The 280,534-nt window shown below is 39.9% G+C and overlaps 6 protein-coding genes, 2 long non-coding RNA genes and 1 pseudogene across 20 annotated transcripts; 5 read left to right on the plus strand and 4 right to left on the minus strand.

Annotated features, from left to right (window-relative positions):
• The first annotated feature begins 288 nt into the window (after positions 1 to 288).
• LOC110982280 (uncharacterized) lies at positions 289 to 9,084 on the plus strand. The gene is made up of 3 exons (XR_002598544.2): positions 289 to 794; positions 4,933 to 5,008; positions 6,463 to 9,084. It is a non-coding gene; the product is annotated as an uncharacterized LOC110982280 (long non-coding RNA).
• Positions 9,085 to 10,341: 1,257 nt separating this feature from the next.
• On the plus strand, positions 10,342 to 20,083 carry LOC110982309 (N-acetylglucosamine transporter UNC93A-like; annotated as a pseudogene). The gene is made up of 4 exons (XR_015426420.1): positions 10,342 to 10,431; positions 11,336 to 12,130; positions 13,601 to 13,877; positions 16,305 to 20,083. The product of XR_015426420.1 is annotated as an N-acetylglucosamine transporter UNC93A-like (transcript).
• A 1,045-nt stretch (positions 20,084 to 21,128) lies between these two features.
• LOC110982289 (PHD finger protein 12-like) lies at positions 21,129 to 47,224 on the plus strand. 2 transcript variants are annotated; one of them, XM_022240602.2, is made up of 13 exons: positions 21,129 to 21,624; positions 21,858 to 22,036; positions 24,682 to 24,754; positions 29,349 to 29,599; positions 32,251 to 32,642; positions 34,216 to 34,327; positions 34,916 to 35,048; positions 35,844 to 36,149; positions 36,483 to 37,383; positions 37,749 to 37,828; positions 41,615 to 41,819; positions 42,316 to 42,398; positions 42,731 to 47,224. In XM_022240602.2, the coding sequence occupies exons 1-13, from the start codon at positions 21,577 to 21,579 to the stop codon at positions 43,214 to 43,216; spliced, it is 3,249 nt and encodes a 1,082-aa protein (XP_022096294.2). In that variant the 5' UTR covers positions 21,129 to 21,576; the 3' UTR covers positions 43,217 to 47,224. The 2 variants fall into 2 exon arrangements, with proteins under 2 accessions (XP_022096294.2, XP_022096295.2); XM_022240603.2 differs by having other exon boundaries at positions 21,130 to 21,624; positions 41,618 to 41,819.
• Positions 47,225 to 48,321: 1,097 nt separating this feature from the next.
• LOC110982306 (protein phosphatase 1 regulatory subunit 35-like) lies at positions 48,322 to 60,346 on the plus strand. 2 transcript variants are annotated; one of them, XM_022240637.2, is made up of 4 exons: positions 48,322 to 48,448; positions 55,878 to 56,261; positions 57,935 to 58,044; positions 59,002 to 60,346. In XM_022240637.2, exons 2-4 carry the CDS (start codon positions 55,964 to 55,966, stop codon positions 59,173 to 59,175), a joined length of 582 nt encoding a protein of 193 aa, XP_022096329.1. In that variant the 5' UTR covers positions 48,322 to 48,448; positions 55,878 to 55,963; the 3' UTR covers positions 59,176 to 60,346. The 2 variants fall into 2 exon arrangements, with proteins under 2 accessions (XP_022096329.1, XP_086997499.1); XM_087141373.1 differs by lacking the exon at positions 48,322 to 48,448 and adding an exon at positions 53,499 to 54,102.
• Positions 60,347 to 69,774: 9,428 nt separating this feature from the next.
• LOC110982305 (microfibril-associated glycoprotein 4-like) lies at positions 69,775 to 73,230 on the plus strand. Its single transcript, XM_022240635.2, has one exon. The coding sequence runs from the start codon at positions 70,340 to 70,342 to the stop codon at positions 71,363 to 71,365; it is 1,026 nt and encodes a 341-aa protein (XP_022096327.2). The 5' UTR covers positions 69,775 to 70,339; the 3' UTR covers positions 71,366 to 73,230.
• Positions 73,231 to 84,003: 10,773 nt separating this feature from the next.
• Positions 84,004 to 125,356, minus strand: LOC110982284 (uncharacterized). Of its 10 annotated transcripts, none has more exons than XR_002598549.2 (15): positions 124,925 to 125,354; positions 119,623 to 119,773; positions 117,486 to 117,509; positions 115,443 to 115,615; positions 112,423 to 112,530; positions 111,482 to 111,575; positions 100,958 to 101,007; positions 100,389 to 100,556; positions 98,850 to 98,965; positions 97,932 to 98,010; positions 97,138 to 97,233; positions 95,383 to 95,625; positions 94,522 to 94,607; positions 90,332 to 90,424; positions 84,004 to 86,193 (listed from the first exon to the last, which is right to left on the minus strand). XR_002598549.2 is itself a non-coding variant. In XM_022240598.2 (15 exons), the coding sequence occupies exons 1-14, from the start codon at positions 125,069 to 125,071 to the stop codon at positions 89,519 to 89,521; spliced, it is 1,566 nt and encodes a 521-aa protein (XP_022096290.1). In that variant the 5' UTR covers positions 125,072 to 125,354; the 3' UTR covers positions 84,004 to 86,193; positions 89,517 to 89,518. The 10 variants fall into 10 exon arrangements, 6 of the variants coding, with proteins under 6 accessions (XP_022096290.1, XP_022096288.1, XP_086997091.1 ...); XR_002598547.2 differs by lacking the exon at positions 90,332 to 90,424 and adding an exon at positions 88,763 to 88,908 and having other exon boundaries at positions 124,925 to 125,352; XM_022240598.2 differs by lacking the exon at positions 90,332 to 90,424 and adding an exon at positions 89,517 to 89,549.
• A 544-nt stretch (positions 125,357 to 125,900) lies between these two features.
• Positions 125,901 to 221,844, minus strand: LOC110982287 (stalled ribosome sensor GCN1-like). Its single transcript, XM_087140672.1, has 48 exons — positions 221,625 to 221,844; positions 205,924 to 206,119; positions 202,399 to 202,507; positions 200,220 to 200,318; positions 199,324 to 199,527; positions 195,905 to 196,013; positions 193,082 to 193,156; positions 192,504 to 192,632; positions 191,772 to 191,924; positions 190,679 to 190,852; positions 187,450 to 187,602; positions 186,463 to 186,555; positions 185,876 to 185,951; positions 182,180 to 182,339; positions 175,282 to 175,474; positions 171,565 to 171,692; positions 170,270 to 170,448; positions 169,319 to 169,412; positions 168,664 to 168,786; positions 166,677 to 166,875; positions 165,754 to 166,130; positions 160,650 to 160,874; positions 160,265 to 160,392; positions 158,921 to 159,110; positions 158,200 to 158,436; positions 156,939 to 157,133; positions 153,059 to 153,305; positions 149,872 to 149,993; positions 149,544 to 149,658; positions 149,270 to 149,449; positions 147,875 to 148,095; positions 146,792 to 146,999; positions 144,113 to 144,309; positions 143,358 to 143,615; positions 142,628 to 142,843; positions 141,817 to 141,981; positions 141,433 to 141,547; positions 138,925 to 139,064; positions 134,870 to 135,013; positions 134,349 to 134,618; positions 133,690 to 134,034; positions 133,146 to 133,342; positions 131,776 to 131,890; positions 130,947 to 131,043; positions 130,202 to 130,350; positions 129,429 to 129,533; positions 128,325 to 128,543; positions 125,901 to 127,575 (listed from the first exon to the last, which is right to left on the minus strand). Exons 1-48 carry the CDS (start codon positions 221,758 to 221,760, stop codon positions 127,453 to 127,455), a joined length of 8,082 nt encoding a protein of 2,693 aa, XP_086996798.1. The 5' UTR covers positions 221,761 to 221,844; the 3' UTR covers positions 125,901 to 127,452.
• Positions 217,768 to 221,612, minus strand: LOC147797989 (uncharacterized). The gene is made up of 2 exons (XR_015426298.1): positions 219,485 to 221,612; positions 217,768 to 218,559 (listed from the first exon to the last, which is right to left on the minus strand). It is a non-coding gene; the product is annotated as an uncharacterized LOC147797989 (long non-coding RNA).
• Positions 221,845 to 251,117: 29,273 nt separating the features above from the next.
• On the minus strand, positions 251,118 to 268,903 carry LOC110989624 (aromatic-L-amino-acid decarboxylase-like). Its single transcript, XM_022254144.2, has 13 exons — positions 268,773 to 268,903; positions 267,005 to 267,197; positions 265,918 to 266,159; positions 264,357 to 264,470; positions 263,695 to 263,817; positions 259,181 to 259,315; positions 258,213 to 258,356; positions 256,900 to 256,966; positions 256,481 to 256,575; positions 254,762 to 254,920; positions 254,198 to 254,296; positions 253,454 to 253,555; positions 251,118 to 253,018 (listed from the first exon to the last, which is right to left on the minus strand). The coding sequence occupies exons 3-13, from the start codon at positions 266,119 to 266,121 to the stop codon at positions 252,800 to 252,802; spliced, it is 1,461 nt and encodes a 486-aa protein (XP_022109836.1). The 5' UTR covers positions 266,122 to 266,159; positions 267,005 to 267,197; positions 268,773 to 268,903; the 3' UTR covers positions 251,118 to 252,799.
• Between the last annotated feature and the right edge of the window lie 11,631 nt (positions 268,904 to 280,534).

The raw sequence follows: 280,534 nt of genomic DNA on the forward strand, positions 1-280,534 counted from the left end.
AAAACCCAAAACTGCAAAATTACAAACATTTTAGCAGACTCTCTTTAAAACACATAATCCAAGGACGAAGAGAGTAACCCTACAATTACAAAATCCTTAAGTTTATGTGATAATTCTATGTATTGCACCATATGAACAAGAAAAGCAAGATTTCACAGAGTTCTAGTCGCCTGTGTTGTGCAGTGCAGCGTAAAAACGTTTTCATAAAGGATTAACTTGCTCACATTGTGGAGGAAGGAATTAACACATGGAGGAATTCCGCCATGCACACATCGTGGAGGAAGGAACCCATGGAGGAATTCCTCCATGCTCACATTTAGTCCTCTTCTTGTGACCTGTACCCATTATCAGTGCACAACAAACTGACCATAAACGCTTTCATACACATTTGGTCGATACTTCATTAATGATCATTTTTAAATCTGTAAATATAGAATGTTCGGATTAAATTCGGTATCCAAAATGTCTGTTCATCATCTTGGAATCACTGGGTAGGTGAAAAATCTAGGACTTTCATAAAGATTTTATGCATCTGACTAAATGAACCCGCATAAAGAAATATACAAAGTTGTCTGGGTCCTATCCACCTTTTTATACACACGTTCATACATGTACATGTATGTACTGCCCATGCTGCGCACATGCACGAATCAGCTTATTGCCTCGCGCGTCCAGTCTTGCCGTCATCATAACACGTCGCTGTCACATCACAGACATGACAGATGATCCGTGTTGCTTCACTACAAGCCATCAAGAAGCAGCCGGCCTTCGAAAAGCAAAATGCAAATTCTTTGGTAAGCTGTGTACAGAAAAATAAGAACAACTTTGTGCGGCACCTTCGGAGCAAAATCCTTCAAAATCAGTACAGTAGGCGTAGGCTTAGTAATAGTAGTAGTAGTACTACTGCTAGTAGTAGCTAGTAGTCTAGACCTAGTACCTAGGGCACTGGTACTGGTCAACTTACCTGTAGCATGACATGCATATGATGACTAGGTCCGTAATCAACTCGTTCCGAGTCATCTCGGAAACATTGTGCACATTTTCTGTATTTTCCTAAAATAGCCAATAACCAGGCCTTTATGACCAAACTGACAGAAACAGAGTAGGCCTAAACTACATGTATAACCGACGAAGTCGTGTCCAACATGTCTAAGTTAAACATACATGTAATCAAATTTTTCCAAAGGGACCAGGGACTCGAACCGATTTGGTTATGGACTGAGTTGACCGTAAACCTAAGGACATAGACCTGTTAACGTACGTGGCTTTTCACAGTCATGGCTATGCTCCTGATTCATTTCAAATGTTTTCCAAGTACATGTAGGCATCTCCTGCAAGAGAGTGTCTGTTTGAGTCCCGGATTGGCAGATATCCTATGCAACTAAAAATTCTTGGATATAGTTACGTGTACTTATGTAAGTACTGATCCTGCTCGTCAAATTTCAGGCTGAAACAGAAACTTCTGAATGTATCATTCGCGTGGCATAGGCCTAGTGGTGTATACCATGTAGGCCTACCATGTTGTTCTGTTACCAAATGACCTTGATGTCCTTCAATTCAAACAAAATCTTTGGTGTGTCCGGGATTTGGGCCCAGGAGGGCAATATTGGGCCCAGGAGGGCAATATTGGGAACTCAGACTCAGCACGGACTCAACAATATGGGCTCGGACTTGAGCAAGAATCGGACTTGGCTCAGACTCGGACTTTGAAGCCTTGTGGATGTTACGCCCCAACTACAGCATCAGTCCCAACTAAGTTTAATTCTGTAAATGCTGCGTACAAAACTGCAGAATTGCACTTTTCTCCATCATCATGTCCATGTATCATGTCCATGTATTATGTACATGTATATGATGCAGGTTATGCAGTTATTTTTTGGCAGGATATTTCTCTCTCAGGTCAGGTTTTGTAACCTGATATGCTAGCCAATATTTTCCAAAGGACTTTTCCAAGTTAAATGAAAAATTATCAAACTTACATTCTAAAACTTTTGTATTGATATGTTAGGGCCTAATTTTCCTATCCAAGGGTTCCGGATGGGTGCCATCACGGGTCAACTTTCATACTCTGTTATCGTTGATAATCTTACAATTTAGAGTACATGGTTTTCCCGATTCCATTATGGCATTGCAAGGTACACTGCTGTGTAATCAAGCCTGCCCGAAGTAATTTTTTCCTTCTTTATTTTCTCAGTCAGATCATGACTTCCTCCATGGTCATATCACATTTTTACTTTCTGTAGGCCTAGGCCTACATGTTTTTGTTTGCCCTTTTGGTAGATCCAAACCAGAGAGATCCAGTTGTTGTAGGTAGGTCTTGTTCCTATTTCCGTGCACCAGACTGGTGCAAGGAAGTAGACAAATACCTGTCTATAGCAACTGCCTTCAGTCAAATTGTAGCCAACTACATGTAGTAACATCATTGAGAAGCACAGAGTTTGCGCTGCAAATGACAAATTGTTTGAAAAGTAGAGTAAGCTTATTGTTCTTCATCTACATGTAGTCAGCGTACTCTGTCCTGTGTGTATTCTTGGACCCTTGCTTTTCCTAATGTAGGCCCCCTACCTTAACGATATTTCAAGGTCGTCAGACATTCTCTTATTTATACTTTTTGCCAGTGACTCTGGCTTGTTTTACAGTCAAAACGACGTTGACATTTTAATCAGTACTGTGAATCAGGAGCTTACATGTATGTCTGGTTATAACTGGATTAAATTGATCAGGCTGTCACTGAACATCAATAAAACTAATTGTATGCTATTTAGTAATGTTCATTTAACAGCTTATATTGATTCTGAGAAAGTAGTGAAACCAACTTAACTAAATTTCTAGGTTTATGCATCGATAATAAACTGTCCTGGAAGTCCTATTGATTCCTTATGTGATATAGTGGCTAAAAATATTGGTATGATAAATAGGCTTAACACTTTTTATAATCCCCTCACCCGAACAAATCTCTCTCTTAAAACGGTTAAATATCAGGGCCCAAAGCTATGGAATTCCTTCAATTCATCCCTTCATAGCTCAAACAGCACCAATATTTTCAAAACCAATTAAAAAGACGTCCTTATCGCTGTATATCAAATACCTTAGCTTCACCTATGTTTCCAATAATGTCTCCTTATTACATGTATCTCCTATGTTTCATAGCTACCAGAGTTGTCACATTTTATTCCACTTCCATTCCAGTCCTCAGTCATAAATCCATTGATCTTTATTTTCCATATGCATTGTAACTTTAGTGGCCTTGAAATCTAATTTTGATATCCTTTTCATCCTTCGCTGCTGGTTTCTGTGCTTGTCCTTAGTTAAGTGTTCTTTTTTGTTTTATTATCAGTAAAATCACTTTGTTTTGTATATTACAAGGGGTCCCAAACTTTTCAAGCTTCGCTTCCTATTAGGTCCTTCCACTTTCTGCAGTCACCATTATTTATTATGTATAGTTGGGACAAAAAGTTTACATTCACCTGGTAGAACAAAAACAGTTTTTCTCAAATTTCACAACTTTACACATTTCTACCAACTTTTTTTTCATGAGGACAGACAAGATTGGTCTCTACTTAATGTACATGGTGTATGCATCAAATAACACCCAGAGACATATGTATAATTCATATTCATGTTTTTGAACGGCAATAAGGGGCTAAATGTAAATTTTCACAATGTGTTTTTCAGAATTATTAATATTTTGAACCATAATACCTGTAAATGTCTCTGAGTGTTTTCAATAAACCTTTTCGACCTTCGCAATGCATTATGGGTGTGGATGACAAACAAGCAATGCATTTTATGCACAACCCTATGGGGGAAGTGAACCAGTCAAAAATCAAGTTACAGTTTTCTACTAAATATTCTTATGTATCTGTTCATCAACTCACAGAGTATACAAGAAAAATTTTCAAATACATTTTCAAATATTTGTAAGAACAAATCAACCTTAATTGCCTTTTTTAAGGGTACCAATCCCTCTACAGGCTGAAAATGAACGTGACTGGTCAAAGCAAGATGAATGAGCTGCAAGTCATAATTTTGATTGGACAATACTAGAACATTAATATTCACGAATAAGTCAAAGCACGATCCGTGACAAAATGTGGTGTTGTAGGAAGGAATTCTCCTTCTCTGCCAAGCTTTAAACTCCAAAGTTTGTGAATATCTTCGTCCCAAATCAATAATGCAACACTTTGTCAGAAAGGGATGGCTTGAATGGGAGAATGAAATAAAATGGAAACAGATTAACATTTTGCAGGTACACTTCTCCCATAGGGTTGTGCATAAAATGCATTGCGTGTGTGTCATCCAAACCCACAATGCATTGCGAACGTCGAAAAGGTTTATTGAAGTGTGCGCTATGAACTTAAAGTTGAGACACAATTTGTCTGACCTCATAAATAAGAAGTTAGTAATAAAGAAGAATAATAGATCTATTTGAAATAGAGAAATATTGACAAAAACTTTTTTTTTCAAAGTGTAGGTAAACTTTCTGCCCTGACTGTGCCTGTATATGAACTAGTTCTTCTGAAGTGGAAATAATAGGTGGAAAGGCTTGCGGTAGCACCATGCGAAGGAATATACCTGTTATGAGTATGTGAGATGGACTGAGCATGCAGTCCAAAATGTTGAGTATACTCTCAGTCCAAAATGTTGAGTATACTCCCAGTTCTTTTCAGAACCACACATACTCATAACAGATATATTCCTTCGCATGTTGCTACTGCAAACCTTTCCTCCTATTGCTGTCTTTCACCATGAATAGCCTGAAATTCCAAGTGGAAATAGATTAAAATATAAGCATTGAAGACACTTCATGATTGTGTTGTACTGTTATTCACTTCTTTTCACACACCTTCTCACTACTACCGTACTATATGCTGACGAAGCAAGTTGATCATGTTTAGATATTCATACACATATTCTGGATTGCTTCTACAGAAAAAGAAAGGATGGACATGAAATGCCTCCAGACCATTGAACCCCATAACTCCAATGACATATGAAGGTTTGCATGGTGGGTATATTCATGATGGGTATATGCATGGTACAGTACATGTAAGTGGTTTGTGGTGACACCATGTACAGGTATACATGTAGCGTGAAAGATTGATCTCTTCATTTGAAGCAAGATATGGGACGGAGAGAACCTCCCCGCTTTTGTGTTGGTCATTGTTTGATCAGAATCTCAGGGATTCTTTAAAGACTTCTAGGGGGGATGTGTCAGGTAACAATAGTCTAAAGTGTGTATAGGGATTGGACAGGTAAGGGGGTACCCCTCCGTCCCTTATCTTGCCTGGTATAGATCTCTTTGTGAGAATGTGTGGTGCCAAAAGGAGCCAGTTTACTCAATGTTTCAGACATGTTTTTTGCCTTACGGGTCTCCTATACCAATGGCACCACTTCCGACACTGTTACACCTCAGTGAACATCTATCAGTCTGCCACTCCACCACACCCCAGTGTGCATGTAGCTTGGCTTCAGTTTTTATGGATCAACAAACACCAGTTGGAATCCAGCAGTCTCCTGGCAACGGATAGAGCACACTGTCTGAAACATTGAATAAACCGGCTCCTTTTGGAGCCTCACATACTCACAAAAGAGATTGACCTTTCAGGTAACCAATTGTTGTGTAGTTAATTTACCCCTGGTGGGGTCTGTTACCCTCCATTGTATTTGCTCTTTGGTCTTTCCTGTGCCACACCCTTTTGTTCCCATGGCTTTTCAAACTGTTCCCATTATTGCCCCACCCCTTTATTCAGCCATCAGCTTTCTGTTTCGACCCTCCCTTTCGTCCTCTCCTCAATTCATCCGTACTGGATGATTCAAACCAAAGGTTTTCAATTCATGCACAAAATAAACAGCGGTAAAGTTCAATCACATTGATAATTCACAATTTCAATTTTAAAAGGGTAACAGAAATAGAAAACATTTAGTTCATGTGAAGTATTTTAAAATAACACTAAGTACGTAACCATGTCAAAAACATCTTAAATTTAATGTTCACCGCATTAATTGTGACCCCAAAATGAATAAAAAGATCCTGCATTTCTCCGCCCAGGCCGAATCTGTGTGGAATGAAATAGTGATCACATGGAGGACTATGGGTGAAGTAAATGATATTTTTTGAAGCACATACCATACTTGCTTTTCTGGACTTTTGATCCAATTCTGAACAAAGCAAGTGGTTGCGCAAGCCAAGTTTTAAGCGATTTAGGAAAATAGCTCCTGGTCACTCAGGCATGAAAATCTGTTCATGATCATAAGTTTAATGACAGCATGATACTCTAATCAACCCATGTAGGAGAAGAGATTTTCAAAAAATGTTTACATTTTTATTTTGCAGTTAATTTTCTGACTATACTCTTTGATACACCCTGTAGATGCTCTGTAGTGTGATCTTAGAAATTCCTGGCTACTTTAGCCAGCTTTTTAAACAAATGCTTTAGCAAGCTATACATTTTCTTTTAGGTTTTGGAAAAAAGTGGGGGGTAACAATTGATATAGGAACCCCCAACTTGGACAAGTGGAAGGGACATGGCCCCCCGTCCCCACCGATTGACGCCCATATTAGGACATACTGGTATATTGTACGCGTATGTGCAAGTTCACGTTCCACTGCTACAAAACCTGTACTGTTTGTACTTACATATCTCCAAATTTCAAATTAATGTCTTTGGATGATTGCTCAGATATGTACATGCACATGTATTGTATGTACATGCATACATATACATTAGGTTTGTAGGACTATTTCAGGCAAAAATACAGATATTCAGACAAACATATATAATATAGACAAAAACAATAATTTGTTGCGTATTTTATTAAAAAATTGGGGTGGGTAGGCAAACGTAGCCAAAATTATTTTAATAAGAATGTCTTATAAGCTGTTCAATTTTTATTCTTAGAAATGGTCATTTTAGGCAGACCCTCATCGTAGTTAGGGGGCTTTAGGGCAGTCTGTTTGGAATATATCAAATATTTGAATATTCAGTCATCAACCAAATATTCAGAGTGCTTTTTACCAGTTTGAGTATTCATAAAGAATAAAGAATGTTCAATTTTGAAAACTATTTGCCACTCTGATTTCTTGGTACATGTATATAGTGGCAAGATACAAGTGCAATTGGGACCTCCATGTGCCCTGTGCTTTTATAGGAGAGGTATTTTAATATGCAGCCGTTTGAATTAACCCACACCTGGCCTACTACCCACGCATAAAAAAGTAACTTCTATACCAAATTTGCTTGTAACCTTTAAAAAGAATATCATTTTCCTTGACTACATGTACATGTATACTGCACTATCAGATGCTTTATCTTGTCAATGGCAATTTTTTCCATTCATTATCATTTCATTATTCCCATCCTTATGGTTAGTTTATAAACTGAAGCCCTTGATCCACAAATTTTGAATATTCACATACACAGTCAAACACAGTTCCAAATGTTCATTACCAAATTATTCAAAAATGAAAAGCCCCAAGGGCCTCTCTATTTTTCTTTTTTTTAAATGCATATGGGATCGATACACTCTACCTATGAGGAAATAGTGTTCAAACAACAGTGGCCCATTTCATCAAGAAATTAAAAAACTTAAAATTTTCATTCCTTTTGTAAAGGGAGCTCTCTTAAGCTTTGTTGACATGTAAATCTGAAAATATGTCTATGCATCTTGTAAATACATGTAATACAGTATTGTTAGAGTTTAGCATAAACATATTTCATGATGGACACATTTTGTTAGCTTATGTAGGTGTTGTGGTTTCCTCAGCAATCTCAGAACTTCAGGTTTTTTTGAGAACTTTGTTGCCATATGTATATTTGAACTAGGCATACTTTTCCATGTGTTTTGTACCTGTGTACATTTAGACGCTAATTCTGAAGTCACATGTCTTGCTTTGATTAGTTTATACTTATTTTTTAAATCACTTCAAAAAATCACAAATCATTTGAAAATTCATGCTTAAGAAACCTTAAAATTCCGTTTGGTATTTGAAAGAAAGGAATGGCTGAATTCAATATACTGATGCCTTTAAAACATTTCCACACAACCAGCATTGGGTCATTTTGTGTAAAATGTTACACTTACTTGACATTTATATGTACATGTGTACCTGATGTACACCACTGTCCCATTTTGTATGACAGCATGTAGGCCCATGTACATGCATGTATGGAATTCAGTAGCCATTCTGTTTACATGCATTTAGATAAAACAGTATTGCCAAATACACCGGTATCATAGAAGGCAGTATAGAGGGATCCCAATACGACGCTTTTAGCGTCAATCTGCGCATTTCCGCATTTGAAAACGAGGCTGTATCTGTCAGTTTCAATTCTTAATACGATCAGATGATTGAAAGTAAGGAGTCAAGACACAACATACATAAAGGTATGTTAAATTCAGACTTTTCAGGCTGCAAATTTTTGTGGAAGAGTCGTTCAGGATGACTTGACACGTAAATGAAAAAATCCAAAGAAAAAATAACGACAATTTACCGCAAACTAACGTACCTGCGATGGTCGTGTATCTTATGCAGTGGACGTGGTTAAAACTGAAGTTATGTCACACTTACGAACAGGATACTCCATGTACTGTGTCGACTCCGCGGGCGCGCACAATGAAGTTCAACACAGAGAGCCTCGACTTCGATGCGGATATGTGCAGATGGTGCTTATGTGAAATCCCTCTATTGCCAAATGTCATGAAAATTGGAACACTAAAGATGTGTACATTGCATAAGACATGTCATGTGCTAGAAAGTACAGTGTACAAGAGTTTGATCCCAATTGATGAAGCAAAGACACTGATTTTTTGCATAAACAGTTTATTCATACCAAGAGTTTGTGTATTTCAGCCTACAGGTACATGTAACTGGACTTAGCAAACTTGTGTGTTTGATTAGAAATAAACAGTTCAACATATGATAAACTTAATTTTAGCAGTCAGCAACTGAGGTCTTTTAATCACCACAGGTAAATTGTGTATTTTCTCAAGTATCTGAGCCTATTATACATGTAGTGTGGACTCAATATGCTTCCAGGCTCTTACAAGTTGTTGTAATAAAGAGACGAAGGACTAGCGTTAGAGTGACCTTTGTTGCTTCTTTTATCTCTGAACTCATGAAATAATACAGTATGTGGCAGTATTCAACAACTGTGTTGGTTAACCTGTAAATAAACAATGAGAAATGTGCACTCATTAATACAATGCACAAGTGAAGTAAGAGTTTCAAGCTGTCGATTATAAACCACCTCAGGATCTGCACTTATCCGTGTCACTTCACCAGGAAATGTAAGTTGAGACAAAGCTTAAAAAAATGTAACAAAAATACATGTGTAAGCAAAAATACAAGTATCAGTTATCAGCCACTTCTAAGTATTAAATCTATAAATTTAAACCAAAGAAAGAGGCATGAGGCCTGATAAAAAAGGACTCGACTAGAGAGAGTAAACATTAACTGCGATTCTCAAAACTAGGAAAAACTATATCTTCCAGTCTAAAAATGGTGCGCAACCGCCAAAGCACAATTTTCAGGGGAACGCCTGCAAAGAGACTACACTAAGGCAAATCACCCACCAAAATATCACGCTGCCGCAGATCGCGAGCATGTGCTGCCTACATGGTCTGTCTCAACTTAATCCTCCGTGCCAAACTAAACAAAAATAGTTCCTGCAAGGAACCAACTACATGTAACCATTATCACTCTCCCATATGGGATGATAACAAACTGCATGAATCTACAACTTCTAATCAAAGGCCAGTAACATAGAAAACCCAAGATAGTGTGTACAAACACTGGCGAAGCTCAACGTAAAAGGGCAGAAAGAAGTCACGAACCCCCCCCCTAAGGCCATCATAACAAATACCTAAGGGCAAGGAATAATAAAGGGGTGAAATAACATACCTTCTGACACTGGTTGTAACATGTAAGAGAAATAAACGGTTCTGGAAGTCACAAAGAGCGACACATTACGAGACGAAACTCGGTAGCAAACTGCTGTGAAAAATGTGAACTAGAAACTCGTGTATGGAGCTAGTCTCCAATCAAGCTGCAAGGGGCTAATAAGAAGTGTCGGACATTTAAGTCATGACATGTAGCTTGTTTTGCTTATGAGTATCTAAATCTGAGCTCTTAATTTTTCCTTTGAAAGTGGTATTTCCATCAATTTTGTGTTGATTGCATGATCTCTGGTGTCATCATTCCTGGATAACATTCAACACAATAAGGGTAGATTTTAAAGCCTCCCAATTGTCACAGATAAGTAATATGCCAAGGATTTTTGGAGGACTGCTTTGACAAATATTCAGCATCTGCACAAGCAATTCGAATTGAGGAAAGCAATGGATAAGCCTTGCCCACTGCTTGTGTTGCATTTGCTGTCTAAGCCTACATTTTCCTCGGTCACGTTGCTGTTGCTGAACCACTACCAGGTTTGGGACCACACCCCTGCAACACACGGGTTTTGTGCCGTCATCCTCATTTTATTGACAAAAAAATTACAGTTACTAATAGTAACTATATTACTATTACTATTATAGGAATCAAATCTCACTTTCACAATAAGAATCCAATATCTGTTTTGCACTTTTTCTGGGACACATTAAAAATTGTAGACATGGCAAAGAGGCATTCATGTAGGTTGCCGTCTTTCTAATTCTATCCTCCCTGCTTTTTTCTAGAAGTTTCACATGTGCACACACCAGCTAAGAGTAAGATTTTTGGTTTTGCATCTTAATGTCCAGTAAGGTGTATTAGCTGTACATCCTCAAAACTCCTCATTTCAATGCATTGTGGGCAAAACAAAGCCAGCTTACATGTATCATCATGCATGCCTGTTGTGCCATTCTCCCTGTTACATCATCAGACCAACACAAACACAAAATTTGACCATGTTTCCAAAATCGGCCCAGTTGGTTGTGGAAAGAAAATGCCTCATTTCTCTTGTGCTGATTTTTGGCCAATAAATTCATTATACATTGGTTTTGGGGTGTCCAATCTGTTTCCAAAACCTCAGATGTCGATATGTTTGGAGCCTTTTTGGTTCCTCTTGAAGACAGTACACTGCAGTGTACAGTGCACTGTACATGGTGGTGATGGTTTGCTGATGTACTTGTGTAAATGCACAGGCATTTTCTGTTGCTTTACTGCGCCTTCATGTATGTGTATGCAGGTATGTATGTTTTCATATACACACATGTATTGTATATAGTTGTGGCTTTAACGTTTTGCTTTTCTTTAATTTGTGCAGATTGTTTTGCTTTTCTCTTACAACTATGGCTTGTACACATGAGACGGATCAGAGTGAGCCACCGGTCTTTGCCATAAGTGACCTAGCTGACCTCAAGTAATTCTGGGAGTCAGAGTGTGGATCAACTCCTTCACATTCCAGCTACTGCCAGCAATCACAAGAAGAATCTGATTGTTCTCAGCCTGGCCTTCCTGTTCAACTTCACCGCTTACAGCGCGCTGCAGAATCTGCAGAGTAGCCTGCATGCAACAGCCGGGGTAGCCTCCCTGGCGGTCATCTATGGTGGGATCATCATCTCCAGTCTCTTTGCACCTGCCCTCATCCGAGCCATCGGCACAAAATGGGCCATCGCAGTGTGCATCTTCTGTTATACCCTCTTTACCATCGCCAATTACTACCCGAGAGAGTACACTCTGATCCCAGCTGGCCTGATACTAGGACTGGCTGGTGCACCGCTGTGGATATCTCAAGGAACCTATCTCACAACCACAGCCACAAGCTACGCTGACATTAAGAACAAAGTTCCAGAGAATGTCATCAATCAGTTTAATGGCATCTTTTTCTTCTTTTTCCAAGGGAGCCAAATCACTGGTAATCTTGTTGCTTCATTGGTCCTCTACCCAAGTAGCAATATGAGTACCTTCAATAATGTCAGTCTGTGTGGGAAACACTCCTGTGGATTTAGCAATGAGTCAGATGATGAATACAATGGTTCAACACATTGCACATGGAACTATTGTAACTCTGATATCGGTGTACCTGGCCTGTGGGCTCTTAAGCTGTCTCCGTGTTGGCCTGTTTCTCAGCAAGCTACATGCTGCCAATGCTGGCATCATCCAGAGTCTTCGGAGCAATCGTTTGTCTTTGGTGATTTTACCAAAGTAAATACATGTATATCAGTAGTAGTCTAATGCATTTGCACCACAATAGACTCCTATGTGCCCTCTGAAACTTGAGGTGCATGTGCATGTGGCCAAATCAGGACACCCTATTGGTGGAAGAGACATGTACGTGTGTAACAGGTACTGTAAGTACCACCTACTTGTATGCGCAAGCAGGGTGCTACTGCAGTAATTCTTGTCACTTGATCATTCTTTGTGATCATACAGTACTTATGCATGGGCATCTTGAACAATTACATGTAATCCTGGCTAAAGATGACATTTGGCCAACCATTTAAACAGGGTGGCTGTGAATTACCCATGGAGATTGTGAACATGGTGCAACAAGTAAAAATTGGCCATGTTCTCTATGTATGCTTTTTTGAACCTTATTGTGTATGGGGTATCTGCTCATTGGGACATTATTTATTTGTGAACTTTTTGTTTGGCAGCCAGAGATGAAATGACTGAAAGAGTAGTGATTTTATTGGCAAAAGAATGAATAGAGAACTTAAGCGTGACATCACTGTGAACCAGAAAGTGCAGTGCAAACCAATGGAATACGCGCGCTGAAGTGTGATGTCATTGTGAACCAGAAAGTGCAGTGAAAACCAATGGAATACGCGCGCTGAAGTGTGATGTCATTGTGAACCAGAAAGTGCAGTGAAAACCAATGGAATACGCGCGCTGAAGTGTGATGTCATTGTGAACCAGAAAGTGCAGTGAAAACCAATGGAATACGCGCGCTGAAGTGTGATGTCATTGTGAACCAGAAAGTGCAGTGGAAACCAATGGAGTACGCGCGCTGAAGTGTGATGTCATTGTGAACCAGAAAGTGCAGTGCAAACCAATCGAGTACGCGTGCTGAAGTGTGACGTCACTGTGAACCAGAAAGTGCAGTGGAAACCAATGGAGTACGCGCGCTGAAGTGTGATGTCATTGTGAACCAGAAAGTGCAGTGCAAACCAATGGAATACGCGCGCTGAAGTGTGATGTCATTGTGAACCAGAAAGTGCAGTGCAAACCAATGGAATACGAGCGCCGAAGTGTGATGTCATTGTGAACCAGAAAGTGCAGTGCAAACCAATGGAATACGCGCGCTGAAGTGTGATGTCATTGTGAACCAGAAAGTGCAGTGCAAACCAATGGAATACGCGCGCTGAAGTGTGACGTCATTGTGAACCAGAAAGTGCAGTGCAAACCAATGGAATACGCGCGCTGAAGTGTGATGTCACTGTGAACCAGAAAGTGCAGTGCAAACCAATGGAGTATGCGCTCGTGTTGGTTCATGCGCTGGTTCTCGAACTTATGCCTTTTAAACACTAATTGTGCGTGTGACGTATTTACACAGTACTCTATACCACAAGAATGTAAGACCCTATAGTCTGCTTTAATGACTGAAATAGGTTAAAGGTTATTTATGAACAACATCTACATTGCACTAATAGGATATTTCGTATTTGTTCCTAGGCTTTCATCACTTGCACCAATGGCATTCACTATGTTGGATTTGTCATGATGGTCTTTGGTATCAGTGATGCCATCTGTTCTTTCCTCCTTGGTCGTCTGGAGAAGTACTCCGGTCGTATCACCATCTTCACCGCTGGTGGATTAACCCACATGACCATCATTCTAATGCTGATGTTTGTCTGGACTCCCGAGAGCAACGGACCTCAGTTGTGGGATCGGTTTGTCCTTGCAGCATTTTGGGGATTTGGTGATGCTGTATGGCAGACACAGATATCATGTAAGTATCTGGAGTAAAGATGCACTCAGGGGATGCACAAATTTCATGTGTATCACCAAATGAAAAAAAAAAAATTTTTTTTCTTCTTTTACAACAGTCTGATCCACTTTGGTTGAGAAGTTGCAACAACCAAGTTTATGACATTTATATTGACTTCAGAAGTATGGATTTAAATAAGTTTTTTTTAACATGTGCACATTTTATTGGGATTTTTGCATGACCCTTACGTATCAAGTACATGTATGTTTGTAATCTTGCTTAAGGGGTTCATCATCATGCATGAAAACCATGTTTGTTTTTGAGAAGGAGCTTAGGACAAGCACATTTCATTTAAAACATTTTGCTTCCTTTAACAAACCCAGAATTATTACCATCTTTTGAAATAAATCCCCTTCAAAAACTAGTGAGTCCAAAAATTCATGTACATGTACCTGCAACTTGTAGTCTGCTTATTCAATTCACATTATGCAACAGAATGAGAGTAGTAAGTCAAGGAACTGTTAACTAGTCCAGGCTATCGAAACACACGGCCAATTCAGTTAAGTACTGTGGCTTGACTGATTGCTTTGTGTTTGTCAACTATGTTCTGATGTTCATTTGAACTATGCACATGATGCAGATTTGAGGCAAAGATCCTGTACATGTGCATGTTGTATTGGAGCAATGAGCAACTCACCAAAGTGAGTAGGAGTATGGCTAATCACTGCCCTTTATTAAATTATATATGAACAGTTAGATGTGTACTTGTATGTACAGTTACCTGTATTTTTTGTACAGCATTTTTGCCACTATTAATGTGATATCAGAATATATGCTACTATATTACCATTCTTAGTTATGAAAAAACACAGTAATGGCAACTGCATTTTTATGACCTTGCAGCAGCCACATTATCTGTTTGTTCGGTGGATATGTTGCCCTTCTAGTTATATTTTAATATGACAAGGAATTAAAGGGAGCCATTTTAAATTCCATGTACATGTACAACATCAAAAATTGGACAGCAGGCGATAAATGGCTAAGCCAAAGGGAACAGCCCCAATCAGTTTTAAATGAGCAAGTTTAAAACAAATTTGTTATTCCAATTATATATTTTTGGTGAAAAACATTTTAGAAAGATTTCATTGGACCTTTTGGCATTGTTTTACTCTCTAAGTTCAGGGCAATTTCTCAAGCTACATTGTTTTGTTTTTGCTTCTTTGCATACATGTATGGGAACAACATCAGATTACGGAGCTCTGGATGTGCCATCCGGCTTGTTGAAACCCTGACATATTTTTTCTCGGAATGATTACATCATACAGGCAAGATGTTGATATCCTGAGAAAATTTATCATGGAATGTTTATAAAACATCACAATATCTCACTGCTTGTTGCAAGTGGTGAAGTAGATATAACACTTGCTGGATGTCTTTGGATGATGACACCTTGAGATAATGATTATGTCTGGATGTTGTCATCCTTTTTTGGTGATGTCATCATTCTATGTTAACTGTCTCAGGATGTTGTCATCCAACTTTGGTGATGTCATCATTCTATGTTAACTGTCTCAGGATGTTGTCATCCAACTTTGGTGATGTCATCATTCTATGTTAACTGTCTCAGGATGTTGTCATCCAACTTTGGTGATGTCGTCATTCTATGTTAACTGTCTCAGGATGTTGTCATCCAACTTTGGTGACGTCATCATTCTATGTTAACTGTCTCAGGATGTTGTCATCCAACTTTGGTGATGTCATCATTCTATGTTAACTGTCTCAGGATGTTGTCATCCAACTTTGGTGATGTCATCATTCTATGTTAACTGTCTCAGGATGTTGTCATCCAACTTTGGTGATGTCCGACGGTCATCCCATGATTATCCATCTATCATTGAAAGTCTGCATGTTTACAATTCACTTTTACAATGTCAATAAAATTGCCGAATATAAGGTTACCCTTGGAAACACTAAACTAGAACCAGTTCACAGAAAAAAACATGCATTTGTTTGTGCTGTGAACATGAGATACTCCAGTTTATTTTTCTATGTTTTGTACATACTTGTACATACATTTATATATACATGTATATCACCAACTTCAAGAGGATCAATTGAATTTTACGAACAATAATGATGAACCCAGAAGCAGACATTTTCACCATGTTCAGGGGCCATAGCTATCGCTGACTGTTCTAGATTCTTTTTAGCAGTGATTTCTCATTTGAAAAATCCACTACCCACTAAACAGACTTTGGACCAATCAGAGTGCTAAAACTATCTTAAAATTTATGAGTATTATACTTGTATACGTATTTTGCTTGCTGTTAGATATAGGCTAATACATGTATGAACTTCTTTGGTTCCCATTTGTATGTAAGAACAAATTCTTAAAACCTAATATGTTTTCAGTGACCAATTCTTTGTAACACTGTTTTCCCCAAATAGCTATTTTGGGTGTCATCTTCCCCGAGAATCAAGAGCCAGCATTTTCCAACTTCCGTCTCTTCCAAGCTGTGGGTTTCTGTATCTACTTTGGGCTTTCCACTGCTGCCATAATCTGTGTCTCCCACAAGCTTATCACCATTGCAGCTGTTCTTTTCATTGGACTTCTGTTGTATTACACAGTAGAATGGAAGATACGTCAAGCCATATTATACTAGGCAACACCCCTGGCATTAGGATGCACATCACTGCTTTTTGACATTTGGTCATTTTGAGTCCTGGACGTGGTTACATTGGTTAGTTAAGGGTTGAGGGAAATTGAAGCCTAAGGGGTCATGAAATTCCCCGGGAAAATGTAAAGAAGGCCTTTTTTGTGTCATTGGAGCATTGGAAATTGTTACATTAGAGGAGCTCTGTATGTAAACTTCAATAAATAGGTCACCAAATAGGCCATCAATTTGTGTGATCTTGTGACATCCTGTGTACATGTAACCATGACGTAACTCACTGTTGCTGTTTGTGGTTAGGGTTCACAAAATGTTCATGCCACTTTTCCCATGTAAATGCTTTACTGTGGTCTTATTTTTTACCATGAGACAAAATGAGAACAATAATTTGTGTAAAAGCCCCAATATTAATCAGGTAAGGATTTCTCTCCACAAACAGCTTGTTTTAATTTCTTCCCTTGTACTCACTTGTGCAAGTGGAACTAAATTCAGGTTGGCACTTATGTGACATCTCGAGTTTACTCACAGGCCTGGCCCAATTGACAAAGCCCTCATGTATTGAAGATAGTTACTTGAAGTATCCCACAGTTCAATGGGAAAGCATGGTAGCCAAGTCAAATACTGCAAAGGAAAGTTGACTAAGTTGTAATTCAGGATAATAGTTTAATGTAGTTGCAAATCAGTCAAAGTCAACTAAGTTCTGTGAACGACAGGTAAGAAATATATTTGATGTCGGTTACTTTCTGTCACTGAGGTTTTTTGAAAATTTAATTGATGTACCGTAGTACCATTTGACCTTGTCTAGGCACTTTGGTACGTAACTTGAGTTTGTTCATTAAGTATTGCATATTGTGCATGTCCACCTACGACAACACTACAGGTAAGCGTAAGGGAAGTTATTAGCCTATTTGAGGTATTGCGGACACAGTACAAGGGCTCTAATTGGTTTGGGTAAAATCTTTTGTTTTGTCCAAATTTACCGAATACAAATAGTTTCCTGTGTCCGTCAAGCTCCAAAAAGGCTCATTGAACATACTGTTTATGTACAAGTATGACCCAATTGTACTGGTGACAAAGACAGAGAGAATGGGGCAGCAATCAAACACCATTAGGTGCCATGTTCCAGTGTTAGACTTGAAGAATCAGTCAAGGCCGATTCAAGGCTGTCTGTTTTGAGTTAGTTTTCCCCCCAAATTTTATCATGACAAATTAACTACAATGTTCATGTGCTGTGGGCATAGATCATTTATGGGTACAAAAACTTGGTGCCGTACCTTGACTCCCTTATGATGTAATGTGAGCTAAATAGATTTTGTATCCCCAGGGAGCATACTGTACTTAATTTCATACTTTTTGTGTTGTGGGAATTAAGTTACATGTACTCATTGAAAGTGCGCCTTGATTTTCCAAAGGGCCAGCATTAGGCATGCACGTTTGATGGCTGGTCAGCATGGCTGTTTGCATGCAATAACTTCTTGTGTGACACTGTGTATGGGGTGGGCACGGATAATCTTTTTAAATGCCACGTATAGTCAGTAGAAGTGCCATTTTTTAGTGCTTTTCCAGAGAAATTACATATATTATGTGTTCCAGACTTTTTTCTTTCATTTCTTGTTAAGAAATGATGACCTTCACTCACAAATTTATGTGGTTGGATTTTTTGGCAACTGTACAACTACCTGTGAACTTCCCACTGTCTTACTTGATTTTGTTTGGGGATTAATAGCCTGCATTTAAGCCTTACCTTCTTGCATTCTTGTTTTTGTCAGTGAAATTTCTGAAACATTATTTTGCGGGAATTGTATGTATTGAGAACAATTCAAGTTTTCATAGTTTTTTCTTTTGTGATGGTGGGGGACTCCTTACTCTTACCCTATCGAAAGAATTGGAATAATTGAGTTTTGCAACACTTGTCAAACGAGATGTAATATCCCCAGATTTATTACACTGAAAGTAACTAATCAATGAAATATAGCACTTGGTAGTTTTATTAGACAAAATAAGTAGGGATAATGTTATGTCCATGTCCAACTTTTCTTGTGAATCTGGATGAATCGTGTGCGCCAGCCAACAATGCTAAAAGTGGACCCCCATTATAGAGAAAAATCACTTGTCGTGTACACTGTAGATAGTTATGTTATATGAGTATGATAGCTGGCCTTGGCCTCAGAGATTGTGACCTCTGCCTTAAATGGCAGTGACTTGGTTTTGGCCTTGGAGATCCAGGACTCAAATTCAGCCTCGATCTCAAAGGTGTGTTCCCAACACACAAATATGCTACAGCTATGGAAAGTCATTACTTGTACCTGTCCATACTCCATGCAACATGTTAATGAACATCTGCATGTTTGTGGTGTGTCACTAGTTTTGCCCAGGATCCACTTCAAGTTGTACAAGAGAGGGCTTTGTTTTTAAATGGCAACTATCTCCTTTAGTTGGAACTCAGCACATGCGCGTACAAGCTCCTATGCGTTTGGTGCTGGGCAAGTGTGACCAGTATGTGAATGTACAGTGTTCTCTTGCCCGTGGAAGAGCTTTCCACTAACCTGTCTCTTACTTGCCTGTGAGGGTGCACTTCAGTTCAAGGAGCATAGTAGAAACATGGGATTTCATGTATATACATGCACATGCCAAAGTTGTGTTGACTGAATACTTTTGATGCATTGGAACTTACCCTCGTCAAATTTAAACAGGAATAAAGCATGTTTTTTTCCTATTGCAAACATTTTTTTTAAAACATGTTTTAAATGATTGTATTGGAACCGCTAAAACAGGAATAAAACAGGCTTTAAACAGGCTAAAAATAGTGTGAAAGAAATAAGTTTTAATAAGGTTCCCTTTTTTTGAAACAGGAATAAAACATGTTTTATTTAAAAAACAGTACAGGGACGAAATCAAATTTCCCACAATCCTAAAGGTCACTCAGAGGTTACAGGATGTGTTGTGAAGTCTGGGTAAGGTCAAGCCCCTCAGAAACAGCAATAAGACAGGATGTTTGCCTGAGAAAAATTCTAAGTCCCCAAAACAGTAAGAAAAAGGACATCAGACTTGAGAATTTCTAAGTCCCCCCAAACAGTCAGAAAACAGGGCAGCAGGATTGCAAAATTTGTGCAGAAATTTTGACAAGGGTTACATAGTGCTTGGACATAATATCAACCAATTACCAACAATTGGATTCCTGTCAGAGTTTCTTGTCAGCGTCTTCTTTTGTTCATGCGTGGATTTTTTTACCATATTTGTTTCTCCATCATATATACACTGTGGAATTTTAAACGTAAACTATAATTAAAAATGAACTCTGCATTCAAGCCTAATTTCTCAACACATTTTACTCAGGAAACTAAATTGTCAAAATCTGAGCATACCTAATGTTGTACTTTTTGTAGAAATCTTAGTTTCCTCGGTGCACCCCTTACTTTACATAGATTCAAAAAGTTTGAATATTGTTATTTTGAAGTGCTATAGTCATCATCGTATGTATTTTATTCAGACATTGTAATTATTTTGCTGTCTAGTTGGATTACTGGTAATAAAACAGAGTGGAATCAAGTATAATTCAAGTTTTGTTTTTGCAATTTTCTTTCATATAGATGAATCATTCTAGTCCATAAAACCATAAATTCCAGTGCCACAAACCAAACCATGAATGAAGTATGTTCAATTGAACTAGACACTGGTATATCAAGAATCATTACAGGTCAAAGGTTACATGCAAATCACAATAGTTTACACCATTTGAACTTTTTTAGATTACAGTATTCTAAGTTTCTATGTGCAATATTTGGTCCCCCCTCAATTCAAGTCCTGTGATCATCATGTTGGCTACTTTTTGGGCCACCCATCACAGTCGAACAATTAACTTGACTAATTATTGAGTTACGGATCCTGAATGTAAATTGAAACTCTCTGGTATTATTGCCAAGTTAAGAAAATGACCAAAAATGGGCAGAATCCAAAATTTGGAATTTATGATCAACTCGTCTAGCTTCATCTTTGTCAGTAATCTTGGTTATATCAGAGCAAAAAATTAATATGCCTTTATACAAACAGACATAGTCTAGTCATGGAGTTTCTCCATGGTCTAGTACAGGACTACACTTATATAAAATTTAACAATAAAGACGAGTGCAGTTGGTTACACCAGGATTCCTCTTGTAGTGGTAGAGTTTTTTAAGTAATAAAAAATGAAAATTTTTAATGGTGACCTATTTTCTTTCCCTTGTAAGAACTGAAAGGGAAGATCTTCCATTTTGAATTCGATATGATGACTGGACACGGTATCAAGCACCGGACCTGGTGCAGAAATAGTCCAAGTAACTTGGACCCTACAATCGCCGTTTTTAACATTTGGGCACTGTCGGCGATAACATTTGGACATTGTCGGCTATAGTGCAGAAAGAACTGTAGTGTAGGCCCTAATGGGGTACTAAGGGAACTAGAATCATCAGCTACTTTACAGGAATGAAAGTACCAAGTAAATTTAAAGGACTTTATGGGGGAGTGTTATTTCACAGTATAAAACCGCGAAGAAGCGCGCCACATTTTTACGAGTGTGTGTGCACATTAAGCGCAAAGTTCAAACGATCTCTGCGCACGCGCACAAATGACGCTGGTTGACTTCGGACATCGATATGCGATAAGAGACATGCGCTGCAAGGAGTGATTATTTGCGCCAAGTTACAAGTTGCGCATTGGAAATTTTAATTTGTGATAAATCTTTTGCAGCATGGCTTTCATTAAAAACTTACTCCAGAGGTAGCATTGCCCAAATCTTACTGGTCCGCGAGCTTAAATAAAACTGTGCTTTTCAATCAGGAAAGGAACCACGTTTTAATAATAAGGTTCCGACGACGTGTTGCAGCCGAGGCCGTGTGCATTTTACGTACCCGTACATCGCATGCCATACACAACGCACTGCTTATGTGTACCATATCTGGCTCATGTCGCTCTGGCTAATGTGGGGTTGCCACCGCGGGAAACTCTGCTCTCTAGTCTCTCCTATTCAGAAATGAGATCCACCATGGTTTGATATATTCATTGAGATAACAATGACGACAATTCTCTATGATTTGGACACTTCAGGGGGACTGATGGATGTGAGTACATTTGCTCAATAACTTGCAAATTTTCTTTGTGAGTTCAGGTCATGGAATTGGAAGCGTGCGTCGGCCTAACTGACGTTTGTCAAACAAAATGGCCAACGAGTAACGTCAGTGAGAAGCAAAGAGTTTACACTACAAATGACAAACCCGTTTGTAAGCTATTTAGCATGAATTCTGAGCTGAGCTAAAAACGTAAGGGTGAGTACGATTGTCTGTTCTTCTTCCAGCAAATCCAAGCCCTGGTAGCTCCCCCTGAGAGCGACGAACCACCAAGAAAAACTCGAAGGATAAGGGAGCACCGACGAACAGGTCGCGCTGTAAACCACGACAACTGTGATAGTTGTCGAGAGGGAGGTGATCTCCTTTGCTGCGACCGATGCCCGTCTGCTTTCCACCTTCAGTGCTGGTGAGTTTAACATTTCATTTATTCTTAGTGAACGAGTTTTTCCTCATTTTCAGGGCTTCTTTACAGGGGCTGTCAGGTCCGATAAGTTGAGGCCTTTCTGTAACATTTCTTTGCATAAGATACTATTTGAGGTTTACAAACAAGGAAAATCAAACATGGCTGCCATGCAGCCGCATGCACTATGAGCAGGCACAAAACCTTGCACTGAATGTATGCGGGTGTATGAAACTCATGTAAGCATGGTGGAAGGCCTGGGGGCAGAGTCCACTGCAGTGGATTTGGAAAGGCCATATTGGGTAAAAGAAAAGAGTTTGTAGCTCTGCTAACTGCCCATTATTTTTATTTAGAATATAGGCCTAAATCCTGACTCCGAGAAAGTGAAGCATTGCATTTTTCAACTGGAACCATGAAACAAGCAAAAGTTCAACCATGAAAGGGAAAGAGTTCTGTATACAGAAAACACTTCATGCCCCTGTGCACAAATCCATGAGACTTGTCTGGAAAAAAAAAACGGAAGTGTTTTCTTAGTAAATGCTTTCGAATTTTCTCAGCTAAATTTATCCTTTTACTGCTTTGTTATCACTTGATGGCTGTTAGTATTATAAGGAGAGTTACATGTAGCTGTGCTGAAGATGTCCTTATTGGCAGGCATTAATTCTGAACCCATAGTTACTCTAGCAACGACTTTGTAATTTCTCACTGTTGACAAAACTGAGTTTGATCAATTTCATTTTAAGATGCAAACTTAAAGACAGCATACATACACAAATTAAACTTGAGTTCATATAAATGCAGTACTCCCTCTGGGAATCTCCTGTCTGAAAGTCCTAAATCCTCCCACTGATTCAAGATTATTTGGGTTGATATAGGCTCCTGACAAGATATGTTCCTTTGCAGAATGATGTACCTCCAACAATAATTAACCTATGAATGATAGGCCTCCGTGTAATATCCAGCAGGATGTTTGAAATTCATAAGCCCATGTTGCTGTACTGTAGTTTGTGCTTTGTGATCTCATCTTCATTCAAATACAGGATGAATTTATCATGTTTTATTCCTTCAAGGAAGACCTAGTGCTTTATTTTTGTTGGCTAACTGATGGTTAAGGGTTTACGTGTATGTGATCATCTGTTGTACATAACCCAACAGCACGTGTCAAGCCAGGATAGAATTTATCTGGGCAAATTGGCATTGTAACTGTGCAACTACATGTACATGTAGAGTTGAATTCTCATGCAAGTACGTGTATCACTGCTGAGCTTGTGTTTTAGATCCTGTTGTGTTGTATTTGTAATACACAAATCCCATGAACACCTGAAGTCTTGTGAAAGGTGCCCATGTGGCATTTTCTTATTTGTTTGTGGCATTTAGACTATGCAGTCCATCCTCCAGTTCATACATGTACACGTATGTAATTATTTTGCTTTCTAACAGTAGTGTACCTTAACAACCTCTGGAAGTAGCACAAATTATTAACGTGACTGAATACACAAATTTAGGGGAATTAAAGGACAATAACTCTACCATATCTACATGAGTCACATGATGTTTACACAGAGCAAGTTCATGGTAGGGTAAACAATTTTTCAGATATTGTCAGAAGTGGAAAACAATGCAAAAATTTCTCTCACTTGCTTTAAAACATATTGAGGTAAATCCTGACTTATTGAGTGTACGTATACAAGTACACATACATATATGTATAAACCTTTGCCTCATTTTTCTATTGTCAGTTCAAATGACTGCATCCATGTTAATGTTAGAGTTTGCAGAAAATGTACTCCTTTTTAAATTTCATGGACACCATCATTTGTACTCACTTAGTTGCAAGTAGTGAACATGTACATGTATGTACTTTGCATCACAATAGCTTATGCAAGAGGGTTGTTACTGTGGTATGTTGCATCATGGCTTGCTTGAAAAATACAGGCAGTTTAAGATTTGTCAGGCAAAGATGGTTTAAACTCAACAAGATGCCTCATAAGACACACTTATGCGCAGGAGCTGTTCTTGATAAAGAAAATATCTGTTTTACTGCAGAGTACATTGAACCAATAAGATTGTATCATCACCTACATGTACCTACAACTTATCTGATCAAAAAGATCCAAAAATAAAGTTCAGGGCTTTTGTTCCTACTCTTCATTTGAAGAACTCCTTTAAGAGAGAGGGCACCATATTCATGTGTGTCTTCTGTATTCCAAGTTGGAGAAACAGTCGTTATCATAATTTATACCAAGAGCAGTGCACATTGACCTTGGTGACCTGTGTAGGCTACTTCATCTGCTGCATAATCATGTTCAGTTTCCTTTTTATGTTTGTCGTTCTGACTCTGAGTGACTCGCAGTGTTTGCACATGTACAGCAATGGAATTGTGGCTCAGAGTTCTGAAGGTTGGCCATTCCATCTAATTACTCCTTTTTTTTTCAGACTTCAGAATTTTCTGCAGATGTTTCAAAGTTACAATGTGCAGCATTGTAAAGCATCAAGTACAGGTGCACACTGTGCTGTTGAAGGCAAAGACATGAAGACACTCATTAACTTCAGATCCTGTAGCCCAGGGGGTTTAAGTTTTTTATGTTGTAACACATGGCATTTTGAAACTAATTTGTGATCGATGATCCTGACGTTTGTATTCTTTTCAGCAACCCGCCTCTGAGTGATGATGATCTACCTCCTGGTGAATGGTTGTGTCACAAGTGCACAGTGGCGCCTGAGGTAGGTGTTAGCCCATATGCACAGTCAAGTCAGTACCACACTGGTGGTGTACAGATTGCTGCTTATTGATACTATACCTACATGTTCTAATACAGATACATGTACATGTAGATCAGCTGCATTTGCAAATTAGACGAACTCATAGCTTTGCTTCTTATTCAAGCTGGAACACTTTTTTTAGTATCCAGCAATAATGTAACTCTGAGTACATATGCACATACACAACAGGGTTTTTGCCAAGTTGGATAAATAAGATTTTGATGTGACTAACAAGGGAAAAAAGTTATTGCAGTTACATGTATATTTGTTAGTTCCTACTGGTAGGTTGCTTCCTCTAGTCATTGAAGTACTTTACAAAATATTTAGAATATGGGTCTTCCCAGTTCCTGGTTTACAAGTTACGTGCATCTGATTTATTACACGCATTACAGTTGTTCTAAACTTTGTCAAATCTCAGAAAGCGTATATTGGGTCTTGACAGGTACCTTTTCCCTGTATCGTTCTGGAAAGTGTCATTCATTCACATCTACATACAGGTCATGTGATAATGTTGTAAGAAAAGGTCCACAAAAGGCACAGATTAACTGATTCACTCCTTCAAATGAAATTTATCCAGTTGATTCTACATGTACAAGGATAGAATTTGTGTGGAGTCTCCTGGGCAGTATTGATTGAAACCTTCATGAATCTGTCCACATACAGCACTTTAGAGTAGTCCAAGTGCATCCATTAACCCTTATCCCAGGTTGCCCAAATGTGAAAGTACAAAGAATGTGTAATTGGTCTCCTGCATGGTGGAGGACTTTGGAGCCTGGAAGATTCAGGAATGTTCCTGGCAAGAATACTTAGCTATGGAATCAAAAGTACTGTAAAGCAGAGAATATTTAATGTATTGTGGTGCCTGTGTGTTAATCAGGTCATATCAGTATCTCTGTTGAAAAAAGAAATGACTTGAGACGACTTACATGTATCGCTGGAAAGTTGAAAGCATACATTGGGAAGAGGTGAACTACTTTAAAGGTGATGCTTAATGTTGTAATGTAAGGTGTTAGTTCAGAATGTGTTGAATTTTTGAATGGAGTCTTCTTAATTAGGATTAGGCTGGACCCATGAGGAAACACACACAGGATTTAACCAGACCTACATGTACATGAAATCCTGTCATTTTTTTCTGATTCCTTGCAAAATGTAGCGAAATGCAAAAAAAGCTGAAATGAAAATCCTGCTGGCAACAACATACATTTACAACTAAGGACATTGCTCCATTATTCAGTGTACTGTTCCACTTGTTCTAACCACTTTCATACATACATGTACAGTGTATGTGTTAGTCCAACAGCAAACATCGACTGAGGTTTGTTGCAAATAGCAGCAGCGTGTATGAATTGTCTAGACTGTGTTGTGACCACAACACACATGTACTGTACATGTACACAGAAGAGACCATTCAAGAAGTGCATTGCAAAATTAAAGAACATAAAATTCCTGTATTGCTCATCATTGAGTGCTGTAGACAGCCCTGGAAAATGTAGCTTTTGTTGTCAAATTTCCGATGAGTTCATGAAACTTGCATATACCTGTACATGAGGCCTGTGATCAGACAGCTCGCTGTGAGTCACAAAGCACAAGTACATGCAGTTCCTCGTCATCGTATTACAGTGGAGCATCATGTGGACTGAGCCAGAGGCGGAGTACCGGCAATGATCCCGCCATTCCCTGTACATCATCTGTCTTTGGGTTACCAAGATGAGGTGCTAGTGATGATCTAACACAACTATTCATGTGCACATTAACAATTGAATGATCCAGGGTTCAACATTTGCAGCACTGGATCTTGGAGATTGGGCTGCATTTGGCTCTGTCCTCCATCCGTTTATATTTACCGATACATGTATGTGTCATGTTTCTGTTGGTGAGAGTTTCATTGAATGTTGCCCATAGGCCTGATATGTGGTACATGATGCTCAATGATCAGACAAATTGAGGATTCACTTGTAAACCTTAATTTGTCATCAGGCAATCACCAGGAGTGTTAAGATTCAGTCACAACAAGAGAATATTGTTATGTGTACATGTACATGAACCGTTGGCCAGTCATTACAAAAAATTACAGTACTACATGTATCTTTACAAAACCTTCCTAAGAAAAATGAAAGTATAACTTTGCACGTTCATTCTCTTTAAATGTAAGACTGTACATGCTCATTTACATGTACAGCATTTGGACAAGATACACACGGAAACATAAAGACTTTGCCTCAGTGGTTTGGTTGGCAGCATTTTGTGTCAATAAGTGGTTAGTAAACTGTACAGGAAAATATACAGTGTACAATGTACTTCATCTTGCCTTAGCTGGCTTAATGTAACATGATGTTGTCTAGTTGATATTGCACCCTTGAGTTTAGGACAATTATCATTGCATGATTCATGTACATATGTGTACATGTATACGTATGGACATGTACCTGTAATATGTCTAGTCCATGTACATGTAGGTGTACATGTCTCCTGATCTCTGTGCATATAGTGTGAGTGTATATTGAGAGCATCTCTAAATAACCTTTGTGTACACATCATTTGCACTGCAAATGGAAATGTGTTGGAATAGAAGAGTCTGGATCTGTCTTGTCTTATTGATTCTTTCCATCACTTGAAGGAAAAACTCAATTATTTATTAGCAGGTTGCCTAGCAACATTGAGACTCATGACTGTGGCAGCATTGCAGAAAAGTAGCATTAAACTTGAAGACATTTTGCTTGTGTAAAATAACAGTGCACCACAACAGTTGAAGATATCAATGATGAAATGAGCTCGGGAATTCTGGGATACATTTGCTATCTGAAAGGTGAAATTTGAAGCTTATCGTACTTGCGCATGTACATGTGGGAACATGTACGTGTACATTGTATAGCATGTACTGGTGAGGATTTCTATTCCAAGGAAACTAGTTGGCTGTGATCATGTAATAAGTCATTTGTGCTAATTTTACTGGACCCAACAAGACTTATTTATAGAGTTTTCCAGCAACTGTTTTGTTTTAGACACATCAATGATTGTACTGAAGGAATGTTGACCTCACAGGTTTAGATAATGACAGCTGATCATTTGTACAGTATATAAAGGAACCATGCTGCATACTGATTAATGATTAGCAGGTTGTTGGGAAAATTATAAACTGCTGCTTGGGTTGTGCTGACTACATGTAGCACAGTTAGTTTGAAAATTGTTGAGTACTTTGTCAAATAACTCAGGCAGGATGGAGTTAAGATTTTGGTAACAGGGTGTCCATGTGTCGTTACATTAACCCTAACCCTCCTCAATCCTCCAACAGGTGAAGGATTCAGGAGGGTTAGGGTTAAACACTAAGTGGTACCAGTACATAAATGTACAGATTCTGAGAATCCCAAGTTCTTACATTTTGTGGGTTTTTCTTTTCCCATTCCTTCTATAACAAAATTGTGGTTATAACAAAGTCATTTGTCTGATCCCTTCAATGAGACTTGATTGTATTGTGGGTTTCGGCTTATTCAGTCTTATTTGTACATGTAAGAGGAGCCATTATTCACAAGAAACTGCCATGAAGAGGCCACTTTTCAACTTAATGTCAATATTTCCATACGTGTATGCTGCATTTTTTCATTTGTTCTTTTTAAAATTTGGTAGCCTATACCAAAACACAAATTATATTTGTTACTTTTTCTGTGTGTTATATTAATGAAAGAGCACAAAAATTTCAAAGAATACTCTTTAATATGGGTGGGGACTTTTCTCGGACAAGTTGCTCTGTACAGACCTGATGGTAGTGAATTGTGATTGGTAAATGCATACATGTGCAATAGAAATGTTATCATCATGGAGCTCAAAGGGGATTGAAGTAGCTCAGTTAGAACAGGCTTTACAGATCAGCCCTTCCAAGGTGGGTTTATTATCCATGTATAGTCCTTGCTCCATGTCCTCTATCCTCCATAAATCATGACTCTGCAGGGAATCAGTGGCATATTCACAAGAGGCATCAAACCCCATGTGAATTACCTAAAATGGCCTAGGCTAGGCACTACCTTGCTAAACTTAAAAAGTGTTTCAGACAATTCTCACATAGTTTGGAAGCAATGGGAGGATTGGAGTCAGACCTAAGATCTTTCGTCTGTTAGGCTGTAATGTTTACATGTTAGATTGTTTAAATACAAAACAATTTCTATTCAGTTCAGCTACACATCTTCATTGTTCTTTATATTTGAACAGTGTATTGCCCATGGAATTCATACTCAGTAGTACTTGGCAGAGCCCTAAACCTATCTCATACCATATAAAGTTAATGAAGGATCGTTTTCTATTTATCTCACAGGAGCCAGAGTGTACAAGAAAATGTAGACTCCAGCATTGGCAAATTGTTGATCACGCAAATGTAAAATGTGGTTTTTGACCTTTGATAGCCATGAGATCTGTCTTGAATCTTCTACACTGTAGATAGATAAATTGTTAAAAGAAGATGAAGGGAGAGCTTGCATGTTGAGATTACTGAACACATGGTTCAATGCATTTGAACCAGTAGTTAACAGGGTGGTGTTTCCTTGCATTTTTATGAATATTTTAGCCTCAAGATGATGAAACAAGCTCTGTTACTTCCACAAAGTCAGAGAAGGATAAACAAGCCAAGCTTGCTGTAGGTTCCAGCAAGGTACAACCAGCTCCTGCTGCTCCTGCAGCTGGTACTACCAGTACTGCCAAAGCTCCATCTGTGACCAAGACGGTACCTCAAGCTAACAAGCCTGCCATGAGGCTAAATGATCGCTTGTTGCGAGAGAATAAACCATGCCTCAGACTGGTACAGCTTCAGGCCTACAGGTTAGTGTTAAATAAAAATGACCCATGGTTAGATTCATAATAATAACACAGTTTTTATATAGCACATCACACCAAAGTCTTGATGTGCTTCACAAGAAACAACAATAAAAGCAATTAATGGAATAGGTAAGTTTTAAGGAGTGTTTTAAATTCATTTTCAGTATTGACAGTTCTGATATGGTGTGGGAGTGAGTTCCAAAGCGACAGTGGTCATGATATTAAATTACAGGTACATACATGTACTTATGTGCACAATGGAATTTTTCCCTCTAAATTCTGAATTTGTTGGGGAAACTGATACATAGCCTTCATTTTTCAGTGGATAGGAACCAGTTTCAGCTGGCTGTGCACGTTGAAACATGTCTGTACAGTGATGGAAATAGCTGGGTTCGCATCGCGAAAAGCGATACATTTTGCACAAAAAGCGAGACAAACATGAAACTGATGTGCAATTTTTGCAGATGGACATTTCATGGACAAAATCATGCATGAACAGCCCATACAACCCACCCCCACAGGCCACCGTGCACGCGGCAAGCTCGTGGCACAGATCGGAAACTGGCCCCTGCCCGCGCTGGTGGCTTCACAGCAAAAACGAAATTTTTGACAAAACAAAGTCACCCCCAGTTTCTTGCCCTAGTTCCGTGCAGCACAAGGCCCACGGATTGTGGGGAAATGAGGTTGCTGCAATTTGGTGGGATTATGTAGCACGTGTAGTTCGGTACAGTGCGATACGAGCGCACACATAAACATTCAATACGTGATAAGTGGCACCTTGAACTACGCGTTGGTACATACATCCCAAGTGTGATACCAGCTTCTCATGTACGTAAGCACGTGTTAACTTCTGTCATTTCGTGGTGATCAATGCGCAACAAAAATGCCAAAAGCACAATCCAAATGTACCGTTGAAAAATGGCAGAGAGATATGCTATGGTAGAAACAAAAGAATCAGTCGGAAGACATCGTCCTTTACTGTGAGTCATGTAGCTGGCAAGAGGCCAAAATCAAAGCGGTTTAATTTGTAGTGATGTACATGTATCTCATTTCCCTTTGCTTGTTAAATATTTTACAAATGTGTAAGTCACCTACTGATCTAGGTCAAATGTAGAACATCTCAAGAGCCAAATGGGACCCCCAAAGATCACGAGTAGGGACTTGCAGGCAGCAGGTTTTTGTTTATTTTCCCCTTGATTGGTGTAAAAAGATGTTTCTGTATCCAATTTTGGGCCAGAGCCAGAACCAACAACCCTGCTATACCATACCTGTGTGTTGTTTCATTGTTTAGCCTTGCTGTACACATTAGTAGATATTAAAACTGTACACCATGATATAATGGTACTGAATAAGGCCCGTTTATTTTTTGCTAGTCAATTTCATCATAATGCTAATCAAATGACAATTCAATTATGTTTTCTCATTTCCATCACTGCTGTGATTTCCAAATATTCAGGCACAAAATAAGAGAGATGCATGTTTGTGATGTCATTTGCATGCCTGTTGCCATGGGCATGGTACCCAGTTAGGTTAAACTGGGGCAATTTCAGCTTTTGCAGTTATATTGCAGATGCCCTTGTATCTAAAACTTCACACTAACCATGCTGAAACCAACAAGATTATGCAGGATTTCAATGGTCCCTAGGGGGTTAGGGTTTTGGATTGTGTTTTGCACCTCATAAACATGCAGGTTTTTATTGTGTAATCAGGATTAGTCAAAGTTGACAATTCACAAATGTTTGAAACTGATGTATGCGTCTTGATTTTGTAAAAGAAAAACTTTCAGAGTGATGATTTGCTGGTTGTAGCCCTTGGATACAGTTCACATGCCAGTAAGGGGAGGAAATTATACAGTGTGATTGCATGATTGTGGAGAGCTCTTCAGGAAATGTTATTCACCAGGATAAACTCAATATGTTAGATGCTTTAAGTGCAACACTGCCCTTCTTACGTGAAGATCACTTAACCCTAAAAGAGACGCAGGGGCCCCCTTAACATGTTTTCTGATATCCCTGCAGTGCATTTTTTCAGAAGTTTGGCTTAGAGAGTAACTCTTTGCGGTCATTTTGACTCCTTTTTTGCAAAAATCCATTTACTATTCTCGTGCAGCGAGCATTTTTCCCAGACAGGTCAGCCCAAAATGTATACTTTTTCCACTACGGTGCTCAATGTATGCATACTGGCATGCATGGAGCCATGAACTTCAAAATGACCGTAACAACAAAACCATAAGTCTGATTGAGTTCAAACTTCACATTTGTAATGATAAGGAGTATCGGTATATGCATGCCAAGTTTTTAAAAAAGTGGAACAAGGCATAGTCGATTTCTTGGGAGGGGAGGGGAATCCTCCTGGCTGTGAGATGGGTAAAAATAACCCAGCTCTTTGAGAGTTAAATAAGGAATATTTATGCCATGTACCTCACACTTGGAGACATTTCTTTCTTTCGTGTCTCAGTACTCTGTGCTCAAATTTTGTACATACAGTCAATTGGGCATTGGTGTTGGACTTGAAATGATGAAATTGACAAAATGAGTCCACTCCATCATGTACGCGTAGTGTTATCAGCTCTACACCGATCCCACACTAACCCTCTTTCCCTGTGTTCATATATGCAATAGACCAACCATGTCATGATTGTTGGGTTTGTACAGAGAAGCTCAAAAGGAGGTTCAGCAAGCAAAGGCCCAGTCTGGTAGGCCGACCACCCCAGTGGCAGCACCCATACCTGATGACCCTTCAACAGCTTTGCCTCCAACTACCAGGACGCGCTTGGCTCGCTTGGCAAGCTTAGAAACCAAGCGAGACCTTAGGGTCAACCAGGAGAAGACTGCCCAGGACTTGGGGGACTCTAAGACCAAGCGAGATCTCCGGCTAGTTCTTGACAAAGTGGACAAGAAAGTAGAAGCAGTCCAGGCCCCTGATAGTCCAAAGCATGTGGGTGAGATCAAGGACCCCTTCCAGATGCTGGTCAAGGCAGCTGAAATACAGAACCCTGTGCAGTTTGGATTACCCAGCAGCTATATGACATTTGCTCCATTGCCAGGTCAGTTGATAAAGCCATTGGTTCACTTGCACGCTTTGATTTAGTTTATATTTACGTTAAATGAGGCATTGAACATATGCCGTTATTGGAACATAAGCCGCAGCATGTACGTTGATTGTTGCGCTGAATAATGTCTGTGCGGCTTATACTCCAGGCAGCTTATATGGTAACATTTGAAGAATGAATTCAGACACTAAACGCCATACTGTGCCTCAGTGCAGCTTAGCCCAAGCTGCTGGCAGGCCATGCGTGCAAGATGCAGAGTACTCCGGGGAAAAGGCAGTCATGTTTTCGTTGGGTGCTGTTTACATTTGCTCTACTCGCATGTTGGAAATTAAGGAGATCAGTCCAGAGAGACTGAATAGATTTGTAAAATGTACCGTAAGTACTCTTCAAACCTCACAAATCGTGCGGTGCATCTGTTCGTTTTTGTCTGTTTCATGGTTATGTAATCCATGTTGTTCATTATTTCACTGACCATTTGCAGACTGATAAAAAAGAACAAAAAGCATTACATGGCCCACCCAGCAGGGACATAATCCAGTCCACCAAAACTAGTGAATTTGAGGCCTTCAAAAAGTTTAAATTGATAATAACACTCGTTTGTGTGCTGCTTACACTTAAAAGACTGCATACCTGAAAGTGGCGCAGACCCTAACATTGGGCCTTCAAATTTTTCGCCTCTAATGTTAATGTATTATTGAAGCAATATTTTTCCCAATTTCAAATAAGGTGAAATTTAATCAAATTCCTAATATTTTAATTCATAAATATTGGTTTCATATACCCGCAACAAAGTTCTGATGCAATTTTATTTGGGCCCAATTTTCTGATTTTTTTTTCCAAAGTGCAAAATAAACTCTTAAAATGCACCAGGCCCAAAATATTTTTTTTTACAATTTTTTAGTTGGGTATGTGAGTGGTGGTAATAATCATTTACTAGAATTTCTTCTGAAATGTTGTTGGGATTTTCTGAGATTTCTTCAAGGGTACCAGGTCACTCAGCTCAATTCTTGCCAATTTCCGGACGTATTTGAATTTCAGAGGAAATTCCAGGACACTGAAATTGTTCACAAAGAGTCAAAAGCCTGTGTTATGGATGCAATAGAATCAGTATTTAACCAAGTGGATGTGAAGGTTTTCAACAAAGAGGTTTGGCAGCGCTCTGAAGAAAGTCAAGTTTGCAATGAAGTGTGCCATGTGATTCTCAACGTGTATTAGTGCTTCAGCAGTGTAGCACGTGCGATGACTTACGTGACATTGTCAGGACAGTGTGCAAGTCGTCTCTTATGTAACAAAGTAAAAGCTTGCCCCGAATTCTAATTGTTATGAAATTAAAGAATGCAGTGTGCCAGATTTTATTTAAACTCGCAAAAGGCTTATCACATAACACAAATTAATTTTTTGTTCTATCCAATGGGAATTTGTACCATTTATCTTGCAAGTGCATGCAGTCACTGAATTCAAATCTCCAAATTATCACTCAACTGTTTCGTTTCCATAATTCCAAATTTCTTTCTAGCTCTAAACCTGATGAAACTGTACAAAAAAATACTTCAAAATTCATTTTCAGGGAGCACCAGGAAAAGACGGAAAGAGGAATTGTCCAAGAACTACAAGAAACCACATGAGCTGGACAATGGGCTGGTCCCATTACCAGCTAAAGTTTGCTTTCAGTGCAGCAAGTAAGCTTACCCTAAATCAAATTGGAGACTTGGTCTTCAGGCTTAAGCTACCCAGAATATGTTGTTATAATGTTTGTGTGAGATAGACAACTGCAGTTTCATTATGTGTACCCATCCATTATTGTCCTTGTCACCTTATCAAAATATGTATTTTAAGATTTTTTTGGGAAGGGATTATCCCCTTGCCTGAATGTTGTGAAGTTTGCAGGTATGCCAGCAAATAGCCTTTATATTGGTTGATTGCAGTTGCAAGCTGTTTCTGTGTAAATTCTAGTCAGCAGTTAGTTAAAAAACAACTGTTAATTGCTACACTGTTTCATTTTGTAGTGCATACGTATGTTTTTGTTAAGCAGCTTTCAGTTATGTTGAGTTGATATTGTTTAGCCTTTGGTAATCTGATGCAAAGAATATTGCTCTTTGCAGATGATTTTTTAGTGATCCCTGATTATTTTAGGGGATGCCATTTATCGAAGTACTGGTTGATTATTAGTAACTGTAGAAAACATACACAGCCCCGTTGATGCTATACTTTAACCATCCTTATTAGCCAGCATTTGCTTCAAGTATTTTATGTGTATTTGATGACAGGAGCTGCCGTGTGGGTCCATTGATTCAATGTGACTACTGCCCTCTACTGTTTCACAAAGACTGTGTAGATCCCCCTCTTACTTGCATGCCAACAGGACGATGGATGTGTCCTAACCACCCTGAACACTCATTGGTGAGTACATGTACATGTAGTGATCGAGTCCAGTTGCTCATTGGTCTCACTTGTCACTTCTACTCTTTTACTCAACACTAGTCTGCTCTCTTCATTTGGCATCCTCAATTTAAGCAAAATAGTCCGTTTGTCAGTTCACTCAGTTGACTTGGTGTTTTTAATAAAACTCGTACTCATTTTGCGTGGTGTACTCTGTTGACCTAGGACACAATATTAATTACTCCACAGAGCTTTATGATTACTCAGCCTAGATTCAGTTACTCACTTCCTGCTTGACAGTGAGATTTGCCTGTCTGAAGGTGTACCCTTTTAAGCTGGATAATTTATTGAGGAGTACATCTACACTTGGTTGAAATCCCCCTTGAACAGGAAATTTCTTCAAGTTAGATTTTCACTCTGGAAATGAATAAATGATGAAATTCAAATCTTTGAGCTTGTTATTCACTTCATGTTGAACAGCTACATGTAACTGCTGATATTTGGCACAAAGAATGCAACTACTTTATATTTGGCAGAATGGTCAGTAACTGGATATGCTGCCCACTGTCTGTAAATTGCACAGAATGGATTGATTATACATGTCCCAGACAATCATTTGGCAATTAAGTGGATTTGTACTTACAGAGTGCAACAGGATTCAGAGAGATTGGTCGTAGGAAAGCCCAGATCTTAGAAGGCAGAATGGCCTTACCCCTCACTTTCACCTGGCTGGAAGAAGGTTAAGAAGCACTTCAGGGTTAGAGCATTAATATTCAAAACTTACTTAAATGTCTCTTACACTTGTCTGTCTTTTAGCCTGGGTTCCAAGGTGTTCAGTACACTGAACGTTGCAGAATCTTCAATGAATTCCATGGACGTCTGGACCAACATGCCATCAAGCTACGATTCATGCACAAAGTCCGAAGTACAGGCCCACCCAGAAAGCACAAGGACAAAGTCACTAAGCGACCAGCGTTGGCTGTGCCATCTGCTATTAAGTGTCAGTATGCCCTCCCACCCCCCATGTTGCCCCTCCCTCAGGAGAAGCCACGGTTGGTCTGCATGACGCCAGAGGGCTTTAGATCAAGCAACACTGTCTGTTCACTAGAGGACCAGGAAGAGGTAACCACTGTTTGTCAGTGAATTGTCATTGTACTGATGTAAGAATTCCATGGGTGTACAGCTTCTTCACAACAGCTGCTTAACCTTAACCCCCAAGGGTGTGTGTAAAATCGTATTGAAATTAGAGGATTTTGGGACTGGCAGAGTTAAGCACGACAATCTATATAGCACTAAATTTTTACTTGACAGCAGGTGTTGCCAACCACATGTCCATGTGAGGTGTACTGCTTTTAACAGGTTGCCTGCTGAGTTTTCATTTAGCAAGAAAATTTCCTAAGCAGCATTTTCTGTAGTACTAAACCCCAAATCAAGTCTTCTGTTTCTTTTCGACAGTGGCTGAAGAGTGTCATTGCCCTGCAGACTAGTATAACTAGGCACATGGTGAAAAAGCAACTACCCAAAGATGCCATCAAACAGAAAATAATCACAGCGTCCAAATCCCCATACATCACTACAGCCACCACCTCTAGCAGCTCTACACCAGCACCTCACGGGAAGAGCAGGACACCCAGCCCAGCTAACACCTCTGCTGCCTCTCTGCAAAGTGAGAGAAAGCAAGAGACAGCAGTCCTAGATGATAGCCAAAGTAACACAGAAGCCAAAGTGACCAATGGACCGGTTTCACTTCATAATGGTCCAGTACCCACCAGTAAGACATCAGGAAATAAACCTGAAGGGTCATTTAACACTATCGTTGTGAAAGAAGTTGGGGTGACGAACCATACCATTAAGTCCAAAGCCGGAGAGAACCTACCTCATGGTAACATTGGTCTCAAGGTAGTGACGATAGCCAACAAGAATGATACCATAGTGAACACAGCTAATACAGTGAATGGCTCTGTGGGCAAATCATTAAACTCTGGGAACAAAATTAATGCATCAGTTGTTCACAAACTTGTTGCAACATCAGCAGCTGGTAAAGTGATGGCGACTGGACCGAGCACACCCAGGGCCACTAGTCAACAATCAGTCCACCCAAATACCAAAGCAGAAGGGTCACTGGTCACCAAGACAACCAGTGGGTTGTCTGCCTCCAAGGTTTCCATAGCAACCACCAGTGGCTTGTCACTATCGTCGGCCCAGGCAAAGATTGTGACTGTTTCCAATGGGAGCAGTAAGGGTATGGCAGGCAGCACGAGTACAGCACCCAAGATGACTGCAGCATCTCTGAGCTCGTCGCCTGCTATCATCAATCTCAACAGCACTCTGCAATCCTGTGTTGAGGGGAATGGAGGTAAGTAGATATATGAGCAGTAACCACAAGAGTAACAATTACGGACAACTGTGATGTCGGTATTTAACATTTATTGACTGTTGTGATGTGGAATATTTAACAATTATTGACTGCTGTAATGTCGGGCATCATGTTATCTAGCAATCATGGGTCCTTATGTTCAAAATTACAATGAGTAAAATGAAATTTCCATTAGTTTGGATTCTGAATGGTAACTGATTCTGTTTTTTTTATTTTTGGACAAATATATTTTTCCACAGGTTAAACCATGTCTCCATAAAATCCATGACAATAGTGCTGATAACCTTCCAGGTTTGAGATATTAAAGGAGAAATGACTAATAAGATAATGATTGTCTCTCCTAGATGTAGAGCTTAGTAAGCTAGATGAAAGACTTGTACAGATACTGGCATGGCAGAGGTTACAACAACTTTTACCTCAGAAGGTATGTGATATTTTGAGTGGCTCAGTGGAGGTGGTAATGAACGATACCTTTCTCACAGTAACATCATTGTGACCGATATTCACTTCTTGTCAGTAAATGTATCTTGCATAAATACATGCAGATGGCATTTGCTTCCTGGCCAGACATACACATAGATTTTGTTTTAATGTCATTGTTACAATTCAACAGCTTAATGTTTGTACCTCTTATACACGTCAGTGTATGAAATACTTGGGATCACAGGCCTTGCGCTAACTTTTTTTCCTGGCTAGCCCAGTGGGCTAGTTAAATGGATATTTTACTAGCCCGTTTAGAATTTTACAAGCCTGTATACAGTCGACAACGAATAACACGAGCATGTTTGAGACGAGATCGCGCTTAAGACGAGCATATTTCTTCAGTCCTGTTCAAAATGTACACATTCCTATGAGAGAAAACTTAGTTAATAGGAGCTGTGCTAAGACAAGAACAAGACGAGCATTTTTGCCTAACTGGCAGTGTCAAAAACCATCGTCCATGGCACTTTTAATACAAGTACAACTGAAAAGCGTTTCAGAAGCTTAATCCCAGTAAGTAATTCCTGATGGAGCGCGTCAGTAGTTCTCCAAAAATGCTAATCCGCTCGGCAATTTGCGCTGTGGTTTTGCCAATGATGACTTAGCGACTCTGTTCCTTGTGCCACTAGAGGGGGCTTTATTCTAGACGACAATAGATATTGCAATGTCGCTGCATCAAAGGAGTTTCAAACACAGCGGGTCTGGTCTGAAAGAAGTGTTTTTGTTTGGTTTTTTTTTAGCCGAACATGAACAATTTTATGGGTGAACCTGACTTGAAAATAGATCCCTCCTGCCAATTACAAACCAACAGAAATTCCCCAATTTCAATGCCCTCTTACGCCCGGTCCTTATATGAACTGGTTCTCAAGTTAATTAAACCTTTACTTACGTACAACGTCAGGTACCAGTTTCCAAGGAGTGCTTTCCCTGGCCACGCTATGTGTGCATGGCGCAGGTAGGGCGGCCAGCCAGCCCCTGTTGTGTCAAACAAGTAGACGTATTCGGAATCATTGTTTTATTCATTCGAATCGTATTTATTAATTTGATTGAAAATTTATTAACAAGTTAAAGGCGAATACTAATCCACTGCATATACATGTAGTATGCAGTACATGTACATTGCCGTGTACATGAATGCTTGCTGGTGCATGACACCAGGCTTGCGCTCTATGAATGGGATAAGTGTCAACACGTACAACACGAGGTTTACCATAAGACAAGGTTTTTTGGAGAGTCCCTTTGAGCTTGTATTAAGCATGTTCGACTGTATAAAAAAATGTTAAAAACCCGAAATTTGTTAGCAGCTTACCAATGCAGAATTTGACATTTTGGAAAATAAAAGGCTCATGGTATAAATAATAAAGAGGCATGTATGTTAGTTAGAAGTCACTGGTCACAGAGTTGGGATCAAAATCATCTCTTTCCTCCATCTTTCTTCTCATTTGGGTTGCTTACATTCGGCAAAAATGCTACTTTTTGCTTACTTTCTGATCTCCGCACGTGCACGGTGAACAAGTGAAAACTTTTTCCAATCAGAAGAGGGTGCTGTTTGCATGCAGCTTTGTGTATCAAACGCTTTCTAGCTGTGGTCAGTTAAGGTCAGAAAAATTGATAAGGCCCCCCCAAAAAAATACTTGTGGGTTTAGGTTTCCCGACCGACCCTTAGTTTTTGGCGCGATCCTAGAATTTTTATCGCCAAGTTAGAAAAACAAATTTAAAAACTAAAAAAAAATTTTGAAAATTAATGACGATGCTTTTTCTGTCTTCACAAACACCTTTTCAACAACCCCTTCTCACGTTGAAACGTTTGTTTTTATATGTTTTCCTACTTACATTTGCAGTTTTTGAAAAGAAACTTCTGTCGTTTTCACGAGTTCCACTCATGTTTTGCTGTCGCAGTAGTGAAATTTTGTGCGTAAAGCTCAATGAAAGCAGAGCTGCACTGGTTCCCACCATGCTGCACCCATGCAAAAGAATATGTGATGGAAATGTGCTAACCAGTCTTTACATCCTAGTCGCGAGTGGGTTAAAATTACACCAGTGTCGTACACACATGCAGCCATACAGCTGCAGGTCGAAAAAACATTGATGTTACAAAAAGATTTCTTCAAGTTAATTCACAGAACTTGGTCTCTTGTTTATGTATTTATTTTCTGTGCTCATGAGTTCCTGCCACGGCACGTGGTTTATTGCTCACCCGTCTGGATGCCTGACTAGCATTGTGTGATTTGTCCGTAATTCTTGTGATTTGTTGACTGCAGAAATTTTTACTTATATCAAGACATGTTTTTATCACTGTTTGAGACAATTTTTGAAAGCTTTCATCCCCATTCAGGCTATTACATCAGCACAAAAAATTTACTAAACAAAATTCCGACCTACCAATACTATTTTTGAGAGGCATGTAGTCAGAAGCAAAAGTGGCCTAAACAGTGAACAAGCATAGTGTGCATGTGCGGTATCGCGCCGTACCATGTGCTATGCTATACCAGTACTACAACCCACCAGTCTACTCTGTTCATGGCTTTCAATGTCACTTATCACCCTGTTGCGCGAGCATCATATTTCAAAAACCACAAGTAAAAACACACCCACAATGACTCAGGTTTTGCAATCTTGTATTATCATCACGAAAAACATTATATAATTATAATCTAAGTTTTAACAGGTAGGCTTATTCTGAATTTGTCACTAGCTCAGCGGGCAACCAAGGAACCAAGTTTAGGTAGCCTGGAGCATTTTTCGCTAGAATTTGTGCGCCGGGCTAGTACTATTTCGAGGCCTGGATCAGAGTAATTTCAGGGGACTTCCTGTTGGTATTCTTTTGAGTCAGTCCTAGCATCACCCATTGGCATGTCTGCTTTCTTATTTAGAGCTTTTATTTTTATTTATTTAGAACATTTGTGAGCTTAATATTTGTGAGGGTAAGGATGCCAATGCAGACCTGTTTGCAGTGGAATGCCGCTGTGAGGAACGCGATGTGGTCCACACAAAATGTTCAGTATTGCGATATTCAGTTGCGGATGCACAATCCTGTTCCAAACTGGCACATCTTCAAAACGTGCCTCCACCCACCCCAAAAAATTCAGTGTGAGGATTTTGTTCCAGTACTTAGATGCAAAAAAATTAAATTAGACATAAAAAGTATTGAAATTACCAAATTGAAATTTTGTTAAATGTATGTTCATCTCCTCCCATGCTTCATCTTTTTGGTAGTCCTCACCAGAAATAGATCGTGTAATGAAATCAAGTTTTCCTAGAGTAAAAAAAATTTGTGTGTTACATGTACCATGGTTACACTGGTTCCTGTTGGTGGAATGACACTTTAATGAATGGGCCGTGCTGGGAACCATTCTAATACAGATGCACAGGAGTTGCATACTTGTCGTAAGTCAGAAATGAAATGTCAGGCAAGCAGTTCAGAAAACGATTGAAACTCGCAAGGTATTTATCGAAGATTTGTCCCGGGTTACATGTAAATAAAATATGCTTGCGTTATTTGCATATTTATTTTCTGTTTTGGTGACTTTTGGAGGTTAAATCTCCCAGCTTTGTAGCAATTATTATGCAAATATATCTGTCAGATGGAAACTGAAATTTGTGGGGAATTTTTAGAAATATTTTAATATAGTTTAAATCATAATCTTTTACAGTTGAATGAAAGTTATCTGGATGTTCCAAATTTTATCAGATTTTATTTAATCAACTACACGTATTGCAATATTACCAGCAGCCACCTCCATCAACATCTGCTATCAAGAAGTATTTGGTCCACAGTAGCACTGCTTCAACAAGCACAAACACTGCAGGGCCTACTCCATCTACTGCATCATTCACCCATCAAATCAAAGCCAGAGCATTGTTCTGTCCACTCACGGGTAGGGGACAATCCTCCCCGGTACCCATGTGTTACAGGACACTACATATAGGAACTGGTGAGTACACACTAATGGCTTGTCTTGGGGTTACTGATCTGTTAGCTCTGAGAACATAAAGGATGCGAGTACACATTGTGACACCGAGCAAAATTTGTGGGATTTTTGTTTTTTTATGCACATGCATGATGTACTTAAATACAAAGATCTTGTTAACCCCTTCGCTCCGCGAACAGCGGCGGCTTTGTGTAAGGATTAGTGCATAGCACACATACACTGTATTCATCATGCACCTGTAGTTTCAATGTGGGCCTGCTGCTGGACAGGGCTTTGCATACTGGGCATACTGCAGCCCAGCATTTGCACTCAAAAGAATCCCGCTGTGAGGGGTTAAACACAAAAGTATTTCAAAATCATCTGAATGACTTGTCTGTTATTTACCCTAATTAATAATAGATAGTTTTTGAGCGTGTTTTTCAGTTTTGTTTTATTATTTTCAAATTAATTGCCCCATTTTTGAATTTCATTAACACTGTCTCCTTTTTTTTTCCAACAGGGAGTGATATGGATGTTTGTCTCAGTAATTTTGGCCACTGTAACTACATTTCTCCAAAGCATGCTTGTATATTCTATGATGAGGTTGGTTAAACAGATTTTGATTTCTAGTTCAGCATGTGTTTAGTGTCTTGTTACTTCTTACATTACCGATGTACATTCTACTTTGTTGCTTGTGGCTTGAATCATATCAAATGTAGTGTTTATTTCAAGCTAAATTTCTACCTATCTTGTTAATGTGATGAGGAATGACCACGTTTCTAGATTGTTTGAATTAATAGGTTGCATTTATAGTGGCTCGTTGGTCTGCATGAAGAGCTCTTTGTTGGACTAAAGGTTGTTTCATGTTTGTTGAATTTACTTATGGTAATGCCTACCTCTATTTGAATCCACATTCCTTCATGACTTCCTTTCAGAACACCCGGCACTATGAACTCATTAACTACAGCGAGCATGGGACAACAGCAGACAACGTCTTGTATTCCTGCGATTTCTCCGATAAGACCACCACACCTCCCCCGGCATCCCCCTTTGTCAAGTCAGTGCGGAATCTCATCCGCAGGGGGAAAAGGAAAAGGGAATTGTCAGACAGCAGGACCAAAGAGGAAGAGCCTGAGGACGAGGAGAAGACAAGGGAGGAAGAAGGAGCTGTAATGATGAGTGCTACCAGCAACCACTTCAAGAAGCCTTGTAGCTGTAAGGTCAGCAGCTCCTGTCTGATAGGAGGCAATGGAGCCGGTTGGGAAGGTACTGCTATCCTGCATCACGGCAGCTATGTCAAGATGGGTTGTCTACAGTTTGTCTTTAGTATCACTGATCATGCCATGGTACAGAACCCTCTAGATAAGAAGCCTCTGTTGAATTTCCAAAAAGAGTGTGCATCGTCTAGCTCCACAAGTTGAATCAAGATTATACAGTGTGCAGATTGCCTTAATTTTTTTAAAAGGAAAATAGTATCCAAAGCTTAAATAGCACTGACAGTGTATTAATTGGGTTGATGAATTTACAGAAATGCCAATTTGAACTAATTCTGCCCCCGTATCTTTAGTCTCGAAAATGATATTCAGAGTTTGTTAATAAAGGCATAGCTAGCATTTTTTACAGAGAATCATTTTCTTTCGTTTTGTTTTTTCTTTTTTTGAATGATGTAATTTATCCATGACATTTTGAGCGCCTCTCTTCTTTTGACACTCATTATTTCATTATTTATTGACACAGAAAAATAATTGTTTCTTAATGTTTATTTATGAATAGGCTTTGTCATGAAAAAAATATTTCACCCCTCTCATATTTTCCTTGGTGATTTCAAAATGAGCTTAGGCCACATGAAAATAAGTCCTAGTTTCTCAGAACTTTCGGAAACTTAAGTGATGAGTGCATTTTTTTAAAATTCAAGTTAACCCCATGAAAAATCTTGATACAGCAATGTCCATGAAAGTAAAGACCACTGCTTCATATATCAGTAATTTCCAGTCAGGACTTCAGATGGAGAAACACTTTGCCGTCTACTCCATCCAGGGAATTTTGCGACTGCAATTGATGGCTTTCAGTTTCAGGTCATTTTCTGTTTTGGGCAACATTTGTGCCTATGCTGAATATTGAAAGAAATCAACTCCCCTTCCTCAGGCCCCCAAAAGAAGGAAAATGAATGTGGAACCAGTTCTCAGATGCAGATGCTTGTAACAATTTTTATGGTGCCTTAATTTGATTTGGAAAGTACAACAATAAAATGTATCGATGATTTATCCAAGGGATTAAAACGTCTTGGCCCAGTGACGCATCAGCACTATGATGCATCTTGTGATCTCCTTCACCACCGAGAAGTCATCACTGCTCGATTACTTACTCAAACACATCCTCACGTTTCTTTGCTTTAACATAAAACTGGCTCCAACAAGACATTTCTCACATGACACCAATCCAAAGAGCATTTTATTCACTGCCCCTCTTTCAGGTTGTACAGTACATGGTAGTCAGTAGTGTGTGAGTCCCAATTCATTACAGCACTGTGAAATTGGCCCTAGGACTTTGGAATCATGCGAGCTATGGAATATCAAGGGGACTACACTTCCTTTTCTTGCTATGACAATTATAATCTCTGGATAAACAACATTGAGCAGAGAGTGTCCCTTCAGTGTCTATGGAGCTGTATTATTTAGTAAAAACTGAAGCATCTCAAACATAGTGGCATCAGCTCAAATGGTATACATGTGCCCCAAATTAGGATTCTTCAGTGTTGCTGGGTCACCTTTACCATGCTTTGCATTTTAGCTACTAAGCAGAATATACCACTTAGCAGATTGACAGGCAAAGCAGAAAACAGCTGGGAACCAGTCACAGTCAATATACTTTGCATAGCAGCTTGGTTGGTATTTGTGCTTTTTTTTTCAAAACCAAGCTGTTCCCCACTTACCAGCAAGTTTGTTTTAAGTTCTGAAAGTTGACCCATCTGTTTTATGAGTTCATATATAGTTTACACTCCTTTGTTACTCGATGTTCACTTTAAATATATCGGGAAAAACCTCTGAGCAGTGGTGGATTTATGGTGTTAATAAATATTCAGTTTGCTGAGCATCATAAACTTTGCAAGGCAAGAGCACTCTACTAGCAAGTTATATGTGTGGTATTTATTTGCATTATAGCTGGTCCCCAGATGATTTTTGGTTAACAATTGTTTGGTGATTTACTAAACATGATTTTCTGCCAAAGAGGACCCTGGAGCAGTTGCCTAGGTCCTTGCATTCTTCAGTTACTAATTTGTTCTCTTGGTAAAGTTGACAGCTTTTTAGTTGGAAATGGTCAGCAATTCACTTTCCAGTTTTGTTAATTTGTTTTCTGACCATGTGCAACTTGGTTTGTCACTGTGCTGGCACTCTGGCAGCAGGAGCCACTTTGTGTGATTTTGCCTAGAGTTATGGAAATTGAATTCTGGTAACAGTGAATTTCTTTGTTGTTGAGTTCAAACTCTTTTAACAGGAATTGTTGTTGTTGATTCTGGGGCTTGTCTGTCTCAATCTGTTAAGCCTTGTTCATAAACTTGTACTAACCACAACAAACTGATCAATTAAACTACTTAATTATGATGTGTGTTTTTGCACACATGTATTACCTCATATGGGCATTACACAATTGTGAATATTCTTTGTGAATATCAACATTTTAATGTATGTCCATGTCACATTTTAATATGCATATTTGAGTTTGTTTTCTCTGGGTTTGAGCCCCACTTTAGTGTTACATTGTCATTTCCAGGGCAAACTGAACCTTTGTTTCAAATCACTGTACAGAAATTCTGTAAATATATTTTTAAAAATAACCTTGTGACAAACTATAGTTAACCCTATGGCAGTCACTTGCTTTATGTAGATAAGGGTGTACAGTTTTGTATATATCAAATTATTGTATAGATTGCCTAGCCTGCATGTCATACTTGGAACACTAGACGATTAGACATGCTTGGCTGTTGTGATATTCAATATGTGAAAGCACTTTATGTTGATTTGAAAACTTGAAAACTGCCTGGTTTCAGTGATGCGTTAGCTTGGGCATTTCTTAGATGGATCAAAAGGTGTTAATGAGAGAATGCATGTTACACCTGAATGCAGTGCTCCTGATTGGTTTTTTTTGGGGGGGGCGGCAGTGTGGCTATGTAGAAGTAAATGGTTTGAACTTACTTTTCAAGAAGACAGTCGCCAACAAATCTAACTAAACGGTATTTAGCTGGCCACAAGTAGGCAGTGTCCTCTTTGATGCTTAGAAAGGTTATTGAATTCGTACTAAATTTTAAGTAGGTTGGGTTGTCTAGTGGATGGCATGCACAACATGAAATCACATCATATGCCCCTCGCTGGGTTTGATCCTCAGCTGTTCTCCTTTTTCTTTTCTTCTCAAAAAATTAAGAATTTTCTTCTTTTGTGATTTTTAAATTGACTGCAACATTTAATTACAGGGTAACACATTTTCTTTTTCTGATTCGTGCCCCTGGAGATTGTTGTGGTTTTAAAAAGTCAAACATTGTAAAATGATGTGTTTTCCACCTTGTTAATACAAAGTCACAACCACTATATTGACGCAGAATCAGACTAAGATGTGTCCCAGTAAGTCAAAAAAAAGCAGTTACTGCTCATGTGCTCAGCAAAATATATTTCTGTTAAATTTGCTGGCAATGGTTATGCATCCTTTCCCTTTCAAGAAATAAATCATGATGGTGTGTTTATGCAATTTGTGCGGGAGCATATTTGCCACACATTGCATGACTGACTGTACATGTATTTTCCAGAGAGAAAAATAAATTGTTCGACGAGCTAGAAATGGACAGCCTCATATCCTAAGCCTATGTAACTCTCTGCAAGCTTATATTTGTAATTTGCTTAAGAGGTCGTCAAACATGTTCTTACTACAGGGTAATGCATTATGCTTTTTCACATTCAGAGTAACCTCGTTATTGAAAAATAAGGGTGACTGTGTTTAGGAGCATGATGATCAATACTCAATGTTGTATTTCTTCGGGATTTCCCTGGTTCCCAACATTCACCTATAAATATGGCTCGGAAAAGTTCTGGTTCACTGGTTGACTTGCTGTTGCTTCATTACTGTATTATTCATGTTATTGAGGAGACTGTATTCTTTATTTCATCATGTTGAGTTATGTAACAATTGTGACTCATGATACCCATGTGAACTCTCACCCTCACGCTTACTTGCCCTGCAACCTATGAATGAACACACTGCACCTTTATTTATCAGATGTTTATATTATTAGATTGCATGCTTACAGGACATTAAGTTGTAAAAAGTCAGTGTGAGCAGAAATGCCCAGGCTAATGAATGACCAGAGTGAGAGCTGCTTTATGATTGATGTACAGGGAATCAGTTCAATATTAAATAATACTGTTTGATTGAACACAGAATATGACAGTGTGTGTGTGTGTATCTGTCACATGGTCCAAAGAGAATTTTATAATTTAAACTGAGTCACTGTGCAAGGCAGTGGATATATGTTTGGAAATTCCCTTCTGAAAATGAGTGAAATGTGATGACCATTATCAACAGAGCATGTTAAGTGCTGTTAAGCAATTTAATGCCATTTGCAGTTGATTTTCAATAGTGCTGTGTAAGTGTGGTTCAATTCAGTGGTGTAACTAGGGTTTTACTGAGGGGGGAGGCACCAGCTTTCGGTGGTATGGTTTTTTTTGGGGGGGGGCAAGCTTTTGTTAGCCTTGTTCAATGTCCATTTATCTGTTTTTTAGTGGGGGGAGGCACGTGCCCCTTGGCCCCCCTTGGCCATGCCACTGGTTCAATTGGTGAATGAAAATCTGTTCCCCCCCCCGGCGGAACAAGGAGTTCTGGTGCTGTCTCTAATCATTAATAATGCTATCAAATTTCTAAGATTAGGCGATTGCAACCTTCAGGTTACTCATGATTTCTTTTAACTTTTCATTTCATGTTACCTTTAAAGTTTTTCACTTATGTGGGTGCAGTGTCCCAATTCAAGGAAAATTATCCGCCAAGCGGAGGCGCTTAAAAACTACCCCTACAGATTCTTTCGAGAAGAGGTGTCTGTACGTGTGGGCCAAGAAATTGTGGGATTGTGTAAGTATGGCCCAGGATCATCTCTGCAGATTCAGAGGCACCCTTCTGGGGGCAAAGCAGACAAAACCGTTGTTGAAAATTTGTCAGAAGTGCCTGAGAAAAGTGAGGTATGTCATTTGAAAAATGACTGCTGAGAAGGCTGGGAACATGCACTTTTTGGGGGGTGAGTTTGTTTTTTTTGTGAATAATTAAAAATTCATTGGTTAACTTACTAAAAATTGAGAATCAACTGAAATTTGAAGGACCAAACAACATATTTTTTGTTTGAGAGGCCTCAGGGACTTCAGTTGCCACACTTTGCTGATTTGACACTATTTTTAACGGAGCTTGAATTAGTGCAGTGCACCCATAAAGACGGGGTTTTGTTGATTGTCGACATTTCAGCTTCCTTCGATTTTAACGAAGTCACGTGAGGGCGCTGTTAACAACCACTACCGTGCGGCGCGCGCCGCGGCCGGCCGCAAGCCGCGCGGAAATTTGACGATGACGAAAAAACTCATAGGATGACACGCATGACATGGTGGCAAGTTGATGCACGGCCAGTGAGTTCAAAGTTGGCTATTCGCAAATTGCAATGTATAATATATATAGCGGTCGCTGATTGTAGGTTGGGCTTCTTAATTGTCAGTAACATAAACATTTACTAGCCTATTGGGCTTCACACAAAATGACGACCATCCAGCCTGACGTGCCTGACGCCATATTAGCATAAGGCTCCTAATTGCTGATAGTACTGCAGGAGTGATTTGGCACAGTGTTTGAAAGGCATTATGGGAAGGAAAAAGGAGCAAACATTGCCCCCTTTTCCTTCCCACAATGCTTTTCTACTATTGTGTATAATCTTTCATGTGGTATCAGCAATAAGGCTTATGGATGCTGTGATGACCTCCATCATCCTTTTTCCATAGTCCATAGTCCAATATAGCTCTACAGAGTGGAGCGTTAATACAGTCAATATAATTGACCAATTCCACAAACAGGAAGAGTCCAAGGTCCCTGGTGCCTCGAAAACTTTCATGGAAAGGTTTTCATCCAGCAATATTTGAAACAATTTTGGGCAGTCATTTGAAAGACGAATGCGAGCTTTTTTGGATGGTTGGTGGTTTGCCGGGTTCCGTGAACATTTGCCGGTTCCGCAAACCACGCTATCTGTGTAGTCATAACAATTGGTGTTATTCTTCCAGACAGAAGGACATGCACAACACACACACTGAAAAGATGTTGCAGTCACTTTTCAAGTATCCAAAACATACTGTAAACATTTGAAAATGTACAGAACTTCTATTTTCACGTTTGGATAGGGTAAAGGTGGGGGGTATTCAACCCCATAAGAAAAGCAAGAAATTTGACTGGCTGAGTAGTTTTTGAATGCAGTAGGTCAAATTCTCCTCCAGGTCGAAAATTCCTGCACTTACTCTAGCTGATAATTTCTAATAGCAGAATGGATTTTGGTTTGAAAAAAGTCACCACAACGATCGTTTAAAAGAGCAACAAAAGCAAGATCGGGCAGAATGCATACACGCTGTGGTTGTGAACCACGATCAGCAAAAACGATCGTTGCCAATCTTCTTAATTTACAGCGGTGGTTCTCTGGAAGCAAAATTGTTTTTCTGCAAGATCTTCAAGTAAACTATTTCATAGAAGTATGAATCAAGTCCCCAGCAATTTTGTGTTTCTGAAACTGAAGCCCATTTTTTCTGAATTGCGGAACTGGCACAATTGTGGAACTGGTCAATCAACTGTAGGCCTAGGCCTACATTTTTCAAATTTTGTATTGGATCAATTGACTGAATTCAAAAAAGAGGAGTATACATGTAGGCCTAGGCCTACTAGTATTAGTACTCTACTCAGTAGTGCGATGATTAGGCCTACTGGTACTAACACTCTACTCAGTAGTGCTATGATTAGGCCTACTAGTACTAACACTCTACTCAGTAGTGCTATGATTAGGCCTACTAGTACTAACACTCTACTCAGTAGTGCGATGCTTAGGCCTACTAGTACTAACACTCTACTCAGTAGTGCGATGATTAGGCCTACTAGTACTAACACTCTACTCAGTAGTGCGATGATTAGGCCTACTAGTACTAACACTCTACTCAGTAGTGCTATGATTTAATCCTACTAGTACTAAAACACTACTCAGTAGTGCTATGATGAGGCCTAGGCCTATCCTCAGAATTGTGAGTAGTGAGGTACTCTCCCCATTCCTTACAGTTCCAAACTGTCATTGTTTGAAATTCTGTGGGATTCTGAATGTGCCAGTATATTCTGCCTAAAACTGCACTTCCTCAATTAAATCTTCCCCAAAAAGCAAATTAGCTACATGTGTAATATGCTTTTATTTACATGCACTTGTTTGTTACAAAATTAAACAAATTTGGATTTGAATTAAGAAATTGAAATCAAGTAATTTGATTAAATTCACAGACCATGTCTTAGCTCGGTGAAATGCTGCAGTACAGTACCAACCGGCACATGTACCTGCAGAGAAGATACTTCCTTCAGAGAGAGTTACATGTACATGTACCAAAGATAAATGTGTACCAGGTTTTAAACTGAACCCTGAGTTTTGACAAAACTAGAGTTCACAAGAATTTGTTAACAGGGTACTTACACATGCATCAAGTGACTAATGAGTGAAAAACATGCCAAGAACAACATGTCACACATTTATTTTACATGCTACATGTATGTAGTTCAAAAGGCTGGTATTTTGCCTTGCTCTGTGAGCAAAAAGCAGTCTTGTTTTGTTTGTGATCCAGCTCCACAGAGCAATGACTTAGGCTTGATTAAGGGTATTTAGTGGTTTTAGTTACACTGCATAATGATTTAACATTTTTAACCTCAGTAAAATACATGATGTGTACCTGTATATAAAAAGTAGATGTACATGTACACTGATACTTTACCATGTCAAACTCTGAAGTGCGCTAATCAAATGAATTGAAATTAAATCTTGATTATAAATCCTTCGTATCAAATACACTAATTGAATCTAAAAAGATGATTTAAATCAAAACAAGTGGATTGAATTGAACAAAAAAATCTTGCCAACCCAGATTGTGTGTAACACATGTGCATTCATACTTTGTTAATACTAGTAGGAACTGGAAGACTCAAAGACGGGGGATTTATTGTTTAAAATGTGTAAAACCTGGAAACATTTCCAATCAGCAAAAAAGAATTCAAAATTTGAAACATTTTTGCCTTTTTCCCCCCAAAATTGAATATGTTGATTTAAATCAATGAATTTTAAAAAAAAAGAAATTGATTTAAATTGCCATTTTAATCATTGATATAAATCAGCCAACCCTGCCTACCTCGATATGTTTGGCCTACCCTAACATCCCTGACCATATGGGATGGCAGGGACATCCAGGACTTTTGCAAAATGGTGGGTAGCAACCACCTTGCAATGAAAACAACTGCAACGAGCGCGCACATATGTACTGATCAAAGAAAAGATCGTATAGCTCATTCCTCTGACTGGCCGGTGCGAGTGTTCGTCGCCATGGTTGCAGTTTTATTGTCATGGTGTGGTGGCTGCCCACCATTTTGTGAAAGTCCCGGATGTCCCCATAGTCACCAGGTCCCTTATTTCACCACTTATGCCAATGAAATTTGATTTCTTGTTTGTCGTCGGGGGTTTTTCAAATTAGATGCGTTTTTTTTTTTATTATTCCAGAAAGAGTACCATAGACGGACACCACTTGACACCCTGTGCACAAACCCTATGACACTGGTCTTAAAACGTCCGTTTTCTCAGTAAACGACTTGGTATTTTCCCTTCTAACTTGAACTTTTATGGACATGTTTTTGCTTTCCGATGCCTAATTGGTCACTGTAGGGAATAATTATTGGCGTCTGTTTAGAACTCTTCATATTATTCATTATTTTCTATCATGGAAAAATAGTACCTTTTTCACTCGCTTCAGGAATTTGTGGCTCCGTCACTTGTGATTGTGTGATGGTCATTGCTGTTTGGCCGTTGGATTGCGGCGCATGCTGTTGTTGATTCTGCTGAGGTCGAGTCTTGATGCAAGACTGCGGCCAGACAAGGACGTGCACAGTTCAGACATGGCTTGATTTTTTTGGTACCTGTTTGGGAATGTTTTGACTTTTATTGACTATTGGGTGCCCCGCTAGGCTGACAAGGTGCCCATGGGCATTCTGGCTCCAGATTGTTTGTGTTCTGATGACTGAGAGTGCCGGAACTTAATTTTCTACATTGGGAGTTGGATTTTCCATCAAGTTTCACAATTCTTGCCCCGCATCAAAATATTTCGCAAAAATCACATGCAAGGTGCTGATGAGAAACGATAATTCATTATTTCATTAGGGACCTAGTGACTAAGCAGTCAGGGATGTTATGTCATGCATCATGTAGTAGGAACGTTCCTTGAGGTAACACCATGTGATCAATCTCTTGTGAGCAGGTGTGGTTTCGACGTTTTGAACGGCTTTCTCTGTTCGTCTTCAGGAAAATGCAGGATTCTGGCTGGAGATAGACTGGCCAAGGATTCTGTACAAAGGATTAGTTTGTTGACGCGTGTCGTACTGGATGCAAAGCTTGTGTATTGAGGTGTGAAGTAGTGGATCTTCACTCGGGTGTGTTAGTATGGTGAAAGCTGTCAGAGAGCGAACATGAGACCGGGTGCTGGGGTATAGATGACCCATGGGCAGACTAGGGTGGTGGGGACTGGGAAGGGTTTGGGTATATACGACCCATCGGACTATATGGAAAGTATTGGTGCCAGATGTTGCTTATGGAGAAACTGATGTCTTAAGGTACAATGCTGTGCTTGTAGATTTCGATGGCTTTTGGATTTGGTCAAACCCCCCTGGTTCTTATCAGGACCACACCTGTTCACAAAAGAGATTGATTACACGGTGTCACTGGAAACAACATTCCTATTGCTGTCTTCACCATGCAAACCCTCAAACCTTACTATGCATCATGCATCCGTACCTGGTGTAGGGTTGATATTGTGGTTATCAGGTTTCTCGCTTGAAGTAAACATTTATCGCTGACCTTGAATGAATAATAATATTTATTGTTTAAAGCCTATTATATCTTAAAATAGATATCAACAGGCTGTATGTAAATAAAACACTCAAATACTATGACCTTAAGACTAAAATAAAATTACCTACAAATTATACAGTAAACAGTTAAAATAAGACATCGGACCCGACTTTGAAGAACGACATACCAAGCATGCGGCTGCATTCTGAATGGCTTAGAGGCACTTGATAAGGCATTTGCAAGTTAAATTTGAATAAAATCTGGTACACCGAGTTCTTTAAATTCACATAAACATAACAACTTGAATTCTCCATACTAAAGCCACTGTTGCTATACCTCGTGATTCGGGGCAAGCTTTTGCTTAGTTACATAAGAGACGCCCTGCAGCAATACACTGTTCTCAATGGATAGGAACGGCACAAAGGAACCAGTCCATTCCAGAGATGGTGGTCGCCATGCAAAAGCTTGCCCCGAATCACGGGGTATAGCAACAGTGTCTTTAGTCTGGGGAATTCAAATTGTTATGTTTCTGTGCAATCAGATAACATAGTGTACCAGATTTTATTCAAATTTAATTCACTAGTAGCTTATTGATCAGGTGTATGATAAAAGAGACTGTTACAATAGTCCAATTGAGATGTAATGAAAGCAGTGACTAATCTGTCGGTGCTTGTGCGATCTAAGATTCGTTGAATACGGCCGACACAATGCAGAGCAAATGATGCAGACTTGAGGTAATATGACCAGACAGTGAACAAAGTGAATCAAGATAAAAACCAAGGTTTCTAACTGACGAGTCGGTTGGACTCACAGAGACTTGACCGATGTGAATAGAATCCAGTTTCGAAGGGTTACGGAACTTAGAGTGAATATGCAAAACTTTGGTCTTACATGTACCATCGTTAGAAGTAGACCAATTGGAAGTCATCCAAAAACGAACTTTGTCTGAGCATTATTCGATTAGTGCAGTTTTCAATTCACCAGCTTTACCTGAACAATAAATCTGTGCATCATCAGCATAAACCATAAAATCAACACTGTATTTGCTAAAAATATCCACGAGTGGCATGCAGTAAAGGCTAAATAAACCAAGACCAAGTATACTACCCTGTGGTACTCCATAGTTTAAAACAGATTGTTCTGAAGAAAATGCTCCTAACCAACAAGGTAAGACTCAAACCATCCAAGTACTTGACAAGTAAACCAAATTGTTTGTTTGGGCGTTGCAAGAGAATATATTGATCGATTGTGTCGAACATGGATGATAAGTCCACCATAACTAAGATAACCTCTTGATGATTGTCGAGGGCTACAAAAAAATCTTTACAAACTTTTAAAAAAGCCGTCTTTGTTGAATGGAGCTTGCAATAAGCAGATTAAAATTTATAATACATAGGATTACCCAATAGATATTCATCAATTGGATTAAAAAGGGGAATTGTCCTGACCTTGCTGTTGTTTAACTCTTACTTTTTTTCTGGGTGTAGAAGATTTTGTTTGTGGTTTAATTTTATTTTCTTCTACAATCATGACTGTAGCTTATAAAAACGACAGAAAAATGGAGATTGCTTTCAAAGGAAACAAAATAGCCTCACTTTGTGATAAATATTACAGTTTACTTGTTGACTCCTTTTTTCTAGTCTCCTACTTAATGATGCCCTTCTCCGAGAGAATTACTCAGAGTGGGAATAATTGCACTGTGTCACCTTGCACCGATTAATCTGGCACGGAATAACTTCAAGAATTTTTTACTAAATCCCTAAATACAGGAAAAACTTTTTCATTCATCTTATAGAAATTGGTACAGTATTAGTACAAAAAATCAAAATATGCAGGTATACAAAATTTTATCTCTTGGTGGATCAATTCTTTTATCAATATTTGAAACTGTCCTTAAAAATGTCTGCTGTCTTGGGTCTAATACCCCAACAATTATGGCCATCTCATTAGGCCTGAACTATTTAGTCATACTTAATGCTAGAAATTCTACATATTGTTTAAATATTTCTTGAAGTTGTATTGGAAATGCATAAAATTGGAGACAATAAAGCCGATGTAATTATTCGCTACTAATTGCCCCAAAGGATAAAAGTATGATTGGTACAAGTCTATTATTATAGAGACTAGGGAGGGGCGCTTTACACATGCAAACAGTTTTTCATCACAAAAGTCATTATTTTGACCATGAAAAAATTAGACAATTTCACGGTAAAATGTGTCTTTACACATCTTTGGTGATGGATATCTGTAGGCAGGGCAGCATTACAAATATTTGTTGAAAAGATAGACGTAGGTTTTGACAGATACAGAGGAAAAATTACGCTGTACAAAAAAATTTCATTTTTAAAACATAACGAAAGTTGTAACATTTTTCATTATGTTTCTTATAAAAAATTATCTGGGTGAATATTGCTGATTTAGGGCTTATTGGGAGTGCAAAATTTTCGATGCTATGATTATAGAGTCGCCCCGATAATATAGGAACTGGGTATACATGTAATGTTAGGTTTACATCATGTTCAAAATGTATCGTGGATGGTGGAGTATCCTGAATTCCTACATTGGCCTATATATGTACATCCAACTTTCTGTTGTTGCAAGTGGGACGTATGGAAAGAGTTACATATTTATGTACACGTACTTGACACACTGTGCACAAATACTTGATATTAGACGGGTCTGATAAATTCTAAGTGTTTTATAACCAAGCATGCACAGCAGTTGAGTTGATAGGATGTCTGTATCAGGAGGTTTGGGTTCAAGTCCCACTCAAGTCGTTTGTACAAAAGTTTCCTTGGGCTTTTTGGCAACACCAATTTTTCTTTTACAAGATAAAAGCCAGAATTTGTCATGCATGCAGCTCAGGCAAATGATACCTGAATGAAAAAGTGGTCAAGCCAAGATGAGACAACTGTTTCTGAATAAAAGGTTTCTTTTTCCAGACACGAAGTCATTGATGACGAAATACCAACAGCAGATTGACACTGTGACATTTGCAAGAATCCATTGATATCGGGACCCCAGTGCCATGTCAAAACCAAAGGAACATGTTCCATCCTCACAGCCCATGGATAAACCTAGAAATGTCAAAGGCAAGAATACTGCATCTATGTCAAGGAGATCTGCTGAGGCTAACCCATTGGCACAACCAGTCTATCACTCCACAGTGGCTCTCGGCCATCAACTCAATAACTTCCAAAGGATGGAGTTTGATGCAGAAGGTACAGTGCTTAAGGCACTGGAGGAATCAGAGATGGCTAGGCTCAACTTTGCCGAGAAAGTTGCCGAAGCTGTGAACGTCCCCAAGAAAGAGACTAAATATTCAGGTGGGTTATGCCGTGCCATGTCCATTGACAATGATTTCTGTGTACAAAATGGTTGCCATGGGATAGATTTTTACCACAAAAGAGTAACAGTGGCAAATACCATGCACATATGTAACATGTAACATGCCAATCAGCAGACAGATAGCGTGGATGTGGACCTCTTGTGGGAATTAGTTTAGTGACAAGTCAGTGCTCGCAATACTATGTAGGTTGCGTGCATATTAAACAAAACGAACATGTATGCTCAACTTACATGTACATGTATTTTCATGTGAGTGTTTAAGTTACCCCTTCATATTGGTGCATGGAAGCAATGACGTAAGTGTGTGTCACCAGGGGCATCTGTACATGTGTATTCAGACATTAGTATAATTCCATTCTAATAATTCTGTTTAATTGGTAGAGTGAGGCTTTGGGTAATGGTACTTGGTGGCATTTACAACTTTAAGTATTTCTGGTATTGAAATATCGTAGGCCTGTAGTCTAAACCTGTAGAAGGAAACAATGAGAAGAAGTTACAGTTTTAGAGTTTGAAAGAAAACCACAGAAAAATAGTCTGGGAATCAAACCTGGGCTGCAGAGGTGAAAGGTGAGGAAAATCAGTTAAAGTAATTTCATGGTGTCACTCATGGATTAGCCTCATGCAACTCAGTACTTACTTCATTTGAGAGAGATGTGTGCTGAAATTGTATGGTGCACCGTTCACGATGCGCCCAACTTACCCATTTTCAATGACCAACTTAACTCTTGTTGCTGCGAGCAGCAATCCCATCTTCACAAATTTACTAGGAACCCTTCCACTGAAACAAATCCTGTACCGATGGGTGATCATAACCCACAGCTGTTGTATCACTAAATATTAAATAACTAGGTATTTGCATGTACTGTACATTTACTTTCTTTTTTTGGGGAGGGGGTAATATGCTCTTGACGGGGTATACTTCCACGCTTTGCCTATAATATTTATTCCATTCCATAACTATCTAATGCTTACGGCATCACACGGCAGCACCCAAAACAGCAACAACCCTCCTGCCCTCCTAGATAACACAGACACACACTCATGACACCCACTTTCTACTAAGAAACTCAGACAATCCTAGACAAAATAGTTGGAACACCTTGTGGGAAGCGCGTTGCAAAGATCCCCCTCTCCCCCATTCAATGTTGCGGTCATTTATTGGACCAAGATTCGGCCGAACTTGCCCAATGAGAAAAAACATTGAAGGGGGGCAAGGGGGAGGCATGGTCCAAAAAGATTTGTCCAGGATTGTAGCTCTAGATAACAGATTCGGATGTGACCTTAGTCACACTTCAATGTAACACATACAGTCTACTGATTTTTTGTGTGTTTTGCCCCCCCCCCCAGGTTTTTTTTAATTGTGACATGCTAGTTTAGGGGAACTGAAGCCTTAAATGTCCCATCTTTGTGTTGTTCATTAGAATTAGTGGGATATCAAAGGTTGTAGTTACTTGCCTTTTGATGTGTCCTTAGACAAGTCCCTTGCACCCAACTGGCACTTATACCCACATACATGTAGACTGGGATTAAATTCACTGCAAAAAGATAAATTCTTAGTACTTGCCCAAGAGCAGGCATCTTATTGGCTCTGGAACACCTGGGAATTAATTTTTAATTCAATTTGTCATTCTACTGCCTTTATCTGTTGTAGGCCTGATCAGTGTTGATGTGCCTGTGGAAGCAACCATTGCTCGAGAAGTTGAGGATCGTATGGCTAGACTGAAAACGAGCCACAAACAGGTCTCACACAAACCTTGCAAGGTACGTGTACATGTAAAGCCCATACAGCAGCTTGGAATCTGTTTTTACCAGATGGTGCTGGAGTTTATGATGCGAACCTTATGTTCCAATCTCCGGAGCGTACATGTATATCTCACTAGCTTGGAAATCAATTTTATGGAAAAGACATACTAGTATATCATAGCCAACTTTATTTTCAAATTTCCATATCTGTGTGGTGATTCTCTAATTGTGGTTGAATGGTGTAGTCACATGAGGGTGCTATTCATGTTGTCCATGAATGGCCTGGTTATTCGTGTAGCAATCTTAGTGTTGTGAGCATGTTATGCAGGCGCGAAAGATAGCTCTAGGTTTTACAATGTATTAATTTATAAAATGTTAATGGTTTTGATCTGGGAGCTGTGGGTAAATGCAAATAGCAGATATGTAATATTGTAATAGTCCAGACCACCTACATGTAATAGAGGGATTAAGCTGCGATTGGTTAAGTTTCCTGTGCCCATGGATAGGCATGTTAATTGGTCGTTTGCGCCACAACCTTGGATCTTGTCCAAAATCTTGAACACTGATCAACACAAGTTGATCAGTGTTCAAGACCTGGAATGGTCCTGCAGATCTGCTGAATTGCAGACGGGGAGTCCCTAAGCTAGGGTAGGTTAGCTACATCGATTGGTCTTTTCTTGGGTGGAAAATAGAATTAGCAATCAAATAGGCTCGAGAGTGACATGGGAACCCCAACTTGGCCTCACCGCATCTTTCCTTACCCGTCACCAGGGATTACTGTACATATACACTACATCTGGAATAGAAGCCAGTACTTCCTCTGCATACCGTTTACTTTTTATTGAAAATTTTTATATTTCACCATTAAAATCAGAAGCTTACCAAATGCCGCATTATTGTTACTTTGAAATGAAGCAGATTATTGTGTTGAAAATAGAATATATTTATTCCCTCTCATTTTTGTATCGTTTCTAGGCATCAGAAGTGCCATCTCCCAACATAATGAATGCCTTCCCCCCTGATGGTCTGATTGTGGAAGAACCCATCATGGATGTACCAGCATTGACCTCCCAACAAGTCCAACCAAAACCCTGTTCTCCTGAGGTAGCCTTTGACCTGTACAGGCACATACTGTGTTGGGATTCCTAGGTGGTACCATAGTATGGAATGCCAAATGTACCAAAATATGATGTTACTCTGTGAAAGTAGTTTGATCATGTCCTCAGTCTATTATGTGAAGTTCTCAATCCATTATGTAAAGTTCTCAATCTATTATGTGAAGTTGTCAATCCATTATGTGAAGTTCTCATTCCGTTATGTGAAGTTCTCAATCCATTATGTTAAGTTCTCAATCCATTATGTGAAGTTGTCAATCCATTATGTGAAGTTGTCAATCCATTATGTGAAGTTCTTAATATGTCACATGGGGAGCTATCCCTTTAAATAGCCCGTGTTGAATTATGTGAAGTAGTGTGTCCATTATGTTTTGTCAGCAAATTACGTGGTGTAGTCAAAGCATTATGATACCATTCCACTTGTGGATCTATCCCACATGTATGAGCCGTGGTAGTTTTCTTTGGGTACGACCGAACAGTGGCCATGCAACACACTAGCAGGACGAACTTTAGCGTCACAAAAACTGAACTAATGATAGGATCACTATCAATGAGATCGTATTAAAGGATGATGCAAGATTTGATCATATGGAAAAAGGTACATGTACATACAATCAGAGCTGTGCAGAAGCATGACACGTGTTAGTCATGTACATGTAGGTCATTTATAACAAGGACAATCGTCCAATAAATTATGGTTACAAGGTCATGAAGACTCAGTCAGAATGTAAGCAAGGCAACAGTTTCATAGAACATTGTGTGTAGTTGGGGCAAAGCTGTTCTGGATGAATGTGTATTTGAGCAAAGTTAATGGTACTTGTGTCCTTGAGCAATGTATGTTGCTGCAATTGCTTCTCTCTACCCGGGGCACATGGGTTATAGGGTTAGGCAGAGATGGTTATTGAACAGTATTGCTCGCAGCCTGAGACTACTGAGATGCTCGCCTTGAAGATGTGGATATTTGCCAGGAAGTTGAAAAGCATCCAGTGTACTTCTCTTGCATTAACTTGGGAAGTGCTGACTATATCTGTACCTTGGAGGATAGGATTTGGGTCTAAGAAATTAGCTGCTTTACAGTTGTGGGATGTAGGGATGGGATGATTCAATGAAGTGTCTTGATATGAGATTGCTGCAAGTGCAATGTCTTTTTTCAGATGCCAGTTTATTAGTGATTTGATTGAATAAACTACCGATGAGAAAGAAAATGGACTGCTGTGGAAAACAGAAATCAGATATTGTGAAGAACAAACCTGGTAATGAGAAACTAAATGACAATTGATACCACTCTACTAGCTGAAGATTTCTCAGAACTATAAGTGAAGAATAAACACCTACGTGTACATTTTCACAGATTTATGTAAACAAAATAAAACCAGCACTCCTGTACTGCTAGTGGTCAGCAATATAACTAAACGAAGTTACCAGATTGCCACAACTGAAACTTACATCTGTCTTGATGCAAAGTAGCAAGCATGGGAACTTGAAAATCATTTCTGCAGAGGAAGATTTATGGAGAACAGTGGTTTTACCGTGCTCGTACCAATCTTATTAATTAGTAAACAACTGCTTTTTATAGCAGCCAATTTAGATTTGGTACCCAGTATGCCAGTTATGTGTATATATGTGTATAGGGGATGAAGTTTGTATGCTGTGGAGTGAAAATGCAACAACCGAGTGTGTTTTAAACCAGGCAGGTATTGAACACTAGGTTGCTAACCCAATGTAAAAAGTCAAGCCTGCTGAGCGCATCCATGTTTGTGCACAAACCTATGGAAAACTTCAATTGTTGTACAGCTATTGTGGGGCCATTTGCCTCAGCATCTACCTGTATATTCTAAACCTTGCGTCAACAAAGTGGATACCCAAATCCCTAAACGCACAATTGTGTGTCCTTTTATTCAAGATGGTATGCACAAAGGAAGTTTCCTTGTGAAATGAAGGAACTGCCCTGCAAGACGGCCACCATGCAAAGCCTTTATAGACATGCCGTCACCAGGAAGGATGGGCGGGCTGTGAGAAAGAGACGGACGTTACAACAGGCATGTTTAGACAAGTTTCTTAGGAATGGTGCACAAATATATGGGTTGGTTGTAATGCGATGTTACGATGTCAACTTGAAAGTACTCACTAAATGCAGAAAAATGAAAACCTCACTCTTAAAAAGAGTGAGTCCCTTTTAAAACCACTCTAATTAGTACAAGCACTCTAAAAAGGAGTTCGAAAAAATTTAAACTAAAAAAGAAAAAGAAAGAAACCGAAAAGAGTGAGAGGCACTCAAAGAGAGGAGCGATATGAAGGACTATTCTTCTCCAGGTAGTCCACTTTCGGAGCACCACAAGATTTGTCTGTTAAATCCGAATTTTCTGCTGGCAGAGAATTGAGGGTTTTTAACAGATGTGACAACTTCAAAATCATAAAAGTCTACAGGCCGAAAATTCCTTGCTTTATGCAGAAAATTAGAAAATTGTATTGTCCACTGTTGGACCGTCACATCAATTTTTGCTTGTGGGAATTAGAAGTTTCTACTTTTCTGCTCTTGGAGCAGCAAATTCTACAGTCCAGAAAAATCTACTAACAAAACAAGGAGAAATTTAGGTTGTCCAATTTTGGTGCTTCATACTACCGTGTACCAAAGGACCTGTTGTTTCTGTGAAAAAATCAGTATACAAGATCCTTTTTGAAAGTTTGTTCAAAGTTCATTTTTAATAAGATTTGAAAACAAACTTGATAATACATGTATACCCTTTTTGCAAAAACGAACTTTGAAAATAATTCAAAACGACTTTTTTTTTTTCAAAAATAAAACAATATGTCTCCAACAACAGAACAGTACACATGAACTCTAAAAATATATACAGAAAAACGAACTTGGAAAATTAAAAATTGTTCACTGTTTGAGATGTATACTGGAACTGGTGGGCTTTCCTATTCATGTAATTGTTTGTATGCATGTTATAACTTAGATTCAAGAAATGGCTCCAATAAATACAGTTATATCATTTTTCAAAATTCTATGTGTAGGCCTGTATATTTTGGGAAAACAAAATACATGTATGTACTATGCCAACACCTTTAGTTTAAGTACAAAAATATGTAGAACACTATACAAAGCCATTTTACCCTGTAAAGAGGGTCCTTTTTACCTCACACTTAAAAGAAAACTGTGATGTAAAATTCTAACTGCGTGTAACCATGCCAATGTTTCCTGAACATTTGTAGTAATCCATGACACAAAAAAATTCAGTTATTGTTCTGCTCATTTTGAGTCTCTGTGATGTATAGTTTTGACATTATTGGCCCCACTCAACAGATTTAACACAGCACTACAGCATTCAATAACAAATACATATTGTAATTATCAACACCACATACATATCATCCATTTCTCTTGGCTGTAACATTGATTAACCCCAACATCATCCCCAGTGGTTAGTATGTAGAAAGTATATGACTTACAAATTAGAGCCCCACTTTTCATTGGCCTGACCCCGATACAAGTATCGGCCAGCCACAACTTTACTTGCACCGCTGGATAATGAATATTATTGCATCCCAGACGACGAACGCCAAGATGAACATTTATTGAAATTTATTTAATGCTGTGGCAATAAACTGTCGCTGTTTGAAACGAATAAAGAACGTAGGGCCTACAATTAGGGCTGCGCTCTTTAGATTAAGGCCTGAGTATTATCAGCTCCCGCTAAGGTGAGCATTCAGTTTAAATTATATAATACAGGTACAAATACACGATCACTTATCAACGATTGATAAGGAACTTGATGAAAGCTCGCAGTCGGAAACTGTTTCTATAAAGTTCATTGCCGACCCGTGCAAAAATCCTCACGTTGTGCATTAATGGTATAGTTTCTAAACGGGGCTTAATTTCTCGAGTATTTATTTCATCCTTTCTCACGTAAGGTAAACCTAATTTTGATTAATGTATTCAGCCCCATTTAAGTACGGTTATTAGCAGAAATGATGAGATTGAACAACAATAAGAATGGTATTCCCTGGAAGCAATGATCGGGATTAAAAAAGAAACACCTTTTATAATACATTCCTGGATAGGAGACACATTTGCACTTTACCTCCATGGTATCACTTACGCCATTACGCTAAGCCATTTAGGGGACCGGGAGAGTGGCTTAGCACTTGAACTTGACTTACTCTCCAGTGAAGTACTTCTTTGGTGTCGTCCATGGTGAATAGTTTCTGATCGGTTACAACATCTCTCTATAGGCCTTTTCAATATGCATGTCTTTATAAACTTCTTTAAACTTTATAAACTTATAAATACTTATAAATAAATAAAAACTTATAAATATTCGAGGAAAAACACCATGATTTGATTTGTTGTCCCAGATTTCTATGACAATCTGTTTTCAAGTGCATGGCCCCATTGAGTTTAGAGATCACATAACACCTCGGCCCAGATATCAGACACGATTGTTCACTGTCACGGTTTCACTCCCAAAACATCAATACAGCGGAGTTCCTCAATTATAGATAAACCCTCAATTAATTCGTCACCAACACCACGAAGTAACACAAATCTATAGATGTGTGCGCACTTCAACGCGTATGTTATAGAAATGTGACATTTACGTGCTCCATGATTTGCCGTATTCAGAAATTGACGTTTTCCTTAATTTACATAGTTACAATCGTGTTTTAAGAGCATTTTTTCAGTTTAGTCACCCATTTACGGGTAAATTAAAATCATTTTTTAAATTCAAAGTTTTTTGTATGCTATATTGACAAAACACACATTTGTGCTTCTTCGTGGAAACGAGATTTCTCGATAATGCACGAGTGTACAATATGCGTGCATACACTTGTGTCACTTCGTGAAACCAAAACTGCTCTAAGCACGCTTTTCACGAACTGGCACAAAAGTGAAGATATGTGTCAGTTCGTGGTGTTGGTGACGAATTATTTGCTACAAAGCCACAACATTCACATCGGTATATGTAAACATCTTCATAACAAGTTATTTCATACTAAAAGTAGCTCAATAAATCAATTTAATTGAAAAAACTCAAATATCCACAGCCGTGACAAGGTAACTTTAAAAACGGTTGCAAATGAGGGACGTGACGTAGCCAGGTTTTTCCACAAACGCTCTTTGGTAGCCCTCAGAAACTCGAATTTTTGCGGCGTTTTTTTAATATAGAGGAAACGGTACATTTTCCTTTTCCCTGTCTTTATTGACATTATATAGAAGTAAGCCTCAATTTCGGACTTTCCAACATCGGAAGGTCAGGGCCTTAAGGTGGATTTGAAGACATCATTAGGCTGTCATCTACAAAGTGTGCTCCCCTGCACACTACTCCACAAATTCCTCACTTAAACACGGACCGGCTAGACGTCCTCTGGAACACCGTCGACTTTTACACCTTTTTAATACCACACAACGCTAATGTTGGTAAATGTTAGAAGTATTCAGATGATGTACCAGCTGCAGCTTAAAAGGATTTTTATACACTTAAGCCCTCTGTAAGATCAGTTTTACCTTTCTTGGATATCAAGCTTATTTTCGTCTTTTGATTTGTGTATATGTATTTTTTTCTACTCTTAATTATGTCAATAGAGTAATGTCAGTCAAATTACACTAGTGTGGACTTTAAAAAGGAAAACAAACTATGTTATGTGCATTCCATTTACATTATCTTCAATACATCGTTCCTATCCTTAGAACGCTGAGTCCAGCAGACTTACTCTCACCAAACTCAAGTAGCCTGGGATAACTGAAATATTCCCAAAAGAAGGCATGAGTTGGTGTCTGCTTCCTATTTCTCGAAGGCGCTTTTTACACTTCACTGGGCCACTTCCCACACAAAGTCGGTCTCTTTATTGAGCGTCATCAGTCTGAAAATTGTCCAAATCCAGAGACTGCGTTGTCATCGGAAAGAAATGTTATGTCTTACTTCCTCTTACTTTGTTACCACAAGCGGTCGCGCAGCATCCCGCTAGTTCTTATTATGCAGCGTAGTTTACTTGTATCCAACCGGAGCTAAGTGACCCCCATCGGCGAAAAGAAAGACAGGTTGTTACCAGGGGGTTCTTGCACGTGTTCTTCGTGTACACAAAGACCATACATGCCGGAATAAATTAGTTACGCGTACTCGGCGTGCTCTGCATCAAAAGTATATACTTGCGCGTCCCATGGCGCGCCCATGCGGTCTGAGATCAATTGGTGAGTACCAAAAAGACATTTTCTTTTGTTGCGCTCGGAGCGGATAGTGATCACATTTTGAGCGTTGTTTCATTAGTTATTTCTGAGGTATGCTTTTTTTCAGAAGTGCTGACATATCGGGGAAAACACATCATAGGCACATCATCCATTATAATTGAATGCTTTGAGGACTCCCCGCTGTTAATTCGTTGATGAATCTGCGCATACCTTATGTGGGTATTTAGCTTACCTTTCCTTCTGTTTTGTCCCGAAAACGCGTACGCGCAATCAAACGTGCTTCGACAGAAAGATTAAGCAATCTTCGTTTAATGTCCAAGGATTAAGTCACACCGATGCCCACCTCCAGAGTACACACCAGCCACCATACAGCACCGCCTACAACCCTTTGTCAGAAAGATTACCCCTGATTACTTCCGGACCTCACAAGGTCAACTGTATTTCATCAGGGAATAATAAAACAACCCAATGCTTGTACCGTGATGAAATTATTTCCCATACAATAGGTCATTCTGCGCCACAGTTTTTACCCTAGGGTGATACTCCTATCCCTTACAAAAGGTCAACCTGTGCCATAATTTTTACCGAAACGTCTTCTTTAGGCCTATTCACACATTTCCATTGGTTTTGCAATCCGTCCCTTAGAAAAAGTCAACCTCTACCAGACTTTATGACTTATATGATATTCATTTTCATCCATACAACTGGCTCCATAGCCAACCTGTGCCGTAATTATTCACCGTACACCTCATTTCTATTCATATCATTATGATCACATTATTATTTTTTTAAATATTCATGTGACCTTTTCATATTCTGTAGCAAAGGTCAAAGTATACCAGACAGTCCCCTACCACCACTCAACGGTGCAGACCAATAATTCAAGTGAGATTATTTCTGGCCAGCTCATTAGCATTAAAAGTGCCCCCACAGTATCTTTTGAAAAAGGAGATTGTTTGGGCCCCAAAATGGTGAGATTGTGCAGGTCTTTGCCAGGATGAAGTCCCTGGGTCTTTGAGCTTTCAAAGAGCAGAATGGCTAAAAACTACGGTTGAAAAATGGTCATAAGTGCCCGAAAAGTTGAAAGTTGCCACTTAAAAAAATGGCTGAAATCGGACTTCGGAAAAATCACTTTTTAGGGAGTGATTTGGTTTTGTGGGAATAATTAAAAATGTAATTGGTTAAACCACCAAAAATTGAAAAGAAGTTGAAAGATAAGTGACCAGACAAGAATTTAATTTGGGTTTCAGAAATCTCAGGGATGTTGGCGTGCATGCTATTGGGCCCTGAAGAGTGCTGATTTTACACTGTTTTCAATGGGGCTTGAATTAGTGGACTGTACCCTCAAGTTGCACTCGGAGGACGCAAGTTAGACCACATGATATTCATGTATATGTAGGAAGCAGACGTCAATGACGATGCAATTCTTGTCTCCTAACAAAAGGGGCCTCTTGGGCCTCCTAACAAAGCACTAGTGTAAGCTGTTCCGGGAAAATTATTAAAGATTAAAAAAGTGAAAAATCGAAAACGGTTTTTGTATCCATTTTTCTGATTTATCACTGTGAATTTTGTTGTGTTTTCAATATTCACTGCCACTTTTATTCATCGTTTGTCGACGCTAACTTTTTAAAAACTAACGCAGACGAGAGCGAAGTGTTTTACATAGACTTCCAAACATCCCAACGCAGCCTAAAATTTATATTCAAACCATCGACATCTTAACTTTAAGACGTCTTCCAAATCGAGTACATGTAAAATCTGTCTAATGTAAAAAAAAAACAAAAAAACAAAAAAAACAAAAACAAAATCCAGATGTCGGCCAAACCAGTGGCGTACTTTGGGTTCAGGGGTGGAAATATTTCCGTCCATGAAATAATCGTCATTCTAAACCATTTAAAGTGCTGGGACTTTCAATTTATGAAAGCAGTCGGCGGCTTGCCCCCACCCCACCCCTTCCTTCTCTGGTCAAAGCCAGTGACACCTTCCCACAATGCCATCAAAACTACATCAAGCTGGCAATCAATGCCTAAACAGAGATACTGACAAACTACAAACTCGGCGGGGAATTTGAGAGTCTTAGTAATAAGCTGTTACTAAGTCTTAGCTTTGAAGAATCTAAAGAGATTTATAGACTTGAGAAACGTTTGAAATAGCAACTTAGGGAGTACCTCGAGTAATTCCAGCCCACGACATCGGGAAAATTGGGAATGTCCCAATGTCATGAGCATTACAGCTAGCTAGATACTCAACCTACTTTAAAAAGTTGAAGTTGCCCCCAGAGGATATAAACTAAATTTCAATGTCAACCCGTTTTTTGTACAAAACCACGAACACGTAAGAGTTGTGTAAATAAACTAGTTTGTTCATGCACTTTATTTCAGGAATGTAATTGGTTGATTTGGGTTTTCCTAAATTTGTTATTTATAGGGAGTAATATAATGACGGTTTCTTCTATGAGCGTCCCCAGAAAGCTTAAAGGAACCAGGAAACGGATTTTTCTTAGAATCACTTTTTGTGTATCTGTGTACTCTTCTTCCGTGTATGAAGACTGTTTGATACCTTTTTTGAGTTATCTGAACGGAACGGTGCACTTTTGAAGCATTAAATATTGATCAAGAATTTCTGGGCGAGGGCACTTTTGCTTTGATGTAAATCCAGAAAGATGTGGTTCAGGTTGCATGTTTTCATGTGTAAAATTATGAACCCTAAATTTGCTGAGAACATTTCTGTGAAAAGGATTTTTGCTACTTGCATATTCATGACAGCACATGATGTTCTGCTCATGAATATGCAAGTAGCATTAGCATAAAACAAAAAGCATCAAAATATGGGTTAAATTGCAAAACAAAAATTCATAAATATTCTTGAGCAAATCGGTGCGCGTCATTGGCCGATTCCACCTCACGTCTGGGAAGTAGAAATGATTCGCGACGTCATAGCGGTGAGTATCCGCGTCGCTGCCGTGCGGTCAAAAAATCCCTCTGGAACCATGTCATGGCATGTAATCTTGACGGAACAATTCAGGACTTGTATCCTAATAACTATTACAGAAAAGAACCAAAACGTGTGTCAGCACCAGACTATTCAAGCCTTATTTCTAAGCACATCTGCACTCCACTGTCAGTGTCATTGCATGAAAATTTAGCAGTTGAGAAACAACAATGGCGTCTGTTAGTACAAGTAACGTGAGATTTCTGGTTGGATATTTATAAATTGTAGTAAAACAAATACAGCATGGTTTATTTCGGGAAAATAGTGGGAATTACTAGGCCTACTTTCCCTCAAACCATGCTGTATTTGAATAATACAAGATTTTATTTCAAATAAAATATAAAAACACACTAACACAGTTGCTTTATGGCATTTCAGACTTTGTTCTCGTGTACCAAATTTATACAAATGAAATCTTTTGCCTGTAGTAAAAAGCTGATCAAAGTTCGAATTGTTTTGTACTGAAAATGTTAAGACGAAACGTCAATCGGACCGTCATGCAAATTAGCTAAAACATATGTGTAACTGTGTTTCAAAATCGTACTGAAATTGTGAAAAAGTGGGGGTCACAGTGGTCACATATATTTTTGTTTTCTGCCGATTCTGATACAGAAAATACTGATTTCTTACATCCACTTCCATGTAAACAGTATAACATCCACGTGTAGGTGGGAAAGTTTAAGACGCACAAACAGTGAGCGTCGTTGGCTCTGGAACAGCCACACGTTCTGATTCAGAACAGAATCTGCTTGCCCTGACGAAGATACTCATTACCGAAAGCTCGGCAATATGATAAATTACGAACGCTTTTGTGTCAATTTTCTGATCACGGTGTGCTACGCAGCCTTTCATATTCCTTTGGTCAAGAAGCAAAGTGTCTCTTTCCATACCTACAATACTGTAGGCCAAAATTGTTGGGACACGTGTCAAAAGCCACATCCTCCCCAGGTCCACCACTCCCCCGGTCAATATTGTCATCTTACGCTTGAGCGCAGACTGCACACTGAGAACCGACATCAAAAGGGGTGTACAAGGTAGGGGACCCAACGAGATTCAGCCAGGATTGTAGCTGTGAGGGCGCATTGCTTGACTCCGTGGAAAAGAGGTTGATCCCTGCGCACTGTTGGAAGACACGAGGTTGCGTTGTGAGAAGCACTCAAACGAAGGCGGGGCTTCAAAACTTGAAGTCCAGAGGTCTAGGGCCCTTTTCCAATACTCGCTCCGTCTCAGGTTTCATTCCTAAAACCAATCCCCGATTGTGGACCTGAAGCGTTTAAATTAAATTGGACTACTGTAATTTCTGGCTCTCTTGCATCTTATTTGATGTTTTGTGGCACTATTTAACTAATTACTGCGCCGCAGCTTCAACGTCAGATAGTTAAAAAACAGTTGAAGCCTCAGACGGAGTATTGGAAAACGGCCCAGGTCTTCACTCCATTGGAACATATGCAGCAAGGTATGAGACAGAGAGAACCCCCCTGCTTTGTGTTGGTCATTGTCTCGAAGGAATCTGGGGAATTCCTTTCAGACATCTTGGGGGATGTGTTAAGTAACAATAGTCTGGAATGTGTATAGGGATTGGACATGTGGGGGGGGTACCCCTCGGTCTCATTTCTTGCTGGGTATACATTGGAAATACGTGGAGGCGCGTAGACAGTAGACCTATAGCCGTAGCTCTGGAAGCCCGTTTCGGACACGGCCTTCAAATGTCAGGGTATCGTTAGGTCAGGGAGCCAGACTGCACTCTTTTGACCAATCCCAGTTGTCCACGTCCCACGTGCTATAGACAGAGAACCAATTCTGTCAGATTATCAGGAATGAAACAAGCTCCTGAAGCGGCTAAACGTGAGGAAGCAACATATTTCATCATTGTCGGAGCATGTTTTATCGAAGCTGGACCCTTTCAGTTTAGTGGACGAGTGGTAACGCTGCGAAGGGTTCCTTCCATTGAATTGTACACTTGCACATTTCTTGACATCATCGATCTTTGTCTTTGAACAACACAGGATTTAGAATGGCAAAACAAAAAGGTGGTTTAGCAGTCAATCTCTTTGCTTTGATTGTATTCTTCGGAACATTCACAGAGGCCGTTGGATGTGAAAGTAGGCGTGACTCAGTGCAGAAAATGGTTTTATATACTGCGGAAAATCGAGCCTTGAGAGGGGTTGCATCTACAAAGAAAAAGGTGCAATCTGGCGTCATCTGTGGAAGAGAATGTAACATGGATAAACATTGCAAGTCAATCAACTTCGATGAATCTAATGACCTGTGCGAAATGAGCAATGCAACCAGACAAGAATTAGGAGAAGACTTATCAGTAAAGCCAGGCAGCGTATACTTTGATGCAAACGAGAACACACCTAGCTTCTCCTTGCCTCCTCCTACAAGTTGCACAAAGTGGATGGAGTTGGGCTATGATAACAGCGGCGTGTATGCAATCTACCCAGAAGGACTGAACAGCAATGGCATACAAGTCTACTGTGACATGGAAACTGATGGTGGAGGATGGATCGTGTTTCAGAGGAGACAAGACGGCAGTGTGGACTTTTACCGAAATTCATCTGAGTATAATTCTGGCTTCGGTAATCTGTCTGGAGAGTTCTGGCTTGGTAATGACAATCTGATTAGTTTGACTTCGCATGGGTCGTGGGTGCTACGGGTAGACCTAGAGGACTGGGAAAACAACACAGCTTGGGCAAGGTACGAACATTTTCTTATTCCACCACACTCGGGATCTCGGTTAGAAACGAGGGACTTTAACAGCAGCAGTACTGCTTTTGACGCTCTGACATTTAACAAGTATTGGGCATTTACAACTAAGGATAATGACCATGATTCAGAAACCGACTACAATTGTGCTGTGGTCACAGAGGGAGCGTGGTGGTTCGATGAGTGTGAGTACGTCGATACCGCCAAATTGAACGGCAGATATTACTACGTGCAACCTAGCTCTACGCAGCACGGTATTCGATGGTACGGTTGGCATTATGATGTTTCTCTGAAAGGTTGCAGCATGAAAATACGCCAGCGTAAGTTCTAAGGTCGGTTTATGGCGAGGACGAACAATAGGCTGATGTAAGTGTGTGGTGAAACGTTTGCCTTGACTGTACATAAAAGTGGCTTAATAATTTTGAGACAAGTCAGTACTGACCAGCCTGGCCAGAAGGGGGGCAAATTGCCCTCCCTGGAAATTTTGCCTAATAAATAATGTTGCTCAATCTTATTGTCGAACGGTCCTGTATATTAGCAGTCCTCATGGAAAAGAAAACTCAATCCAAAGATTCTCCAAACTGGAACCTCTGTTACAGGCAGAGGAAGGTTGCGACAAAGGGCAAAATTGGGCACGGACTACAGTTCGATTAGTCTATTTGCGCAAGCGCAATGCAATCACACTCACAAGAATTTTTCCAATATTTTATCCTTTCCCACATTTCGCCGTTTGTGCAACCTTTCCGGCATAACAGTTCAAAATAACATTCAAGTTTGAATGGTCCACCGTTCATTGTGTCATGAAAAGACAGTGATATTTTTGCAGCATTATAAATCTTTCTTTTCGCCATGCGGGCAAAAAAAAATGTTGCACTCAAAGACAAAGTTAATTGACAAAAAAATGTATAAAGATAAGTAAGATTTAAGCTGTCTATTTGACTGTTATGAAAGTTATAACAATCGTCTAAAGTGTATTCAATGGTCTTTCATTATCATGTGAACAAAAACGAAACGTTATGTTGTTTTAATATCATATTGCAGGCCGAACAGTTTGATGCGTTTGAACTCAATTCGTTAATCAATAAAAGGCGTGTACATCATCACTTGATTGCTGTATGAAAAAAAAAGATTTATGAGTGTAGCACCTGGTGTATAATATTTGAATCCTTATGTTAAGCTTAGAGAGCTGATTAAATATCACCAATTTCAAAATTTCAATCGAAAAACTTCATTTTTTACGGGGTTAAAGTAGGCCTACACATTAAGCTTTCAGTTATTAGGAAAAGAATCTTTCCATTAGTTATTATGTAAACCTTCTCAAAATATATAGAAACAGAGGCAGTCATCCCAATGCAAAATGGACAAGTTGATGAGCAGACCACGTATACCTTCTTTTTCTGCAAACACTTAGTACTCTATATGGGGTACATTAGTTTAATGAATCCAACCGTTGTTATTAACGAGTTTTGTGCATCCTCGGAACCTGAACTTAAAGGATCATTTTATACAAATAAAAGTATATATGCAAAAACTAGTAAGAATAACATTTCATAAGGTGAAATATAAAATTAAACATCGATCTGTCACCGAATGAAATCATTCTTCCCACTGCATAGTTGCTTTATATAACGCCTGAATAAATCTTTTGTACACTTTGTGTACAACTTATCGTTTGCTTCAGTTCGATGCAAAATGCGACACGAAATTTTCAATATAGTTCATGCTTAAATGGGCGTTCATGTGTGTCTTACAGTTTGTTGTTTTATAACCTAATAAGTTATTCAGAAGAAGTCATAACTTACGAGTTCAGATATTTCCTCATTTTGACAGAAGACGGAATTTAACGGTGTTTCATGATTATTGATATCACCGAGATTTTGTGATAGCGCAAAGAGCCGCGACTATGTCTTCTGCTTGCGCAGACGCATCTACAACGGCATCTTCGACGGATGTACTCAGTGCCTTCCATTACAATGAATGACACGTGACCAACGACGCACAAATTAACAGATTTATTCAGGTATTATATAATACGCTAAATCGTTTTGCGTTGAAGATCACGATCCTCAACTGAGACACGTCTAAGTAGTATCCCCAGGTTATTCCAGATGTTCACAGCAGCATGGTATTACTATCTTGCACGAAGAATCAATAATCGATATTTCACCTTTAACTGAGTTCTACAATAAAAAAATATGTTCTGATGACCCATGACGTTGAATAAACTGAGTGATAAGAACATATAACAAGTTGCTTGTATTTTTTCGTTAGGGGAGGACGGGTTTTATTCTCAGGGAAGCGTGTGTACAAGTCACGGTCGCATCACCACCAACAAAAATGAACACTCTCGACCAACGCGGCTCTTTTCAACCGATGAGGGGGCGCTTCTGCTCGAGGCGGATACATCCCAGGGAAATTAGGGTGATTGCAATAAAAACCAAATCGCTCGGCATGGCAAACGAAGGGGTGTTTATTTATCTTTTATTTGTAAAAGATGGAACGGGGTGAGGTAAGGCCGGAAATGAATGGAACAAGTATTTTTTTTTATAGTTTCAAGAGCTATTCTTCACTCAAATTTGTTGGCTTAGCTGCATACATTTTCTCATCTCAACACTACTGAAGAAGGCCTATTAAAGGTCAACTTCCGATAAATCTTAGGATATGCATTTCATATATTTCCTTACGCGCCCCTTAATCCAAGGCCTGCGTGTTTGATAAGTTGTAAACTCCCTTTCGTCGATCAAAGTGGAATTGCGTTTTTTAAAATCTTGGCATGTGCATGTACACAATGCAATGCATTACACGCCGAGTTAAGAATTAAGTAACAGACCCAGAAATATTATGTGTTTTCTCAAAATGTAAAACAAAAAAAGCATGCACATATAGGCCTACATCTACACTGATAATAGATGGCATGGTGGCTTTGACGGTAGGTTTCAGAAGAATCCTTATGTTCCATTCTCTCGGACATGGCGGTTTCAGCGATAACAGAAGATCAAAGTGAAGGTTCACCACAAACCCGTTTACATAGGGTAAAATGTTGCATTGGTATAATTAGGAATCATCCAGTGACGTAACTAGGGTTCATTAGGGGGAGGGGGCACGTGGGGCCTTCATTTTCTGTAGGGGGCACTCAGTGGGTGCTGTCACAATTAAAACACTAACCAAGGCGGACTGTCTCCAAATTTTTCTTCTCTAATCGGGGGGGGGGGTTACAGGTGGGGACTTTAGTGTCCCCTCGGTTGCGCCACTGCCGTATTTTGACGTGATAAAAACATTACAGATTTTTTATAACAACGGATAGTGCGCAACATTATTGAGTGCATGGGTATTAGTTTGGTTTTGACATAGTGCGCCTTCAAGAGTTTGCAACGCATTGGCCAACCACAATGCGAGAAATCTGTCGACCCAATTAGTCTGGATACCAGACCTAAGATTCTTGCCACTCTACAAATCAATATACCCAGCAAAAAAAGAAACCGAGGGGTACCCCATCGACATGTCCAATCCCTATACACATTCCAGACTATTGTTACTTAACACATCCCCCCCAAGATGTCTGAAAGGAATTCCCCAGATTCCTGCGAGACAATGACCAACACCGTCTCATACCTTGCTGCATATGCAAATCAAGGGGCTGGTCAACATCGTTCTCATGGGAACGATCCCTTGCTGCGCCATGCTGGTTCCCACCATGCCTTGCGCGATCTAAGCCCTGGTGTTGTATAATTTAAATATCCTACCTCTTTGGGATATTTATTTAGGACTTTAGCGTGTTTACGAGCGACGCAGATTTATGCGTGCGTGTATATTGAACGAGGTTGGTGCGGTATCACCCAATGTCCACGTGACCAAGACCGGAGGAATTCCTCTAGTTTTCCTCTAGTTGCTGAATATAGACGGGAGTCTATATTCGGCATGTTTGCATAGTAGCGTTGATGTTCGGTTATTACCGGTAGGGTAAGTAGGGTAGCTGTTAAACGTAAACTCCCGTGTCCTAATGGCAGCTGTTGATCCTGCAATATTTGACTTTATAACTGAATTCGAAGGTCACCTTGGCCGAAATGCCAGGCGAAAATGCAGCATATAACCTTTTTAAAGACCAATCTAAGCGGGATTTTTAGTGCTCTATAAAAAGACGTGAGTTTTCCCATACGCACGAGATCTGTACGTGGACACAAGTGCCCGCGCACGCGCACAACCGTGCATTACAAACCCACAGATTTCCACAGCTACCTGCAGTACCAATCACAGACGGTGCCTTCAACGCCGTATTTTCAATCCCGCGCGAAACGGCTCTGAAACCCACCGGGGCCAAGCAACGTGATCGCATCCCCATCGTAATCACATACCACCCTCGAAACACCCTGGCACGTTATGTTCTTCTCAAACATTTTCGTACACTCGGAAATGATGTGGCCGCAGATTCCATTTTCACTGAGCCCCCGATTTGCCCGTTCGATTTGCGATCGTTTTGTCGGGGACATGGTTGTACGTTCCCGGTTAGATTCTGTCTCGCTGCCATAAGTAGGCAGCAATTCCCCTTGTCAGCGCCCCAGATGTAACAGCTGCCCTACATAGTTAACAGCCCTTTGGTCGTCGGCCCCCGCGGTAGCTACAGAATACGCGGGGATCACATGCATTGGGTGCGTTCGATTAGTTTACACGTGTAAGTCAAACTTACACGAGAGGATTGTAGGTCAACTCGCCCCCTGGCCGACTCGCCCCTTACCAGCTCGCTCCTTACCAACTCGCCCCCTGACCGATTGACCCAGCCGACTCGCCCCTTACCAACTTGCCCCCCTAGCCAACTCGCCCCCTTACCGACTCGCCCCCTGACCGACTCGCCTCCTGACCGACTCGCCCCCTAAGTTTGCCAAGCACGTATGGCCGGCCCATTCACCATTAAAAAAAATACAATCAGTCAGAGATGGAATCGGTGATTGCTGCCCTTAAAAATAGGTTCTGGAGTTTGCAGCTGGCACTCAAAGTTGAGTTTGTTTAAAGCTTGGTGGATATTCCCTTCGTGTGAAATTGGGGGTAACCATATTTTTTTTTTAATATTGGTAAAACTAATTCAGTATTATCGTGTGTATGGGCCATGGCGCAGCGTTTCCTGTGTATTGTCTATGGGATTTCGTGCGCCACAACACCAACACCCTACCATATTAATTAACTTTGCGAACTATTTCAGATAAAAAAATGGTACATATTAGGCATAATGCCCGGCGACGCAAACCTACGGAAGTGTTAAGGAGACATGATTTATGACAAAGGGTGTAACGGTCGCTACACACTTTCAGGTTCCGATAACTTCACAGGATGCATTTATTAGTTCACAATTAACACTAAATACTGATTTATTCCGCGAGATTACAGTCATCAAGGCCGGGATCACATTGTTGATCGGCCATATTGAATTATATCCCAGCATACACTGTCGGTGTCATGACGTCAGGGAAAAACAGTAATGTCATCTGGTGCCCGTTACTTGTAAACAAATTAAGAGCACTCTCAGAGATATTCAATTCCAAAAAAGGAATAAAAATTACGCAAATAAAAAAAATTAATAATGGGGCGTTAAAAACTGACATTAGTGTACAATGTACCACTATGACTTTATACATCACACAAAAAGCGTATATCCAAGAACCTAAATCAATTTTCGCAGTATATGTGAGGTCCCAGTCCAGTGAATTAGCAAAAGAACACTATAACCAACTAACTGGATATCGGGTCACTTCAGGAAGATACAGTCACATACCCAAATATTAATGGGACGGAGGGTTCGAAGTTGTTGATCCTGAGGGTATGTTGGATGTACAAATAACCTAATCAGACAGTGGACGTAGGAAGCGTTTGAATAGATAAGTGATTAGTGGTGATGTCCAAATATCCATCACCGTCCGTGAGTCGTTCGTGTCGCGTCGTTGGTTAGAACCGTTTTTTTTGTTTCTTTAATACATTGGGCCGGCCATATTTGCTTGATGTTCCGAGGGGGCGAGTCGGCCAGGGGGCGAGTCAGTCAAGGGGCGAGTCGGCCAGGAGGCGAGTTGGTAAGAGGCGAGTCGGTCAGGGGGCGAGTTTACGAGGGGGCGAGTTGGAAACGGGCGAGTCGGTAAGGGGCGAGTCGGTCAGGAGGCGAGTTGACCTGACACCCACGAGAGCGTTCGTTTAGCCATCACGTGATGTTCGTGCCTGCCCTGGTGTCAGCCACCACTATTCCAGCTGGCGAGCGGGTCTCTGGAGGCTGCCCGAGTGTAATGACGTCACGGATAGACTGTTCGCGCATGGATGTACATGATGGAATGAGGCGGGGACTTGACCTTTTTCCCAGAATGCCTTGGAAAACACACTGCAGCGTTCGATAAGCCTCATTTTGAGGCTTCCCTTGAGTGTAACACTGGTGTGTTTAGCGAAGCTAATCGAACGCACCCATTACAAGTAATGTTGTTTATTGCATTACATGCGTTGCTGTTGTAAAACTATACATCGGAGAGACCAAGCGTCGCCTAGGTGACCGCTTCGCAGAACACTTGCGCAGTGTGCGACAACAAACACCTGGTCTCACTGCTGCGCAGCACTTTTGTGCGCCGCCACATACCCTCGGTGACGTAAGCGTCAGCATCCTGCGGAAAGCGTCATCCGATGTACAGCTACAGCGTAAGGAACTGAAGCAGTGCGTCATTTTCGATCCAAGGGGAATGAACGTGGATTTTTTTTACGTTCATTCAGAACTGAATCTGCTTGCCCTGAAGAAGGTACTCAGTTACCGAAAGCTCGGCAATTCATGTTTCAGAGCACTAACTTTATATTGTATTCTTGTCAATATTCTGATCACGGTGCTTTACGCAGCCCTTCCATATATCGCCCTTTCTTAGTATGGCCCCCTTCCATTATCAGTAGTTTACATCGTTAGTGTTCTTGGAGCCAACATGTGCATTTGTAAACACGTACTAACAGCATACACGATTTAATGGATTCTATGAAGAAAAACTGAACAAAGCCAGAAAATTTGAGAGAAAATGATAAAGTCGCACCCCTGTACCTTTTTCAATGGCCCGCTCACACTTCTTGCCGCCAAGGCCATTTATTGCGCTGCTCGCATATTATGAAGATAGAGAGTGGGGCGAGAACTTACATGTATTTGTCAAGGATTAAATGTTAACTTTGCAAACCATAGGGCTTGTAAAGTTAACAATTAATCCCGGAATAAAGATATCCCTATTCCTAGACGTGCCAAGTTAACATTTATTCACGGAATAGATATATCTTTATTCTAATAGAGATATCTCGATTATGTTTCCGCTTTCGGGGTCAGCAGGTCGACGCCCTCGACCACTGGAGTCAGTGGTTGTTTACATTAGGAAAAGTTACACAAATTCCTGGCTCAGTGAAACTTTGTATGTTATGTTACAATGATCTTTCCGTTGACCCAGTGTGCGGGAGCGGAAAAATAATAGATATCTCTGTTAAAACAGGACATATAATAGATATCTCTATATATTAGGAACAGAGGTATCTCTATATACTCGGATTAAATGTTAACTTTGATCGCCATACAAATTGTTAATAAGTCAGCACTCGGCCAGTTTTGTTATACCCAGACAAAACATGACTAAGTCTGGTGACTATCATGTTCTATACTCGCAGTATTTTGTGAGTTTTGCAAGCACAACGTCGTAGTCTGCAGTGGCGTTAACTTTCTGCTGGGAACTGGCAGAGGATGGGGGATTGTTTGGGGACACGCGATGACTTGTCAGGCGGGGGGTGCTGACTCCATATGACACTAGGGATAGATGTTCATACATGTGTACATTTGTGTGCATTACGCTGTCGCAGAACCTCACGTCCAAAGGGTGTGTTTGGCTTTTAAGAAATTGTTTTCTATTTGGGGAACTATTAAATACATTTTGATTTGGGAAGTCTGTAATATTCTTTACAGTCCGCTTTATCGTTTTTCTTATCACGAAATGGTGGGAGATTATTCAATAGTCCATCCCCTGGTCAAATATGGTGGGGAGAATCACTCAGTACCTTATCCCCTGGTGGGGGATGATTCAATGGCCCACCCCATGATCCAAAATGGTGGGGAGGATGATTCAGTAGCGAATCCCCTGGTCCAAAGGTGGGGGAGGATGATTCAATAGCCTATCCCCTGGTCCAGAATGATGTGTGTGTGTGTGTGGGGGGGGGTTCAATAGCCTATCCCTTGGCCAAAATGGTTGGGAGTGCCTATCCACCTGGTCAAAAAGCAGTGTACCGCAATGGCAGTGCATTATGGAATTGAATGACAAACAAGCAGTGCATTTTATGCACAGTCCTGCAGAACGAGGTGTTCTTGTATCATAGATACTCAAAATTAGGCCGTTTTTCACAGTGTTGAATTGAAGATAACCTGTAGACAAAGTTATTTGTAAGGATCTAATTTTAAGGCTTACCAAAATGTGAGGAAGTTCCTTCCATGCACCACTGTCTATCGAGAACCATGATCGTGAGTGTCAATGAGCTAGTACTGGCTAGTACATCATAAGGATTTGAAGGTAACCTATCCCGCATTGATCACGATAATTTATAATTTTGCAGCAGTGGCATGTCCAGGGGAAGTTCCCCGCGAGGCATGCGGCCATTTTTGTAAGGAATTGAGAGCATTAGCACTTTTAAAAAGGGACAGTTGTGTTGTAACAACCCAACCACCCAAGACCGTACCTGGAAACGTAACTGTTCACAGCCAAAAGTGTCCTCAGCTCTTCAAAAATACATGCACGGGCAGTTGTCTTTTAAGATAATCTTTCGGCCTATTATTTTTCCTGGGACATATATTTCTTGTCCATATTATGCACGCATCTGCAACGAGGTGAGTCAACTATGGACAAAGATTGAGATTTTTAAAAACTTTGTTCGTCTAGTTCACTTCCCAAATAGAGTCATGCATACAGAGTATGGCATGTTACTAATTGTCACCCAGTTCCACGATGGCATGGAGATGTCGAAAAGGATCATTCTCGATGCAATGGACCGTTAAAAAACGCTGTTGTTTATATTTACTGTCATAGCAACTGGACATTATGACCATGCACTTACGTGCATGCGTCGTTTGGAACCTTGAGCGCAAATTATAGTGGCTCGAGTCGCCAGTAGAAAATTATACCATTGCTCTCAAAGGGCGTGTCATTACAACCTAGGCCTGCTTCTTGTTCGTTATCATCAATGTTAGAACAAACAGAATAATCCACAAAACGTTTAAAAACCGCACTTTGCTGTGGAAAAACTATATGGCTAATGGACATTACTAAAAAGTGCCTGAAGATTCCTCTTTGATGCTTTTGGCATTAGGCCTGAATGGTTGCGTCTAGCATCACTGTCAACTCGTTTCAAAGAAGAAAATTTAGTTGTTGATATTAACTGTCATAGAAACGGACCAATTTGATCACCAATGAGCATGCGTTTTGAGATTTCAACACAAAATATAGGCTACTGGTGCCAGTCCCTAGCGGGTAATAAGTGCCACTTTACCATCGCTCCCCAAGGGCGTTTGATTATGATCTATATTCTCGGATGGTTGTAACTGTAAAACAAAAGAATCATCCACAAACTTGTTTTTTTTAATTCACTCTGCTGTCAAAATATCGTACAGCTAACAGACGTTACCCCCCCCCCAAAAAAAACAATCAAAGTAAGGGATCTGAGTTAACCTCTTAGGGCTAAATCCTCCACATTTAGTCCTAAACCCTCCGTGATTTTCCCTAAACCCTTGGGAATTACTATGGACGAGGATACTCCGGTTTGTTCCATGGTACTCCTGTATTTTGATCCTGAATGCGCTCTCTTTTGAGGATCCTCCTTCCTGAGCACTGGGTGCGCCTTTTTCAGTTTCGGCAAAATGTATCAAGGATGAACTGAATGACAAATGGCAAGTAAACAATGCCATGGGAGAACAACTATTAGAAATCAAGACAGTCATCATTTTGTTGGCCCACACAATGCGCAGTGGGAAGGGCAAATGCGTTTCACAATTTTTGTTGTGAAAGAAATATATACGTGGGGGGGTCACAACTGCAGACTCGGAAAACACTGTGGGTTGCTAGCTGCCAGCACGATGGTGTATCGATGACGATGGTGAAACCAAGCGATAGCCCCCAAATGGCGAAATTTGACAAAGTTGTCAACGAAATGTGTGTGGAACATCTTCCATTTCGGTGGAAACACTCTGTTGAAGGAACTCTGTTTTCCCCATTCTGTTTGATTGGGAAAGTGTTTGCGAAGGCTGAATAAATTCATCTGCTATGCTAATTGCCCCTCGTTGGCCATCGCAAACGTCTAAGATGCTCAAGTCACTTGTTGATGGACCAGTGCCGAAAAGCAATTTCAACAGACGTTGGGGACATCATCATCTATTCCTGGCGACCAGTGATCCAGAAATAGACTTCTTTCTGTACTCGGAGACATGTTTATAAGTCCCATTTGAGCACCTGTTGGTCTCGATTGTTTAACTGAAAATTACAGCTCAGTGCTGTAGGCTCACAACCGTTGGATGAAAGATTCATAACAGGTATACGTGTATGTAATTAAAGCCGGGCCATCCCCATCTTGTCTTAAAGTACCTCAAAGATTGAGGTCCTGTGGGGGATTTACCCCGAAAAGAATTAACCATGTAGGCCTCACTAGTTGTATTAATTGCTTTATAATTTCGGGACAAAGATGTCAATCGTTATCTTTGCTTGATTAGATCATGTAAATGTCATTACTTAATAAGTGTGACTTTTCTTGTTACACGAGTCTGTACCCATGGAAGAATGCCCTACACACGCCGCGTAATTGGCATAAATGGAATTCCATACAACCAAATAAGTTTGTTATTTTTACGTAACACAAAAAATGTCATGGGCCTCGAGCTAGACCAAGAGAGGGCGCTGTTTTCTTAACAACGGGGACTCCTTGGGTGCACCACTACAAATAAATTCCCATAGACAGCAGTGATAAATCCCCATACTTCACAAATATTTTAAAAGTACTCACAACTCTCACAGGTGTTCAGGCTGCACAGAAAAATGATGTTCCACATGTCCCCTTTCATTCTCCTTTCAATTTCGGGGGGGTTGACAAATGAAATTTTGAGAAATTTTCACCAGAAGCAGACCACCCCTAAAATGAAGAAAATGTCCCTGTCCAGTAAAGTAGCAATTTTGAAATACCTCAAATAGTGCCATTTTCGGACCTGATTGCACCCAAATTGCTCAGAATTGGAAGCCCTGATTCCGACCCAGAGGTTCAGTCTCATATTTAGTCAATTCCCCAGTTCCACGGCTCTCAGGACCCTCTAATATAGAATATTTTGAGGGTATAAAGAGCTCGGCGGACATATTTCTGGCCTAAATACAAGGGTGCACCCCTTTGATACAAATTGCACTTCGCTGATTCGCGAACGACTACAAAAAATGCATTCATCACGACCAACAGAATGAAAACTCATGGATGAGAATCAAACTAGGCCTACATAGAGAGCACCACGTTTGCTCGTGATGGAACGTAGCCTAAAGGCGCCTTTCCAATTCCATATGCACGGGGGAATTGCACGTCAACAATTGCGCCCAGCGTTGCTTCAATATCCGTTGAAATCACTCCTGGGCGATTTTGACGGCCGAACGCAACCCACGCGTGTGTTATTTAATGGTGTCGATTACTGTGTGCCCCTTTTCTATGGTGAAAGTGAAGCCATAGATATTAATTTTGAATGGAAACACAATTTTCTGTACATCAATCAATCATTTTGTGATAGCATAAAGTTTGCAGAACATTATTTGGAATGTTACTAGTTTGACACAGAGCGATCCACAGCTTTGGAATTCTTTGATTGCCTCTTGTCGTTTTTTGTGTCCGTGGTGAAAGTGAGTGTACGTTTTGTGTACTGTAGCCTTTGGTGAAATGCAAGAACGTGTCGCACCTGAAAACGTTCATATGGAAAGGCGCCTTAATGATCCTATTCAGACCATCGACTTCAAATAAATTACAGACGGCCTCCTGGCCAAATACATGTAGACCAACATAATTATACAGAACCTGCCAAATTCGCGGTTAAAACCAGTGGCGCATGCGTACACGTATGTCTTGGGCCCGGGCCGCGTTTTTTTTAATTGGATAACTGTCTGGTGATGCACCATGTACATGTAGGCCCTACTTTGAATTAAAAGCAGACGATTGCATCCAACTCGACACCTGAAAAGAGGCACTGACAAATTAGAAACTTGTCAGAGATTTGGGTGTCATTAACAGTAGCAAAATGGGCTATGAAGAAACTACAGACGCAGACGAGCAGTCCGCTAAGAATTTTAACGTGGGATACTTTAGAAGGTACAGCTGGAGAAAATCTATGAAGCTGTATTTAGGGACATGATGAAAAAATTCTCGAAATCATATCTCGCTACAACTCGTACGTACGTACGAGTTAGCTCAAGGAGAGAATTTTTTTCAACATGTCCGTGATACAGCTTCGTAAAAATCCAACCGCAATCCACATGACATTGGGCAAATGGCCAGGTGTAAGAGCATTGAGACTGGCGTTATGAATTACTTTAAAAGAAAATGAAGTTGCTCCCAGGAGGAAGTTAATCAAATTCCATTTAGGCCTAAAAAAAAATTGTGTACATGTACAAACCATTCGTACGTTGTAATTGTGTATTTTCACGTGCTTTTTTATGACGTCTCCTTTCCTACCTTTTTATTTTTCTATTTTTCCAGAGGGTTGGGGTGCCCCCTTTCCCCGTAATGCCCAGATTTACTGCCCTGGTGTAAATTGAAGGATGGAGACAGGTATGTTAGTTGGAGAGGTTTGCGGTAGCATACAACGATATTTTTTAAGTATGTAAGGTTCTGAAAAGAACTGGAGAATACTGGTATGTTTTTCACTAAAAATGTTATGCCATATAAATGAATAACATCAAAATAAATGAAATGACATTTAACAAAAAGTTATTAAGTTAAGGAGTCCTTTTTAATGTGATCTTTGTGGCTCTTATTTACATAAATTTTAATACCAGATTTTATTTACAAAAAATATTCATGCATACACACTTACACTGGCTTAATGGTATTTAAAAACTTTGTTCTGATGTACAAAATTTATAAAAAAGAACTTATCTTTGACCTGTTGTACAAAGGTGATCACACTTCTGATGTTGTCATGTTCTGAAAACATACTAAACTTATAAAAATTAGCCCTTGATGGAAATTAGCTCTAAAGACATGTAAATATGCTGGAAACGTTTATCCTATGCTGGAAATATGCTGGAAACGTTTATCACATGGAATTGTGATAGTTCCATGTACTTTGTTTTTGCTCAGTGCCATTTCTGATCTTGAAAAAAATGCCATTAATTTCTTATATTCACCTCTGTTATTGGAGACACACAATGCATTGACATCTTTGGCTTTGGAACAGCCATACGTCATGGTTTTATGGTCTGTCAAGGAGCACATCGTCTCTCTCTACTTAGAATACAATGGTGGCATTAAAGCAGTTGTGTTGGTGTCTGGGAGTAGCTATGGTTATGATTTTTGACTTTATATTCACAGCGAAATAAGGCTAAAAAAGACTAATTTCTGTCCTCTCCATGTGTAGAGCTTAACCTGAACAAAGCAATGATGTAACTCTTGAGCTAACATGCCAAATATTAGTGTTGCTGCCTATAACTGGCTTTGAACCCAGACCTTCACTCACAACCATCAAGCTGTTCACTGAATCTAACAATGTCCATTAAACAAAAGAAATGTAATGTCTCCTGGACCAACTGAGTAACTGGAGCAAGACATGACTATATTTTGGGTCTTGTAGGGTTTAGTATAATTTATGTTTAAAGTCACATTTATTGTTAATTGTGAGGCCCTTACATATTTGATACAAATGTGGACACAATTCAAATATGTGGTATTCACAGCAAGTGCACAGGCTGCAAATTTGGAAAAATTGAATGCATTCAATCTTTGTCGCAATTATTTTGTTTGTGGAAAACAGCCTGATTTCACATTTTAAATATGGCAGTCATTTCACAAGCCTGCATGCATCCCTGCCATTAGCTTGCACAAAGATAGCTCAACTCTGAGCACATCATCAAGCCTTACTATACACCTCAACACACACACTCCCAAAGACCTAGCACTGCCAGATGAGAATAACAGACCAACAGTGATAGGGTAACCATCTTAAGTGCCTTCCTCTATATTTACAGATTTCCACTGGGCACTTTCTTCTATACATGCTCATAAATACGTATGGTGGAGTCCAGCCCTTTACCGTCTTTGATAATTGTTTGTATCCAGTCTCATACCAATTACCTGTAAGATTAAAGGCTTTTTTCCAGCACTACAAAGACAAAAAGGACCTCTCACAAAAAAGGAGTAACATCAAAACTCTGAATGTAAAAATTGTTGTATGTCTGCCTTTGATTGCAAAAGTCATATACAGTACTATTAAGCAAGACTCATGTACAAGACATAAGCATTTCAAAACACAGGAAAGTGCAACATGCAAAGAAAACATTCAAACATGAAAATATTATGTTCAATTAAGCATATCTGCAGAACACTTTACATAATACAGGAAAATATTTATGCAAAATTGTGCTCAAGTGAGGAAACTGGAAGCATATGTCTTATGCGAATGGTTCAATTAAGCAACTTGCAGGACAAATAAATACGAACAACTGATGTGTATTTGTCAAATAATAATGCAGACCTTACACTGAAAACTTTGTCAGTCATACTTATAGCACATGGCAACTGAAATAGGGAAATAATTACTGAAAACAAAGCAGACTGCAATACCTGAATGGACTGGCATTACATATTTACAAAATGGTGTTTACAAAGGGGCTAAAAGTGACCAATGAAATTAGAAGCAAAATAGATGCATGGGTGGCCATGAAATCAGCTATCCTTATGCATGTTAGTTAACCCTTTGATATATTAATTTTGAATGGACACACAGTTTTCTGTACATCAATCTGACTAAATTTATTTTGTGATAGCATAAAGTTTGCAGAATATTATTTGGAATGTTACTAGTTTGACACAGAGCGATCCACAGCTTCTTTGAATTCTTTGATTGCCTCTTCTAGTTGGCGTCCCTTCTCCTGTCCTTCCACAGTACCAAATAACAGCTCACTACAAACAGGAGCAACAACATAAACTGCATCAATCTCAGGCCAATCAGCTTGCATCAGACAGACACCACTCTGCCACACACTGCACCATAACTGTCGCCATTTAAGCTGAACTAGTGCAGTAAACTTTTTTTCTACACAACTTGACAAGCTACACACCCCTCAAAGTCTGCCAACAGTCAGTGTGAAATTCATTGACACAAGTGTAGTAACCCAGATGCTCCCACGCCCTTCAAAATGTACCAGGAGCTTTTTAAGATTTAGCCGGATTGAGGACAGTACAGCCAAGTTTACATTACTTTGCAAGAGACTCAATCCCTTAGAATAACTACAATGAACAAGAGAAGAATCCCACAGGGCAGTGGCTTTTGGACCTGCAACTTGAGGTTTGATGTTTATTTCTGCTTGGCTTATATCAATGGACACCATCAAACAAAGTTCATAAATGCCACAAATAAGCAGAGTTGATGTGCTAAAAATCACTTCGGGTTTAAATTTGCTTTCATTGCTGATTATATTGTCCATATTCTTTCCCTTCATAATAAACATTTGTTAATGTGGAATGGAAATTGGAAACTCTACTGTTAGTCCCAATTTGTGAAAATTGGTCTTGGACACTTGAAGAAATTCATCTAAAATTTGCACTTGCAATGATTGAAAATGCCAGATTATTTTACTCATTTTGAACTTGTTTTCTATGCTGTGGAACTGACTATGGCTTGCTAATGGACACCATATTTCCCAGACTTTCTCTCCTTAGACCACAGATTCTCATTATTTGTAATTGTATGAAGTTGTACCTAAAATAGTTTCCTGATCAATAAATTTATAAACCACTCAAAGCTTCTGTGTATGAAAAGACCCAACAGAGGAGCTCATCTGCAAGGGGGAAGTGGTCGTTTGACAACCCTATCCCTCCCCTACATACAGGCCAGCATTAAAAATAAACCTGAACTTCCAATATTGTTTGGAAAAAATTAATAAAGGCAAAGGACAACTTCAAATGGATTCTCTTGGTGACTGAGAGTGAGATGCAAAGGCATACATGTATATTCTTCAAATTTCCAGTTTTAATTAATACATTATTCTTTTTTCAAAATTTCTTCCTGAAATAATCATTTTTGTTTTGCCTCATGGATTTTGTAACACCAAGAGGTAAGACAACATCGACTTTGTCATCTTGCCATAGTGCTAAAATTTACTTTAATCACGCAGTTTGCAAAAGAATTCAAGACAAATTAACAACACGGTGATGTGCACAGTCGCACGATACTGTACATTGTTTGTACTGCCCATGTACTCCTTTGGAGTCAAATGGCAAATTAGAATTCACTGCTTTCAAGCTAGGAAGACAAAAAATTATAGGTATTATTGGTGAATAGCTGTTTTCTACAGTTAGTACATGTATTAGGATAAGTGGTAGATTGTAGCATGTCACCTGACTGGAGCATGGACATGAACTAAATGCTGGTTGGTTTTAGATCAGGACACCTATCGCCACATGTAAGCATTGCAAACTTAGTGCACTAATTATTAAGTTATTAGTTATCAGAGCATGGTGTCGGAGAAAAAGGAGATTGCTTTTTACTGTAACTTTTACTGGGCTAGGTAACTATTCAGAAATATGGCATTATATGAAAATACAGAAGTAGACCACCAAGAAGAAGCTCAAATGACATGTTCATACTAAAACAAACACTTCAAATATTTGTCACTGATGTAAATTAACTGCCCTGACCAAAATGTTACATCAGCTAATTAGTGTCTGATAACACAGTACGTTCCATTCTGATGTTTTGTCAATAGACTGTCCATTTGAATGGTACCAAGCTATTGTATGATAGCAATAGGCTCACATCCTCCTTTCCAATTTTTCTTTTTAAAATCTGGCTTGAAATACTAAGGTATGTTTGATCACAAATTTGAAATTGTTCTTTACAATTGGAGAGTAGACAGGTACCAGTTTATCAAGAAATTTATTTCTTGCTTCCCTTTCATCTCTCAAGTTCCAAAAATGAAGAGCCACCTGACTTTCAATTTCAACTTGGCTGACCAATGGAAAACTCTACACCATTTCAGTCTTAAGATATTTCCAAGCATTGTTAGTAGGAACAGTATGACACACGACAGACTTCATCACAAACAACAGAAGTGGGATTGTTTTGTATGGTTGTGTATTTAAGCCACTTTTCTTTTTTGATCAGTGAAATGATAATTTAAGCCTCTGATTTTACTTACCTGGAAACTTAAGATCTACCCTGCCCCAATAAAAAATGGCAGAATCATGCAAAAGATGACATAAAACAATGCCTCTCTTGAGGTACACAGCATGTGTTCCAGGTAATTTGTGTATTTTGGGCCAGACTATCAAACTTATATAGTGCTAGTTTTTGACAAAATTAGCCACATGTTTATTACATGTACTTTAAATGTATTTACGCATCAAAACCTTTTGCTTTTTGGAATTTGTGATAACTAAAAAAATGACCTTTATTTATTCCAATTGTCTATTTGCTTTGCTTCATAAACCTCAAAAATTATGATGAAATCAAAATTTATAAATTAATTACATCTGTATGAAGCACGTTATCACTGGTGTCCTCATCAGAGTATTTTTTCCACAATACAAAGACTTGGTTACCAGTGACAGGCTGTCTACATTCAAATGTCTGTTTTGCTCATTTTGTTTGGTGATAAGAGGAAGCCATCAATTTTTCTACAGGAAAACAAGAAAGAAGAAACACAAACACAGTCTGGTTAGCTCACAGGGGTTGTGCATCTGTTGATGAAGATATCAGATTGAACTTAACACATACGACCAATGGCATGGCATCTGAATTTTGGACTGATGCCAACATTTTCTGTTCAAGGGAGAATTTCTCTCTCAAAGGAAGTAGCAATACTACAAGACAAGTGGTGAAGCGTGTTGCTTAACTTTTACAAATTGGTTCACTGTGGTTACACTTCAAAATCACTCGAGAGATTTGATGATTTATTTTTCCAATAGATATACTAAAGAACGATCTTTCACCACATGAATAAAAATAGGGATATATTCTTTCCTCTGCCCCCATCAAATCACCTGTATCAAGTCATTGTGACCTATTCTTCAAAAAACTCTATTTCATAATTGAGGCAGTGACCAGACCAGTGAAACCTGTGACTTCACTCATTCAGTTATTTATTATTTTCTATCCAAGTCTAATACCTTCACAACAGTGACAAGGGGGTAGAATACAACACAAACAATAGCATGTTAATAGGTCCATTTTCCCATGGGTTATGATCACTCATTGGAATGCATACAGGCTATACCATACTGACCTTCAAGCCTTGGCAAAACCAAGGTAGAGCTCACTGAAGTACAAGTAGGCATGCAAGTCAAATGTAACACTTGTTAGTGCAATGACTAAAGTTCTCATTGTTGTTCGCATGCAATAACAACAACTTGGTCAGTCAACTGACTTGGAGTTTCCTTGTCATTCAGCCAATGTTTGTTACTTGTGTGTTGTAAACAAAAAGTTGAAAAACTGAACTTCCACATACAAGTTTAATAAGCATAATAAATGCACTGTTTGGTATCAAATGATCATCTTGTCAATTACAGTTGATGAGTACCTCAGAATGTTTACCCGTTCCAGTTGATTGAAAGCCCATCATATGCATGGTTCAAAATACGATATACAATTGCTACGGACTGGTTTGAAACACTTTCTTGCTTTCATATAAACTAATGAACAAAATCGTTGGAAAAAATGTGAATTTGTTATTTCCCCATTTAAACCTGCTCCATCACACATTTATTCCCTTGGTCAAAATCAACATTACATGCTTTCTGCATAAGATCTTGAACTGTCATAGTGAGACAAATAATCCAACTGAAATGCATCACTCCAAGTTTCAACAGTTTGTGTGAAAAAAGTCTCTTTTTCCCAGTATGATTTTCCTCTCTCTGGTCATCTGATCAGTACCTAGACTGTTTGTAAACCAAGTGATGAGGTAATTCTTTTGGAAGTTTATTTCTAGATAATGTTCAGTATTTACTGGCTGATAACATTCGAGTCCAAATCAGTTCTGACAAGTACACTCCCAACCCTGCCAAACTACTGCTGAGGGTCATTAAGCATGCAATCACTCACCTGTCTAGGTCATGGATTAAGGGTCATGGGTGGGTGGGGCAAAGCAAAGGAAGGGGGTGGGATCACCTTGTGCTGAGGCCTAACACCAAATAGCTACAATGAAACATTTAATGCTGCAGTGTTACCATGGTTACATGAATAAAGCATACTGAAACCACAAAATGGAACATTGTCCAAGTCAAAAACATGCACTTCATGACTCGAGGAACAAATGCAAACAAAACATATTGACCAGTAATATGAACATCCTACACATTTGGATGAGCAACATCACTGTTTCAAATAATGCAACTACATGTACATTAAATGTTTGATTATGCAAATGTAATGAAGCAAAACCAAAAAGCAAAACAACAGTCCAAAGCAACAAACATATCATTTCATTTAATGACATCACAGACTTAATATTATTCAACAAATTTCCATTACACTAACAGAATCTGTATTGAGCACTTCATGTGTCAAATTAAGAAGTACAGGCTCTATGCACAAGCATGGGTGAGGCAATGAATCAAAACTGTATGCTGTTGATTCTTGAAATGGTGATAAAAAGGCAGGTGAAGCAGTCTCTGATTTCAAGACTGGTTCCAGATTCCTTCTCTTGAAGATTGAAATAAGTCATGATGGAGGAACCATGCAGTGTAGGTGCCAGCATCTCACATTTGACCTTGTTGCTACAACCCCCCTCCCCACTGTGCAATAAAATCCATGATGAGAGGTACATATATGTATGTGTACCAGTGCAATGACACCATGCATCCAAAAACCACTGTGCACTTAAGCTGATGTCAAATCTGAAATGAAGCTCAACAAGGAGTCATCAATACCCATCTACAGAATTGAAAATGTGCACACTGACAACAAAATGACAACAGATTGTTGTCAACAAAGTTTTCATTGCAAAAGAACAAAAGCAAACTCAGTCACTGCTTAGCAAAGCCAAGACCCCTCCTCCACATACTGAAAACGATCCTAAAATAGACAGTAATGAACTGTTGAAAGTAAAATGATGAAAGACTGAATGATGAAACAAGGGGAAGAAGTGTAAATGATGTAAGAGCCAACTGATTCAAATGACGTAGTCATGTTACCACGGGGGGAAGCACACACTTTCCTGGTTTTCTTTCTTTATGGTATCTATAGAATGATTCATGTTTTTTCTATTCTTATTCACGCTTCAGTTATATTTAGTTGGCATTGGTTCTTTATTCATCCATTTTTTTAATCCTCCTTTTTACTTTTGGTTTTTTAACAAGACTGTAATTGTATTAATGGTAACAATTTGACAGCTGAGTCAAGAGTATTACTTACAGGGTTTGATTTCCTCAAAATATTTGCATGCAAACTGCTATGCAATATTTTGTTTGCATAGCAATTGCCTAATTTCGTGTAGCAGTCTTTTCACAATGTAACTGTATGAAACCACTGAATAGCCATATAAAAGAAAACAAAACAAACAAAGTCCTCAACAATGGTCTTTCAATTCACTTTCAGAGTAAGTCTTGGGCCGGAAAATGTTTAAAGTGGGTAAAGTATATGTAGGTGTGAGGAACCTGAAAATAGGGGCAAAATACCTGGGCACGGGATCTGATTAAAATGGCTGCACATGATCAACATCACAATACCTGATTATCCTGCCAAATTTTTTCATGTGAGTTTCATGTAAATTGCACTGTTGGAAGAATCTGACCTTCATTTTGCTTGCCAAAGTGTGAACACTTGTGTTGGCTTTCTTGTGTGGCTGGCCATGGCTTACTTACCAAAGGATTATGCTGATGTACCCTAATGTGGCACACTCTGATTTTTTGCCTCTAGTGCCTACGTTGCCAGAGCAATATTCTTCCTCGAATTTCATTATAAGTGAAATTGGAAACTCTCAACATTCTGATTCAAGAATCTTGATTTTACAAAAATCCTGACCCGCTACACATTTCCAATGAAATTTTTATTTTGGGCTTGATTTTTTAGTTTTTTCTTAAGTCCAAAATGAACTCTTAAAAATACCTGCAAAATACAAAAATAATTTTCTGATGAACATGTGGTTTGATGAGTGGAGCTAATAATAATTTAGTAGTTTTTATCAACTTCAAAGAATTTCTTTAATGTTTATTCCGGTTTGGGGGCATTTTTTCAAGTGCGCGAAGCTGGCATGGTGGGTTGTCAGGCAACACCCAGCTGAATTCTTGCCCAATTTCCGGACCTGCCATTTTTGGATTTCAGATGAAATTTCACGATGCTGAATGTTCAACAGAATGTATTATGAGGGTTACAGTATAAGTATTTAACAAAATGTAGTTTTTCAACAAGGGATTTGGCAACAAGTCAAGTGAAAGTCGAAGTGCGTAATGTTAGGGGACTCTATTAAAAATGTATGTACAATCTGGTAGTACATCAATCTTCCCTATAACCAAAAGCGTGAGTAACATTAGTCATAAAAGGAAACTTCAATCATTTTTTTATTCCAGCAAGTGTAAGTTGAACTTGTTTTTCATTCTTCCATGACTTAATTTTCCATCTGCACCACTTTCAACTTCCATTTGGCTCTTCAGAAGTTAAACGTTAACGCAATGTCCAACAAAGACATGAAATGATGACCGCATGTTCAGTCATGTACATGTACTGTACAGTACATGCTGTATGCACCATGCCTGGAGCCTAGCCGAAATGCGTGAGCGTTACCGATCCCCCACTTTGGCTATCTCAAGTGAACACGAGTTGTGTGGGAACCAATGAAGTCAACTCATTGCCCGATTGCGGACTCGATTTATGCATGCATATTTCAAGCTCTATGAGTAAATCAAAGTGTTGTTTCAAGCATATTATAGCATCAAGCCATATGCATTTTGTATTGCACAATGTGTGATTTATTTTAGAAAGTGTGCAGCATTTGGTCGATTTTGCTATGCAAAATGTGATACGATATAAGGGAAATTGAACAGAACATGAGGTCTGCTTGACAGAGTTTTTTCCTATGCATTGTACATACATAAATGGTTTCCTAGCTTATCAAAGAGAGTCTGACCGTGGTATGATAAAGAGAAAACAGTTGTAATACAAACCATGCAATATGGGCGTTTGCAAGAGAAGTAGTGCAAAGTAGCAAAATGATGTAAGTAACAATGATAAGTTGGTTCAGGACGAGAAGAGAGGATTAGTTGGGCTGAATGTCAGTGCTATGGTGATGGCAGCTGCCTGAGCCTGCAGGGGACCAGTGCAAAACATGGCTGCCTGCCTTGTACCATGATCATGCACTAAGATAGATCTGTAGATGGAGCTAGATATACAAGAGAGGGACAGTCAAGAGTGTTAACTATGGAGAAGAAAGGAGACAACTAGAAAAAGAACAATAAAAAGATGTAATAAAATAGTCTCATTTTCAGATAAATATACACAAGATTTGTTCATCAACCTTGCCACGTCTTTGTATTTTCATTCAGTTTGTTTCCTGTGTTATTGAATGTCACCCAACCCCCTAAAAGGTTTCTGAATCACTGCAGCTATTTTTGAGTTGCGGGTCACTGAACAAATCTTTCATAGTAGAAATTGACTGCAGCAGCCAGCTTTGTCACCCACAGAATGTTTCCTTATATCTGGATGACAAGCTTGCTGACCTACAGGAGTACAACATCTAAAACCAGATAGTGTTCTTCATGGAAAAACTAATTAGCAATTTCACATCCTTTAATACCCATTTTGTGGAACTAAGGATTTAAAAGGTGAATTGATACACCACTACAGCACTAAGACTACCCAGTGTCATACAGTACACTTGTATGATCCTTGACTTATCCTAATCATTAATTAGGATGTACTTATTGATGGGCAAGGCTTATTCATTTACTTGCATCAGTAAACATCACCTGGTATAACAGCTTCTATCAAGGTGCCTGCTGTAACAATTGAGAATATTAACACGATCTTTGACCTAATTATAAAAATCTAAATGCATTATTGGATGTAAGTTACCCTTTGAGTGCTAGGTGCAAGTGGTACATGAGAAAATATAGTGTGTCCGCATTCAATATGAACAGCAAGGCTTTGCTTGAAGAACACAAACCTAGTACATTTACTATGTGCCATGAGAAAAAGAAATAGAATATTGAAGTACTTGATTGCTGTTACAGCACTTGTAAAGGTTACAGTGGTACATGGTAATATAGAAGTGAATGACATGTAATGTGATGACATACCTGTAGTTAATTTCTCCATCACCATCTTTGTCCAATTCACCAATCATATAAGCTATCTCTTCTTTGGAAAGGTCAATGCCACTCTCCTAACACACATACACACAAAATATAGTCAGCAATCTCAAATTTTTGTTGGAACATTGGTGGCACTGCCATACATTTGTAAAAAGCCACTCTCCACTATATACCATAAGGAACTATGTGTAGTCTATTGTAAATGGAATACCTGAGACAATCTTACCCATTCTACAAAGCCAGTTCATGTAAATGACAAACACACATATAACAACACCATTACGATACACCGGTGGTAGCATAACACAGTTTACTGTTTAAGGTGATTACCTGAATATTTTCATTAGGAGGTACTGTTTTCATTAGAATGCAGTTTGTAACAGAAAGGGTAACTGTTTCTAATCTAAAAATGTTCATATTCAATTTTATTGACTCATATAACTCTTGATGTACCGAACAAAATTCAGAGTAAGCTCATGACAAAACCAGTTGGAGAGACAGGTTGGGAAAGTAGTACCGTCCATGCCTAAGCTCATGACAAAACCAGTTGGAGAGACAGGTTGGGGAAATAGTGCTGTCCATGCCTTCCATTCTATGAGCTCACTCAGACTGACTTTGTCCTATATGCATTTTTTAGTTCCAGCATGATTCTTTGGTATCTCCCAGCAATTTCTTTCTATGAGGTTTTCCTCCCAACTCTAATATTGAACACCACTTTATTGTATTCTGTCCGTAAGTATCTTGAAATTTACAACTGACAATGCCAGGGGCTCTTGTAAGGACCCTGTCTTCATTATCAACAAAAGAATAACTGGGTGGAATAACACCAAGACATCTTCAACTCACCACTAGTCCCTCTTCAAACTCATCATATGTTACACTCATACTTCCATCTTTGTCAAACTTGTTGAAGAAGTCCACCAGGCGTAAGTTGTTCTTCTGAATGTAGCGTTGTAGTTTCAGCATAGGGTTCAGTTTCTGTTTAGGTTTGACAGCTTCTTTCATACCGCCATGATGGATTTTAATGTTGGGACGAGTCTCCTTCAACTGGTTGTACAGATCTTCAAATTCTTTGTTCACTTGAATCCCCTGTCATGTCAAAGCAGACATATGATTTTCTACTTGACATATGAACAACCAACAGATATCATAAACTGTATACTCAGCAGAGATAGGTGAGTATATCAGGATGAGCTACCTCCCACACTCAGTGCAAAACCATCTGATGCATGATTACTAACATAAAGATCTAGTTTATGGAACAAACAGCGAGTACACCCATAGTGGCACCATAGATGTGAGTACACCCATACTGGCACCATAGTTGTGTGTACACCCATACTGGCACCATAGTTGTGAGTACACCTGTACTGGCATCAAAGTTGTGAGTACACCCATACTGGCACCATAGTTGTGAGTACACCTATACTGGCACCAAAGTTGTGAGTACACCCATACTGGCACCATAGTTGTGTGTACACCCATACTGGCACCATAGTTGTGAGTACACCCATACTGGCACCATAGTTGTGTGTACACCTGTACTGGCACCATAGTTGTGAGTACACCCATACTGGCACCATAGTTGTGTGTACACCCATACTGGCACCATATTTGTGAGTACACCTGTACTGGCATCAAAGTTGTGAGTACACCCATACTGGCACCATAGTTGTGAGTACACCTATACTGGCACCAAAGTTGTGAGTACACCCATACTGGCACCATAGTTGTGAGTACACCCACACTGGCACCATAGTTGTGAGTACACCCATACTGGCACCATAGTTGTGTGTACACCTGTACTGGCACCATAGTTGTGAGTACACCCATACTGGCACCATAGTTGTGTGTACACCTGTACTGGCACCATAGTTGTGTGTACACCCATACTGGCAACATAGTTGTGAGTTACACCTGTACTGGCACCATAGTTGTGAATACTAGTTGTGAGATGGTAATTACTTTGTGGACAATTCTTTACAGTGACAAAGTTTTGTCTACAAAACTCAGTCCTTGATTTCCAAACAAAATAACTTGTCTCAAGACAGGACTGGCCAGGGCACCTACGTTTGCATCGTGTCTGGCAAGGACTCCCCAACAAACATTTTTGACTCCAGCGCAAAGTCACTGATAAGAGACAAGTCACATTGGTTGACATCATCCCCTCCCCTGCACTAAAGGAATCTCTATCCTTGTCTCTTGCCCCCTCTTATCAATAGTATTAATATTTGCTTCAAAAATATTATGCAAAGATGCATGCTCAGTTACAGCTGAATTCAAGTCTTAGTTTGTCGGTGTTGTGGTGGTGTGGCGAAATCAAATGGTATTGTTGAGTTTGGGAAAACTATAGTAACTAAACAATGTTACTAATGGAAACATGGTCATTTACTAATTTTTTTCTATTTTTACAGGTATCCGGGTGCTTGATGTGTAACAAAATGGGGTACCTGGTTCTACAGATACCTGTAAATACACAGCCCTAAACCCTGCTTTTAGACATTACTTTTCCTTCATCAGCTTCTCACCCTCATTACATTAGAAAGAGAAAAGCTTTTTGCTTCAGAATAAAGTTAACAAATAAGGACAGTGTGAACTTACTGAAAAGTCCAATTCATCCATGATGGTATTTGTATTATCTTTGACAGCTTTTAAGATGGCGAATGCTCCAGCTGCTTGCATAGGATTCTTCCCAATCTGCAAACCCAAGAATGACACACTGCTAGAGCATCACCTAATAAAGCGGGTACACCTACCACTTTTAAATGTATCACTTGATGTGTGCAATGATTTGAAAAACAGAAGATCTACATATGTAATAATATCCATGTGCACCCTTCACAAGTAATTTTGATTTCTTTTCAGTGACAATGTTTATTTCTGATTGTAGCTGAGTGAATGAAAGCTGAACAATACGTTTCAACATATATGCAGGTTGCCGACAGTAAAAAGGAAAAGGGCCCCTTTGAAATGAAGCTACACAATTGGTGGATGACTGTAGTGTGAATTACCTGTGACTTCTACATCACGCATGAACTCTTGAGGGAGGATTCTGTAGCCGTGAAACTCTTGCAGACTCATTGACAGCTAAGAACTTTACATGTATATCGTATGGGAGCTTGGAGTGTTTCAACAAATTTAGCTCAGGACTGACTGGCTATTTTATGAGTGACAGGCATTTCCAAATGGTTCCAACCTTTTCAGAATACAACCTCACCTTGCTGTGTGTTGAAAGGACCAGTAGAATAGTAACAAGAGAACTTTTGAGAAGGGGGGGGGGTGAAGCACATACTTTAGTAACAATATCAAATTACAGTATAAACACAAGAAAATAAAAAAGTGACCATGAAATTGATTTGATTGCATTTTGAGAGATAAATGAAGGGTTAACTTACTCTCAGAATCTTGAGCGTTTCATTATTGGTCAAACCTTTCCCCAAGAAAACTGCTCCTTCACCAGATATTCTGTTATTCCTGTACAAACCACAAGGCAAATATCTGAAGAGAACTGTGACCCAACTTGGAGCTTTCATGGCGTAATGAACTGCCAAACATCACCGGTACATTCTGACAAATTGGTAGTTGTATGTTAAAGTCCACCCTTACTGAATCAGAGTTACTTTGTAAAACAAACCCTTGCATAACCCACTGGCTTTGTATTCCACTACACATGCTGTTTATATAATGTCATTTTGATCATGGACTAGCTCCTGGACTAGCAGAACCATGGAGGGAGTTGACCTTTCACTTGTTCACAGACACTACTTTTGATATTGTTTGAGATGCCAAAGTTTGCAGAAAATTTACCATTGGTTAGCAACAGCCTCTGCCTCCAAATGGCCCTGTTAAGCGCTGAAAGACGGAGGTAGTTTCTTGCTTCTTATTAGAATTAATGCTGTGCTTTAATAACTGTGTGAGAGCGTTTTACTTGGTGGATAAGTCTTGTGATTTTGAACTGAGGGCCAATCCTACTTTTTCAACTACTAGATGCAAAAGCAATGACTGTGATGTGGTGAGAGGAAGGTAAAAACCTGAATACAAGGTTATGAATTACATACACGTGTACCCAGGATTCACTGATGCATGAGTATGAAGTGCGTTCACACATGTACTAACCAATGATTTCGCCCCCTTTCCAAACTTAGCTATTACGTCATAATACACCAAACTTAACCCCCCAAACGTAATCCTACATCTAGTAACCCAAGTGTGAAAATACTATATTGAATTTATCAGTCTTTTATGAAGTTCAAATTAGATAAAATGCTGAGATACTTCCTACATTTCAATAAGTAGACCATATATTAACTTACGTGATGTCTAATTCTTCCAATGAGCTATTCACTTTGAGTGCTTCACCAAGAGCCTGGGCACCTTCATTGCCAAAGCCATTCCAAGATATATTGATGACCTTCAGTCCAATGTTATTCTGAATAAGACACATACACCACAGGTATTTGTTACTTCAGGTGAAAGTGGATGCACTTCATTGAATAAACTGCCACACTGACAACCTGTAAGAGTGCACATAGATCCTGTAATTACTTCAACAAGATCAGAATGTATGTTTTCAAGGAGTGTTGTGCACACCGCCAGTAGTTGCATAGGCACCTAGACTTTCCAATCACAGGAAATTCCAGCCTAGTGTCATATAGTTTTACCAATTAAGGACAGCATGCAAGGTGTCAAAACTGAGAAGAAGAGATGTCAAGGAGAGATGACGTGTGACGTCATATGAACAAAAAACTGTAACACAATGGCATCCAAAATGCACATTTTGGGTGATTACACCATTTCTTGAAGCTGAAGTGGTACTATACTTTGATGTATTTCAATTTCATGGTCAGCCACGTCTAAGTTGTGTAAGTGTAAGTCAATAATTGGGGTTTAATTTATAAGTCAAAGGAAAATGTGTTAAACAAGTGATGAATGATAGCATAATTTGATCGTCAGGATAAATTAGTGAGTAAAAAAATGGCAAAGTCTATTTTTTATAGCTCTCTCTCTCTCTCTCTCTCTCTCTCTCTCTCTCTCTCTCTCTACAATTTCACTGGTGCCATTTTCTATGTCCACAGTCCAGCTGTTGCGGGTAACAATGGCATAAAACCAGTGATTTTCCCATAACACTACATACATGCCTTGACTCTAGCACAGCAATAGACATGGCTACATGTACATGTGTTTCCTATCAGTGAGTTTTGAATCTGGTACAGAATGTTAAATGATAGATATTTATTCTGCTGCCATACTTATGCTTCACCAATTAAAGACTCAAAGCTTTGTTTATGAAATTGTAGTGTACATTATGGTTGAATGATTAAATTGAGAAAGCCATTTGCTGTGGTAATAATCCATTTTAGTTTGATACATAACAAAATCCCACGGTAACATTTCTGCCGTGAGCCATGTAGGTAGCATTTCCAGGTGGTTGATAGTGCTAAGGCTACACTGGGGTCAATTTCAGCTATGTGTAGGTCCATGAATTTGGTGCACCCTCCTACCCTGTGAAATGTTGAAATGTGCAAGTTGCAATGTACCAGCTTTCAGTGTCCCCTAAAATATGTGTGTTCATTTGGATCAGTTGTGTAAACACTTTCCCCTTATGACTGCAGATCATCTGGATTGTTGGGAAATGCGGTCTTCATCTCTTTATGTTGCTATGGAAACTAAGCTTGACACCATAACCAATATCCCAAACTCCCCCTACTTCACTGGGAACCAAACACAAGGCCAGCAGCTAGATTGGAACTGCCAAGCCCTTGATCAGAAGTCATGTTCAATTTAAACTGTCTCACACACACTAAGCACACAAAACAGCCGTCTTTCAGACACACTCGCTAAGCTCATCCTACCATGATGCCTTTAGCAAGTGCTAGGGCTCCTTTTCTTCGGATGTGGTTCCAGCTCAGATCAAGCTGTCTCATGGTGATATTTTCAGAAATTGCTGGCCCAAGAAGCAGTCCTGCAGCCTCACTGAATTCATTGTGACTCAGATTCACATACTCGAGTTTGCTATTGTTCTGCAATAAAAAACAGACCATCACTGACTTCCATATGTCAATGTGCCGATGAGTAGCTTTTAGTTGTAGAGATCTATTCATTATTGATAATTGATAAGAAAGGCAGACTTGGCACTAATAATCATGTGCTAAAAGAGAATATCTCACGGTAGCCTGGTAAATGACATACATGTATGGCTGAAGTGTAAGGCATAAAAAAAGCAGAAGTTACCAATGCCGCAGTGTAATAACAAAATACTGCATGTGCAGCTTGCTCTTTGGTCCATGTGTGTTCCTTTCTAACTGTAAATACTTTATGAATGACTTGGCAACATGTCCTTTTACATCTGTGTATAAAAACAAAACAAGTTGTCACTTTCTGGACACATATTAATTAATATTTAAAGCAATGTTTAACTCACCAAAATGACTTCAGCAAAATATTCTGCACTTTTGTCTTCAAAGCTGTTTCCTAAAAACAAGCATTATAATACTCATTGAAACAATCCATTTTGTTTTATAATGATATGAAAATAATACCCAAGACCGTTACAACCTTCAATTTATAGGTAATGAGATTCAGACTTCAAGGTGTGACAGAACTAACTGTGAGTCACCGCCTTTTTTGCAATTTGTTCAACATTTGCATTTTAATTATAAGTAGAGTATTCAATGGTGGTGGAATGATTTTCAAAGGGGGAGGGGGACCAGTTAAAAGACCATCATTGCATCAGCCATTAAACTGTGGATTTATCAAGCCCCACCCCATTACAGGACCTGTAAAAAATGGAGGGGGGGGGCATTCTCCTAGTAAAGAAACTCCTCCACCAGTGAGTGTATTGGGTCTTTATTGGACATTTCAGAAGAATTTTATGCATGGAGCATAAGACCAGGTCTCATTTGAATAACAAAAAATTAATCAACATTATGTACAGAATGATCAAACTACTAACATAGGGCGGTTTGTTTACCGATTATTAAACACATTTTTGAAGATTAAACAGCATGCTCTGAAATTCCTAAATGGTGTGAAGATGAATGTGACATTGAGAAGTATACAAAAAATGTGAGGAGAAAGGTGGAATATTATTCAATCGCAACCAACTCCTTGAAAATCCAAGCCCTGGGATCTAGCAAAGCCCTGGGCTCAATCCAAGCCCTGGGCTCTTGCAAAGCCCCGGGCTCAATCCAAGCCCTGGGATCTAGCAAAGCCCTGGGCTCAATCCAAGCCCTGGGCTCAATCCAAGCCCTGAGCTCAATCCAAGTCCTGGGCTCAATCCAAGCCCTGGGCTCTAGCAAAGCTCATGTTTAATAGTTTCTGGGGTAATTTGGCCAAAGATTGAACATGCCTCAAACTGTGGGGATTATTGAACCATAGAGCTACAACCTGATTGAACTGTCCAGATTGTATGAACTTTTGTTCACTGACGATAAGGTCGTAAACAGCATCGAGTTTGTGGCCCTCAATCAGTGCACCATGGTTGTTATGGCAGCGTTTACAACAGCCCATGCCAGATTAAATTATATTCTGTACTTGAAAACTTTCAAGATAGAGTTTTGTATTACAACACTGATAGTGTCATTTATGTGAACAGACCAGGTCTGTATGCACCGCCTACGGGCAACTACCTGGGGGAGTGGACAAATGAAATAAGTCTGATAGATGGAAACTTCATAAAGAGGTTTGTTTTGGGGCATCCCAAAAATTATACATACAAATTGGACACGGGTAAAACATGTAAATTTAGGGGTTTACCCTTAATGTAGGGAAGCATGTTTGAGGGGTCACCATAGTTTACTTGGTACGCTGCCCAGCCCCTTAGAAATGTATAACAAATGCCCAGGAAGAAATTGCAGTGGGCGCGGGAGTGATACACATGAGTTCCTTCTCAGTGTAGGCACCACAGAGTGGGTATCTTGGGGTTAACCTGTCACCATGAAAACTAGCCTTTAACACTGTGATAGCTGATTTGTAGTCTTTTCACCTTCACAATTTATGATTCTGTGTGTGACCCGACATGATGAATTTTGGGGTTATAGCAGAACGCGGAATGAGTGATTTTGGAGTGAAAATTCACAGTCTTGATTGTAAAAGGTTCAAATGAAGCATACACTATTAGGTGCTGTCGAGAAGGGCAAAGTCCACGGTCGCACACCGGCCTGGCATTCAGGGAATTCGGGAATATGGAATTTCATGTAAAGAAAATAAACAATTAACAAGAGATTTGAATTGTAATTAATTGTAATCAAACCTAGATATTTGAACCCCCTAAACTTGACATGTAAATAAAACTCTGTATTTTTGAGACAGTTACATTGGACTCTTTCTGCCAGTTTTCCTTTGCCTCGACATCCTTAAACTAATAATTTAAGCGGACCTCCTTAATAGATGGCCAGTCATTACATTAACTTCAGAAATACCCAAGAAATCGACTTTGATCAGCTGTGCATATTGTCAAAGATGCAAACATACAGGCCATCTTTGTAATTAATCCCTTCCATATTACCAAAGACCCTAAACTAAACAGATAAACACAAAATTGCTGTCCAAAGACTATAAAGCTGTTTATGAGAAAATTAAGAGCTATTTTGGAAGATTTCGACAAGTTGTACGGATAGCAATGAGTATAAAATGTACAATGGGTTTGCACTGCTCACATTTGATAACAAGTCATCATGGCAAACACTCTCATCCTATCTGAAATGTCAAACAGTCATGATTTGAATGATGTGATTGTATTCATTGGATCTGTTGCTATTTTATCCCTTGTTTTGAAATTGAGTTATCCAGTATGTTTAGAACTGAATTGTTTAATCCCATGATTTTGGACATGCATACTTTTGAAGTGTTAAAGAGTAACAGTGTTGTTGTATAAAGTGGTTATAGGAAGGTATTTCCAGTTAGTGACATCATAACATTTAAGGTATAAATACCACCACTTTTGGCACATTGGGTCAGTTCATCGCATGGGTTTAAAATTTCAGTATCCTGCAACTATTTGTGTACAGGGGCCAACAGGCTCTGGTAAGACACAGTTGGCCAGTAAATTGTTAAGACAGTGTCAAGATGTATTTGTGGATGCACTTGAGAGAATTCTGTGGTGTTTTGGTCAGTATCAGCCGGCTTAAGAGGAACTGTGTTGTGATCTTCCCGCTGTTCAGTCTGTAGAGGGGTTGACAGAGGACTGTAGGGATCTCATCATCCTAAAATATAGAAACTTAATCGTCTTGGACGATTTGATAAAACCCCAAAGTGAATGTAGTTTATGAAAGGCTTGCATCACCAAAACGTAAACTGATCAACATCATACAGAACTTATTTCACAAGTCTGAATCATCACTATATTGTAATATTCAAGAACCCAAGAGACCACTCCGAGACAGTTAATCTGGCCAAGCAAATATTTCCCCAAAAAACTAATTCATGGTGGATGCCAATGCACACGTACATGTAACTAGCCAGTCCTAGTCCTATTTGTTATAATATCGATTTGAAACCAAACTATTACGAAGAATACTGACTTAGAACGAACATCTTCCCTGGAGAATCAACTTTGCATAGGTACCTAAATAGACTGATATTTGTCCGATCTTTTATTTGTCATCATGATGCAAAGATTGAAGGACAACGTGCACAAACTGCACATTTTGAGCAAATCATCCAGCAAAAGGAGGAAATACATTCTAAAGCATGCCGACAAAGAACAAGTGACCTGTCTCTATGAATGTGCACTTAACATTTTAAAAGTCCATGTGCCTTTGACATGCACCAGCATCTTTCGTATTACGAGGATCTTTGAACTGTGGCTGACAGTAGGACCTCTTACTCCAAAAGTAAGTGGCCCCTTGTTCAGAAAAGGTGGATTTCCGGGACCCCTTCTGGCCCCTGTGCTGAGCACCCATTGGCAGTCTTGTGTCCACCAAATAATGCACCACACCAAAAAAAAAAAATTAAAAAATCAAGATTAGCTCTCCTACCGACTGGGTAATGCATGGTATACAGAATAGTCTTCTCACATGTAATCCTACGCAGAGCAAGCTGCGGAGTCTGGAGGAAGACATGAAAAATATCTTAACCAAGGCAGATCTTCCCAATGATGAAAAAACTGCTCTCTATCAGCAATCATCACAAAAGTATCTACAGTGCAACCATGCTGGCAAAACTGAACCCATGTCTATGACCATGTCCACAGAATCATCAGGATCCAACGTCGACCAAGCAGTGTTGTAAGATAAGGAAATATTGGCAGAACAACAAAACACTTTGCCTACAACCGGGTCCAATGATTTTACACTACAAATTCTTGACAGTGTGCTCGAACAAAACGACAAAGAGCAAAGCAAAATTGTCACTGGATAATCTTAAAAAGAAATAAATTGGAACAAAATGGGTAACTTGTGTATGATTGAAATCATGTGAAAAGTTCAAACACATTCAATCTTGTAAATGACACTTTGAAAGTAAAAAGGGTTTGTTCCATTTGGATTTCAGTATTTCATGCATGGTTTAGCTAAATCTAATGTACCTGAAAGTATCATAGAAAACAAAGAACAATGTGGTGTCATTAGTAAATACAAGCAGATTGGATTGGTTGAAAAAAAGAAGACTTCCTGAAATTCCAATTCCTGGATCACCTTTTAGAACTCAAAAACAACCCAGAATGATATCCACCCCATAACAAACAAAGAAAAGAATTCAATGGGAAAGTCTGTGAAACTAAATGATGGGTTAGATGCTATATTCCAGATATCAAATATCGTTTCATGTTTAGTAAAATAACACAAGGAATTTGGACCCCACTGACAACTTTGTTTAGGAAAAGAGAATTATGTCAATATAAACAAAAAAGTTTTGTACATAAACTACTTGATTTATTTTGAGCAATAGAGAAGTATGTACATTAAGTGTAAAAATGTATTTAAAAAAATATTATTTTCCTTTGTGTATGTCTTTTTATCAGCATACCATTTTTTTTTCACAATGGATTTTCAACTAAAATAAATCTAAAGTTGCAAAACACAATTTGTTTACATGATTTCACACTTCTTTTCTACTTCAAACTGTAGAGTTAACAGACTGCAAACAAATTTTGCTGTGAATGAATTGAACTGTTTGTTTTAAAAAGGCCAGAAAAATAGTCTGTAAATTTCAGGCGGTTGTCCGTAAGGGTCAAAGAATTCACCTTTTTTATCTTGAGTGAAGTATATCGATACCCAATGGCTTCCTGAAAGATTGTGTCCGTCAGTATTTAAAATAAAGGCAACTAGGGAATTGTTCTACAGGTGGTAATCGATCTGCTGGAAACACTACAGTGTAGCACTGAGTAATGTCGTCTCCTCTGAGTACTTTCAATAATTGTACAGTGATTTTTAGTTGGAATAATCTATTTGAATATTAGAGTTTCTGTCCAGTTCAAGGATGCTTTCAATCTTGCTGAAAACCACAAGAGAGATGGTGGTTGTCAGGGCCTCTGGAAATTTCAATTCCACATGCATACTGTGCTTCACCAGGTTGAAATGAGATCTGCCTTCCAGATCCAGAAACAGATCAAAGGAGGGGGTACCCCGACTTGTAGTCTTCCCTATCAATGATTGCCCGAGTCTTAAAAGAGTGTATTTATACCAAACTACAAAGTTTGATATGACATTAAGCTTCATCTTTTCCAGAAATTTTGGCTGAAGAGGCCTCCGTGGCATCTGTTCATTAGGTTGACTCCGTTCTTGAAAATATATGTCACTATAAACTGGCCCCACTATATCCACTACCCGACTCTCCCTTGTCACCTTGTATTTTTCTTCAACCCTTTGTTGTAATTGTTGCACATGGGTGGATCGGGGGATTCCATTTTTCCCGCGGTATCTTTGTAAAACTGAGGTCAGTTGAGATGTCTTGGCTATGGGTCCATAGGTCAGTAGAGTTTCCAGTAATGCTTGGTACTCGATTTTTTGTCGAGCATAACGTTCACTTCAGAGAGTGAAGCATTGGATGAACAGGAGCAACAGGGACATCCGGATCCAAGTCAGTACCATTCTCATTTACAACCTCAGCCTTTATTAGAGTGTGTGCTAGATCTAGGTAGTTTTTGGTTGAACCAAAATATTGAATTCTATGGAGTCTGCATGGGCCTGCTATGTTTGGCAACGGATGATACTGTACCCATTGTCCTTTTGTGATTGATGTTTGTGTTGTGGGGACATAGAAACGATCCAGTTCAGACTTCGTGCATTTGCACAAGTGCTTACTAATGAATGTCATTATTTGTATTGGGTTGTTAACTATTTGAGTATGTCGGGGTCCTCTTTGCTCGCTTTCTCTGAGCCTTTTCATGCAATACAGCGCCTACATTCCTTTATAAAGGTTTCTTGGGAGGATAAAATTGGCTAGATAGCTGTTGTATAGCCTATGACGTCATTCAAGCTGGTCTGTTGCACTTGATTCTTTGCAACTGTTTTTACTTTGTTTTACTGTTTTTATTTTTTCCACTTAGGGCATCTGCAACAATACCAACTCCTGTTTTCAGGGCCTAGCATAAATGCAAGGCCAAAATTTTTGCACTTTGTTTAATCACCAGTAAAGTAGGTCTAAAAAGTCCACCTAAAATATTTCCAAGTCCATAGCCTTTCTGAAGGGGGCACCTCTAGAATAATTATCCTTACCCCCTGCATGATTTTTGTAATATCTCACATGTCCACCATGACTGCTTAAAACAACAACGGATGGCTTTGCAAAAGTGATGGGTAGTCGTGAGTCTACCGTGTTGGAATACCACCTTTCACCCCTGGCAGTCCATGAATCAATTTGAATGTTCTCAAAGTTTTTCAATTTTACAGACACATGTTGAATATGTGTGCAATGACATCTCCCAGATTTCCAACTTCTGCATGGGAATGATTCTCAATAGTGGCATGCTGACATCCACCACTATCTGATTCTCAATGATGTCGCAGTACATATCAATTTCATAAAATCCTCTATTTACATCCACAGGTAAATGTCCTACTACGTTTTCATTCACCAACTTGTATTTTAAATCTATCATACGATATAGATAATCATCAAAATAGATGAATGGCCCCCTCTCTGAGTTCCATCTCTACTTTGCCTGTATACTCATCCAGGGTAATAATATTAAGTTTAGCTGTATTCGTCAATTCACTGTTGATTGCATATACATTTCATAATCTATAATTTCCTGTACAGATGTGCAGAATCCATGCGACATTCTAGCAGGGGTTTGCTCTTGACTATATTCGCTGAATGTAAATGAAAGTTCTTTTCTGCAATGTTGAACCATGTGACGGAAAAATGAATTTCACTCAGGGCAACCTCCTAGTTACCAGTCAGATTGATTTGTCTCACCAGATGGGTAATGAGACTGGACAACATATTGCTGGTATACAGTGACTTCGAGAAATTACTAGGCAATGTAACATAAACCTGATTTGATGTTGATGCCACGATCACGTCCTTATTACTGAAGATCCATCACCCAACTATTGAATGATGAAGGAATACCTAGCCATTAAAAAAATATTTGGTCTTTCTGTTTTTCCTACGCTTGCGAATAACATTCTTTACCCGATAGAGGTCATCCATTTTGTCAATCTTTTGTAATTCCTCTAAGTAAAACGTACCCTGAATTTCTTCACCTGAACAATCCTTCAATTTGTCCATGGGCCTTCTTTGATGCCTGCTGCATTTTACTACCATAACTATTTCTTCAGACCATATAGGAAGGTACCATTCTGCAAATATTAATCATTGTTTACTAACCCTGACCTGAGTTCAAATCTAGACTATATGAACTGCTTGTGTTATGAATAAAGGTTCTCGTAAACAAAAACATTTTTTTCATTTGCCCTATCCACTCTAACTGGAACTGTGATAAGAATGTTTACAAGCTGTCACCAGTTGCGGTAAGACATCGATGTGTTTTAGAGTATTTTTGTATGTAAAATACTACTACATCCTGGACTTAACGAGTACAGCTAAATCTTAAAACTGAATGCCCTCAGTTTTGAGAAAATCAGGAATTAAACAATTGGTTACCTCAGACCCTTTGTACGTGTGAATCATTATTAGTGGTCTCCTGCCAGACTGGATATTGTTTTCAAAAGCCTCCATTGGTACCTTTCCTGGTTTTTCATTGGAATGACTCAAGCGTATTTAGAAAACACATTGATCCACATCAGTAGATATCTATAGCCAATGTTATACTTTGATAAATAAAAGTCCAATTGATGTACACAATCTGGTGCCATGGCCACTATGCGGCTTGTAGGATACCTCCTTCTCGTAGGCTTGTGCGGCGTGTGCTGTATCTTCTTTCTTTACAGCCTGATGTAATCTTCCAATACTGCTCAAACCACTTGAGCAGTATTCTTGACCTAAATCGTAATACATGGTTTTCAAATAATGTATCCTGTCCAATGTTCGAGCTATGAAATAATTGTTTACCTGACATCTTCTCCTTTAATTTGAACCTTAATGACACACAATATCTTCACAATAACAATCATTCTGATTTATTCCGATTTTTATTCTCTCTATCTCAGTGTTTAACTATTCTACTTTAACAAGCAGGTGTCTCCACACATCAATGAATTTCACAATTGATCAGCAAACACAGTACCATTAACATTATGAAAGTTTTCAAAAGTTTGAAAAATTGGGTTTAATGGAAACAAAAGTGTTCATATTGAGAGCGGTTTCAGTTATAACCAATTTTAAACATGGCATACTTCAAACGTTTTAAAATATTAAAGTTTTAATTCAGATTGAAATACTTCCGTTCCTCCGGAGTTGTGAATTGGTTGAAATGTTTGTTTTTCAAAGCTAATATATTCCACTCCAATGGTACATTAATCCAGAGACTGGTCAGTGATTTTTTGTAATTGCCTGACTAAAATACTTCTCAACTTTTTCTGGCATGTACGATAACAAACATGAATTTTTAGCAAAATCTTTTTCAATCAGCAGACTACATCTGCAACAGTTTTTTCTTCAAAAGTCATCCATTTTCTTAAGAATACATAGAACACAGATGGATTGAATAAGATTAAATGCCAGTTCTTTCTTTGCAGTACCGGAATGAGTGATCAAACAGCCGTCATCATCTTCATTCCTCTAGGAGTTGATCGCCACATCTGAAGGAAGACTGGAACCCCTCCTGGATGTCTTCTTGTCACCAAGATTTATCTTCTTAAGTTCTTCTGCCTGTTGAAAAAAAATAATGAAAGTCTTCAATGAATGACATTTCTGGTGACATTAGCAAACCATCCCATGAAACCAAGTTCTGTGTGCTTACATGTACCTCCAAGTGTCGGATGGCTATAGCTGGCATCAACTCCACCAGCTGTTTCCACTCCTGCACCCTCACATTGATTCCATTCGGACTGCTCCAGAAATCCCTGTCCTTCTGGAAGTACTCAAGGATCTTATGGAGACTTAAACTGTTGAAAGGCTCCACCACAGCGCAATGTGTTCTCGTTAGCTGAAATCTGGTTGACGTGCTGAGTGGCTTCATTTCAGCTGAGATAGGGAGCACTACAGTTTTGTGAACATTTAAGCATATGCTATTCTAAATGTACAGCCCTACTGGAGTCTGCCTTGGCTAACCATTAAGGCTTTACAGGTTTATACACTGGTGGCCTGTACTCTTGAACTTCATGACAGCTCCCAGCAGTGTTATATGAAGGGGAGGATACTTGCATGTAGAAACTCATTTGAGAAGTCATCTTGAGTACAGTTGGTATCCACTGATCCTTGTTTTGTCGGAATGATAAGAATGAGCAATATAGCAAGACGTTCAAACTCGGGGCTTTTTATGGCCATCTACATTTCCTGAATATTCTGTCTAATATAGATATTTAGGTCTTCCTGTATTTTTTTTGCTCTACATCTCTTATACCTATACCCATTACATAAGATGTCTTTTCGATTTATTAATGGCCATGCTTTGTCCTCTGTTTTTGCGTGTACCGTTGTTTTCCAGTGCTTATGGTACTCAAACGCACTATGATTGGACCACTTACATGTAAATAATACGCTTTACTCTGGTTTGACCATTCCAAACGAATGGGACTCTCAAACTTTTTATGACAATCTACACTTCATACATATTCTGTCTAATAATGAATTTGATGTCTACCTTTTATTCTTTCTGTTCTTCATCTCTTCTGCCTACCCATTACATAAGATGTCTTCTCAAACTCTTTACTAGTCATCCTTGGTGCTCTGGATTTTTTAAATCTACCAATGTTTTCTGGTGCTTATGGTAAGCATTGGCCTGTTTCAAATGATGCACTTTACTCTGATAGGACCATTTTCAAACAATACACTCCAATGTTTTTGTTAATCAATCTATCGTTTTGCAACTGTGACCTATTGTTTTTACACTCCATGCATAAAATTCTTTTGAAATGCCTAATAAAGACCTAATACACTACTGTTATATTTGGACATTTTGGCAAATCAAATTTACCTAGGCTGAATGTTTAACCAGACAATTCAAAATAGCCAGAGAAAATTCAAGCAATCCTGTTCTTATGCCTAGCACTGTTATTCAACAATTGGGTGAACTGTCATCAAATTTGTTACATAAATTACTGTTAATACTTTTAATAGGAAAGTATTTCTGAAATGTATCGAGTAAGGTTTAAAAATTCCAAATCCCTTGCAGTGTCCTGGATGGGTACCACTGATCCAAGTTCCCATTGTGACATACACATGGCAAATAACCTGGACCAAGGTGAACCTGAATGTACCACAGGTAAACAGAGGGACCGGTATCTTCATCTTTGATTCAGTACTGTCAAAAATTTACACAAAAGTAATGAATCAATCTATACAACCACCATTTTGTGGTGTTGGTGCTAGTATCACTGTTACATTCATATCTATATTGATACTCACTCATTCACACATTAAGTGTTGTGATTCTTACCTGTTAACGTGAGATGTGTTAATGTACTGTTCTGCAGAAGCATTTCACTCAAGGCTTTCGCTCCTGAGTTACCCAATTTGTTCTCTGAAAGGTCCTATTTGAAATAAAAGGCATAATTTGATTGTTTATTGCAAATAAATGTATTAATATATTAGTCTAAAAACAGGAAACATAAAAATAAGCATTTCATGATAAGCCAGCGCAAAATTTCAACTAATCAAATGTATGCATGCCAACATCTGATTTTTACTACCTGTTAACCATAACACTTATAAAGTGATTGTGAAGCAGAATTCAAACCTACAATTTCTTTGGCAACAGTTTTATACTAAAGAATTGTTATAAGATTAATGTCAACTCTTTGATGTGTGCATGGCCAATAGGATATCCCATCATTTTGGTTCATATCAATTTCTTATATTCTCAGCATTGCTTTGAAGATACCTATCCTCCCCCAACATTGGGTTTATTTAGCTACACGTATAAAGATACTGCTTTTCAGCAAGACCAGTACATTTGTTCACCTGACACAAAGAAATGCACTGACTCTGTCTTGCTGTGCAAATTTCTATGCAACGAAGGACCGAGGCACTTATTTCAACTAAATCTGAGACATATGCAGTGAGGAAAAATTGCAAAGAATCCTAGACACATATGCGAATAATAGCGATTGTTGATGGAAATGATGTGAGATATGACATTTTAAAAACCCCTTGGGAAACTCTTGGTTTGCCCTCAGGTGATACTTAACCATCGGTCAATAATTGTTTGATAATGTCTTTATGTAGTCATGTGACCTTCTGGTTTTGTTTATGTGGGGCTAAGAATGAACACAGCAGAGCATGTTCTACAAGTAGCAACTCCCTTAACCGATAGCAACTTTTCATGTTGTACTATGGCAGATTGAATTTATTTCCATCTATACAAACAAATTCACCTACCAGATCAGTTATGTAGCAGTTTTCTTTGAGCATATCAGCGATGGCAATTCCACCAACAGCATCTAGCCAGTTATCACTCAGGTTCAACTTACAAATTGTAGTGTTAGTCTGCAACAGAAAATGCAACCAGTCAGTCTCACATCTGTCTTAATAATAATACAGATTATCACCAACACAGGCCAACATTAATCCCAACAAAGAATATGCATATGGCCTATGTACTGATATAAAGACAAAACTAAAATAGCATTGTATTTGGCTCTTGAAATGGAAGAGGATCAGCCAATTCTAGTCCCAGTTACATCTCATTTATTATGTAACTGACCTAGAACTTGGCATGAGCTCAGACACATGTACATAAATACATATGTGAAATTTCATTCCAATTAACCGAAGTTGTTAACAATTCATACACAGTATGTGTAAATAATGTACATGTATCACCATATCTAAATTGGTAACCGAACCAAGATGCCAAACAAACAGATTTAGGAAGAGTGCAATCCCCTATTTATCTCGATTAATTAACTCTATGAATTGATCCATGTGATTGTGTCAAATATATGTGTATTTTAAACTATGGTTATATGTATTGTCTCATACAACTTTATATATATATTTCTGTTGATTCAATTCCCATCCCAACCAACACTATATCCCCTATCCCACCCCACCCAATCGCACCCCAACCCTACATGTACTTACCTCGACTCCACCCCCTCCCTGTATTTCTTACACCCCATCCCACACTACCCCAATATCAACCTTTTCAATCCAACCCAGTTTTTAATTCCCTCACGTGTATTATTTCCCTTTTTTTTTACCTTTCTGTGTGTTAAACATACGTAACTGATGATTTATTTTTATCAAATGTGTATTAATCTAACTTAATTATATTTTTGAGTCTAAGTATACATGTAATTTGTATCTTATTTTATAACAGTATTTGTCAAGATGATTTTGTATATCTTTTTTAATTACATGTAATGTACTTTTATTCACTGTCACAGTCTTACACAATTCCGCTTTTGTGGCAAGAAGACTGATATAATAAACCATTTAATAATAATAAAAAAATCCAGAATCAGCAACATTTCCTAAATTCCTGTGTAAGGTCAACAAAAAAAAATAAGATTTTTCCACATCCTTAATTCAAAACAAGGAATTTTGCAAATGTGACATCCAGATTGAGCCAAATTTGTGTTCATGGACAAGACAGCATTTAAAACAAGACAAGACAACATTTAAAAAGGCTTACAATCAAAAGAGAAAAAAAAATGCAAAAATATAAAAGGGGAAAGGAGATTCTCCCGCTTAGGTTAACCCTAACGGTCCCAAATCCTCTGATTTCAATATGATTTTACATACACCCTAGGGGGTTAGGTTAGCTTTGAATACTCTTGCATATGAATGAAACTCACATACAATGTACACTTGAATGTGTACTGGGCTACTATCTTCATCACAGCTACATGTAGATATACATGCATCCATCTTGGCTTCTTCCTCATACTATAAATTGGGTACCAGAATAAGACTACCCACAGAGAACAAAATCTATCGCAAGATTATGGGGTGTTATCTACGTTACATGTACATGGACGTACATGTAATAAGTATTACTGCTGGTGGAGTATCTCGATTAATTGACTTACAGTATCATGATAAGTTCCTTCTACTAGTTGCAGTACTCATGGATTTCATTTATTCCATTGGTCAACAAACTTTAGCCTTACAAGAATAAGCTGTATAGCTGACAGGCCCAAAATGTAGCAAAAGTTGCAAACTGCAGGTATACAGGGCTTTCCAGACCTGCCAACCTCTGGGATAATAAAACTCTATCCTGAAAATCCAAAAGTTGTATTTTTCATTGAAAAATGTGTTAAAAAAAATATTCCTCCTTGATTGGTTTGACCAACTCTGGATTGGGTCAACACTTCTTCATGCATAAAAATAATCACAACAAATCCATTTACAAGGTTCATAGAATGAGTTGGCCCTTTCCCACCTGATTCAACCACATTTTCAAAATTTGAATTCTTTGTTAGAAAGAATGCACATTGCATGTCCGGGTTCGATTTTCTGGCATGGGCACGGATGTGTCCCACTACATGTCAACGATCCATGTCAATTTCCGTGGATTTGTAACATGAAGATTAATCTTGTTAAAGATTGCATGGAGCCTCCTTGGTCAATTCAATTTCTACACTTGTGTTGTACTGACATTTTGCTGAATTTATGTCCAAAAATTGTTTTAAATCTCCACAAAATCTCTACAAAACCATACACATAGAGCATGTAAATACAATATGATTATTTGCCCCGCACTAGTTGTCACGAAGCACTCTGTTGGTGCAAGTGAAAATTTACTAACCTTTATAAGTTGCAAATTTAAGTTGTCAGTCACTACTTCCGCTGACGCAGGAAGGACTGTAAAGGAGTCCCACTGATACATATGAATACTGATATTTCATTGGCAGCCAATCACAACACAATGACCTGGTCATTCCCAGGATGCTGTTAATATATGAAGCTTGCATTTTGAGCTACGCCAAAAAATGCCCAAACAGATTTGTGCAGTGACACTGAAACCTATCCTCATGGCCGCAACGAATACAGCCTACAGTCTCCCAATCTTACAAAGTGTGCCAGATTCCTGCCCATTTTTGCCAATTCCAAGATGACGTGAGTCAGTCACAGCATGCCATTCACTGGCCAGTATCCTTCAGTCAGTTTGTGATGAATTATTCATACTGCCTTACATATACATGGTCAAACAATGAATGATGGCTAAACAAGGTGTGTGAGCTATATCATTGAAAAGTTTAGCCAGGTTATTTACAACTGCCTAATATGAGAAGTTTCCAGACGTGTTAAAAGTAGTAATCAGAAGGTTTTCCACACTTAAAGGTAAGAATTATTAGATTAAAATAGTTACAGAAAGGTGGGCAGTATTTTATACGGATAGAACTTGTAGCAAGTCACGGGGGCAAGAAAGGTAACATCCATAAGTGACTTACCACCAGCGAGATAGCAATAGCCTTGGCTCCAGCAGGCCCTAGACCATGATGCTTCATAGTCAGCTCTGAGTCAGCTATGTGTCTAAGAAAGTATGAGACAGGTATCACGCCATTCAGTCGACAAGCTTCCTTGTAGGTGGATTTACCTGATGCATCATAAGCCTCACGCACATCTAACATAATTAAAAATGGGGCCAAATTAGATACATTTAAAAAACACATCAAATACAAAACATACATTCATTTTTCTTGAGTAAAAGATGTTGATATGCTTTATTAAAACTGGATCTAAAAAAAATAATTTTCATTTAGAAACTCTTTCCCCGTTTCAAATAAACATCACTGTACAAAGCGTATTTACATTCATGCACTCAATGGTGGCAATATTCTTCAAGGACCACTTCCATATGACACACAAGATATACAAATTTGAAAATGGCTGATTTTTTATTTTAAGTACAAATGTTAGAACATTCTAATTTAATCTGTGAAGTAATTTGTTGTTTTACACAATGTCATGCAATCAAAATTAACATAAAGAACCCAGAAAGTACCAGGTTAAGAAACACTACAGGGACTGCATGCTAACAGACAGGAATTTAATTAATCAGATTGTTACCAACTCGTCAAGTTAAATTAGTTTTCAGGAACTTCCTTTGTGATAAATCTACTTTGTTCAAGCTAGAAACAAACACAAAAACAATGATTAAAGTGCCCCCCAATATTTGTGTAATTTTCAGTGTTTCATCTGGATCAGCACAGTAGTACACGCAGCCTCTTTTACTCTATTCTTGGGGACAATATTAATGTCCTTTGACCTTTTTAAAAAGTAGCTTTTAGAATTCTCAGTGGTAGAGTAACACGGACTATAACTGTTTGAAAAAAGAACTGAGGTCTGTAGTGTCTGTACATGTACATGTATGACAGCTCCAGCACCAGCACCAGCAGAAACACTGAAGATATGTTTTTCCATTAAGACTGAATAATTTTGAGTTAGAACTGTATAGCTAAGACACACAATGACAGAAGAAAGAACACTTAGTATAGTTTGGGCTTATTATGCACTACAGAATCTTTAAGCCATACAGGTAGGCTTACACAGTTACTCACTATAAAATATTTTCAACTCCTACACAAGTAAATGCTGGGAAGAGCTTGGTCCAACGAGGACCATTTTTCAGTTAACTTGTAATTTTTGACCATTATACATATTTGCTTGTTGTGGAAAGGAACAGTCATGTTGTTCCAGCAAATTCAATCCTAATACTACTGTGATGCTGTGAAGCTGTCCCAACACTACAAACACATTAGCATATGGTAGATGTACATGTAGCTCATCCACCTCAATGCTAGAATTCATGTATGTGTGGATATATGACGGTATGCACCTACATTGTATTCTACCAAATAGGAAACATTTCAGAATAACCATTTTGCAGAGATATCACACTGGAGTCTGGGGATATCATCAGTCGATTTGATAGTTAGTACTGTGTGTTCTACATGTAAGTCTACAAACGTGAATATTATAATGGTAATGAAGGTATGAAACTCTCTGCTTGGGGTTAGTTTGTGTTAAATGCAAGCAAAGGCCAGTGGAATGCAAAGTGTATTCACTGCAACATTCTAAATATTGTCAGAATAGTTTGGGTAGGTTTATTTTGCAAAATAAATGCAAACATGAAAGGCTTTTACAACAAGGTTATTAATAGTGACCTGCAGTGTCAGGAAAATGTGGAGAAAACTGTGGTTTCATATAACAGTTTGCTTAGATCATTTTGACACAAAGCTTGCAGCATTCTTTTACAACCCATACTGGTTTGGGTGAGTCAACAGCCCTCTCATAAATGTACATATATACTGGTATCAAACGGAGAAGATTCCTCGAGGTATTCACATTAAGGACTGTGTCTTTGATGTTGATTAACTGTCTATTGCAATTGTCTTACAATTTAGTGTGTCCCACATTCATGCTATCCACTGGCCTAGTTTACTGACTATGGTTAATTCAACACAGAATACAAACAAGGGCTTTGGTCTTACTTCTCTTCAGTGCCAAAATGGTGTCTGCAGGAAGAAATGATTGCAGAAACGTGCATGCAGGCAAACAGAAAATGTGGTTTACAAAAAAGCTCCAAAATTTATCGTAAAGAACCCACATGTACCGGTACGGTACTTTCCACACAATAAGTAATCTAGATGTACATGTATCTCTCTCACATGGAAGAAACTTTCTTGTAATTGTAGGCCAAATTATTTAGACTTCATTTCATCAAATGAGAACACTTGAAATTTTAGGTGATATTCTTGGATACAAAAAACCACTTGAAACATCCCATTCTGTAATGACATGTACAGTACATATTGTGTACATCTTCCACTGCACTGATTTACATCCATCCTGCATATCCTGGAAACTGAATTGCATGTAAGGGAAAAAAAAATCAACACAAGCATTTTCTGAGGGGGGTGTGTGATTGTGTGTGTGTGCTGAAGTGCTGTGATGGTCACAGACATGATTAACATGTACATCCATGGTGAACTGTGAAGACCCTGCATTGGTTAACAATGCAGCACATAATATAGTCAATGAAGCAACAAAACATGCAATTGAACTTGAATAAGATGGAAACATATCAAAGTGTCATGCTGTTTACGATTTGCATTAATCTACAAATTTTCTGAAGAAGTAAAAGTAAGCATTATCAAAACGATTATGTTGATAACTCATTCTTCATTCTACTGGTATGCATACATTGCAGACCTACATGCAGCTTCTGCACATCAAACTGGCTAAGCAAATCAAACTTTTTCAAGTTTGATGATCTATAAGTAATTCTATCGGGGGAAATCTAACTTACCCTGACTAAAAGCCACAGTTACCACTACAATGCTTCAATCTTGTTTTAGATAACAGTGGATCAACTCCATGCACCTAGTAAGTCACATGTGACCCACTAGTACATGTACAGGTTTAGAAGTATCAAACATGTCCTCCCACAGAGGCATGCTTTAAGTGTTGTTTACCAAAAATAAAGCCGATTTTTGGCACAGCAATCAGAACATAAGTAGTCTGAGTACTGTACCGATTGTCAGCTTTATTTTGGTAAATGACATTTATGACACACTTTGCTATGGGAGGACGCCATGGTTGTTGATGTTGCTACCCAGTGCCCACTACAGGTTACATGACTCACTGGGCGCAATTGGTCTATTCTTGCCTTTTTGGGCTATAATCTCTCAAGAAAGGGACACTTAATCCAGTTTTCACCCAAATAGGCTCAGATGCTTGAGGACACAATGCCTTTGGGATTTGAGCACTCTTCTGGGATCTTCAGGGTGTACATGTATATAAGTGTTGGTTTGAAGTTTTCTTTTTGCAGTGCTGACAGCAACATGCAAATAGCACTGATCTGTGTTCACTGCTAGAGATTAAAGCAGGGGTGGAATAAAGATGTTTGCATCCAATCTCCAATAAGCTGTGTCAATGCAAAGACAGCCTAACACTAGACATCCATCAAAAGGAGGACCTTATCTGCTCTTCAAGGTGACAGTTTGGACAGAGGAAGACTTGAAAGTGGTTTAATAAAAAATTCTTTACTCTGTGTGTTTTTTTTTAGTCTTTTGTTGAATGTTCAAAAGTAATCAGCCTAGATCAAACCTCAGGCTTAGTCGCTGGGGAGAAAGGTGTCATGAGTTAAATTTGATGACCTTCAATACTACGGTATGTCCCTGTTCAATGTCCCCTAATCTCCTAGAACTCTACCTCATTCAAGCTGCACTCTCCTTCAGAGAAATGCCAACCAATATCCGAATGCAAATTAACTGCTCCAAAAATTGCACCACTGCTGGTAAAATGACACATTGTTAATTGGTTCCCTTGGACAGCATGATAAACCCCAAAATTCAAATATTACCCGACACTCGGGGGAGGGGGTGTTTACATGTGTCATTGGTCCACAAACTCCAACTGAAGAATTTGTTACACTGTTATGTCAATGGTGTAGAGTATCGTGAATTGATAAAATGATTGAAATCTCGCCACCGAATGAGTACTGGTTCGTCACCATGTGTTCAATTCAGGCCCAAAATGTAAGATAGCTCAAAATAAGTCAAGATTAAAGACTGGATTAGGATTTGGATCCATAACCAAATTGAGAAGTACACATATATATATCACCTTCAACCTCTAGGTCTGTATCAAAGCCACTGCTCTCGCTGTATGTTGTCTCTGATCGGGCAGAGTCATCAATCTGGGACTCATTATCATCCACTCCAGACAGTCTACTGTCAGGGCGGGCTGTTGATCGACCACCTTTCCTGGTTATTGTCTGTAGCAGGGACAGAGATCAATTGAATGGCACAAGGTTCAGGTGAATGTCGTCAACCATTAATCATCATCACAGATTTACATTGTATACAGACCTTTTTGACTTATAAACCAATTATGCTATCATTTTAATGATTAATCCAGTAGTTCAAACACTAGTACATGTACAACAAAGTGCATCAGGTGAGTACAGTAGTGCAGCATATACTGTACATATAAAAAAGTCTGAGAATGTACATACTGTACATGTACATATGTAAACTACAGTGTACTTCCAGATTGTAGTAGTTGGTGTCTCTAGGCTCATTTACAAAATTTGACTTGGCCTGGCGAGTCTGTGCATAAATGACTGGCACATTTTATCGTAGCATATTTGCAGGAAATCACATCATAGTCCATAAAATCAGCGTTTATTTTTGCAAAATACAAACCAACTTCATAGAGAAATACTAGACAATATACAAAAATGTCAACTAATGTACTCTGTACAAATAAAATACTTATAAAAATCTCCTTTATGCCTTCTTTATGATCTTCCTTTCTTGGCAATTTTGCTGAGAAACTTCCTAAAGAAGAAAATGACAAAATCTCTATTGTGTATAAACCCAACAATGTAAATGATTTTACCTTTAACATTAAAGGGGAAACAATTCCTATAAAGTGATGTAGAGTAGTGTAGCTCAACCCTCCTTGGTCTTGCCAAATCCTCTTGAATCTCTTGGCAGTTTTATAGGGTGTTGGAAGGTTACAGAGCACAGAGATAATGCTATTATTGCTACTGATCAGTAATGAATGTAATTAAACCACATAAATATAACTGTTTATAACAAGCATTTGCACATAGCTTATCAAATTTCCTATAGTATCCAATTTTTACCACTTACCAAAGCCTAGTATTTTAATCAAGAAGTTCCAAAGAGTTCATTATATTTCAACTATAACCCTAACAGCCCTGAATCCTCCAATTTTAATATGATTTTGCACACACCCTAGGGAGTTAGGGTTAATACAGTCCTCAATCCTCTAATCTTACCATAATTTTTCATTCACCCAGAAGAGTTCAGATAAGCATAACAGTGTTCGCTGGATTAATCTGTTGAATCAGATTAAATTAATTGCGTTTAAAGCTGTCGGACAGACTTTGTACATGTAGATTTTACAATGCATTCAGGACATCACTACTTGTCATAACACATTTACATTACAAAACTGCATCCCACTGACAAATATGATCAGTAGATACCTCATCAAAATGTAAACACAAGTTGCCAGGATACTGTCAAATAAGGCTTAAAAAATTTCAATAAAACTGTTCAACAAATGTCCTCAAAGAATAATTACTGGTACAACCAACTCCTGTCTAGTTATTTTGCCCCAACATCTTAATTCTGAGAGCAGATGTACACTTTAATAAAGTATTCAAAAGGAACATTTAAAACTAAACTTACAAATTATTTTGATAAGTACATGTATATGCAATATCTGCATCCTACTTGAACCTCACAATGCCCAGTAGAATACATTATATAAATCTAAAAAAGGGTATGAGATACATGTACACATTAGCTGCAGAACAAGCTCTGCAGACTGACTGAACTTATTTTCTACAAAATGTTCTTAAAATTCTGAAACTTTATGAGACCATTTTACAATATGCGTCCTTCTTAAAATAAACAGAGGTTTAGAACATGACTTGGTTTGAGCATCCCTGTACTTAATCCATAATTTGAGGAGTCAGCCACAAAACTACACAAATAAAAAACTGTAGTCTTTATCTCTTAGTTTAATTCTGACTTATTCCTCACCCAAACCAAATGTCAGCTTACGATTTTTGATTTAAAGTCTGCAATTTATTGCTTTGGTTGTCCTTGTGAGCCATCTTTTCAGATACGGTACTAAAGTTAAAAACAAAAAGGGGGATTTACCAAGAGGGCGATAGTAGTACGAACTCTTGATTGAGTATGGCGAATACTACATTTTCATCAATAAACTATGCCTAAAGGTGTCCATCTGAGGTAGCTGGCGGCTCCACCTGTTTTCAAAGATTTCCCCTCTTCTTGTATATACTGTCTCTTATCTTCGGCTATCAAATTCAGCTATGAACTTTAACACAGTTGAACTTTACAAATTTTCACCCAGATGAGTTAAAATACCAAAAAATGCATTCTCTACTTGGATATGTTCACATTTTCCCTTCATTTTGCCTCTTTTTTGAAAGGCTATAAAAGAAGAAACTTCTCACTCAGTACTTTTTTAAATGGAGGAGGGTAGAAGACAGCCCTTTTTCTTTAAGACAATAACTGCGGTTTATAAAAAATGATGTTCAATATGGCAGATGGAACTGTACTGTAATGAGGTTACTTCGGTGTCATCACATCTAACAGCTTTAAATAAGTCTTTTGCCAGTTAAATTTGAATCAAATCTGGTACACTGAGTTCTTCAAATTCATGTGAACACCACAATTTGAATTCTCCATACTAAAACCACTGTTGCTATACATGTACATGTACCTTGTGATTCAGGCAAGCTTTTGCAACTATCCGGTTCGCAAGTGACTCGTCACTTACGGAAGCGCTACGATTTGCAGGCTCCCATTAGACGATTGCTGTTTGTCGCATTAACTTCCAGTTCCATGGTTCCATGTACATGGCGATCAGTGTGCAGTGCATGCGCAGTGGGCGCGGTTTCAACTAAGGTGATGTCACAATTACAAACCGGATGCACTCTTTTCAATGGATAAGAGGGGTACAAAAGAACCAGTCCATTTCAGAAATGGTGGTCACTATGTAAAAGCATATATAGCAACAGTGTCTTTAGTTTGGGGAATTCAAATTGTTACGTTTATGTGCAATCAGGTGTCAGTGTACCAGATTTTATTCAAATTTAACTCGCAAAAATGGCTTATTGGCAGCTTAGCAATGCTACTGTACATGTACATATCAGAGTAGACAGGCTGAAAAGTGGAATCTTGGTGAAATCTTCAAAGCTGCAAGCACCACTGTCTCATTCAAGGGAATTTGGCTTTTCAATACAGAGAAAAGGTCAATATTTTGAGCCAAAAGAGATACTGGGGAGAATTTTATATTTTTGTACACTTTCACTTTGAATCAAGAATGGGTAGAAATCCTGTAATGTGAAGAATCATAGCAAGAGTTACCAACCTTCTCCTCCTTGGAACCTACGGGTATGTTTACATTGAATTTGTACCTTGACAACGCAGTAGCACTGAACAAATTTTCCATAAGTTACCTAAAAACTGAACTTTCAACAATGAACACGTATGTACTTCAATTTTTTGCATATGTGTCCACTTCACCTACATGTAAGATGAACTCATCTTACATGTAGGGAAAAAAATCATTGCTGCACCAACATACAGACTTGTTAAATTTTATCTGCTAAATTTTCATAGTTCATTTAATTTTGGGAGAAAAATCTGGCCTAAATGCAGTGTTGTTTCCAAGAAAGAATAAGAGAAGGCATGTTATTACATTGAAATAAGGATCCTTTGTGGGAACTCACCGTGTGAATATGCAGATTTATGCGCATTTGAGATAGGGTCAGCGAATAATAGAGTACACTCCATCAACCTACAGTAGTATGTTGAAACATGTACGGTCTTCACGCGTGCTCCAGGTGTGTGCATGAGCTTACAGGAAGTTGAAAACCTCCTTACCAGCTTGTCTTGGCTTTGCTGGTTAGGGTGTGCGTTTTCAAGCCAATAATAGAATGACAATAAGCAAATTGTTGATGCAATGCCTGTTTAAAATGTAGACTAGCATGATCTGCCATGGAATTACCAAGCTAAATGTTATGTTAGGCCTATATTCAAACGGTTTACGTGAAAATATTTTTAGGCAAGGAGGCCAGGAAAAGTGAGCTCGGGCAAAAAACTGCTTTTATGACCTACATGTATATTATACATATATCCACAAGTCACCATAATTCGCGCACTTAATACTTTGACCAAAATTTGTTCTTAAATAAACTAAATTTCTAATGGCTTCATTCTCAGTAGTTGAAAGTTTGACTAAAATCCTTCAAGGAATAATATTATGAAAAAAATCTGCTGTCAACGAAGCAGAAGGAACAATGTTAAACAAGTCAGATCGGCTGTAGTAAAACTTAGGTCACCAAAATTTGTTCACGGACAATGTACGTTATAAATGTTATTTTTTCAGAGTATTTGTAATGCCCTATTTCTGAAAAATTTGCCAGTTAATGTCTCTTGAATGAGGAATTATTGTTTGCATTAATTGCTTGCAGTCTGCAGGGAAAAAAAACCCAGTTTTATTGGGCATGGCTCAACTTTCCATCACAGCCTCTTTTTTGTTCACCTAGTTTTTAATTTGTCTCAGTTTCATTTTAAGTTACAGTGAAGCATGAATTTTTATTCTTTCAAATAAGTCATGATAGCATTAATATGAGTAATTGATCTGGATATTATCAAAAAAGTTCTCTTTCTAGGTGTATTTCTGAAAAAAGGGGCGAAATACAGTGCCGCCGAATCTGTGCCCGCATGACAACGGAAATCTCAAAATATTGTATATGGTGCGCAGTGCTTTTTCGATCAGGTTCCATATTTTTTATAACGCCGTCAGTCGTTGGCGGCAGTTGACCGAAGTCGTCATCAGTGCTCGTGTCCAACGTCCAACACTGATTGTGAGTGAACAGTGATCATCTATTCATTTTCTAGACAATTTCAAACAGTTAATGTTTATACTCTGTTAAGTCTGTAAAATAAAACACTTATGCTCTGCAGACGTTTTTCGTGAATTCTCACTGGAAAAGCTTTTAATTCGCACACACATGTAGCCATAGAAAGAAAAAGGCCAAAGTGATTAACGTTGGTGCACAATTTCATTCAGGAATTTCACGACAGGAAAGTTGGATGCGTGAATATTTGTATGCGCAAATTCAGGGTATTTCACGACACTCCACAATACATGAAATTCATGCTGGAGTTTCATTGTGGAGTTTTGACTCTCCAAACTAAAACACAGACGGAAATTCACACAGAATGAACGATTCTCAACTGCATAAGCTAGCCCTGTTTTTTTTCAAGCATCGTTAACTTGTCCTGTTTGCAAATTTGCGATGTACTTCGTAGTGCAGGCATGGTCCTCATAGACGCCAATTAACCAGGCCTACCTTGCGATCATCTCCGATACTGCCTCGACTCTTGGCCCGGCTGGGCGCTCTGCTACCAGCCGGTGTCTTGTTGGCGTTTTCGTCCGTATCTAGCACAACCATATCTTCCTCTTCAGTTTGGTCTTCCGGCTCATTTTCGTTCGACATCTTGGACACCTATAATATTTCAGATTCAACTCGCTAGGCCTACCTCTCTGCAACCTCATGCAGCAGCGTGACTGTTGGAGACGTTTTTCGCCTGTAGGTTTAGGCCCTACCTATTTTCAAGTTGAAAATAAACGGGTCCTTGCTCTATAGTCAGACCCTTGACGGCGTGCATACATAGGTATTATTGTATACATGTGTTGCAGATGGCTCACTGCACACACACATAATTCATGCATAGTATCCGATCAATAGAAAAATGGCGCTTTGTGTCAGGCTTGTTTGTGTTGCTATGGGCCCGTCTCGGCCGCTAATTGATTGATTGATCTCTAGTCTCAGTGTGTTTGGGTGAACTTTGGAACTCCAATCAGTGAAAGTAATACCTCATCGCACAAATTGTCGCGCCCGCCATATTTTTTGGTTTAGAGCTTGCAACGGGTACATGTATAGCTCATTAATCATATCATGGAAGAATCCTTCCTCCATGATCATATCATCGTGCTGTCACCTCGTCCTGATGCTGTTATCGAGATGATTCGATGATGTGATGGTCGGGGTGATCCTTTTTAAAAAAAACCCACATATCTTGTGATGGCTGGATTACTAATTGGGGAGGTTATTCCGCCAATACACTTGTGCTGGGATACTCCCTTTCCCCATTCCTTCTCCTTCAGAATTTAGTTGAGTGCACGCAAGGTCCAACCTCTGATTGCATGCATTATTAAAAGTTCACAGTATTTAGAAAAAAAAATTAAAAGCACATACACAAAGCAAAACAAAAAAGACACCCCCACGAAACAAAACAAACTAAAAACTATAAAGATACACTTAGTACATTTTAAAAATACACATCTTTTATTTCACCCTTGAAGGCAAATACGAATTTGCAAAGCGCTCTTTGCTTTGACATTTGTTTTAGAGACCAACAAATGAAACTGACAATGCCGTGCAAGATGGAGTGCTTGAACACTGATCAAATTAATGCAGGATATCAACTTTGCTCAAAGGAAAACAGGACAATTAAGTATGTTTAAAATGGAAAATAAAATGTACGTGAAAATGCACCCAACAAAACCACTTCATAGTAGGAATGCGGGAAAATATTCAAGGTCATGGCTGATAATTTGTAAAGAGGAAGTTATCATATTTGCCATGAACACTGACTATGTATGAAGACTGGAAAATTTCTCAGTGTCCAAAAAAAAGAGCTACAGATCAATGTTACAACTTTGTAGGAGACATGCAAGTCCACACGCACATTTTGTATATTTTAAAACCAAAGGCCTTATCAGTGCCATACTAAAGCAACTTGTAAGAATAGGTTCATTATGAATAATTGCTTTATTTCACAAATTTTTCAATTAAAATGAGAAATTGGTTGTTAAATGTAGTACACTGTTGAAAATTTGCCCTTGTATGATGAAAGCACTTGACTCTGTCATGACCAGATGGCATGGCAACCTTATCTATTATTTTCACCATGCCAACCTCTAGCTCAGGTTGAACTAAATACATTTACTTAATTTGAAACGAAACTCTTATTACTAAATAAATAAGGATGGACGCCCATGGTAGCCAGGTGTTCAAAGCATAATCCAGCTTGAGGTTTCAATACTACTGGAGTCTAAAAAGGTCTGATTCCAGGATTTTTAATCTGCATCACAATTTATTCTGTTAAGAAATAAAATTTAACTCCTACCATGGGGCTATGTTTAATAGCTCTATGTTCCTACATGTAGAGATTCTATTTCTGATCTGGTTATGGTCAAAATGACAACAAAATGCTTTGGACCATAACCATGAGGCTCGTGTCTATATTACCTTTGTACATGACATTAAATTCAATTTCAGATGATTCCTTTTTAACTGGGATTTTTGAAAACTACTGCGAAAGAAACTGAAAATGTTGTACATATTACTATAAACTACATGTATTGATAGTCTTGAGAGATGTTTTATTCACATCATCGAGAAAATATCATCTGACCTGATACACAAGCAAATGAATGGTAAATTTCACTTTATTAAAACTTGCATATAAATTTTTAGATACAACCAAGATCAGTAAGTGTATTGTAATGAGTAAATGATAACTTCATATTGAATGATTTACTATGTACACGTCTTAAGTGGGATGAGATGCACACCAAACCAACCACAATGACTTTATATATCTCAAATTCTGTATCATCACAACAAATTTAACAAAACCCAGAACCATTCATTTCCAGTTTCTGAATAGAATTATATCAAATAGCAGAAACTTGTTGCTAAGTTTACAAAGAACTTCAAGTTGTTACATAAGTAACCCACAAAATCTCCACTTGGATGTATGTTTGCTTTTTTTTATTTGGCCTTCACAAAATATAGAGAAAAAAATCTTTTCAGCGAACGACTGTGTCATCAGCTTCAAATGCTGGCTCAGGTTGATTTGCAACTTTGCGGAGCCTCTTCAAACACTCAGTAAGGTTGGCAGCTGGTACGGAGTCTAAGTTCTTCAGGGTGGACTGTAAATAATTAAGTGAACATGGAGATGGTTTAGCCATACAAATCACACGGGATGGACACCAATCTGTGGTACAAGAATGCTGAACATGTAAATTCCGCTCTTTATCACATATGAAGCAAGATATGGGATGGAGAGTCCCCCCCCTTTGTGTAGGTCACTGTTTGATCAGAATCTCAGGAATTCTTTGAAGACATGTAGGGGGATGTGTTAGGTGACAATAGTCTAGAGTGTGTATAGGGATCGGACATGTAAAGGGGGTACCCCTGCATCCCATATCTTGCTGGTTTACTTTATCACACAGTGTAAAGCAAGTGAAATGACACTAATGAATTCTTTTCATGACAAACACAGGCCTAGAATTTCACTCTTAAATGGGCAAGTGAATACGTGCATTAGAAAACTACACACGACAACGTGGGGACAAATTAATTCCCCCAAATGAATTTGTTCCCATCTACTGTTCTGCACATATTTTCCTGACATCTATGGTGCCCATACGTGTGAACGTATGTAAACACTGTGGATAGTCCCCACGGTATTCCTAGAAACTTCTACATATTGGGTGTCGCATGAAACTAGTTATCAGTAATACATTAATTGAATCCTTAAATACACGTAAACAATATTATAACAATGCATTATTACAGTGACAATATTTCAAATACAGTAAGACTGTCAACATGTTTATTGAAAAGGTAAATGACAGGCACTTACTGTTTTTTAAAAGCAGTGACTGAATTTGCTCACCTGTACTAGGTTGTCATTGCTTCTCATTTGGAGAAGTGCTACCAATGCTATCTCACTGTCTGCCTGCACAGCTGTGTTCTTGTCTTTGGTATTGCTAACAAGAACAATGACCAATGTCTTAATGACAGACATGCTCATTGGCTTGTCCGATGCCTTTGCAATTTGTGTTATCATCTGAGCAGCCGTCATTTTTATATCATTGGATGCGTGATTTAAATTCTGTCAAGACAAAAAGAAAGACATAAATGGATGAGCAAAAAATAAATGATACCCTAAAACAATTAGTTTCAAGTTGCTGGAGGTACATGTGTTTTCAATTTACAGGCATTTGACAAATTTTACACAATTCTGATCTGCACAATGTGTGTACGTATAAAGATACCAAGTTGGAAATCAGAACATCAAATTAGATTTATCCAGGGAAAAAAGCCAGCATGCATAGAATGACTACAATAATCTAATAATGAAACAAATTTCCTTGATACAAGATCCCATATAACAGACTTTATGAGGTCCATTGTGTGGAGCATGGTAGCATAATCATACAGTATATATTTTTTGTGTGATTTTTCCAATGCACAAGGAGAGACACATACCGGTAAAAACCAGAAATTCTTTGGGTGTGCAAGTCAAACCCCTACATCTTCAGCTTTAATGTTTTTTGGGACTAGTTTATACCTTTTCTCTTCATAAAAAATAGTAATTATCTGCAGTATTTCTTCAAAAAGGCTCGCTGTGAAGAGTTGACAATTCTCACTACATAAAGCACCACGCCATTTTTTTAAAAATATACTACATGTGTATTCAAACTGCATGTATAAGCTAATGCACATCCGGTAAATGAAGTCTCTGAATGACGATTATAACTGTAACCTCCAAATGAATTGAGATAAGATGTTCCTATTTGAATAATATCTGAAAAATCAGAGAAAAGGGAGTCACATAATTTTGCACAAACAGCCGTACCTTTACGTTCCTACCCAATGATGCAAACTGAATCATAAATGCTGAAATAAAGCAAGGCTTGGAAAACCTAGAATTTTAACTCCAGCAATCTAAGGTTTTCGTCCGAAATTAATATTTTTTAAAATAAATAATACCCACCTTGACAAGAATAGAGACAACATTGGCAGGTAATTCCTCATTTTTCCCCACCAGATGTTGACTAAAGAATCCAATTGCTCTCAGACCACTGACAGATATAGGTATCTGTAGAAAGCCATTTACAAATGGCATTAAACACATAATATCCAAACACTTCATCACAAAAAGAAGGGTAGTGTAGCTCAGTTGGTATCAGTGGCGTGGTGTCCTTTTTGCCCTTTACTAATGTCATGTGAATTTCAGAACTTTTGCAGCTATCATGAGCGCCACCTGTTATCTGATACCGTCTGCTTTGGTTAGTGCCACGATGAAAAGACGGTGTACCACTGAACACAAATGCTGAATGTCCTTTGTCACATCTCTCTCCCATCAAGCTAAGCCACAGGGTAGTGTCCGTAAAGTGTTCAGGAGGTCACAGGTTCAAATCTTCCTCGACTTGTCCACTGTTGCTTCATTGTGATTACTGTACTTTTTCTTGCATGGTGTTAAGGCATAGATTTGTTGTTAATTTTAGGATGCATGTTCAGTGTCACAGCCTTGTGAACAAGGGCTCCCAACTAGGGCATGGGTTTTTTAAACATTTTGTCACAAATGCTCCTTCTGTCAACAAGCTAATGGGCACTTCAGTGGTGATGGTACCCATATTATTCATTTAAAAATGACACAGCACAGCCTTGCGGGATCCATCCTACTTCATTGTTTGTTATTGAATGCATGAAATACTATTCTTGAAAAAATCACCAGCCTTCAGGGAAAGTCAGAGCAAAACTTACCCGATCATTGGAGATGTTTCTCAACACTGTTTCCAGTACCAAGGATCTGTATTTATCAGATAAGAGTTTGTCAGGAGCTTCTTTCATGGCAACAGACAGTGCCACGCTCCTTCCATGTTGCAATACCCATATGGCACTAGGATCATTCACTGTAATGGACAGGACCAAAGAAGCATGGGGTCATTTTCAGCACACTGTCCAATTCTTCATTGTAAATTTGCACATTGTTGATACTGGCTTTTGTCCTTCCACTAATGTAATGTTACAAGCACTATATTCTAAATGAATGGCAAAACCTGAATGTTAAACATTCACACCACCCTGACTCAAAGTCCATTGTATCTTGAACCAACCAGTTAATGAAGCTGACCTCAGCCAATGTAGGAATAGTAGGCAGCATACCTCTACCAGCAAACTGGGAGGCTGTGCATCAAGTTCCACGCAAGAAGTCTAGAATTTGTTACTCATTAGCTCGAAGAGAACAATGAAGAGTGTAGAACATTTTGGTGGAAGGGCAAAGCCAACATGAAAAGTTGGCATTGCATGTCAAGACATCTGTAATGCACTAACTAGACGTATATTATGATTTCTTTTGCTTCAAATCTTTAAGCAAGTTTAAATAAAACATGTGAAATGTTTTTGTAAGTGGTATTATCAAACATATACACAACTTGTTTCACAATTTTTCGTAGATAGACATATCGATCTAAGACTTATTAATTTCTTTTGTTCTAACACTACTTACCCAGAAGGTTTGATAGGATAAGAGAGTCCAGTTCCTCCTGGGGTAGTATAGGACAGATTGTACCAACGCAGCCTGCTGCAGCCATACGTGCAGTGTCCTGTAAAAAATAGCTGTATGTTTAACCCTAACACTCCCAACTCCTCCAATTTTACTACGATTTTACATACACCCTAGGGGGTTAGGGTTAATAGGGAATAAATGGACACACTGTGCACTGACTACTTTGTGAATTGGTATTAGAAAAACATCAGGAAATTAACAGGAATTTCAAACAGCAGAAGTAGGGATACCTTGCCCAATTCATTGCCCATTTGACATAATTTGACACTAGTGATCTAAACTCATTGCTTCCAGAGATATTACAAAGATTGAACCTCTCTCATATATCAGCTCATGGCCTTGTTCAACCTTTATGAACGCTTCAATGTGCTCAATTTTGTGCCAACTCTTAAAAGTATCTATATTGTTTACAAAGCCTGTGCTTAACAGTAACTTTTGAAGAAGCTACATGCTAAACTTTGAATAGACTGAAACTTTGCAATGTCTTTGGTCAACCAAAAGATTTGTACTTAAATAAATGACACTTTTATTTTTAAGTTCTAAATCATTAATATGAACCAAAGACAGCGGATACATACACTGGATTATCAACATAGATAATCCATCCAAGTGACGGTGGAGGCAATGTGCTGGTTATTGTAGAAATAAATTGCCTTTGATGTTCCTTTTTTCTTTTGTTTAGAACAAAAGCTGGTGCTTTTTTTCTTCCATTATTAGGGGCCTTCCTAAGAGCAAAGTAATGGCATGATTGGATTCTCTGTGATTTTACCTCAGGTACTGCCAGTAACCCTACCAGGGTTGCTGTAATGGCCTTTCTGTTAGCATCACTCATCTTTTGACCACCTCCTCTGATGACTCCACGTATGGCCTGTAAGAATGTCTCCCTGTATCAACAAACCATGTTAGTCATTCCTGATTAAGTCTTACACCAAGTAGCTCTAGTTTTCATGACCACAGCTCAAAACGTGTTTGTGATGTCAAAAGGAAATTTATTTATACAGTGGAAGAAACAGAATGCATCAATAACTGAAAAACAATGAAACATCTTATTCTGTAAGTTTCATTTTACCTTTGAAATACCGAGTAGTGACAAAGAATTAGGGACTATAGCTAGGGTTTTACCAATTTTTGACTACTGCAATGTTTTCATATGCCTTATTTTACATCCGAGGACTGATTACAGCCTAGAATCCTGGCTCCCCTGAATCCATTCAATGTACATCCGGGTAGTCAGGGCTTGCCCTTTATTTTTCTTACAGTAGCCCGCCTGGCTAGTAAATTGTGATTTTTACTAGCCCGCAGAGATTTTTACTAGCCCATGAAATGTGTGAAAAAAATAATTAAAGCAGGTTTTTGACTTAAGAAGGTTGGTCCACCAAGACGTTTCTATCAACCGCTATCACATGGGGTGATAGAGGTTCGTGGGTAGACTGGTTCCTGTTCCCTACTCACTTCCCCGGCATGATTGTCCAATGAGGGGCTTGCGATCAGAGGTACAATGAAGTCACTTACGAACCAAACTGCACCAGTCTATGGGCGCAGTATCGGTTTTTGGTATCTGGTTCCCAATATGAATTATATGTTAATTATATTGGTCATGTATAGAGGTCACTGACTAATGGAGAAACTATCGTTGATGCGTTGATGATATTATTATTATTATTACTAGGTACAATGTACACGTAGTCCTAGCACACAATATGGGATTCCAGGTGTGAGTCAGAAGTGATGTTGGGGTTTATTTGATTCCAATGAAATAAAGTTACATTCATGACAAACAAAAGGTAAAGCTTTGAAATCAAGACTTTTTAAAATTTTCTTTAATCATATCAGAAAAACAAACAACGTGTACATATTTTAACTCGCCCGAAGGACGACTGAGGGAAGTGTTTTGACTTGCCCGTGACTGTTTTTACTCGCATTTGGCTAGCGGGTGACCTCTAAGGGGAAACCCTGGTAGTGCAGTATTTCACTGGATGAAGACTGTATGGTTCATCCACCATTCCATTACCTTGGGACTGATATTCAGATAGTCAAATTACTACAAAGTGTTGAAACTGAGTGGACTCAGGGGTTTTCTATCCACACATGGACTGGGGCTTAGGCTTGTTGATTCCCTCAACCAGTAGCTGGTCTCACCTGACTCCTATGTCACTGTCTTCATTCTTCACACCGGTATGTAGCTCTGTAAATAATGGATCAACCCTGGCATGTATGATGACTAGCTTGGAGAGAGCTGAGGCTGACTCAAGGCGTACTGCCCGGTTGGTATCAGACAATGCTCTCAGGAAAGTGGTTTGCAGTTGAGGAAGGAAGGGCTTCAGGAGAACACCAACCTTGGAACACACAATGGAGTATTATCAATCAGACTAGTAATGTTAGTACAAAATGTGAGAAATGTCATCAGCTATTGGCAATCTATCAACTGTCATTTATCAATTTCTGTATCTGGTCTCAACACATTACTAACAATATTAAAGTACATTATGATTATCATTATCAAAACAGTTTATGCTTGTTACCATACAGTCACAAGACACGAATGACTGTTTTCCTCAATCCAAAGAAAGCAATGAAGGGTGCTGAAGAGGCTTTTGGTTCTTTCAACTTATACAGAGACAAAAAAGACTGTACGTTTGACACCTTCAGGATAGGGTAAACAATGATGTTGATGGGGACCAACCTTTCCAAGCAGCCGAGTCAATGTCTGCAAGATGGCTACTTTCAAAGTCCAAGTGTAGCGATCACCCAAGACTCGGATCAATGGTCCAGTGATATTGACCACCTGTGACTTGAGTGCATCATTGCTAGTCAGCTGAATGACCTGGCCCAATCCTGATGCAGCTTGCTCCTTCAGTTCTTGGGGTCCATTCAGCAGAGCTTCTCTGAAGATGGGTAGGATTGGAGAGATTCCTTTCTTGGGCAGGCAGAATCCTGGCAGCTCCTTGCCATGTAGGCCTTCTGAGGCATAGCGAATGGCCTGGCGAAGGGAAGAGATGTGCTGCAGCTGGTCAGCTGAAGACAGACTCTGCATTAGAACAAGGAGAAATACAGGACAAAATTGTGAGCCTAATCTGAAAATAAACTGAAAATCTCAAATTCAACTGAATATGGATGATCTACTGGTGTACAAACAAAACATAAGAAATTCACCAGCAATGATTTTCAAATATCTCAATCTAAAATTTAAACGTCTTGATAAGTACTGTCAATATTTACACATGAGAGAGTTGATCACGTTTGTAAAAAGGATTCTGTTTGAGTGAATATAAATGCTATGAATGAGGAAAAAATGCCTAATGTAATGGTTGTTTTGATGAATAGATAGATTGGTATTCCTACCTTAGTGACTGCATTGAGTGCATCCCAGGTAACATCCAACACACTTTGGTCTTCATCCTTCATCAGAAATATCAAACTTCGTAGAAGTGCTGGGACGAACTGAGAGTAGTTGACTTTTGTCTGACTGCAGTAAACAAACAGAATGGTAGCTGCAGCTCGCCGCACCCCAGCGCTAGGGCTCTTGGTGGCAGGTAAGATCTCATCCATGATAATCTGAAGACCTAACTCATCCTTGACTGATAGCACAACAGTTTGGCAATGCTGCAGCTCCTAAAAATGGGTCATTTAAGGACAGTAAAACCATTCACATTTCTTGTATTTTTCTATGATTTTGAAGAAAAGAATACTCATGAGATGTTACAAATGAAGTTCCTGCTCCCAAGCCAATTCAAAAGACATTAAACGTATTAATACCAATGCATGTATTTATGATACAAAGCTCCTATTCAGGATCTCTATTTCTCAACACTTGCAAAGAATGGACTATCACAGGAAAAGACCAAATGGCTGATGGGACTTGCCTCAAGCTCTTGCAGAGTTCCAACACTGTTTTTCAGGGCATCCATTAAGGCAGGAAGAATCTTACTGAGGTGTTTGGTAAGTGCTTCACCAGCAACTTCAGAGAGGATGGCTAAAACTCTGGTATTGACTGGAGGTTGAATCATCTACAGACAAATAAACACAATGCAAGACTGACAAGCAAATCAGGTACCATTCTTCCAATCTTCCTTTACTGGCATTATTGGGTTAATTTGACAGTGTCTGCAAAAGTGAACTGTTTAAACTGTTCACTGATCAAAATTAAAAATGGTCACACTACAAAAACTGTTAGCAATTGAACACATGCTGAAAAAAATTCATGAAGACACAATTTCTATCCTGATGTGCATACTATCCTTTTTGTTTGCCACAAGTGTTTAATTTCAAAGATGAACCCGGTTTTATATAAACTTTATTTTACACATGCAAACTTCTGACTACAAAGAGTCACGGGACAGATTACTAAAAGGCACGAATAACATATATATTTGAAGCAAGGACCCATCAAAATGTTTTGCGAGCAATGGTTAACATAGTCAACTGACGAGTGACTATACCTTCAGCTGGAAGTCAGGGCTCATGTTTTCTCCTCATACGCTCTTGGAAATCACTCAGCACACAATTTTTTAACTACATCAGTGAAGGCTATTCCTTTTTTTCTGTAGTTTATCCAAAAAAATCATTCTGATAGCAATTTGGAGTTATACCTTCGGAGTGAGGAATGAAAGAACCATTCTACTCTTGACCATCGTGACTTGTTTACCTTTGGAATGAGGAATGGAAAGAACCACCCTACTCTTGACCATCATGACTTGTTTATCTTTGGAATGAGGAATGGAAAGAACCACTCTGCTCTTGTCCATCATTACTTGTTTACCTTTGGAATGAGGAATGGAAGAACCACTCTGCTCTTGACCATCATGACTTGTTTATCTTTGGAATGAGGAATGGAAAGAACCACCCTACTCTTGTCCATCATGACTTGTTTACCTTTGAAATGAGGAATGGAAGAACCAGCCTACTCTTGTCCATCATGACTTGTTTATCTTTGGAATGAGGAATGGAAAGAACCACCCTACTCTTGACCATCATGACTTGTTTACCTTTGGAATGAGGAATGGAAGAACCACTCTGCTCTTGACCATCATGACTTGTTTACCTTTGGAATGAGGAATGGAAAGAACCACCCTACTCCTGACCATCATGACTTGTTTACCTTTGGAATGAGGGATGGAAGAACCACCCTACTCTTGACCATCATGACTTGTTTACCTTTGGAATGAGGAATGGAAGAACCACCCTACTCTTGACCATCATGACTTGTTTATCTTTGGAATGAGGAATAGAAGAACCACCCTACTCTTGTCCATCATGACTTGTTTACCTTTGGAATGAGGAATGGAAGAACCACCCTACTCTTGTCCATCATGACTTGTTTACCTTTGGAATGAGGAATGGAAAGAACCACCCTACTCTTGACCATCATGACTTGTTTACCTTTGGAATGAGGAATGGAAGAACCACCCTACTCTTGACCATCATGACTTGTTTACCTTTGGAATGAGGAATGGAAGAACCACCCTACTCTTGACCATCATGACTTGTTTACCTTTGGAATGAGGAATGGAAAGAACCAGCCTACTCTTGTCCATCATGACTTGTTTACCTTTGGAATGAGGAATGAAAGAACCAGCCTACTCTTGTCCATCGTGACTTGTTTATCTTTGGAATGAGGAATGGAAAGAACCACTCTGCTCTTGTCCATCATTACTTGTTTACCTTTGGAATGAGGAATGGAAGAACCACTCTGCTCTTGACCATCATGACTTGTTTATCTTTGGAATGAGGAATGGAAAGAACCACCCTACTCTTAACCATCATGACTTGTTTACCTTTGGAATGAGGAATGGAAGAACCAACCTACTCTTGTCCATCATGACTTGTTTATCTTTGGAATGAGGAATGGAAAGAACCACCCTACTCTTGACCATCATGACTTGTTTACCTTTGGAATGAGGGATGGAAAGAACCACCCTACTCTTGACCATCATGACTTGTTTACCTTTGGAATGAGGAATGGAAGAACCACCCTACTCCTGACCATCATGACTTGTTTACCTTTGGAATGAGGAATGGAAGAACCACCCTACTCTTGTCCATCATGACTTGTTTACCTTTGGAATGAGGAATGGAAGAACCACCCTACTCTTGTCCATCATGACTTGTTTACCTTTGGAATGAGGAATGGAAAGAACCACTCTACTCTTGACCATCATGACTTGTTTACCTTTGGAATGAGGAATGGAAGAACCACCCTACTCTTGACCATCATGACTTGTTTACCTTTGGAATGAGGAATGGAAGAACCACCCTACTCTTGACCATCATGACTTGTTTACCTTTGGAATGAGGAATGGAAAGAACCACCCTACTCTTGTCCATCATGACTTGTTTACCTTTGGAATGAGGAATGGAAGAACCAGCCTACTCTTGTCCATCATGACTTGTTTATCTTTGGAATGAGGAATGGAAAGAACCATTCTGCTCTTGTCCATCATTACTTGTTTACCTTTGGAATGAGGAATGGAAGAACCACTCTGCTCTTGACCATCATGACTTGTTTATCTTTGGAATGAGGAATGGAAAGAACCACCCTACTTTTGTCCATCATGACTTGTTTACCTTTGGAATGAGGAATGGAAGAACCAACCTACTCTTGTCCATCATGACTTGTTTATCTTTGGAATGAGGAATGGAAAGAACCACCCTACTCTTGACCATCATGACTTGTTTACCTTTGGAATGAGGGATGGAAGAACCACCCTACTCTTGACCATCATGACTTGTTTACCTTTGGAATGAGGAATGGAAGAACCACCCTACTCCTGACCATCATGACTTGTTTACCTTTGGAATGAGGAATGGAAGAACCACCCTACTCTTGTCCATCATGACTTGTTTACCTTTGGAATGAGGAATGGAAGAACCACCACCCTACTCTTGTCCATCATGACTTGTTTACCTTTGGAATGAGGGATGGAAAGAACCACCCTACTCTTGACCATCATGACTTGTTTACCTTTGGAATGAGGAATGGAAGAACCACCCTACTCTTAACCATCATGACTTGTTTACCTTTGGAATGAGGAATGGAAGAACCACCCTACTCTTGACCATCATGACTTGTTTACCTTTGGAATGAGGAATGGAAAGAACCAGCCTACTCTTGTCCATCATGACTTGTTTACCTTTGGAATGAGGAATGGAAGAACCACCCTACTCTTGTCCATCATGACTTGTTTATCTTTGGAATGAGGAATGGAAAGAACCACTCTGCTCTTGTCCATCATTACTTGTTTACCTTTGGAATGAGGAATGGAAGAACCACTCTGCTCTTGACCATCATGACTTGTTAATCTTTGGAATGAGGAATGGAAAGAACCACCCTACTCTTGTCCATCATGACTTGTTTACCTTTGGAATGAGGAATGGAAGAACCAACCTACTCTTGTCCATCATGACTTGTTTATCTTTGGAATGAGGAATGGAAAGAACCACCCTACTCTTGACCATCATGACTTGTTTACCTTTGGAATGAGGAATGGAAGAACCACTCTGCTCTTGACCATCATGACTTGTTTACCTTTGGAATGAGGAATGGAAGAACCACTCTGCTCTTGACCATCATGACTTGTTTACCTTTGGAATGAGGAATGGAAGAACCACTCTGCTCTTGACCATCATGACTTGTTTACCTTTGGAATGAGGAATGGAAGAACCACTCTGCTCTTGACCATCATGACTTGTTTATCTTTGGAATGAGGAATGGAAGAACCACTCTGCTCTTGACCATTATGATTTGTTTATCTTCGGAATGAGGAATGGAAGAACCACTCTGCTCTTGACCATTATGATTTGTTTATCTTTGGAATGAGGAATGGAAAGAACCACTCTGCTCTTGACCATCATGACTTGTTTACCTTTGAAATGAGGAATGGAAGAACCACTCTGCTCTTGACCATCATAACTTGTTTACCTTTGGAATGAGGAATGGAAGAACCACTCTGCTCTTGACCATCATGACTTGTTTCAAACCATCCAAAGCATAAGCTCCTTTTTCTTCATCATCAAGTTGTTTCAACAGATCTGGCAGTATGTCATCTAACGCTTTGTGTCCTACAAAATAAACATTGCATTAATGTAACTAATTAATGTGGAAGTGAGTCCCACGTTGTAAGCAGGGGATGGCGGGAAGGGAACCCAGAAAAGTGCCTGTGTCCTTGAAATTTAAGCAGATCGAAAGCTCAGATTAAATTTTACGGTCTGAGTACAGTGATTTTCCTACATCCAGATCTGAAAATTATTCAATCTGCCTTCAGCTCAAACAGACCTCGAATTCCAGTGAAATGTGGTCAGTACCCTGTGAGGAGGAGCTACATGTACAATTGTACAAGTTATTTCCAAAATGTAAATTTTGTTTTATTTAGTAAAAATTGTTTAATTTGGACAGAGGATTGACAAAATTAACAATGACGCCACTCTATTTCAAATAAATTCTCTGTGGAGCTTGTATTAAACCAAAGATTGACAACCGACTGACCATCTATAATGTATATTTCTACAAGGTAATGGGGCCAGTTGCCTTCAGAGGCTGGGTCTTTTGATTGACAATGCCTGTCTCAGCATTTCTTTTTATTGATAGACCTGGACCATCTGTGGCTTTTATTTTTTCCCCATCCCACCACATACTGATACCAGGCATCCATCCTACCAAATATTCCTTCCCAAAACAGCATTTATATAAACCTGAATCATGCGTGGTTTTAATTTTTTCTATGCCTCTCCACGTACTCATTATTTTTATTCCACACATTCAATCCGCCAAAAATATTAATCCTGCCCACTCAGCATTTTTTTATCCAAATCTGGATCACTTGTGGTTTCAATTTTTTCCTGCCCCACCGCATTAAACATTATTTAGAGAAAAGAATTATGTATATTCGGAATGGAAGAAACCACAGAGGCCAGATAGAAATAATTTAAGTCCTGCAAAATGTTTCTTCAGTCTGGGATATAACATTTTAAGTTTTAAGGAAAGTTCTGGGAAAAAACTGAGTCTGGTGAAACTTTTCTTGAGTCTGAAAAAATAATTTGAAAACAGGGACAATTGTGGCACGGGAAAATATTCTGAGGCCAGGGATAATTAATTTGAGTGCAGTTAAACATTACTGAATCCAGCATCCAATATTTTGAATCTAGGAGAAAAATATTCTCAACTCCACGAAAAATATTGTGAGTCCTGAAAAATATGAATCGGGTAAAACATTTTCAAAGTCCAGGAAAAATATCTGTGGCTGGGAAACCAACAAAAGGGTATGAGAAATATACAGGTACATGTACTGAGCTCTGTAAAATATTCTTGAGTGCTGGGATAAAATATTCTGAATCTTGAGAAAGTATTCTGAGTCCAGCGACAGCTCTGAGTCTTGTGGACAGTACCGATAGTCCAATGAAACATAAGTTCTGATGCAGAGAAAAATATTGCGGGGCAGAAGAAATATTCCGAGACTGGAGAAATTTCATTTTAGATATTCCTGGGTCCAGGATATAATATTCCGAGTCTTTGAAAAATATTCTGAGTCAGAGAAACACTATTCTGAGTTTCTAAATATGAAAAAACATTCTAAAGCTGGAAAGAAAGCCGGGAAAAATATACCAAGGTTGAGGAATGAATTGCAGCATGGCCAAAACTAATACCCAATGAATATATTTGGGGCCCTCTGGTAATTTAACTGGTTTTGTCTCCTCTCTACTTCTCCCTCAAAAGCACCAACCACAGTAAGGGAAGGTAATAATTGATGTCATTGTGACCGCAGAATTTTTTTTCCGGCCAATGATTGACATGCCTTCATTACTTGGTAATAGGGGTATCTGGCTTCAACTTTTACAACCAATGATAATTAAGAATATGTACAACTGATATTTTGATTGGTTTCTTGTTTTCTTTTTTTATTTTTATGTCTCAGCGATTGGTATGTTGACAGTTGAGTGTGGAGGTTCAGGAAGGGGGTTGATGACTGTGGTTCGAAAAGCTGGGAGGGTCGTTAAAAATGTACATACATGCCAGGCGGTAGGCCTCCTTTATGAATACAGAAATAATAACACACAGGAACAGAAAAATATTTGGAGAGTGGGCCATCTGTATGAACTGTTGAGCCAAAAAGCCTTCTTGTTAGTGGACTGTCGTGACAACTCCATAATTTTGTTTAACCTGTTGGACAAAATTCAAAGCTTTTAACAGTGAAAATTGCCGGTATCAGATGAGCCTCAGTGTCTGTGATTCTGTCGGCCCGCCGCAACTGCCAACAGGTACCTGGAATGTAGTCATCTGTACCATTTGTTATGCAGGATCCCTAAGTAGGTCAGCTGCGCAGAGGGTAGGCCAGTCGGGGCGTACCGACCCTTGGCACTGTGGGGCGCGCTGCAGCGCACCAATTAAAATCTTTTTGACATTGTGCCTATTTTAACAGGAGATGTTTCTCACCAATAGTGGCGTGTAGATTATCAAATGTCTTTGCAGCTGTCTCTCTGACCTCAGGCAAAGGGTCACACAGGGCTTTCCTGACGGTAGGTACAATGTTATCTACAAAACCCAAAACCTGCAATGCAACACAGAAATATCTTTAAAAAATGGGCTTTAGTGTTACTTTTAATGTTTTCACCTACTGCTTTACTAAAAAATATCCAAGAAATATTCCCTTCTAAAATGTCCATTTAGGAAAAGAGGGAGAGTATCAGTTGCAAGGTAGAAAAATGACCTCTCCCCGGTGGCAGAGGTGGCATGCCATGGAAAGGGCTCCAATTATGACATCTAACAAAAGCCAGCTAAAACAAGTGACAAATTTTGGGTTGAAGCATGTTGCATTACCTGTTCCTTGCTGGTTGATCCCATGATCTCACTCAGACCTACACACACCCCCTGGCGCTGGTCACTCTGCTGGGATTCCAGACCTCTCTCTAAGATCGGGATGATCTCAGGAAGCACTCGGTCTCCTAACTTCCTAACAAGATCCCCTAGAGTACGAGCCGCAACCTTTATGTAGTAATGTCCAATCACAGTGTTTGTTGAATATCATGGAACCAATACAATTCAACACACATTAACCACTACAAACACGCTTGAAGGCATAAGTCCCACTGATTTACACTTTTTTCCATTGAGTGCAAGCTATGGGTATAAATTAAAATATTTCACGTAGTGCTATGCAGACAAGCATAGGGCAAGTACCTGGACTTTTTGAAGCACTGTAATGCACAAAGAACATATGAGAGTTGGACTGATGAGCACTGGTGAGGCATGTTCATCTTTGATTTAGTTAGCTAGTTGCATTACATTGATTAGGATCCCACTCAAATGCTTCTTCAACTTGTATTAAAAATATATTTAGAATAGGCACTGAGGCGCAACATGACTCCTGAAATCCAGTTGGTTCCATTGCTTTGCTTTTCTTTTTGAGTGCTAGATTTAAAACTCCGTTTGTATACTGCATTTCAGTAATGGATTAACTATGTCGTCACCTATACACTCAATTATCATACACCCAATAAAGAGCATAATTGTGCGATGAGCTGATAGCATGCACAGGCATAGCACTTTACTGAAAACATCACTTCACGTTATGTTATACCAGGAAACAAGACAACATACAGGAGAGTTTCTATGTCGCTTGAATACCCACCTGTCTCTTGTCATAACTAGTACTAGCCAAGCAACCCAACAGCATCCCAAAGAGTGTTGATAGGATCTCACGTAGAGTGCGAGGAGTATTCACAACCACCACCTTCCAGACATGTAGAGCAGCTTGCCTAACCATCAATGCTGTATCAGACCGACCCATGTACAGTCCAGCCAGAACACGATTCCTTCTCTCAACGCCCAACACTTTCAGGATGGACTGCAATCCAGCAACATCAAGGCACATTTCAATGATATCATCCTCGCTTACTTTCTTACTTTAATTTGCTGGGACTTTCTTCCCTAATTAAACTGTTTTCTTAGTGGCTTTTTCATAAGTGATGTTTAAAAAGGGTTGAAATAGAAATAGTAGAGTAAGATAAATTCAGCTCAGTCTAGGAAGTTAACAACTGAAAACATGCAGCCTGTGACTGTACATACATGTGACACATGCTTGACTGGAATGTAGAGTTGTTGAATTTGTTCAGTTAAAAGGAAAATTAGAATAGAAAAAATAAACACTTTTTTATTTCAAACTTAAACTGAAAACTGGTAGTGATTACATTATGAAACATTTAAAGCACTTGAAAGAATTGTTGGACATTCAAGAAGGGTAAGTTACACTGTCCACAAACACATACAACTCCATGATAACATTTGATATGAAAAAAGATGCAAAGACATGAACCACTAATCTGGGAGAAAAAAGAAAAAACTGGATGGCCGGTACTAACCTTGGTTGACTGCTCTGTTCCAAAGTTATCATCCTCTCCACTGACTGTTGACTGTTTACCTGTGACCCCTGACACTCGATACAGCAGGTCACCAAGAAGCTGAACGGAGCTATGACGGATTCTCCAATTATCATCAAACAAACCCTTCTCCAGCTCAGGTAGGAAGACAGATATTGATGTCTCTGCAAACATGTGAACAATGCGCTGACCTGCCCGTAAGGCAGTATCCCGTACAAACTCTGATTCATCAGCTAGGGCCTGTATTGAGCAAAAAAAAAAAGGTTAAGCCACTCCATCATTTTTGGACATAAAAATTCATCAATATCAGACTCGATATGTGCAGTTTTACATACCTTTGAAGTTTTCTGTGAAGAAGTTAAGCCAGTCAGCATATAGTATCTTGATAAATCATGAGAAACTAAATCAAGTGATGCGCATAGTGACTGAATGAGAAATATACACTACTTCTAAACTCTAATTACATTATGTTGGTGGTTTGGATTGGCTCCAAACCTAGTACAGTTTAAAAGAAAGTCTTACTTTCCATTTTGATCTTGAAAAATATAATATTTCTTATGGCATGTCAAATTTCACTAACATCAAAAACATTCTAACTTTCCACTGCTTCCCTTTGAGTCAACTGGAATGTCTACGGAGACATTTGACAAAAACTACAGCTATGCGTGAAAGAAATGATTTAATTGGTAAGAAATCCCTATCTGTAACACTGTAATTATCCATGCGTTTTCGTTTACCTTCAAGATAGCAGGGATAACTTTGCCAACATACACTGTGAATTTGTCGCCAAATGTTCCTGGTAGATAGATGAACATCATGATGTATCCGTCTCTGACATGAGGAGGGATATCTGGTGCCTCAGCTGTCTTGATAATATCAGGCATCAACTTGGCTAGCTTCTCCACTCCCATACCAGCCATGACCTCGCTCAGACCTACAAACAAACCATCATTCATTCCTTGCCTTTAAAAAGATTTACTCATGAAAGGAGCCCTTGAAAGTCAATTGCCTAATTATTAAAGAGAGGTCCACCATATTCAGGGAGACAATGATGAGAACACAGATTTCAATGCTGAGATAAACCCATTTGACCAAGTTCGGCAGAAGACATTATCCACATGGTGTACCAAACTGAAGTTGAAGAAAGGTGACTGGAGTTGGATGGTGAAATGCATAAACTCTATGTATAAGCAAGAGATGAGGTGCTGTTGAATAAAATTATCCCTCTGATGGGGATGTGCATAGGTCGATGCGTGCTGTGTGCAGGATGCACTAAGCATGAGTGAAAAATTTCTGTTGGAATGTAAAATCTTCACACGCCCACCGGCCACTATGTTGAAATGCTCACCATTAGACTTTCTCTTCTTTGAAGTTGAGGGCATAATTCTACAAAGAGTGGACAGTCATGTGAAAACCTGTTCACAATGCCATACTCCTAAGCTGGCCACTAAAGCCATTCTGAATGGGTGACCCAAGTAGCAATAGTTTATAAAATCCAGGCACAAGTTCCCCTCAGCAGTGACAGAGAGACAGAAAGGCCCAGAATGAACAGCCCAGTGCACCATGCATCTATGATTTCTCATCTGTATCTGAATGACAATTGTTACTCTTCAAGTTATACCATAATTTTTGACCCTATTCATGCTGGTGTGAAAATGATGCAGTGTCATAATGTTTCAATGCCTTCTTAAATGATGAAAACAGAAAACATTCTGGTATTAATTATCTTGATGACTTCAGATACATGCAGAAGAGGCACCTGGGTATAGTACATTATTATTCAAATCAGTCTTTATGTGCAAAATAAAGATCAGCATATTAAGCTGTTATCAGAAGAAGTATGTTTGATATGTTCCCCTTGAATTAATTCTGCTGGTTCCCTATCAGTGAAGAGAACAGAAACCCTCAGACATTGGTGAACAGTGAGTGGGGGTGTCCCACCCATGTGCTATTGTCATACCATGTTATTGGGCTTGCTAGCACCATGCACATGTGTTGCCTAAGAAATTGAAACGCATTGGGAAGAAAGTTTGGATGATGAACCAAAGAAATCTGAGCATTTTTTGATCCAAATTAATTCTGCATAAATTAACTTATCAGCATGACATGATTAGTTATTCCCCAAGTATAAAATGGAACACAAAATGATAAAGCACATCTGCATCTCACATACCAAGAGGCATGACACTAAGTGGTATGTGGGACACAAGAGGCATGACACTAAGTGGTATGTGGGACACAAGAGGCATGACACTAAGTGGTACGTGGGACACAAGAGGCATGACACTAAGTGGTATGTGGGACACAAGAGGCATGACACTAAGTGGTATGTGGGACACAAGAGGCATGACACTAAGTGGTACGTGGGACACAAGAGGCATGACACTAAGTGGTATGTGGGACACAAGAGGCATGACACTAAGTGGTACGTGGGACACAAGAGGCATGACACTAAGTGGTATGTGGGACACAAGAGGCATGACACTAAGTGGTATGTGGGACACAAGAGGCATGACACTAAGTGGTATGTGGGACACAAGAGGCATGACACTAAGTGGTATGTGGGACACAAGAGGCATGACACTAAGTGGTATGTGGGACACAAGAGGCATGACACTAAGTGGTACGTGGGACACAAGAGGCATGACACTAAGTGGTATGTGGGACACAAGAGGCATGACACTAAGTGGTACGTGGGACACAAGAGGCATGACACTAAGTGGTACGTGGGACACAAGAGGCATGACACTAAGTGGTATGTGGGACACAAGAGGCATGACACTAAGTGGTATGTGAGACACAAGAGGCATGACACTAAGTGGTATGTGGGACACAAGAGGCATGACACTAAGTGGTATGTGAGACACAAGAGGCATGACACTAAGTGGTATGTGGGACACAGAGTGTGATGGGAGTAGGATAACCAATTTATTTGCAAGCAAAACTGATGCACAGTAAAAATGGAACAAGCACACTGTGCATGAAACTACACATTATTGACAAAACAGGTCAACTAGTATTGGAAATTTGACACTTTAATTCAGTAATCATCCTGAAACTTAATCACATGGTATTGGAAAATGTATTGGGAAACCTACTGGATGGGCATCTACATACTCCTAAACCAAACTGGATGGAAACATGCTATGTTGGAATTAACAACTCTGCATGTTGGGCAATTCTATTTTGCTTGAGCTTGGCAGAGTGCCATATGCAGAATTAAGCAAAATACCTGGAATGCACTACAGACCATGCAGTATTGCTGCTGTGGATTGACCAATCAGGTTTCAGAATACAATTCTGCTTGAGGACAAAAATAACAACATTGGGTGGCTGTTTTTGAGGTATGCAAGAATATATTGCACCTTGTATCTTCCTCAAAGCCATCCACTATTATATACATGCCTGTCGCTCACCTTGAGCAGCACCAGATCGATCCACAGAATTCTGTTCAACAGTCAACTTCTCCATCAACCATGGTAGCAGATCATCAAAGCTACTCTCTCCCATGCCTTTCACCATAGCGCCTAAAGCACGGGCTGAAACCTTCCTGACTTCTGGTACAGGATCTAGGAGAGAGGCTTTAAGACCTGGCATCACTGATGGAAGGTAGGGAGCCAGATCCTATCACCCACAAAAAAAGAAGACACACTGTACCAGAGATTCTGGGGGCATTCTTGGTGTGGTAAGTGAAAGAAATGACCTGTTGTTTGTAAACATATTTGAGCCAAGAGCAATTGCATGGCTCACAGTGGATCAAAAAGGATAGCACCTTTGATTAAACTTCAGGTCACCTGACAGATAAGTGCACTCTTATGGCCAACACAAGTCTTATTTGATCGACAGGCATAATGCCTATACTATACTGAAACTTCCCTGTGTGTATCAAATCATACACATACTCTAGCAATTTTCAAGAAATGGAAAAGTACAGCAAATGGAAAATGTTATTTGAAACCGCCAAGGTTTCCAGGAAAATTATGAAGTACCCACCACCTACAACACTTCAAGCTGGAAAATTATATAAATAATACAGGACAGAAAAATCTAAAGCAATATAATGACAAACAAGGACAAACACTAAAACACAAAAAGATTAAGGGGAAAGCAATGAAATCATTATGAAGCTAATTAATTCTAAACACATTCCTGAAATGTTTTGGTGAATTTTTCTAATTAAACCATTATTCAACCTAGAATGTTCTTTGGGACCATTACACTTGACACACCCAAGCCTTAGGCTGGGCAGCAATAATCTTTTGAATTGCCAACAAATATGCATAGGTCTATTACTCCAATTGGTAAATGAATATATTCCATGTTCATGGGTCAACTTTCTTTGAATGTATGGCTGACTGCAAAGGTGTAACATCTCTGTTGTGTACAGAATATGAATTTGAACTCTATTCCATCCCAATCTTGACAAGAGAGGTGTTTTTAGCAATGTTTTTTCCTAAACAATTTCTTCTTGTCTACACCTGAGCCTAAATGCTACCCACCTTTTGGTCGGTCAGTGAGTACATATTGCCGATAATCTGGGCTGCCATTTTCTTTGTGTCTGTGGACCGATCTAGGAAGGCTCGCTGCACAACTGGCATGATGAGGGCAAGCGAGGGCGCATCAATGAAGTGGACAAACTTGGTAGCTAACAACACCTGCAAACATTTTGAGGTTTTGCCTGATGGATTGGACAGTGCATCCAACAGCATGGGTACAATGGCTGAAAAACGGACAACAAAACAGCCAAGCAAAACATATCAAACATGGGCAACGATGGGCAACTATATCAGTAGCAGGTCCAAAGAGGCAGAAGCATCTTAATAATGCTTCCTGACCCAGCTTATGTCCTAACCTTCCTATACTCCTGAAAATTTATCAATTGGCTTTGCAGGGTGTTGGGAGATACAGACTGCCTCAATTACTTTATATGGGTCTTGAAAGAAACAAAGACTATTTCCCTGGCTTTCTGTGCTGAGGTGGATTTGGAGGATTCATAAGGATTCCAGCAAAATCACCACAGTACTTGGGGTTTAACGGTTTTTAGACTGGAGCACTTATAACAAGTCTAGCCACCAAAGTGCACAACACATTAAACCTAGCCTTTACTGTTTAGGAAGATGCTTAAATCATTGTTAACCACTTCCTGCCGGGGACTCCGAAATCGGAGCCGTATGGTTTATATGGGTGGCCGGGGTCTCCGAACTCGGACAAAGGAAAGAGGGCCCTGTAACAAAAGACCGTACTCTGAACAAAAGACCAGGCTGCTGGGCATTACTGACATTTTTCACTCTCAAAAGTGGTGATAATCCAGCCTATACCAGGGTTTGGGGCATTGAGAGCGAGCGGATTACCACCGCGACAAAAGCGCTCCACCACCGCAGCGATTAGCCACACAGCACTGCTGCACACTAATCTGGCCCCTATTGAAAAGAGGTCAGCAGTGCACTGAGCCAGGTTCGTAAACAAAAGACAGTTATACAACACTGCACAATCTGGGCTCTGTTTACAAGGCTGCAGGCCTGGCTGAAATACTCCGGCATCAATGAAGGTCACCTGTCAACTTAGAGTAGTGCCTAAAGATTACTTCGTGCGGCTATAAACGACCGCTAAATGAAATGATGAATTTTTGAAGGATTTTGAAAACGGAAAAAATGAAAGTCATGCCGGCCCAGCATCATCAACAATGAAAAATGTCCCGGCATGAAGTGGTTAAAAGGTGCTCTGGGTCTATCATTTGGATCATTTCAATCTGACCTAAAAGATTACAAAAATTACAAAATGACTAGAAACTGAACTGGATTTTAAAATTCCAAGTATCTTTTCAACAGAAGCTCCTAGCATTCTGAATAACTGTGCAGAGGTCCTGCAGAGTCCATTGCTATTCAGTTCATTACCTTGAATTTCTGGATTCCTGATGACAGAGCCAATTTGTTTGAGAGCCTGAGCCCCAGATTTCTGCACCTTACTATGAGAATCTGTCAGTACCTCCATGAGCTTGGGTACAATACTTGGCAGGCAGGATGATAGCTGCTTAGGTGCACAGAATGCCATGGCTCCTAGTAACTCCACAGAACCTAGCGATCAACAGACAATTTGATGGTTTAAGTCAGAGTAACCTACAAGTTTTGCTTCAAAATATGGCAAAACGAGATTTGTTTGGGCAGGTACCTGTTTTAGTCCTCCATGAATCTTCTTCTAGTGCAGCTAGTAGTGACGGTAGTACCAGCTTGACACCATGTCCACTTAGCTTACTCATGACAGCTTTGGCTGTATAATCAGCTGCCTGCATGAGAAACACCCATCAAGTAAGACCTTATACAGTTAATGTTAATAGTAAAGTTTATGTTATACGGCATTGTTAAATAAATGAGATGCTTACTTGGTCCACTCAAACTTATATGAGCTTACTCTCCTTTGTGACATGTTGATCACAAGTCCAGAAACTCCGTAGAATGTGAAGAAAATAATCGCATTTTGTTCAAACAGACTAGCTTACCTCTCTGACATACTGATTACCATCCCCAAAGCACAGTAGGAGATGAGGAAGAACGTGGACCACATAAGGTTCAAACAGACGTCCCAACATGGTGCACAGCATCTCAAAGGCAAACAGAGCTCCTGTTGTGATAAGTGTAAGAGTCTATTGTAAGAGTTTAATTTGAAAGATAAGAAGTTCAAATCCACTGACTGTTTGATTGTGCTTCACAACAAGGACAAAGACATATGGAACAAACTAGATGAGGAAATGTGTGATAGTGGTCTCACCACTGGGTGTTGTGATGTGCCTAGTGCAGTAGTAGTTGGTACTGCACACTCCGCTTTCTACCTTCAGCTGCTGCTGCTGGCTAGCCCCTTTTGGGGTGAAAAGGAGAGCTGAGAGCGTAAGTCTCCCTCTGCCAGTACATGTACATAGCCTCTCCACCACCAAGACACCTGCAGTGCCTCCTTGCAGTAGAACACAGTAACTGGGCATTTTCCTTTATCGCCTACACCTGATGAGACTGGTCCTGCATAGTCCAGATTCTGGTCAGTAGTCAGACTGTGCTCTCACCATCTTTGGCCGGCATACACAAGTGCAGCCTGACTGGTTTCGCAACAGCGTTGACATTCTGCTCCCAGCTAAAGAGGCCAAGAGAGCAGCAAGACTTCAAGTCGTCAAGTCACATACCTTCTCTACATTAGCTGTGCTTCGTGCTACAAAGTGCAATGTTCAACGGCTTGTTTGTGCTGCCCTCTACTATCATTAGTCCGGTCTCAGATCCCACATCCAACACTGCACCAACTCTGGTGATCTTTGTGGCTTATACAACAGTATTAAGGAGGTCATCAGTCCTGCCCCAAAGAAAAGTGCTCCTCTGCTCTCATTTTCTGGGGTTGCCCTTACTGACCCTTCAGCACAGCTTGACTACTCGGCAGAGCACTACAGCACACTCTATGGTACTGATGTTGAAATGAGCTCAGATGCCCTAACTTCTCTGCCACAGCTACCTGTCCTGCATGAGCTTGATAGCAATATACGCCTGCATGCAGTGGAACGTGCTATCAGCGATCTTAAAATCAATAAGTCCCCTGGTCCAGATGGTATCTCTCTCGAAATCCTAAAGTGTGGCGGCACTGCTCTAACAGCTGAGCTTAAGGTATTCTGGCTCAGCTGGCTCCAGTGCTGCCTTCCACAAGACCTGAGGGATGCAAAAATAATCACTCTGTATAGAAACAAAGGTAGCAGACAAGACTGTAACAAATACAGAGATATTTCTCTGCTGAGTATGGCTGGCAACATTTTCTCATCGCTGATAGAGTCCTTCCTCAGAGCCAATGCGGATTTCACACATCCCACTCAACCATCGATATGGTCTTCTCTCTCAGGTAGTTGCAGGAAAGTGTATTGAACAATAATACACCACTTCACGTCATCTTTATCGATTTGACAAAGGCCTTTGACTGTGTTAGTCGGTCAGGCTTGTTCTCCATCTTGAAGTGCCTGGGCTGCCCAGACACACTGTTGTCCATCCTTGTGGCATTCCATGACAACATGCAAGTCACAGTCCAAGTCAGGGAAGTTCCCCATCTTATGCGGCGTCACACAAGGTGATGTGCTTGCTCCCACCTTGTTTGGGATTTTCTTCTCAGCTCTCCTCCAACATGCCTTCCCTGAACCGTCTGCTATACTGCTTCACATTTGCAGTTCAGGAAAGTTGTTCAACCTCGCCCGTCTTCATGCCAGGACCAAAGTCAGATGCATCGGCATCCATGAGCTAAGGTATGCTGCGCTGCGCTTGTTGTCCACAGTGAAGCTGATCTCCAATCCTTGTGTGTCTCCCTTTGCCAACACTCACTCACATTTTGGCATGCAGATCAGCTTCGGCAAGACAGTTGTCCTCCCTCACTCCCCCTCAATCTCCATCAGGGGAGCCTGCCTGAATGTCATGGACGAGTTCCCATACCTCCATTCTATCATCTCCAACGTGAATTCCGTCGACTCCGAACTAAACTCCTTCACTGGGTTGGGCACGTAAATTGGAAGGAAGACGGTTGAATCCCTAAGGACGTCCTGTATGGGGAACTTGCCAATGCTCCTGGCCCCTGCGGCAGCCCTAGATTATGTTACAAGGATGTCCTGAAATGCGGCCTTTCCGCTTTCAGGATCCCACCTGCAACCTGAGAATCACTGCTGCGAATTGTACTCATTGGCGCACTGTCATACGCAAAGGCTGCTCCACTTCTATCTAGTAATACAAAGATGACTGTGAAAGATGCCGTCTCCATCATCAACGTTCACAGTATGGGCTATGATGGAATCATTGAGTTTATGGCACTTCACCCTCAAATTCTGTCTCTTGAATGGCTGAGAGCACATCATGTATTTGTTATTTTGAAATAAGTTTTGCAAAGCAAAACAAGTTCACTGCATAAAGTATTATACAACGGCTGCCTGGTTCTTAAAAGCACATTAGCAAATAAAGTTCCATATCTACTTGTGTGTGCATGTGCTCGTGTGCATTATGTTTGTTAAAGTTGGATTAGGTGGAAACATTTTCATCAAGGGGATGTTTTGGCAATGTAGAAGTGACTTTTTGTTTCTTTCTGACATTGAAAGTGAAGTACACCAGTGCAAATCCATAGTTTGGTTGATATCTTTAAAATTGCAGAAAATTATGGGAGAGGAGTTATGACAAACTAACTGCTGCCTTGCAGTGCAGTAAAACTAGCCTCCCTCAAGTGATCAGCAGGGCATTTTGTTTTCCCTAGCTTCGCCATCACAGGAATATAAATTACACAACAGGTTCCCATACAAGTTGAACCAGTCAACACTTGTATAATAACATGTGAATCATTAGTGCAAACTCTAATGTAAACTAGAGGAACGTGGTTGTGAACAACCACTGAGCTGTTTCGGAACTTTCTGTTTGGTGATGAAGTCATCATGACGTCATAACTTTAGGAAAATTCTTTCATGGGGGTCTTTGTTGCGTGTAACTATGATGTTGATCAAACCTCTGATAATTGCCCAAATGGTGGCTTGAAAATGTGTACAAAGTCAATGGGCTGAAATGAATAGAAAAAAATCAATAATAAATCACTTGATGATGTCGTCGTCGTCGTCAGCAGCAGCTGCAGCAGCAGCAGAAGAAAAAGAAGAAGAAATTTTAACAAAAACATGCTGAAACAGCTAATAAGCTTACCCTCTCTTCGTCTGAAATTCTTCTTATCTTGTATGGCCTCCTGCAGCGTGGACATGATATCCAGCTGTTTCAGAGACAGTATTCCAAGACCTTTGACAAGTCCAGCCAGTCCATAAGCAGCTCCCTTCCTCTCCCCATAGTTCTCTGATTCCAATAGCAATGTTAGGAGAGTTTTGACAATTGCTGGTGCATCAGATTTGATAGCAGGTACCAGAGGAGGCAGACAGTTGGCAACCGCTTCCTGAACCTACAAAGAAGTCCACAGTGATGTACAAGGTCAAATTCACTTTCCTGAGGTTTTCATCTTGCTAAGTGCAATTTCACATAAAAGTGGAAATCGGTCTTATTGTTTATAACCTTATTTTTTATTCAGAATTCATAAACAAGCAAAGTTTTTCAAATCATTGGGGCACTAGTGGTAATGAGTTCTACTTACAATTTCCACAACATATTTTTAAAATTTTTTAAAATTTATTCATGTTTTTAATTCATTAACCAATAACTTTGAAACTTGACCAATTTCAACTTTTGCACGGAACTGCCCTTAACCATATTTTGCTGGGGAACCCAGTTTCAAGTACCTTTTAATTTTGTACGCATAGCCAGGGTGCCCGAAATTGGACAAAAGAGCTGGGCCTTGTAACAAAAGACCGTACTCAGAACAAAAGACTGAGCCACTGGGAATTGCCAACATTTTTTCAGTTGTCAATAGCCGAGGAAATACATCATTGTTTTGAAAGATTATACCACTGTTTGTGGCATTCAGTGCGAGCGGATTACCACCAGGGACAAAAGTGCTTCAGCACTCCACCGATGAGTGATACAATACCGCAAAAGAAACATATGTAACACCACAAAATTTCCTCCCCACATTAGTGTGGGTCGGGTCTACTAGTGATACTTACCCCTGCCCAGCCTACATATGCAAATTTCCCACGTGCCTATTACAATTCGCTGAAAAGATTTGATTATGCATCAGGTGAAGGTCCACCACTGGAGGTGATTGAGTAGGAAAGCTGGCCCACATGTAAACAAAAGCTGAAGTATTCATTATAAAAAAAGAATATTGAGCCCTGTTACATTGTACTAAGTATGACATGGCCATTTGTATCCTTAACGTTGAAGGACTACGGACATATCATTACATTCATGGGGAATTAAGATCATTCCATATGCATTGGAAGAATAGAAAAACTGCAGGTAAGGAACGTCCTAAGATGGAAGACAGCTCCATAACTACTTTTGTCCTACATTGAAGCATTTCCATTTTCTTGCTGGAATAGAGATCACAAGTGGATAAATGGTGAAATCAACAGATACTTGCTAAGCCCGCCTTTGCGTTTTGATTACGTAGGGCGCAATTGGAAAAGGTAACCGTGGTAAACTGTTAATGAAAATGAGCGCCGACAGTAGGCACACTTTTGTCAGACCTCGTAACAGTCACAGTATATACACTTAGGACACGCCCACTACAGAAGAACTCATGTCCAGAAAGCAATGTGGGGCGTGGCCAGGCCAAGCGGAAGAATATATGGAGAGTCGGGAATTATTAGATGAAATGTGCTCGAGGTGTGGATACTGAATTGAATGGCGTGATCAACGGTAAGAGATAGAGGGGGGCCTGTCCGGAGATCGCTGTTGATTGTTACATGCCTGAGTACCTCCGATGACGAAGTTTCAGACATCGGAGGTCTCGATGGGTCTGCAGGTAGGGTGATGACATCTACCGCAGGCAATAGTGAACAGAAGATCTACATGTACGGTCAGAATAAAACACACGCGGTAGGCTGATCGTATCGCATTTTATGCACCGCGACAGCTCCATAAAAAAGTGAAGCAACACCCCGAGACCATATTTCTCTTTTTTCCACCTAGCTGGCCCCCAGCACGCGAGTCTTGGGTGCTAGCCAGCGGTTTGATGCATAGTATAGCGATAGGCCTATGAGCAATTCTTCAAGTCGCAGTCAGGGTTCAGCATGCGTGACCCAGATCACAATTACAAGGGGCTGCATGAGCAAATGATGTGAGGCGGCCCAGTAGAGTGTACATGTAGTTCCAGCATGCCTGGATGCCCCAAAAACTGGACAGATCAAGGCAGAGGCGTAGGGGTGGGGCTAGATGTGAGTTGTAAGTAAAACCTGGTTAAGTTGAAGAATTATTATTTTCATTATTACTATTGAAAGTGCAAATTAAATTAAAAGAATACATGTGTTAAAGGGGGCCGTTGTGTATTAAACAGACCAACGGGGCTGGAAGTGAAGCCGGAGATGAAACTGGATCTTAAGTCGGAAGCGGAGTCGGCTGCAAATCCGGAAGAAGATCCTCACACAGGGTATCTGGATCCGGGGCAGTCGCTGGGGAGTGGAGATTGACTCAAGGCGGCTGGCTAAAGCAGACAGCATCTCCAAGGGAGTGGACCGTCATCATCAAACCCGATGAAGAAATATCTTACCTAGGTGTAGAGCGAGGTATCTTGCATTTACGCTTCTTATGTGTGGTAATCTGGTCGTAGAACCCGAAGGAAGAACCTTAAAATCTGGAAAATCAGCAGTATGTCTGGAATGCAGGTCATGATAGGTCGAAGCCCGTCGAGCCGCCGGGGAGCTGAGATGGAAACACCCTGGTCGGATAGCCCTAGCCAGTAGCCAGAAGTCACACCTGAGTGAACCGCTATGAAGTTCCTCTGACAGATGTAGTTCATGGCGTGTGGTGGTCGTTGTAGCTGGCACCGCAGGCATGGGGAGCCATACCGATGAATACACGTCTTCCACAGTAGGTGCTGGTAGTAGCTGAGAGACCGCCAGAGGACTTCAGAGCACGGGGACTGGGGTTGAATGTCAAAAGCCCAGATCCGGCTAACAGGGAAGTAAGTTTACTCGCCCCATATACGAAAATAAGCACACTTACCAATAGATAAGAAATCACTCTTTATTCGTAACAGAAATCAAGTCTATTCACAAGTGCGAAAGGTACGGAACTCGAAACTCCGAAAATGCCATACGAGACACGTCCATAAACGATAGGCGCTGAGAAAAGAGGAAGAACATGGCGGCGGGATCGCAGTGCATTGTGGAGGGTCAAGGGGCAGAATGCATAATTAAGTCTTTTCAGTGAATTGTAATAGGAACATGGGAAATTTGCATACGTAGACTGGGCAGGGGTAGGTGAACGCAGGAAAGTGGGCTCTTTTTACAAGGCGGCAGGTCTAGCTGAAATACTCAGTTATCAATAGATGTTGTCTGTCAGATTAGAGTAGCAACCAGACAAACACCCAATGGGGTTCAGGCATTCAGGAAAGAAAGATAAGAATTTTGAAGATTGTTGAAAACATGCATTTTCAAAAGGCATCCGGCAGGAAGTGGTTAAGTGATATGAATGTACTACTTTTCGTTATATCAGACAAAAATTCATGAATTGCCAAACCAATGTAAATTGTATCTTCACTTACAGAATTTCAGTGATTTTAAAGTATGTAGTTGAAGGTCTAAAAGATTGCATAATGTTCTTTGAAATGGCTTGTAGCAGGCTGGGCAAGTTAAGCATTTCTTTGGTTGAAACTTGTATCAGGGCCAACAGACTAACTCTCAGTAAGTTTTTTACAGTTTATTTAAATAGCATTACAGCAGTACACTGCTACTAATGCAGTTATAAAATACATGCAGCAGCTCCAAATTAGAAAATGACATTTTGATTCTGGTTCATTTACACTTGTTTATTTGTGTCATACTAAAGTCTCTTTAGGACAAAATGTTGCCATTTGTGCTAGGTACAGGGAAGTTGGGAGTTCATGGTTTACTCCAAAGCTACCCTAAATAATGTCACATACTTTATAGTTAACACACTTTGCCCTAATGCATCCAGTCAATGATGCACTGTTTACCTGTTGGGAAGGTGTAGACAGAGCTTCTATCAACTTGGCAACAATTGGCTTGACCTTTGGGTCTGATTTGTCCAGATGTCTTGCCAGTGATCCCATCAATATGACCACACTGTGTCGCACTGCATCGTAGGATGAGGTGTTAGGTGCTTCATCAAGGAACTTCTCAAAGACTGGAAGGAGCACGGCTACATTGTCCTACAATGGAAGAGGAGCAGAGATATACTGTGCTAACTATTGTGCAAAGAACTGGCCTATAAGACTTCTACCATTACAGAACCTCCCTGTGTTCAGTCGTCATGAGGAAATGTGGCTACTTAGGATTTGTAACTTCCAAATACAGTCAACAAGTCACAAGAATTATGGACAATTCACATAACGCTAGTCAGGTAATCACAACGGCAAACTGGCCAATGATGTCCAAGTCTAGTGTGGTAAGCATGTGTGATGCATCCAGACTGGCAAGCGATAAACCTTGTGCCATGGCAGGATATTTGTTGAAACATGCTCGCTTCAAGTACGAGCAAAACAACCTCAAATTAACCTCATGAACACAGAAAATACATACACAGACATGAGACCAAGTTCTGTGAATCAACTTGCAGAAATCCTCTTGCAACATCGATATTTTTTCAACCTGCAGCTTTAGGGTTGCGTGTGTGTACAGCCAATGTAGAGTAATCGACCGGAACGTACAGTGCATGTATGGACTGGATGCCACATTTCCATCACATGTTCTTTTGCATGGGCGCGGCACGGCAGGAACCAGTGCAGCTTCGTTTAATGCACTGTGCTTTGCTCCAGTTTTCACCTCCGCGACAGCAAAAAAACAAATGGGAACTCAGAGGTTTCTTTTCAAAATGGCAAATGTAAGTAGGAAAACATAAAAACAAGCATTTTAACGTGAGAAAAGTTTGTTGAAAGGTGTTTTGTGAAGACAGAAAAGACATAAGGATTTGTTTTTTTATTTATTTTAATTTGTTATTTCTTTTTCTAACTTGCCAATAAAATTTTGAGCTGTCTGCACCTGACACAGCAGCAATCAAGCTGCATACTCCCCATGGAGCTGAAATGGTTACAGGAATGTTTAAAGGCCCAGTGAGCAGAAGGAAAAAATGACACAGTGCTTTGAGCACCAGTATTAGGGCTGGATATGTGCGCTTTATAAAACAACTATGTATGTTGTGCCCTGATTGGTACATTTCCCACTTTTGTTCACATTTCTACATTTCAACAACCCCATGATGTTTATGACATGTCTTACCTTGCCATGGTTGTCTATGACTGCTGTTGCAGCCTGCAGCATGACTTGACGAACCTCCTCATTACGATCATTCAGACCCTCAGATACAAAAAACTCAAACATCTCCAAGACTTGGCCCTTGATGAGGTAGGGAGATATCTTGCCGAGGGCACCGCCAATCCCACTGCGGGCTGGGTACTGGTCGGGTGGTGATTCTGAAATGACACGACCAAGGCTGTCCAGGACAGGTGGAGGAATCTGACGGACAATATACAAAGAGGAAATGAGAATGTGTGTTATATTAAGGCTTTGAAATGAGATGGTACATCCAATTAGAGTTATTATAGTGTGTTCTGTCCATAATTTTGGACATTGCTTCTGTGCAAGAAGTCTGTGTCCTGTATATCAACATTTTGATTACACATGTTTTGACAAGTATTTTTTTTAAGTTTTTCATTTTTTTTAACAGGAATTTGAGCTTTTCTCAAAATGTAGATTTTAGACATGCCTTATTCTAGCTGCAAGTCCTCCATATTCAGATAAAACTTGGATAACATACTCCATGCCATATGAGTTGAGGTAGATCAAGCATTTTTATAAAGAAAAGGTCGGTAGACAATACTGTAAGTACATTATCAATCGTCAATTGTTTTTGACAAGAAATCCCAGAAGGTAAATGAAAATAAAATTATGCTCAGAGTGGCCAAAGACAGAATGCATGCAGTAAAGGTATTTAACTAACATGTAGTTTGTCTTTATGGAGTTTAAAGAGCTTTGTCAGCGTTTCCTCCACATATTCTGGGTATTCATCGAGGAGTGAAGCAAGTGATAGTGCAGCTGACTGACGAATTACATCCTCAGTGTGAATGACATCTTCAATAGTCAGGGAGCAAAGGTCACGGTCAATAACGAGACCTGCTTCATTCCACAACCTGCAAAACCACACAGCAATAAGAGTTATGTCATTCTCTTGGGCTCAAGTAGAATTTGTGGATCAGAAAGCACCTGTGGCAACATCAAATTCATTTTATAGTTGAACAGCCTTTCCATAACGAAGATGAGGGTTAAGAAGAGATTTGAAATGCTGAATCTGACATCTGAATGTGAAATGCTGCATTTGAAATACTCATGCTGAATACATAAGGGCTTAGTTTCCCAGTGATGTGGTGTAGTCACGGTATAGGGTACGGCCTTCCAAAAGACTTTACAATCAGCAAACATCTTATTCATGTGTTAGAAAACATCAAGCTTTACTTTAGAGTTTGGCCCATTATATGAAGAGAAATTTGTGTTTTGTTGTTTACATTCCACAACATATTAATAAAGTAAAAGATCTTTTGCTCCTTCCAACAAGCTTAAATGTGAAAAATGCAGCCAAACAAATGAGATCTTCCTGATATACCGAAAACGATAAAAAGGACATGCAAACTTTTAAAGGCACAAAAAAAGTCATTTTAAAGCAACATGACTTTTGACCTTGTGGAATTGTAGCAAATCCCTGCTCATACATCATTTTGACATGTCTGTGCAATATTCAAACCACTTTCTGCAGATTCTTTTAAGACACACTTTGCACAAAACATCCCTTGTGGCTTTGAATTATCTATTTTCATGTGATTAACCCAAGCACAAATGTCTGCTCTTTCAGTTACGAACATTTTTCCAACAACCAAATAATGTTTCAAATTAGCTTTTCATGCCATAAAAATATGCCACATTGTAAAATGCTCCATCAAGTACTACTCCATTAAGCAACTATCCTGAAGTGTCCGTGTTTTAAATAAATTTTAGGTTGAACATTTCTTAGATTGTCTCACATGAATTAACAAGGCATAGTTGCTATTTAAATTTCATCACAGACTTGAACCTAAGCTTTTCTTTTTGGGAACTAGGCTTAGAAATGTAGCTTTCTGAAAATATCACAAAGAAATATGGACGCTGAAAATCATTCCAAGCCATTAGTTCACAAAGTATCCAGGAAACACCTCTTACGGACATCTTTACTTTAGCAACTGACTCTTGCTTTGCTTTCCACACTAACATTGCAAGCCCCTAGACTGGATGGTTTTACATTTCTTCCACTTACTCATCAGCTAGCATCGTGACTGTGTCTTCTGGATCTTGTCTGGCTATGAGAACCCTATGCATCAGATTCAATGCATGCTCTCTGTCTGTATCCATTGTAGGCAGGACTTCATTCAGTTCTCTCAGACCCTAGTAACAAGGAAGAACTTTGTTTACACATTACATGTATTTACAGTTTTGGCTGCAGTCTAAATGAGACCCTAGTCTTCCTAAACTTAAGTATGAAAATTCTCAATATGAAATATAAACTCTTAACCATTCTGTGTGAAGGCAGGATTGTGTGCATGACACTGTGAAATCCTTGACAGATATGTAATAAATAGACCCGAGGATTCGTGCTTGGAACTAAGTAGTCTCATAATTACTCTTACTATGCCACTCCTTACCTTGAGAGCAGCTTCCCTCACAGCAAAGCAAGGAGACTGTAAGGCATTTAACAAGACATCAATCTCATCTTGTTCTGCTATAGTGCATCCTTCCATGCCCCCGGCGCTATGACACAAATTGACCAATGCATTGGTAGCTGTCTGCTGTAGGACAGGTCCACTGATGCCAATTAGATGAGTCAAGAGACTCAGCATTGCACAGCGTGGGAGTAGTTCTGGACCAGTCTGGCCAAAATGAAAAGGTAGATAGTCAGGCATTTGGATATCTTGACATGACATGTGCAGACTAGAAACAATAAAAGGTACAAAGTGAGAATTTTCAAGGAATGTATCATATCTTTGATGAATCAACATTTCATACAAGACTGCTGCTGAATTCATTAGATTTTGTAAGTCCCTATTCATGTGACCGCATAAATTTTGTTGGTAATGAAATTCATAAATGTTCATGGCCCAAACACATTCCAATATTAAGCCTTTTGCAAGTTCAATTTGAATAAAATCTGGTACACTGAATTATCAGATTGCACGTTAACATTAAGACTGTTGCTACATCTTGATAAGACTGTTGCTATACTTTATGTCGTGATTTGGCGCAAGCTTTTGCACAGCGACCACCGTCTCTGGAATGGACTGGTTCCTTTGTGCCCTTCTTATCCACTGTAAAAAGTATATTGTTGCAAGGCATCTCTTATGTAACTAAGCAAAATCTTGCCCTAAATCATGAGATATAACAACAGTGCCTTTAGTATAGAGAATTCACAATGTTATGTTCAAGCGTAATGCCAGAAATTAGGGGTCCATTTTTTTGGTGTCCCTGTGACATCTTACACATGATTTTGTAAATTCAGAACACATTTTCTAATTTCCAAGAGTGATGAATTACATGTAATGTAAATTACCTGCCAAACAAATAGTAATAGTTTGAAATCAATTCCAGTGATATTTCCATGTCAAATAAGATAGGTCAGATGTAACAGGGACACAAGAATGTCACACTTTTGGATCCCTCAATTTTTGAAATTACCCTTAAGTGAATTTAAAGAACAAGATTTTATTCAAATTTAACTCGCAAAAGGCTTATTGCAGGTCAATGTTCCATGAAGTCGTTGGTTTCACCACAAAGTGACATATCATGGATAGTTGCCGCACCACAAACTGACGTACATGTATTGCGTGTACAAAGTCAGTGGATGGTAATCACTTCGTGGTGCACCAAAACTATCCTATACAGTACGTCACTTCATGGGGAAACCGATGAAGTACATGTATCGTAATATACAGTACACACACTAACTACCAGGCAACAGGGCAGTACAGCAAAGCATGACACCCCCCTTCAATCTTAGCATCTACATGTAGACTCAATAACATGTGACAGAAGGGGCTGCATGTCTACTTGTTAGGGGTACCATTCTAAAACCTTCATGCTCACTGAATTATGCTGGAAATTATGTGGCAGAAATAGTAAATTTTGTGGATTTTAAATCCATTGGGATAAAGCCTAAGCATGGAAGTTCAGAACACTTAATTATACCTGTGGAACAGGAAATGTAAAATTTATGGACTTTTAAATCTGTTAATATGAAGCTAAGCACACAAGTTCATGTAGCCCGTGGTTCACATTTCAAAAAAGCAGGAACCAAATTTTGTATAAATTTCAGTCCCTTTTGAAAAAACTCTTGACCTTGACCTCACACAATTCAGGCTTTACACACAAAAGAGATTTTGCTTCATTGGAAGGAACAGACAAGCCAATCAATATGAGAAATATGAAGTAAATCCAGAGAACACCTATTCAGATGGCCATAAATTAAAATAGGAGATTTACAGAAAATGCAAGATCCAGTTAAGTTAGAATACACTTTGAGCTCAAGGAAAAAATGGCGCCAAAGTTCTAGATGTAGAGATGAGTTGCGACGAGTCATTCCAAGGTGGGAGAACAGGAGTCCATCATGTTGTGTAGCCAGTTGGCAAAAGTGAAGAGCAAAAGTTCAGCAGAAGAAATGTAATGCAAAGGAATACATGCATATCTTGCAAGATTGATGCTGGTGATTAATGCCACAGATGCCTTGGTATACTTGTGCTGTGTCTGCAAGTCACAGTAGCTCAGTGGCTGGGATGCCAGGGGACAGCTCTTCAGGTGGACTGCAGAGACTCTCCTCCAGACCATCTTTCAGAACATGGAGTTCAGTAACTAAGATAGAGAGCCAACACTCGTGAACAGAAGGGGAAGACTTGGAGGTTGCGGTCCTCCGGTTCAAAGAAAAATGGTACAGAGCGCAGACAAAATTCGGTAGGCTTGTAGTCAGCACAATGGCAAAGTTTGGAATGCCAAGCTTGCCAAAACTCTGGGGCAAACTGCCAGCCAGAACATGCCCTTACCACATGACTAGGTCAGGCTCTCATTGGACAACTTAAAAAATGTCACACATGACTCCAATACTTATTGGTCATTTAGTATCTAGGCAGATGAGCACTCAGCAGAAGTTTATGGCTTTCACAGCTTGGAGTAAGGTGTGAACAACAACAACTAGGGATTAAGTGTCTCAACATCCTGCTGATCTCCTATAAAATTTACTGGGAGTGTACACACTAGTGTACTAGTCAAAGATTAAAGGCAGTGGATACAAAGAGCATCCTGTGATCTCCTAAGAAAGCAGGAACATTAAAAATAAACTGAAGAAAGAGAAGGCTACTTGACAAAAGGAATGGGCAATAGATCAAAGGTTCACCACTGGAACACTGCTTACCAGTAGAAAAGTCAAAACAGTCATAAAAATTTTTTTTTAAATTGTAACCCAAAATCTCTTTTGGGATAGGGTTACATTCATAAAACTGATTTTGACTATGTTCCATTGTGAAGTATTGGGACGTTATCTAGTGCTGCAGCCGAACCACCGAACCAAACCAAAAATCACTGAACATGTCATCTTTTAACTGAACCTATCAAACTGGTCGGTGCAGATATTTGGCTTTAATATGGCATGGCATCAATAGTGCACGGAATGCATGCCAGAAAACTTCATGAAAAGGCGAACACAATGAAAAATGGATAATGAATCAGGCTGTACCCACTCCTGGCAAGGCACATGTGTGTGTATACATGTACACTGTACATGTGTACATGAAGGTGCGCACATGAACATGTACATGTACACTAAACTTACCATGGCCCCGCATCACACGATGGTTGTAAAACCCATGTGGTGAGAATTTAGTAATTATCAACCAAGAACATGCAAGGTATGGTATTCCTGCTGAATAACAACTCTAAATCTCACATCCACTTGTGCTATGTATCCAGACAAGCACTATGTATGCCAATCTCCAAGAACCATGCCCTTATATTCCATATTAGGCCAATGATGTCATAAAAGGCTGTCCAAAACTAATTTTGATTGGATGCTGATCAAAGTTGGACTTGTGCTGTCTTGTAACTAATGCAGTTCTAGAGAAAGAGGGACAAAGTATGCATTCTCATGTGCTTTTGCAAATGCAGTTAATGAATAATAATCTCAACACCACACATCACTAGTTCACATATGTAGAGTGGCGTATGGCCATCTAGGATGTGACCAGTCACCTGCAGCAGTATCACACAGCTACCCGTAAACCGGACAAGTAAAAAAAAGCTTGTAATACGTAGTAGCTGGTACATCACTGGATTTATGAGTAATCATTCAAAAGATTTTGAACTGTTAGATGCCATTAGTGCATTGTTAAAAGTCACCTTTTAAGCTGTATGCAGGCGCGCAAATGCAAACAAGCAAATTCATTCATTACAGGACATCACTTCCTTTCAAGGTTTGCTTAAAACACAACAAATATATTGAAAAGCACAGAAAGTTTGGCTATAATGTTGTAGTCCGAACTATACTATACATACCATTTCCCCATACTGATCCATTACTGTCAATTTTTGATACATCAATCCACAGGTGAAACGTTTTCAGTTAGAGTTTTTGTAAACTACATCATAGGTCAACAGGTGACACATCGTCGATAAGAATTTTAATTACTACACTATTAGTCAATCGGCGATATATTATCCATTTGTGACACATTACCCGTTGGCCAGTACATTATCTGCTGGCTAGTAAATTATCTGTTGGTGATACATTATCTGTTGGCTAGTACATTACCTGTTGGGTAGTACATTATCTGTTGCCGATACATCATCCGTTGGGTAGTACATTATAGTTCATTATCTGTTTGTGATACATTATCTGTTGGTGATACATTATCTGTTTGTGATACATTACCTGTTGGTGATACATTATCTATTGGGTAGTACACTATTTGTTGGTGATACATTATCTGTTGGGTAGTACACTATTTGTAGGTGATACATTATCTGTTGGGTAGTACACTATTTGTTGGTGATACATTACCTGTTGGGTAGTACACTATTTGTTGGTGATACATTATCTGTTGGGTAGTACACTATTTGTTGGTGATACATTACCTGTTGGGTAGTACACTATTTGTTGGTGATACATTATCTGTTGGGTAGTACACTATTTGTTGGTGATACATTATCTGTTGGGTAGTACACTATTTGCTGTTGATACATTACCTGTTGGGTAGTACACTATTTGTTGGTGATACATTATCTGTTGGGTAGTACACTATTTGTTGGTGATACATTATCTGTTGGGTAGTACACTATTTGTTGGTGATACATTATCTGTTGGCTAGTACACTATTTGTTGGTGATACATTATCTGTTGGCTAGTACACTATTTGTTGGTGATACATTATCTGTTGGGTAGTACACTATTTGCTGTTGATACATTACCTGTTGGGTAGTACACTATTTGTTGGTGATACATTATCTGTTGGGTAGTACACTATTTGTTGGTGATACATTATCTGTTGGCTAGTACACTATTTGTTGGTGATACATTATCTGTTGGCTAGTACACTATTTGCTGTTGATACATTACCTGTTGGGTAGTACACTATTTGTTGGTGATACATTATCTGTTGGGTAGTACACTATTTGTTGGTGATACATTATCTGTTGGCTAGTACACTATTTGTTGGTGATACATTATCTGTTGGCTAGTATATTATCCATTGCATTATCAGTCTCTCCTACCTCATCAATCTCATCCTCAAGATCATCAGCACAATGCAACTGGGCATGTGCAGACATGATTGCAAGGGCTTTGTTGACCACAGCCTCGTTCTTGTTCACGGCAGTGCCACCATTCTTGAGTACAAGGCTCAGTAATGGGAAGAAGTAAGCAAAGGTTGGCGCAGGAAAGCATCTTGAATGAAGACTATTCTGACCCCTATCATCAGCTAGGTCATCATCTTCATCTTCCTCATCTTCCTGAGACTGTGATGCCTGTCCACCATAGATGACTTCCACAGCTCTGGTTGCCATGTCAACAATGTCTTCATGACACCAGTTAAAATCAATGGTGCACGCTACATTAGAGAGTCTCAAGGTGCAGTAAGCCACAGTAGCTCCTGTAAAACGATTTTACATGGATTGTAACTTTTTGTAATGCCTATCTCTTCAAAGCTTTAATAAACCTCTAGATACTTATCTGTAATGAAAGAAAACTGGGTTATCACAGAGGTGAGTTGTTCTGCTTGTGGGGTTTCTGTGCTTGAATTTGCAACATCTCTCCCAGAATACTCTGCCACATTTTCACACAGTGATTATTTTTGGTCTTGTGGACTAAATTTTAAAAGCATCCAATAAACTATAAGGCAAAATGGCAAGTTCACTCTCAATCAACTGTAAGAACTGACCTGGTGCTTTCACTTTTGGCTCATCCCAAATCTCATCAATTTTAAATTAAACTCTTGCAATGGAAAATGCCAACTTTTCATGACAAATTGAAAAGCTTTAAATGAGTTTTTGAATTTAATAAAATGGAGGAAAAATTGTATGTTAAAAAAACTGCATTAAATTAGAGGAAGCCAAGAGACTTTGACATAAAACAAAACCTACTCAACTTGTGAGTTGCAACAAATAATTCCATTCAGGTATGCTGGACCTTGACTGACCTGTGTAATATTCTTCCTTCTGAAAGACACATTTCCTGAGGTCAAGGAAAGTATCAACAACGTAGGGGGCTGCCAGAGGTGATGATAGAAGGGACAGCAGACCAGGCACCACTATAGGGATGTGACGACACACTGCAGTCGGATTGCCTTTGACGCTAGCACGTAGCAGATTGGCTGCAGAGGCTAATCCTTGATCAAGCTTCAAGGAACAAACAGAATTTCAACATCAATGTCAGAATGGATACAGTTATAAAATACAAAAATTGTGTTTAATCAATGATGTGAACTTATCAAAAGGTAAAAGACCTTAATGTGCACTTTAAATTTCAGACTAGGGCCTTGCAGAAATTCCTCAAGTTACATTATTTTTCAGCATATATTTCTGGTAATTCCTTTCACTTTTGATCACAATCAAATCACTTATTACTCAGAACCACTGTAGCACAACTAAATTGACTTTAGTTTTAGTATCAATGACCACACAATATAAATGTACTTCAAATCTTTTTTCAAGATGTATTTTTTGTGTTGGGAGATGTTAATTATATATAACAGGTTTTGCCCTTACCCAACGTATATTAATAAGCAGTGTATGCTCAGTGCTTGTCCGAGAGCTTGCGAAAAAAACCTCACAAGCTTACTCGGGTAGGACTCGAACCCACGACCTCCTGCTTACTAGTGCAGATGTCTTAACCACTCGACCACCGAGCTTGCCGGGGTCGGCTGGCCGGTCTGAGTCAAATGAAGCAGCGGGTACCGCGAACTATTTTCAAGATGTATTTTTGCGTTGGGGAGATGTTAATTGTATATAACAGGTTTTGCCCTTACCCAACATATATTAATAAGCACTGTATGCTCAGTGCTTGTCCGAGAGCTTGCGAAAAAAACCTCACAAGCTTACTCGGATGGGACTAAAGGTTTTTGGGTACCTTTGGGTAAGGGCAAAACCTGTTGTATATAATTACTTCAAATCTACAAAACTTTGTTTTGATATTTCCTGGTTTCTCTCAAGCTTCTTCTCATAATAGAACTGGTACATTTGTCAGTAAGTAATTGAACCTGGGGTTCAACAGAGACATGGGAAAAACTACAGCAAACTGAAGATTTTTTTTAAATTTAAAAGTAATTTATGTTAAGGATATAGACTTTTTGAGAACAATTATAAAATGATACCGAGGTGGAACCATCATATTACGTACGTCACACATATATTCTCTTACATTTGAGAAGTATATGATTTCAGTAAGCTGTAAATGGGCCATTTGTCACAGGAATGCAGGAGTGGGATAGTAGTTTAGATATGCCTTGTACATCTGGTCACAGGATTACTCTACATGTGGTACATTCTGACCAGTGTGGGCATTTTCTTAATGAGCCAGTTCCGTATTACAAAAAGCCAAAGTCTTTCAGGAACAAAGCCCGTGCAAGTCAGTGTATGGCTACTCTGATAGGACAGACTATCACATGTGCACATAGTTGTTCCCGAATAGCCTTGTACTAGGCATGTCCTGTTGGAATACTAAACTGGCTCATTCAGAGACATTTCGAAATATAACCACTAAACACAGACCAATCTCACTAGAAGGACTACACACTCTAGGGGTAATCATCCTTAAAGGGTAGAAGCAACAGTCATCTGTACCAATGAAGCCTCACTTCATTTGCGCGTATATTTTCCTATGATGTTCAGTGGCCTGTGGGCCCCTACTAGCTCTACGTATCATCGGTGCAGGGGCCCACTGTTACAATTATTAATCAGAATAGTCATAGGACAATTACTTTGAGCAATACGACACAGAGTTATCATTACTGGTATTTAGTCTTTGGTGTATGGCTATCTAAACCAAAGTCATTAAAAAACTGATATCATTATGAACTAACTGAATTCTGCTCTTTGTGTCTCACGTAATTATCGCATTAGCAGGAGCACGACCTGCTGATCAGATAGATTTTGGCTTGCTGTTTGGCTGATCCGTTGAGGGCATACCTGTTTACATCGTTTTCTTATCACTGATTCTTTGGCAAGTTCAGCATCTTTTGCTTCCTGCTGTTTCTTTGTCAATTTGACTTCTATCTTGACTCCCTGGGCTTTCTTTTTGGCTTCCAGTTCCTGAATGCAGAAAACCAAACCATAATACAGCACATGCCCTTATGTGTACCAACAACTCTGCAATGTGTTTAAACAAATGCTAAACAACAGGTGGCATAGTTTTACTAATGGTCATTTTGTTTGACAAATTCACAATCGCTGTTCAAATAACTCTGGGTAAATTTCAATTATGATGCATTGTGACTATGTATACTGGGCTTACTATTACAGTTTTCTTTTATAAATCCAAAGAAGGTGCCACTATAATAGTGTAACGCATTGTCATGGGTTTGGGTGTTTTTTGAGAAGAGGTTAGAGTTTATAGACTGAATGCAGTCAGTGTCATAGCATACTCTAAAGAGTACCAAACAAGCGGAACTGTCTTGTTTCCAATCTCTGTGCACAGTGAAGATTTGAATATTATTAAAGTTTTACATCGTGATCATTGCTAAACTTCAAAACCATGATGTGACATGCTAAAGACTTGTTCATTGCATTTATGTTTTTTTCCTTCATGAGCTGTCTAAGGTATTTACCCCTGCTCCTGACTAACCTTCTTGAGTTCAAGTTCCATGATTTGGTCTTTGTAAGAGTATGCCTTACTCTCTCTCTTCATGTTAGCAGTACCTGGGCCATCATTTGCCATCCTGTACAATACAATGGGGTCCATAAGGAGTTGTATCAGTGATGTATGGATATAGAATACAAACGACTTTAACAAGTTTCTCTATACTTCAACAGTTAGTATGATTATTTCAACAGGCACACATTATCTGCCATGTTTCTGTCTTGTGTAGCAGTGAGATCAAGGTAAAAGAGGGTCTTTATTATATAAAACCACACAGATTAGTAATGTCACCAACAAAGCTTGCTCCAACGAGCTCCAATCATCTCCAATACTATTTGTATGCAAGGAGTCCTTCACGGACAGGCCACATCACTGGATCTGTTTTATATCAAGTTTTGTTAAAGTCATGCATATTTTGACTATGCATGACATAATTAAACCAGAAACATTACAGACAACAACTCTTGACGACTTTCTTGATAAGCGGCTACGCCAGAGGTCACATGCTGGCTCATCTATAGAGGGGTCCAGTGACCACAAGAACAAGCCCTTACTGAGGTGTCAGGGTGTTGGTACATGGTTGCAAGAGGACACTAATACCTCTACCAACAGGCTGTTAAGACTTGCTAAAAGGCATATACTCTTTAAGTTTCAAAATTCACACTGCAGGTGCAATTGTGCATGTGTGTGGTACCACTTCAGTGATGACAACTTGGAGTAGCCTTCATAGGCAACAACATGTCCAATTGTTCTTAAGCATTTTTCTGACTGTAACAAAAGCACCTCTGAAAATCCAACAGAGTGTTTAAGAGGATAACTTACTAAAGATTTAGCTCAATGCAGAAAGTTTTAAGACAATGATGAAAACCCTGTAAGAGTTTACATCATGAAATACCCATTTCATCAAAGTCAACCAATTCTGACTCTCAGACATACTTTTCAATGACGACTTTGTTGTACAGTTCTCCCTCTGGTGTTTTCATGATGTCATATTCCTCCTTGGTAACAGTTGCCAGGTCTGGGTTTTCAAGACAACCCATTGTATGATTGACAAGTGTTGGTAGGATCTGTCTTGGGGCTAGCCTGACAACAGTTGCTGTAGCATTGCAGGATGTCTGCAAACAACAGTCAACAGCTAGGTGACATGCATAAATGTAACATTTGAAGGAAGAATGTGTTTGAAATAACCCTAACCTTCAAGATGATACATAACCTAGCAACAAGGGTGAGTGGTGGTTACCTTTCATGTAAAATCCCAGACACTGTACTTGGTCCCCATTTACTTTTTGTTTGATTACAATGAGAAAGCATACATATACAGACATGGCTTTGCACAACAGCCCCTCTAATAAAGGGGAAACAAGCATGTACTTTACTAGTTGGCAGCTGAAAACATGTTAACATAATTTGGAAGTCTGCATATACAGAGATGGCTGACAGGTTCAACACCCTGAGTGACTGCTAGAGAAGTCTGTGAAGGCAGACAGTGTTTTGAATTTGGCTGCTGTTTCTGACCTGTTGATGAAGCAGATATTACTCCCTGGTTGTGAGTCAGTATCAAGGGCATTTGGCTGTATATCAAATATGGCAACTGCATCTTGCGTATTTCGAAAGTCAAATTTTAGGCAAAAGAAAAAAAACATGATTCACAAGTGGTTGAACACAGCATCTCAAAATACAAACAGATGCAACTGTTCCTGGATTGGGCTGGCACGGTAGAGTTGTACGGGACTAAATCACTAACTACTTTTCAGACTAAGCAAAGTGTCACACAGGTCATGATGGGATTTTTTCAAGCATAATGAATGTTTCACATATACATTTGTGTGATGGAAAAGATGACTGCATTTAGCAACAGATGAAATACCATTTGTCACCTCATGAAATTGTTCTTAACACTGCACTCTCAAACATTATTGTTGGTCATACTTCCACGTGACATTGTTTCTACTTACACAGTTCATTATTATGTGTTACATCATACATGTATGAAAACTTTATTGTATGACTGGTGATTTATATTCTACCAATCATGTCAGTCAATATTGGTACACAATGAAGTACATTAAATGTTTTTTGTGCATTACGGATGAATACTTACAACTCTCCAAGTAGACTAAAACACGACACACGTTTTGTGCATCTGTGTAGTTTGGAAGTCATACATTTAGTCCATGATATCACATCCATGGAGTAAGGATACATTGGATTGCAGGACTACATGTACTTACCTCTCTGGAGTCAGTCTGTCCATTTAACAACATGGTAAAGATAACCTGTGCATTGTCTGCTACTAGTTGGACTGGCTCTATATCCAACTTGTGTAATATACTTGACCACAGCTTGGGCTTGGCATTAACTGACATGGAAACAGAAGAAAGGGGAAAGCATTTATTAGGATGACATGTTTTGGCACATTCAGCGAAATCTAAAAAAAAATCTAACATTGAATTTATCCAAACCTTGAGCTAAAAAAGGTTCAAGTTTCCTGATTTTTCTTCCCAAAGCAAGCTGTGCACATATGAATTCACCATGACTTGCCAACTCCCTTTCCTTCTTTTCATTCATTTTAGGTTTCTGTTTTCACTAACACTCTTGCTCTGATTTCCTATTTTTTCTTAACAATAAAATTATCTGCTGTATAATTAAAGGGGATGGTCCATGTAGGGTTAAATTGACGTTATATGATAGTTTTCAACCGTCTTATATACACCAAGTTTGATTGACTCCTCTTTTATGTCATTAAATCAGCAAAACTTGACGTTTTCTGTGTGTTTTTTAGTCTCTGCCTGAGCTCTTCACAAAAACTTATCGAAATAGGTCGATGAGGGCAGCAGACAAATCTAGGCAAAAATGTGATGTCATTGGATGGACTGGACTTTCCAGACAAGAATCCATAGCTCTGGCAAGAAAGTTGATCAGTCCGCACAAGAATAATATGCTCTGCTCTGGCGCGTAGTCGGGTAGGTAACTCGTATGTGTCAAGTCAACCTTGTTTGGTCTTGTTTCTTATGCCCTTCCCTTAACACGGGGCAGAGCTACTGGACAACTAATTTGATGCGTTGTGTTAATTTTGTTTTGCATCGCATCGTACATGTGTAATAATTTCTATAGTGAATTGTGAATTTCAACAGAATTCCAATAAGTGTTGTCGGTGGCTATTGTCGCAATCAAACCAATTCCCCGGAGAACAGTTTTTGTAGATTCCCAAGCGACTTTTCACACCAGCGTTTGTAGGTTAGATTTGTGGATAACACACACTCAGATTTGAACTTAGACTCAAAATTTCCAAATACATGTGCATGTTTACATGTATGTACACGTTCCAGTACTGACATGTACATGTACACCCATACATGCACTACGCGTAAACGGTGTAAAATGGGAATATATTGCACTGGCGCACGTGGACTATTTTCCAGTGCAAATGATGCCGCACAGTCGTCACGCGTATGCATCGATGCCAAGCAAGTGACTTGCAGTGCAAGGTGAAAAAACTGGTCGCAATAGAACACCAACTTTGGCGAAGTAGCCTAGCTTACAACCATGGACAAAAAAACTCTACTATATAGCCAATGGGAGGACAATCACGTCTTTTCAGAAAGACAAATTTTTGCAGGAAAAAAATAAAAATCATGACCAGTCAGTGTTTGGTTGTTGATCCGAGTCGCTGCCTTGCCGGTGGCCAACAGCGTCGAGTTGCAAAATCTCTTCGTGAGTGTATTCTGGTTCTTGTGCCTCATCAGCTCTTTCAATGTGGCTTTTTTTGTCAAATGAATAAGACGAACATGACAACTGATCGCTGTCATGATCGGAAAAAGCATCGACATTGGAATTACCGTTGCTTCAGTCTGACATGATTGCTCACACTAACGCTACTACATGTAAATTACGTACACGTCGACTTGAGCAACTTCATATGGCACTGTTTCCAGTCACTTGTCAAGTGCAGTGACAAACCTCCATACGCACTAGTACTTAGGTATACAATGTGTGGTCACACTATCAGTCCTTTAATGCAACTTGGCCAACAACTTGGCCAACTCAGAAGTCAGACATGCATGCACTCAAAGGTTTCTAATGCCGTTACAACACCACAGCAAAGAGCCAGTGATTGGACTACTAACATGCAGGATACAGTTTGGCCACGAGCAGTGATCGCTTGATATGAAAGTTAGGATTCCTTGCACTTTTGCACTGGATACTGTGTATAGGCAGATCACAATTGCACCATGCAATGTACCCCAAAATGAAAAGACAAATTGCATTGGTAGTGATGACTCCAGGAAAAAAGGTTTGCAATCTCTTGACACTACTTTGAAACTGTTCCGTTAGCAGTTTGGATTGATATTAAAAATAACTTCAATATAAGCGGAGGTTTTTTAATGCAGGTATTTCAAATTAAGCAGCATGCATGCACCTATCTCATACTCTTGAGGAGAATGAAGTATTATTTTGAGATAAAGTGAGCTTCAACTTATTGAGTTTGAGTAATCAAGGTTTCATATGCAGGGGTGTGAGTGGCATATAAAAAAATAGCTGAAAATGCATATTTGGCATGAGGTCTGAGGCCCACTTAAAGGCCCCGTGATAACTTTGAAATGTAGATGCTCTATGGTGCATTTCACAGCCTCCTGGTGTAACCATTGATTTTTTTTTTACAATTTAGGCTGTGCATATTTTAAATTTTACTTTTTCTTCATATTTGTCTCAAATTCCTGAAGAGGTTAAAATTAATGGAAAGAGTTACATACATGTATACAGACATTACTAATTTTTCCTTAAAATATTACAACAGCCATCAGAAAGTGAAAACATCCTAAAACAAAAAAATAACTGAGAAAAGTCTAAAGCATTTACTTAGAAAACAGGTTGTTGGTTTTTTTAGAAAAGTGTCAAAAGTTTGTGCACAAAGACATGAAGTGTTGTCTGTACATTGAACTCTTTCCAAATGAATTAGTAATAGGTATTCCAAAATTGTAACTATCGAAGTTTGTAGAGTGAGTTGGCCCTTTCCCACCTGATTCGATGAGCATGTTTTCAAAATTTCAGTTCTTGAAATAATGCACACACGTGCATATATCATGTACATTGCATATCCACGCATTTGGATTCTCTGGGCGCGGAATGTGCCGTGTTGCCTGCCTGTCACATCTACGGTCCATTTCTGCAGATTTATAACTTAAAGATCGGTCTTATCAAAGACTGTACCTAAGTCAGAACCTCTTGGGACAATCGTACATGTTTTGCACTGATATCACAATGAGTTTATGTCTAAAATTGTTTGAAAGCCCATAAAAATTACGCAAAACCGTGTGAGAATGCACGGCACAAGAACATTCCGTGCCACACACACACGTTGTCAAGAAGCCCTCTATCAGCGAAAGCGAACAGTTACTAATGTTACTTCAAGCCGCAAAGTCATAATGAAATGTATGCCACCACAAGTTATAGTGGAGCTTGTTAGTCAATACTTCTGCTCACACACGAACAACTGCAACGAATCCCACTGACACACATATGAGTACTGATATTTCATTTGCAGCCCATCACAGCACAATGACTGAATGGTCCGCAGTTTCACCAAAAAAGCAGATAGCCGCTAAAAAGCGTAGATTTCACACCCCTGCATATACTTAGTATACACTTAAACAGTACATGTACTGAGGAAAACACAAGGGAATCCAACTTGTATTGCACTGTATGCTTCATTGTATGAAAACACAACTGTGGATTACAAAGGAATCCATCCCAAGTTGAAGTGCACACTCATAAGGAAAGAAGAGACAGGCTGTTGACAAGCATATCATACCTACAAACACAATAATATAAAGACAGGGAAATGATGTCGTGTTTGTTCCAATTAACTTTACACGTCCAGTCTAGTTTTATAATGAAATTCCAGGATCCACGTCAAATATGCCCAAACCATGCATATTCAGACTTACCCATACAGGGCGTATGTACATCCAGTAAGGCATCCAATACCAGCATGCCAGCTTCTTTCTTGGCCAAGCAGGACCCAGCATTCACAATCAGTGACTGGAGAGAGGAGGCCAGCACCATGGCTGAAATACCCTGTCTTGACTCAGAATTTGCTGTCTCTCCATTATTCACATCACCTTGGTTGGGGTCAATAACCTTTGACAGATGATACAAAATTTAAAGTTTACAGTTGAAGCTCACCAGTTGAAGTTGGTTAACGTAAAAGAGCTTCATCATCCCTTTTCTAAAACAGCAAAAAATTGTTCAATGGTTTAGTTTCTGCGTATGGTAAACTGAACTTACAATATGTTGTACACCAGTTTGATTACATGCATAGACTACTACATGATAGAGTACCACTCACAAAGAAATCACAAAGCATTTTCATCATGGAAACCCCTTTACATGAGGTACCATGTTTTATGTAATCTGCTTTTCATCACATTTCCGAGTCAATCCAATCCCTTGTTACTGTATATCTTGTAGAATGCAATATGCAAACGTTTTATCCAACAAATGTGTTTTAGCATAAAAGTTGATTGGAGCAATGCATCAATTAGTATTGTAAAATGTTATGCAACCTAAGTACCCATGGGCCATATTAATTGACACAAAGCACTGGTTGGGGTTTGTACTAAAGTTCAAAAAAGTGAACAAGATACCTACAGTGATGCATGTCTCAAGTGCTTTTTCTACATACATTGTACATTGTATTTATCTTGTTAATCAGAACTACCCTGTTTGTTCACTTGTCAAGCATAAGACACCAGCTTGTGTGTCACATCTTGCATTCATCATTCTCTGTATTATGGGTTGAACCACAAAATCATTTGTTAAATCAATGGCCTAAAAAGCTGTTTTCATGATTGAGAGCTGAACTTTCACTGGTCCATTTATCAGGACAGACCACTTGCTATTTTTGCTGTTTGCCAGTTTGCACTCATGCATGTCAAATATGCACTAGTGTTGAACTGCCTCCAAGGCACAGTTCAAGGAGCTGTCGCACGTGACCTGCAGGTACTCCCGTACGCACACTCTACACTGTACATGAACAGACAAAGGCCCACAAAGATGCTGCCTTTCCTTGCTCCTGAAATTTTAATGGCTATGTGTGTGGTATGGTAACACAAATAAAACATGGTTTATTTTGCGTGAATAATCGATTTGGGACACACTAGCTCCCTCTTTCCATCAAGAAGAAGTTTGTCAACTTCTAATACATCAAGGAGCTAAAAATCTCTTGCTGGTTCTTTATCCTAATTGGCTGAGCTCTGGTTTGCTAGTACATGTACTTTTGGTTCAGTGTGAATTGGATGAGTGCCAAGACATCGGAGCAATGCATCTCATTTCACTGAAATTGTTTTCACCAACAACGTATTTAAGTTGAACAAATTCATCTGCATTAAACAACTGGTAGAGAGTACCATCTTTTTTTAAAACATTTCTGAAAATTTTTTCCACAAAGCTATCCAAATCTGTTGCAGGTAACGTCTGTAACAGTTGGGTCTTCCCTGCCATGCTTGTTGCGACACAGAATTTAGAACCGTGATGACCATATTCGCACACCCAATGAAGGGTGCTCTCCTGTACAGAAATTTAATTTCTGATCTCATCTTCGGTACAAGAGAAAAATCTACTGTCATCTGCCAATATCATAAAGAAATTACGGCAGAATTGGTCCAATTAAAAATAAAATGAATGAACCAAGAAAACAAACACGGCAGTCATGCTGACAACAGACATAGCTGCTTGACTGTCCCCCAAGGCACATCTCATACATGAAGTAGCTTAGTACCAGTGCAGCTACACAACCTTGTGACCGGGGTTACACAATTACAATTAATTAGAAACAACACATCAACTGTGGGAAAGATCAAGGTTATCCATCTTTTTTTGTATCACGGCAACATCACCAGTACACTCAATCATAAACGATATACATGTGTTTGTGGCATATCAAATTACCAATTCGCAACCAATAAAAATTCAATATCTATGACCATAGTATAACAATAATTATTGCTGCCATTCATGCTGGGGCTCTAGAACTCCCATTTGCCCATGATGAATGGGATAACGATCATCCTTGTTCTCATGGCTTTTGAATAGTTGACTCTCACTAATCTTGAACAATAGAGCGCTGCAGACCAAAACCTGGGGAGAAGGTAAGGCATGATCTGTGTTGCTTGAAAAAGACACAATCATGGCGGTGATGTCAACAGGCATGACAAATGTACCAACGTTCATGCCCATTTCAGACATGAATAAAATGACAAGGATCTGTGTGTCAGTTATATAAAACAGATACTAAGTGGCTTTTAAATTGAGAAATCGGATTCACCAAGTGAAAAAGTCCCGATTTTACTAAGTGATAATATTCCTTCTATTCCAATATTAGCCACTCAATATTTTTATACTATCTACCCTTAAACCATGTTACATGTGTATATAAATGATGAATTAGAGGCTGATTAACCACTTCGTGCCGGGGGCTCCGGTAACGGAGCCATAGGCCTTATATTTGGGGCCGGGGACTCCGAGATCGGAACTTTACTATAAAAAAAAAAAGTTGCTGGGCGTTTCCTAAAAAAGTTTGGGGCTGTCAGTTAAAAAGTTTAGGCCATCATTGGCCGGTGAATTGTGACTTTTTTATAGCCGGGGTGACCGAACTTCTTTTATAGCCGGGGTGACCGAACTTCTTTTATAGCCGGGGTGACCGAACTTATCAAAGCCTTGAATAAAAGTACGAGCTCCTGAGAGCTGCTGGGCCCTGCCAATCAATCCCTGTATTCTTTCAGCGCAGAGCGCTGCAATTAGCGAAGGTAATCCGTGTATTGTTTAGCAGAGCGCATTTGTTCGCGCGGCCGGGCGTTCGCAGGGGATTATCGCTGCACTGCACCGAAGACAAAGCGCGGGCTGTGCGGGCTCATTATGCACCTGCGCCCCATGAATGACCCGGCCCGGGCGCTGCTGGCCCTTGCCACGTTGACTGACAGGGCACGGCCCTCGCTGCTTGAGAATAAAAACGCCTTGCAGTGTTCGCGTGTGTTCATATTGGGTATCGTGTTATTTAGAGTACAGACAAAATGGCTGAAGTTATATCCGGAGAGTCCAGTTCTTCCAGCGAAAGCGAGTTTTATCTCAGTTCAGATGAAGTTTCTTCGTCTTTTTCATCACCGCCGTCACCTGCTCAAGTACAGAAATTGACAGTGATGTACCCTTGGCGGTATATGCCAAGCGCAAGAGACAGTCCCGTACACAGACCGCCGCGTCGACCAGCAGCAGTGCCGCACCGTTCCAGTGGACAGATGAAGACAGTACACCGCTGAAGTACGGCTTCACCGGTAATGGTGGTGCCGTCGACCCCCGCCTGCATCGCAGCTCGACCTGCAGTGAAGCCTTTGAACTGTTTTTTGACGACGTTCTCTACAACAAGATAGTGCAAGAGAGCAACCGGTATGCCGTGCAGAGGCCCGCTACGACATCGGCGCACATGCGATCATGGACTGATCTGAACATTAGAGAACTGAAGGCCTTTCTGGGCCTTTGCATAATGACGGGCATTGTGAAGCACCCCACCCTTCATAGCTTCTGGTCCACCGACCCACTACTGAAGATGAGCCTATTCCTGTCCGTCATGCCCCGAGATCGCTTCCTTGCCATCCTACAGTCCCTGCACTTCAACGATAACACCGGCATGCCAGATGACTGCACCGACCGCCTCTTCAAAGTGCGGCCAGTCGTCGACCATCTTGCTCAGAAGTTTGCCACTGTCTATGTTCCTCAACGGGACATTTCCGTCGACGACTCCCTGCTGAAGTTTTACGGGCGTCTCCGCTTCGCTACCTACAACCCCAGAAAGAGGGCCCGCTTCGGCATCAAGATGTACAAGTTGTGCCAGAGCACCGGGAGTGCCGCTGGGTACTGCTACAACTTCAAAATCTACACCGGCCAAAGTAGAGGAGACCTCCCAGCAACTACACAAGTGGTGATGGACCTGGTGAACGACCTAAGTGGTAAGGGCTACAACCTTGCCCTCGACCGGGCCTTCAGCAGTCCCGATTTGTTTCCACGACTTCACAACCAGAAGTTCAACGTCGTCGGCACCGTCATGGGGAACAGAAAAGGGATGCTGAAAGACCTGCAGTTCGTCAAGCTGAAGCGGGGCGAAACAGCGTCCCGGTCGGCCGACCTGGGTGTCAGCGGTTCTCTCCTGGCCATGGTGTGGCGAGACAAGCGCAACATCCGTATGCTCTCCACCATGCATATGGCAGACATCCGTGGCACCAGCAAGCAAGACAGGACAGGGCAGGAAAAGCAGAAACCGACCTGTGTCATCGAGTACAACGCCCTGATGGGGGGCGTTGACAAGAGCGACCAAATAGCGGCAAATCATCGAGCAACTCGTAAGTCCCTCAAGTGGTACAAGAAGCTCTTCTTCTACCTGCTCGACTTGACGCTGGTGAACACCTACGCCGTGTACCTGGCCGTTGGTCACCGCCTCTCCTTCCTCGACTACCGCTTGGGTCTTGTCCGTGAGCTGCTGTTCGACGAGCCCTTGCCCGAGTACCGCCCTCAGCATGATACTCCACCAGTCAGCAACTCCCGCTTTGTTGGCCGACACTTCCCCGTGGACTTCGAGAGGACCAGCTATGGCGACTTCCGCTACCGGCGGTGTGTCCTCTGCGCTTCCCGTGGTCTGCGAAAGAAGACGCACTTCGAGTGCGACACGTGCCACCAGCCCCTCTGCGTCGCCCCCTGCTTCAAGGAGTACCACACTGTCCACTAATTGACACTTTGAACATTTATTTTCATGGACATTTTCATTGACATTATATTTTGCGTTTTTCATGTGTTTTGACTTGATGCCCCACTTATCTAGTAGAAAACAATATGTCATTTCTGGTGGTTTTACTAGGTGGTCATAGTTTCAACCTTTGAAAAAAATGACAAAAAAGACAAAGTTTCTGGAACGTACTGCTTTGAGGATGTAGTATTTTCATCTCTTGAAAAAGTGGCACATTTCCTTGTAATGGTTTTACTAGGTGGTCATGTTTTCAACCTTTGAAAAAAATGACAAAAAAGACAAAGTTTCTGGAACGTACTGCTTTGAGGATGTAGTATTTTCATCTCTTGAAAAAGTGGCACATTTCCTTGTAATGGTTTTACTAGGTGGTCGTTTTCAACCTTTGAAAAAAATGACAAAAAAGACAAAGTTTCTGGAACGTACTGCTTTGAGGATGTAGTATTTTCATCTCTTGAAAAAGTGGCACATTTCCTTGTAATGGTTTTACTAGGTGGTCATGTTTTCAACCTTTGAAAAAAATGACAAAAAAGACAAAGTTTCTGGAACGTACTGCTTTGAGGATGTAGTATTTTCATCTCTTGAAAAAGTGGCACATTTCCTTGTGATGGTTTTACTAGGTGGTCATGTTTTCAACCTTTGAAAAAAATGACAAAAAAGACAAAGTTTCTGGAACGTACTGCTTTGAGGATGTAGTATTTTCATCTCTTGAAAAAGTGGCACATTTCCTTGTAATGGTTTTACTAGGTGGTCATAGTTTCAACCTTTGAAAAAAATGACAAAAAAGACAAAGTTTCTGGAACGTACTGCTTTGAGGATGTAGTATTTTCATCTCTTGAAAAAGTGGCACATTTCCTTGTAATGGTTTTACTAGGTGGTCATAGTTTCAACCTTTGAAAAAAATGACAAAAAAGACAAAGTTTCTGGAACGTACTGCTTTGAGGATGTAGTATTTTCATCTCTTGAAAAAGTGGCACATTTCCTTGTAATGGTTTTACTAGGTGGTCATAGTTTCAACCTTTGAAAAAAATGACAAAAAAGACAAAGTTTCTGGAAAGTACTTTTTATTCCTTGCACCGGTGTTTGATTTTTATTCGATGAGAAAGAGTTGAAATTTATTTTACTACTTTTATGAGTTTGACTACTTCAATGAGAAAAGAAAACACAAGAGAAATGACAAGAAAATAAGAGAAAAAGAAGTTCTCTCCAAATATTTGTCTGTGTGTATTTCTATGTGTACTTTATTTTATTGGTTTCTAAATTTTACTTGAAATGGTTTGGGAAATAAAGTTTGGGAAGGGAAATACCTTACACTATGGGAGGGAAAATGAACAAGTTGGGAGATAAAATATGAGAGTGGTTTGGGGGGGGGATATAAGTTTGGTAGATGGGAAAATATATAACAGAAAATAACCCCAATAGCTTCAAAAATAGTGAAAGTTACACGCAGCAGCGCCACGAAAAAGACACACTTTTAGACCCCTTTTTTACAGCATGAATTCATTTGTCCGTCATTGCCCACACTCACTGAACAGTTGACAAAGCCCAGTGCACGTGCACAGCTTCCCATTCACTCACCGCATAATACACGCTGAGGTCTTGACCGTCAATCGCTCTGCATAGCAACACGGCAGCATAGCAACGCACTGGGCCAAGGCCCGGAACAAACGAGCCCTTATGTAACGCACACAATGGGGGCTCTACACAGAGCGGGTGGCGTGGCCGCAAAACCAAAGGGTCAATGGAGGTTGCTTGTGAGGGCTAGACTCGCCACGGGACAACCATTTTATGGGGTTTAGGCGTTCAGAAAAAAAAGATATGAATTTTTGAAGATTTTTGAAAAACGAAAATATGAAAAAAGAGCCCGGCAGCGCATATAACGGTTAAAAAAAAGCACCCGGCAGCAAGTGGTTAATGACAATACAATTTCAACCCAACACCCCGACAAACAACCAACCAACAAACAAACAAACAAACAAACAAACAAACACCCCAACAAACAAACAGCATTCATGTGTCTTCAACTTTTCATTTATCAAATGTGAATACATTTCTACCTTTTGTGTTACCATTGCCGCCCGCAGTTCCTGAAGCAATGACCTAGCCACAGATAGACCACTGCCACTCATGACTAACTTCTTGGCAACAAGCTGGCCACTTTTTCTCAGCGTCCAAGATGGGTATAGGAGGGTGGTAACCACAGCTTGGTGGTACAACCTTGAGGACAAGAGGAATACTTAAGAGTATTAGATATAACAATGTCTTGAATACTAGGTCAAGGTGATGTCAACTTTTGTAGGCTGATGCCAAATTCTATCCGAAGCAGTGCTGCAGATCTCAAGACCTGGTCTCAGTCTCGAGACTGTCTTGAGACTTTTTTTGGTCTTGGTCTCGCCCTGTCAAAGTCCTGGTCTTGGGAGGGCCGGTCTTGGTCTCGAAAGCGCTGGTCTCGGTCTTGGTCTTGGATGCCATAGTCTCAGGTCTCCCCCTCGAGACCAGTCAATAACGAAATGCGCATCTACCTACCACGCATGCACGTGGTTGCAAAAGGCAAAATTACCTCCGCTTGAGTCAAATCTTCAACTACTGATATAAATACAACAGAGTAATGTTCAGATGTTTTACAAAAAACAATGAAATCGATGCTGGAATGAAGACTAGTCAATGCAGCATGATGCAACCTTGTTCCAAGTTGTTACTTTATTTTCAATCTAGAGTAGCCATGCTGCTTGACACCCTGGAGATGAGGTTGTGAGTAGCGGAATTCGCACACTACACTGGTTCCCGTTCGCTACGTAGTCTCCAGCTGAACGTAAGGCCAGGACGGGAACTAGTCTGTGTGTGTGTGCGCAAGCTATGAATTGTGTGCAAGTGTGAAAGTGATTTCCTTCCGTCTTGTATGTGGTAAGTGCTGTTTTAGTAGTTTCGTTACGGTGCATCTTTTTTGAATATTTGTTTTTTAGTATTTTTAGTATTTTAGTCTTTGCTGCACACTGCATTGCATTAGTGTGGAATACACATCTCCGTGTGAAGTTCACACATTGATATTGATAGTGCTCCTAACTTATGTTGTGCGCTAGCCTAGTTCGGGTGTAGTCCCAATATTGTAAAATTTGAGTTTGAAACTCAGCAGTATGGTATGGTGAAAGTGGACACATAGTGAGTGAGCACTTTATAATTTTCCTTTAATAACTGTTTGATTATACATTGTATACATTTAGATCTGCATTTTGCGCTTTTGTAGGCACATTATGGAACTATGTCCTGTTGAACTCTAATTTGCTTGAGGTAGTTTCTTGCAAGCATCTTTGCATATTGTTCAGAGATATCAATATTTTTGAACATTGTACATCTCAATAAAAATGAGTGGTTGATCATATTTAGTCAACATCCTTAACTTATAATGTTTAATTCTGATTTACAGTGACCGACCTAGTCCTCCTATGGACCTAGCACTATCGTACATGTACATGTGTAGGTCATCCTACACCACCTGGTATTTGATGTACATGTAGCCCTTCCATAACATCTTGAGTAAGTTAATTTTGGTAGTTTGTATTCTCAACAATATTACTGGTGGTTGTGAAACATTGAATTCCTTATCAAATTGATTAGTGCATGTTGATAAAAAAAAAGAAATGTAAACCATAAATTCAAAACATATGCTGTGGCAGGGCTGCATATTTTATGCCTAAAATGTAAATGAATCCAGTATATGCACATAACTGTACATGTACTTCTAATATATATGGTGCTGGTTCACTTATACAAATGTATTTTCATTTTAACTTACAGATGGTTTATCATCATATTGACTCATTTATTTCTGTGGGTGTTTTGGGGGTTTCTTAAGGTCTTTTTTTGCTTAACCCTCCTATGCAAATGTCATCTGGTACAATATTTTGAGCAGTCATTTTTGCCCGTCAAGTGTCTGGTTTAAACCTTCAGTGTTTAGCCACCCATTTGTATGATTTTATGGTGCCTTCCCACTGGCCTACTTTCTGTTTGATAAATCTTGGCCAGTCAGGTGGTTAGGGTTGGGTAGTTTGTGCATGGTGGCCAGCCAACAGAAATATATGCCAGGTTGGGCCAAATTGGATTTGACCGTCCTTTGACTGCACCAACATTAAACGGGGTTAACGTAACTTGGATTAATCTCAATTAATAATTCAATGTACATGTAATTGTTCTAATTTTCAATTTTAATTAAATCAGCAGTCTATTTTCGTAAATTGGTAGTTTTTGAAATTTCTTTACTCTGCATCACCACCCCTCTCTTCGGTAAAATTTAACCACTCGGTAACATTAAGGATATTTGTTTTAAAGTTCGTATCATATCTTTTGGGACACTCGGGTTGAAAATTACCAGACCAGGGTAAAAGTAGAGCAGTATCACTGATAAAAGAACTGAGACATTCTTTAACAAATATTTGACCAGTTGATGTGTGTGTTTATGCTAATGTTTTCATTTTATTTCTTTTATACTTAATTGTACTGCCATATGTTTGTCCCTACCTTGGTAAAATCTAAACATTGGTTTATGGTTGGTCTAGGTCTCAACCTGCAAAAGTCTCGGTCTCGAAGTCCTGGTCTTGAAGGAGTAAGTCTCAGTCTTGGTCTCGTATGCCTTGGTCTCGGTCTTGGACATCAAGGTCTCGGATACAACACTGACCCGGAGTCACTGGACATGAAATACATGGCCTTACTGCTATACGGACACCATCCAGTTACTTCTGGCAAGCTCAGTGTCCGAATGGTAAGATATCTCCTCTAGTTGGCAGATGATTATGCACGTGGTGCAACAAAGAATGGTTATGAAGACCAAAGACCACATGCTTGTATGTTTTCAGGAATAATGATTTAATGTGTCAAAATCAATACGCTAGTAAGTTAATGCAGAATATGTAGACTATTGGTTGACAAGCCCCGAAAATGAGAATATGATACAAGAACATGTTCTCCGTCAAATTGCTTGCTCAATCCAACTTGCATAATCCATGCCTTACAAGGAGGTACTGGTATCAAAAGCCATGACTACAAGTACCTATCAGTTTTTGGTAGCCGCTATATATGATCCACAACAAAATTTGTGATTTTCTAACAGAAGCTACTATTCTTTCCTGGGTGCAGTCCACTAATTCAAGTGAGAATTTCTGGCCAGCTCATTAGCATTAAAAGTGCACCCCCCCCCAGTATCTTTTGAAAAAGGAGATTGCATAGCCCCCCAGATGGTAAGATTGTGTAAGTCTTTGCCAGGATCAACTCCCTGGGTCTTTGGGCTTTCATCTGAGAGCAGAATGGCTACAAAATACGATTGAAAAATGGTGCCAAATGCCCAAGAAAGTTGAGGGTTAAAACATGAAAAATGGCTGCAAGCAGACTTCGGAAAAATCATTTTGGGGGGGTAATTTTGTTTTGAGGGGATAACTCAAAATGTAATCGGTTAACCCACAGAAAATTGAAAAAAAAATTGAAAGATTAGGGACCATACAATAATTTAACGTGTGTTTCAGATACCTCAGGGATGTTGGTACGCATGATATCGGGCCCTGAACAGTGACGATTTTACACTGATTTCAAAGGGACTTGAATTACTGGACTATACACTTCTAGAAATTTCATACTTCAATTGAACAAATTAAATAAAGGACACATTCCATTTACTGCTGACAATGCAAAATTCCAAGATAACTTGCAAACAATAGAATCTTGCCAGCTGCAATGACTTCATGTAAGAACATTTTTTCTCTTACCTTTCACTTCCTGATTTCAGTTTGTCTGCATGGTCTATCAGCAGTTTCTCAGTGAGATGAAGTAATGTCTGCAAGGCTGGTAGCAAACCAAATATCACATGAAAGTTACAACTTTTGTCTTAGTTGGATAAAATCCAGTCATAAGTGCCAAAATTCTACAACCACAACTACACATGTATTCTGACTATGCTGTAATTTGAACACTTTAGAGCAAAGATACATTTTTAAACTACAAATCTGGAACTATAATTATAAATCAAAATATAATTGCCATGTCTATCTCTAATTTAAGGATGAATAATGTTCACAAGGCAACTGTAAACCAATGATGATCTCAATTGAAGATGCTGAATGTGAAATAGGACACTGTTTGCGTTAACACAATCTTCTCAAATAGATATCTACAGAGCCCATTTAAAATTTCTCCAGGTGCATAATTCCTGAATGACACTCTGTACTGAAGTCGCACAGTCACCACAGTTTATGGTTTGGGGAATTATCAATACAATTTGGCCCTTTGACATGTGCAAGCAGTATCGTTATTAACCAATTCATATTGGAGGATCTTTCAGTATACAATAACCTACCTTCCTCTGATGCCGAGGAGAGAAATTTCTCTGATACAAAGAGTTGTTTTTCAGGATCAGACACTACCCCAAACACCCAGGCCAGCTTGGACTCTGAAGCAACAAAACACAAGATGTCAAGGGATTTCCTAAAGATTCCTGACCACTGCATCAAAGTTCACGATTACTTCAGGGCCATTTCTGCCATGTAAGCTACAAATAAACTTTTCAACTGTTACAAGAAAACTTCTTGGGTGGTTGATATGGAACCCTAGGTCAAAACTATTGGTCAAGCTTGTCCAGAATCCACTATTGACTTTTTTTCAGGCTGGCTCATACTGCATGGATGCAACAGTGAAGCAAATCTGACGTCATAAGACAAAAGCAGCAAAATTTGTTTGAATTGAAATTTACTATTTTCAATTCATAGCACAAACACATTTACCTAACATCACAATTTCCATTTGTGTTTGTACCAAGTGTGAATCAACCCTCAAAATAAGACCCCTTGCTGAGAAGCTTTATGATTTCATAAGCCATAGTTTTAAAAGCTTACAAATTTTCCCCCTCAAGAAAAATTAGTTTGAAATCAGTACAATATATTTGCATCATACAGTATGACATTTTGACAGAAAACCCTTCTCTGCAGGCAAATTACTACTCTCAGCAAATAAACGAGAGCAGGAAGGTAATTTTCAAACAAGTTTGAAACATTTTCAAGATGTATTTTTTTGCGTTGGGGTCTTAAACACTCGACGTCTGCACTAGTAAGCAGGAGGTCGTGGGTTCGAGTCCCTCCCGAGTAAGCTTATGACTTTTTTCGCAAGCTCTCGGTCAAGCACTTGAGCATACAGCATTACTATATACGTTGGGTAAGGGCAAAACCTGCTATATAAGTTTGAAACAGTAACCATAAGACTGTAAGTTTTAGCAATTACAATAATTGTGTCAATGATGTATTTATACTGCTAAATCACTTGTAGTGCTTATGCTTATCTACATAATTACCTGCTTCAGTATCTGCACTGTACATGGATACCATGAGATTAGCAGCTGAAAGCCCTTCTGTTACTATGTTCACAAGGTTAGACTGTGTCTGAGCACGCTCCAAGGATTGCTTGAGCAAGGGTAGGAGTCCAAGCCCCTCAAGCACAGTGTCACCTAGGCACCAAGAAGAGCCAACAAACTATTCCTTCATTTGCTGTTCAATGAAGCTTATCTAGGGGGAATGTACATGTAGGATGGATTTTAATCTGTCTTTTACACTGTAGTTGAAGATTGCACTGAATTGTGTTCAGCAAAATTGCTAACACTGGCACTAAGTTGAAGTGATGTTATAGCTGGAAATATTTCATAATCATGCCTCAATCACAAAAAGTCAGGGAGAGAGAAATCTAAGGGAAGAAACCAGCTGAACAAGAAACATGGATTTTGTGATTCACATGTTGATTTCAGAATACAGAAATTAACAGTTGGAAGCTGGATGTCTGGGGTAGCCCTATTCTGTGACCCAAATACTTGACTGTGTGCATGCACAATACTTTCTACCTAGCAATGTCATTTTAGGATTCATTCCATATCATAAGCACATACTGAGCTTTCTGAAATCAGCAGTGTGTTTCACAGCAGCCCATGTCTGTGAAATTTTTCAAATAGGACATGTTGTAATTTCACCAATCGATTCAAGAAATTGGTCTTGTAACCTGCTGCAACAGGATTAATGGAGGAGAACAACACTCTTTTGGTTACTTCTTTAATTTCTGGATTATGCAGCCTCTTTTATTTCAAATGGGTAATTGCATCAATCCTGCCCTATATGTCAAAGCCGATCACTGTTACCATCAAGACACTTCATGTTCACTTAATACATATTTGTGACCTATCGTGGCATTTTGAGGATTGATCTCCAAATCCAATTTTTTAGATATAGGCAGGTAAATGAAGAGCATTTATTAAGCTTTACAATGATACCAAATTTATTTCCCTGTGCCACTCGTGTCAGAAAATATGAAGCAAGAAAGACAACGTGAGTCATCAGGAGAGCCGAATTTAGTTTTCGAGAAAACCGCCTTCGAAAAAAGGGTAACAGACCATGCCACCAATTGTCTACAATGTACATTGCACGGGCTGTTTAAAAGTATGTGTACTATCAATTCTCATGGCACATTTGTGGTCACCTGGGGACAATAATTTTTTAGCTCAGATGAAATCATGAGTTAAATGTGATATCCTGAAAGTTTGATACCAGTATCTTTCGAAAATAATGAGAAATCGAATTGTGAATTTTACGACGAAACACTTGATGGAACACGAGACTTGGATTTTCTTTGAATGCTCAAGTAAACATTATTGCCCTAAAATTTTCTTCAGTTAAGAAAGATGTAGGTTTCAAACTTTCAGGAAATGATATTCGGGCCCAAATATTTCCTACCTGGTGATTTCAGAGCCGTTGGTTCTAGGGAACTATGCCATTGCTATGGCGATTTGAAATGCAAGCCTTTTATGTGTTGCAACTGCTCGTCCTGCTGCCACACACAGCACACGTCGCTAGCACAGTGCACCATATACGCTGTACACTGTACACATGTACAGTTCATGCATGTACTTGTACACACGCACAGCATTAGATTTACGACGCGTTCCATATACATGCTCATTGGCCAAGCAAAACATACGTCAACTATTTGCATAAAACGATTCAATGTACATCAACAAATTTGCATAAAAGGGGCCCAATCAGAAAGCACCTTTCTGTATACATTTATTTATGCCACGTATCCAAGTGAAGTTTCAACCGTGCGCTTTCTGTTGTCCAATCAGATGACTATTATTTTGATGACGTAGCCGGCCTCAACGAATGAGACACAGTTTCTCAGAGGAAGGAAGACCAATTTTTTTACTTCAGTTTTACGCTTGGTGCAGGCTGGTTGACCTTTCAACTGTGAGGTCAGTGCTATAAATAGAGAGACAAGGCTCTGCTTTTTCCAACAGTACCAGACTTGGCACATACACATGGAGCATAATGTACGAAAAGCATTGTGGAATATTGGCCAATTTCGGTGTATGAAAAGTAATCACGATGATTGTTTAATCAATACCGACTCAGAATCACTTCAGAAATCCTCATTTTATACGCCTTTTTTGTTCTTTCCGACACATTTGACACAGCTAGGGGAAATCTTCGATAGTTAAGCTACTCAAAAATGTGAAAAACTGAAATTCGATTTTGAACCGATTTTTTACGTATGTCTGACTTTGAACGCTAATTACTCAGATTAAGGTTTTGGGGAACGTTCCTCGTTTTGCCTTAAGAGGTCACATTTGGAAGACTAATTGCTGAATGACAAAAATTGAATAACTTTTAGAATCTCTCAATGTTTCTGAACTATTTGGGATGTAAAACCTTTACTATCTAATCCCTCAAAACCAACACCTGGGTCCTACTTTATATAGGTTTTTTAGGTCAAAATATTCACACTTGTACAGTAATCAACGTAGACAGATCATATGTCAAGAATATGATGTGGAGTCCAAATAGGTCATTCAGATGTCCACTAGGTATCACAATACACAAATAGGATCAATGTCCACTGGGTGGGTCAAATATCCACACAGTAAAAAAAAAGGGAAATCAAACGTTACATAGTGATTTCAAAAGAGTGGATGTTTGAAATGATCATGATTTGAGATGATACTTTCACCTGAAAATCATGGTAGATATTTTTAAAACTAATTGCTATTAAAGGCCTATTTCTTTTCTTTACATTAGTCTTTGAAATGCCTTCCAGATGAGGTAATTACTGTCCATTTCAAAAATAATTCCAAAATTTTTTTTAAATGAAATGTTATATAGGCATCATAAAGTCGTTGCTTGTCAACGTTGGGAATCTACTGGTATGGCATACTGTGCATAACTTCTAGAGTCTTCCACACAATAGCTACCTAACATACTTTTTGGTTGGCCTAATGACATTTGAAATACGTAATTTGATATTCCACCTAATAGTGGATATTTGACCTGGAAAAATCTATATTAAACAGACTCATGACTACATAGCCTAGCTATTCTTACTTTGCAAGAGGTTTGTGTCCCAGTTTTACTTTCAGAACAAAGAGTGCTCCTATGTGCAGTGGGGATTGGGATAGAGTTGGGTTGCCCTAACAAGAAAACATAGGTTAAAAGAGCAATGCTTTATGAACAACTTTTAATCAACTTGTTTACCATTGTGCCACAAACCTTTGAAAGCTGCCAGCATGCACTGGATATATCCATTCCTAACAGCTGACGAAGACTGCTTGAGAGCCATGCCTTTCTGGAACCAATCAATGAGCTTCTGGGGTACCTTACTGGTGAACTTGGCACACCATAAAGACATCATGGACAGGGTATGAACCAAGGTAGCCTCATGAACTGTGAGTGTCAAGGCAAAATTAGCTGGTTGAACACATGGTACGCACTCAGTTAATGTGGTCAAAAGCACATTCATGAAATGCTTTTAGCAATTATAACTTGCTTGTGAACCTTTGCTTTAAAGTTATGACTGTGTCAGTCAGTTTTTTCCTAGAATATTTAGTCGGGGTTTCTCCAACCTCTGACACTGAACATTTCTTCATTGTCTTATTCATTGCCACTTCACCCTATAATTGGCCCTAAATGCTCCGCTAGATGAGCAGAAATAAAAAAGTAAAACAAGTCTGTGTATATTTCACATCTGGGTTTACATTAAGTTTGCCTTCTATTGGATATCAATTTTTTAAATTTACGTATGTGTACAAAAATCATTTGTTACCCTTTTCTTCTACGTATCAATCTACAAAACAGACATAAGTATTATCCTGTGGGAAATACATGTATTTCTCAAGAATTACTAGCGAACTTCATAATCTGTACAGAATATTCCTGACTAATTCCACATAGGTGAATGCTTACAGCTGTGAATAGAGTGTGCTCTTACAAACTGAAGTCACAAACAACACTTCTTGACTTTCAGAGAACTATGCACATGCATAATATATGTTTTATATTTTATTTATGTAAATTCTGGGTGGGGCTTTTCAGTGTTACAATTAAGCATGCATTTACTTTAGGAGATGAACGTGTACAGCTTATTCAGGAAAGTGCCTTTCTGAAAAACTGAACTAACAAGCTACAGTAAGTGCCCTCTAATGTTGACTTCTGTGCTAGCTTTTAAATGTCTTAAAACTTCTGAACATTCTTAGAGGCTGCAACTACCAGTACAAGTCTGTGACAAGACTATCAAATTAAAGTGGAAACAATCATTCAATGACCACAAACGCCTCATTGGAAAAGCCAGAACAGAGTGACTTACCTTCTTGTTGCAAGGGACCAATGAACTGCTCTATTACAGTGGAAGCCAATGACTGGACTGAGCTATTTCCCATGACTCCATTGTAACTGAGATTGCCAATACCTGACAGCATGCTCATACGTTGTGTAACAATGGTCAGTTTACCCTCCGAACCTGACGTCATGCAAATCAATTCAATTAAAAGTTTTTTAAAAACTATATCTTACGAGTACAAATTTCTTTAGCATATCACAGAACAATGTTACACTATGCATATATTGCAAACTAGTAATATCTTTATATTTCACTAAATAAATAAGGTGTCATTCCTTGCACAAATGCAAAAGTTCATAGTGCAGATAGTTTGTGATCATTAAAATATAAAGTCTAAATGTAAACACTAGGTTTATTCTTCCAGGACTGCTGATAGAGATGGCTGAAGAACCCTGGTCTGGAAAGCAACTATTCGTTGACAGACAGGCTGATGGTAATGATGACTTTGACCAAACAAAACACGAAGTCCTTCAGTTTTTGCTATGAGTACCACAGTACATCTCTGATTTCATATTGCTGTATGACAATCTTTTTCTTTGCCACACTGGACGTTTGCCTGCATCTTAACTTGCATAAGGATTGACTTGACAAATTCTATCAAAGTCAACAATGAGTGTATAAAACTAGACATTTTACATTTAAATCAGTTTTGTTCAGACAAGTGCAGCATTCTGTTTCCTCAAATGATGCCTACTGTACCATTCAGAACAGCAAAGAAAAGAGAAGCCAGTTGCTGTATAGCATCTCCATCACTGCACTGCATAGCAAGATGCTTGACCCCAAGAGCTGCCTCTTCCCTCATCATATCCTCCTTTGCACGTAAATGGGCTGAGAAGAAAACAAACACATTTCCATACACAGATGCTGAACAATACAATCACCTTGGAAGCAAATTATGGCAAATTATTGCCATTTCTGTTCATATGTCATAAACTTACATCAGTGATTAGCTGCAGGTATTCAGGGAAACTGTTCAATGCATTCAAGGATGCATAAAGAATGCAAGTCTAACTTGGCTTGAAATAATAAATTTTTAGAAATGTCTCCTTCAAGTTGATTAAAGCTCTGAGAAACAATGATACAGTCACACAAAGCAAAAAACTGTTATAACTTGTATGCCAAAATAGAATTGACCTGACGACAAAAGAAGATTCTGTCAACTCACTTAATTGATAATACACAGAAAAACATTTTGTTTAATAGTTCTTTCACGTTTGAACCTACAAGAACAACAAAAATGATGTGTTGAACAATTTAGCCTAACAATGCCAACTTACTTGCGATGTTCTTGCCTAGGTCCTGAGCATACTGACTTAAGTCTAAAGATACTCCACTGAATAGGTAGCCAACCGCTGTATGTGAAAACAGATTGGACAAAAAATATTATCTCCTAAATACATATTCCTTCTTCAATACCTTGTCAGTCAATGTGTACACACCAACCTTGGAATCATTCACTTAAGTCACTCCCCAAATCCAAATTCTTATCATGAATTTATACAGGGGGAATATTGCAATGTTAATCTCTAAAACTCCACAAAACAAATTTGATGTGAAAAATTGTGTATCCCCGGGGCAGATGAGCAAATTTTGAAAACTGTGCGATAAAGTCAAAAGCTTCAGTATTAGGCCAAAACAAGCAAACAAAACAGTTCTGCTCCCGATTACAGACCTCTCAAAAATAAAGTTGGTCAGAAATTATTTAGGGGGTTCAATTTTTTGAGCAGACAGAATGACATGAATGGGGATGAAAGCTACCAAAAACTGCCACAGAAAAGTGATAAAAACTTGCCTTAATCAACATAAAAATATACATTTTTAAGAACTATGGACAATTCACACCCCTATGCACAAAGCTAGTCAGGTAATCGCAATGGCAAACTGGCCAAGAATGTCTGTATATTGCAGTGTAAACTTCAAGTATGAGCAATACAACCTCAATAAAATTCATCAACACAGAAAATACATACATAGATGAGAACAAGCTCTGTGAATTAACTTGCAGAAATCTTCTTGCAACATCAATGTTGATTTTTTTGACATGCAGCCATAGTTGCATGTATGCAAGGTGTTGTGTGACAATGCAACTTTGATTGGGATGCTTAACTGATTGCTGCATTTCCATCGCGCCTTCTTTTGCATGGGCACGGCACAGCAGGAACTAATGCAAGATTGTTTCAATGCACTGAGGATTGCTGTGCACGTGTTTTCACCACCGTGGCAGGAAACTCATGAAAGAAACAGAAGTTTCTTTTCAAAAGTTGCAAATGTAAGTAGGAAAATATATATATACAAGCATTTTAATGTAAAAAGCATTGTTCAGAGGTGTTTGTGAAGACAGAAAAGACAAGAGGACTTATTTCAAAAACTTATTAAATTAGTTTTCTAACAAATTTAGGGTCTATCAGGAAACTGGACGCAGAACTCCACATATTTTTTTGGGGGGGCATACCAACCAAATGCCAAAGAGAGTTTAGTCCAATCTAGCATTCACAATTAGAAGTCCTTCATGAGGTGATACTACAGTAGTGCTGCAGTGTTAGTCTACAGTAGTGCTGCAGTGTTAGTCTACAGTAGTGCTGCAGTGTTAGTCTACAGTAGTGCTGCAGTGTTAGTCTACAGTAGTGCTGCAGTGTTAGTCTACAGTAGTGCTGCAGTGTTAGTCTACAGTAGTGCTGCAGTGTTAGTCTACAGTAGTGCTGCAGTGTTAGTCTACAGTAGTGCTGCAGTGTTAGTCTACAGTAGTGCTGCAGTGTTAGTCTACAGTAGTGCTGCAGTGTTAGTCTACAGTAGTGCTGCAGTGTTAGTCTACAGTAGTGCTGCAGTGTTAGTCTACAGTAGTGCTGCAGTGTTAGTCAGTTTTTAAGTAACTGCATTCCCATACTCCCTTTTACTGAAAAACACGGTATCCAAGTTGGACTTTTTTGTTTTTGCTTGCATCTGCACTATTATATTTTGTGGGGGATCCAGAACGGCTGACAGGATGTTCAGCATACAGTCAACTCTGCTTACTACGACATTCCCTAGACCCAGTGAAAATGTTTGTTGCATCCAAAATTTGCTACAAATGGAGTGCAATGCAATGGTACTCTATTGTTACATGTAGCTCACTGCCTGTATAGGTCATATTGTGTGGCTATGTCCAAAGTCATTTATATGGTTTCAGGGGTAATGTTTATCAAATACATTGTGAATTTTGTAATAATAAACCTAATGTTATCTGACAAAAATATAATGTATATGTATGCACAAATATATAAAAACACCAAAGATCTTGATAGTTGACCACTGGATGTGGATGAACCCAACTTAATTTTGTTTTGTTCAGAATAGGGCCCTGGTTTGGGGATTATTTTGGGTTTTTTAGACTCCATGTCTCTGAATCGGGAAGGGGATGTGGTATTTTTTTTTGAGGAGCGTTGGGGTTAATGACTTTATTTTTCCAGAAGTGTAAAGTTGGAAAAGCCCATTATAAAACTGATCATTGTTACTCTCAAATGATTTCCCTTTGGTGACGTGTACATAGTGTGGATGGCGACATGTACATACTGGTACATCACTGGTGCAGTGCATTTTGATGACTGATTGTAGCTGGTAACCACAGTGCACTGCAGTGGCCAATTAGCAACTGTGCACAATTAACATTTTCATATAAGTAGATTCTGAATCAGCAAGATGAAACAATTGCTTCTGGAAATAATTATTAATGACTAATTCTAATTTTAATTACAAAAGAGCTGTGATCCAGGATTTGGGTGCATCAGGATCACAGAAACCTTTTGTTGAACAAGAATATTGTAAAGTGTGACTTTGTTGTGAAAGATTTCCTCCCCATGCGAGTGTTCACATCATTGCAAGGGACCCAAAGATGTGTATTTACTATACCCAAATGTTGTCCTACCCGATTGAAATAAAAAGAGCCAACTGTATGTTCAAACAGCCGTATGACAAAAGCTTGACTTGTGCTCAAATAATTGTCCTCTGACTCAAAATTGCCAAAGTGCACCAACACCTCAAAATGAGAGTGAGCATGGGGCTGCTTCAGTATTGGTTTTCTACCTGTGCTCATGAGATTAGTCTAGGCATAGTTTGGAGGATACCTTGGAGTACTTTCTCTGGGCTCCTCAGCGTTGCCTTCTGCACTGCAGGTAAAACTACCTCTTGGAATTGCTGATGGGTTACCTGACACAACAACCACTTGCTTACATGCTGTCATAGAAAAATGAAAATAAAATCATTACAAATCATTGGTTAATTGACAAGATTACATTGTTTCATTGACGTGTGCTGATCAACTGAACATTTTGAAACAACTACATGTACTTCAACTTGAACCTTATTTTCCTCTGATCATTACTGGCAGAAAATGTCAAATATCCAATAATAGCAACCATGACCTTACCTAGGTCATTGATTTTAACCATTCAAGTCTATCTTACAGATGTCCAACACCTAAGTCAGGGACAAAACATTAATACACATGTACAAATAACTCAACCCAATGAGTCACAAGACTTCAATAACAGAAATTAAAACATGTAAAAACTGTTGTTTTACTTGCACAATGTCTGCATTCATGAGGATGTCAATCCGAGTCCCATAATAAAATGAAATGCACCAGATTCCTGCTATAGCACTCCCTGCTATAATGCTCCCTGATGCAATGCTCTTGCTGATATCAAGTTCTTTTTTCATTTCCTCAACTGCACAATCACTCCCTGTGTACAATTTTTTTGTGGTTATAGTGCTACTTTTTATAACGTTTTCGGGATATAACGCTCGCTATGTTAGGCCCCGGGAACCAAAGTAAGCATGTGACATGATTCTGGTAACAGCGCTCTTTACCTTGGAAAGTCAGGTTCTTTGAAAATTGACGAAACTGCATTGTGAGGGCGCCTTGATTGGCTGTCCTCTGGGACACCAGTAAATAGTACAAGTGATCACAAAATTGCAGACACGCACCCGCCTGTCTGCATGTAGGCCCAAATACCGTCCACAGACTTGATGTCATGCAGAGGTGGGTTGCGCTAGTATACCCTAAGCACACAACCTTACAACGGTATGCGTCTGCTAAGGGGTTTGAAAAACTCCTGGCCATTAGTGGCTTGATTTCAAGTCTAAAATGTATGCACATGTCATATGCAATAGGGATGACCCGGATGTTGAATGCACAGCTTTAGTTTATCATTGCAAATTGCCGTACGTTCCCAACTAAATATACATGCATGCATTGTCTTTGATTGCTTCATCTTTTTCACCTTAATACATGACATGCTTTGAGACTATGACATTATTATTTAAACCATTTGTACATGAATGCAATGATTGAATGCATTTTAAATTATCATTTTTGTATGTTTAAGTTTTACAGTTTTCAATTGCGAATTTCAATTTCAATTTCAATTTCAATTTGAAGAACTTGTCTTCTCCATGGACTTTTGGTGGCCTTTCCCTCCTTTTCGTCGTGGTGGATATTTTCCAGACCTCAACACTTGGGTAACTAAAAGTGACAAGTTACTAGCCTCCGTCACAAGTGCTGTACAGTTATTTTAAAAGCTCACTTCCGCCAAGTGCGGTCGAGAGCACATTGTTTATCATGGTGAGATAGCAAACATGACACAAACTGGCATACAACGAGGTGTGTATATGTGGTTTTCCTCAATGTTATTTGCGACATTGTGCAGAGAAGAGTGGGTAGGGTTGATAAGTGTTCCTGATTCTTGATGTTTATCCAAGTATAAACAAAGAAAATTTCCATCTGATGTTAATTGCATATAACAGTTAGAGAAATTTTTTTAATCACAATTGGAAGATGAAATATATGTTGCCTGAGTATTAGCAGCTTGGGAAATAATAGCTGTTTTAATATTGTGAAAATAGCCGCAGTATTAAAAACCAACTTAACATATTCCTTTGTAATTTCCTTGACCATGCTATTTGACTCTCAGAAATTCACATACATGTATCTGTATTGCATGTACATGTAATTTTGTTTTACAAAGTGTAGCAATTTTAGACTTTGTATCCCACATCTGCAACAAAACAAATTAATAATAAGGCCAAGTTCCGATTAATGCATGCTTAACTGTACTACACTTATGCACAAGTGTAACTACCGGTACATGTACATGTACATGTACTGCACATACATGATATGTATGTAGATATCTGTACATGTACATTGGCACATGTGCGTCGCACATGTTGTGTGTGCAGTCAGTTATACACTGTGCAGTTATAATGCTCAATTCAGTTCGGTCCCTTTAGGAGCAATAAAACAGGAATCTACTATACTGATGTTATTTCTTATGCACCCGATAAACAGAGTCAATAACAAATGAAGATTCATTTTGTCAGTAACATGACACTGCATTGGGTCTTCTGCTGATGTCTATTTTAATACAAAGTTGGATCTGCACCACGGTAGTGCATGGACCCCTGTGGCGTATCCAGCTTATAAAAACATTGGTGTGTGTGTGTGAGTTTGTTTCTGCATTCCATTGGGGACCTTGAACAATAGAGGACAATAAGGTCCCCGATTGACAGAGGGTCCCCGATTGACAACTGTGTACAAAACATATGGGTGGTCTTCTAAAAAAGTTAAAGTACAAACAAAAGAGGAACAACAGGTGGTCCCCAGTGGCAGGCAAATACACACTTGTGTGTGTGTGTGAGGGGGGTTCTATTAGCCTTTGACATCTTTGTTTTATTTTTTTTCATGGTGTTTTCTTAGGGTTGTGGGACTGACATTTTGAAACCACTCTTGCAGCCGGTTTTCACTTGTATGAGTCTGCCAAACTTTTTCTACAGATCAAATTCAGTGGGGTTCTCGCATAGCAGCCATTTTGTCCAACTCCAAAGTTGATTTGGACTGCGCACCACCTGTGTCTATAATCATGGCATGTCACCACCTTGTGCATGTTGCATCAAAACAGCACAGCGTGTCTGCATAATGCAAGGTCAATGGGAATGCAGCGCGAATCGGACGCCCTAATTGCAAATCGGCTCTGTTGGCTGGCAGATTTTCACTGCATGAGGGCAGCATTCCAACGGCCACTACAATGCAATTCAAATTTTTTGACATACTTTTATTGATACAGGGACATTTCAGACAAAATAATTTCACAGGGTGATTATTACTATTACCATCTTTATACCAGTTATGCTTTCGGATAAAAATTTCTTTTTCTGGGTGGATTACCAAAGTATGACCCTACCTTTAACCTCTTAACACCGGTAGATGGCAGATGGTAGATGTGCACATACATGCACCTGCAGTTTCAATGTGGGCCTGCTGCTGGACAGGGCTTTGCATACTGGGCATACTGCAGCCCAGCATTTGCACTCAAAAGAATCCCTGTGTTAAGGGCTTAACATGATGTTTTAGATCCCGAGTTCTGCTGATCCAGGGACATTAAAAATCCAAAACACAAACAAGTTTAGGGCCTTTGATAAATAAACAGTAGGAAACATTCTGGAAGGATAAATATTGAAAAAAAAAGGTTTCCTTTGTACATACCAGAACATGAACCGGAGGCTTGTGTTTGCCGCCAAAGACTGCCTTGATGTATGCATCTAAAAAAGCTGTACTGTAAGCTCCCAGTACATTGCCAAGCTGACACTCATTGCAATGTTGCGTCAATAGGCTGATCAGACACACTTTGTGTGAAGAATGATCAAGCTTGGATAAAGCCTCAGCATAGCTGTTGACTACATCTGGAATCTAAACAAACAGTTATACAAGGTCTAACTCAAATTAATGCTCTTGCATCATATCAGTTCATTCCACGCAGGTTGATTCATATCAGATTTGTGAAATTAGTGTTAAATTGTATTTTTGCATCATGCAAAGATTTGGAACTACCTCTACCAGTTTGTTTAGTATGTAAATAAATGTTCTTTTTCATTTTAAAATTTACCCTGCAATGACTGAAAATGCACATGTTCAATATTTGTTTGTGACATCTGAAGTGATGATGTTGCTAGAAATATAATATAAATGTGACGACAAACATTCAATGTTTCAATGCCAACAGAAGGTCAATGGAGTACAATACAAAACTTTGCATAAACCTGTCGTATTATGTGCCCAATAATCAGCTGAGTATTTGCCTTCCTAGTCTTGCATGTCTCCCACTATGCCAAATGACAACTGGATATATCCGATACAATTGGCCTGGGACACTTGCTCACAAGAACCAAAACACAAAGTCATTTGTGAGCTACTCGTGGTTAAGGTACATGTACATGTAAGTGTAAATGGGCACAGAATCCAAGGAGCTGCAGGTTCCTTATGTGTTGTAGTTACAATAACCATGATAACCATGTATGGGTTCTTCCTTAACACATATGAAACAGGTTTCAAGAGCAGTTGGCAATAAACTACACTGTTTAAAACCAAGTTCTGTTCAGTACCTGCTTCCAGACATTCTTGAGTTTCTTAACAGCAGATTTGATGAGTGACGTGTAGTTGGTGCCTAAAATAGCTGAGATTAACCCACACTGTGCTTCAATCTAAAACAGAAACAAGAAAAAACTGAATATAATGATAAGCATGCTGCATGAATTACAGGACAAGAAAACCTTGGGCAGGTGCAAGCAGTACATACAGTGACATACCATACAGTTTCAGGTACATGTATTTTATTTGTAAGTGTGAAATAATACACAAACTCAAACATCAGTTGGATGGCTAAAAAATCAAGTTATTGGACTTCCGAGCTGACGAAAGTTCCAAGAGATGGAGTCATACTAGGCCTACACATACATGTATCTCTATAATAGAAATCAACTCGCTCCAAGGAAGCAACATTTTTATGGTTATCTTCCTTCTTTACAGTGATTTTAATGAAGAATAGTTTTGCTCTTGAATAAGCATTTTTCTGAGGTTTTGTATGTTGTTACCTATTTTTTTTTTCAAAAATAAGCAATAAATCAACTCCAACCACTTAAACATTGCACCTTCGTGTGGCAAAACTTTCACATCATTTAGTCTAAGTTGCTTAGACAGTGCGAGTCTTGTGCAACACACAGCCCATAGTCAGGGCTTCCTTTTGCTGTTTTTTTTTTTATATGGTCACATGACTTTCCTGCTGAAGTCATATGGCAGCCACGGGGTCAGCAATTGGATTGCTTGCGCACAGGCTACAAATGGGTCTGTGGTAGTAATCACGCTAGTTTGAAAGTGGTTTATACAGCAGTTTATGCAGCATGCACACAAGTGGTCCCAGTATTAAAAGACCGAAATGTGCTTGGCAAACTGACTGGCCTACTGATACTGTAAGATGCATAAGCAGCATATGTGTGAGTTGCTGGCTGAGTAGCATTTGGTATGTGTGTCATGATGGCTCTTTTTGTTGATTCATCTGCTATCTGGACATCAGGAAATTGTCAGTAAATGGACTCAAAACATACTTTGCTCAGATTTTTCAAACAACTACAAGGCAAGTACATTAAGTAAAGGCAAAGGTTTCCTGACCTTTCTGAACTGTTGTGTTGAAATTTACAGGGGCAGTTTTGGGTAATCAAATTGGGTACTTATAATCAGTGGTCTGGTTATGAGTGGGTACCATCCTTCAATGCTGAACTCTAAGGAACATTTGCTCAAACTCTGTATGAATCCTCTATATATCACATGGAAACCCTGCTGGCTGCTGCTTTCCAAGTGCCACACGGACATAAAAAGCCCTATTTTGTTCTTGATTGATAAAAAAGTGGTGATGTCAGTGTCTACGAGTGCATTACAGTTCCATGAAGGTGCATCTTGAATAAAGCTGAGTTAGTAAAACTTTCATGATTAGGGAATATTTTCTGACAATTTCATTCACAGTTGTTAGATTTGCTCAACTACTGTATCTTTATATCAAACAAATTAAAAATGTAGTAATAATTATGAGCTTATTAAAATCATAACAGCTTCAGAAAATATTTTAAAATACATTGTACCTTAACCACTACCAGCCGGGGACTCCGGGATCGGAGCCGTATGGTTTATATGTGTGGCCGGGGTCTCCGAACTCGGACAAAGGAAACAGGGCCCTGTAACAAAAGACCGTACTCCGAACAAAAGACCAGGCTGCTGGGCATGACCGGCATTTTTCACTCTCAAAAGTGGTGATAATCCAGCATTATTTTGAAACCGTATACCAGGGTTTGGGGTATTTAGAGCAAGCGGATTACCACCAGGGACAAAAGCTCTCCACCACCGCAGCGATGAGCCACACAGCACCGCTGCATGCTAATCTGGCCCCTATTGAAAAGAGGTCAGCAGTGCACTGAGCCAGGTTCGTGAACAAAAGACAGCTGTATAACACCGCACAATCTGGGCTCTGTTTACAAGGCTGCAGGCCTGGCTGAAATATTCGGGTGTCAATGAAGGTCACCTGTCAACTTAGAGTAGTGCCTGAAGATTACTCTGTGCGGCTATAAACGACTGTTAAATGGAATGATGAATTGTTGAAGGATTTTGAAAACGGAAAAAATGATAGTCATGCCGGCCCAGCATCCTCCACGTTGAAAAATGCCCCGGTCCGAAGTGGTTAAACCAGGGTTAAACTACATTTAATTTTTAATCACAGCTGAACAATGTACATACCAAATCATTCCATGCACTACCACTCTGTTTCTCTCTGGAGTTGAATGCAGTAAGAACTAAGACACATGTCCAGCCCAGACAAGCAAATGCAGCACCACCTGATGTATGGCTGTGTTCAAAAAGAAGGATGAAAACACTGAGTATATATACCAATATATTTTAACACTTTCAATATTCTGGTCTCAAATTTGAATGCGTCTGTATAGGATGGGTTCCGTACATTAAACTTTTGCATTCGATTGAATAGCTTGCTGGTGTATATAGATGCTCTTCATGTATGCTCACACCAGGAATGTGAACGAATGAGTTAGGGTGCAAGACACACTATAGAAATGAGCAAGGGTGCCAGGCACACTGCAGGAATGAGCAAAGGTGCCAGGCGCTCTGCAGGAATGAGTAACTATTATACCCAGCAAGAAATGAGACCGAGGGGTACCCCCCCAACATGTCCAATCCCTATACACATTCCAGACTATTGTTACTTAATACATCCCCCCAAGATGTCTGACAGGAATTCCCCAGACTCCTGCGAGACAATGACCAACACAAAGCAGGGGGGTTCTCTCCATCTCATACCTTGCTGCCTATGGCAACTATGCCAGGCACACTGCAGGAATGAGCAAGGGTGCCAGGTGCTCTGCAGGAATGAGCAAGGGTGCCAGGCACACTGCAGGAATGAGCAAGGGTGCCAGGTGCTCTGCAGGAATGAGCAAGGGTGCTAGGCGCTCTGCAGGAATGAGCAAGGGTGCCAGGCACACTGCAGGAATGAGCAAGGGTGCCAGGTGCTCTGCAGGAATGAGCAAGGGTGCTAGGCGCTCTGCAGGAATGAGCAAGGGTGCTAGGCGCTCTGCAGGAATGAGCAAGGGTGCCAGGCACACTGCAGGAATGAGCAAGGGTGCCAGGTGCTCTGCAGGAATGAGCAAGGGTGCTAGGCGCTCTGCAGGAATGAGCAAGGGTGCCAGGCACACTGCAGGAATGAGCAAGGGTGCCAGGTGCTCTGCAGGAATGAGCAAGGGTGCTAGGCGCTCTGCAGGAATGAGCAAGGGTGCCAGGCACACTGCAGGAATGAGCAAGGGTGCCAGGTGCTCTGCAGGAATGAGCAAGGGTGCTAGGCGCTCTGCAGGAATGAGCAAGGGTGCCAGGCGCTCTGCAGGAATGGGCAAGGGTGCCAGGCGCTCTGCAGGAATGAGCAAGGGTGCTAGGCGCTCTGCAGGAATGAGCAAGGGTGCTAGGCGCTCTGCAGGAATGAGCAAGGGTGCCAGGCACACTGCAGGAATGAGCAAGGGTGCCAGGTGCTCTGCAGGAATGAGCAAGGGTGCCAGGCACACTGCAGGAATGAGCAAGGGTGCCAGGCACACTGCAGGAATGAGCAAGGGTGCCAGGCACACTGCAGGAATGAGCAAGGGTGCTAGGCGCTCTGCAGGAATGAGCAAGGGTGCTAGGCGCTCTGCAGGAATGAGCAAGGGTGCTAGGCGCTCTGCAGGAATGAGCAAGGGTGCCAGGCACACTGCAGGAATGAGCAAGGGTGCCAGGTGCTCTGCAGGAATGAGCAAGGGTGCCAGGCACACTGCAGGAATGAGCATGGTTGATCATAGACAATGGGTTAACCAACAGCTGATTTAAGATCTCTCTTCATGTGCATTAATAATGATAATACAAATGTGTGTAGATGATGTACAGTACACGTATATTGTAATACATGTAAGTGCAGCTGTTGATAACTAGGAATTTGGGTTGCCTGGTCCAAATACATGTAAATGCAGGATTGACTCTACTTCCCTGACCACAGCCGGTACTAGTACATGTACGCTATGCATCTGATCAGCATGGGACAAACGACGGAATGTTTAGGTAATGATAGTTCATCATAGGTACGGGGTATTCTGTGGTCTCACTGCCATCATTTGGGCATTTGTCTGCATGCATGGTACAGGTAGAAGTGTGCACCTCAGCATAAATTTACTAGCAATGCACATCTGAAGTAACTGTGACCAGACCTAAAAGAGTAATGCCGGTCAGCTGGGAGAATGCAGGGTCTAAGCTTTTCAACACACCTACAGTAAATGTACATGTACAGGTAAATATGTAAATGTAAATACAATGATGGTCACAAAGGTAAACACATCCGTGAAAGGGGCTATTCAAAATTTTCCACATTTTAAATTTCAAGTTTTTGTCAAAATAGTGGGTGGATGGGTCAACGTAAATACATGTAATTCCAAAATCGAAATTCACTTTCAATTAAAAAAAGAAAAATAAATTGATCTTTTGACTTGAACAAACTACACGCTACACCAGCATTCTAAGTGCAGTCTTTTTCACCTTCACACCAATTTACATGTTAGAATGACCCAGTGTACATGCACATCACATACGTGTGAAACTCCAATGGGTGAAGGTTGTTTTCAGCAGACTTCGAAGCCAGGCATTCATAGCCGTTATAGGCCTTAGAAAAGCAGCAGGGTACAAGGTGTGTTTTATCAGCTTTCATATCCTGTAAATTACCAGTTGCTTTACTACAGGGCTGTTCAATCACTTGAATCCAGAACTTCAAGGACTGCAGCATGATGGCCTGGTACTAGCGCTACAAGATACAGATTCCAGTTAACCACTTTGTGCCGGAATTCTAAGTACCAGGTTTATACGCATAACCAGGGGTGTCCGAAATTGGAAAAAGGAACTGGGCCTTGTAACAAAAGACCGTATTCAGAACAAAAGACCGAGCTGCTGGGAATTGCCAACATTTTTTCAGTTGTCAATAGCAAAGGTAATCCATCATTATTTTGAAACAGTGTACCACCATTTCTGGCATTCAGGGAAAGCAGATTATCACCAGGGACAAACGTGCTCCAGCAATACCGCTGCACGCTAACCTGGCCGCATTTGAAAAGACGCCAGCAGCATACTTGGCCAAATTCGGAAACAAAAGAAAACAACGCACGATGTGGGTTCTCTTGACAAGGCAGCAAGCCTGGCTGAAATACTCTGGGGTCAATAGATGTTGCCTGTCTGATTAGAGTAGCCACCAGACAGTCATTTGTGAGGGCCTTAACGTCCAGTAAATGAATTTTTGAAGAATTTTGAAAACCAAAAATCTTGAAAATCCCTTAGGAACTCGTCATACGAATTCTAATTAAACCCGGCAGCATATGGTTATAGCACACTGCATACCTAGGTGCCGAGTCTATTGCCAATTCAACTGCGTATAACCAATGCACACATGCACCTGCACCATCAAGCATAATCTGACCATGCCATTTAAAACTGTATGAATGGTTTCCATACATATTTATGTAGATGAGGGCATTGTAATGGGGAATTTGTATGTGTGGTCGCAGCACAGCCTTCAACATGGCCGAAGGGTGAGTCAAAAAATCAGGGTTTCTTTATCAAAAAGGGGAGGGGGGTAAGTGGGCAAAAACAAATTGGGAAAAAATCTACATTTTAAAACACTGAAAATTTTGAATATCCCCTAAGTGGCAAACTACAATCCACACAAAAGGCAATTCATGTAAGGCTACTTACGATGAAGTTATGCTCCTTTCTTTCTGTGCAAAACCTGTCAGAAACTTTAACAATGGTTTGGTGGCATCATCCCCATACTTGGAGATGAGTGCCCTGATGACATCTTGCACAGCCTTTCGTGACTTGGAATCCTTGTAACATTCCAGCGTGAGAGGAAGTAACTTGATCAACAATTTGCAAGCACTAGCAGGAAACTCTGCAACATGAAACATGTCAATGCTCATGAACAACAAACATCACAAGTCAAAAACAATCAAATAGAATATTTTTGAGATTGAAAAAAGGAGAATATAAAAAACTACATAAAAACACTTTGACATTTCTTCATACCAAAGTTTCTTAAGAAGTACTGTGTATTGGTAGGTTAACAGTCCTTGTGCCTAAAGTGCACAGTGTGTTTGGATTGTTGTTGCAAGGAGAATGAGAGAATGATGAGTAAAATGCTCTGATTTGTTTCCAAAAAGTAGTCAGTAACATGTTCTTAGAACCCTACAATGTAGGTCAAAAGTTTCAAAGAGAGATATGGACTAGTTCGGACAGCTTTTTCAGAAAGATGTGATTGAGAAAGTGGAATTTTCAACCACACCAAATGTATCCTGATGAGTATTAATCTGATCAACTGAACTGCATTCAAACACCCAAGGCACTATGAACTCAGAAAAAGTACATATACATGTACACTAGTTGGGCTGTAAGGCACACAGGGTTGTTGTTCTGGAAGTAACAGTTAGATGCCGCCATTGGACTAACTAATTTGAATGAAAGGAATTTGAATTATTTAAAATAAATGAAATTGTTCACTACAGTTCAACAGGTGCCAGCATTTGGCAAGAGTTCCAAATTAACTTCCCATGAACACAAGATGGTTAGCTCTAAGTCTAGTCCGGGGAAACTTGGATTGGGTGTCTAAAAAAGTGACTTTGAGGCCAACTGTTGGATACGTACTTAGTGCGGATGATACTTCATACAGGCAGCCATCTTTACATATGTATTCAGTATGATGTGCATGATAGTGTGACGGCCAAGACAAAAAAACAAGGTGTACCGTGATGAAGTATCATAGCCTCGTTGGTTTCAATCTGAAATGGAGCATACGTTTCTAGAGGCACTTTTAGGACTACAGTGAGGCACAGTGCATCAAGTTACATGTATGTAATGCATAAGTACGGACAGTTCAGGGTAATAGTACCACATGATAATATCAGAAGGCAAGTGCTTGCCCGTCATATACAAGTACATATACATCGTAGTAGCTTTGGAGAAATCGTTCATATACAACTTTCTGTCACCGCTGTTTCCGTCTGTGTTAAACGGGGAACACGGTTGTGCGCATGCAGTTTTTTGACGAGTACAGGCAAGTTGCATAATTCATGAATCTTGACCCATTTTGTAAACACTGCCTAAAAGTCATGATGATACTGTATATTCACGATTTTGATAAATGTTTTCGACCACTCCCACACGTTTACACTTTTTACTGTGCAACAGGAGAAGCGAACTGAAATGGATTTCTTAAGCGCGAAATTTAAAGCTAAACTGAGCTGCTCCGATTTTGTGTTTCTGGCGAGGTAAGATTTACAGATGAAAATTCTATATGACCTAGAGTTTTCCTAGCCTAAAACAACACATAATAACACAAAACAACTCTTCATCTTACAAACTGTATTTTCTCTTCTGTGCAAACCCCAAGGTTTTCGAGAAATGTGGACTTTACATGGGTGATATTTTCAGCCTGAACCGCCATTTCGGTAGCCCGCGTAAGCGGTACCGGTGCCAGACTACATGTACATGTACGTGCACGTGCGGGCGATCTGCCCGATACTGCATGCCCACCTGACTAGAAAAAAATATGGTAGCCCGCGTAAGCGCGGTACCGGTGCCAGACTACATGTACATGTACATCACGCGCGGGCGATCTGCCCGATACTGCATGCCCGACTGACTAGAAAAAAATGCGGGGCGACAAGCACTTTGACTCGATATTCTTTGGTAAATTATGACCTCCAAGCAGTGCAAAATAACCTCCACTTTCTGATATAAAAACAGGTTGGGTGCGGTATTGTCAAAACTTTTAAATGACTGGTATTTTAAATAACATCCTCAGAGGTTGATAAATGAAATAGTCCTCTTTTCAGATTACATGTACATGTACTTTCAAAAACTACATAACATGTGGATCACTTTTACTTGAAAGGCTTTAAAAGAAAATTTTAAATTGTTTTCTTACACTGAAACCGTTTGTTTTAATTTGTCACTTTTTAAAACCTTAAATAAAAAAATAGTTCTGGAACTACATACCAATCAAAAAGGAAAGAACAAAGCTACTCTTGACAAAATTTTCAAGGATACAAGCATGTAAATTTATTACTTTTAATTGACAGACTATTGGAAAGTGGCTCTTTGATTATGGATCACATACACAAACTCCAGAAATTATGCAGAATATGTGCTGAGAGAGTAAATCTATGGAAAATCCATAACAGGCAACCTAAGCCTTGCTCAGAAAATCAAGAGAAGATACAAGCAAAGTATAAAATCAATGTAGAAACCGATGAGCCACATTACTACCCTCCCTTCATGTGCCATCTTTGCAGTTCAAATCTTTATCTTGCAAAGACATATCCTGTGCCAAATGATTGTCCCCCCCACCCTCCAACAGGCCCCTCCTTTATTTGTGACAAGGGGAAAATTTTCAAAAGAGGTGGTCGTCCTTCGAAAGGGAAAAATGCTCGTCTTATGACTCTGGAAGAGGAAGAGGAGAAAGCCAAGGCAACCGTGCAGAGGAACTTTGAGTGTCTTAGGCAAACAACGACTCTGACAATGAGGCAGGATTTTCAGTCAGATGATAGTTCTTTCATTTGCAAGTACTGCTGCAAAATCTTCAACAGACCTACTGAAACACAGTGTGAGCACATTGCTTGCTTGGAATGCCTAGAAGAGCTGTTTTCCAAATCGTCATCTTCAACAGTTCTTTGCCCAGTATGTAAGAAGCAAATCAGCCTTCTGTATATCCAACCTGCCAAGCACTACTTTGTGAATGTCCTTATGAATGGGAGGGTCAAGTGCAAGACATGCAACCAAAGCTGTTGGCTCAAAAATGCAGGAAGACATGACTGCAGTAATCCACAAAGTTCACCTGCTGATGAGAAGATATTAAGAGATATTCTAAACCATGCAGTAACTTTTGATGTGTGAAGGCATGCATAGCCTTAGCTATGTTGTAAGCACGGTTCGCAAATAATAATAACATAATCTATAAACCAAAAACTGACATATTTATAACGTACATGTACTTTGCAATGGAGTAAACACACAGGCATATTTGTCGTGTACATGTTTGTCTTTGTCAAACTTGTTAAAAATAATGCTATTTGAAGATAGGTACCTGACGGCATATACTTCGGAGCAACTCCTTCACGGTGAGGGCGCCCATGAAACCATCAGGCACGTAGAGCTCTCGTGGATATTCCTCCAAGATTTAATGTATCAATGCAAAAATCAGTGTGTCATGTAATGCCTTGCAAATGCGTACCGTTAGGTTTGCACAGTTCACAGAGCGCAAATACATTGTAAAAGGTCCATTCTTCACGCTGAATGTCAAGTCTGGACTGGCAAAACTCTAGGAGCAATGCTTTTGAGGCTTTAACAACGGTCAAAAATCCCGTAATCGTCGATCAATCACAAATAGACGTTAACTTTTAGACACTCTTCTCACGCATATCCCGCAATCAAAATGGCCGAACGTACTGACAATTAAAAGGCCAATTTTGTGTTTTTTTAATAAGCCGTATTCTATAAATATTCATTAACACAGTGCCTCTCAAAAAGGATTTAATTAAGGTGATCTTTTCAGCTCATTAATATTCATAGTACTTTTTACCACAAGAGGGCGCACTTAAATGGCGCAAATCTTGCGCATGCGCACAACCGCTTTTCCGTGCCGAAACAGCGGTGCTGTGTACATGTAATGCACACAACACTGTGGTGACCACTGAGTAAAATTTGAAAGCTGGAAAGTTCCTTGTTTTTAAAATTTGTAAGTTTGGAGAATCTTTTAAAGGAAAGAAAAGTCTAAAATTTCATAAAGAGAAGCTTTCATAGGTTTGGAAGATTTTTTTATCATAGGGAAGAAAAGGGGAAGCTTCTGAGGTGGGAAGAATACAATCTTCTGCTAAGATTTTCTTCCTCAATCTTTGCTGGAATAAAAATAGTGTAACAGCATAAATGAATAAGGGTCCCTGACCCAACGACTCTTGATTCACCACCTCAACTTGTAAAAATCGTTTATGATAAATGCCTGCTGTCTACTTCGAAGTTATCAGCCGCTCAGTGACATGATATGGTAGTACTAGTCCCCCTGCAGCCATGACTCAAATCGCAATCTGTGCAGGCATGATTACTATAAACAAGAACAAGGATTTCAAGCAAGAGAGGGTCCAGCACCTTGACAAAATTTCTTGCGAATTAGAGTACCTTCTACAAGATTACTACACCACAGGGTGCCAATGAACAAAGTTAACCAAATGTGCACCTGTGTACATGTACATGTGTTAAGTGGTTTCTGGCAAGGTCAACAATACTGAGTTCCATGCTCATGCCAAATTGCCAGTCACTTTAAAAGGACCTCTCCTGATTAGTATGCAAGGTATTATACGTATATATGGTCGATAGATTCCACTATGAGTTCCAAACCACTTAAGACTTAAGTCTTGTGGTGTCTACAAGCGCATGCCAATGACTGTTTCCTGAGCAGCGCAAAGGCTGGTGTACAACTCGATGCAGTCACAGCTACTGAATGTTGTGCCGGTCGGAAAACAGTCGTCAGCATGCATGCTTTTTTGAATGGTCTGCTGGGTCAGCGCAATGTGACGTTGTCTCCACGACATTAACCACTTCATGCCGAGGCATTTTTCAATGTTGATGATGCTTGGCCAGCATGACTATCATTTTTTCCGTTTTCAAAATCCTTCAAAAATTCATCGTTTCATTTAACATTCGTTTATAGCCTCACCCAGTAATCTTTGGGCACTACTCTAAGTTGACAGGTGACCTTCATTGACGCCCGAGTATTTCAGCCAGGCCAGCTGCCTTGTAAACAGAGCCCATATTGTGCGGTGTTGTATAACTGTCTTTTGTTCACGAACCTGGCTCAGTGCACTGCTGACCTCTTTTCAATAGGGGCAAGATTAGTGTGCAGCTGTGCCATGTGGCTCATTGCTGCGGTGGTGGAGCGCTTTTGTCTCCGGTGGTAATCCGCTTGCTCTCAATGCCCCAAACCCTGGTATACTGTTTCAAAACAAGGCTGGATTATCACCACTTTTGAGAGTGAAAAATGTCGGTAATGGAGTACCGTCTTTTGCTACAGGGCCCTGTCTTCTTTGTCCGAGTTCGGAGACCCCGGCCAAGCATATAAACCATACGGCCCTGATTTCGGAGTCCCTGGCAGGAAGTGGTTAACATACAGTTTGAATCGTTATATACATGTATAAAGAAGAATTTCAAGTTCAGCTGACAAGCATTTCTGATTCAATTCAAAATTTTTCCTTTCATCCCATACCGGTATTTGAGTAAACCTTACCACCTTTATCGGAATCTCTGATTCCTACTTAATCCGAAAGTATGCACATTGGGCAGTTCTGAGGATTTTGATTCAGGGTACGAGCTATTTTGAGTAAAATGAATCAATCCAGAACTGTAAGTTTGTACAAACCTTACAAAAAGCTATGTACAGTGGAATGTCACTAAAATGAACATCGCTATACCGAACATTCAGAAATACCGAACATGCCCCTTGGCTCCCAAATTTTCTGTGCACTTCAACGGAACATTACAAATTTGTTTTAAATGTAAGAAACATATTTAAAACTGAAAATAAATAACTCAACGTTGGGGAAAATTGCACTCACAACGGAACAACTGCCAACACATGGCGTGGTCTGCATCGTTAGAGATTAGTGTGCATTGCATGGAATGTGCGTGTGTCACATCCAGGCAGCCATGTAGACCTGCTGCCCAGCACTGTACCGGTATGTGTGTATGCTATGCAATACTGGCGACTCTGGATGGGGCAGACAATCTGGCATGGTACTCGCTACAAAGCTTGCAGATTTGAGCTTTACAAACCACCGAAACAGGAAATAAATGACCAGGCTCTAGCGTTTGTTACTCGACTCAAAGAAATCTTCGATAAATATCTTAACGTTTAAATCTTTGGACATAATTGTGCCTCTGGTTAGCACTGCTGTATTGGAATGGTACCCGGCGGGCCCATTTATTAAAGTGCCATTTTACCAACAGGAACCAGTGTAACCGTACCAACATGTCACATGCAGTTTTTAAGCAACAACTCAAAGAGAACTTGACATAAACATAATAAAAAAATGTAGGATTTTTGTTTCCTTTCTTGGTTTTTTTTCCATTTTGCATGTAGATTTTAGTCCCAAACCCTCATATTGAAAAATTTTGTGAGATGGGCCAGCACGCGTTTACTGTTCCACTGTACAAACTTTTTCCTACCTCCATGCGTAAACACATTTTGGCTGTTGATTGTACCAACTTACATGTTCAATACCAGTGTAGTAGTACTCATACTTGATACTCGTACACTAGTACTACTCGAGTAACGTTTTTAAAAGTACTCATACTCGTACTTAAACTCGGACGTCCAAGTACTTGTACTCAAACTACAGTCCTTGTACTCGGCCTACAACATACTCGGAACTCAACATCCAAAACTTGTACTCGAGCATCAAAGTACTCATACTCGATTAACAGTACTTGATAAAAAAATCCTTCAAGTTAACTTACCACGGCCATTAAAATAAGGTGCAAAAATATCGACCCCAATGACCCGATATTCGATACGGTTCTGACAAAAAGAAGGCCGAACGTGGGACCATTAACGTATACGACCCATTCGCTGTCTGTGCGCATACTTAACCAATCACGTACGCAAATTATATTGTGGTACTCCAGAATGGTCCCGAGATTTACTTGGGCATTGGTAGTCTGGTTCCTGGACCCGAAAATTCTAACGACGAACCTAGCATACAGAAAATCACAGGCATATGAATAATTGAGTCTGGAAAATAGACGTGCAGCGCACGTTGTGTCAACTGCTGCAACACACGCTTAGTGACCGTGACATTGCTAGCCATATCACTTGTTCTTGTAGCCCTGTCATCTGCATTCAGTGTTTCTTTTACACAGTGGCAGGTCTTAGAGTCTCTAAATTAAGATAAATCTACTTTTGAATTAGAAGTACTTGTACTCGTACTCGGAATTAGAAGCACTTGTACTCGTACTCAGAAGTGTAAGTACTTGTACTTGGAAACCAGTACTTGGTACTCGGAAAAAAGTACTTGACTACAACACTGTTCTCTACCCATCATCACCGCTATTTGTGCAACAAAATTTCTTACATGCCTTCTTGGTGAAGTTAGATTATCTTGCTCTCCACACCCAATCAAAATGAAAGCCGAGCTATGATTGATCATTGGAATGGAAGCAAATTGGGCCAATCACAGTGTGGCTTCATCTGTGAGTGACAAGAAAACAAGGAAAAGATAGGAGCTGTGTTGCGATTGGTCAAGCAGTCATGCAACTGAGAGTGATTAATAGTACATGTTGCTTAGTTTCTGTAGTGTGGATGGGCAAAATGCTCAAGAATTTCACCGTTTTAATGAGAATATAACCCTCTCCATCTGACATCTTATTTCACCAAGAAGGCACGTATGAAACTTTGATGCACAAAAAGCTGTGATGGCAGTGTCAGTTGGTGCAATCCTAACAGCCAAAATGTGTTTAGGCCTATACATGTACGTAGCTTCCTGCAAGGTTTGTATTACACCTGTAAACAGGGCCATGCGTATACTTCTTCGTTGATATAATGGGCCCGGAACTGATTGATAGGGATTTCTCTTGATCAAGTTTATCAGGCATGTCCAGGGACATGATCAGACATCTGCTGGATTTCATGAGCTGGGTCTAGGCTTGTATACCATGCTTACAGTTCTGGGAGTAGGAAGGGAAAACCTATGGAAGGTACAATATGTGGTCTCTGCTATCACCTGACTACATATATGTCCAGATGTTTAAAAAGGCGATTCATAGAGTCCGCATCATTTGGACTTCAGGTACGTCAAGGTTGTTCTAACCATGCTTACGGGGAAAATTTGAATGAAAAAGTGGAGTTTAAGCTGCCAATCAATTACATGTACAGGTACCTCAAAAGTTCGATTCAAAAACCCCATCACATTGTGACCCCATCAGCCCACGTAAACTACACTGTACATTGGCGCGAAGTCACACGGAGTACACTCAGTTTCTATGTTATAACGGTAACTCTATTATTGCAGTATCGAAAATTTAGAATTTTACATTGCCAGTGAGTTCCCATTCGCCAATATTCACCCAGGTAATCAATAAATTATAGCCTGAGGATAAGTTTTATTAAAACAGAGTGAAAATTCTGCAAGTTACGGTAAGTTTGGATAATTGTTAATAAAAGATGGACATTTCCAAAATTTGAAAATTTCCCTTCGTATTTGTCATTAGGCACTAGGCACTGTCGATATTGTATATTGGCTGATATCGATATATCATTTTTTAAATCGATATATCAATCTTTATTCATTTTAATTTGCACCTTAACTTACAGATCTCACACCATCTACTGATAAGCGTGAGAGCGGTTTGGACTCTATATCCTACAGTACACCTTTGTAGTCACAGCTACAAAAACTGAACTTTTTGCACCAAAATGTCCCAGACAGTGCAACACATGGCATATGTCCCAGATAGTGCGACACATGTCCCAGATAGTGCGACACATGTCTCGCACTATCTGTTAGTGGTTCTGCACTATCTTTTTAAAATTTTGTACATATAAAATCTAAAATGTCCAATCAACCATTGTTACTTAGATATTATCAACGAATTATGTTTCTTTAGAGTGGCAATGCATATTTACGATTATGCAAATAAGGGTGGAGTTTGCAGACCGATGTCAATAGAGCCTGAAAGTAAAAGGTCATGCAGCAAGCTTCCGAAAACCTTGCGAGGTCCTCCTATGGGGATTTTACATTGGGCCGTCCTATCACCTTCAATAATTTTTGGAAGAATAATTCCTAACTGGAACCACCGCATGAAACACTAATGTTGGAATTTTATCTTTGTCTTCCTCAAGTAATATTTGGGAAAAGTTACACGGAGATAGTAAAAAAGGAATTTTCTTACCAACTTTTCACTTCCGGCTATATCATACCTAGGTCTCCATGTTCATGCACGTTTGTTTTAACTGCCCGTGCTTGCGTGAAAAGGAGATTGTACAATGTTGCAAAGATTTACCTACTTACAGTCGATTGGTTCCAGATTCCGTTGAGTTGACATCACACAGTTGGTGTCAGCAAAGGTTAGATAAAAGATTAGAATCTTTCGTAATTGAAGTAGAATATTGCTTTAAGTTCACTACTAATAAATTATAAGACTGTGAAAAACATTTTGATCTGTTTTTATTTCGACAGAATACCATAAATTTCAAACCATAAATGTTCATCTGCGTATGAGACCGTCTGATTGCACTGTTCTTCATGTATTTAAGATTTTCGGAAGTGATGGGTCAGGATCAAATGGGTCATTTTGGCAGGATATTTCTCTTTTAGATCTGGTGATTTTTAAGTTTCTATAAATTGATATACTAGCAAATATTTTCCAAAGCCTCTTTTCCCAGTTGGATTTTTAAAGAAGTAACTGAACGAAAAAATATTGCAAATTCCAAAATTTTTGCACGTAATTTTTGCTATCCAAGGGTTCCGGAAGCGTGCCATCAGGGGTCAACTTGCGAATACCAACTGCAACCAGGCTTCCAATTAGAAAAAATATTCTACGTGCACCACGTGTGCATGCAATTGTGCCTACCGGGCAAAAGTTTCTGTAAGTGTTTGGAGTAACAAAATGCGTAAAATCGGATAGCTGAAAATCAGAAAACAAAGAGACAATTTAACAGTTGATTGTAAACCTCATTTTTGCCAGCAACTCGATGAAATCCTTGATTGAATTGTGTTCTTTTTATGCCCATGTATAAAGTTTTGTAAATAAAAAAGTTGTAAACCAGAATTGGAGAACACTTTAAAACTGAGAAGTTTCCGCCTCATCCTTTTGGCAGTCACATTCTTACAGTGTACACGTACATTTGACAATGCAACGGAACCATGCAACGGAACCATACAACACACATGCACATGCGCTCTAGAGGGGTTGGTGTCAATGCATCAATTGCTGTAACCCCTATGCTAGTCTTTCCTCAAGAGGTAAAGTTGACTACGTACAAGTTAGCTGCATGTACGTTGTATGTGCACTGTCCCTGGTAATGCCAACGTTCTGTGCAATTGTATTTAGGCTATGTCCATGGTAAGTTAATTTTGAATGAAATACATGTAGTTCAGGTCTAATGAGGTGGTTATAACTTTCAGGGAATTAGAACTTGGAAAGCAGACCTTTTTTACAATTGTTTCAGACATCTATAAAAGAATGAGCCCACCAAGAAAACTAGATTTGTGATACCCGCATATTTATTATTCATTCCGCAGACACCAATTTAACTTTTAAAAGTAATAAGATGAATTTAAGATTGGGGTAAAAAGTTCTGGTGAAACAAAGAAAGTCTTCCCTTGCAGGAGTAATAAGTGTAAGGTGATGCAAAACAATTGTTCCCATGTCGTTCTCTTGTCATTTGGCATCTTTACAGAGACAGGAAAAATTGACTCAAGTACAGTTTAAGTGGATCATTATTGCAAAATGAAGTTATTCTGTTTCCTCTGTAAATGAAATCATTGTTTATCTTTATTTATTCATAAACATAGAAGTTTAAGGGCCATTGTAGAAACTATTTCTTGATACTGCGATAACAGAGACTCCACCTCTACCTTCATACTTTGCACACACAGATTGTAAAAAACTTCATCCATTCAAGGAACCTGACTAAATTTGCTATTAGTCTTTGTTCACAGTTTTCTTTGCATCATTAATGCTGCCGTTTTACCCCATAATTTCCCTCAAAAACCAAAGCCCCGGTCCTCTTTTCTTTCTGATATGAAAGAGGACATCACCCCCAACTTAGCCAGGTAAATTGTTTGGAAAAGGTAGACTTTATTTTGTTGTTATAGGAACAGGGTGCTAAAGGTAATGAACACCATGAATTGAACCACAGACAGAATCTTAACACTTGAGATTGGTTAAGCTGTTAAGAAGAGTTAAACAACAGCAAAAATAGAATAATTCAGGAAGGTGAGCGAGCAATCTATATTTTGATCGGGAAAAGTGATAACTACTACAATAATAGTAGTCTACATGGAGTAGGCCTAACGTTAGTGTAGGTGAGTTTGAGTTCTCGAAGTAGGACTCGGCTACTTCCTGAACAGTAAGGTGCTACTCAGTAGATTTTACTGCACCTTTTTGATTGTTTCGCACGCTATGGCATTTGGAAATCAGCTCAGTAGTCGTACCAGATGAAACCTCCGTTTGCACTTTCTGAAAGCACATCTTCTGCTAAAGACCCTTTAATAATAGCTAACCTATAGAAGGATCCCAGAGTGACGCTTTTAGTAGGCATTTCAGATGATTTCCAAATTATCTCAGTACACAGTTAATTTATAGCAGATATGAAAGAGTATATCTTCAGGAGTTTAACAGTGAAAAAATAATTCAAAACGGCCAAGCGGTTCTCAAGATACAGCCATTTGAATATCGCAAAAAACTGTCTAATATTGACTCCCAGGTCAAAGGTCACCCTTTGTTTTTTCTTTATAAAGTGAATGGCACCAGGAAAAGCTCACTTAAACAAGGTTTTTCTTCTGTTACATTGGAAGGACACATTTTATTTCTGTCAAACTTGGCATTCTTACAAATTTGCACATCACTACTACAAATTTCCACATTTAAAATACAAATGTATACCTGATTTGCATATTTAATTGATATAAATGTCAATAAACGAGATGTCCTGACTCCTGGCAGCTGTAGGCTTCGATTTTATTTCTGATGTGGTGGTAACATGTATGTTGGTAAACATTACTGTTTGTCTTATCTTAAATAAAGCCATTTTCTAATTTATTAATCAATATATGCAATGCGTAAAATTGATCAATTTGCATAAATAATTATTCGTGTTTTTAACAGTACAGCACCAATTATTGGGATTGTTGAGGATCAATGCCACGTGTACGGTATACTCCTAATGTATTTGACACACCCTTTACTCCTCAGAAACTACAGATGAAAGTTCAATTCAGTGAAAATGATTTGCATATTAATTACCTTTAATTTGAGAAAAAATTGGAACAAGACAACCTTAAGGAATTCCGCAAATATTTGCAGTAAGTAAAGAGAGTTGTGGATTTTTACAGCCCTTTGGGTGCAATGCCAACTGTCACTTTCATATCACAGAGCTTTGACTCCTATCACACCTGTGATTTTAGTTTCAGTATACTAACAAATTCAATGATAGTTCTGTTTGGATGTAGCTGTGCAGTTCAAGGACGAGTCCATTCTTGACGTGGGTTTGCACTGGGAAGCTTGGTCCATCCTGAGCGAAGTGCCTCCGGTAGATACCAGCTTCCTTGGCATATGGTCCAATATCTAAAAAGTACACACAAAATAATAAGATCAAATATATAGCGTCTGCCATTAAACAAAAGTATAGATTATTTGTATGATTTATCATTAAAGGAAAAGAACAGGCAACAATTTAAAGGTTATTCTGTATTAAAATGATACTGATCACTATTGTTCTAGGCATGTTTCAAAAGTAATCCTAAAAGTAGGAAAGTGTCCATAAATAACATGAAGTAAGTTACTTAGAAAGTTGCATTCTGCTAAAATTCTGTTCAGAATTGCAAAATGATTGGGTAACTTTAAAAAGAAGATTTTTCGAGATAGGCCTAGCAAACATTATTTTTGGAGTATTTTTTTATGATCAACCTTAAATTGGAGTAGATCGACCAGAAAGTCCAAACAAAATCTTTAAGTTTACAAATTGGCTTTGCTTTCTTTGATTATATTTTTTCCTCATACTTTGATAAATAAACCCCATTGAACAATGTCAAAGACACGTTAACGCGGTGTTCACTTCATGACGTGAACACCTGAACAGTTTATCACGACATAGAAACCACCGCAGGAGATGATTTTACGGAGCACATATTCGTACAATGATGTCATTTTTTAACTAAAAAAAAACCCATTACCAAAATATTGGGAAACTTTTTACTCTTTAAGAATGGTATTAATGATTAATTTTGATGAGTTCATGATAAAAGGACTCGAAATATACGACGGTGATGATTCACGTTTACGAATTTCTTGAACTAGTCGGGCACCCAGACTCCCATTATTATGTGGGGGCGCCGTCGAGTGGTACGCAGTCTAGATTTAACGTGAACGATTTCTCTGTGCAAACTGCTCAAACGTGATCCGGAACAAATACATTTCCGGACGCTGTTACTTGGCCAATATTCTTAAAAACTCGTAATCATCAACTAATATAAATATATTTTATACTCACGATGTCACAAAACATAAGATCGTAAACTTCAAGGAGAAACACGGCGTTGAAATGTTGGTTGTGACGTAGCTTCTCAACCACTGGGCCGATTTCGATGTGACAAACACACAATGAACATGAATCCTTCCTCTTTCGGAAAAGACCGGAGGGGTTCGGGTAGCTTTCAAAACACGCTCCAGATTAGCAACGAAAACCCGAATGTCGATCCGATCAAAACCGAACCATGTGCAACCACGCGTGCCGTGCGAGCTTGCACGATCGACGCTGTGACCACTGTGCGGCCAATGGTCACCCCGGGCGTGCTTCCGCGAGGAATTTATTCACTTTTCTCATGAAGTATTTGGTTTTTTGCGCTTTTTCGGGGATCAATAGTTGAGATATTGATTTCTGCCATCCTAAAATTTGAATGGTAAATGGATGTAGGGAACGTTAGATATGGGTGTTAAAACTTTGTCATGTTTTTGTTTTTGCATGGGTTTCATGTCACTTTCTGTGTGTGTGTGTGTGCCCGTGCGCATGTGCGGGCATCCGGTCAATGGGTTTGGTGATGTCACTGAAGTGCCTACTTTTAGCGTCGATCTGCGCACTTCCGTGTTTGAAAACGAGGCTGTATGTGTCAGCTTCAATTCTTAATACAATCAGATGATTTCAAGTAAGGAGTCAAGACACAACATACATAAAGGTATGTTAAATTCAGACTTTTCAGGCTGCAAAGATTTGTGGAAGGGTCTTTCAGGATGACTCGACACGTAAAATCAAAAGAAAAATAACGACAATTTACTGCACACTAACGTACCTGCGGTGGTGGTGTATATGCATGTGCAGTGGGCGTGGTTTAAATTGAAGTGGAACCACACTTACAAACCGGATACTGCACGTACTGTGTCGACTCCGCGGGTGCGTGAGACGAAGTTCAACACAGAGAGCCTCGGTTTCGACGCGGATATGCGCAGACGATGCTTATGTGAAATCCCTCTATATGGAACTACCGGGCATGATTGTATATTGTAGCATTTAATGTACATTATTGGCAAAAAATGAAGTTTTTTCTACCATCTTTGTTCTTGAAGTTCCCCATCCACTCCCCAGAAAGTGGAGAGTGAGAATCTTGTTCATGAACAATGTTCGCGTGTTAATTCTCCCTGTTTCGAATATGCCAGATAATGCAGATAACGCACAATTGCAGAATACCCCGCCACTCACTGTGCCCACCTCGTAGCCACGGATACGGAGTCACTTCTCCTCCACAAGGCCCACTTCGTATCCCTGTATCCGTGTAGCCACTCCCTGGGACCCACATTGGACTTACAAAATTCTTCTGCCTTCCCCATTCACTTTGCCTTGCAGGACGCACAAGGCCTCTTTGTATCCCCGTAGCCGCTTCTTGGGACCCACATTGGACTTACAAAATTCTTCTGCCTTCCCCATTCACTTTGCCTTGCAGGACGCACAAGGCCTCTTTGTATCCCCGTAGCCGCTTCTTGGGACCCACATTGGACTATAAAAACTTTTTGTCTTCCCCCAGTGAGTTGTATGTAATCTAAGTGTGTGCATCGTTCTCAAAAATGACTTCAATACTCTACACAACTTGTACCTTGAAGCAGCAAGGATAACCTGGAAGTTGAACAATCTCCACTCGACTACGTACATGTAGCCATGGATTTTTAGGGGGGATTTTTGCATGGCAGGGTATTCTGCTATTATTCCCAGATGTGTACAGATTGTCAAGGAATGAGAGGTAAGGATGGTAGAAAAAAACGTCATTTTTTGCCAATCAAATAGGCCTACTAGGTTAAACACTACAAAATACAATCATGCCAGGTAGTTCCATTGGTTAGCTATAGTATAGGGCATGTAGGGCGGTGTACACTATACATGTAGAGTCTAGGGAAGATTTGCTTCAGAAAGCACAAAGGTCTCATGTGTTTCACAGCGTGCGGAACCATCAGAAAGGTGGAATGCAGTAAGGTCTACGGAGTAGCACCTTATCGTTCAGGAAGTAGGACTAGGAGTAACGAGGACTCTATGTCTGCTACATACACAATGTACTGTACGTCTACAGTGTACATGTACATGTAACGTCGGTACATATAGGCCTACTTGATAACAGGCCAACCTTGCAAGGCCTACTTTAACTTACCAGATTTGGTGACAAAAACCGACAACTCGGACAAAATGAGACATCTCTCCTTTGTCTTAGAGGTCGTCACTTTGCTGAAGAACTCCTTTAGTAATGATGACGGCTCTGAAGTAGCCATTTTGACAACAGATCTCATGAACTTGGTGCAGGACAGTCCGTGACCGACCTTTCTGTACACGTGTTAAAAAAATGCTATATCGTAAACGGCAAGAGCTCCATTATAGTTGTGCAATCAACATGCGCATGTTATACGGAAGCCGGATAGTGCCACGGAATAGGATACGAACTTTTTTCAAATAACGCGTAACTATTTCTTTTGGGGGGAGGGGATACGATTTCTGGCGGCTGCTGTAAAAAGGTAAATCTACCCGTCCTAAAAAAAAGTGTCCACTGGACACATTTATGTGGTTGCAACCCAGACATGCACATCTCTCGAGTCCGAGTCACAAAGCTAGTCACGGTCCCCAGGCTTTATTATTGTATTGGAAATAAATTCCAGATTCTGCAAATGAGCACTTGCAGAAAGGAAACAGTTTCCTCTATTTTTCTCCTGCAGAATTTGCATTCTGCGCTTGGTCTTCCCTTTGCATTTCTCTTAAAATTGATAGACCCAAACTTGACTACTTCTTGAATGGATCGTGCGGTGACCGTTCTTCGTGCTTTCACATTCGGGCAGACCGCACCAGATCGTCAGACCCATAACCAGCTGCAAAGTTGATTCTTCGCTGGCGGCACTATACGTGATTCAAAGCTGTTGCTTTGCAGGGCACCAGTCTGCACCACTGAAGAGATCAGTGGTCTGTAACCGACAATAGTCTGATACTGAATAATATCATCAGTATCAAGTTCGGAGGGGAAACATATTTCAGTGCATCGATGTCCCAGATCAATCATTGGTAACCACGCGTGCACTGCAGTAGGGTCCGCGTAGGCCTACGTTTCTTTCATTCCTTATCCGATTTGAAAACGAATATCAAACAATCAAACACAAGTCGGTTTCTGTTTTTTTTTTAAACGTAAAATGAGCAAAAAGACGCAGAAGTCGTTTCCTGTTTTCCCGTTGAAAACGAAAGTAATCTTGTTTTAAATTTTAATCCCAATTCATCCCAAGTAATTTCGAGGTGTCACGGACGTCTCTGAGCACTTTTCAAGGTAAAAATTATCTTCAGATTGCGAGAAATTTCCTTGTGTGATGCTCCCTCCTTCTTTTTACTTTATCAGCAACGAATTCCTCGTATTCCTCTAGTTCAGCCATGTTTGATTTGATAGCTTACAAATACATTTCTTACATTATGCAATGAAAAATGGAACTGATTTCTTGGAACAATAGATTACGCTGTTGTTCGTTTTCACTTTGAAAAACGAAAAAGGAAGGGATTAGCGGCGTTTTTGTTTTCAAATGAAAGGCGAGAAACAACTTTTTTCTGTTTTCTTTTGGGGGGGTTCAAATCGTTATTTAATTGGAAAACAGAAACCAACTGGCTTTTTAGTTGTTTGATTTTCGTTTTCAAATCAAAAAACGAATGAACGAAAAGTACACGGAACCAGTAGCCGAATTAAGCACTGTTTTGCTCAGTGAAAAAACCTCAACGATGTAATTTCTGCCTAGTCACAAGTTTTGTAGGCCTAGGTTGAGTCTGAGTCCGACTTCTTCAGCTTCAAGTCCTAATCTGAGTCATTTGTCAAAGTGACTCGAGTCCGAGTCACGAGTCATGCAAGTCTGGTAATATGTACGTGTTATTTACACGGGCGCGTGCAAGTGCCGGCCGTAAATAATCACATGGTGTGGGAAAAGTTTGCAATCTATCTATTGTTATTGCCTGGCTTTCGTAACTTTATTCCTGTGGCCCTGTAGCTGTGGCCACGAAGTCCACTAACACGAGCTAGATTGCCACTGCGGTGTTCTATGTCTGCCACCATAGATCTTGCATCCCCCCCCCGCGGATCTTGCATCTCTATTTACGACACATATTTCTGCCTCTCTTTAGCCTCTTCCAAGGCGACGCAACTGCACGACGCGACAGCCCGACGACTCCCTTGCGTCGTGCCGTTGCATCCTGCGTTGCGTCGTGCCGTCGCGTCGCCCGTCGCGTCGTGCTGCCTTACGTCCTTTCCTTGTTGCATTATTTTTCTGCCTTAACGTCTCTCCTTCCGTCGCCCGTCGCGTCCCACCGTCGTGCGTAGCGTTGTATGTCGTACGTCGAGTCACCTATCCAGTTCGTAAGTGACTTCGTCACAAAGGCGGACGCGCCACGATTTGCAGACTCTCATTGGACAGTCGCTGAGGTTGGTAAACCGTGTAAACGGCGATCAATGCATGTAACCCTATGTGCAGTGCACGTGTGCAGTGGGCGTGGTTTAAACTGAAGTGACGTCACCTTAAGAACCAGATTACGTCACTTGAAGCACGATGTGACGTACGACGTGTGCTGTCGCCCTGTGCTTCATGGTGTTTATTATGGTGTACTATTTACGACAACATTTCTCTTTCTCTTTAACTTCCCTCCAGGTGACGCAACTACACGACGCGACGGCACGACGGCTCCCTTGCGTCGTGCCGTCGGGTTGCACCGTCACCTTCTTGCCATTACGATTGTACACACACGACGCGTCGCGTCGTGTGTCGTGTCGTGCAGTAGCCCGTCGCGTCGTACTGCCTTAGGTCCTTTCCATGTTGCATTTTTTGCCGCCTAAACGTCGCCCCTTCCGTCGCCCGTCGCGTCGAGCTGTCGTGCGTCGCGTCGTGCATCGTGTCGTGTATTGCGTCGCCTGAAGCACGACACGACGCATGACACGACGCACGACGCGACGCGTCGTGTGCTGTCGAGCTTTGCTTCATGGTGTTTATAGTCGCCGTTACTGTTTTCTTTCATTTCCTTCTCCCGACCCTTGCTTGCACAGTACATGCCATAGGTACCAGGCCATGATTCTATTGTTCTTTTTCGTGGATTCTTTCTAACTGTGTGTTTTCATTAAGAGTGATTTGTTGAAGAAAACTCTTTTCCTTTTTTTTTTTTAAATCAAATGTGATCAGAAAGAGTTTCGGGACTAATCGGCATTGTCTCCAGGAAATATATAACATTAACGTCAGCCACAACAATGTTTTAGCTTTTCCTAATCTAATTGTTGTTTTTCTAATAAATATTGTAAATCCATTCTAAGATACAATACGTCAATCAGTATTACGTGCTTGCAGAAATGTAACATGCAGATCTGATGAGAATTAAGCGCGAGGCCAAAAAGAGAGGAAGAAAAGACACCGTCACAACGGTAGCAGGATCTGCAGTGTTTTAATAAGAAACACGCCGGCGGACTAATATCATTGAAAGTGTGGTGCTGATAAAGTTAACGAGGCAGACTAAATTGGAGGAAGACTGAAGACTGAATATTCTGAGGGTATTAATATAGTGCAGGCTGGATGGTAACTACCTAAACCCGTGTTCAAACTTGCGGTCGTACAATTGTAGACAAGTTGTCTGGAGGAGTGAGAGAACTGCTTGGAAACTGCTGGCACGGATTACAGAGAAATATTTATAAGGTTACAACATTACCATAAATGGGAACTTCATCAACAGTCTTAAAAAGAAATTTGACAGACATTCGAACCAGGATCAGCCGGGTAAAAAAGTGACGAATTCTGGGCTTGCACTTATTATGTGAGAGCACCTACATACCCAGGTTTTCTTTTTGCTCGTGTTCATTTTTTGGGGAAAAAATATGACACAACTAATTCAATTTGATGAACGGATGAAAAAGCCCCACCCAAAAAAAAAAAAAAAAAGAACGCGTCGTGTGCTGTCGCCCTTTGCTTCTTGGTGTTGATAGAGGGCGCCTTTACTGTTTTCTTTTATTTCCGCCCCCGTACTTGCATGGTACGGTACAGTCCACTAATTGAAGCTCCATTGAAAACAGTGTAAAATCGGCACTGTTAAGGCCCAATAACATGGATACCAACTTCCTTGAGATTGCTGAAACACAAATGAAATTATTGTCTGGTTCCTTATCTTTTGATTTCCTTTCAATTTTTCAAGTGGCAACCCTCAACCTTCTTGGGCACTTAGGACCATTTTTCAGCTGTATTTTTTAGCCACTCTGCTCTCATAGGATAGCTCAAAGACCCAGGCAGTTGATCCTGGCAACGATTTACACATTTTCACCATTTCAGGGGCAAAACAATCCCCCTTTTTCAGAAAAATGCTGGGCTGCTACTTTTAATGCTAATGAGCTGACCAGAAATTCTCACTTGAATAGTGGATTACATGCACCCAGTACATGGTATTCGCTCTTTGTACGCTGCTGCCATGGGCATGCAGAGCCTTGAACGGACAGCTTTTGAAATATTGTCCAATTGCAGAGTATAGATGGTAGAAGAACTCACGCAGCATCATGCCCAAAATTACTTACCAACATACAGGGGAAAAAACCAAATCGAGGCTCTGCATGCCTATGGCGGTAGCGTACAAGCGAATATGTAGCAGGTCTTGTTTCTGTTGCTCTTTTTCATGCATGCTTTCTAACTTTGTGTTTTCATTAAGAGTGAGTTGTGGAAGAAAAGGTTCGTTTGATTGTTTGTTTGTTTGTTTGTTTTTAATCAAATGTAATTAGAAAGAGTGTCACGACCAACTATCAGCCTTGTCTCCAGGAAATAAATAACATGAGCCACAACGTTGTTTTAACTTTTTCTGCTCTAATTTTGATCTTCTTAATAATTATGTAATAGAATTAATTTTGTTGCCCCACTTTTTGAAATCCTTACTCCCCCAGAATTAGGTCATACAATTTGTGCAGGTTGCTTGGCAGCGCGTGTGGGCAGTTGGTAGTAGAACTTGCAACCAGCCACAAGAGTCCTTGAGAAGGAGCTGATAACTTCCCTAGCTAGTGTCCTTCCACTTCACTTGGCTACTGGCTTGAACAGAGACTGTTCTGTTGTCTCTCTGTGATTTCTCCTTCCATCGAACCTTCCATACTTACAAATGCGTCCCTGTCCTACTCTAGGCAAAACATTACCAGTGTAAGCCTACTGAACCACACATGCATACGTTGCTGGACAGGGGGTGGCCTGGACCAGAGCCACATGAATTCCGTTCCGAAACCTGATTTAGTCGAGGGGAAGGAAAGGCTGTGCACTTGAACCCTAAACATGATATAGCCCAACACATCTTCGCCATCCATTCAAGCTCTTGTTACTGCAAGCCTTTCTACTGCAAGCTCTAAAGCTACTTGCCAAGTCAAGACAAGCCAGGTCAAGTCGTCCCCAACTTCAGCAATAGATCGTCTTCAAGCTAGGCCCTTTATTTATTTTCACTGCTAATTCATAATTTTTCTGTTAAATAGAATCCCTGTTTTTTCTCATTATTAAAAAGACGCTCTCTCTAACGTGAGGGTATTTGTATTTTCGTAAACCGTGCGAAAACTTCTCATTATATTAGCCGGAAACGAATTAATTCTCACTGGTTAGCTGATAATAAAAGGCGTAAACTAGTAAACAAAGAACTAATGTAAGCAGGTGTCATGATTCTCATATTATGTCCGCTACAATATTTCTCAATCTATTTTAAGGTACAATACATCAATTATTATAACGTGCTTGCTAATGTAAGATGCGGATCAGAGGAGAAATTATACATGTGGCCAAACAGAGTTGAAAAAAGACACGGCCACAATGATAACAGCGTCTGTATAATGTTTTATTTAGAAACACCGACTAACGTCATTGAAAGTGTGGAGCTGAGGAAGGTAACGAGGAAGACTGGCCTGAAGGAAGACTACGACGGAATATTCTGATGGTATTATAGAGCAGGCTCGGTGGTAACTTCCTAAACCCGTGGTCCAACTTGCAGTCATACAATTGTAGACAAATTGTTTGGGGAATTGGGAGTACTACTCGGAAATCACCGGGATGGACCACGGAGAAATACTGGTATCTACAAGATTACAAATCTACCACAAGTGCATCGACGGTATTAAAAAGAAATCATTGGCTGGGTTTAAAAAGTGACGAATTCTGGGCTTCCACTTATTATGAGAGGGCAGTTCCTACATATGCCGATTTTCTTTTTGCTCTTTTTTCTTTTTCTTAATAAAACATGACAGAAATTAATCCTAATCGAGGAATGGATGAGATAAAAACAAGAACAAATCAACACCAAAGAGTAAATAGCATGTACTTTGCAAGCACGGGGGACAGAAATGAAAGAAAACAGTAAAAGCGCCCTCTATAAACACCGTGAAGCGTGTTGCGTTAGTTCTTCTGCCATCTATACTCTACAATTTGACAATATTTCAAAAGCTGTCAGTTCCAGGCTCTGCAAGCCCATGGCGGCAGCGTACAAAGAGCGAATACCATGTACTGGGTGCATGTAATCCACTATTCAAGTGAGAATTTCTGGTCAGCTCATTAGCATTAAAAGTAGCAGCCCAGCATTTTTCTGAAAAAGGGGGATTGTTTTGCCCCTGAAATGGTGAAAATGTGTAAATCGTTGCCAGGATCAACTGCCTGGGTCTTTGAGCTATCCTATGAGAGCAGAGTGGCTAAAAACTACAGCTGAAAAATGGTCCTAAGTGCCCAAGAAGGTTGAGGGTTGCCACTTGAAAAATTGAAAGGAAATCAAAAGATAAGGGACCAGACAATAATTTCATTTGTGTTTCAGCAATCTCAAGGAAGTTGGTATCCATGTTATTGGGCCCGAACAGTGCTGATTTTGCACTGTTTTCAATGGAGCTTGAATTAGTGGACTGTACCGTACTATGCAAGTACGGGGGCGGAAATAAAAGAAAACAGTAAAGGCGCCCTCTATAAACACCAAGAAGCAAAGGGCAACAGCACACGACGCGTCGCTTCGTGCTTCGCGCTTCAGGCGACGTAAAAGGCGACGCGACGCACGACGTACCACGCAACACACGACGGTACGACGCGACGGAAGGGGCGACGTTTAGGCGGCAATAAACGCAACATGGAAAGGAGCTAAGGCAGCACGACGCGACGGGCGACGGCACGACGCGACGCGTCGTGTGTGTACAAAGGTAATGGCAAGAAGGCGACGGTGCGACCCGACGGCACGACGCAAGGAAACCGTCGTGCCGTCGCGTCGTCTGGTTGCGTCGCCTGAATGGAGGCTAAAGAGAGAAAGAAATGTTTGTCGTAAATGGTACACCATAGTTTATAGAGGGCACCTTTACTGTTTTCTTTCATTTCCGTCCATCGTGCTTGCAAAATACATGTTTTTGCCCTGAGCCGCAGGCGTGGATTTTTTTCTTATTTTGTAACTGTGTCGTCCATTCATTTGAATTAGTTTCTGTCATATTTTATCTTTTTAAAAAGTGAAAATAGAAGCAAATAGAAAATCGCGTGTGTAGCAACTACTCTCACATAACAAGTGTAAGCCCAGAATTCGTTACTCTATAATATCCTGCCGATCCTTGTTCCAATTCCATCCAGTTTCGTTTTGAGACTGTTGATGACGTTCCCATTTGTGGTACATTGGTAATTATTTCTCCATGGTCCATCCCGGCGATTTCCAAGTAGTACTCCCACTACTCCAGAAAATCTTTCTACATCTGTAGGACCGCAAGTTTGACCACGGGTTTAGGAAGTTACCACTGAGCCTGCACTATATTATTTACTCTCAGAATATTCCGTCTTCAATTTTCGTTCAGTTCAGTCTTCCTCGTTAATTAATCAGCATCAAACTTTCAATGATACCAGTCCGTGTTTCTGAATAAAACATTGTAGACTCTATTATCATTGTGACGGTGTCTTTTCTTCAGCTCTGTGTGGTCACGCACATAATTTCTCATCTGATCCCCAAGTTACATCACCAAACACGTCATAATGATTGATATGTTGTATCTAATTAGACTGGATTTACAAATAATCATTAGAAAAATCAGAAAAAGAACAGGAAAAGCTAAAACTTTGTTGTAGCAGACGTTAATGTTATTAATTGTCTCCTGGAGACAATGCTGATAGTTGGTCGCGACGCTCTTCCTTATTACATTTGATTAAAAAACAATAATAAACAACCCAACAAACAAACAAACAAACAAACACCCCAACACCCCAACAAACACCCCAACAAACAAACAAACAAACACCCCAACACCCCAACAAACAAACAAACAAACAAACAAACAAACAAACAAACAAACAAACACCCCAACACCCCAACACCCCAACACCCCAACAAACAAACAAACAAACAAACAAACACCCCAACAAACAAACAAACAAACAAACAAACAAACAAACACCCCAACAAACAAACAACTCCAACACCCCAACAAACAAGCAAACAAACAACCCAACAAACACCCCAACAAACAAGCAAGTAAACGAAAAAATGTGTTCAACAACTCACTCTTAATGAAAACACAAAATTAGAAAGAATGCATGAAAAAGGACAACAGAATCAAGGGCTGCTACCTGTAGCAGTGTGCTAGCACGGGGGACAGAAATGAAAGAAAACCGGAAAGGCGCCCTCTATAAACATCATGAAGCAAAGTATACTGTGACGAAACAGGGGTAGGCATGAATGCCAGTCTAAGTCATGAATTATTAAGCATTGCGTTGACCAATCAGCGTTGCGTAGAGCACTAGGTCTGGGCTTTTGCGGCGTGCTTAGAGCGCGCACAATCAGTTTGTGGGTTTCGCTGCTTGGTCGCAGAGTGGCAGGATCGTGAAGGACGCTTTCTACAGTTCTGTGCAGTGACTGTGCGAGGTATAGTGTGGACGTTGCACCAGGGGCGCTGCGTGTAGTGACTATAACTGGTAGGTGTAGTAGCGAACCGTATTGGGTCAAGATTACTTTAGTGATAGAGCTGAGTGTCGTGAACCTAGGCTGGGAGCGAGTGATCTTTGCTGTTGGATTACTTGTCGTCTGTAAGCACTGATAGTGGGGTGACGGCTGGAAGGCAATCTTGTCATTGTGCTAGCTAGCCTTCAGGTTTACTTGATGTACTCAGATCGCTGTGAGGGTAATTTCCCTTTCGTTAGATCGACCCTGTTTTGCATGACACTCTGTGTTATTTGTGTGAGGGCTATCACTATTTAGTGAGGTAACCCTTGGGTTGTAGGCTAGCTGTGTTTAAGTTAGTCGGGTGGTTAGTTAACCACGTGAGGCATATTGTATTGCCTTGTGAGGTGTATTGTGTACATAAACCTTGTGTGATTTACATACCTTATTGATTTTTATTGCAATAAATCAAATACTTGATTATTGTCCTTGGAAATCCTGTGTCACTGTGAGGTTTATTTAGGTTTCCCTGTGTTTCATTACTGTATTGCCAGATAAATCGAGTCTTTCCTAATTGGTGGTAAACTTCCACCCAACGAACTGCCCCTAGGCTTAGTCCGCCGTTCGTTAACTGATATCCCCCCTTGTGTCAGGGTAGCCGCTCACCCTTGCTCAAGGTTAATAAATATATTTGTGGAGTTGGGCCAGGTCAATTCCATCCCTGATCCGGCCGGTTACTGGGTCCACCACAAGAGGTGTCAGTTGCATTCGCCACAAATGGTGTCAGAAGTGGGATTTTTAGGATTGAATTGTGATTTTATCTGGTTGTAGAGAGTAATAGCATAAGGGAATTTCTCTTGGAAAATTTTGTCAGTAAACCTCATTGAGGTGCACCGTGAGGGTAATTGTAACGAGGTAGGCGGGTTATGCTTACCTGGGTAGTTACTGCCCTGTACGTCGTGTTCCTTGTTGGGTTAGTGACATTGGTGGGGATTCTGTTTAGGATTCGAGCAGAGTTGCGATCCTTGCGACGTACTGCAGGACAGCAACTGCCAATCCTGTTGAGAATTCACCAGGTGGTAGTAGGTACACAAGGGTTGGTAAATTCCAGAGGCTTGGGACTGTTTGTCCCGCAGCCTGAATTTGCCTGTGAGCTACCAATATCGCCAAGTGGCCAGTGGCCGAGTCTAGAGAGTCTAATTGAGACTGAGATTCCTGCTCAGGAGGGAACTCCAGTATGAGCGAGGTTAAGGACAGTGGTGTTGGCTCGATGGGGGCTGACAAGGGTTCTGTCCTGGATGACCTCAACCGTTCAAGAATGGAGGTTCAGTGGCTCAAGTGGGAGCGGGATCGTCTTTCCGCTGAGCTAGAGGCTGTTAAGAAAGGTTCAAAGCCTGAGATTGTGAGTGAGGCACATACACCTAAGGGAAGGGATATGCCTCGCATAAAGGTCGACTCGGAAGTTGACTGGAGGTTGCCTTAGGATACCTCAGGGTATGCCTCATTGAAGGCATAACAGCGTTCCTGTCTTGATACATCGCCGGAATTGGTTCCAAAGGAAGTGCCGAGGCAAGCTGAGAGTACGCCTGTGAGGCCTACTCCCATGCGTAGTCCTAGCACCAATCCTTTTTGAACCGTGAGGTTGATTGTGCCAAAAAGGAGCGAGAGTTACACAGTGAATTGTTGAGTTTTCTAACTCGCCCAACTGTGGGGGAATCCAACAAAGTTGTTGGTGAGGTTGACTCACCTAGGGAGGGGCCCTGGTCCCTTAAAAGGGAGTCTAGGTTAGTCGGTGGTGGGGTTCCTAATAAACCTCAGAGTAAGCCTGACAGGCCTACAATTACCCCCGACCGATACAATGGTAAAGTTCTGTGGAACGATTATTACCGACATTTTGAGGCATGCCGCAAGGTAAATATGTGGAGTGAGAAACAGGCAGAAGAATTTCTGACTGCCAGCCTTCAGGGTGATGCCCTGCGAAGTCTGGGCGATGGTTCAAAGAAGTTCACCTACAGTGAACTGGTTAAGGTGTTAGAGAGAAGATTCGGCCCTGGTCGACAGGCCGAAAACTATTTGGTGGAATTGAGACACAGAAGACAGGGGCCTAAAGAGACTCTACAGGAGTTGGGCCAAGCAGTCCGTGATCTCGCGGTGAAGGCTTACCCTGAAATTCCTGAGGAGGCCCGAGAGCGCCTTGGTAAAAATCATTTTGTCGACGCAATTAGTAGTCAGGTTGTGAGGGAAGGCATTCATTGTGTTCGTCCCAAAACATTGGACGAAGCGATACAGGCCGCTCTTGAGACCGAGAACTTCGAAAAGATTGAGGTTCAGAGAAGAGCCGAAGGAAAGCCCGCAAAATTCGCGAGGGCTATTGACTCTGACACTGAGCGACGTCTTCAGAAAATTGAGGAAAATGCTGGTCATCAGTCAAAGAGATTAGACCAGATGGTTGAGTTGCTGACAGGACTCAGCAAACAAGGTCTAAGCCCAAGTGGACAGGCGAAGTCCCCTCCAAGGCAGTCACCAAAGCCTGGGAGGAAGAATCCTAGTGAGTTGAAGTGTTTTAAGTGTGGGGATGCTGGTCATTTCGCTCGTGAGTGCAGTAAGCCTCACAAGCAGAGAAGTGAGCAAGGCAGGAAGAGGCGGAAATCAGAAGGCGGAGAGCCTATAGGCACTCAGCCTAAGTTGGGTGTTCGGCCTAGATATGGGTTGTTCATTGATGGTGTTGTAAGGGGAACAAGCTGTAGGTTCCTGGTGGACTCAGGGTCTACAGACACATTGGTCAAGTCGAGTCTACCACGAAATGGCCAAAGAACGAAGGCCTGTGCTTGACATGGACAGCACTAACATTCAACAGGTCGATGGCAGTCAACTGTCAGTGATGGGTGTTGCCTGGGTTGATGTACAATTGGGAAGAACAACTTTCCCAGTGCAAGCAATATTTGCCGATGTCAAATATGACGGTATATTGGGCATGGATTTCTTGTTGCCCACTGGCGGAAATTTAGATTTCCAAAGTCTCGAATTGAGGCTGAATGGTGAGCAGCTGAAATGTACAAGCAGTACCGGAGAGCCATTCATTGGAAGGGTGCTCGTGGCTGAAACCATGGAAATTCCTGCAGGTCATGAGGCTGTTGTGCCTGGTGAGGTAGCCACTATCTGTAAGGCAGCTGACCAGCCAGCAATCATCGAGCCTGTGGGAAATGGAGGTGAATTGGCTGAGCGAGGCCTAATGCTAGCCAGAACACTGGTCCAGTCGAGGGCAGAAGTTCTTCCTCTGCGGATTTTAAATCCAAACAAGGAGAAACGGGTTGTTCGGAAGGGGACAGCCGTTGGCACGATTGCAACAGTGGAGGTACCTCAGGTACCTGATGAGTTTGAGGGTGCTGAACCTCCTGGTATTTTTGTGGGTCAGGGAGAAGTTGTTGCTGATCCAGGAGTTCCAAAGGTTGAGGTTAGGGGTATTTTTGCCCGACCTTGTATGCCGAGGGATGCTGTTGGGCAAGCACAGCTGGAGGATCCCAGCATGAGTTGGATTGTTAAATCTAAGGAGGAGCTGAGCAGCAGACCTCTTTGGGAAACTGTTTCAGGCACCTCGGCTGCCCACAAAACGCTATGGTCCCTCTGGGACCAGTTGCAAATGCGCAATGGGGTGCTTTGCAGAAGGTGGGAGTCCGACGATGGGAAGTCAGTCACACTGGCGACTGGTACTTCCGAGGAAGCTTCAAGAAGAGGTCCTTCGTGAGCTTCATGGTGGTCGGATGAGCGGTCACTTGGGTGTCACAAAGACACTGGCCAAGGTAAAAATGCGGTATTACTGGCCGGGAATGACCGCTGACGTGAGGTCTTTCATAAGACAGTGCGAACTTTGTGGGAGGAGGAAGTACAACAGTATGTAGTTGGCGAGCCCATGGAAAGAGTGGCTGTGGACTTGCTGGGGCCACTGCCCCGGAGTGACAGTGGCAATTCTTGGATCATGGTGGTCGGGGATTACTGCTCTAAGTGTATGGAGGCATATCCCCTACCCGATGCCAGGGCTGAAACCGTGGCAAATAAATTTGTCACCGAGTTTGTCAGTAGGTTACGGATTCCTTTGGAACTGCACTCAGATCAAGGGACAAACTTTGAGTCGGCTGTCTTTGCTGAGATGTCTCGGGTTTGGGGCATACCCAAAACTCGAACTACAACGTACAACCCAAAGTCCGACGGACTGGTTGGACGGTTCAACAAGACTTTGATCAACATGGTTGCGGTGATGATTTAACCGAACAGGAGAAAACATGATTGGGGTGAGTGTCTGCCGTATGCATGTTTTGCATATCGATGCACTCCCCAGGATTCGACTGGTGACTCCCCGAATATGATGATGCTGGGGAGGGAACAAGGTTGCCAGTGGACTTGGTAGTCGAAGGTCCTAGAGTGGAGGACCCGGTGAAAACAGATTTTGCCGAAGGGTAGAGGCAAAATCTGCAGGAGGCTCATGCCAGAGCTAGAGAGTGCCTCAAGCAAAGTGCCGGACACCAAAAGTGGAACTATGACCGCAAAGTGCATGGAAGAGGACTGATGGAAGGTCAGTTCGTCTGGCTTTTCAATAAGTCCAAGAAGAAAGGGAGGTCCCCGAAGTTAGAACTTCGATGGGATGGACCATTTCTGGTGGTCAAGAAACTCTCTGATGTAACTTACAGGATTCAACAGAAGCCTGGAAGTAAGGCTTTTGTGGTTCATGGAGACAGGCTCAAACCATACACTGGCGAGACCCTAAAACCATTGCGATATGAGCCGAAGGTGATTGAGGAACCCTTGATGCAGGAAATAGCAAGGGGTTCCCAATCTATTGGCGTAGAGCTTGTACATGATGGAGTAAGTAAGGTTCATGGAAGAAGTGAGGAGCCTCCTGAGGCTCAAACGGTTGGTCCTTCAGGATACAAGGACGAGGGGAATGGCCCGACAGAAGCTCCCAGAAGGTACCCTCAGAGGGAACACCGGCTCCCGGCACGATATAGGGAGGATTTGGGGAAACTATAAATTGTGTTAAAAGTTCCCCAGGGGGAGAGATGGCCTATAACCCCAGGGTAGTTTGAGGAATTAAGTTGATTGGATTGTTATTAAACTAAAATGTGGTTTTGTTTCTTGGGTTTGGTTTATTGCAGCTGCATTTGAGAAGATGGCCATCGAGTGCTACCGATGTGATGTGACCTTCACAACCAAACAAGGGTTATGGCGTCACCTTCGGCTGGTCCATGGGCCGCCCTTGTACCTGTTTTGTAAGCGGTGTAGCTACAGGGACAAAAGGAGGGACAACCTCAGACGGCACTATCGTTCTTGCCATCCAGATTATCTTGATGAGTGCAGCAGTGTCCAAATGACAGAGTATCGACAAGACAGGGGTACTACGATGCCCTGTTCCAGTAGTCCAAGGTTGTCGGTGGGAAGAATGGTCAACGAGGGGGCGGTATGTTCGGCTGCACCGACTGAGAGGGTGGCTCCCCGAGATGGGGTTGATGAGGATGCTCTAGGTGTAGGTGAGACCACATCAGCTGGGAAGAGCCCAGCTGAAGATGAAAAGGCCTCTCACTCAACGGTGAGCAACCTGTCTCATGTAAGCCGTTCATCAATATCCCCGATCATTCGCTTGACTGGGAGGCCCCGTTCCATTCTCGACCTAGTGAAGAAGAGACTTCAGGCTGCAGGTTCCCCAGGGAAAAGTTCCGGCCAAGGGACAAGCCAAGAGCCGACAAAGACAGCTGCCTTCGAAGAAACAGGTGGAAGTCCCACAAGAGAAGCTGTGATTTCACTCTCCCCAACCCCATATCACCTCTGGTCCGCTGCCCAACAGGGAAGTCCAACGAGCAAGAGAGTCAAGCCAAGAACGCAGAAGCTGAGCACTCGACGGTGTCTGACCAGCCGCAGGTTCCTCATAGTGTACCAATCTTTCGCCATGGGGGTAAGCCTCGCTCTATTCTGGAACTGATGAGAAAGGAGCGTCAGACTCCCGAGTCACCCAAGTCAATGATGTCCATGAGCTCAGGTACAGAAGCCAGCCCAGAGCATGACGAGGAGAAAACTGACAGAGACGAGGAAGGGAAACCAGCGAAGAGGATGAAGGTTGCAACCATAGAAGAGAAGATCTTCCGCAAAACCTTCCTCGATGGCAGGCTGATTCGAGAAGAAGTCCACCATCAGGCATACCTGAGACCTGTTGATGCTAATGAGTATCTCACAGTTGCAGAAGACAGCGCTTAGGTTTTTTTTTTTGCTTCTACCTTTCTTTTATGACTAGCAAGGAAAAGCACTTTGTAAATATGTTTTGCTCGTGTTACAGGTTAAAATTAACTTATTTCTTCAGTGTATTTTGAAGTTTGAAGTGTTGAGGATCACTAAAGGTTTTGCTACTAGTTGAAGTTTATTTTTATGTCAGAAAAAAAAACAAGGATGTTTTAATTGTATAAATAGCAGGAGAATTTTTAGGTATATTATGAACTTAGTGGAGAGTACACGTGTGAATAAATTATGCTAATTGTAACGAGGTTTATTAGGTAAACCTCAGGTTTGCTTTCTATAAAGTGAGTGATTTCCACATTGTGTAAGTAATGTATATCTGTACTTATAACTGGTGTTAGGTTTATGGATCTCATGGCAGGGGTTATAACTGTATAAGGTTTATTGATCTTGGGGTTTAGGTAAACCTCATGTTGTTGTTGTAATTGTATAATAGAGCCCTGTTTCTTATAATTTTAGATTAAGCCATTTGGCCCGGGACGGACCAAGCTTAGCTGGGGCCTGTGTGACAAAACAGGGGTAGGCATGAATGCCAGTCTAAGTCATGAATTATTAAGCATTGCGTTGACCAATCAGCGTTGCGTAGAGCACTAGGTCTGGGCGCTTGCGGCGTGCTTAGAGCGCGCACAATCAGTTTGTGGGTTTCGCTGCTTGGTCGCAGAGTGGCAGGATCGTGAAGGACGCTTTCTACAGTTCTGTGCAGTGACTGTGCGAGGTATAGTGTGGACGTTGCACCAGGGGCGCTGCGTGTAGTGACTATAACTGGTAGGTGTAGTAGCGAACCGTATTGGGTCAAGATTACTTTAGTGATAGAGCTGAGTGTCGTGAACCTAGGCTGGGAGCGAGTGATCTTTGCTGTTGGATTACTTGTCGTCTGTAAGCACTGATAGTGGGGTGACGGCTGGAAGGCAATCTTGTCATTGTGCTAGCTAGCCTTCAGGTTTACTTGATGTACTCAGATCGCCGTGAAGGTAATTTCCCTTTCGTTAGATCGACCCTGTTTTGCATGACACTCTGTGTTATTTGTGTGAGGGCTATCACTATTTAGTGAGGTAACCCTTGGGTTGTAGGCTAGCTGTGTTTAAGTTAGTCGGGTGGTTAGTTAACCACGTGAGGCATATTGTGTTGCCTTGTGAGGTGTATTGTGTACATAAACCTTGTGTGATTTACATACCTTATTGATTTTTATTGCAATAAATCAAATACTTGATTATTGTCCTTGGAAATCCTGTGTCACTGTGAGGTTTATTTAGGTTTCCCTGTGTTTCATTACTGCATTGCCAGATAAATCGAGTCTTTCCTAATTGGTGGTAAACGAACTGCCTCTAGGCTTAGTCCGCCATTCGTTAACTGATATCCCCCCTTGTGTCAGGGTAGCCGCTCACCCTTGCTCAAGGTTAATAAATATATTTGTGGGGTTGGGCCAGGTCAATTCCATCCCTGATCCGGCCGGTTACTGGGTCCACCACAAGAGGTGTCAGTTGCATTCGCCACAATAGCATCTACAGCTTTAATGGGTACGGTCCACTTATTCAAGCCCGATTGAAAACAGTGTAAAATCAGCACCGTTCAGGGCCCAATAGCATGCACACCAACATCCCTGAGATTTCTGAAACATAAATGAAATTCTTGTATGGTCACTTATCTTATAATTTCTTTTCAATTTTTTGTGGGTTAACCAATTACATTTTTAATTATTCCAACAAAACAAAATCACCTCCCAAAAAGTGATTTTTCCGAAGTCTGATTGCAGCCATTTTTCAAGTTGCAACCCTCAACTTTCTCGGGCACTAAGCACCATTTTTTAACCGTGGTTTTTAGCCCTTCATATCTCATATGAAAGCTCAAAGACCCAGAAAGTTCATCCTGGCACCGATTTACACAATCTCACCATTTTGGGGGCCAAACAATCTCCCTTTCCAAAAGATACTGCGGGGGCACTTTTAATGCTAATGAGCTGGTCAGAAATTCTCACTTGAATTAGTGGTCTGCACCCTAATATTGATTTTTGCCCTGCCCGACGTGTATCTAAACACTGAATGCTCGTTGTATATCCCCGTAGGCTTGTGAAAAAATAACCGCACTGGTTTTTTTTTCTTTCAAACAAATAGGTAGAAAAAGGGGGCAGACAGAGTTTTGTTCAATGTTCATTTTTCATGATCAAATCTTGTAGTCCCTTTGGGTGCATTCCAACAAATCGTTGGATTCCGGGGCGAGAGCTCATTAATATTTTATGATTCCACGGAGCTTTTTCAATAAGACATGCCATAATCAGGAGGGATCATGGAAAAATTTCTTTAAATCCCGAATTTGGGACTGACCGTTTCCACTTAGGGGTATTTCTTTCACAAAAAGCCCCAAATCGTGGACATATTTTGGATAGAGGCAGGCGGCTACATTCAGAGCTGAGTGCAGCGTAAAACAAATTCACGTGGTTAACATCCATAAAATTGAAACGATTTTCTGGCTATAGTCTTGAATTTCCAGTGAAAAAACGCGGCGCTATTTCGGTCTGATTTTGCACTGTTTTCTACGGGTGCGCGTGTATTTGATGTAGTGTAACCATTGATCTCCGTTATAAAGACTGAATAGGTCATCGCCCATTGGGTGTGTACAAAAAATATGCGGCTGTACGAGTACAATGGCGGCGCACTGCGTTTCAGGAGGGTAATGTGATGCTGTATATGCGAATTTAGTCAAAATTAATTATGGAGAAAACATTTCTAATGCAAAAGTATCATTTCTCAACTTAACAGACCATTTTCTTATTAAATAAGCCACTCAAAACTGATAACAATTAACCTGTTTTTTCTATTTGTTGTGTTTGTTTTGTTGTGTTTCTTCATTTTTTTCTTCAATGTTGTCACTTTGGGTCGGTTCAATCGTGATTTGTTGAGTGTGTAAACGTCAAAAGTCCTCCAACGCCCACAATAGGTTTTACATTATAATGTCCAAACTGTCCACGTGTTTTTCCGTCTGGTGTCAACGAGTCAACACTGAAAAACTTCAAGTAAATCAAAAAGCCTTAATTTTAATTTTAAAGAATCGTGGGAAACACTGTACTGGGTCATTCATATACTGAATAAATTTATTGAAAAGTGATAAGTGTGAGCATCTTTTCTGTGAGCACAAAATGAGCAGAACTTTGACTGCGAGCAAAACTAATTAAGTTGGTGCCATTTTCACCACAGACACTTATAAATCAAATAAAAAATAACTGAGTTCCCAACTTCGCGTTTTGCTGTCGCGTCGTGCTCTCGCCATCGCGTCGCTTCATTACTGGTGGAAATGGGGGCGCCCTTGAGTATAATATCGCACTACCAGACAAACCCAAACACACGCCTAAAGATTACATTTCTGCTATACGTACAGAACAAAAACCAACTTAAAAACTTAACGCAAAAGAATTTCTAGAGGCTTACAGAAAACTACTCAGAACGATCAATTGAGGTCGTTCCCATGGGTAAAAACGGTCGATTTCTCAGGAAAGACTACATCGATACAATCAAAGCTTATATCACACCAGAGTCGTTTAAAGAACTTAAACACTTTTTAAACACTGTACGTGTTTAAAAACTATTTGCACGAATCAATTTACTCTTGTTTATTTAATATTGATGGATCAAAGATTTTTCTCGACTTCTATATAGCGAAACCAACAGACACTAACACAAGACGCATTTCTATTCTTCCACTGTCTTCCCCTGTTCCTCATTCTTATAAACAAGACAAGTTAGACGCACACAAGCAAGACTGCCAAGGTATGGACAGTGCTCTTTCAAAACAGGTATTTCCAGACAAAGGTATTTCCAGACAAAACATCTTGATGTTTAAAAACTACAAACACAAAGAAGACGCAACTTTATTGTTATTGGTTGCTTTGTTATTGTTGTTATTGTTGACCACAGGCGGGCATCCTTTGCTGCGGCATAAGTTGACGTGGGTACGCGATGCACTGCCAATTTTTTTAACGCATCTGACATGTAATGTACACAGCTAATGAGAAATCGCAGCTAAAACATGGAAAACGAAAAGGTCATTTTGCAAGAATTGTTGGCCGATAGCGACTCCGACATGTCGTCCTCCGATGCTAGCGATGCCAGTGGACAACGGTGAAGACGATTTCTCGGCAGCTGCAAAGCCCAACTATAGGCGCGGGTGGAGCAAAGCCGGACCTTCATCATGGCGGAAACATGGGAAGACAGCATCCGAATTTAAAGGTGAGCAGTCTGATGAAGATGTCGTTCATTTCCACAATTCTCCACCTCAATGTTCGAAACAATGCATAGTTAGCTTACAGTACAGTTCATGGACGTCGGAAATCCCGAGGGGTGGGAACATATACCCCCCCCCCCAAATTATTAATCGGTACATGTAGGTAGGCTTGCTTAGTAATAGGCCACAGGTGCGGTAATGAGTTTGGATGACAAGAAAGAGGCTAGCCCCATGGGAGAAGTGTACCTGCAAAACGTGAATCTATACATATATATTTTCATTTTGTTCCATACTCCAATTCATGCCATCCTCCTCTGACAGTGTTGCATTATTGATTTGGGATGATGATACACGTATTCATAAACTTCAAAGTTGGCAGAAAGGAAAGTTTCTTTTGTCATGGACTGTGCCTTGACTAAGAATGTGAATATGAATGCTCCAGTATTGTCAAATCAAAATCTTGACCAGTCACGTTTAATTTCAGCCTGTACTATGACTGCTGTCTGGCAAATACATGTAAAGTTAATTAAGGGTGATTTCTTCTTCTTACAAACATGTTAAAAACAGTTGTTTTTTGAGAACTGTCTAATGATCGGCCTGAATAATCCGGATAATTGTCAGGCAGCAGCAGGTACAACCCTAATGCCATACATGTTCCTTAGCAACCTAATGGTTTTTCCTTGTTTATCTCACAGGCCACACTTGAGCAACACATTCTCAAGCATGGATAGACTTCACGCCAGTGCAGATCTTCCAAGTGGTGTGAGAGCTACTGGCCACTGAAACCAATCGCTGAGCAGAGTATGACACAGAAGTCACCGGACCATCCAAGTCGTTGGTATCCAACAATCATTCCAGAAATGATGCCTTTGTAGCACTACTGGTGGTTATGGGTATCAACAAGCGGCCTTACTACAACATGTACTGGAGCAACTGGGACATTGTACACAGTACCATCTATCTGACAACCATGTCTCGAAACAGAGTTATGGTGCATGTAATTCTCAAATTCTTCCATCTGATCAACAACCAAGCAGCTACAAATATGGACACTACTCCTGACAAGCTGACAAAAGTCCGCCAAATTCGTTCAGACAACAGAACCCTCGTTTCTTTGTAATTACAAACCCAGCCAAAACCTTGCTCCTGACGAGACCATGATCAAATTCAAGGGAAGACTATCATTCAAACAGTATATGCCAAGAAAGCCAACCAAATGGGGCATCAAGTGTTTTTCTTTGAATGAATCTGAACAGGCTACACATGCGCCTGGAAAGTGTACACAGGGTCACAAGCACAAACGTCAAGTGTTGACTCAGAGACAGACAATGTAGCTGATCATCCCACAGCAGAACCTCGACCTGGTCAAGTTGTTTGGAACTTGTTGATAGAAAAAAAATGACAACGAAAACAAACGTGTGCAGTAAGTGTGGTAAAACAAAAGCTCTTTCCGCCTTATACCCTTACTCTTTTTGTAACGTGTGTATTCGAATAGCAAAGGTGTATAATGCTCAACACAAATGTCCTCATGGGAGATAGAAAAGAAATTGCAAAGTGTGACGGTTCTTGTATTTGCGAACACAAGTAAGGAAGGAAGGAACTAATGCATTGAGTGCAGTGGCTGTAATATCTCCATACACAAACGCAGTAGATTTTATTGTAAGATATGTAGCGGTTCAGTCAAGGTCACTGTATTCGCCACTGGATCAGAAACTACCGTAAAGGCGATGGGAAGTATGACTGCCTTTATCCAGATCGGTTTAAAGACTCTGGTTTTTAGCGAGGGCTCATTGAAGACTATGAATGCTGTTTCTACGACGATTGTAAAGTGAAACTCCAATTTTTAGAACGTAAATAAGACATGGGGACCATTGAACGGTTAGATAATTCAATCGGTCACTTCAAGTTAAATTGCGTTTTGTGTTGCAACAATAAAAGAAGTTATATAAAATTGACTGATGAACAAGTACCATTAAACTACTTAAAATTTTCTGGCCACATTTAGTGGTTTGTTAAAAATGTTGCTGACAATTGTTTAACAGCCCCACTTACACGCTGTTTAACTACTAGCAACAATTTACAGCTGTGTTATAGGGCCTAATACAATGATAGTAGTACTCCAATATATAAATCTTTTGCTCAAATTAGTTATGGCAATAAACTTAACGTATTACACTTACAAATATCTGTGTTTTAAACCCACGTTCAACAAATTGCAAAAAAAGTTGCACGAAATATGTAATAAATAAAAAAATGTATGCTATAGGTTTTCCTGGCCGAATTCGTCATCTTCACAGTCAAATTCATTATTGTTCATTCGTATTCCAAAGATTTTTTTCAGCTGGTTGCTTCCATGTTTCTTTTTCATACGGTAGAGTCTTTAGATTCGTTTACAGGCGTCGAATTGTGTACTGTAAGAAATTCAATTTAGAACTAAGTTCATTCAATTGAACAGTGCATAACCGTCATCCAATTTGCACTGGGTGACTGGAATGAGAAATTCCCCCCGAATTTATTTTCGTTTCCGTCTATGGGCAATCATGTTCGCATTTTGAGCCTTCAAATTGGAAAACTTCAAGGTAAGAAGAATATACAACAAATTAAGATGCGTATAGAACAGAAAGGGAAATTACAAATGCAAAACACGCTAGTGTGCCTCACGTATTGACTTGAGTGAATATTTTTGTACATCGCAAACAAATTACACATCAAGAATAGTGTATTTGCTCCAATACTGATTGCACTGTAATCAAAATGTAGAAATGACACTTTCTCTTGACCTTCATCACGGATGCTGAAAAAATCCTTTAGATGCAGTTTACTGATTTGTAATTTCTTTATTATATACACAAGAAACAAACAATCTTAGTATATACATGTAGGCCTAGACGTGTATATGCTAAGTTTTTTCGGATTCTCTTCATGGCTTATTTTCTTTTTTATCACATTTAAGCATTATTTTTGCTCCCTTGTTTCATTCATTCTATTTTTCTCATCCTTTTTAGACATTTCCACACTTTGTCCATTTTGTGACATAAATAATTTTACTTCACTGTTGTTCATTCTTTTCATAACAATTCAAACAGAAACAAAAATACGAATCAGTAAATAAACATTGATCAATCGTTATTTTCATAGAAATCTCTACCTGTGAACCAAACGTTTCCTTTTAAGGAATATTTTGCATAAACTAATCCCAAAGAAAAAAAGAATTAGAAGATTCCACGTTTAACGAATCTCACAAAATTCTTGCCGATTCACGAAATTGAACGCCGAAACACATACCGCAGGATAGGAGTGTCCGTGCGAATTTGAAAGCTTTTTGCGTGTTTTTCCAAATTGAATGCTGACCCTTCACTGAATAACACGATTGTGCAATCGCATTACTCTTAGAAGGAAATTGAATGATCAGTTCTGCTATTTGAATGTTGATCTAGATTGTCATTCTATTTCGTGCTAAATTGAATGAAAGTGTCGCTAATTTGTGTGCAAATATGACGAATTCGGCTGGGAAAACCTATACTATTAAAAAATGGTCAACAGCAAGAAAATTTTAAGTAAACACGACCTTGGGGCATGTGGTGTAGCTAGGATTTTACAAGTGGAAGGGTACAAAGGGAGCACCAGCATCTTATGGGGCACCAGCTTTCAGTGGTGTGGTTTTTTGGGGGCGAGCTTTTGTTAGCCTTGTTCAATATCCATTCATTTGTTTGTTGTTTTTTGCGGGGAGGGGCACCAGGAATTTGTGAGGGGCGTGCCCCCCCCCCCATGGCTACGCCCCCGCTCGGGGTCGTTTAAGCGCGGTAGTTGCTTCTGGCGACTCTACAAAAAACTTTGGCAAAGAGTACATCGAAATCGAAGGTTTAGGCCTTGCCGCGCAAGAAAGGTTTCACCAACGTTATGAACTTCGTATGGCAGAGAATTGGTTACGACTGTGGGCGATAGTTTGTTGAGTCTTCACTCTCGTTTGCTGGGTGTAGCTCTGCCAATTGAGTTTTGGGCTACAACGTTACGCTGGACTCCCAAGAAAAACTTGCGAAAGAGCTAGACGCCAGATCCCATAATTAGCCAAAGCTTAGAGGCTTTACTAACTGAAGTTTGTTATAAGTATGGCATATATTATCCACCTCTTGCTGCAGCATTAATTACAACAAAACATCTCAGTTTCAACAAAAAATTTGTATTTTTAAAAACAACTACAACAATAAAAAGCCAGGAGGAGCCGTAACAACAGCAACTGAAAGAAGTAAACACCCGACCCCAGGGGCCCGACACAAGTTACCAAGAGCTCATCGAGAGTCAAGAGCGCAAAAACCTTAACGAGTCGCCCAAGGTAAAACAAATAAATAAAGCAGAACACGATAAAAAAAAATGAAAGAGCAGTTGGCTGTACTACTTCAAAATGAAGAAGCTGCTGTGGACGCTGCATAGCCTCAAAGCTCTGAGCCTCGTTTAAGGCTTGGTGTTGGGTTGTTGGTGGTCGATGGGGCTGATGCGTCCTGGTGGTGGTGGGAGCGTAAAAAGACCCCCACGACCCCGTAGCCGGAATCCCTGGGGGCTCTAGTTACGGATTGGTGTTTTTTTTCTTCAACTTTTGAAACTCTTTTAGGAATAAATTGGGTTTTCGAGATCTAGGGAAAAAGGCTGAAAAAGAAAAACAAAGTTTAAGTGACATGCAGCCAGAGAATCCAACGGAAGAACTTCCGCGGGCGTCTGATCGATGTCTTGGAAAAGCACTAAGGAAACCGAAGGTTTAAACTATAGAGAACTCGCGGCTTTAGAATCTCAGACGCAACTTGGAACTGAGTAAACTAGACGACCAACCAAATTACCCAGACTGAGGCTCGATTAAGGGAAAAATCGTCCTCAGAAAAAAGACAAGAGCTTACCCCAAAACTAACAAAGCTTGACTTGCTGACTTGAATCAGCTCGAATTGCAGTGGTGCGAGAAAAAGAGCAAGTTCTTAGGTCTCAGTTGAACTAAACTTTAATCAAGTCGGACTTACGTTGCTCATCCTTAGTCCGCCATCCCTTCAGCCGGTACGCACCACACAGTCATCGCACTGGGCCCGGCAGCTCGCATAACCCTTATAAGGCGCCCTCATTAAAGCCGTTATTGTACAACGTGCGCGTGTCATACGTCACCTGTCAGTAAGTTCGACCTGACGGATAAGCCAATGGGACCCCATGTCGGTGATTTGTGGTTATTCATTTCATATGAACGACATGATCTTGCATACTGTATACGGAATTTCCACCAATAGGCAGACTTGTAGACTCATTCATTATAACGTAGGCATGAACGACGTAAAAACAAGTCCGGCAATGTGATTGGCTGCTACCACTTTTGGCAGATGAGCTCATTCGCTGTGTATAAACGGTTGGCAGATTCGTCAAGTCGGGATTTCTGAACTGAACTCATAGTGATAAGTGGACACAAGAGGGCGCGAAGCGAGTAACGGCGCGAAGACTCGTTCGATGTGTATCCAAAGCAGAAACGAAGACGTCACAGAGATCCCAACTTGAGTCAAGTCTACAGTTGAACCGAATCAAAGAAACAATAATTAGAGTACTGGACGACGACACAAGTCTTGGAGAAAAGTTGAGAGTACTGTTTTGGGAACAAGGCTTAACTATCGTCAGATTGTCGGCGGCACTGTCTTTGGCGATAAGTACCATCGTAAGTTATGTAGTTGCTGGCGTTAGGGGTGCACTGAACTAATTCAAGCTCCATTGAAAATAGTGTAAAATCAACCAAGTTTGGAGCCCCATGGCAGGCAACTGAAGTCCCTGAGGCCTCTCAAACAAAAATCAATGTGTTGTTTGGTCCTTCAGATTTCATTTGATTTTCAATTTTTAGTAGGTTAACCAATGAATTTTTTAATTATCCGCCCAAAACAAACTCACCCCCCCCAAAAGTTAATGTTGCCAAGCCCTCCCAGCGGCCATTTTTCAAATGACATCCCTCACCTTCCTGGGGCTCTTCTGACTAATTTTCAATCCCATTTTTGTCTGCTTTGCCCCCAGATGGGTGCCCCTGAATCTACAGAGATGATCCTGGGCCATACTGACACAATCCCACCATTTCCTGGCCCAAACAGACCCCTCTTTTAAAAACAATCTCTTGTCTTCTTTTACTTTTTCTGCGCCTCCGCCTGGCGGAGAATTTTCCTTGAATTGGGATACTGCACCCTTTGAGCCTCTGGCGGGGGACCGCGGGCGGCCCAGCCAGAGCTAGTGCCACCGCGAGCCCTACCCAAAGGCTGTGTTAAGGACTGGTTGCGAAACTTGGCCAATTTTTCTATTTTTTTTAAATGGGATTGAGCTTTGCCCGGGCTGATCGGAAGCGTGACAAGTTGGCTGATTAACGTGTTGAGTAAGTCGGTTGGTTGGTTAGCCGAGTACATGTGGGATTTGTTGGGCGCGTTGTTTTAGCCTTCTCAAAAAAGTGATGATTTTGAGGATATTTTATCGATCGATAATAGCTGTGAAGATTGCGAAGACTGCGGGATTGCAAAGACTGTGTAAATTATTTCGAATGCTGCTTAAATTTGATGCATAAATTGCCACGTGTGCTAAGATTGCAAAAACTGTGTCGATTGCGAAAACTTTAAAGACTGCAAAAATTGCCAAAAATATCCATACTGCAAATATTCCCAAGGTTGCGTAAAATATATAGTGTAAAAAACTGTTCTGTAAAAACTGCTCCAACTATAAAAACTGTATAAGGTGCGTAGGCTGCTGCATAGATTGTTTTTATTCAATACATTGTGTAGATTGTAAAGATTTTTACAACTGTAAAGATATATCGGGTGGTGTTGGAATTAGAGGTGACCACGATCCAGTTGAAGATGATAGATTGAGTTTTTACGCTAAACGGGGTTGGGTGATAATTACCCATTTTTAATTCTTTTAACGACATTAAATCAAAAGAATTCAGGGATTCTTATATCTATGACTGGGTTTATCTTAACCGAACCGTTAAAAACAAACAATTCTGTCAATTACTATTTTTACTAAATTCAACATGAAAATGATTTACATAGAACTCGACAATGAAAATATTAATATAATATAAAGTGAGACCTTGTAGAATTTCTACGGGTCTTTTTGCTAGTGGGTGGTTAATTAAACTACACTTAGCGGTCAGCAAACTACAAAACCAACGTGCACACGACTAATACGGCCCCAATCGTCAGAGATAATTTTTCTTTAATTGTCGTGAACTTCTAAAGGTGTCTCCTTTAAATAAATTTTCCTGGTTTATTACATAAGTCTCTTGACTAACAGGCTGCAAGCCCTGTTTTTGCGTACTGCAACGAAGCTCAGAACTGGTCTATACTCTGTACTAGGTCAGGTTCCGAGTTAACGAGACGTTCCACAATGATTAAAAATTGTTCTTGGACGTCTAACCCCGTGCCAGATGCCAACAGCGAGGTAACGAGATTTGGTAACGCCCACGTCGGTAAAAGCAGATATTTCCGGCACCAAGTCCGACCACCAAGCGTTTGTGACGGCGTCAGACTGTTCGATCCAAGTGACAGTGTAAAGTAGAAGCATGACCAGATCCGTTTGACGGGATATAGACACCCCAAATCCCATGTAACTGGCGCTGGCGTAAACCCTGTTGGGAATCCCGAAGTCGTGCAGGGGGTCGTATATAAGGTAGTTTTTGCCGGAAACTTGAACATTACCTGCGTCCGAAGCGGTACCCAAACTGAAGTAGTGTCCAGAGTTTCTCGATAGAAAACGACACGGGAGAAGTTGGTAACAATAAAGGCGCTGGAATTTTTATTGAGTTAGAAATCGGTATGTTTTACAAGCTTTTTTCAAAGCTGAAAGCTTTTTTCAAAGCTGAAAACTTTTTTCCAAGTTTATACTAAAAACAGGAAAACAAAATGAATGAAAACCTTTACTCTACTCTGTCGTTAAGAAGCGACAGTAAAGAAGAAACAAAATGTACAGACCCCACAAACTTTAACAAATAAAATCCCAGAAATTACAGAAAGTAAAAAAGAGAAACAACGTACAAAAAATTAAGAGGTTGTTGACCGCGATAAATTATGTTGAATGTGGAGTCGGAACGTTGGGTGTTGTTTCATGGGCTGGGTTTCAGATGGCATCTCTGTATTAAATCTGGGCGCTCTTTCCGCTCCTGTGTGGCTGGTTTTAGAAGGGACCTGCATGTCGTAACTTATGGAGCGTTTGTTTTATTCTGCTATGCGGGTTAAAGATGGAACGTGAAATTGAAGTACGATCAATAGGAGTTTGGGCTGATGCAAAACTTAACATTATAGAAGAATATGTGTCTCTGGCAATAAATGACGGGACATCTCTCACGAAAAGAATTTGTGTTGATTATATCAGAGCTTAAGAGGTTTGATCAAATCAAGGAGAAAATCAGAACACGTGGAAGTACTACGCTTCAAGAAATTAAAAACCAAGACACGGCAGAAATTGAACAACAAGTTCAAGAGAAAGCAAAAATTATCGCAAGGGAAATGATTAATAAAGAAAAAAAGATCTTATGAAAAAAATTAAAAAATCATATTAAGCTGTACTAAAAGTCGAGTTGATTTTGGATTTTCGCCCTTCCCTTTTTGCCCTTCCAAAATTAATTTACACCTCCCCGACGCACATCCATCTTTGAAATAAAATAAGAGTTGTTGAATCCCGGTGGTTCCCAGGCTTTCCACCAAAGCCGCCAGGGTACAGTGCAAGAGCTACCCCTATCTCACCTCCTTATCCTGGCTTGGTGAGCTGGCCCAGCGACTGGGGTCATTAAAAAAGCCAAACCTTTTTTTTAGAAAACCTATAATGAGGAGTACTTCAGTTCGGTTCATTATGCGAGCTCCTTCTTTAGTTGCTTTAAAAATTAATGAGGCGTAATACCTTATGCTTCATTATTCTTTAAACGCTGCTAGAAATGGTACAGCATGTTGTTTGTGTACCTTGGTTTCAACTCGAGGGTTCAGCAAATTTAATGATTTTCATTTTGGAGGTGTGACGTCTTCTTCCATCTGGATAGCGAGTCCCAGTATAGCCTCTGCAAGACCATTCCTATAGAATAAAGGGGGGGGGGGTGTTAAAACCACCAACAGGGAACAATTTAAAAAAGGAAAAATTGTACGAGTTGAACCCCAAAGCAAGCAACAGTATTTGACCTTCGCTGGTGTGGCGGCAGTGAGAGTCAGACATAGATCAAAAGTTGGCGCCCATGGTAGTCCTTGCTGGTTTTTAATTTTTCGCATGAGTGAAGGTACCAGTAGATTGTTACCGCACCAGGGCGAAACGTGCGTCATGACCTTGGCTCAACGGCGGCGGCTTGTTTACACATATAAATAAGACATTAAAATGTTATTTTGAAAAATTTTTCTTGGCAGGTATCCAGTGGTTATTTTAAGGCTGAAAAATATATATTTTTTAATCTTTTGCTGGTTAGGTACCTAATAATATAGGCGTGGTCTAAACCCGGTGTATTCCCTCTAAACTGCTTCGTAAAAACTTCAATCTGAGAAAGAGGCTAGGGTCCCTCGTACTTCTGTTTTGATGATTTGTGCCTCTAATAGGGATTAAAAAGAGGCTTATAAACAAAAAAACGGTGCAATTTATATTGGGATATACAACGGAGACACCCATATGATGTGTGTGTCCATCAGACATGTATTTCAAACATACATCATCCCAACAAAATAATGTGAACTTTTGCTCCAAAGTTGATATTTAGGCCTGCACAACTTTAGGGAAGAAGATTCACAACAGACTAACAATATTTCCAGAGTGCAGTAGAATCATGCAATATAACAATTTGAAAAGGCTTTTCGTGTCAAAACCACATCCGGGGATATTCCACTCTGGTGTTTGTGAAATACACGCCAGTCTCAAGTCAGGCCTGTGGGACTCGTTTCATCTCCTGTGGCGCGCCAATAATCAGTCGGGGTGGGGTCGGACGGAATTTACCCCCATGATAGCTCATGCTCAACATGCTCAAGTCCCCCCTTGTTGCACCACGGGGAAGTGGGATGTACTACCACATATGAGCTAACAATTTTACAATAGATATATTGTCTCTTCGTTTGTCAGAAAGTAAACCAAAAATTTAAATCTGGGAGAAGGGCTCTAGCCCAGCGAGAGCTCCCCCGCGTTCCGTGCGCCACTGGCCACCTTTAGCACTGCATACTCCTTCCCTGAGATATCCCGACACAAACATAAATGGATGTTTGAACACTAATGTTTACATAAAGAACCATTCGAAAACTTTAATGACTTATAATGCTGTTTCGTTATTTTATTTTGTAACTTTAAAATGATTAATTTCATAATTTTCTAAAACAACAAATATGTTTATATTCTGATAATAAGAAGTTTTGATTACAAAAATATGCACTTTGTAAAAGGACTTCGACAGTAATCGTTCCACTTACGTCAGCCTGTGTTGGAACAACAGCGACTGTTTCAGCACAATTAAATGTTGCAATGTCTTGTCTAGCAGATCACTCTATTCCAATGTGCATTCAAGTCTTAGTTGAGTTCTTTTAAATTACACTAAACGCCTCTGCATGTATTATTCTTTCCGAAAGACATCTGGATGACTTAGATTTCACAACACATAATACAAACAAGTCAACATTTACACAACACCGAGATTATCAGCTACCAATACATTCGTTTGTTCCTTCAAGAGGCATTAGGATGTTTTAAATATTTTTATTCTTTCACGTAATGGTGCTTAACTTTTCTTCAGATACACACTGGCGCAGCAGCTCTATAAAGCCTGCTTAAAAAATTAAGGCAACCTACTATAATGGACATTCATACACTGAATTACATCACAAATCAGACACATCTCATTACAAACACATACACAAAACATTTCAATACTCCATTATGTCCAAAATGCTTTAGGACCATTGAAAATACATGTACATTTAAAAGAAAATTTATGGGTCGTTTTGATTTGCATGAAGGAACGAATGGAAAAGACATTCATACACTGAATTAGATCGAAAATAAGATATAACATATATCTAAATTATAAACACAAACGCAAAAACATTTCAATACTCCACAATACACATTACCTAAAATGCTTTAAAGCCATTATAAGCACATGTACTTAATTATTAGCGAAAAACATTTACATGTAAAATAAACTTCACGTAGTCGATCAGGAGGGATAGAATAGTTAATCATTGACAAAAAATAACAGGTCCGAGTTTCGTGCCCTGAGGAACTCCAGCATTGAAAGTGTTAACCAGTCAGAGCAAGTAGAGTGGAATCTTACACATTGTTGGCGATACAAGAGAAAATTACAAATCCACGGAACGATCGCAGTTCTCACTCGTAGATCGATTAATTTAGTTATAGAAACAGTGTATTTCTATCAAATGCCTTTTTGAAGTCTGTAATTACTACAGAAGCTGATGATTTGGGTTTTTCAGCATTAAAACGTATCGGTTGAAGCATAATGAATCAATTTGAATGGAATAAATATGTGCTTGGCTGGTCTTAAACTAACGTTCCTCAGATCAAAAAGTCAGTTTGGGCAAATGTGCATAAAGGCATAATGCGTGTCATTACATTGAATTGTGGTGAAAAGCAAGTCCGTTTCGTAAAAAAAAAAATCTGACCTGTTGGTGCGTCAAAAATTCCGGAGAAAGGCCCAAATTTAAAAACATTGGTTCTTTTGAATGATGTCCAAAATATAGGATTTCAAAGACTTCACGAATTCCTTCTAACCGAACTATTTTTTTGTCAGGGCTGAGACACTAATTTCGTTAAATAACGAGCAACAAAAGAGAGAACGCAAAACTATCCTGTCGGATAGGACCTACGGGAAATCTGGTCCTTATACCTCAAATCACCCACTTCATGATTCGCTGTTGTTTTGTGCTAAGATATGCTCAATATGATGCAAGAAATCGTGTAGGCCAGGGTCTCATTCAAAGATTATTTTCCGTTGCTCACATTTGTGATCCCATTTAAAAGAGGAGAGTTTGTCTCTTCAGTGATGGCATTCCAGGCATAGTGAATATCCTCAGATGTGGTCTGGGGTGCACACACGGCGAAGCGAATGACAAATTGCTTATTGAGATGACTCCCAACTAGGAACACTTTACCTGTCTTAGTAACCCGCCGTAGAAGTTCCTCGTTCTCAACATCTGTGCCCTGGGAAAGACATTGATTACTATTATCAATTTTATAATCTTGACTGTTACCATCTCCATTATCTTCGTCACGAACATTGTCACTGTCAATACTGTCCTAATCGATAGTGTCGTAATTGTCATCACCGATATCCTCACACACACTTCCATGTAAGTGCAACATGTACAATCTAGCCCATGCTTAGAATATTTATAGCCTAAACGCTGTAAGGAACTGATGTGCAAAATATCCCATAGACAGGCAAGTGAACGTCAAGCCTTTAACTGATGAAATTTCGCTTTTCAATCAAGAAGATTGGTAATTTTTCATCATTATATAGGTGAAAATTACTTTAATATATAGTTCATTATATATTAAAGTAATAAAAGTACTAATTCTAGAATGGGACTTCCACTGTAGGAAGTAACCTTCCACAAAGTGACAATACTTACTGACCTTGAGACGGAAACACACGAGGCCAAGTACGACATCAGCTACTATTTCAAATCTTGCATCTTTCCGCACTAAAGCTTCAAACTCATGAGCCAAGTTAACTTGCTGTGAAGGAAAATAAATTTTAATTTCCATTAAAAATGTCTCGTTAAGGAAAAGAAATACGTTAGAAATGGAGATTGAAATACTCAGCATAAGTTTCAATGAGTTTAAAGTTTAAACAAGTAAGACATTTACTAAAATGGTTTCATACAAAAGTAAATATCTTCCCGACATTCTGGCATTAATTACGTCATGATTGCAACAAGCCCAGTTCACCATCTAGTGAATATATGTATTCTGTATTTTTTGGCATAGATAACGTTTAGTGTACCAGTAATTATCAGCGTTTCAGTGACGTGCATCGATACAGTTTCTCAGTGTGCTTTCAGGCAAGTCATACTCATTTTTAAACTGAATTGCCAGTCTTCAAGAATAGCTTTAATTGTCAGGTTTTCCATTACACCAGAAAACCCCGGACTCCTGTAAAAGGGGGAGTACTGGTTTTAGAACCAAAATAAGTTATTAAATGATTATCTATCGTATGCGTATCTACGTGGGTGACTCCAAATGGCTGCCAAACATGTCAAAGCTTAGCCAAATGAGCAGTATTGAATGTGCAATATTGACTATTCCAGGATGAGGGGAGGACAAGAAATAGGCATTAACTGAAAACCTCGGATTGCTGAAATAAAATGTCCTTCTGACCTTTCTAATATGTTCCTGAAGCTGAGACACACCGAAAAGACGAAGAACAAACCACAACTTGAGAGATCGAAAGCGTCTTCCCAGCGGTATGTGCCAGTGCTAGAATTGTAAAAAAATATTACTGACACATTGACCATCCGGAAACTCTTTTGAAGATTTAATTACTAAAGGGGTAGCGTAAAATTTGAAACTATGCATCATCAACTACAAAATTCTCCATCTGACGAGCTGTACTTTGTCGAGGATTCTTAGAGCCGTATGCCAGGTTTGGGCAATGGCTTTTCGTTTGACTCGCCATCAAAACAATCTTAATTTTGCATCGATGAAAACACGAATAGTAAAAAGCAGATTAAAAAAAAAATAGTTTTACTCATAAATGAAGGAAGTTGCACATGCCATAAAAAATCTTGCTTTTTGAAACTATGAACATTGTTCATTCAGGCTCTCTTTTTTCTTTTTTACAGAGGTTCAATAAAGTCTAGTTACTGTGGACATAAGCGTTATAATGTCACGGGTTGTATTTCGTCTAGTAACCCACTGGTAATTTCTTTTTATGACACTCACTCTATAATCGACGACTTTTCCCTCGTGCTCGTGCTTGAGATAGGTTGGATCAACTTGGAAGGCACCCACTAGGTCTGTCTGGTTTCGGACCCACATGGCTGAACAATCAAAGTTCACGCGCATCCATTTGTGCGGGTTAAAGTTGAAAGAATCTGCAAGCTTCAAAACCAGACCAGGAACAAACTATGATCGTATACCGTTGTGACTGCAAGCGAACTAAATTAGAAACAGTGCTTGGAAGATGTGACAGTTTTACTTGACCTCTTATACTGTCTAAGTCTATCCATGTTGAAACAACAGGGCATATTTTTGGGGGATTGTCTAAAGAACTTCATTCGAGATTCAAGGTTCAAGATACTTTATTGTCGATTAAAAAAGTTTTCACTCGAAATTTGCTCTCCCAGTGTTTCAGGAAATAAAATTGCAGTATATTACATGAATGTTAAAAATAAAATTACCAAGTTCAAAAGCATTAATTCAAACCAGTTTCAAAAATATTGAATTCAATTACATAGTGTTACATTACAGATAGGTCACTTGGGGGGAAAATATAACAATTTAGAAGAAGGGGGAACAGCAAAATCCTCGAACAAGGTGGAATGACAAAACATGAAACATGGAAAAGAAAAATAAAACCAAAAACTACTCATCTAATAAAAGATGCATTAAAAATACGGATGGCCTGTGGTAAAAAAGAGGATTTCATTCTATTTGTTTTGCAGGAAAGTTGGGCGCATTCCACCAGATCGGTTTCGAATAATGAAAGGGTTGAGAGGATGAGTAACACCAGACATAATTTCATTAAACTTGTATACAGCATGACACTGAGCTATTTCCTGGATGTTCTGAAAGTCAGCACCTATAATTCTTTTAGCTTGTAACACGTTGAAGTTTTTTACGATTGCACAAAGTGAGGGAGTCAACCCAACTTATGCAGCAGAAATAACTGTCCACTGAACAATGCTCTGATAGAAAAGTTTCTATCCGGTCACTAACATTAAAAGATCCCAGTTTCCTTAAAATTGGGCCTCGAGTTTGATTTTTTACAGATTGTAGTTGCGTTTGCATTCCAGTTTAGTTTATCATGTGCAAGAGTTCCCAAGTAGTTAAACTCGCGAACGACTTCAACGGGCACTTTTTTATTTCAACAGGTTCTTTAAGTTGAGTTGATTTACAGAAATCAAATATCGTTTCTTTGGTACTTTGTATACATTTAATATTAAATAATTTCGGCGACACCAGTCCACAAATCTGCTGATTTCATTTCTATAACCATTTTCGCAGTTATTGGTGATCATTCCAGACAAAGCAGTGTCACCAGCATATTTTATTATAAAACATGACCTGCTGTTAAGGCAAAAATCACTTGTGTACAAAGAGAACAGCAAAGGCGACAAAACACATTCTTGGGGAACACCTGTGCTTACGTGGACGGCATCAGACGCTGTATTAGCAAACCTGACTCTCTGTGACATATGCATCAAGGTATGAGACGGAGAGAGCCCCCCCCCCTGCTTTGTGTTGGTTATTGTCTCGCAGGAATCTGGAGATTCCTTTCAGACATCTTGGGGGATGTGTTAAGTAACAATAGTCTGGAATGTGTATAGGGATTGGACATGCTGGAGGGGGGTACCCCTCGGTCTCATTTCTTGCTGGGTATACTCTGTGATCAGTAAACAACAAATTATGCAATATGCACTTATACAAATCGACACAAACCTCTATCCCATTCGCAAGTGATCTAAACTCTGGACAGATTAATGCAGTCCCTGCATATGCGGCATCAACATGCAACCAAACCTTCTCAGCCTCACCTACAAATCACATTCAGAGATGTCATACGGTAGTTAAAAATTGCAGCAGCTACATGTATATACATAGGACAAATAATGAGCATAACACGATAGTGAAATCTGCATAAAAAGACGACAAATGAAGTCAGTCTTTGTCCTTTAGATCATGTGAAAACGGAACATATCAAAATGTTATGCTGAGGTGTATAAAATCACGACGGACTTAAAAAACAAAATTTATCTTAATGATTTGTTTAGTTATTTGGGATCAGTAAACAAAGGATACGGATTATGGAGACTGATTTCATAGCAACTACATTTTCTCAGCTTAGATCTTATACTCACATATTGGTCCAATTTCTTCAAGATTATCAAAGGCGCATGAAGGTGTAGTACCAATTGTGGCACAAACCTGAAACAAATTAGTTTCATATTCACCAAATTGGTTTCCTGTGATCTTACTTTCATAACGGTGACACTGGAAACTCTTCCAATTTCTGTTTTATTTGCGAACAGATTTTGCAGGGTTTGGGGGTTTCATTTTGCTGTTTTCAGTTTGCTGCGAGGGCCTTTGTGCACAAAATTAATTCATAAAACAAGAAAAGACCGTTGTTTTGTGTGGTGTGTGGGGTGGTGTGGCGTGGGGGGGTGGTGTGTGTGGTGTGGGCTGGGCTGGGGGTGGTGTGGTGTGTTGGGTTGGGTTGTGGTGTAGTGTTGTGTGGTGTGGTGAGTTGAGTTTTAATATCAAAATAACAGAAATGATACGAGGGTTCATATCAGAAGCAAACGCTTGTGCGAGATCTGGAACCTGTCTAATTATTTAAATAATGGGCTGTTATTTGTATTACAAGATGAGAACAGAATAAGTTATCCATGTTTACATCAATAATCCTGTTTCATATTAACTAAATAAATGTCTACGATAAAAACTACAAGGAATGGAGTGAACTACTGGAATAAGAAAGAACAAGAAAAGCAACGGAAACACAAACGATGACGGAACATATTAAAAATTTTATGAAAGAAAAAGTGCCCAGAGATAATAATAATGATAATATGGAGTGATGAAAGTGACAATAAGTTATTTAGTTCTCAGAATAAAGTGACAACAGCAACGTTTTAAGGTACATTTTGAAAAGTTCCAGCGACCTAATAGTAGGCATTGGTTTGAGGTGGTTCCACGGGTGGTTCCATTAGAAAAAGTGAAAATCATGTCACTTGAAGCGTCTGCAGTAAGGTCAGGGACACATGATACAAATCATTGACCCGGCGGAGGCGTGGAATCCGCACAAAGTGGACAGAATAAGCACTATCCCGTGAAAAGTAGGCATGTCACACTTCGACGTTTTGCTGCGTCAAAATTCAAATATCGGCCAATTGTTCTGAATGTTACACATAGTAGCGTTCGAATATGAAACGGACCTGAACTTTCGTTTTGCTTGTCGCATACACAACAGGCCTGCTTTATGCCCCGTGGGCAATCTTTTGAAATGTAAACAAGCATCTTTATGATCATTTTAAATATGCTATAGGCCTAATGCTCAAGCCTGACTATGTCTCCTCTTGAAAATGTTTTCTTTGTAAAATTTCTCTGTACTTTTTTTTATTTTGTTTAATTATTCATTGGGGCCTTTTTTCGAAATTTAAAGGCAACTCACAAATGCTGGAATGAGCCCTTCAGCCTTGTCCTCTTGGATAGCTTTGGCCAGAGTTTCTCCACGTAACGCATACTTGTCATCACAAGGTAGCATTCTCATCTTGACAGAACTGATTAAAGAGGCTCTTTCTACAGACGAATGGGCCTGCCAATTGGATCATTCATCTGAATATTAGTCTGATAGTACAGAAATCTACAACAGAACAACTACTCGAGATTAGAGTTTAAAAGTAACAGATTTTTATGTCATTCAACCCAATATAGACTTTTTACACCGACAGCGGGAAGGTGTGGATTCAACACCATTTCCGGTTTGGTTGTGTATAATGGTTTTAACGGTTTTCAGTGCAGTTTCAACCCCAATCGAACCAAGCATTTTCTAAACCTTTAAGTCCTCACATCGTTGACGTTGTCCATGTGGAATGAATAATTTGGTTGTGTGCTGGCAGCGTTCAAACTTTCTCCAGGACACGTGTCCCAATTGTATAAAAATGCATGGTGTTAAAACATGCGGAACCCAAAACGAATAATTTTTTCCAAAAGCTCTGTTTTTGGACCATCACTTTTGTGTACATGTATATACTGTGAAAAAAAATCATAAGATTTCATTTGGCAACATTTCCTTTTGGCTAATTTCTGGGGCTCCAGCCTAAGATTTCAGTTACTTACACTGAACATAGGACTGATTTTTCACTCTGACGTATCGGTACAATCGTCACATAGAATGAAGGCGTCAGCTTATTATGCTTCACGATACTTCGTTCCGGAACTAAGGTGCAGCGAACGCTCATAAAATGACCTAGGAACAGATTTAACTGAGTGGTTCCCCTGCTTTTTTTGCAGACACGAGAAATGCCAGAGGGCAATGAAATGCAGAATTTTCTAATCAAGAAGCATATTAGTAAATGTACGAGTGTTTGTGGTACGGGACAAAGTGCAGGAAAGATTGTGGACTTGTTCAAGACTTACATATTCCGATGTGTAAGCCACAAGTTTGGACATAATCTCGTACTGGTCTCTCTCCGGTTGCAAAGCTTTATATTGACGGATTGATCTCATCTTTGCAGATAGGAGAGCCATGACGGTGCTTTCACTGGCTGTTCCCTGCAAAGGAATGCAGATTATCTACTATTCTTCCTTATACTGTGTATGATGTTCATGGAATATACTTCTGATAAAAATCAATCCTTAAAATGACTCTAGAGCAAAGACTTGGTTTATTTTGTATTTTTCCCATTTCATATTGGTTTAAGATAGCACTACAAAAGCCATATGAAAACGCTTACGTATTAAACGATGACTGAAGTGAGAAATGCAAGTGTGAAAAGTCAGTAACTAAGAATTGAGATTTTCTCTAGAAAAACAAGCAAAGAAGCCGACATAGAGGGTAACACTGCAAAAGACAGTACATTCACCAAGAATAGATAACAAAACAATCAATTCCAACGGCCAGAACAGCACAAACAGCCCTCAACAAACAAACAGACAAACAAGAATAACAACCAGCTGAAATCCCAATTACACGACAAAGATTATAAGATGTTCCAAGTGACACACAATTAAAAATCTAGGGCGATATGTGAATGACTGCGGGTTGAATAAGTTAAGACATCTTGTACAAAATAGAAGCCTGGCTATTGCTTGAGGTCGCCTGTTTTGATTTTGGAAGGAGGCAGAGACACTGGCCTAAAAATCTGAAAAATTCAAACTCGTTTTCATACATTTTTGGAAACTTCTATAAGGTGCCACTCATCCAGACGCTGCAATTAAGAAATTAAAAAGCCTACCCCTCCTTATCTTTGGTCTTAATGCCCCCCCCCCCAAATTGCCTATTTTTCGCTCGGGAGTGTAACCCTCTTTCAAGCGATTGCAAACATGGCATTCCTGTTATGGCCACGTATGTAGTAACACTATGCATGCCAGACGTACACCGGTCTTTACTTAATGCTCTATTGTCAGCCCTTTGGTTCACTTTTATAGTGCTCAGTCAGTGTAACAATTATCCCTTATAAACGTTTAATACCGACAGACCAAAGTTCACGTTCAAAGATGTCGATGACTAGTCTCTTTTCTGGAGATCAGTTGGTTACTGTAGCAGAAAGCCTTTAGGTTGGAGTCCTTAGTGGGGCCAAAAGGCACATTTAAATTGGGTATAGTACCCAAGGCACTTTTACAAATTGGATGGATTGGAAACGAAACAGAGCTGTCCTTTAGTCAGAATGAGTTTGAAGTTTTGAAATTACAAATAAGGGTAAGAGAAAACGAAAAAGAAACAGAATTGAAACGGTTGGATTTTGAGCGAGAGAAAATGAATCCTGAATTGAAAAAGAAAAACCTATAGCTGCACAGGCAAATAGTCACTTCGTTTAAGCATAAATTTTGGCTCAATAGCTTAAGTGGCCAAAAGAACCCTGGACTACTTTGCTTCACAGTACGTTTGAGGGAAAAGCAAAAGATGTTTATTCCGCAAAGCTCAGAATACATTGGAATACTGTGATCAAAAGGTCATTGTGACTTTGCAAATTACTTTGTTAAACAGGTACCTCGTATTCTCAGTAAGAGAACAGAAAGAAAAACAAAGATTTCACTTGGGACCTAAAATTGTTCGTGTTATGACTTTGTATTGTCAGTGCGCTTCTAAATCAGTGTTCGACTGTGTAATGTTGTAAAGAAAAGAATTTGAAAGTTTACAAACTTGTGCCCGAATCTACAGGGAGAAATTCAGAAATATTGAATAGAGACCACGAAATAAGACGTAAGCGGAGTTTGCAAGAGAGAAATCCAATAAGTCTGATCGATGGCTTAATTCCGTAAACATAGGGAAAGTCTTTATGAATAATTGCTTTATCTCATGCTGCTAGGAGAGTTCAAAACGGTATTCCTAATCAAATTAAAATTCATTTGTACGCTAACTGGTTAAAAAAGCTCATTTTATTCTTCTACTCCCGAAATGGTTAAAATTTTCCTTCCATCCCACCATCTTTAACTATAACCCCAAACCCAAATTTTTACTCTTGGTAGGGGTCGATCAAATGTCAGTCAGTCAGAGAGGTGACTATGGCGAAACTCTGGGGGATACCTTGGATGTAAGTATTTTTCAGGGAGGGGTAGGGGGAGCCAAAAGAAATCTGCCACTTATAGCTTTCAATTATTAAAAGATTTTAAAAGAAGGTGTCTTGGGGGCAGGAAACTCCCATTCCCCCAACCCCCGTTACGCCAATGACAACAATCCATTGGGGTATTTCTATATAGATAATCATGTATAAAGTCTAAACCTACGATAACATGGAATCGCTAACAATCGTGTACAAAGTCCACGTGCACATGTATACAATTAACTTAGTGTGTAATAGCTGATCGGAAAAATGATTCTGGTGTAATATGTTCATCCATCACGGTTAGAGGTCAGGGGAGACAGGGGCTTGTTGTTACAAAGTACACAATTTACATCATATCTCCAAAAGCAAGCAAAACAATAATTGGATTTGGGCTCAGGCCCAAGCCTTAAGGGGAACATCTTTCTCTTTTTGGAAATGGACTATGTCTCATAAAATGCATTTTTTTATTTACTGTATTGCTCCCAATCCTTACCTTTTTTATGTAATAGACTATATCTTAATGTCTTTCTATCGTGTGAGCATAATTGTATATACGTATCTAAGTGTTTTATTGTATTAGTAACGAGGGCCTCTATGGAAAGCAGTATTGTCACTGATCGGAGTATACCCTCATTAAATAAAACTTAAATACATAAATTAAAAGAAAAGCAATCAATTTATTTGCCAAATATTACTTTTCAATTGCCAAAGAAAAACTGCTTTTAAACATTTGATTCGTTATAATATTTAAGGATTTGTAATCACTTTTATGTGAAAACAAATGTCAAATAATAAGTATGTATTTTGAAAACACATTATCATCTGATAGACAAGAAACCCAGCGACATTATTTCTTTTCAGTCTCTTCTCTTATGCAATGCTCTCGTTTTTAGTTGGTCGTATTTAAGTGTTGTTTGTATGCCTATTTCTGTTCGTTTAGTTGCACGTATGTTCACCCTGCACTGCCTGTGTATCCATTTTGTTGGGCGGCGCATGACAGGGGTAGCCATAATCCGGTCCTGTCTCCCGCGACTTCAAATTTTGATCAAAAGAGGCAGCGGTGGAGAGCCGCAGCCAGTGTTTGATACTTGTGCATGCCGTAGTCTCAAATGGAAACGCTGAACCGTGTTGCCAACATAGAGTACAACATAAACCGTTGAAATTATTTCTTGTTGGGGTTTTCCTGAAGATACACCCCACATTTATATTTGCAATGGACGTTAGTAATGAAACACATGCCAAAAGTTAAAAAAAATTAAAGTGACATTGAGCCATTTTATGCAACATCGTCATTAGAAGCCAGTATCGATCCTGGACATATTATAAACTGATTTTTATCGACACCATTTAAACTCTACTAAAGTCTACACTATTCGAACATCAACTGGACATTCGGTTACGCAATAAATCGCTGTGACAGAATAAAATCACAGCGAACCAGATTTTTCAGTTCGCGAATCTCGCTTTAAACACCTGTCTAAGCTAATGACCTTCAGGATGACCTTTAGTTCAATGCTTGCTTCATAATCATACGTTTCTCATTCTTGTGAAAACCCCGGTGGCAAGAATGTATTGATTTGTTTTACAGGGAGAGAGGGAATAAACGAATTTTCAGTGCACGGAAAAGGCTACTGTATATTCAACTACAAAGGATCATTGAATAACATAATAATTCCATCGGACGTCTCGTTTCCACCACAGAAGCTCCCTGGCGTTCAGTGTATTGACCCTGAACAATAAGCAGAACTGAGTTGAGGAAGGAAACATACGTGAGTGGATCTGTAGCCTATAATTATTGCAACACTCCTCCTTATACCTTTTCATTATTTTCATTTCATTATTGTCCAATTACAGATATTAACACTATGAAAGTGGTTCTTAACCAACCAACCAACCAACCAACCAACCAATCAATCAATCAATCAAATTGCACATACATCATACATCTTTTCGCATCAAAAACAATCTGGTTCATCACCATTAGATCGTGAATGCATGAATTATTTATGTTTGTTTGCTAATTGATAACAAATGGCCTCCATCGTGTAATTAGTGGGACAACGATTATCTGTGCTACTCCGGTGCTTCCAATATCTGAAGCGTTAAAAACGCAATTAGGCCCTATTGATGTAATATGAAATAGCCTACCTAGCTCTGAGCGTCATGTCGACTTGGATGAAACGTAATGAGGAGTCAAACTGAATCTACATACTTGGGCGGTTGAACTTCGAAAAAAATGACACTAATGCTTTACAAGCTGTTGTTTAGGGAACTGATGGTAGACATGCTTGGCACTTACTCTCCTCGTTGATGTAATTAACACGTATCCCAAAATTAACGGCCCCTTTCCAAGCTAACCATATACGTCTTGCGTAATGGACTTACCTGAATAACTCCGCCACCTTGACCTCCCTCAGTGCACGAGAGAAACGAATCAGGAAGACGAAGCATCTTTCCCAGCCAGTCTAAAGTTACCATCTCGAGCTCAGTACATGCTGGACTGCTGATCTACACAAACAAGGTACCAAGAATTATTGAAATTGAATAGAAATCAATCATAACTTGCAGTGACTGATGGGAAGAGGTGAGCCCAAGAGAGTGTAAAACCGTTCAGGTTTGAAGATTTCCGCATCATATTCGTACATGAGCATAAAAGGCACCGTGTGATGTTAATATACCATGGCTCTAAACGATTCGATTAAAACTTGATAAATACAAATGGTGGCTCCATTTAAGGTACAAATTGTGACAACTCATCTTATTATTCAGATGTTTCTTTTTGTTTACTATAATATAACAACTACAATTGTCCACTCGAACAGTATTTTCGCATACATCCGTAGTGCACATTTTAATAATGATCAAAGCACAAACCCTTTTGAAGCTGAAAGCAAGGCAGCAACCGAGGTCGAAATTTCGGGAGAAAGAAACAAGGTCCAAACCGATCGGTTTGCTTTGTCCCCCCGGGGGATCCTGGAGGCCTAACAGCTGCGGTATTCTGTGCACTGTATCTTTGCAAATAGCCACAAGGAGTGTGGGTGTCTTACCCAGCTGAATCCAATACATCCTATGGCATCAGACAACATGTCGCCAAGGATAGCAGCGTACGAATTACCAGTAGGGAAGTAGGAATGGAAATGTGGAGAATGCCAGTGTGTTACCTGTTACGGAAACGAAATAGCCAAGAAGCAGAGAGTAACGATGATTCACAACAGTGCTAAGATAAAGTAAATACATTTCTAATACAAAACAAAATATTCATATTAATACTTGACTTGGGCAGTCGAGATGGAGAGGGACAAACGATAAAAAATGGAGCAACTTGAAACATTAAAGATCAATGAAATAACGTACTTAAAAATTTGTGTGTTCCAGCAAAAATCCGTAGAAAAGCTGAAAGATGGAGTGGAACATGGTTGGAAGGGATAATGACGTCCGTTCACGATAATGACGTCTGTGTGTTTTTCGTTGTCATTTGCTGTTTTATAACAAGGATGAAGTTGGTCGAGATATGAGCAAAGGATTAGCAACGACACACGAAAATCAAATGCATTGTGATATTCCATACAAGAAAATATTCGAATTCAAATGTGCGTTTTGTACATTCATTTAAATAAAAGTGGGCATACGGTAAAATGAGGTAGAAACTTGTAAACATTAACAGTCAATGAACACTTATTAATTACGTGTTCTGAGAAAAACCACCGCTTATTTTAAGGACAGACAAAGTTGACGTATTGTTAAGGAACATATTATTTGCATGGGTGTCGCAAGGGGGAGAACAGGGGGAATTTTAAAAAGGAGAAAAAATGGACAAAACGGGAAAAAGGGACGAAAATCACCAATCTCACAGAAAATATCTCGGAATTGACACCTTGCACCGTTTCTTGATTTGCTACTGATAATGCCCCCCTGAAAAATCCTGGCAACGCCCACAATGACACGTATAAAAGCCTGTTCACGATTGAGCGTTTTTACTTTTCACTGTTTGTTTATGTCAAGTAGAATTATCTGAAACTAATACAAGTGATGGCATGACACATGTAAATTCGTTCTAAAACCCAGGAGCATGAGGATCGCACAACTAAAATCTTGTTTATACAAAAAAAGGTATAACTTGAACTCCATTGTGTCACACAGCCATGCTGCACTCATTCTTTATGTGGGGCCTTCGTCATGGTGTCTTTTACGCTTGTTTTTGAATCACTCGAAATCACTCATTAACTACACGGGAACCAGGACTTAATCAGGCCATCTGTTGTACCGGGTGTTGCCAGCGCACATCGTCAAGCAATATGGCTTGGTTTTGTCGGCTTAATGAACACAGAGTCTCCCAAGAGGAAATTAAAAGAGCTAGCATATTGACATTATGACGTCAAAAGCCTGTCATGTGTTATTTCATCCCTTTACAGGGTTACAGTGGCTATTTGGATTCTTAAAGAAGAGTAAAAGGACACAATGGAAAAAATGAAGCTCGTACAGACATAAATGAATCTCAAAGAGACATTGAAGTAAAAACTACAGCAACTCAACAATTTTTTACATCTACTCAGACCATCAGATGATATTTTACAAGGAATGGAGCATGCTTAATTTCTGGACACTTACTCCTGGCATAATGATCCGTTCGATATCTGCGAAGACATCTTGCCATTTGTCAGGATAGTGTGGGGCTTCCTCAGGTATCAGCTTTCGCAGGTACCCCGGTTCAACTTGAGAGAGCGGTGGACGATCGGCAATATTGTCCAGATAATCTGCAATATAATCCACCATCTCTTTGCCCCACTGGCGGAAATCCGCAGAATTTGTCATGATGATTGTTGTAGTATATGAAGCAGTCTCTAGAGCCTCTGATTTCAAAGAAAAGATATAGGATACAAGATTTGGTCTAGCCTCCAGGACAACTGTCTTGCTACCTTAGTTTTCTTGGCCAGTTAAAGAGCTTTTCCAGTCATTCTTGTCACACAAACACACAGCATTCTATATTGCTCCATAATTATTTATGGCTTAAAAAATATTTAAATATTTAAAAATATTGAAATATATAAAAATGCTTTAAATATTTAACTTTATCAAATCGCTTTACGATATGATTGTTGATCAAAAATCAAAAATGGACTATTTCTTAAGGTCCTTATAACCCACTTGATACAGGAGCCCCATACACAGCCCCATAGCTTTTTCAGGTCGTTTAAACATAGAAGAGGGTTTCGCAAATAGCTAAATATGATGGGGGGGGGTACGATCCAGGGCTTAAAAATGGCAACCAGAACTACTGAAAGTTTAGATTTAAATAGACTGTATTATAAAGACAGAGCACTCTACTTAACAAAAAAATGAAAAAGCTACAAAGATTAATACCCCGCGGAGAGACAACAAAATCATTCAAACAGTTATGCACCGTCAAAGTGCAGTTCCACAAAGTGTGCGTTGGGTAAAGAAAATCACAAGTTTTCAGTTTCTTTGCCACATTATACCAATAGCTAAGTGACTGAAATCATCCGTTTGGTTGGCTTCTGAAACCATCAGACCAAAAGAGTATTTAATCGGTATGATAATGAACCTGTAAATCGGTCTGTGTATGATGTATGTGTGATATAAAAACCCGTGCTCAGGTCAACATGGGGCACCTACTACGAAATATCTCCAAGCTGCAACACAGTAAACATGTATCTTATAAAGATATGCCACCTACTTTTCTCGTGGAAAAATCCGCTGACTTGCCAGTAGTTCTAGAGATCAACCTTGTCTCGACACACTGAGTGGTGTGGTCGTGACGTTTTCTGTTGAAACTATTTGGTCGGTGATGATGCACCACCGTAAGAGCTCGACACCAGCAGCACTGACGGAGTTGCTCCGCCCTCGCTGCACCGACCAATAAAAAGCGCCTACAACAAGATCAAAAGTCACATGTTGCACCGTAAATCACTGTTCGTGACATGATCATTATGTGTCGATGGAGTGCATGGGTGAATTGTGTTGACATTCTGAAGACTGGCAGATGCTGAAAATGTTATTATCAGCGTCCTGGTGTCTGATACGGAGCTCTGGAAGTGCCATCTGACTTGTTGAGAACTTGACATTTTTTTTCTCAATTTTACAACATAATAAAGGCAAGACGTTACTATCCTGAGATAATTCATCATGGGATGACGACATCCTTAGATAATTTATTCCGTGACGACAACATCCAGCAAGTGTGATGTCTGCCCTTTTATGATGTCGTCATCCCATGCTAAATTATTTCAGGATGTCGTCATCCAATTGTTTGTTCGATGTCGTCTTCCCATGATAAATTACCCCAAGGATGTCGCCATCCAAATTTATGATGTCGTCATCTCGAGATAAATTAGCTCAGGTTGTGAACAGCTTGCCTATATCATGTCGTTATCCCAAGAAACAATATATCAGGATTTCAACATGTCGCATGGCACTTCTAGAGCCCAGTAGCCAGAAACAGAAATGTAAAAACAAATCTGAAACAAATGTATAAACATGGATTCGATATTCATGCTTGCAAAAGAGTTATTGTTCGGAAATTTTTAACACACAAGTTTGATTCTCTACTTTTTTCCACTCTACTTTGATAAACCGCGGCATGTAGCATACTCAGTGGAATAATTTCAAGGGATACTAAATACCACAGCGAGAAAACACTTCGATTAAATCAGTTTTATTATTTTGGCATTAATCTCCTTGTCGTTAAGTTTCGTAAACTTTAAGCGACACGTGCATAGATAGTGCATAAATGTAAAGGCGGGAAAGGTTCAAGCGGCTCATTTCACACTTTAAGAAGACAACATCCTGATAATCTGAAATACTGCAATACTACTCAGCAGTATCCTGCTTCAGGTAACTTTCTATGCAAAGCCGTATGTTCTGTAATCCTTGTCCGTTTTTGTAATGTAGCTAATCATAAGAAAAATGTCAAACGTCACAAATCAAGCGCAATTAAGTTAGGCCTAGCTTTGGGCTGTATTACAAACCCTTGTAAGATACATTGATGGTACTAATATCTTTCCCCACCTTCATGCTAATATCAAGAACTCATCACAAACAAAATGTTGATAATGATATAGGAACCCAAAGACTCTTTTTTTCAAGTGCAGCACACTGTAACAAAACGAACGATTAAAATGTCCACAGTGGTTGCCACACTGCAGTGGTGTCGCAAAAGGGTGGGGACAAACATACCTGTTGTTCCACGAACAATAGACGCAGGTATACAAGCTGAAGGTCCAGCGAGCTCTTAGCCTGATCCATAGCACACAATAGAGTGTTTTCTCTTGGGATTAAGGAGAACGCACTTTGAATGAACGCCTTTCCGTCCATGTATGCTTTTAGTTCGTTATGGCCGTACTAGGCTCCTCACTTTTCACTCCTACATAAACAGGCGCAGTGAAAACGCACATCTTCGACTGTAAATTCTAATTCTACGCACACATAACAGCCAAACTACAAACCTTTAACTTACTACACGTACATGTAGTTCACGCAGTGTTTCCGATAACACGTCACAGGCCGCGCCCGTGTGCGAAACTCGTCGTCTGCATGGTACGTGTACATAACTCCGCTCTGAACGGGAAGAGAGAATTCACTTCAAAGCTCGCGTTACATAATGCTGTGCCGGGCCAGCAAAGTCATTTTGATGGGGGGGGGGGGACCGGATGGGGCGGACCCCCGAAAGGGTACTCTGCATCTTTTCCTTGCTGTATGTAAGAGTTTCACATAACGTTTCAAATGAATTCCAACTGCTCCACTCCAGAGACGACCAGAAGTCTCCAATGATCCATCCTTTGGCTTTGATACTACGTCCGTGTCTTTCCTCGATGCTTGTACGAACAGCAGCCGACCCTTCTCATGAGCATCATTTGGCCTCGTAGGAGACCCATGTCACTTGTCAGTCTAATCTATTTCTCTTTTAACATCCCTTTCCACCCATAACGACACTTTACACAATTTTATGGGTAATGCTTGCCAGCGCCAGGAGTCCGAGCACCGCTGTGGAGCCTGATGATTATTCACTTGATACAAATACAATGTATTGGCTTTTGTTTCTGAAAAGAAATCCTTTGAAACTATTTCGCCCACAGTTACTGAAATGATTAAACAATAAATCATAAGGTGTATTTTAAACCCGATTTATACAACTAAAAAATTCCGTCATTAAGGTTTTTCGTACAAATCATATCAAATACAATTTTGTCTTCCTACACCACGCAGTACTGATAGACTCAGAAAAAACAGAGATAAAACTCCATGAGGAAAAAAAGACTCTGGAAAACCTTAAGTCTGCTAGTACCGTTTTGCTACTGCATTATCCTAATATTTATTTTTAAGAAAGTTCTTGGACGGTCGAAGTCACGAGCTAGAATGCCGCACCCTTGCTCGACTAGAAAAACCTTCTCACATGCTAATTACATACCTCTGCCTTTTGTACCTGTTACGCAACACATTTTCCGTACATATGCCAACCGATTAGACATTTTTAGCCTGCGATACACCTGTAACGCAGGCATTTTAAAGTCCTATCTATGTAGGAGCATGGATGAATGAGGGGAGGAGCAGCTATACATCATACCCGCCTTCACCGTGACCACACTGCCATGACTGGATCCACGGCAATCCTTTTCACCAGCAATAGCCCAGCCTTATCATATTGGCTGACATTATCGGGAAGGCTACTGTATCCAAAAGCAACAGGTCTGACAGTTAACACTAGTCATCATGAGTATTCTGAACCTTCGTACTTGTGTAGCAATGTGGTAAACATTCATCGTATGAAGCCATCCAAAAAGATGAGAAGGCATACGGACAGGAGAACAGACCAGATTGCAGTGAGTAGGCTAGGTCTGATCATTTTGAAATGTTAATAAAACATAATGACAAACTAATGAAAGTTGCTCCATGAACCAACGACCTATACTTTAAAACCCCAAGGGAAACGTAACCTTACACCATCATGGCCAAGGCTCGATGTTCGTCGCTGGAGCCTCATTCTTTCATTCAGTCCCGTCTTTCCAATAGCCCGTCTCCGGTTCCCACAGGGTCATATCATGCATAATGGATACAGCCCCGCAAATAGGCCAGAAATATGTCCACTGAGCTCTTCAAAGTTTTAATACATTCAAAATATTCTATATCAGAGAGTCCTGAGAGCCATGGAATTGGGTAATTGAAGAAATATGGCACTCAACCTCTGGCCCGGATGCAATCGAGTCCGAAAGTGGCACTATTCAGCCGTTTTGCTGATGGATGCTTTTTCAAAATGGCTCATTTTCTGGGAAGTGAATCTTCATTTTAGGGAAGGTCTGTTTTGGGTGAGGATTTCTCACAAATTCATCAGTCAACCCACTAAAAATTGAAAGGAAAACGAAAGAGGACATGTCGAACATCATGCTTCTGCCCAGCCTGGACACTTCTGAGTGTTGTATTTTTAAAATAAGTTTGAAACATAAGGATTTATCATTGGTGTCTATGGGAATTTACTTTTAAGGGTGCAGCCATTTTGTCACATGATGCAGCGGGCGAAACGATGGACGGCGGCGTGTTCAGGCCGAAATGAAATCGCGCTACGGGTGCATTCCACCATGGAGGAAGGAGGGGATACGCGCAAGCTCATTAATATTTTGTGACCCCGTTGGGATTTTACAATAAGAGGTGCCATTATCGGGAGCGATCATAGAGATATTTTAATAAATCACGAATTTGGGACTTCTGCCGTCCATCTCCACATAGTTTACTCACAAAACCTCCAATTAACCTGTAGATTTGTATAGAGGCGGGGGGACACATGGAGAGCTGAGCGCATATGGGGTGTATTCGGCGAAGGGCAAATAAAAAAAAAATTGCGTGGCTAACCCCCATAGAATTGAAAAGAAAAGTGAACTTCTGGTCATAATCTTGAATTTCCGAATCCAAAGGGAAGAGGAAGGTCAATCTCTGACTAGCCTTGACTCAAAACGTTCTTTAGCGATACGGACTTAAATTACCCGCTGCCAGCTCCTTATCTTCAAGCACAGATCCTACACATTACTCTCTGCAAATACAGTCCACGAGCCCGACCGACTTACGTAACGAGCTACCAGTTGCCCAGTGTTGTATTGGAGCGCATGTGGTGGGCACTGGCTAGTGGACTGCATACATCGTCCGCAGACTTGATTTACCACAAAAACCTGACTTACCCACGATTCAATGCACTGCCGGTGAAAGCCCTCTATTGGTGGCTTGTATACATACACGCTGTGCGGATACCCAAAAACATCGTCTTGCACCCAGACTGTACCCAATATAGGATTTTTCTGTCCGGAATTTTGGCTCATGGATTATCTATCACGATTAGCAAGAGGTTTATTCCCAAACTCGTACTTCAGATAAATGCTCTGCTTTTCACAAAACGCTACAGTGGGTCATAAACACACACTTTCCATCCAAATCCATCGAAGTTCATTCCCAGGAAAAACTGTTGATGACGACATTATGGTGTACTATTTACGACAAACATTTCTCTCTCTCTTTAGCCGCCCTCCAGGCGACGCAACTACACGACACGACGGCACGACGGCTCCCTTGCGTCGTGCCGTCGAGTCGAACCGTCGCCTTCTTGCCATTACTTTTGTACACACACGACACGTCGTGCCGTCGCGTCGTGCTGTCTCAGGTTTTTTTCCATGTTTTATTTTTTCCCGCATAAACGTCGCCCCTTCCGTCGCCCGTCGCGTCGTACCGTCGTGCGTCGCGTCGTGTCGTGCATCGCGTCGCCTATTACGTCGCCTGAAGCACGACGCGACGCACGACGCGACGCGTCGTGTGCTGTCGCCCTTTGCTTCATGGTGTTTATAGAGGGCGCTTTTACTGTTTTCTTTCATTTCCGTCCCCCGTGCTTGCAAAGTACATGCTATTTACTCTTTGGTGTTGATTTGTTCTTGTTTTTATCTCATCCATTCTGCGATTAGGATTTAATATCTGTCATGTTTTATTAAGAAAAAGAAAAAAGAGCATAAAGAAAATCGGCATACGTAGGAACTGCTTTCTCATAATAAGTGGAAGCCCAGAATTCGTCACTCTTTAATCCCAGTCAATGATTTCTTTTTAATACCGTCGGTGTAGTTCCCATTTGTGGTAGATTTGTAATCTTATAGATACTGGTATTTCTCCGTGGTCCATCCCGGTAATTTCTAAGTAGTACTCCCAATTCCCCAAACAATTATCTATTATCATTGTAGCCGTGTCTTTTTTTTCTACTCTGTTTGGCCACACACATAATTTCTCCTCAGATCCGCATGTTACATCAGCAAGCACGTAATAATGATTGATGTATTGTATATTAGAATGGATTTTAAAATATTGTAGCGGGCATGATATGAGAATCATGACACCTGCTTACATTATTAATTTGTTTACTAGTTTACGCCTTTTATTATCAGCCAACCAGTGAGAATTAATTCGTTTCCGGCTAATATAATGAAAAGTTTTCGCACGGTTTAGGAAAATACAAATATTCTCACGTTAGAGAAGGCATCTTTTTAATAATGAGAAAAAAAATAGGGATTCTATTTAACAGAAAACGTTATGAATTAACAATCAAAATAAATAAAGGGCCTAGCTTGAAGACGATCTATTGCTGAAGTTGGGGACGACTTGACCTGGCTTGTCTTGACTTGGCAAGTAGCTTTAGAGCTTGTAGTAGAAAGGCTTGCAGTAAAAAGAGCTTGAATGGATGGCGAAGATGTGTTGGGCTATATCATGTTTAGGGTTCAAGTGCACAGCCTTTCCTTCCCCTCGACTAAATCAGGTTTCGGAACGGAATTCATGTGGCTCTGGTCCAGGCCACCCCCCGTCCAGCAACGTATGCATGTGTGGTTCAGTAGGCTTACACTGGTAATGTTTTTGCCTAGAGCAGGACAGGGACGAATTTGCAAGTAGGAATTGGCAGGTTCGATGGAAGGAGAAATCCCAGAGAGACAACAGAACAGTCTCTGTTCAGTCCAGTAGTCAAGTGAAGTGGAAGGTCACTGGCTAGGGAAGTTAACAGCTCCTTCTCAAAGACTCTTGTGGCTGGTTGCAAGTTCTACTACCAACTGCCCACACGCGCTGCCAAGCAACCTGCACAAATTGTATGACCTAATTCTGGGGGAATTAGGATTTCAAAAAGTGGGGCAAAAAATTAATTCTATTACATAATTATTAAGAAGATCAAAATTAGAGCAGAAAAAGTTAAAACAACGTTGTGGCTCATGTTATTTATTTCCTGGAGACAAGACTGATAGTTGGTCGTGACGCTCTCTCTAATTACATTTGATTAAAACAAAAACTTTTCTTCCACAACTCACTCTTAATGAAAACACAAAGTTAGAAAGCATGCATGAAAAAGAACAGCAGAGACAAGACCTGTTACCTATTCGCTCTTTGTACGCTACCGCCATAGGCATGCAGAGCCTCGATCTGGCAGCTTTTTCCGTGTATATTGGTAAGTAATTTTGGGCATGATGTTGCGTTAGTTCTTCTACCATCTACACTATACGATTGGACAATATTTAAAAAGCTGTCCGTTCAAGGCTCTGCATGCCCATGGCGGCAGCGTACAAAGAGCGAATACCATGTCCTGGGTGCAGGGAGTCCACTATTCAAGTAAGAATTTCTGCTCAGCTCATTAGCATTAAAAGTAGCAGCCCAGCATTTTTCTGAAAAAAGGCAGATTGTTTGGCCCCCGAAATGGTGAGATTGGGTAAATCGTTGCCAGGATCAACTGCCTGGGTCTTTGAGCTATCCTATGAGAGCAGAATGGCTAAAAACTACAGCTGAAAAATGGTCCTAAGTGCCCGAGAAAGTTGAGGGTTGCCACTTGAAAAATGGCTGCAATCAGACTTCGGAAAACTCATTTTTCGGGGGTGATTTTGTTTTGTGGGAATAATTAAAAATGTAACTGGTTACTGGTGTCGTGCGTCGCGTCGTGCTTCGCGTTGTGCTTCAGGCGACGTAATAGGCGACGCAATGCACAACGGTACGTCGCGACGGGCGACGGAAGGGGCAACGTTTAGGCGAAAAAAAAACGCAACATGGAAAGGACCTAAGGCAGCACTACGCGACGGGTGACGGCACTACGCAACGCACGACGCGACGCGTCGTGTGTGTACAAAACCAATGGCAATAAGGCGACGGTGCGACCCGACGGCACGACGCAAGGGAGCCGTCGTGCCGTAGCGTCGTGTAGTTGCATCGCCTGGAGTGAGGCTAGAGAGAGAGAAAAATGTGTGTCGTAAATAGTACACCATACGACATACATCAAAAACGTCATCTTCCAACCACAGCAAGCATTCCACTCTGAACATCGTTCTTCAAGATACAAATAGCTTCGTAACAAGGCAAGACGCGTGACCGCCAAAAGCAAGAAAAACTACTACACTGGGTGTGTACATCAACACAAGAAAGCCAGCCCTGCTGAATGGTATAGCCCAATTCGGAGTATGTTAAATATCAATAGAAAAGACACAGATATCAGCCCTCTCCTTGCGTCAATGTGCATAATTCAAAACATGTGTTTAAATGCATTAACAACCACTTCATCTCCATATCCAGTCCCCTTAAACCATTTGAAAATGCTTCACTGCCAGCATATTGACCAGACCCCCAACCAGATCCAACAGTGCAGAACTAACAAGTTTACGCAGGTCTTAAAAAACTAAACTAGGGAAATCTGCCGGATTAGATGGTGTCTCTAATTTGCAAGTTTGTTTATGAGCCCACAAACCCTCTAACAGAGATATTAAAAACACCTATTTTAGTGAGGGGTGTAAGAGAACAGCCGTTTACTGTGACCCTTGACCTCGCTTTAACACCATACCTGGAATGTGTATTCGTGCCATTTGTGTCTAGAGATAGTAAATAGCCTATATTGTAAACGACATGCATCTGTTCCAAGCTACGTTGTATCTCTGCCTATGAGCTATATTCTGTCTCTTATACAACCCCAACATCATTACAAAGGGTCTTTCCCCAACAATGGAAAAGAATTGTGGTGGTACGTACCAATCCCTAAAACTACACTTGCTACTTGCGACAAATTGAGACCAATTTCATTGACAGACCACTTGGTTAAGGTTGCTGAAGGGTTTATAGCTGATTGGTTGTTAGATGACATTAACAGCAAAATTGACCCAAACCAGTACGGCCATTGCAAGGGTGTATCCATGCCTCACTGTTTAGTAAAACTGTTTGATACCCTTCTCAGAAATGTAGACAAAATATCTGCACGGTTGTAATAACAGATTTCAGCAAAGCGTTTGATTCTGTGGAGCACAACATAGTCGTCAACAAGCTCGTCCAGCTTGGGGTGCGCCAATCTGTCATGACATTAGCTTGTGTCCGTTACTGTGGTGAAACTAGTGACTGGAAGTTCTTTTGTGGTGGAGTCCCACAAGGAACTCGCATCGGCCCACTGGGATTCCTCACACTCGTAAACTACGCACTAGAAAGCTCCCCACTTATTGCCCTAAAGTACGTGGATGACCCGACAATGGTTGGGAAAAGTAACAATGGCACTTCATCGGAAATGCAAAACCACCTCGATAGGTAGTAGTTGTAGGGGCTAGAAGACACCTACGGAGCAATATAAATGCCTTTGAAAAAATTGAAAAAAATCTTGACAAAAGCGACTAGCCGATAGAGGCCGTTTAGGACTTCAAATAAAACAATGTTACGTAACGCCTCGCAAGGATAGGGGATTGTAGATTGGGGGACCCTGTTCCTATAATAGAAGGGAGAGCTACATTTTAACTTTTGAATTGACCTTGGTAGCTGAATGTGACATCATGGGTTAATGTTGTCAAAAAAGGGCAGAGGTTTGAGGGAAATTATGAGAGGAAACTGTGAGTGATTTTACACGTGACACATGGTAGATTCAAATTTACATGTTTAGTTTACCAGTAAGAAAGTCACATTTTCTCACAATCTCCAAAAAATAGAGTCAGCGCAATAAAGATAATGTTGCCTTTGTTTTGGGGGGGACTTACCAGTTTTGCAAGATTAAAATGTCAAGAAAATTGGGAGGTCCCCAAGTATACAATCCCCAACCTCTAGGCTGGCAGAGTGGACCCTCAACAATCATATGAGACTGAATGTTGATAAATGTGCATCCATGCAAGTTTCAGTCGCAGAGGGCCGCTAAATGAGCAAGCTTTAAAAATTAACGGCACTTCTTTGCAGTCAGTTAATGCAGTAAAAATCCCAGGACTCGAAATAACTAAAGACTTGAGATGGAATACTCATGTCCAATCCGTTGTCAAGAAAGCATATGATAGGATTCAAATGATAACGACCTTAGATACCATTGCATGTCAAGATCACAATATGACTTAAGTTAAAGACCAATAGCTAAGTATTCCGCCCTCAATTGGCACCCAGGGCTAACTACTGCAGAAAGCAAAATGCCCGAGAAAATTCAACGCAGAGCCTGTAAAATCATGTTGGGCAGACAATTTACAAACTATGAAGATGACTTCTTGCCTGTAACCTCAATACTTTGACTGAAATGAGAGAGATGTGCATTAAGTTCTTTGAACATCAGCAGTGGCTACCACCAAGTAGGAGGGAGGTTCATCAGAGAGATCGTAGAAACTCTTAAAGTTTCTCCATCCTGCTTTGTAGAACTATTAAGCGGTACCAAAAAACCCTGAACATGTATATACGATCTGGAATCAAAGTCATTGATAATCTGGGTAAGAATAATTTTGTCCTCTGTACACACCAATTTTAATGGAATTTCATGTAATCTGTTTTATTTTTATCACATTTAAATGATTTTCTTTTTACTGATCTTATGTCCAATATTTTACTTTGCCAGTTCCATGATTTCAACGACAGCCAACTGTTAATCTCCTTCTTTTTTCTTTTCTAAATTGTTAATCAATACATCCCATAACGTATCTCCCAATGTCTTGACCTTTTACTTCGTTATTTTTGAACCTTTGTCAATTTAACTTTTTATTTGAATATTCTGCGATTCCGCTGCATGCGTCGAAATAATAGAAAATAAACCAATAATAATGATAATAATAACATTGACTAGATCACATGGCCAGACTTTTGTCTAATTTGCTAGACAAAGGGAAATTATTTTCGACCAATGGTATCGTTCTCTCAAAATTGAGAAGAATTTTGATGAGTTGAAAGAAGTTGTACTTTTGGAAGAGTTCAAACATAGTGTCCCTCCGAGTATCAAAACGCATTTGGAAGAGCATCACATCAATAAAGTAAAGAAAGTGGCAGTGGCTGCCGATGATTGTGAAGTAACTCATTAATTCACAACTGGCAAAATTAATTTCCAGTCAAAGGTTTTCCACAAAAGCAGTGAAAAGGGTAAATCAGGTTCTGAGGCACAGTCTAGCTCTGCAACTCCTGTTTCGCCGAAGTCTGCATCGCCAAGTGGAGCCAAAGAAGATCACAAGAAGTCCTCTCTCCAGCGTGACTACTGTCACAAGAGAGGCCACTCGAAGGCGAAATGCTTCAAGTTCATCGCTGATGAGCGAAAGCGTTCTGACAAGTCAGTTGCTTCTGTCCGTAAAGACTCTCTACTGCGTATTGTTACGTGCGACTAATTCAAAAGAACCAAAACGAAGTAGGGCACGACAGAGACGAACATGACAGCATAGAGTAGGAAACCAGCAACTATATTTACAGAAATTTATTCAGTTTACATACTAAAAATAATAAAGCAGTTTAAATCTAGGTTTCTATTTGTTTATACAATTAAATAATTACTTATAGGTTGTTGTCGAGGACTTGATTGGGTGCATGCTGTCAAGTTGACTATCGGTATTCTGTTGTGGAGGGGCAACTCAGGCACGGCTGGCGGAAGCACTGGCTGGTGCACCGGGTTGGTCTGATCCAGGTCATCTGGGGTGAGCCTCGGAACCGGTCTGGTCCCAGGCCATCTAGGTAGAGCCTCAGAACCAGTCTGGTCCTAGGCCATCTAGGAAGAGCCGCAAAACCGGTTGGTTTGGGCCATCAACTTGAAGGAGAGAGAGTACAGCGGTGACTCGCTGTCTCTACATGCAATGCATGTGGCAAGCCGTCACCTTGAAGGAGAAGAGTACAGCGGTGACTTGCTGTATCTGCAGGCAGTGTATAGCTGTAGGGCCAATTGGACATTGGCCGGAGTGATGAAGGTTGGCGACACCCATCAAATGAAAAAAAGAACAGAGCCCCTGGCTGAACGGGTGGCTGTGGTGTGATGAGTGCACCCAAGCATGGTACAACCCACTTCTTAAATACATGTGCACCCAGCTAATAATAAAAGAGCCATTACATAACCGGTCAGCCCACTGGGCAACATCTTGACAAAAGAATACTGGGTACAAAGCACAATACATGGGGTCTGCTGCAGAACAGGTTAGACTTACAGTACCACAAATGTCTAAAGAAAGAATTAAATCAAAAACAGCAGGCGAATTATAAAGGAAGAAATGTCCCATCTGTAACAGTATGAAGTCCAGTGAGGCCCACCGTACGCCAACCGTGTTTCTCCTTCGAAAGTGGTTGATGACCTCAACCAAGTTGATGAAATCTACAAAGATTTCGTTTATTGTGATAATATGTCCTGCGAGTTGGATGAAACCGACCGTCCAGTCGTTATCCCAAGGGCCAGTCACAATCACTGATGCTAGAGCACGTGTTACTGTCTCCAGAAAGTTCGCTGCATGCGAAAATGTTGATGCAAGATATTTGGGGTAATTTTATGCCTGTCCTGTTGCATAGGGTGAATCTGAAATTTGACTTGTTTACTGGCCCTGTGGTTGTTGGAGTTGTTCCTAGTCTGCCGATAAAAGGTGTTCAGTTTCTGTTGGGAACCGACGTGGCGGGAGGTAAAGTGTCGGTATCCGCTATTGCCTCTAATAATCTTCTAGAGGAGCCAGAAATTCCTTCCCTGGAGGAGAAGTTTCTAGAAACTTTCCCCGAGGGTGCAGTGACGAGATCTCGGATGAAATAGACGGAAAAAGATGTTGCAGATTCAGTGCCAATAGAGGAGGAGAACTCTGGTGTTTGGCTGGCTGAAACTTTCTTCACCAATTTGGAAGAAGATGAGGGAGTGTCTCAAGATGCTAAGTTAAGCCGATTTTCGCTCATGAAGAAGCAGAAAGGGGACAAAAGAATTTGTTTCTATTGAATCTGCATGAATCGAAGGGCTGGTGTACACACTGAAAATAGAACGAGCGCTTCAATCATCCTTGTAGAAACGAAGGAGTTTGTAGCTTTAATGAAACAGTTCCTTATGAACACCCCATTTTAAAGAATGGAATAGGTGCACAGGCCTGTTGCATAATACGCTCAACACACACATCCCTTCCGTCCCCCTTGTGCTTGACCGGGCTTAAACGTACGTTTAAAAGCGGCTCAGGAGAATGGATGCAGCTAATGCTCTCGCCTGCAGCTCGGGTATTATTAGCGTTGTCTGCTGATGTAAGATCGGCACATATTATTTTATTCCCATTGATAAATACCTTTGAATTCAGAGAGTCAAAAGAAGTCAACATGTGATGGATTTCCAACGATTTTTTCAAGAAGTCCATTTTATGGTATGTTCCTTTTGAAAGTTATCCAACAGAATTGTTTAAATGGACTTGGAGCTTTCCTTTCTGTTGCTTTTAAGAAATAAAAAATCACGAAAGCAACAACAATACTCCACAGTGAGTTTCCTTTGTTTTCTGTCCTGATTCTATTGTTTGTTTTTTTCAATTGTTTGCAAAAATGTGTATATATTTTTTTTAATAAATCCTCGGTTCTTACCATTAGTTTGTAGGCCTAAATAAGTCTTAACCCAACTACAAAAACTGCACTTGTAAATTCACCGTGTAAATTCATTCAACCACATTATTATAAAAAAATTATCCGCGGGAAGGACTTTCATTTACACATTTCTGAATTTTCAGGAATAGGCCCCTATTACGAATAAAAACAGCCCAACGGACATTACGACTGATACGAGCTCATTTGTGTCTGCAATATATCTATCGAAATTCAAACATATTCCCTTTCTTTTCGTTCCATCTCTTAAACATCTTCGTTAAAGAATATTTCTGAGCTAAGAATTTTGAGATTGATTTGCAACATCCAAAAATTAAAAATATAAATGTAAAAAAACGCAAACCTTCACCGCCAACTGTCCACGTTTTCTGAATCCACACTATGCGTAAGTGTACGCTTGTCCTATCCAGTCTTTATAATGCGG

This window comes from Acanthaster planci, linkage group LG09 (genome assembly GCF_054643075.1).
Source record: "Acanthaster planci isolate LZ-2023a linkage group LG09, COTS_SCS, whole genome shotgun sequence".
NCBI classification, from domain to species: domain Eukaryota; kingdom Metazoa; phylum Echinodermata; class Asteroidea; order Valvatida; family Acanthasteridae; genus Acanthaster; species Acanthaster planci.

What these genes read in the sequence shown, in the direction of transcription:
- LOC110982284 (XM_022240594.2), bottom strand. Translation starts at nt 125,071, where the DNA reads ATGTCGAACGAAAATGAGCCGGAAGACCAAACTGAAGAGGAAGATATG. An exon ending in TACAGACCTAGAGGTTGAAG is followed by an intron (nt 117,510 to 119,622) that starts GTGATATATATA and finishes TTCTTCCTGCAG; the next exon opens with ACACCATTTTGGCACTGAAG. An exon ending in CTATTGCTATCTCGCTGGTG is followed by an intron (nt 112,531 to 115,442) that starts GTAAGTCACTTA and finishes TTTCTGTTGCAG; the next exon opens with ACTAACACTACAATTTGTAA.
- LOC110982289 (XM_022240602.2), top strand. Translation starts at nt 21,577, where the DNA reads ATGACGACAATTCTCTATGATTTGGACACTTCAGGGGGACTGATGGAT. An exon ending in GCTTTCCACCTTCAGTGCTG is followed by an intron (nt 22,037 to 24,681) that starts GTGAGTTTAACA and finishes TATTCTTTTCAG; the next exon opens with CAACCCGCCTCTGAGTGATG. An exon ending in CTGTGTTGAGGGGAATGGAG is followed by an intron (nt 37,384 to 37,748) that starts GTAAGTAGATAT and finishes TGTCTCTCCTAG; the next exon opens with ATGTAGAGCTTAGTAAGCTA.
- LOC110982305 (XM_022240635.2), top strand. Translation starts at nt 70,340, where the DNA reads ATGGCAAAACAAAAAGGTGGTTTAGCAGTCAATCTCTTTGCTTTGATT.
- LOC110982306 (XM_022240637.2), top strand. Translation starts at nt 55,964, where the DNA reads ATGTCAAAACCAAAGGAACATGTTCCATCCTCACAGCCCATGGATAAA. An exon ending in GAAAGAGACTAAATATTCAG is followed by an intron (nt 56,262 to 57,934) that starts GTGGGTTATGCC and finishes TATCTGTTGTAG; the next exon opens with GCCTGATCAGTGTTGATGTG. An exon ending in TCTCACACAAACCTTGCAAG is followed by an intron (nt 58,045 to 59,001) that starts GTACGTGTACAT and finishes TATCGTTTCTAG; the next exon opens with GCATCAGAAGTGCCATCTCC.
- LOC110982287 (XM_087140672.1), bottom strand. Translation starts at nt 221,760, where the DNA reads ATGAGATCTGTTGTCAAAATGGCTACTTCAGAGCCGTCATCATTACTA. An exon ending in GGTTTTTGTCACCAAATCTG is followed by an intron (nt 206,120 to 221,624) that starts GTAAGTTAAAGT and finishes TTCATGTTGCAG; the next exon opens with AGTTTCCTGCTAGTGCTTGC. An exon ending in CAGTGCAGATACTGAAGCAG is followed by an intron (nt 186,556 to 187,449) that starts GTAATTATGTAG and finishes TTGTTGCTTCAG; the next exon opens with AGTCCAAGCTGGCCTGGGTG.
- LOC110989624 (XM_022254144.2), bottom strand. Translation starts at nt 266,121, where the DNA reads ATGACAAATTCTGCGGATTTCCGCCAGTGGGGCAAAGAGATGGTGGAT. An exon ending in AAGGTGGCGGAGTTATTCAG is followed by an intron (nt 259,316 to 263,694) that starts GTAAGTCCATTA and finishes ATTCCTTTGCAG; the next exon opens with GGAACAGCCAGTGAAAGCAC. An exon ending in CACTTGCGAATGGGATAGAG is followed by an intron (nt 254,921 to 256,480) that starts GTTTGTGTCGAT and finishes CTGGTTTTGAAG; the next exon opens with CTTGCAGATTCTTTCAACTT.